Source organism: Drosophila mauritiana, chromosome 2R (assembly GCF_004382145.1).
Source record: "Drosophila mauritiana strain mau12 chromosome 2R, ASM438214v1, whole genome shotgun sequence".
Lineage (NCBI taxonomy): Eukaryota > Metazoa > Arthropoda > Insecta > Diptera > Drosophilidae > Drosophila > Drosophila mauritiana.
The window spans coordinates 3,213,838-3,457,630 of NC_046668.1; the positions used below are offsets into that span (position 1 = coordinate 3,213,838).

At 38.8% G+C, this 243,793-nt stretch overlaps 4 protein-coding genes across 17 annotated transcripts in view; 3 read left to right on the top strand and 1 right to left on the bottom strand.

Moving 5' to 3' along the window:
- The window catches only part of LOC117136639 (gamma-interferon-inducible lysosomal thiol reductase), a 12,598-nt gene extending 8,445 nt beyond the window's left edge, over positions 1-4,153 (top strand). The window contains exon 3 of one of the 2 annotated variants that reach the window (XM_033297630.1): positions 3,861-4,151. In XM_033297630.1, the coding sequence (XP_033153521.1) occupies positions 3,861-4,106 (246 nt within the window). In that variant the 3' untranslated portion in view covers positions 4,107-4,151. Of the gene's footprint in view, positions 1-3,860 lie in introns of both variants that reach the window. The other variant, XM_033297631.1, reaches the window with a different exon arrangement.
- Positions 4,154-35,908: 31,755 nt separating this feature from the next.
- Positions 35,909-71,195, top strand: LOC117137794 (sialin). 8 transcript variants are annotated; one of them, XM_033299464.1, is made up of 5 exons: positions 35,909-36,180; positions 47,897-47,991; positions 59,524-59,681; positions 59,739-60,809; positions 60,868-61,210. In XM_033299464.1, exons 2-5 carry the CDS (start codon positions 47,901-47,903, stop codon positions 60,871-60,873), a joined length of 1,326 nt encoding a protein of 441 aa, XP_033155355.1. In that variant the 5' UTR covers positions 35,909-36,180; positions 47,897-47,900; the 3' UTR covers positions 60,874-61,210. The 8 variants fall into 8 exon arrangements, with proteins under 8 accessions (XP_033155355.1, XP_033155354.1, XP_033155349.1 ...); XM_033299458.1 differs by lacking the exon at positions 60,868-61,210 and adding an exon at positions 70,904-71,195 and having other exon boundaries at positions 35,911-36,180; XM_033299460.1 differs by lacking the exon at positions 60,868-61,210 and adding an exon at positions 70,904-71,195 and having other exon boundaries at positions 35,911-36,180; positions 47,915-47,991.
- A 34,360-nt stretch (positions 71,196-105,555) lies between these two features.
- LOC117137016 (trithorax group protein osa-like) lies at positions 105,556-106,125 on the bottom strand. The gene is made up of 2 exons (XM_033298213.1): positions 106,100-106,125; positions 105,556-105,918 (listed from the first exon to the last, which is right to left on the bottom strand). Exon 2 carries the CDS (start codon positions 105,904-105,906, stop codon positions 105,619-105,621), a length of 288 nt encoding a protein of 95 aa, XP_033154104.1. The 5' UTR covers positions 105,907-105,918; positions 106,100-106,125; the 3' UTR covers positions 105,556-105,618.
- Positions 106,126-108,271: 2,146 nt separating this feature from the next.
- Positions 108,272-236,280, top strand: LOC117137015 (dipeptidyl peptidase 4). 6 transcript variants are annotated; one of them, XM_033298210.1, is made up of 15 exons: positions 108,367-108,966; positions 138,433-138,569; positions 138,659-138,700; positions 168,615-168,888; positions 168,942-169,209; positions 174,623-174,917; positions 174,978-175,110; positions 175,168-175,356; positions 196,600-196,650; positions 219,733-219,857; positions 219,914-220,300; positions 235,321-235,506; positions 235,563-235,720; positions 235,810-236,015; positions 236,072-236,280. In XM_033298210.1, exons 2-15 carry the CDS (start codon positions 138,556-138,558, stop codon positions 236,213-236,215), a joined length of 2,472 nt encoding a protein of 823 aa, XP_033154101.1. In that variant the 5' UTR covers positions 108,367-108,966; positions 138,433-138,555; the 3' UTR covers positions 236,216-236,280. The 6 variants fall into 6 exon arrangements, with proteins under 6 accessions (XP_033154103.1, XP_033154098.1, XP_033154100.1 ...); XM_033298207.1 differs by having other exon boundaries at positions 108,364-108,966; positions 138,433-138,700; XM_033298209.1 differs by having other exon boundaries at positions 108,366-108,966; positions 138,433-138,700; positions 168,615-168,795.
- Positions 236,281-243,793: the final 7,513 nt, after the last annotated feature.

Sequence of the window (243,793 nt, forward strand, 5' to 3'; positions counted from 1 at the left end):
GACCTCTAACGATTATGAGGCAAACTGCAACGTAACAACGACAGACTATCAGCAGAACATAAATAACTACGAAAACGCTAATGATTTCGAAGAACTCGTTGGAGGATACCAAGACTAAGGCGAATATGACCAAGCCCTTGAAACCGAACAACCCGATTATGCCGACCTGAATTTTTTAGAGTAAGCCGTTCCTCACTGCCTTACTTTGAAGCTAGACGGAGGGACGGACCGCAATTATACTAAACCAAATTTATAATAACACTTTCCAAGCCATGTCGGTTGGCGGCAGTATAAAAATCACGCACCACAAGATAGCTCATTCGTTTAATATGGTAAATACCCTTAGTTAACTTCGTCATACTCCCTACTCTAAAGTCTTTCGATGCCATTTTAGGCAATGATAGCTTTAAAGAACTAAAAGCGATAATCCATACATACAAAAATGTCATGTTGGTTTAACAACCAAATCTATATTCCAGTTAAAGAAAAGGAAATAGAAGCATTACAAACTCTATTCAAAAAATATTTGAACTTATTCGCCAAACCACAAGAAAAACTAACCTACACTACGAACGTGACTGCAGAAATACGGACAATCTCAGACACCCCCGTTTATTTCAAATTCTATCAATACACCATGTCTCTTAAAGACGAAGTAGATAAACAAATTTCAGAACTATTAGAAGACGGTATAATTAGACCATCCCGTACCAAAAAAACTAGACGCTTCAAACGAAAAAAGTACAGAGTTGTACAAGAGTGTACAGAGTGCTGACAAATATCCAATTCCCGAGATAAATGAAGTGCTTGCCCAGTTGGGTAATAACAAGATTTTTTCCGTACTCGATCTTAAAAGTGGATTCCATCAAATAAAATTAAATGAATCCGACATGGAAAAGACTGCATTCTCAATTAATAACGCAAAATACGAATTTACATGACTGCCTTTTGGATTGAAGAACACCCCTTCTATTTTCCAACGTGCCCTTGACGATATCCTTAATGAACACATTGTTAAAATTTGCTACATTAACATAGACGACATAATTATCTTCAGGAAGGATGAAGAATAGCATCTTAGAAATATTGAAACTATATTTGACACCCTACAAAAAGCCAACATTAAGTACCAATTAAACAAATGTGAATTCTTTAAATCAAGAGTGGAGTTCTTGGGGTTCGTTATTTCTGATAAGGGTATAGAAACCAACCCAGAAAAAGTTCTAGCCATAGCCAATTACCCTTGTCCAAAAACAGTTCGCGAACTATGAGCTTTCTTAGGTCTCTCGGGCTATTATAGAATATATATTAGGGACTATGAAAAGCTCGCCAAGCCTTTGACCTCTATGCTGAGAGGGGTCGATGGACACGTCAGCAAGAAAACTTCAATGACTAAAATAGTCAACTTCAACCAAGAAGCAATGCAGGCTTTTAATAAAATTAAGAGTTCATTAATATCAAACGAAGTAATTCTAAAGTATCCTGACTTCAGAAAGGAATTTGACCTCACCACAGACGCATCGAATTTCGCAATAGGTGCCGTCCTATCCCAAAACAATCAACCCATATCTTTCATATCCAGAACGCTTTCGAAAGCAGAAGAAAACTATGCGGCTAGAAGCGGACCAAGATGGCTCCCTTGTGGGACACCGGATGTGACTCGGAGAATAGAAGATAACGAATTTTTAAAGAGGACTTGTTGTGTCCTGCCATTCAGATAGCTTGAAATCCAATTTAGAAGATCAACAGGGAAACCTATAAGATCAAGTTTTTTTTATTAGAAGGTAATGATTAACAGAGTCAAATGCTTTACTAAAATCAGTGTAGATGACATCTGTTTGAAGATTATTTTTGAAACCCTCTTTTACGAAAGAAGTTAGCTCCAAGAGGTTAGTGGTTGTAGATCTGCGTGAGGGAAGTTTAATTCCCACGGGCACCTTTTTCTTATTTTTGATCTTAGCTTCAAACTCTTTTACCACCATACTATCCGGCCAAAAATCACCCGAACATATGGTCGAAAAGAGCTCGTTTGGGACAGTTATCTTGAAAGATGATATGTCCCTAGCGTAAGAGAAGTTAAAATTTTCCACTTTTATATTATCGGCTTTTGTTTTGTCTTGCATATAAGACAATACATCCGACGATGTTTGATCAGGGGAAAGCCGAGAAACGAAAATTTGTTTCTTTAGTGGAACCACCGCGAGGGGATTTGGCCCTGCAGATTGTATTTCTGAAGCGCCAACTTGTGCCGGTAGTCCGGACTCAATGTTCCCTTGTGGTGGTAAACTAATCGAGACAGGTGGAATCACTGGTTGAGAAACCAGTGCAGACAATTCAGAAAACCAATGTATGGCCGTTACACATCTTGTTATTTTAGTGTCTTTGGTTTAACTAACTGATTTAAAATGCGCATTAATGCGTTTCTGCATTCTATCCAGTCCTTTGTTTTAATTTGCTCAAGTGTAGCGAATTTAGAATAAATGTCAATGAAACTTATGTAATGTTTTCCCTCAAATATCACAAATTTTTCTCGACAATGTTCAGGGTTAGGTGTGATTTTAAAAGACATTTTGGTGTTTCTATGTTCTGTTTTAGCCAAATTGCATATGTTGAATTCGTTTATTATATTCTGAATTAGTAGTTGGCTATTAAGAAAGAAGTAATTTTCTTTAAAGATTTTTTTAAATTTCCGTATACCATGGTGTAAAAGTTTTTCATGTGATTAAAGTATGATTTCTTTGAATTCGGCGTATGAACTATCATTTTTAAGAGAAGGAGACTGCGAATTACTTTAGTGTAAGTGGTATTAAGAATTTCTCCGTGTGCTCTTTGAATAATATGAATAAAAACGAATAAAATGATCAACTAAAATTTGTTTGGCCTTTTCGAGTGTCATTACATCATATTGAATTGTTTTAATAGAGTTACCGAATATTGTTGAACGCTCCACTTTATTATTATCAGACTTAACAAAAATTATTTGTTGTTTGAAATAGTTTATTGTTTTTTTTTTTTTGATAAATTAATAAGGTTGCTATTGTGTTCTAATGATAATGATATTGGATGACCATTTTTAGAAAGTACTGCTCCAAGGGCTAAATTACTGGCATCTGTGGTTAAAGTAAAAAATTTTTAGAAATCGGGTATGTGGAGAATTGGTTCTCTCATTATTATAGCTTTAAGTTTTGTGAATACTCACACCTTTGCAACTATTTTTTAAACATTTGGTCATTGGCTTTGCTATGTCTGGGTAATTTGGGATAAATTTACGATAATAACCAACTTGATTAACCAATCCAAGGAAAGCTCTGATCTCATTTGGATTTGAATCTATGTGAGAATGACAGTATTTTTCTTCCCGTGACTCGTAGAGTAAAAGGGTATACTAGATTTGTGTGCGTTAGAGTGGCCGTGGCAATATGGATCAACAAACTTGCGCTGCGTCGTCTATGACTCTAGAATCTGTATGAATCTTATCCTTCTAGCTTTTATAGTTCCTGAGATCTCGACGTTCATACAGACAGACGAAAATGGCCAGATCGACTCGGCTATTGATCCTGATCAAGAATATATATACCTTACATATATGGTCGGAAACGCTTTCTTCTGCCTGTTACATACTTTTCAACGAATCTAGTGTAACCTTTTACTCTACGAATAACGGGTAAAACAGGGAAAAAGTTATTATTTATAATAATAACTTATTAAATATCATTATTAATAAATATTATTATTTATACATAAACAAATTTATAATACAATAACTAATTTAAAGAAAGGAGTACCTTACTGGTATTCTATTCTATTCTGATACACCTTTTTTCGGACTTATATTCAATATAAATTTTCATATCTTTCAGTGCACAAATCAAATCAATTTTGACGATAGCGTCATCCAAAATTGTTTTGAAAGTAATCGTGGTGTGGATTTGCTTAAAGAAATTGGAGAATCAACTAATTCACTAAAACCTCCTATTACGTTTATTCCAACAATCACAATAGACGGCTCTCAAGGAAGGCAAGAATCAATATTAAAAGACTTACTTTCTGAAGTGTGTAAAGCAGCTGGAGACTCAGGAGAAGTCAAAGATATATGCAAAATTTAAAAATAAAAACATGTACTTTTGTTTTTAACTTTCTGTATTTGCTCGAAAAAAAGAAAATGTGAATAAATATAAAATTTTAGAATATTTTCAAGCAGTATCCTTAGTTTTTGGTGCCATTACAAAAAGATAGCTGGGGGCTTTTAAAAACATGGAAAAGTAAACAAAGAAATCTCCAACTAAATCCAAATCAATCAATCCAAACCAAATCAAATGATCAGAAAAAAGCGTTTCGGCAGTATGGAAAAAGGCTTCGAAACTATTATTTAGTTAGAGATATTAGAATATTAGTTAGAATATTTTGTAAAAGAAACTCGGACTGGAAAGCGGAATACAATACGATTATGAAACTACTATTTGAATTCAAGAAATAAAAGACTTAATATAGTATTAACCATCCACCATATTTCAAAACACATAGGATAGAATAACTTTGGTTCTGGAAACTGGAAATATCGAGTAAAAACGGATATTGGAGGCCTTTATAAACCGGCCGAGCTCTGAAGTCACTGTAAGCGAGGCTACGAGTCAACAACGCAAGGTAACGAAGCAGCAAGAAGGCTGCATCCTTGAGAGTCAATAAGGAGCAAGATCGCTATACCATGAATCGAGTCAAGACTCTGGCACTAGCCCGGCGCGTCCGTTATCTTGCGTGCGCAATCCAAGCAAGAACCATAGTGGACAGCAGAAGCGAGGCAGTCGAGCAGACCCATAAGGGTCCGCCGCACCTGCTTGATACGCGTTCGTTTTTCACTGGGCGTAAGCCGGGCGATTGCACGGAGCGTCTGTAGGAGCTGAACAGGCGTCTGGCGGGACCGGCCAGGACAGGGAAAGGGACAGGAGTTTGCGACTAGCAAAGCGTTCGCATTGAGAGCCTAGCACCTGTTAACGCTACTCTGGGAACGGTGACGCTTCCCTAGGACTCGCTAAGGCCCACCCCTGGGCCTTTTTTTTTTATCCATTTTTTTTAGCAATATTACACTGACCTCAAGTAGCGCTTAAGTAGTAATCCCACGTGCACTGACGACAGTTCGAAGACTCTATTACTATAAAGTTAAGTATTCAATCCAGATAACGTCGCAAATTGTCATGAATCTCGTTAGACCAAAAGCAACGTCTATCAGGAGCGACATTAGGTCCTTGGCCATTGGAAAAACTGGTCTTGTTAAAAGTAAATGTTACGACAATAAAGCCATTTTAGGCATCAACCTTTATATCATTTCATCATTAAAACAATAGGAATGATTCAATTATATAAATCCCATACCGGCTCCTGCATAATGGAGTATATACAAGATTATATTAAAAAGCAAAAACTAGGAGTGGATACATTGAATTTATTTGCAGTTAGTTCCGCATTTCTCTAGTTTAAGAAAGAAAAAAAGAAAGCATAGCTTAACGAATATTGGCGAAACGGGACGAATTCGTTGTTTCGCGGTTTCTCCGCTTTTCTGCGGTCCAAGGTCCATTATTTAACGTTTGACCTATCTCAGCCTGCGTTCCAAAGTCCTTCGCTGTTGCTATGTGCTAGACTTATGGGGTGTTCTAAGACCATCAAAGAATGTGTTTTTTTTTTAACATATTTGGCGCCCAAAACGTGGATTTGTGTTTGGTACTTTGTTGATTTTGTCTTCTTCTTTATGTTTTATGCCCGTATTTGTTTTTTTGCTGGTCAGAGCAGTAGCAATAAGCTGGTATAATAAGCAATAAGGTAGCAATAAGCATCATTCACGACAGCGCTATGAACATAATGCTATTGGAAACTTATACAAAAGTTTAAATTTTTTTAGTTTAGTCGTTTTTACCCCTGCAGATGGGGTAAAACGGGCTGATAATTGAGGAACACACCCGGTAGGTATTTCGACACTTATGATATTTTTTGTTTTTGCGAAGTCGATCTAATCAGGAATTTGTTCGGGGCCACAGGGAATCCTCTGTGGTTGTGTTTGAAGGTATAGTCACCAGCAGCAATGAAGTCCCCTAGGTTGTTAAAGAAGTGTAGAAATGTTTGTTCGGATACATAAAAACGAGAGGGACCCTATACCGCTTTTCTAGTTGCACGCTTATAAATGTGGCCTAAGAGTAATTGTGCGCAAACTCGCTATGGTAGTGAATTCTAATCAGGATATCAGTTCCGCCGTGAGCTTTTCCGTTTAAATGATTTGTTCCATATAACAAAAACCCGTTTATTTGGAAGTTGTATTTTCCAAAGGCATAACAACAATATGAGTTAAGTTAATCATAGTTTTTGTCGTGAAACGTCTTTGACGTTCCATAATGATATTCGTAGGGCAGCCATTCTTTATTTGGAACGTTATGACCATATAAAATATATATATATTCTTGATAAGGATCAATAGCCGAGTCGATCTAGCTATGTCCGACTGTCCGTATGAACGTCGACATCTCAGGAACTATAAAAGATAGAAGCTTGAGAATCTGCATACAGATTTTAGAGACATAGGCGCAGCGCAAGTTTGTTGCCACCGCCCAAATATCGATATTTTTTCATAATTTTATTAGTCTTGTAAATTTCTATAGACTTGCCAAAAAACTTTTTGCCACGCCTTCTTTAACGCACACAATCCTACCAAAATTTTCACGCCCACACTTTTGCAAAATGTTTTGATATATTTTCATATTATTGTAAATTGTCAACCGAACCGCCAAAAACTGCTTCGCCCACACGTTTGTAAAATGTTTTGATAGTTTTTCATATATTTATTAGTTTTCTATCGACTTACCAAAAAAATTTTTGCCACGCCCTCTCTAACGCCAACAAACCGCTCAAAACTGCCACGCCTATACCATTATAAAAAATATTTTTATTTTTCTCCGCTTTATTCTTTGCCACCGAAGTGCTGGGCACGCGGAAGCTATCGATGCCGTGTGCGGTTCGCTCAAAAATAGCAGTCGTACTTCGGCAAGCTCGCTCCTTTCACCTACAAAGTGTGTAGCATTGTCACTCCTAATGGTACGCGGACTGCCTCAAAGACTGATGAATCTTCTCAGCGCTGCGAAGAAGGAAGAATTGTAAGATCCTGAACAACTTCCAAATGGGCTGCTTTTGTGGAAAACCAAACGAAGACGGCGATATAGCCTGTAGAGTGAAATGCTGGATTAGGCTGCACTCGACACAGGCTCCATTTTAATACATCGGACGCATTTATTGATGACGGCCTCCAGTCCACCAGAACCTTTGCCATAATTTGGAAAGCAACGCCTGCAGTTCAGCATGCAAATTTTTCGCATGATCATAAACAATCCTTTAGTAAATGTATCGGAAGCCTAGCATCGTAGTCCAAGCTTGCGTTCTGAAGCCTTCCTCCGACTCGAAGTAACCGATCGGACCGAGTATAGGCCTAAGCTTCTTTTCTATGGAAACGGCTTGCCCTGGCTAAGAAATTCCATTCACTCTTATTCCAAGTGAACCTGCTAATTGCTTCTCAGAAGAAGTACAGTTCCCGAGTTGATCTCCTCCATTGAAATACGGCCTTTAAATGGGATAGAATGGCTCTGCAATTTTAAGTAAAAGGACGAATGTATGCATTTACGCGCTGCAATTTATCGAAAGAGTTAAGGAATTTTAAGTTATGGCAAATCCTTTACTGCGTGCAACAGGAAGGGCCAATTCGACGAGCTTAGCGAATGGAATGGAGGCCCGTTAGCCCAAAGGGAATGCTCCAGCAATACTCTCGGGGCATATCCTTGCGACACGACGTCTGCTGGGTATAAGTTCGTCGGAACATGATGCCAAGTCATAACTTTCGTAATCTTCTGAATTTTATAGATTCTGTTTGATACGAATACTTAGAACTTCCTCATTGGTTACCGAATCCACGAATACAAAATAGACGAGTCTGACCAACAAAGGCGCAATCGAAATCGATGGATTCCTTGACATTAAAGATTAGCTCAGCCAATAAAAGCGCTGCGGAAAGTTCTTATCATGGAATTGTGAACGCCTTTAGTTGGACTACTCTTGACTTGGTACAGTCAACCCATTAGTCAATCGCAAGCATAAGCACGCTCCATAAGCTTATATGCTAGCATCGCAGAATCTCGACGGAAGCCCGAGGCTGCATTAGGAATGATGGAGATTTTATGTTCTGTACGACCGATAACAGTAAGGTCAACTCCCCCCATGGCCAAGGAACTGGCTCTGGCAAGATTTAGATTTTAGGTTTTGTGACAATTGGGGTTATTAGACCAAGTGGATCATGTAATTAGGCTATTGTTGACAATGCAATTCGCTTAGTGGGTCGATGATTGGATGGATTTGAGAAAAATTAGATATAACCTTATTTGAAGCCGGATCCCAGGCTAACCGCAATGCTTTGTCTATATTCAATGCATCATGGAATTTAATTATCTGCTCATTTTTACAGTCAGACTCTCCTTGTAAGGCATCTCCTACCATGTCCTAAAATGTGTTTGGTGTGCCGATAGCAATTGGCAAGACAAACAAATAAATAATATACATTTTCAAAAGTGTGGGGAGATTTTGGCAGTTTTAAGGCGTTACCATACCAAATTGAAAAAACAAAAAATAAACAACGGAGAATGCTATAGTCGAGTTCCCCGACTATCAGATACCCGTTACTCAGCTAGTAGAAGAGTAAAGTGGGCATGGGCATCAAAAATGTGGGCGATTTTAGGGAGTTAGAGTGGGCGGGCAAACAGATATCCAAATCAATAGAAAATTACAAGACTAATATAAATATGAAAAAATAACCAAAACATTTTCAATAATGTGCGCGTGGTAGTTTTGTGCGGATTAAGGGCGTGGCAAAAATTTTTTTTCGACAAATCGATAGAAATTTACTAGGCTTATAAAAATAAGAAAAAATATCAAAACATTTTTCAAAAGTGTGGGAGTGGCCGTTTTGGGCGGTTTTAGGGCTTTAGAGTGGGCGTAGCAACATTTTTTTAGCGAACCAATAGAAATCTACAAGACTAATAAAATTATAAAAAAAATTGAAAAATTGTTCAAAATGTGGTTGTGGCAGTTTTGGCCGGTTTCAGGCTGGGTATCAACACGTTTTTCAAAGTGTGAGCGTAACAGCTTTGTACAGCTTTTGGGCGTTAGAGTGGGCGTGGCAACATGGGTCAACAAGCTTGTCCTGCGACTTTGTCTCTAAAATCTGTACGCTGAATCTTAACCTTCTAGCTTTTATAGTTAATGAGATGTCGACGTTCATACGGACAGACGGGCAGACGGTCATGGCTAGATCGACTGATCCTGATAAAGAATATATAGTTATGTGGAAGGTTGATAGGGCCTTCCGAGCAGAGACCGTTGTGTCCAAAAGATCGTTGCCTCCAGAAACGACTTCGTTGTCGTCTGTAGGTTGAAGGTTGAACTCCTCAGTTAAGCACCCATCGACTTCTTTGTCGATTAAAGAGGGGTTAAAACAAAACGAAAGGTTTCGCTTAACAAATTGAGGGTTTATTCAATGATGTGTACAGATCGAGGTCTTCTTATCTACTGACTAAAAATAAAGCTAAGCTCAGACAAAAAGCTTAGCGCCATGTGTATTCTAACATAACTTAATCTAATAAGAGGGTATGTAAGGGTATACATGACTCCCCCAGCGTAAGTTTCAAGTATGTGGTTGAAATTATTTCATTAAGTAATACATATGTAAATAATAGGAGTACAGAAATGTTAGGTTTCACAATCTTCATTTTGATATTTATATTTCCGTTTCACCTGATCCTTATAGATTTTTTCGTTTATTGTCTTTATTATTAATCAAGTAGTTACCGTATTGAGTGTAATTACTTATTTCTTTATATTTTGGATTTGATTTTCCTACTTGATTATTTTTTACAAATATATTTGAGAAGTTTGACTCGTTTATGTTATCCTGTTTTGCATTTAAAGTTTGTTTGTTTCTTACTAGCTTTTCGGATAGTTTAGAGATGTCTTCGTGACAAAGTATATTATTAAATAAATCTATCGGTCTAATATTTGTGGTTGAATGAATTGTGTTATTATAGCAAACAATTGCTTTATAAACATTTTCTTGAATAGTGTCAAAATTGTTTGGATCAGCATTATACAATCGCATATGTTCATTTAGGGTTAAGTGCAATCTTTCCACATCAGAGTTTCCAGTTTTCTTATAAGGAGTTGTAAAGTGTATATCTATGTTATTTTCGAGGAGAAATTGCTTAATTACGACAATATCGAATTCGTTATCAGTTACAATCTTTTTCGGCTTTCCTAAGTATTGAATTCTTAATTTGATTGCGTTAAGCAAAGAAATCCAAGATCTGTCTTTAATATGTTGAGCAGTGGCATATTTAGACATTTTGTCAATTGATGTAACGTACATAATGTTTCTTTTAGGATACCAGATGTCTATGTGAATTATATCGTTTATTTTATCTGGCGTTTCTGTAATATTAAAATTATATTTTATAGGTTGTCTATCATATTTGGCTAAATTACAAATTTTACAATTGTTAATATAATTTTGAATAAACTTTTGCATTTTTGGATAATAGTATTTTTCTCTTATAGATATAAAAATTTCGTTAATGCCTCTGTGATTATTCTTTATGTGTTCGTTTTCGATAATCTTCAGGAGTTTTTCTTTATCATTTATGTCTTCTAACAATGTACCTGACTTTAGAATTCTTAAATTTTTATTACTTGAAAAATACTGCCTATAAATTTCTTGAAATTTTACAAATAAACTTAAATTTTCACAAAATATTACAACTAAGCCTTTTTCTGGCAGTTTCTCTTGCATGAACTTAAGCATATTTTCCTGATTTCCGCTTGATTTAAAGATATGTCGTATTTTCTTGTTATGCAAAATTTTGAAGGTACTTAAATCGCTTTCCGCTTCTATTATTTGTATTTGGATTTTAAAAACGTTTAGACAATTAGTTGTAATACTAATAAAATTAAGATCGTCTGAGTCCGCACTGTGAATAGTTTCCAAATCGTCAATATCGTTGGCAAATATATGAATTAGATCTTTCGAGAAATCTTCATTTATAATTTTTGTCTTAGGCGTAACTTCCGGTAATGTGTTAGTGTTCTCTAGCATAAATATATCTAAGTTATTAATTTCTATATTTGTTTGGGCATTTTTATCATACTCTTCTGTTGATGCTTTGACAATTCTGCTAAGTCCGTCTGCTAAAGCGTTTTCTTTACCTTTTATAAATGTTATGTCAAAATCAAACTCGTTTAATTGCACTTTCCAACGTTGTAACTTTAGGTTGGGTTCCTTTAGATTATTAAGCCAAACTAGGGGTCTATGGTCGGTTTTAATTATAAACTTTCTTCCATAAATATAATATTTAAAGAATTTTGTTGACCAATAGATTGCAAGAAGCTCTTTTTCTATTGTACTGTAATTAAGTTCATGATTTTTAAGAGAACGACTAGCATAAGAAATTACTTTATTATCTTGCATGAGCACGGCGCCTAATGCATAGTTACTTGCGTCTGTAACTATCGTGAATTGTTTGTTAAAATCTGGGTAAACGACTATCGGATCGCTTGTTATTAGGATTTTTAGTTTTTGAAAAGCTTCTACGTATTCTTGATCATGTGTGTTTATTTTAGAATTTTTCTTTAAGTATTTTTTTAAGGGCTGGGCGATTTTGGAGTAGTCTTTTATGTAGCGCCTCAAATAACCTGTGATGCCTAGAAAACTTTTAATTTGTTTCTGGTTTGTCGGTAAATTTATCTTACAAATTGCGTCAATTTTCTTCTGACTTGGCTTTAGACCTTCTGAATTAATGGTATGTCCGAGAAATTCAATCTCCTCTCTGGCAAACTCGCATTTGTCTGATTGGAGTTTTAAATTTGCCTTAGATAGACAGCTGAAGATACAGCTTAAATGATTGACGTGTTCCCCTATATTCTTAGAAAATATAAGGATGTCATCCATGTAAACAATGCAAAATTGTCCGGTATAGGGGCTAAGGATATTATTCATTAGCCTTTGAAATGTTGAAGGTGCGTTCCGTAGTCCGAAAGGCATACGAAGGAACTCGTAATGGCCACTGGTTGTTGAAAAGGCTGTTTTGTGCACATCTTTGTTGTCCATTTCTATCTGATAGAAACCTTTTGCAAGGTCTAAAGTTGAAAAAATTTTACAGTCGCCCAATTTGTCGAAAATCTCGTCTATATTTGGGATCGGGAATCGATCTTCAATGGTTTCCTTATTAAGTTTACGGTAGTCTACGACGAGCCGCCACTTTTGCTTATTGGACTGGTCCATTTTTTTCTGAACAACCCACAAAGGACTATTATATGGGCTTTTAGAGTGTCTTTATTGAGGATCTGGCCTGTGGACAAATTAAGTTCATTGGAATTAAGTTATGTATGCCAAGATCCAAGTGGTTTTCCTGAACTAAAAGATCTAAATAAACATTATTGAGTTGAATCTTTTTGTTTGAGTAATCGATGACTGCATGCAAGTCATTAAGTATGTTACAGCCAATTAGCCCATCGAAATAGTTGTGAAAATTATACTCTAGAAATTCACAAATATAACCTTCAGCTTCAAATTCTTGAAAACATGGAAACCTGCATAATTTTCCTATTTTAATTTTGTTTCCCATTGCTTTTACTTCTATGTCAATGTCTGTTTTCCACTTCGGGTGACACAAATTATCATTTATTACACTGAATTCTGTTCCAGTGTCAATAATAAATAATAATGGCCTCTTTTTACCTTGAACTTCTATATATGGTATTCGTCTTGATCCTTTATCTGAAAATTTACACTTGATTGATTAATATCCATTGGCTCGAAACTACGCCTGCTTTGCTCAGAGCTTTGCACATTTCGACTATTTGTTGAGACTCGAGCAGAATTAGAAGTTGAGCTATTATTCGATTGATATTGATATCCCTGCCTTCTATTATTTACCCTAGGCGTACCTTCAGTTCTTGAATTTTCTTGTTGTTCAACATTATTTTGTTGAAACCTATTGGCTTCATCAAGGCTTCTTTCTGTAACGACTGGTTCGTTTACATTTCTATTATCATTACTGAAATTGGTTCTGAAGTTGGGTTTATTGTACCTATTATTTCTTCGAATTGGTCCGTATAATGTGTAGCTTTGATGCCGAGCATCTTCAATGATTTTATAGGCATCCTCTACGGAATTTGGGTTTCTCGCGAATATTAACGTTTTTGTAGGTTCAGGCAAGTTGTCTCTAAAAACGCGGAGTGCAATTCGGTTCACTTCTAATGTGGTGTATGTTTTGTCGTCATGGATCAGTATCCGGTTGTGTACCCTATTCGAAATTTCATTAATTTTGTTATAATATTCTTCTATAGTTGATTCCACTCGACACAATTTTAACATATCCATTAAGACATCGCTTGTTTCTTTTTCCCCGAAATTTTTCAGAATTACACGTTTAAAACTTTCCCACTCTGTCATATTTCCATGCCTATGAATCACTGGCCTGCATAATCCCACAAATTTATTTTTTATAAAGCCAAACAAAATATTTTTTGTATTCGTGTCGAAAACATCAAAAGAAGGAAGGATATTTTCTATTTGTGTAATTAAATCTGGCAATTGATTTGTATCAGTACCATCAAAATTTTGTATTAACTTGATGCAGTTCATTGTTGAGTTAAATGCGGCTAAGCTATTTTCGTTCATTTTAGATTTCTTTGTTTTCTCTCGAGGTTCGCAAGTATTAATAGTTAGCTTTTAGTTTCTTATCTTAGCTAGTATAAAGAGCTTTGTCGAAGAAAAAAAAATTTTATCAGCTTAAGTTCTTCTTCTCCAGGTTGGGTTTCGTCACTCCGTACATGCAGGTGTTCCAAAGCTTTCCAGTTATGTTTTATGTTCCTCTTTATACTCGGCCACGTGCATTGGTTAACGTATTGAAGATTTCCGGACTTAAATTACATAAGAACAGCTTACTGTGGTTCCGATTGAATTTCTTGACGTATGGCTGGTTTCCTTATTTTTTCTGTGTTGATCCTCGTCGCCAGTTATGTGGAAGGTTGATAGGGCCTTCCGAGCAGAGACCGTTGTGTCCAAAAGATCGTTGCCTCCAGAAACGACTTCGTTGTCGTCTGTAGGTTGAAGGTTGAACTCCTCAGTTAAGCACCCATCGACTTCTTTGTCGATTAAAGAGGGGTTAAAACAAAACGAAAGGTTTCGCTTAACAAATTGAGGGTTTATTCAATGATGTGTACAGATCGAGGTCTTCTTATCTACTGACTAAAAATAAAGCTAAGCTCAGACAAAAAGCTTAGCGCCATGTGTATTCTAACATAACTTAATCTAATAAGAGGGTATGTAAGGGTATACATGACTATATATATACATTATATAGGCGGAAACGCTTGCTTCTGCCTGTTACATACTTTTCAACGAATCTAGTATACCCTTTTACTTTACGAGTAACGGGTATAAAAATTAATTCCTTGACTATAATACATTACATTATTATTAGCAATGAAAAGACGAGATTTTTAAGTCGGGTTATAAGATTGGGTTTTAGCGAGCGAGATTTTGCATCCATGCGATATGTAAAAGATACGAAAGCGAAAGAATAATGAGCGACTTAATTGCAGAGCGAACAGTAGAACGCTAAGGCAAAGGTGTAGGTGCGAGTGAACAAGAGATGAAACGACTTGCGCGTTCTCATTTTCTTATGTTCCGTGCGTATGTTTGAGCTAGATATACATGATTAATACTAGCTTATAAGTAGGACCGAGATGACCATATAATTCTTATATCTACCGTAAACTATACTGCAGCATGGTACAGTGCGATTTTTGAATATCCATCTCGAAGCCCTATTCTGCGTAGCCTGGATCCTATTGATTTGGTTGTCACAAGCCACAAGCCCCAGATTTGGCACCCGTACAGCTCTCTCTCGGTTTGTCCTATACAATGCATATCAGCCGAAAGAGGAGGTCGTTTTTAAGTCCCACTCGTTAAGCATAGTTGTCGGCAAACTTTTTTGCATTCAATAACCTTTAATGCTGTCGCCGCTATTCTATTCCCAAACTAGTAAGAGTTTTAATGGGAAAATTAAGCAACAAGTTAGTGCCTATCGCCTTCAGAATAAAGGTTTGCAGACCGACAATTGTTAAGCAGGAGATTCCGTAACCCCGAGTTCTCCAACATTGAAAAGCTGCAGTACTTGAAAACTTGTCCCTAAGGACCAGCCATGGATGCCATTAAGTCGTTAAATATATCGTCGACCAACTATCCAATGCCTATAGATCTACTCAATAAACGGTATCCTAATTAACGTCTTGTGTTCCAGTCTCACACCAAGAAAATACTTAGCATCAAGAAAGTAGGTGCGTCTTCGGCGCATAAACTTCGGCAGTTTTCGGTCAAGGTCAACTCACAAATGCACGCATTGAAATCCTTAGCAACGGCTCAGGAATTTGCAGATTGCCTCCATGCTGCTGCCAAGATTGGATGTTGGTAAACAAACTTGATGGGGACGACCCACGTCCATGGATAAAACACCCTCTGCAAAGGAATTCTAATGATTTTTGGAAAACCGTTGTCAGAAACTATAGAGCCTTCAGCATGCCATGGGTAGATATACCTTAAGATCTTAGATGGTAACAAGTAGTACCAATGTATCTTGTGGAGAGATTTTCCTAAGGAGGAGTTAAGTGTGTTCAAGTTGGATACAGTCACTTATGGAACCAAGCCAGCTTCCTTCTTGTCAGGGCATATCCCATCGGATCGGCTGCTTTGTTAGAGGATATTTAGGGGATTGTTAGCGGAGCAGTTTTTGCATTTTGATGACGGGAGTGACATAACCAAGAGCCTTGGTCTTGATGGGATACTTTTACGGATAATTTATTATTTTCTTGTGTCTGCCTCAAACTTAAATACCTAATAAGCGTTCTATCTTATAGTTACTTATTCTGGCTTATATTTACATTCCTTTTGTTCTCATCGGACCTGCAGCTGCTAAATGCAAGATTTTCTTGCAGCTATTGTGGAAGGCTAAACTGCTCTGGGACGAAAGTCTTCATTTAGAGTTGCAAACGACCGGGATGGATATCAGCAGTAATTTTCTGAATGCAAGCCGTTTAGTACTAGACCCTAAGAGTATCGTAGAAGTTCATGGATTCTGTGATGCCAGCATTGAAGCGTACGAAACTTGCGTGTACATCGTTTCCATGTCCGAGGAGGAAACTAGTCATCCCCTGTGCTCCAAGTCTAGAATAGCTAGCTTAAAAACGTTTGTTACCAAAGCTGAGCTTTCGGGGACTTTATGAATTCCGTATTGCAGATTCGATGGGAAATATTTATGATGGATGGTTCGGTAGTGTCTTCGCCTTGTCTTGGATCAGGGATGACTTTCTAATTTTAATGTTTCGTGCCCAACCAAGTGGCCTCTATTCAGTAGCTAAAAAGCGGCATGGAATGGCATTATGTACAGACCGATTTTAACCCTGCTGATTTTCTTTCCAGACCACTGTGGTCCAGAAATCGAAATTTTTATGTCAATGTATCGTCCTTTAGCAATTATTTTCTAAAATAAAATATATCATATAAATAAAAATCAAAAACAAAATTTACCGAAAGCTTCACTAAGTCGTTTTATGAGCTTTTAAAGGTGAAGTGTTAATCAGCTGATTGAGAAAATTCCCGCCAAATTATTTGCTTACTTTTGCAAGTGGTACGATCGTTAATATGCATCCATAAATTATAGTGAAATATGGATGGTATGGTTCGCTCTTTCTTACACAAAGTTCAAAATACTGGCCGGCCTCTTGTGTTATTAAACGACCATTAATCAAGCTTGCTATTAAGTAAATGCCCATATCTGGATATTAATATCAATTGCAATTCATTCCATACCATTCAACGAATATTTGGATAAGTCTCCAAATTTATTTACCGTAATTGCCATCATGGGCTTTGCACGGAACTAAAAGTCTCATATGGCCCGTCCAGCGTACGCATATGTGGCACGAAATTAAGGGAGTTGCAGTCTGAGGGACTTGTCAAAAACTTAAGCTCTATTGCGTCGCTACAACCCTTTCTGGATGAGAATGACACTTAACGCGTTGGCAGCCGTTTGGAAAATTCGGCACTCTCAAACTATGCTAGAAGCCCAATGATTTTGCCCAAACACCATCCTATTATTCGGAGCTTTCATAACCTACAGCTGCACGCAGGTCCACGAGCACTGCTGGCAAATGTACGTTTGCAGTTCTGGGCTATTGGCGAGTTAATAATTGTCTCAAGAGTGGCTCGCAATTGCGTTAAATGTTTTAGGACTGAGCCGCAGCTTATTGAGCATATCATGGGCAACTTTCCCAAGCAACAACTGGCAGGATCTCTCAGTTACTGGAGTCGACTATTATCGACTCCAATCCAAGTTGTGGGCCTCTTGAATATTCCTCCTACCACAAGTCGGCCGTCCTGACCAGCTGATCCCCTGACCATGGTTTACATTGCTTGTTCGTAGTTGTATAATAATTTTTTTTTTTATGTTTACATTCTATATCTATTTGTTTGTTTTTCATTATCAGTGTCAAATTGTGTGTTCGCCTTTTTCCTGTTGCTTATCCAATGTTAAATATTTTTATGCTCCAGACACCTTGGTGCGTGTTACGTACACTAGATACGATGGCCAAAACTCCAAATATGTAAATTCGCTTCTTGGATCAGAATTGATTTCGTCCCGAAAATCGACTTCTTATACAAGTTTGCAGTTCTTACACATACACGTTCTCGTCTCTTGTTTTTACTCACAGAAGCAAGCAAATTATATTTTTAGATTTCTTACGCTCACAGCGTAAGCGAGCGGACAGAGGGTAATTGTAGCCGTCACCGAGAAAGCTGCATAGTGCAAAACCAATGGTATGGCCGTTACGCAACTTGTTGTTCTAGTGTCTTTGCCGAAATGGTAAACGGTGAAGGAAGTTTATATAGCTTCGAATCAATGAATCCTTAGCACGCCGTCGTTGAATTGCAACTTCCTTTTCGAACCGATATTCCAGGAGAAATAAATACTGACAATGATAGGGCAATTTATATTCGTTAAAAATGAAATCGATAAAATGATAAAAGAACAAATTATAAGACCAACTAGCCTTATAATTCACTAGTCTTAGTAGTACCCAAAAAGGGTCAAAACGAAGATGGAACTCAAAAACATCGACTAGTAATTGATTATAAAAAACTAAACGAAACACAATACCGGACAGATACCCGATGCAAGACCCGTCTGTAATATTATCTAACTTAGGAAAGTCGAAATATTTCTCAACAATTGATTTGGAATCAGGATTTCACCAAATCTTAATGAAAGAGTCAGATATAGAAAAAACAGCATTCTCTATAAATAACGGAAAATTTGAGTTCTTACGTATGCCATTTGGGTTAACAAAGGCACCTAGAATATTACGTGCTCGTATATTCCACCGTCTTCTGAATTCTCAGAATATCAGAATCATCTGTCCGCTATCCAATCCATCATAAATAAACTGTCTGATAGGGACCAATTGATAGTTCTAGGTGATTTTAACATACCTGGCACAACGTGGACCCGAAAAGAAAATTCGAATATCCTTCTCCCTTTAGCACAACATGACTTTATTGACGGCTTGCTCGACTTATCGCTGTCGCAAGTTAATTATATTCCAAACTCTCTTGGTCGACTTGGATCTATGTTTTGTAACAAGTCCTGAAAGTGTGTTTCTGTCCAGGGTAGCACCTCCTACTCAACCGGAAGATCCATATCATCCTACTTTCGAGGTGGCTATCGACATAGGTACGGTATTAAAAGTAAATTCAGAGAAGTCAACAAAGCGAATTCCCTGTTTTCGAAAGGCAAATTTTCGGAGGCTAAACAATTTTATAGCTGGCTTTAATTGGTCTGATCTTGACTCCTGCTACATAATGACGGATGCCATTAATATGTTTTATACCACAATTAAATTATTTTTTGACTCTTGTGTTCCGATGTCCTATCCGTCAATCTCTAAACCTCCTTGTTTTAATAAAGAGTTGACACACCTAAGAAATGTCAAGTCCAGACTTTATACAAAATGTCTCAGTCCATCCTTTCTAAATATGTAAGCGCTCGGTTAAACTTTACCGTGCTTAATGGTCAGTGCTACAGGGATTATTTAAACCGTTGTAAACCGTTGTATTCCAGTTCGCACAGGATCCGAAACAGTTTTATAATTTCATTAACACTGAGCGAAAAACAAGTTCTTACCCTCGCTATTTTTTGAAAATACTACGGTAACATCGGATCAGGCAATAGCCGATCTATTCACCGAGTTTTTTCAAACAACATATTCTACTTTACCTCATTCCGAACAGCCATACTCTTATGTGGTATCTAAGTCGAATCAAATATTCTGCCCCACTATAAACGAAAGCTCACTGCCTAACGATCTTCAGCGTGTTAAACCGGTCTATTTGCCAGGTCCCGACAGAATCCCTGGCTGTGTGCTCCGATTCTGTGCGGAAGCCTTGTTCAAGCCTCTACTGAAACTGTTTACCTTATCTCTGGAATCTTCACAGTTCCCTCATATATGGAAGGAGTCCTTTGTGATTCCTGTCTATAAAAAAGTACTGGATGCAAGCAATTACAGAGGAATCTCTAAATGGTCTGCTATCCCAAAACTTTTTGAAAATGTTATCACTCCTCATTTGCAGCACCTTTGTAGGTCAATCATATCACCGTGTCAGCACGGTTTTATTAAACGCAGATCACCAACCACTAACCTCTTGGAGGTTACTTCTTTCGTAATACAGGGCTTCAAAAATAATCTTCAAACAGATGTCATCTACACTGACTTTAGTAAAGCATTTGACTCTGTTAATCATTACTTTCTAGTAAGAAAACTTGATCTATTAGGTTTCCCTTGTGATCTTCTAAATTAGATTTCATGCTATCTGAATGGCAGGACGCAAAAGGTCCTCTTTAAAAATTATCTGCTTGTATTCTCCGAGTCACATCCGGTGTCCCACAAGGAAGCCACCTTGGTCCGCTTTTTTTTACCTTATTCATTAACGACCTCCCCTTAGTAATAAAACATTCGCGTGTACTTATGTACGCAGACGATGTTAAATTATGCCTTCAGCACACGGACATTTCGCGCCATTTGAACTTACAATCCGATCTAGACAGCTTTCAAATATGGTGCCGTGATAACGTATTAAACTTAAATGGCTCCAAGTGTAAAGTTATGACCTTTTGTAGTGCCAACCCAAAGAGCACGACTTACACTCTAAGTGGGTGCTCTTTGGACAGAATAACACGAGTTGATGATCTTGGTGTTCTTCTGCACACAAAACTAAAATTTTCTGACCATATTTCTATTGTCAATAAGGCCAGGGGTGTGCTTGGTTTTATAAAAAGGTGGTCTAAGGAATTTGATGATCCTTACTTGACTAAAACCTTATTTATTTCGTTAGTCCGTCCGATTCTCGAGTACGGATCACCGGTTTGCAGTCCACAATACGCAGTCCACTCGGACCGCATTGAATCGGTCCAAAAACTTCTTACTTTTTGCCTTGCGGCGCCTAAATTGGGATGCAAATCGTATATTACCTCCTTATTCCAGTAGACTACTTTTAATTAATTTACCGTCCCTAGCTAATCGTAGAACTATGCTTGGAACAGTCTTTAGTCTTGGTTAGCGTTCCACCATGGGACTTTGGCTTTGTGGATCATTCCTTTCGTTTGGGGAATGCTGCAGTTTGCAGCTGCTCGTATGACTTTCGTCATTTGTGCAACTTGCTGATATAGGCAACCGTCAGTCCAATATGCTGCTGCTTTTTCGCAACTTTCATTAAAGCGTTTCCAGTTTGCTAGGTCTGTCTTGTATTTAGGCAGGGGTAAAGTATTTTCGGGACGGGTAGGTGTGTTTATGTGGATGGTTTGGGAAATTGGTCACTTCCATGGAGATTATCTGATATAGACCAGCTGCACATATGGGCTATCTGTGGAGATATCAGTGAGATATCGATGTGAGTGAAAGTGTTGCGAGTTGAAAGGTGAGTCGGGGAAAGGTGAGTCGTTAAGAACAATTAGGCTGTTTTCAAGAATTACGCTTTCAATATTTTTACCCCTTGTGTTTGTGCGCGGCGAACCGCATAACGGACTCCATGAGTTCAGGTCACCCAGGAGTATTGTGGATCCATTAAGATTTTGTAGAATTTCTGATATGTCAGAGGATGAAAAGATTTAACTTGGTGGGATGTACGCATTAACAATATTAATAACCTGTTCAAATTTAAGCTGAATTGCGGAGCAGAGTATGCTGGAGTTAATGTTACGGTATGTATGTGGGACATTCCTTTTAATAAGAACACCAATGCCTTGTTTGGCATATTGTGGAAATAACCACTATATTCTTTGGGGCAAATAAAATTTGTAGAATTACATGGAAGGTTGATTTCCTGCAAAAATACCATATCGGGTGCGTGGTCTTTTATAAGTAGTGTCAGTTCGTTGTAATTATTTAATAAACCGTGGATGTTTAATTGTTATATAGTAATGGTCATGATGTGTGTGTATGGGTTTGTGCATATGAAAGTAAGGGTGAGAGGATCAGGACTAGGAGTCGGGATCATCCATAGTGTCATCTGAGTCTGTTGATTTTTGTTTGTGGGTTTGAGGTGTGTGAAGCAATTGATTCGTTTGAGTTGGATCTTGAGGTCATTAATGTATTGTTGTCGTCGTTGTAGGTTTGACCTATTAGATCATTTGCTTCCGCCCTAAGGGAGCAAGATCGTTCCATAAGTAAGTAAGAGAAATCAGTTTTGGCAGAGGTGCTTGGGGAGGAAGTAAGATTCTCTTCGAGATTTAAAGAGTTGGTCCGAAAAGTGGGATACGTTGGTGAGAGCGGAGATGGTACTTTTGTCGAGCTGGTGGGCAAGTCGGTGTTTGTAATCGTGTCTGGGTTTCGGGATTTTTTGACAAGAATATCGGATGCTGGGCTTTGGTTTGCGACGGTCGAGTAGGTAAGCGTGGAGTTAGTTGTTGTGTTTGGTTGTTGTTTTAGGATCGTGCGAGCTTCACAGAATCTGCATTTTTTGCTTGTTTTGATGTGAAGAAGTTGTTTTTGTGTTTGATATTGTGGGCATTCGGGTGAGGAAGCTGGGTGTTCGCCGGTGCAGTTTGCACGGAAATGCGAGTGAATGGCACGGGAAGGTGGGGGGTGAGATTGCATGATACACAGGCGGGTGGGTTCTTGCAGTGCTATGATGTGTGGCCCAATAATTGACAAGACTTACATCTCATCGGGTTGGGTATATATTCTGACACCTAAACTGTATGCCAGGAAACCGTTAGTTTACTGGGAAGAGTGAAACGGTCAAACGTTACGAGAAATTTTCCAAATGGTTTGGGGGTGCCGTCGATCATTTTGGTGAACTTGAATACGCTGTGTACATTTTGAGATTTTAGTTCCTCAACAATTTCGTCTTCTGGAATGTTAATAAGACTGGGTGCGTAAATGGCGCCTTTGACAAATTTAAAAGTGTTGTGGAGCTTGCACTCGATATCGCATAAGCCGGGTAAAGAGGTCACTTTGATAAATTTGTCACTTACTTCCCTGGAGTTGACCAGCAGGAGAAGTTTACCATCGCGAAGATTAGAGATGGATATACTTAAGCTGATATACTTAAGGGCTCTATGGACGACAAAGCAGTTATAGTCGGATATGGTTTTCGGAGAATTTTTTGATGAGACAATTAAATATGTCGGATTCTTGGACTGTGTTTCAGGGTCTGGGAAATCAACTGGGAATTTCTGAAAGGGTATCTTTTTCTTAGCTTTTGGGCTAACGCTGAGACTGACAAAGCGATTATCCCCCAAATTGAGTGGCCCGGGGGCCATGGTTATTGATATTTATTGATATTGAAAATGTGTTTTTGCACGTGCGCGTTGAAAAGAAGATCAAGAAGATAAGATGAAGAAGATGAAGAAGATCAATGTAACGGCGATAAGCTGGGAGATAGTAATTACGCGATAAGCAAAGCGCACACAATTGGAAAGACACAGACGTCCGCACTCGAAGAGAGATAGTTGATGCCTGACAATACAGAATAAAATTAACGACATAATTGAAAGCAATAACCAACAATTTCATATCACCACTTTAAAACCATTTTTATTGATCAAGAATTTCCGTTAAGAAAACATCGTTTACGATTGTTAACATTTGACGTGCAAAACATTATTAATACTTTTACACTGTCAAAATTAGATGTATGTAACACAAAATGTTAAATAATGAAGACATTAAAGAAATATTAAATCACCAACAAAAGCCTGTAATTATGGCAGATCTAATGGATATCTCCGTATTCAAAATACATACACAACGAGCATCAGTCAGCAAATTTCAATTTCACAATTCGGTGAAATAACTTCAGCATAAAGATTTTATCGTAAATATAACTGAATGTTCAAAAAGCTCGAATCAAAAGCTTCTGGTCGAGGTTGATTGGATCAGGATTAAGAATTAGAAGATCAGTCTGAATCGGGACAATATCGTGAACAAAGATAAGCTAGTAATAAGGTGTCTTGTAATAGTATAAGTGAAAAAGTCTATCACCGAATAAATGTTAAATAATAAAAAATAAAAACTATTTTTTTTAAATAATTAAATAGTAACCATTTTAAATTTACATGTGGAGCGGTACTAATATTAACTAATAAGTCCACTACAGAGTAAGAACTAGCAGCAATTCATTGGGCAATAAATCATTTTAGACAATATATATATGATATGAAATGATATATATATGATAAAATACCTATTTTCAATGAGAAATACAAGTTCCAAACTCACGCGAATGCGATTGGACTTGGAAGAATATGAATTTACGGTAGAATACCTCAAAGATCGTGGTTCCCTACTGTATTTTTGTATTTGTATTCTGTATTTTTGTTTCCATATCCTCCATCCTCAGTTCGTGTATTCCGAACTCCTGGGCTGTCCTGTTTCTCCAAATCGTCTATACCCGAGGTATGTCCAACTTCAATTCTGCTGTGCCAAGCCTCTCTACCGCTTCGTATAGTACGTTGCTCACCATCGCCTTGCAATGGGTGAATTTTATAAGGACTGATCCATTCAATGTTTGGTCGACTCCGCAATCCGTCTGCAGTTTGACGTTTTTTCCATTGAAAATTGTGATGTAGCCGGGCTCCGGTTCGAAGATCGTTGCGACCAATCCAACGTCATTCGTCTCGCATTCCGCTTTCTTTCCACTAAACAGTCTTGTAATGCATTTCGAATTAATTTGACTTCTACTTCTGTCGTTCTTACATATATAAATGTTCCTTATTAACTGACATTTTTCCTTATAGTAATGTATTTCATTCCCGTGAATCACCACATAATTTGGAGTAGTCACAAATTCTGTGTTTTTCATGGGAAGTGGTATTAATCTTCGGAATGAAAATACTTCTTTCTTAAATAAAGGTAATTTAATTAAAAATAGTATGTCTGTATTACTATTGATAGCGCCTAATTCTAAAACTTCATATGCTCGTCAGATAATAATTGTATCCCTTGACTTTCTAATGAGTGGACCAACCTGTCCGTTTCATTCTTGTCGAATAGTAATCTGAAATCCCTCCTAACTTAGCCAACAACAAGTTCTCGGCAACGTCCAACATATCTATAGTAAGCGGAAAAATTCTATCAATATATTCTAACCTATAAATCCTCCTGTCTTCTTCTACAAATGATTTTCTCGTGCCATTATTATAGTCGTTAATAAATGTATTCACCCTACTCTGCTCTTCGTTTATGTACTTTGTTACATTCTTAAACAGGAAATGGACCTTGCTGCTTGCTTAATCTTGTGAGTTTATGATCTGTCTCGGCCTTTCCTCTTTCTCATCTCTCTCATCTACCTTATTTCCTTGTAGAGGCGACTGAAGCGGTAAAATTATATAGTTCCCGATAAACAAACTTTAGGGAGCTTGCGCTCAGCTGTGACACACAAATTTAGGGTCATACTAGATGCAGTATTATGCAGCGGAAATATACTTGACGGGATGCAACCCTTATCAGCTGCACCCGGAAAGTTTTGGGGTTATTTGGTTATCGCAAATAGAGTGAGTTTCAGCTGATCGTGATTTCCGCCGATGGCCTACACCTCGGCTTGAGTTTCCGTTTTATTTCTTTTCTAATGAAATAGTCGATGGGTCAAGTTCGGAAAAATTCGTGTCATAGAAAAATTATAACCTGCGGGCGTCAGATTTTTTTTTCTCTTCGCTGAAAGTATTTTTAAAGTTAGTTTTCCTCGACACATAATGGTGCGCGGGTTAAGTTTCGCGTGTGTTTTCCAGGCAGAAATTTAAGCTGAAAAAAATCTTCGCTTCGCGTAGCCATCGCGCAGCAGCACACCGCCCAGACCCCAAGGTTCGACTGGGGCAGCCACAGGTTAGTGAATATCGGAGGAAAAGTGAACTATTGGTTGACGCGAAGGCTCTAACTTTTTAGGCGGGCAGAAAGAGAGAAGGGGGAAGAGAAAGAGAATAAGCAGCAGCGGGACCGCATCCGCGATAAGTCCAGACCCTGATTTGTGTATTTAAGTTAATTGCCAAGAAAAATGCATAACTAAAGAGTACGCCAAAGTTAGGTTAAAAGCGCGGGAAAAATTTAGCGTGATTAGGAGTCCAGAATACACAGTGCGAAGTTCCGATTGAAGTGAACATAGAAAAAATCTAAAATATACGAGAAAATGCTTGAAGAGCCCTGTCTGACCTAACCCCACATCGGAAAATTTATAAGTTCCTGAACCGCCATTTTGCACTGAGAGAAATTAAGTTGAGGAAACTTAGTTTATATTACTTTTGTATTTTTAATTGTATTTAAATTGAATTCCTTTTAGTATTTAATATTTTTATTTTTATATAAGCTAACCTAATCTTATTATATTTCTAAGTTGAGTTCATTTTCAGAGAGTGTGCGTTTCCATTTTCGGGAAAAATTTGGAAAAGTTTGTTCAAAGTCGTTTGATTCGAAATTCGAGTGAGAGTTTCCCTGTGTTCGTACATTCTCAAAATATTCGTGGAAAATGCCACTCTTTCATTTAAGCTCATCTGCGCCGGAAAATCGATCTTTTGCCAAGGAGTGAAAATTTGAGTGAGTTTTATTTACAAAAATTTTTATTGAAAAAATTTTTTACGAATGGTTATGAATTTAATAGCGAACAAAATTTCATATTTTTAATTACACAGCGAAAAAAATATCATGGAAGCTAAATAGCAAAAGTAAATAATGTTTGGAATTTTTTAAAAATTATTTTTGAACTTTGCTTTCCAGATGTTTTAAAAGAAAATGAAGAATTCGAATGAATACACCACGAAGAAATTATTTGTTACTAATAGAGTGACGGAAATAGCCGATTAATAAAAAAAAAAGAAAATCTAACCGAATTTACTCGCAACGCAATATCACAGTTTTTTTCGTTTAATGGTTCATTATAATATAATAATAATAATAATTCAGGGAACAAGAATATAGAGAGAGAACTAAACTGAAAACTGAGAGAAATTAAGTTGAGGAAACTTAGTTTATATTACTTTTGTATTTTTAATTGTATTTAAATTGAATTCCTTTTAGTATTTAATATTTTTATTTTTATATAAGCTAACCTAATCTTATTATATTTCTAAGTTGAGTTCATTTTCAGAGAGTGTGCGTTTCCATTTTCGGGAAAAATTTGGAAAAGTTTGTTCAAAGTCGTTTGATTCGAAATTCGAGTGAGAGTTTCCCTGTGTTCGTACATTCTCAAAATATTCGTGGAAAATGCCACTCTTTCATTTAAGCTCATCTGCGCCGGAAAATCGATCTTTTGCCAAGGAGTGAAAATTTGAGTGAGTTTTATTTACAAAAATTTTTATTGAAAAAATTTTTTACGAATGGTTATGAATTTAATAGCGAACAAAATTTCATATTTTTAATTACACAGCGAAAAAAATATCATGGAAGCTAAATAGCAAAAGTAAATAATGTTTGGAATTTTTTAAAAATTATTTTTGAACTTTGCTTTCCAGATGTTTTAAAAGAAAATGAAGAATTCGAATGAATACACCACGAAGAAATTATTTGTTACTAATAGAGTGACGGAAATAGCCGATTAATAAAAAAAAAAGAAAATCTAACCGAATTTACTCGCAACGCAATATCACAGTTTTTTTCGTTTAATGGTTCATTATAATATAATAATAATAATAATTCAGGGAACAAGAATATAGAGAGAGAACTAAACTGAAAACTTAATTAAATTAATTGATGAATTCTCAAGCTTTTCCTCCTGTTCTAGAAATGTCCCTTTCCAAATATATTAATTTGCTTCCTCTGATTTTGTATACTAGCTCCTCTATTGTGTTGTTGTAAGCACGCTCAATTCTTGATCTTATTCATTAATTTATGTAGCAAAAAGGTATCTGTACAAGCAAGACCACCACATCCAACGCCATGAGCTATAACCGGCCTCTAAAGCGTGCACCAGCAAGTACAGGTACTCTCGGCTTCTATCCCTTTATTTCATTTCACGTTACAGTTTAGTTAAACATAATAATAAATAAGCTAGAGAGGCGCCCAACGTGATGGGCCTTTGTGAGTTTTTCAATTCATTAAGACTTAATATCTTCAATCCTTTCTTTAAAATTTTTCGTTTCAGTTTCATACTTCCTAAATTTTTGTGTTCAGAATTAGTTGTGGAGTCCACGTCAAGTTAATACTAGTATTGCTGACTTGGCCATAACTAAGAGTTATCCCAAAAATTTACCTAAGTGTAGCAAACGGGAAGGTGGATTTTGTTGAGGAAAACAGAGTAACAAGTAACTCCGGTTTGGCTTCTGTCCCGGTTTAATCTACTTCATTGAGCTAACTAAAGGCTATTCTGAAAAAAAGGATCATTAATTAACATGACGGAAAATCTTGGTATCACTCGAGAGAAATGCCATATACTCATATAGTTGACGATTTTCTTCTTCTTCACTATTCTTCTAAAATAAGATAGATTACCGTCTAGGTTGGAATATTCGTGCAAAGGAAGAGTGCACGGTCCAAGACTTCATTAAAATACCTATTGGCTTTGTTTTGAAATTTAGTCTAACAAAAGGAAAATTTCTTTTAAGAAAACACCTTCTACGTCTTCTTGACGTGTTCTCCCCTATGAAAGGAGAACATGAAGCCATGAATTCATTTTTAATATCTTTTCTCGCACCTTATCGTTGATATTTTTTATATATAATTTTTTTTTATTTTTCTCTCTATTTTGGAACGTGAGATTTTTCTGAAGTATGATGGGGTTAGACAGATCACCAATTAGGAAATCTCTCAAACTCTCCTTGTGCATTATGTACTGCCGATATCAGCAAACCAGACGTGCACTTAACAACATGCCAGCAAGAATTTAACAGGGAATGCATTGGGAACCATTTTAAAAAAAGTGAGATGTGTCCGAGGTGCAAACTAGCCTGTAGGCCTCCAGCCGAACCAACCGAAAGAGTAGGACGAAAAACTCTTAGCAATGCTAAAAATCGTAGACGGACCACGGCCATACCTCCCACCCAACCGACCGAGGGGCGCTGCCGTGTATCGTACGGCTCGATCCGCGAGAAGATATAGACGCGATATAAAAAAGAGAACAGGAACGAGGAAATGAATATAATGTAAAATAAATATTAGTGTTAGTAGGATCTAATTATGTAATAGAAAAGTTAAAGTCGATTGCTTTAAGAGCGGCAGAGAGTCAAGATTACAGATAATAGGATAAAGTCTATTATAGTCAGAACATAAAACTCTGTAAGGGTCATGCAACTCATAGTTAGATCTATAATGATTTAAGATAAGTTTCTAGTGAATCTACTTGGAACCGAGAAGTTAAGCCGACTAATCATGTCGGGACTCTCAACATCCCCACGAACAAGCCCACAAATAAAGACTGTTCCAAGCATAGTTCTACGATTAGCTAGGGACGGTAAATTAATTAAAAGTAGTCTACTGGAATAAGGAGGTAATATACGATTTGCATCCCAATTTAGGCGCCGCAAGGCAAAAAGTAAGAAGTTTTTGGACCGATTAAATGCGGTCCGAGTGGACTGCGTATTGTGGACTGCAAACAGGTGATCCGTACTCGAGAATCGGACGGACTAACGAAATAAATAAGGTTTTAGTCAAGTAAGGATCATCAAATTCCTTAGACCACCTTTTTATAAAACCAAGCACACCCCTGGCCTTATTGACAATAGACGAAATATGGTCAGAAAATTTTAGTTTTGTGTGCAGAAAAACACCAAGATCATCAATTCGTGTTATTCTGTCCAAAGAGCACCCACTTAGAGTGTAAGTCGTGCTCTTTGGGTTGGCACGACAAAAGGTCATAACTTTACACTTGGAGCCATTTAAGTTTAATATGTTATCACGGCACCATATTTGAAAGCTGTCTAGATCGGTTTGTAAGTCCAAATGGCGCGAAATGTCCGTGTGCTGAAGGCATAATTTAACATCGTCTGCGTACATAAGTACACGTGAATGTTTTATTACTAAGGGGAGGTCGTTAATGAATAAGGTAAAAAAAAAGCGGACCAAGGTGGCTTCCTTGTGGGACACCGGATGTGACTCGGAGAATACAAGAAGAGAATTTTTAAAGAGGACCTTTTGCGTCCTGCCATTCAGATAGCATGAAATCTAATTTAGAAGATCAACAGGGAAACCTAATAGATCAAGTTTTCTTACTAGAAAGTAATGATTAACAGAGTCAAATGCTTTACTAAAGTCAGTGTAGATGACATCTGTTTGAAGATTATTTTTGAAGCCCTGTATTACGAAAGAAGTTACCTCCAAGAGGTTAGTGCTGACACGGTGATATGATTGACCTACAAAGGTGCTGCAAATGAGGAGTGATAACATTTTCAAAAAGTTTTGGGATAGCAGACCATTTAGAGATTCCTCTGTAATTGCTTGCATCCAGTACTTTTTTATAGACAGGAATCACAAAGGACTCCTTCCATATATGAGGGAACTGTGAAGATTCCAGAGATAAGGTAAACAGTTTCAGTAGAGGCTTGAACAAGGCTTCCGCACAGAATCGGAGCACACAGCCAGGGATTCCGTCGGGACCTGGCAAATAGACCGGTTTAACACGCTGAAGATCGTTAGGCAGTGAGCTTTCGTTTATAGTGGGGCAGAATATTTGATTCGACTTAGATACCACATAAGAGTATGGCTGTTCGGAATGAGGTAAAGTAGAATATGTTGTTTGAAAAAACTCGGTGAATAGATCGGCTATTGCCTGATCCGATGTTACCGTAGTATTTTCAAAAAATAGCGAGGCAGGGTAAGAACTTGTTTTTCGCTCAGTGTTAACGAAATTATAAAACTGTTTCGGATCCTGTGCGAACTGGAATACAACGGTTTACAACGGTTTAAATAATCCCTGTAGCACTGAGCATTAAGCACGGTAAAGTTTAACCGAGCGCTTAAACATTTAGAAAGGATGGACTGAGAAATTTTGTATAAAGTCTGGACTTGACATTTCTTAGGTGTGTCAACTCCTTATTAAAACAAGGAGGTTTAGAGATTGACGGATAGGACATCGGAACACAAGAGTCAAAAAATAATTTAATTGTGGTATAAAACATATTAATGGCATCCGTCATTATGTAGCAGGAGTCAAGATCAGACCAATTAAAGCCAGCTATAAAATTGTTTAGCCTCCGAAAATTTGCCTTTCGAAAACAGGGAATTCGCTTTGTTGACTTCTCTGAATTTACTTTTAATACCGTACCTATGTCGATTCCCACCTCGAAAGTAGGATGATATGGATCTTCCGGTTGAGTAAGAGGTGCTACCCTGGACAGAAACACACTTTCAGGACTTGTTACAAAACATAGATCCAAGTCGACCAAGAGAGTTTGGAATATAATTAACTTGCGACAGCGATAAGTCGAGCAAGCCGTCAATAAATTCATGTTGTGCTAAAGGGAGAAGGATATTCGAATTTTCTTCTGGGGACCACGTTGTGGTATGTTATAATCACCTAGAACTACCAATTTGTCCCTGTCAGACAGTTTATTTGATATATGAGTTCTGAGTTACGGGACTCGTCAAAAAGTAACTCCTCCGACGCGAGGGTAGATCTAACCGCAATTAAGACTCCACCTCCCCGTCTGGAGGGACGGTCAAGCCTATATATAGTGTTCATACCTGGGAAGAGTTCGGAGTTAAGTATCTCCGGCTTTAACCAAGTCTCTCTGAACACTATTATATGGGATGCAAAAGAAAGGGTATCACAATACAATTTCTTTAATTTGCTACGTAAGCCTCTTGGATTTTGATAGGAAATAGTAAGATTCGTTGTTAGTTTTTTTAAGAAGAGGAAGAAGATGAAGAGACGGATGGTGCAGTGGTCTGGCCACGTGATGGAAGTTTAATTCTCACGGACCCCTTTTTTTTTTGTATTTTTGATCTTAGCTTCGAACTCTTTTACCACCATACTATCCGGCCAAAAATCACCCGAACATATGGACGAAAAAAGCTGCAAACACTTGGGAATCTTTAGCAATCCCGGGGTGGGCCCCCTCCACAGCGGATTGATAGGATTGCTCCAAATCTTTTTTTGCTGCCGATCTTAACAACATATGTGGATTTGCTGCGATTGACAGCTGATCTGTTGTGGAGTCCTGTTGATCATTTGCCCGTGGTTGCGGGGCCTTATGCAGCCCACCACCAGCGCCTTTTTTGCGCTTTGTAGATTCATCTAATAGCTTTAAGCCATTAAACTTTGAATTAAGCGCGGAAAGAAGATCATCTGCTCGACGAAAACTATCTCTAGCTACGCCAAAAGCTGTTGATCAGTTCTTTCAAGCCACCTTTAGTTTGGCGCATAAACGATTTCATCTCGTTCGCAACCACAAGGCAAGCATCACAACAGTAATTTAGATTTTTACCCTTTGCTATGTAATCACTTGTTCGGCCATTAAAACCAGCGCACTTAGTATGCACCATTCTATCACATAGCCAACAAATCATTTTTGGCTGCTCAGGTAGCAATTTATATAAAAGCAGATAACATTTACTGTTTCCATATTTGTCTAAAATTAGACCACCGTGCATGAATACAAAAGAATCAAAAACTTTTAAGCGACCTGTAAAAAGAACCGCACGAGAGCAGTCTGCACGCTCAGAAATTTTGTGTGGAGAGAATAAGTGCACAGTGCAGTTTATGTGCATGCAAAAAACAACACCAAACAAAACACAAACACATAAATTGCAAAAGAGTTAGTTTATTTGTTTAAACTACTGCACAATTCACAAAGAATCACCCGCGAAGCGAACGGATCTTTAATAATAATGTTTTCAATATATGATAATAAAAGAAAATTATTAAAAACCTCGGCTGATTAGACAAACACAAAATAAAAATCGGAGCGCAAAAAAAACGACCGTTCGCTTTGAAGCTGTTGTTCTGTTTATTAGGAAATCCCCATCCTTTAGTCGCCCCGAAACTGATATAACTCGTTTCGATTCGGCTGCTATTGTATACAATTCTGATGGTCTGTAGACCTCAAACTGAATCTTCTGTTTCATATTTCCTACCTCAAACCACCCTTCAACTGCTGCAGCATATCCATTCCGATCAACCCCTCGAAGAACTGATGAATTTTGAAGAGAAAGCATTCATATCTTATTATCTCCTCCTAACTCTGCGAACATTGGTAAAAATGCTTTCCTCTCAACCTCATGCGACTGCGTGATGGTTTCAATGGCTATTGGGTCTTTCAATTTCCTTACATACTGTGGGTGGGCTAACTCTGGTCGAATAAATGAAAAGGTGGACCCGATTAATAATCTTGATCTTCCCGGCATAATCTTTACCAACAAATAGGGGAACGTCGAATGACTTTTCCTCGTTCCTAATTACCCTGTGGATTGTTCAAGGCTAACTGTGGAAAATTTGCGTCATCTTCTTGAATGTTATGCAGCTGGCCACTGGCCGAGGTTCTTCTGCTGTGCTTATCTGCAGTTCCGTTTGAATTAAACGACCTCTTAGAATTGTTAGAATTATACGACTGTCCGGACTGGCCTTTAGTGGTTGATTGCTATTGATGCTATAACCGTTGCTGTTATACCCGTTATTATAATTGCTGTTGTTAAACCTGTTACTATTATAACCATTCCACTGTCTATCTTGGTTCATTCGGAGTTCCTGTTTTGGTAATTGCGATATGGTCTTTGATAACCTGCAGAGTCCCCTTTATTGAAATTACCTGCCCTGAATGAGTTACCCATCATCGGGTATGGAACTCCGAAACCTTGCCATCCATTTATACTCAGCATAGCAAACGGAGAAGGATTGTTTCCTCTCCACTGGTACTGCGACTAAATGCCCGTCTCCCTGTGAGCCACCAACCCCTGGGGCTCCTCCTTCTTCTGCTCCTGCTTCTGAGTTTCCTTAACGATCCTGCGTCGCGACTCTACCGACCCCTGCGTTTTGGTTTCTGGGTCGACGCCTTCTATGGCTACTAATTTTTTCTCCCTACAAGCTATCTCATAAGCCCTGGCTATATTCAGGACACCCATGTTCCTTATGGTTACTCCTATCGGTCTCTTTAAGGCCGAAATGCATTCAGCACCATCCCTTCATACCATTTAAATATTTCGCCCCTCAGCAGTATGCTGTTCTCGCCCAACAAGGCCTTCTTTAGAGTAATGACCCTATGGTAAAGGGTAGAAACCCTTTTCTTAAAGTTTCTTCTCTTTGATATGGGTCAATTCCTTCCTTTTAACGTACAAGATTAATTTAGCAAAATGGGGCTCAGTAACAATTGTCGCTTGCTTTTATTTTTTTTTATTCATTTACTTATTTTTTTATTTATGTAGGATATTTATTGTTTAGCACAATTTTTTATATTAGTAATATTTTGATATTATGATAGTTTGCTTATTATATTAGGTATTTAATAAAAAGTGACTCGTGCCAACATTTCTTGATCTCCGGACATACGACGACTTTGCCTTACTCCGGACACGACAACTTTCGGCTTTAAGATCTTTTAACTACACAACTTTCAACCCGCTTTGTTCTACTTCCACTCTCTCTATGCTTGTTCTATTTTCTTATATCTACTTGCGCTCACGACGCTACCCTTTGCGATGATTATCGATCATCGCATATCGATAACTATCGTTACATTTATTTCATTTATAATACCCTGCATGCAGAAGCTAGTTGTTTAGCTGTGCGATTCAGCCTCACAACCAATTGCGGATAGTCAGTGCTATGGTATTGTCTTCTTTCCCTTAACATCCTGCAGACTTAAGCTAGCTCCTTGGCTGTGCGATACAACCTCGGAATCAATTGCGGACAATCCTGCCCCCAGTGTTCACCCTTAACTTGCATTGCTTGAGCATAGCTTACTCCATACCATTCCTACGCTAAGCATCCGCCCTGAACGTACAGTGCGCCGCCCAATACATGTGAATGGTTGGATCGCAAGATTCCCTTCTAATCAACCGAACTCGTCTTCGTGCTAGGCGGCCGCCCTGTGCGTTACAGTGGCCTGCCTAATATATGCGAAGAAACCGAATTGTTACCCCATTAATCGACCGATCCCATCATCATGCTAGGCAGCCGCCCTGTGCGTTACAGTGCCCTGCCTAATACATGCGAACGAATCGAATTGTTGTACTTACTCAGCAATCGAGCCGTTCGGCTCGACCCTTTCCCCCTATTATAATCCACTCGAACTTGTTGGTAACTTCACGGTTCCTATTACTTCCACCTCCATTTTACACACTCTACTCACTGTTATTCCTTACATCGCTATTATTAATATTATCTGCACGTCCTGGTCGTAACAAATCGACTGCGCCAGTTAACTCCTTGCGTAAGTACATAAAAGAGTACATACAAAAATGTCAATTATGCCAAAAATCAAAAATAATTAAACCAAAACACCAATGACAATAACAGAAACACCAGGATAAGCATTTGATAGGGTAGTAGTAGATACAATTGGCGCGAGCTAACCTCCTTGCGTAGGTTCGGGAGCTAGAAGTGAGACTTTAAATTGATGTTGATTCCCAGAGAAACGTCCGTTAAAGTCGAAAATCTGAATGAATTCTTTTATTTCTTTCTCCTACTTTACAGTTTGGTTTGTTATTCGGTTTTACGATTTGGTTTTTCTTATTCTAATGCAACCATGCAGCACTGCTATACTAGAAGAGTGGATCCCACAGCCATATAATTTTTAAATTCTTATTTTTCCAATGAAACAACGCCTACAATATGTTATTAATGCTAAGGAAGTGCATACAAAGTATTAGAATTACCTCAAGGTATTATAAGGTACTATAAGTCTAAGATAGCTTAAATACTTTGTGCAAAGAATTTCTTGACAGTGACATACATGTGTAAGAAAATTTGAATTTTGTTGATTTTTTTGTGAAATATTTATTATTTTGTTATTACTTTCTTACATATTAATAAAAAATATAATAAATAGATATTAATAAAATAATGCATGAATTTTAATAAAAGGCTTTTATATTTTTACATTGAAAGTCAAAAATGCGATCCTATGTAAATTACGTAAGTGCATGTGCGTGTTTCATAGTATTGGTAAACTTAGTTTTATAGTCGCAAAACAAATTTGACACATTTAATGGAATAAAATGGAATGAAATTTATGTGTTTGGTCCGGTGGAAAAGCGAAGCATCAGCAGAATTGGTTTGATTCTTTTTCGTTGTTCCATATTCGACGATTTTTCCAATTCAACACATTTAATTTTCATTTCGACCAGCTTATTGTCGCTATTTGAACGCATGTTTTGGAAAACTTCCACGAAGGTGCACTTGGTGTATCCTACAAAAACCAATGAATGTGCAGTAGAAGTTTGTTTTAATGTTCCATTATATGGGACAGAGTTTTACGCCTACGTTTGAAAAACATACCAGTTTTAGAAGTATTATTTTCAGAATTAGTTTTATGCATACATCTGAGAACATTATAAAATAACATACCCCAAATCCATGTAAATAAATATTTGCATTTATAAATGTAAAGAATTTAGAAGAAAAAGACGAAAAAGGTAATATTTCAATATATACGAATATTAAATCAGTTAATATGAGCTGTGAAAATTTGTAATGCGCAACAGAAATTACCTTCTTGAACAACCTTAAATGTTTAAAAGCTCTGCAATGGAAATAATGCAGCAAGGTACATACGTACAGTAATCCGAAAAAATGACTTTGCCCCACACGTTGTGTGATTCTTAGCAATGCAACACTCGTATTAACAGTGTCTATCAGCTTATTGCAGTTGACAAAATATACTTGAAGTTGTTTTTGCTGCTAAACTATTAAAAAAACATGAAAAATTAAACGAGTATTTTAACTAGAGATATTCATGTATTCTTCAAATTAAAACCATTTCCATAATTATAGAGCCGAAAAAGGTATTTCGGAAAAAACAAATGTGCAGGCTTGTTTCGTGCAGTTTATTCTACTTTATTTTACTAACGTTAAAGCTAATATATTGTAGGTCATATTTTCTAGTTCAGCACACATTTGAGGCGATTTCCCGTGTGCTTTCCAAGATAACCTTGTTTAAGTCGTTTGTTTTTGGAAATATTCCATAAGGCTATGTCAAATTTCATCAATTTTTGATTACACTTAAGTCTGGGGTCTGTACTGGCGCTATGACTACGTGAGACAATTCAGACAATAAAATTCATCACAATTACTAGTGAGTGATTGGGATCGCTTGCATGGTGATACTGAAAACGACCGCATATGCCGTTTTTCTACAATTTCTGTTGAGTTTTTCCTTTATATTTGAATACAAATTTTGGCATCCACTTTCACGTCGATTAAAACGAAGTTGCGCGTTCCAGCATATGCCATATAGGCCCAACCAAAGACAATAGAATAACATGATGCGTAACGCCATACGATTATTTGCAAAAGATTGCTGGCCCCAGGGTCTCTCAAATTTTTATTCAAAAGCCGGAGAGCGGTGCACACGTATACTAATACATTGTAAATTTGACAGAATATGACCTTCACTTTACATGTTCTTAGCCTTTAAATCTATATTATTTTTTAGCAATTGGGACCATTTTCAACCAATTTCATAACTGACTTTGTATAAGATTAATTGTAATTAGAGTATATTATGCGTGTTTACAGCGCAGAAGTTTATTGGTAACTGAACTCAAATTATGTATGCTTGCTGCACACAGGCAGCGTTAAAATATGTGAACCAATGGTGATCGCCGATCAGTACACAAGTAATTGAGTGATTCTTACATACATAGTTGTTCATTATATATACTCAACACTCCTTCTTAAAGTTGTATGTTTACATATTCACTCAAAACAGTCCCATTAGCTTAATACATTAATTATGCTTAATGCAACTTAAATTCTTTGTTAACACATACACGTCTTCAGTGGGAACATAATTAATGTTTACAATTTTATCCTTATATATATCTCTGACATAATGATATTTAATGTCAATGTGTTTGCTTCTTGCATGGAACCTAGGATTCTTAACTAAGCATTGCGAACTTTGGTTGTCGCTATAGATCTGCGCAGTCTTGACATCTCCGAAACCTATTTCGGCAACCAGCTTCCTGATATAGACCGCCTCTATGGCAACCGTGGTGAGAGCTATATATTCGGCCTCTGTGCTGCTCAGAGCTATACTTTACTTCTTGGATTCCCAACTAAAGGCAGCACCAACAGCAAATAACGCCCATCCAGTATATTATTTGCGATCTGAAAATCGCCAGCCCAGTCTGCATCCACGTAGCAGTGAATGCTCTGCCCAGTTCTTCTGTAGTGTAGTTTCTTCTCAGATGTGCCCCTCAGGTAGCGTAAGATACGCTTGGCAACCGCCTCATGCTCCTTATGAGAATGTGCGTTCCGCTTCACAGTAAAATGCAATATGTCTGGTCGAGTCGTCATCGCCAGATACAGTAGGGACCCAATCAATGAATGATAGGATTACATTTTTCACACGGTCACATCCCTCGTCGTCGCATTTTATCTGATGGCCAGCCTCCAATATAATACTGCTTGGCTTACAATTTTGCATTCCATAATCGTTAAGGAGTGCCTCCACATACTGCTTGTGGCCAATTTCGATACTTCCAGTTTCTCCCTCTCTCTCAGTTTCCATTCCAAGGAAATGTCTAAGATCGCCGCCGTCGACCACGTCAAACTTCTTGGATATAAGCAACTTGATCTCGTTTAGGTCATCTTCGCTGGAGCTCGCTATGATCAAGTCATTCGCGTACACCACAATTAGGCCCAGATTGCCATCAACTTTGCGCACGTACAAACAAGGTTCACTAGGACAAGGAGTGAAACCAATCTCCAATAGCACGGCACTCAGTCTCGTTGCATTCGCGTCCACTCTGTGTAAGGCCGGATTTGTGGAGCCTCAGAACGCGTCTTGGAAACTGCTCATCTATGAAACCTTCAGGCTGCCTCATGTGCACCACATCATGCAATTCGCTGTTTAGGTAGGCTGAAGAAACGTCCATCTGGTGCATGAACATGCCATGTTCAACTGCCGATGAGATAACCAATCTTATTGTGGAGTACCTGGCAAGGGGAGAAAAAGTTTCGAGATAATTAATACCCTGGCGCTGTGCGCACCCTTTGGCCACCAGTCGCGATTTGCAGCGTTCAATGTGGCCATTCTTATCTCGTTTTAACGCAAAGACCCATCTGCAACCAATAGTCTTCTCGCCTTTCGGTAGATCGACCAGTGACCAAGTTTTGATTGCTCGTAGGCCATCCATCTTCTTCTGAACATAAGCTTTCCATTTGTCGCTGTGATCACCGTTCATAGCTTCTTTAAAACTTCCAGGAACAACAATGTCATCAGTCGTCAGGACATTCAGCATCTGTGCGAGGGAGACCAGTTACACTAACTTCGGTCGTTCAGGAGCTCTTTGTGCTCCTTTTTCTTCAAGATGCGCGTTTTTAGGATCCACGTCTTCTGGCTCTTGTTCAATACTTGCAAGTTCGTCATCACCTGCCTCAAGCTCCTCACTAGGAGGATTATTAGACAACTCACCAACCAGAAGCGTAGATTTGCCTCGGAGTTCAACCAATTTAAGCTCTGTTTCACCAGGCAAGCCACTCTGCCCAAGTCATCTTTGAAAACCATGACGTCACGCGCTTCGATCATCTGCCTCTTCTCATGGCTATACACTCGATACGCCTTTCCCGTTTCGGAGTAGCCAACCAGTATATGCTCCTCACCCTTCGGAGCAAACTTCGTCTTATGGTATGTGTCTTGTTCTACACAATGGCTTTGGCACCAAAGACACGAAGGTGCCCAACGTATGGCTTTCTTCTTGTCCATACCTCAAAAGGGGTTACACCAGGGAAAGTTGTTGTTTCTGCACAATAATTCCCTATCCTGACCATAATGGTTATCAGTTAGCCTAATCAGATCAACAAACATATTTTGAAGATGAAAATTATTATGCGTGTTTACAGCGCCGACGTTTATTGGTATCTGAACTCAAATTATGTATGCTTGCGGCACACAGGCAGCGTTAAAATATGCAAACAAATAGTGATTGCCGATCAGTAGCGAAAACACTCAAAAAGGAATTAACCGTTGCTCGCAGGCAACTTGAGTGTTTGATCACTCAAGCATTTGAGCATTCAGCTTGCGACATGTGAAAAATTAGAGAAGACAACGATTGTTAGGTGCTTACGTCCGCACGATTTGCCTCGAGAAATTAATTTGCCAATAAAAAGGTCACAACCTTTATTTATTCTTTAATTACTTATATACAATTATGTATGTTTGTTTTATTTCAATCAATATAGAATATGAACTTATCGATCTCAGAAACTGTAATAACTAGAAGGTTGAGATTAAACAAACAGATTCTAGAGACAGATGAAGCGCAAGTTTTTGGACGCGTGTTGCCACGTCCACAAATCGCTCAAAACTGCCACGCTCACACTTCCGAAAATTGTTTGATATTTTATCATAAATTTATAAGTAAAATTGTAAATTGTAAATTTCTATCGATTTGCCAAAAAGCTTTATTCATCGCCCGCTCTAACGCGCTAAAACCGCCTAAAGCTGTCACGCCCACGCTTTTGAAATTTTTTGCATATTTTTTCATAATATTATTAGTCTTCTAAATTTCTATTGATTTCCCAAAAAACTTTTTGCCACTCCCACTCTAACGCCCTAAGGCCCCCGAACCGTCACGGTTACACTTTGGAACAATTTTTGAATTTTTTCTCATTTTTTTCCCCAATAACTATCGATAACCCAGAAAAATTATTAAATTTCGCGTTCACATTCACACTAGCTGAGTAACGAAGAAGGAAGCGTTTCCGACCTTATAAAGTGGTATATGTATTCTTGATCAGGATCCCTATTCGAGTCTAACTGGCAATGTCCGTTCGTTTGAACGCGTCGAACTATAAAAAGATAGAAATTATGCAAGCAGATTTCATAGACATAGACGCAGCGCACTCTAACGCCCACAAACCGTCCAAAACTGCTACGTCCACACTTTTGGGAAATATTTTGAAATTTTTTCATTTAATTAAAAAAATCTTTTACCGCTTTGCAAAAACCTTTTTTTTTTGACATGCTGTCAATGCTTTACTTAAAAATCTGTGTGAAATTGATAATCCCTCCGAAAAATGCCGATATTTTACAAACAAAAATCTCTCTACGCAGTAAAAAAAAAGTGTCTGAATTAGTAACAAAAATCACTTTACGCAGTAAAAAAGTATCTGAATTAGTAAATAAATAAAGTCTATTTATAAGTGAAATGCAAAATTAGTTCTTGTCACTTTTTTGTGAAAGTAAAAACAGGTCGGATTGACTGGTTAAATGTCACTGTTGATGCTAGACTAGAACGTACTTTAGTCGTAATAAGAAACAACTAGCAAAATGAAAAAGGATCGTCGTAAGCCGGTGTATTAAAATATCGAATAAATAAAAATGATAGCTGTCCTTGCAGCTATTATATCCACAAAAAATATAGAGAGAACGAGTTAGTCGAGTTATTAAGATACAAAAAGAATGAGCTTTGCGATTTGTGGACGTTAGAGTGGGCGTGGAAAAATGCGTCAACTGCACTGCGTCTTTGTCTCTAGAATCAAGATCATTCGGATACTTAGTTATTTTATAAAAAAATAATTTCTGACTCCACCTCAAAAATACTTTTTGCCACGCCCACTATAACGCCTCAAAACCACCCAAAACTGCCACGCACACAATAATTCTTAAGCTAAGAAAGGAAGGATAAACATATAAAGAAATTCAAAAAAATTATTGAATGTTTTGCCAAAATGCTATCCAATGCCATTAAATATGAATGGAAGCCCGAAACCCGTGGTGCCATACGCAAAACCAGAGATATGAAGGATCGACGCATAGTTCCTTACAGCAAAGTCAATCCTTTTGCATCCTTTGGGGACTTAAAGTCTGAGCTGAACGTGGGAATCAGCGACGTTACAATTCGGAGACGACTACTGAATCAAAATTTTAGTGGGAGGAGTCCATAGGAGGAGTCACGGCATATTACGGCAAGGTTAAACTATTTGGTGAAACTGGTTCACTACAGTATATCTGACGACCTCCTCCCACTGAAGATGGATGGACCTATAATCCTGGTATGGGGTTGGTTTTTTTACAATGGTATGAGTCCATAACACTGTTGTGAAGGGTTTGTTCGAAAGCCGTGCGCTAGCTTCAATTTTGTCGAAAGCAAAACAAAAAGGAGATTTAACCGAAAATGTTCGTGTCGACAGTCTCTCGCATTGCCCTCGTTGCCAGGAGCACAAAATACAATCGAGGTAATTCCGTGGCCAGCACAATATCCCGATTGAAAACCAGTGGGGGATATTAAACAATATGTGTCAAAGAACTTTAAAACAAATCATTATTGGTGCGATTTCTTGGAATACAACATTCACGATAGTTTTGAGGAGGAAACATATTAAATGATCTAAAAGCAATAATATATTACTCGAAGCAGATAATTATTTTGAATAATGTCAGATTGAAGTTGCGCACCCAAAAACATACGTTGTACAGTTCAGAAGCGAACACAAGTCATACCCAGCGGTTAGAGTACTTAATTCGTACTTCCCAGAAACTACTAACATTCACGAGCGCAGTAAAATTCAAAATGCATGCCTAAAACAAGGTACCCCGAAGCACATATGGACGAAGTATACACACAAATAGACGATGCTAAATCAAAGAATAATGAGGCATTCGAATAGCCCTTACAACTGGACGTATGAAGCCAACAGAAATGGCGATTTGTCGACGATAGAAAATTAAACTCGAAAGCAATCGAAGATCGATATCCTATGCCTAATATAAACGAAATATAAGCTGGGTGGCTGTTTAATATTTTCATCTTTAGAGTTACCAAATCGAAATGAGCGAGTGCGATATCCAGAAGATAGGATTTTCAACTGGCAACGGGCACTACGAGTTCTTGCGAATGCCATTTGGACTTCAAAACGCTCCTGCAACAAATCACTTTTTTTATTGTATACATTGACGATATTCTTATTTTATTGAGCATCTATCGGAAGTATTAAATTGTCTGGCTGATGCTAACTAAAAGCTTTAAATTGACAAATGTGAGTTTGCCAAATGCAAAATATAATTTTAAGGGACGTTTTAAATGCAGACAGTCTGAAACCAAATAAAGTTGAGGCAATCGATAGGATTAAATTGACAACAATGCAAAAACAAATAAAAAGTTTCCTAGGCATGACTAGCTATTTAGGGCGATACATAAAAGATTACTCTAAAATCGCGAAACATTTAATAAAATACAGGAAAAAATTCCAAAATAAATACAGAAGACTTGAATAGTTCGAAAAGCTCAAAACCCTAATTAAAAACGAGGCAGTGTGGCCTATCGTAACCTCCAAAAACAATTTACACTTACTATATTACACATTCCAGGAACTATGCTTCGGGAGCGGTCCTAATGCAAAATACCAAAGTAATATGCTACGATTGAAAAGGAACTCCTAGCTATTTTCTGCTCTATTAAACATTTCCATTATTATCTATTTGGAAAACAATTTTTTAAACCGACCACCGCCCATTAGTATAGCTGAAAAATTTAAAAGAACCCAATTTAAAGCTACAGAGATGGAAAATACTACTGAGCGAATTTTAATTTGGTATTGCTTTCATCAAAGGAAAAGGAAATTCTTAGCGGACGGACTTAGTAGGATATGCGCTAATAATAGCATCTTAAATCATCCCGAATTAATTAGACATGAAATCATCCAATTAGATAAAACATGTATATATTTAGGCGAACTTAACAATCCCATGCAATCAGTTAAAACAAATGACGGCCAAAACAATGACATTTCGTTTGACCTATATAAACCTATTCTCAAACCAATCTACAAATTATGAAGCCGTCCACAGCTCTCAATCGGACAATTTAAACTATATTAAAAAGAGTCGGAAAAGGAATCGCGAACCACAAAATTATTGTATAAACACAACAGTAAGTATTGCTATCATTTTAGAAATATTTCGAGAAATTCTACCAGAGAAAGTGGCTCCTAACACTTACTGTGAAGATGTTAAATTGTACGTAAAATTCCAAGAATGATATAGTCAAAATTTCGCGTGCAACTACAACTTAAAATGTATAAGACCGTTTGTTTTTCTGAAAGAAGTCACAGATAGAGAACAAATTTTAATGAATAGAAGAAGAGCATTTAAGAAATAACCAAAGAGGTAATAACAAAATTTTGTCGGCAATAAAAAAAATACTAACCCAATCGTCAAACAGAAATTCAAAACAAGAGAGAATGCTATAGTCGAGTTCCCCGACTATCAGATACTCAGCTACCCGATACTCAGCAAGTGTGAATGCGCAATTTCATAATTTTTCAGGGAAATCGATACATATTGGGGAATATAACGAGAAAATTTCAAAATTGTTGAAAAGTGTGTGCGTGACCGGTTTGGCGGCTTTTGATAATTATACCCGTTACTCGTAGAGTAAAAAGGTGTACTAGATTCCTTAACAAGTATGTAACAGGCAGAAGGAAGCGTTTCCGACTATATAATGTAATATTTATTCTTATCAGGATCAATAGCCGAGTCGATCTGGTCGTGTCCGTCTGTCCGTATAAACGTCGAGATCTCAGGAACTATTAAAGCGAAATTGAACAAGTTTTGAATATGTTTTCATGATTTGATTTCTTTTAAATTTCTATCCATTTGACAAAAATCTTTTTGGCACGCCCAATCTAACGCCGCTCTTAAACAGCCAAACCGGTCACACCCACACTTTTGAACAATTTTATTCCCAAATCTTCAAAAAAAATAGTAAAATAATAATATATGGTATATTATAAGTGGTCATGTGCCAAAGACAGACCCCTATGTTAAAACAACATTTCAGGCATGCATCCCAAACTGATTTATCAAGTACAGCAAATATGCAGCAGTAGATCGGCAGCTGATAAAACCATTTTTTTATGTCAAAACAAGAGAGAATGCTATTGTCGAGTTCCCCGACTATGCGAACGCGAAATTGTATCATTTTTTAGGTTATCGATAGATATTGGGGAATAAAATGAATGACAAACAATAAAACAAAGAAAAATCTAAACATTTTTCAAAAGTGTGAGCGAGGCAGTCCTGGCCGGCTTGTTACATATGGCAAACATTTTTTGGCAAATCCATAAATATGAAAAAATATCAAAACATTTTTTATCTTCTTGCTTAAGTATTTAACTTTTCTACCGAATATTTCACTTGACTGGCAAGTCTCTGTGGATGTTTTCCTTTCTTAGGTACCAGCCCCAGTCATAGTACGCAGGATTTTTGATTTGGCTCGCCCTAAGACGCGTTGTCCCATAATTCAAAGCCGTAAGTCCATATTGGCTTAAGCACAGTAATGTAGATGAGAACCATGTAGTCAAGACTTAGGGGAAAAAGGGCGTTGATGAGGAGAGAGAGAGAGTTGATGAGAGGAGACAAACTGCTTTGAGCTTCATATTTGTGGTTATAGTTTCAATGTGCCTACGCCACGTGAGCCGCCTGTCTAGGTGTACGCCCAGGCTCGTTACCTCAGCAGCTTGTGATATAGGTGTGTGTCGTGGTACTAGAGTAGGGCAGTTCTGTCGACTTAGCTTTTTTTTCGAAAGACTTGTTGGTAGGTTTATTTATTTATTGCAGGATGCTGGTAGTGTTTTATCCTTTCCTGGATTGAGCACCTACATTATTATTGATTTTTCCATTGTTTCGGAAAATAGCTTAGCTTCGCAATTGAGTTTAAGAGTTGACACATTCGAACGGACATTAAGGGAGATGGCTTTGAGCTTCATATTTGTGGTTTTAGTTTCAATGTGCCTATAGCACGTAAGCCGCCTGTGTACGCCCAGGCTCGTTACCTCAGCAGCTTGTGGTACTAGAGTAGTGCAGTTTTATTCTTTCCTGGATTGGGCACCTACATTATTATTGATTTTTTCCAATGTTTCGGAAAATAGGCTAGCTTCGCAATTACGTTAAAGAGTTGACACATTCGAACGGACATTAAGGGAGATGATTTATCATCTTATTATTGATATGGTCGTGTCCAGGCGATTTTCCAGGATGTCGGTTTACAAGGGGAGGCTAAACGAGTTGGTATGAGCGTTTTGGCAAAAAAAAACTTTTTAGAGGTGTTAAGCAAAAGTACATGCTCTAAGTTCATCGCTCTAATCCATTTGGCAGCAGCGCCCCGCGGAGGTGTTTCGGCATCAATTGGAGTCTGGAGATGTAGATGCGCCTTTCACAGTTTGTTTGGAAATGGATGGGGAGTACTGTTTTTTAGTATTTGTTTTGACCTCGGTGATCTGCGTTGTAGGTTTTTTTTGAATTCGTTTATTTGACATTTAACATAGAACAAAAGTAAAAACAGAAGAACAATTGGAGGGGATCAGCTGCTGCGTCCAGCGACACTTTAGCCCGTTGCTCCACCTGTGCTGCCATGTCTCCAGGGTGCGTTGCCTTGCTTCTGCTTGTATTGGTCTCTTGGCGCTGGAGAAGAGGCCTCTACCGTGGGCTCGGTTAAAGTCCTCTTTGTTTTCCTGTGCTATTAGGTCTAGAGACGGTTTTCCTACGATTACTAATGCCGCCTCGTTGGACACTGTTCTGAAGGCGCAGCAGATATATAGTGCCGACAGTTTATGAGTAGCAATTATCAAGCGCGTTTGCCCACACCTGGGCGGCATATAGCATGGTCGCCCGGGTGACGCTCGTCAGCAGTCGTCTGCTCGCCTGTTTTGTACCTAAAGTGTTCAACATTAAGGTTGATAACGATTTACTCCTGCTGCTTTCGAGCAAGCATACGCTAGGTGTTCGAGGGTAGGTACTTAATTGCCCAAAAGGAGGCCACCAAGGTACTGCCAACTTCGACAAAGGCCATCTCCACCTTCCTTATCAGGACAGCTCTTGTTTTTTCCGGTGCCAGTTCAAGCCGGAGGGTTCTTATTATAATCGATTTATTCTACTCGCTGCTCCTGTGGCGTTTCTCCTGCAACGCATTGCCTTCGTTGTCCTGTGCTCCTCGACAACGGACGACGTGTCGGCCCGGCCAGGATTAGGTTGTTATAGGGCAGGGCGTATCGTCCACGGGCGAGGCAACGCTCGGCCTGGGCCCACCTTTACTGACCACTGACTCCGCTGACCCTTTCAGACACGCCAGGAACTTCTCCTCCACTCCCAGGATCACTCTTTACTTGCAGTGCTCGTCCTTCACTTCCTGCGGGCCTCTTGCTGCCCGACGCTTCCACTGTTTATTCTTTTCCGACTTATCCGCGCGTTCTCACTCCCGAACTCCTTCTTCCAACGCTCCGTCTCACTACTTCCTTTCACGCGCGGTCTGGTTGACTGAATCCACTCCTCCGCCTTCAGATTCCGATCCGACTGCGCAACTGCGCGACTCGCGCCGGTACTCTCCTTGACTATCCTCGCATACGTACGGATCCTCGCGTGTTGTGACTGACTGCCGCGGGCTGCACTTGCGCCGTCCCTTCATAGGCCGCAGGGATCCCGTTATTTTTCCTTTTGCGCACGGCCCGCTCGGGTACAAGATCCAACTCATGTCGCGTTACCGGTCGACGAGGTACCGTTAGTTCACGGTCTCTCCGCATTGCCGGGGTCCAAGGTCCAGCGCGGTACCGTTAGACCTGACGGCCCTTGACTCTTTCTGCATCGCAGACGTCTTCGATGTTGCTAAGCCACTCCCCTGCACCCAGATTTGTGGGAAGTTTTAAGACTCCTCACAATATATAAACCTTATATAGTAGGAAACGCTTCCTTCTACCTGTTACATACTTCTCAACGAATCTTTTTGCCACGTCCACTCCATTGCCCTAAAACCGCCCAAAACAGCCACGCTGTGGGCGTGACCAGCTTGGCGGCACCGAATGCTGTCCTGTCTTGTCGCTCTACTTTTATTCTGCTGTCGCTTCTCCTGCTGCTCTGTTGTCGATATTCCTGTTGCTCTTTCTTGCTCGGACCCTGTTTTTTACCGTGATTGCAATAGACTCTTACATAAACATATTCAGTATATGGCTGCAAATTTCTTATTTTCTGCGTTGAAAACATTTCTCTGATGTGCTATACCCTCAGGAAGGCGGTCATTGATAACCCCACACAAATACATATTGACCCTGTGTTCAACTAAAATCGCTTCAAAAATATATTATATAATTATATTATGTATGCAATAACAATATTTTTTTTTTATTCAAAAGTGAAATGTTCAATTCAAGGGTATCATATTCTTCACCGCAAGATGATGTTCCTACTGGAAGAGAAGGAAGGGAAGCCCAATCCTCGGTTCTTCGTGGTAAGCTCTTAAATAAAGATTAAATGTATTTATTGTAGAAAAAAGTATATAGGCCGATATAGTCAACTTCCTCGACTATTAGATACCCGAATACCTATCAGATACACAGCTAGTGGGAGTGCGAGTGAGAAATTTTAACATCATATCAAAAAAAAATAGTGAAATCAATAAATAAACAGTATCTATAAGTGTGCACGTGACAGTTTTGGGAGAATTCTGGGCGTTAGAAGAAGTACAAATTGACAGAGTTTAAACGAAAAAAAAACACATTTCTAATGTATGGGTATTGCTGCTTAACGCTGCTTTGGTTGGCCTGAGAATCGGATCGGATCGGAGAGATGAACGAAATAAACAAAGACAGTTAGTAAACAGTTTGTTTACTAACTTAATATCAGGATAAATATGATCCTCGGCGTATGAACGCCGAGATCTCAGGAACTATAAAAGCTGGATGGTTGAGATTAAGCATACACTTTCCAGACGAAGCGCTTGTTTGTTGACTCATGTTGCCACTCCTCTAACGCCTGCAAACCGTCCAAAAGTCTCACGCCCACATATTGATATATTTTATCATATTTTTATTAGTCTTGTAAATTTCTATCGATTTGCCAAACTTTTTGCAACGCTCTAAAACAGACCAAAACTGCTACGCCCGATGTCGATTGACACCTAAGAAGTAGATGATATGGATCTTCAGGTTGAGTAAAAGGACCTTTAACAATACATCGATACAAAAAACGACCAAGAGAGTTTCGAATATAATTAACTTTCGACGTGTTCTGCTGTAGGGAGATTTTTATTCTGAGGACCACATAGTGCAAGATATATTAAAATCACCTAGAACTTCCAATTGGTCCCTATAAGACAGTCTATTTGGGACGGATTTTGATTACGATATTTGGGGAATAAGAATACGGCGGAATGTGAGAGTACGTAATAATAACAGACCTATCATATAAAAAGAGAGAATGAAGAAAGAAGAACTCGACTATATCGAGTTAAACGATATCATTCAGATATCCTTTACTCAGCTAGTGTGAATGCGAACGCGAAATTTCATTTTTCTGGGATATCGATATAGATATTGGGGATTAAATTGAGAAAAAATTTCAAAACTGTTCCAAAGTGTGAGCGTGACCGGTTCGGCGGCTTTAGGGCGTTTGAGTAAGCGGGGCAAAAAGTTTTTTGACAAACCGACAGAAATTTACAAGACTAATAAAATTATGAAAGAATATCGAAACATGGCTTGAAAATGTGACCGTGGCAGTTTTGGGCGGTTTTAGGGCGTAAGAGTGGGCGTGGCACAAATTTTTTTTTTTCAAAGTGATAGAAATTCACAAGACTAATAAAAGTTTGAAAAAGTATCAACACGTTTTTCAAAGTGTGAGTGTAGCAGCTTTGTACGGCTTGTGGGTTAGAGTGGGCGTGGCAACATGGGTCAACAAGCTTGTCCTGCGACTTTGTCTCTAGAATCTGTATGCTGAAACTTAACCTTCAAGCTTTTATAGTTAATGAGATCTCGAAAAAGGCTAGATCGACTGATTCTGATAATCAATATATATACATTATATAGGCGAAAACGCTTGCTTCTGCCCGTTACAGTGAAGCATTGCTGTGCAAGGACGAACAAGATATGCTCACTCGTGGATCCTCCTGGCTCTCTGCTCTTCTGAGCTCGGTAGTTATCGCTGCGGTTAAGCTGTTGACCGTTTGCCATTTCACCTCCCCTTGCAGCATGAATGTGACTAGGTAATCCGCATTCAGTCTGCTGCCAAGTACGGTTTCCAGGGGTCTCCTTTCGCTTGCATATTTTTTGCACGAGAAGAGAACGTGCTCTAGGGTTTCGCTCCGACAATCATCCGCCTCCTCATGTCCAAAGCGCGAACGTTAGATCGCCATGCTTTAGGAATCAGGTGCTGCGTCCAGGGACCCTTTAGCCCGTTGCTCCACCTCCCCTGTCTCCAGGGTGCGCTGCCTTGCTTCTGATCGTATTGACCTCTTGGCGCAAGAAAAGAGGCTTCTACCGTGGCTTTGGTTTAAAACCACTTTGTATTCCTGGGCTAATAGTTCTAGAGGCGGTAACCCTGCGATCACCAATGCCGCCTCGTTGGACACTGTTCTGAAGGCGCAGCAGATACGTAGTGCCGACAGTCTAGGGTAGCAGGGTACTCGCCTGTTTAGGGCCTCGGGTGTTCAACATTGATAACGCCCGATCTACTCAGGCTGATGAAGACCTAGCGTAGCCTGGTGTCGAAGCCAATTAATGCTTCTAGGATCCGGTCCCACCTCGCTGTGTTGAAGGCGTTCCTGATGTCTAGTGTGACCATGAGGTCACACTACTCCGTTACTCTTTGCGTTGTGTCCGACGCTTATTCTCCGCGTCCGGAAGCCTTGTGCGCAGCTTCAGTTGGAGCTCCTTCAATGTGGCGAATAAGTTTTTCATTGCCAGGTTGATGCTCCTCACCCAGTTGTGGTTGACCTTCTTCAGAAGGTCTTCCAGGATTTCTCCCATCTCCTTGATTTCTAGCTGTGGGCTCTTTACCCACTTTGCTGGTTGGGCTCTGATAGGGGGGATGTCGTTTCGAATGGCCTCTTGGGGGTGCCATCGTTTGGGTTCTGGAGTGGGGTCCTTTGACCTTTTACGAACACCAAGCATTCTTCGTCCGTTGTAGGTGCACTTGTTGCATTGTTTGGTCCGACGGCCAAGTGTGCCGCCGTTGGCGCGGGTTTGGGGGGAATTTCGAAAGAAATTTTTGAATTATTTTGAATTGAATTGAATTATGAAAAAATATCTAAAAAGTTTTTGGCGGTTTTAGGGCGTTTGAGTGAGCGTGACAAAATGGGTCAAAAACTTCGGTTGCATCTTTGTCTCCTGAATCTGTATGTTCAATCTCAACCTTTTAGCGTTTATAGTTCCTGAGACCCCGACGTTCATACAGGCAGGCGGTCATGGCTAGATTGACTAGGCTATTGATCCTGATCAGAATATGTATACCATATATATTTACAAACGCTTTCTTCTGTTTGTTACATACTTTTCAACGGGTATAAAAAGTTAACTTCTTTATGTCTATGACTCTGCAATCTGCATGCTAGATCCTGATTAACAGTATATACACCTATGAGGATTGGAAACATTTCTCCGACATGTTTACCGCATCGATTGCTACCAATGCGAGCCTTACTGATTGCCAACGATTTCATTACCAAAAACATATTTTTCCGGCGAAGCGTTCACATTTAGTCAAACATATTGCTGTCACCAATAATAACAATCGTGAAGTTTGGGAGCAGCTACAGCCACTAAACAGTTATATATATGCTTCATGCTATTACCAACCCTTACACCAGCCACCCGCGTAAGTTGGCGGATTGGGCTGATGAAGTTATTCGTGGGTTATTCCTGGCTAATTTTCATATTGTTAACGAAATTGGATTCCGATACTGGAGAAGCATGGGTGCAGTGTGCGGACTCCGAGACAAAGGGTGTGACCATCGACCAATTTTTGAAATTTCTTACATCTTAAATTCTTACGAATGTCAAGAAAGAATGTCATCGAGTGCACGATCGGATTCCCGTTCTAAGTCTCGCAGCCAACAGCGCTGGCGTTACCCGAGGACGCGCAAACTTTGAGCTTAACTCTTTCAATTCGTGGAGGCAGATCTCTGAGTTTCCCTTAGCATATCCTACAATCTGCACGCCGAGATCAATCGAAGTCATCTCAACTCTTGTGAATGCAAGCGGTTTCTTGACGATTTTTCTATTGCTATCTATAAAATCTTTGGTTGAGTATTTGCAGGTTCGTACCCTGTTTGTGATGCTCACCTAGTTTCTGCTGTTACTCACGGGTCTTAACACTATGGTTCAGTCGTTTACGGAGCTGGACAGTATCCAGCCTAGCCAGGCTCTTTTAGAAGCCACTGATCCCAGGTACCAACATTTTGCGGACACATACACGCGCTCAGAGGACGGTGACCGTCCACAAGTAAGTTTGAGGTGCACTCTAATCTCGACGTGAAGACCGAAAAAAGAACAACCCAGACAACAACTTCATACTTTTCTTACGAAACTATAGAGGAGTCACTCATCAACAAGATCTGGACGCGACTCTTACGGGTATTTTGCTACTGTTATTGGTTTTTTTAGACTCTTCGTTCTCGTCAAAGGAACAGTTCATCATTTCTTACCTCGAAAGAGTTGCTGGCAGCACGACGACGACTCATTCGTCATGTACAAAGAAAAGTCTTTACCGGAAGTTCATGCAGCTTCTAAATGGACCCCAGCTTAATGCGAAATCTCTACTAATTCGGATTTTTTTCCTTCGCACTGGAGTGGATGCAACGTTTACGCATCTTTGTCAACAGTACTGGATTCTGGGTGCCCGCAATCTAGTCAGAAAGATTGTTTTCCAATGTAAATTCAGCTTCCTAAAACGCAAGAACACCAGGCACAAAATTATGGGAGCGCTACCCATTTCCCCACTTCAAGCCGTTGTTTTCAACATACCGGTTGGATTACGCTGGTCCTATTAATTAAGGAGTCCAAAGAGTCCAAAGGTTTGCAATATTTGTATGATTAACTACTAAGGTAATTTACGTCGAGTTAGTTAGCGACCTAACTACCAAAGCATTCTTCGCCGATCGAAGCCCACGGATCTTTACTTATACAACGGAACATTTTATGGCAGAAAACAGATTTTGGACGACATGAGACTGATGGTCATTAATCAGGCCAAGGACAAGGAAACAGCACACTTAATTCCCACGTCTGAACCACATTTGGGGGGTCTGTGGGAAGCCGGCATATGCTCAATAAAACTACACATGCGACGTATAATTGCACAGAAAGGAGTGGCTCGGTTGGCCTGTCGCATATCCAGACATAGTCGGATGTCGCCATTCGGCTTGAATGCAATTACCATCGGGGAGATCCAAGTACTGTGGCCACTCACTGGATCAATAATGTCCATACGGTGGGCTACTTCTAACTTAGCATTCACCTTGTCTTCCAACGCCACCGAAATTCGTCTCATTGGTTGTTTTACGGGGTCAAAATCCGGATCTATTGTTAGCTTAACGCTAACGCTTTTCCATTTTGGGAACGGCGCTATGATTTCAATGTGGTTAACCGGTAACCCCATTCGGAGGACATTTAACTTGGTAGCCGTTTCCCTCCCAATCAATGACTGCCGTCCTTTATCAATGACGAAAAATAATGAAATTTGCTCCGGATTTTCCTTGATCGCTATTGGTGCCTCAAAGACACAAATAACACTTAGAATTTTGACCGAGGCTATCCCCTAAACTGATTATGTACATTCGCGCGAACATTGAAAACTGTTGCATTCTTTGTTTTCAAAATCAAACAATCGTTTTGCGAGATTAAGTTGAACCGGGAACCGGAGTCGATTATTAATGAAAAGTTCTCGCCACCAATTCGGCATTAAATCAGTTCTTCCTGTTCCTCGTCACTGTGGCAGGGTACGTGGGACTATCTACTTTATGGCCTAAACGGCCGCACCTTCCACACTCGCTAATATGTAGTTTCCGCGGATTCCAATTAGAAATTGTATTGACGGTTCCCTGTAAATGTTTCGGCAACATAAGATGTGACTATTTATTTATTTCTTCATCTAGTTGACACGCGCTTAAAACTTCGCTTAATGTTTGTTCTTTCTCTAACAGTTTCTTTTCAAGTTCCGAGTTAGCCCAAGTATCAATAAGTTTGTCCTTTCTACATATTTCTTCTATGTCGGCTTTCGTGGAACCAAACTGGCATTTTTTTAGTTGTTGACGCAGCCGTAGTATGAATTTCCCTACAGTTTCGCCTTCGTCAGGAGATATCTTTCTTCTTCTTCAGGTGTCTTTCAAATGTCGAATTTTGTTTTGGTGAAAAGTACGATGTTAATTCCTCGACCAATATGGAGAAAACGTTATTAGCTTCTTCGTTATATTCAACTATAGCACCTGGTAGTGCGTACGCAACCGATTGCGGTTGACGCCTTCCACCAGTTAATATATATTGAAAGCTCGGAGCCACTTCTCCCATTCATCTCGGAGTAACGCCTTCTCCACATTCTCACAAAGGAATGGTTTAATTGCGCTCTCTGCTATCACAAACAACCGTTATGTCTGAAAAACAAAGATTAGTTTAAGTCCTTTTTCGAGCTATTTGTATTTTAATGATAATTGGCTATTTATGCTATCGTAGACTGTCTTTCTGACTCAGTACTCGATCGGTGAATATTTGTCTACACACCTGTGTACACATATATACGGGTATACATACATATGTAAATATATGGTAAATATATGTCGGCTGCTTGCCTCTGACCACTGTCAAATAGAATTTTGTTTGTTTGATTTTTTTTTTATTTTTTTTTTTACATAATAATATAGTTAATCCTAAATAAACTTTTGTTTAATGTGTATTTTATTTTATATCGGCCGTTTGCCTCTGACCACTGTCAGATAGAACCTCTTTTTTTTATTAGATTTGGCAATCTGTCTCCCTCTGACCACTGTCAGAATTTTATGTTAAAATATATATCTATATATGATGATATATATATCATCTGTAAGTATGTGCATATGTACTATTCCGCAACCGATTCCGTTGCTTTGCATACACATGCATACATGTGAGTGTTTTATTTTTCTTCTTTTGCGTGACACTATCCCAACAACTGAAACCAACGCAAAAGAAACAGCAAAAAAAGGGGATTTGCAGAATTATCTTTCGTTAAGTACCTGCACGAGGATATTTGCACTCGACTATTTAATTAGTTATGTTTTTTTTCTGTTTTAGTTTAATGAAAATGGTTTTACCTCGTCGCCAATGCAATATGGTCCAGAATTCGTTTTTTTTTTTGGGCATAAAGCCCTATTCTGCGTAACCTGGACCCTATTGATTTGGTTGTCACAAGCCACAAGCCCCAGATTTGGCACCCGTACAGCTCTCTCTCGGTTTGTCCTATACAATGCATATCAGCCGGAAGAGGGATCGTTTTTAAGTCCCACTCGTTAAGCATAGTTGTCGGCAAACTTTTTTGCATCCAATAACCTTTAATGCTGTCGCCGCTATTCTATTCCCAAACTAGTAAGAGTTTTAATGGGAAAATTAAGCAACAAGTTAGTGCCTATCGCCTACAGAATAAAGGTTTGCAGACCGACAATTGTTAAGCAGGAGATTCCGTAACCCCGAGTTCTCCAACATTGAAAAGCTGCAGTACTTGAAAACTTGTCCCTAAGGACCAGCCATGGATGCCATTAAGTCGTTAAATATATCGTCGACCAACTATCCAATGCCTATAGATCTACTCAATAAACGGTATCCTAATTAACGTCTTGTGTTCCAGTCTCACGCCAAGAAAATACTTAGCATCAAGAAAGTAGGTGCGTCTTCGGCGCATAAACTTCGGCAGTTTTCGGTCAAGGTCAACTCACAAATGCACGCATTGAAATCCTTAGCAACGGCTCAGGAATTTGCAGATTGCCTCCATGCTGCTGCTAAGATTGGATGTTGGTAAACAAACTTGATGGGGAGGACCCAAGTCCATGGATAAAACACCCTCTGCAAAGGAATTCTAATGATTTTTGGAAAACCGTTGTCAGAAACTATAGAGCTGCTGAAGGCTCCATGGGTAGATCTTAGATGGTAACAAGTAGTACCAATGTATCTTGTGGAGAGATTCTCCTAAGGAGGAGTTAAGTGTTGGATACAGTCACTTATGGAACCAAGCCAGCTTCCTTCTTGTCAGGGCAGGCAATCGCTCGAGATGAGGGCTCTACATATCCCATCGGATCGGCTGCTTTGTTAGAGGATATTTAGGGGATTGTTAGCGGAGCAGTTTTTGCATTTTGATGACGGGAGTGACATAACCAAGAGCCTTGGTCTTGATGGGATACTTTTACGGATAATTTATTATTTTCTTGTGTCTGCCTCAAACTTAAATACCTAATAAGCGTTCTATCTTATAGTTACTTATTCTGGCTTATATTTACATTCCTTTTGTTCTCATCGGACCTGCAGCTGCTAAATGCAAGATTTTCTTGCAGCTATTGTGGAAGGCTAAACTGCTCTGGGACGAAAGTCTTCATTTAGAGTTGCAAACGACCGGGATGGATATCAGCAGTAATTTTCTGAATGCAAGCCGTTTAGTACTAGACCCTAAGAGTATCGTAGAAGTTCATGGATTCTGTGATGCCAGCATTGAAGCGTACGAAACTTGCGTGTACATCGTTTCCATGTCCGAGGAGGCAACTAGTCATCCCCTGTGCTCCAAGTCTAGAATAGCTAGCTTAAAAACGTTTGTTACCAAAGCTGAGCTTTCGGGGACTTTATGAATTCCGTATTGCAGATTCGATGGGAAATATTTATGATGGATGGTTCGGTAGTGGCCTTGTCTTGGATCAGGGATGAACTTTCTAATTTTAATGTTTCGTGTCCAACCAAGTGGCCTCTATTCAGTAGCTAAAAAGCGGCATGGAATGGCATTATGTACAGACCGATTTTAACCCTGCTGATTTTCTTTCCAGACCACTGTGGTCCAGAATTCGATTTTTTTGGCATAAAGCCGAAATTTTTATGTCAATATATCGTCCTTTAGCAATTATTTTCTAAAATAAAATATATCATATAAATAAAGATCAAAAACAAAATTTACCGAAAGCTTCACTAAGTCGTTTTATGAGCTTTTAAAGGTGAAGTGTTAATCAGCTGATTGAGAAAATTCCCGCGAAATTATTTGCTTACTTTTGCAAGTACGATCGTTAATACGCATCCATAAATTATAGTAAAATATGGAAAATAAATGCCAAGGTATGATGTTTTTAACGTATGTACGTAATATATGTGTAGTTGTACTGTTTTTTTTGTTGTGTGACATCCAATTTATGTGTATTTTAACAGAAAATTCTAACGTGTCCCCTGTGTTTCGTGGAGTATAACTAATTTTCTGACAATTTCTGACAAAAGTTCAAAACGTCAGTTTGTACCTTTAACTATTGTCTTTGACGGTAAAGTTAAATCTTTTGCCCATTTATGGTCGTTTTCTTAAAATTGGATTTTATATAGGTAAGTTCGAGTTCAGACATAGCGACCTCCTGGACATTTGGAGGCAAATAGGCAATAGGCAAATAAGTTATGTTTCAGATTACGTTTATTCCGCAATCAACAACAATAATCTGGAATCGAAAAAGACAGAAGAGGTTGACAAAAAATAGGACATTTTGAATTATTTATTAAAAGAAAACTGCCCGAGTGTAACAGACAACTAGACCGATTTATTTCCAAACATACCAAGTGGATGGCGTCTAAGATAAGAATTCTTGTTAGTGATTTTGAAAACTCCAAGACACCCCAGCAATGGGACGCCGAAACTTATCTTACCAACTGCAAGATTAACAAGGAAACTGGCATCCAATCTGGCATGTGAAAGTGATCACGACTCAATTCTTTTGATTCATGCAACAACTGTTTCTGCTAGAAAAGAATGCAAGAGAGACGTTGCCTTTGTTCTCCAGAATTTCCAAGCGAATCGATGTTGCAAAAAATTATTACCCACTATTATCAACAATTTGTTTAAAAGACAGAGAGAGAAAAAATAGGAAAAAACCACTTCCGAAGGCAGCAATAAGTCTTTTGGAAATACAGTCTAATTTTAAACCTGATCCATCAGACAAAATATTGGATTCACATTCTGATTCTGATTAGAGTTCATATTCGGAAATTTATAATGTAGAACTAGAAGAAGAAGAGGGCGAATATTTTTAAAACAACAATATACACACTTTTATTAAAAAAAAAAAAAAGAAACAATGACTCCTGAGACATACCAGTAGTTAATATGGGAGGCAAGAGAGGGCGTGGTCGCACAGACTCCAAATTTTGTGTGCAAACTATTTGTGATTTAACAACAAAATGTACAAAGTTTCAAGTCTGTAGCTCAATTTTTAGACTTTATGCCAAACAAATCGAATTCTAGACCACAGTGCAATGTAACAACCCGTTATTTTAATAAACAACACACGATTCGGATTGTCAACTTATTTATTTCCTTTCACTTCAGTATGCTTGTTTCCTTCGCCAGAGTCAAAACTAAAATAAAGAGTAATTATAAATAACAGTCAGATTACAGTCATAGAAAGAAAGAGCGAGCGCGAGAGAGAGAGAGAGTGTTGGCGGTCGATCTTCGCTCAGCATCATGGTGCTGGTTCCCACGGTAGGCATACTGAGTACTTGGCTACTTGAAATGGCATCTAGAAACTGACAACTTAAAGGTCGATACAATGGTTGGTAGTGCTTAAAGAGCCTAACTTATCCCCTTCTATGAGTTCTTATCGCATTATATCCGTCCATTACCAGTGAACGGTAACTTGTTTACATATTAGGCATCGTATGATACATTTACCATTAACCGATTTAGACACATTTTTGTTCTCAATGTAACCACGCGCATCGCCGTCTCCCTAGTCAAACAGTGCAAAGTTCTAAGCAATATAGATTATAAAACATATGCACTACTTCTGTTTAATTTATTTAATTTAATTTACAACTGTTATTTTGAAGACTTTTATTTTTAAATATTTACACAACCAGTGTCACCTCTATAGATTAAAGAACTATTTAAGCATGCAGATTTCAGTGACGTTTACGCATTGCAATAGTTGCTACGTTCACTTAAAATATATTCTTTTATATTATCAAAAGTATTTATACCAGTTACTTGTAGAGAAAAAGGGTATACTAGACTCGTTGAAAAGTATGTAACAGGAAGAAGGAAGCGTTTCCGACTACATATTCCGTCTGTCAGTCTGTCCGTGTAAACGTTAAGATCTCAGGAACTATAGAAGCTAGAAGGTTGAGTTTCAGCATACAAATCGTAGAGACAAAGACGCAGCGCAAGTTGACCCATGTTGCCGCGCCCACTCTAACGCCCACTAACCGCAAAAAACCACGTCCACACTTTTGAAAAATGAGTTGATATTTTTTCACAGTTTTATTAGTCTTGTAAATTTCTATCGATTTGCAAAAAAAAAACTTTTTGCCACGCCCACTCTAACGCCCTAAAACTGCCCAAAACTGACACCCCCATATTTTTGAAATATTGTTGAATATTTTTTCATAATATTATTAGTCGTTTAAATATCTATCGATTTGCAAAAAAACGCTCCCACGCTCACTCTAACGCCCTAAAGCCGCAATCCGGTCACGTCCTCACTTTTAAACAATTTTTAAATTTTCATATTTTACTCCCCAATATCTATCGATATCCCAGAAGAAGGATGAAATTGTAATTTTTATCTGCGTTCAAAAAAATCGGAAATTATTCAAAGATAGCGTTAAGATAGTTGTTTAGCAAATGAGCTTTAGAATACGATTGTATGCAGGGCAAATATGAGAAGACTGAGCTCAAAATGATATAGACGGATATAAGTATTTCTGTAGGGCGGATAAATAAAGTAAATACGTATATAATTTATGAAGTAAATATATGAGACTTTGTTTATACCTAATTCATTTAATTACAGACAAAATTCCAGCGCGTTTGGTGCTTTATTTCCTTTCGTGGTCTGGCTTTCTGGTCTCTTTTATGATGCGCAATGATATGAATTTCGCATTGGTGGCAATGATATCGAACGATAATTCAACACAAAACCAATCCCTTAACAAATCGCAGCAAATATTGGTAATACAAACTTATAATATTTGCATACTTACCAATAATAATTATTTTAATTTTTAGGGTACTGGGACTGATGACCAAAAAACAATAGTAAAATCTGTTGTAATAAGTTCATTCTATTGGTGCTACGTGTTGTCGCAGGTGGTTGGAGGGGTTGCCACAGAATTGTTTGGAACCAAGTGCGTATTTGGATGGTCACAGTTAGCAACAGCTCTATGTAGTTTTATGATGCCATCTGCAGCGCAATTACATTACATAGCTGTTATTGTGTTGCGGTCTATTCAGGGCTTTGCTTCTGGTTTGACGTGGCCTGCCATGTATGCAATAGTTGGATATTGGATACCTCTCACGGAACGTTCACGTTTTATGTCAAGCTTTCAGGGTTTTAGTATTGGTATTGGATTAACGTATCCGTTATGTGGATTTATTTTATCAGAATGGGGTTGGCCATATATATTTTATACTACTGGTACTTTAGGGCTTGGATGGTGTATACTATGGTATTTCCTTGCTTTTAATACACCACGCGAGCACCCTCGTATTACTAAAGATGAATTAAATTATATAGAACTTAACGTCAGAAAAGAAGTAAACAGTAGTGTTAAAGTTAAAGTGCCTTGGCTGCAAATATTTAAATCCATACCTGCTTGGGCGATTGCTATAACAACTTTTGGACGAATATTTGTTCATTATATTTTTATTGTTAATGGTCCGACATTTATGGGAAATGTTTTAAAATTTAATTTTGAAACAAATGGTTTTCTATCTGGAGTTCCATTTATTTGTTCATATATATCATCAGTACTATTTTGTTATATTGCCGACAAAATTGTATTGTATAAGGTTTTAAGTCTTACTAATGTAAGAAAATTATTTACTGCTCTATCACAAATTATTCCTGGGGTGTTAATATACTGTATTGGTTATATAGACAATGTGTACATTTTGTTAACGGTGTGGTTTATAGCTGTGATATTTATAACTGCATCTTATGCTGGAGCTATGGCCAATATAATTGACTTAGCGCCAAATTATGGTCATTCCGCAGCTGTTTTAGCATTTTGCCAAACAATTCATATGTCTGCGTCCTTTATATCTCCGCTTACGGCTGGATTTATCGTCACCCAAGAGGTAAAGTATAGAATTTAATTTAATATTGTAGATACAAAACACAATAAGTATTCTAAAGATGTAGATACGCAGTCAACGGGTAATACTATTTATTACACCTTTTACTTGAAGAGGAGCGTTTGCGACCTTATAAAGTTATCACAATCACTGTTCGCCTGTCCGTAAAAGCACCGAGTTCTCGGCAACCACAAAACCGACGCAACGCAAGCTTGTTTTAAAAGATTACCATGCCCACTTTCTTACACAGCAACAAACCGTGTAACAAACTGAGAGGCCCACACTTTAAAGATTTCTTCTATTTCGAACCAGAACCATCTGCTTTATGGGTAGTATCCCATAGCCATAATTAATTATAAGTTTACTTAGTATTTTTAGTATTTTGGTAAATGACATGCAAAAACAAATTTATTTTACTTGTTACTCGTAGAGTAAAAGGGTATAATAGTTTCGATGAACAGTATGTAACAGGCAGAAGGAAGCGTTTCCGCTTCCTATATAAGGTATACATATTCTTATCAGAATCAATAGCCGAGTCGGTCTAGCCATGTCCGTCTATCCGTATGAACGTCGAGATCTCAGGAACTATAAAAGCTGGAAGGTTGAGATTCAGCAGATTCTAGAGACAAAGACGGAGCGCAAGATAACCCATGTTGCCACGCCCACTCTAAAAAACGTGTTAATATTTTTTCACAGTTTTATTAGTCTTGTAAATTTCTATCGATTTGCCAAAACTTTTTGCCACGCCTTAAAAAACACAAACAACAACCCACAACTGCTACGCCCGTATTTTTAAAAAATGTTTTTATATTTTTTCATAATTTTATTAATCCACCTTATTATGAACCAAGCACGCCACGGCCCTTATTGACAATAGTCGATAATGGTCTGAAAATTGTAGCTTAAGGTCCAGAAGTACACCAGATCATCAACACTTGTTATTCTGTAAAAAAAGATTCCACTTTGAGTGTAGTCGCGTGCATTGGGTTGACACGACTAAAGGTCATAGTCTGGGATCCATTTAAGTTTAGCATGTTATCACAGCACATTTGAAAGCGTTCTATTTCGGATGGTAAGCCCAAATGGCAAAATATTCCTTTATACTGAAGGCATGATGTAACATCTGCATACATAAGTACAAGCGATTGTTTTATTTCTAAGCTTATCTACCTGCGATATTTCCTATAGGTGAAATAATTGCTGCTGGTGTGGTTAAACGGGATTAGCTTTCCATAGTGAGTTTTTACTGCTAATTGCTGATAGTTGCTCTATATAGCGTCGATGGGCGTTTTTATTTTTTTGTTTCAGCGCATAAGAGAGTTTATGTGAAGCATTGCTTAATCTTTGCTCTGCGATTAGCGATCTATGAATTTGCCACTCCAGTTGTTTTTAAAAATTGTTAGTATGCATAGAGGACTTCAGATTTAGCAGCACTGGCCCATGATAGACCCGGTAGGGATTTTGGCACTTATAAGTTGGTTATTGCGAGGTCGATCTAATCCCCTGCAGCAATGAAGTCCCATAGGTTGTTAAAGAAGTCTAGAAATTGTTGTTCTTATATATAAAAACGAGAGGGACACTATACCGCTTTTCTAGTTGCACGCTTATAAATGTGGCCTGAGAGTAATTGTGTGCAAGCTCGCTATGGTAGTGAATTCTAATCAGGATATCAGTTCCGCCGTGAGCTTTTCCGTTTAAATGATTTGTTCCATATAACAAAAACCCGTTTATTTGGAAGTTGTATTTTGCAAAGGCATAACAACAATATGAGTTAAGTTAATCATAGTTTTTGTCGTGAAACGTCTTTGACGTTCCATAATGATATTCGTAGGGCAGCCATTCTTTATTTGGAACGTTATGACCATATAAAATATATATATATTCTTGATAAGGATCAATAGCCGAGTCGATCTAGCTATGTCCGACTGTCCGTATGAACGTCGACATCTCAGGAACTATAAAAGATAGAAGCTTGAGAATCTGCATACAGATTCTAGAGACATAGGCGCAGCGCAAGTTTGTTGCCACCGCCCAAATATCGATATTTTTTCATAATTTTATTAGTCTTGTAAATTTTTATAGACTTGCCAAAAAACTTTTTGCCACGCCTTCTTTAACGCACACAATCCTACCAAAATTTTCACGCCCACACTTTTGCAAAATGTTTTGATATATTTTCATATTATTGTAAATTGTCAACCGAACCGCCAAAAACTGCTTCGCCCACACGTTTGTAAAATGTTTTGATAGTTTTTCATATATTTATTAGTTTTCTATCGACTTACCAAAAAATTTTTGCCACGCCCTCTCTAACGCCAACAAACCGCTCAAAACTGCCACGCCTATACCATTATAAAAATATTTGTATTTTTCCCCGCTTTATTCTTTGCTACCGAAGTGCTGGGCACGCGGAAGCTATCGATGCCGTGTGCGGTTCGCTCAAAAATAGCAGTCGTACTTCGGCAAGCTCGCTCCTTTCACCTACAAAGTGTGTAGCATTGTCACTCCTAATGGTACGCGGACTGCCTCAAAGACTGATGAATCTTCTCAGCGCTGCGAAGAAGGAAGAATTGTAAGATCCTGAACAACTTCCAAATGGGCTGCTTTTGTGGAAAACCAAACGAAGACGGCGATATAGCCTGTAGAGTGAAATGCTGGATTAGGCTGCACTCGACACAGGCTCCATTTTAATACATCGGACGCATTTATTGATGACGGCCTCCAGTCCACCAGAACCTTTGCCATAATTTGGAAAGCAACGCCTGCAGTTCAGCATGCAAATTTTTCGCATGATCATAAACAATCCTTTAGTAAATGTATCGGAAGCCTAGTATCGTAGTCCAAGCTTGCGTTCTGAAGCCTTCCTCCGACTCGAAGTAACCGATCGGACCGAGTATAGGCCTAAGCTTCTTTTCTATGGAAACGGCTTGCCCTGGCTAAGAAATTCCATTCACTCTTATTCCAAGTGAACCTGCTAATTGCTTCTCAGAAGAAGTACAGTTCCCGAGTTGATCTCCTCCATTGAAATACGGCCTTTAAATGGGATAGAATGGCTCTGCAATTTTAAGTAAAAGGACGAATGTATGCATTTACGCGCTGCAATTTATCGAAAGAGTTAAGGAATTTTAAGTTATGGCAAATCCTTTACTGCACGCAACAGGAATGGCCAATTCGACGAGCTTAGCGAATGGAATGGAGGCCCGTTAGCCCAAAGGGAATGCTCCAGCAATACTCTCGGGGCATATCCTTGCGACACGACGTCTGCTGGGTATAAGTTCGTCGGAACATGATGCCAAGTCATAACTTTCGTAATCTTCTGAATTTTATAGATTCTGTTTGATACGAATACTTAGAACTTCCTCATTGGTTGCCGAATCCACGAATACAAAATAGACGAGTCTGACCAACAAAGGCGCAATCGAAATCGATGGATTCCTTGACATTAAAGATTAGCTCAGCCAATAAAAGCGCTGCGGAAAGTTCTTATCATGGAATTGTGAACGCCTTTAGTTGGACTACTCTTGACTTGGTACAGTCAACCCATTAGTCAATCGCAAGCATAAGCACGCTCCATAAGCTTATATGCTAGCATCGCAGAATCTCGACGGAAGCCCGAGGCTGCATTAGGAATGATGGAGATTTTATGTTCTGTACGACCGATAACAGTAAGGTCAACTCCCCTCATGGCCAAGGAACTGGCTCTGGCAAGATTTAGATTTTAGGTTTTGTGACAATTGGGGTTATTAGACCAAGTGGATCATGTAATTAGGCTATTGTTGACAATGCAATTCGCTTAGTGGGTCGATGATTGGATGGATTTGAGAAAAATTAGATATAACCTTATTTGAAGCCGGATCCCAGGCTAACCGCAATGCTTTGTCTATATTCAATGCATCATGGAATTTAATTATCTGCTCATTTTTACAGTCAGACTCTCCTTGTAAGGCATCTCCTACCATGTCCTAAAATGTGTTTGGTGTGCCGATAGCAATTGGCAAGACAAACAAATAAATAATATACATTTTCAAAAGTGTGGGGAGATTTTGGCAGTTTTAAGGCGTTACCATACCAAATTGAAAAAACAAAAAATAAACAACGGAGAATGCTATAGTCGAGTTCCCCGACTATCAGATACCCGTTACTCAGCTAGTAGAAGAGTAAAGTGGGCATGGGCATCAAAAATGTGGGCGATTTTAGGGAGTTAGAGTGGGCGGGCAAACAGATATCCAAATCAATAGAAAATTACAAGACTAATATAAATATGAAAAAATAACCAAAACATTTTCAATAATGTGCGCGTGGTAGTTTTGTGCGGATTAAGGGCGTGGCAAAAATTTTTTTTCGCCAAATCGATAGAAATTTACTAGACTTATAAAAATAAGAAAAAATATCAAAACATTTTTCAAAAGTGTGGGAGTGGCAGTTTTGGGCGGTTTTAGGGCTTTAGAGTGGGCGTAGCAACATTTTTTTAGCGAACCAATAGAAATCTACAAGACTAATAAAATTATAAAAAAAATTGAAAAATTGTTCAAAATGTGGTTGTGGCAGTTTTGGCCGGTTTTAGGCTGGGTATCAACACGTTTTTCAAAGTGTGAGCGTAACAGCTTTGTACAGCTTTTGGGCGTTAGAGTGGGCGTGGCAACATGGGTCAACAAGCTTGTCCTGCGTCTTTGTCTCTAAAATCTGTACGCTGAATCTTAACCTTCTAGCTTTTATAGTTAATGAGATGTCGACGTTCATACGGACAGACGGGCTGACGGTCATGGCTAGATCGACTGATCCTGATAAAGAATATATATATACATTATATAGGCGGAAACGCTTGCTTCTGCCTGTTACATACTTTTCAACGAATCTGGTATACCCTTTTACTTTACGAGTAACGGGTATAAAAATTAATTCCTTGACTATAATACATTACATTATTATTAGCAATGAAAAGACGAGATTTATAAGTCGGGTTATAAGATTGGGTTTTAGCGAGCGAGATTTTGCATCCATGCGATATGTAAAAGATACGAAAGCGAAAGAATAATGAGCGACTTAATTGCAGAGCGAACAGTAGAACGCTAAGGCAAAGGTGTAGGTGCGAGTGAACAAGAGATGAAACGAGAAGGAGGAGCTTAGATAACCAAAGCTATTCGCACAGTTTTTAATTAATTAACTACCGTTTTATATTTGTTATTTATGTTACTTTCGACATAATTCAACAGGAGACTGAGCAGTATTTTTACAGCATTTAAATTAAGTTCATTATTATTTCAACTTATAAATTAAATCTGCAACTTTTGTAATTTATAACATTAATTTTTCAATAAAAGAAAATATTTTTTAAAAATCAATATTTATAAAATAAATGAGAATATGCTACCTGTTTATTTCAAAATTGATTTCTTGAGGCACCTACTTTTTCAGTCAATTTCACTCACTTTCTAATTACAATTAATCAACTACAAATGCTAGCCACCGAATGCCGTGACTTGCGCGTTCTCATTTTCTTATGTTTCGTGCGTATGTTTGAGCTAGATATACATGATTAATACCAGCTTATAAGTAGGACCGAGATGACCATATAATTCTTATATCTACCGTAAACTATACTGCAGCATGGTACAGTGCGCTTTTTGAATATCCATCTCGAAGCCCTATTCTGCGTAGCCTGGATCCTATTGATTTGGTTGTCACAAGCCACAAGCCCCAGATTTGGCACCCGTACAGCTCTCTCTCGGTTTGTCCTATACAATGCATATCAGCCGGAAGAGGGATCGTTTTTAAGTCCCACTCGTTAAGCATAGTTGTCGGCAAACTTTTTTGCATCCAATAACCTTTAATGCTGTCGCCGCTATTCTATTCCCAAACTAGTAAGAGTTTTAATGGGAAAATTAAGCAACAAGTTAGTGCCTATCGCCTACAGAATAAAGGTTTGCAGACCGACAATTGTTAAGCAGGAGATTCCGTAACCCCGAGTTCTCCAACATTGAAAAGCTGCAGTACTTGAAAACTTGTCCCTAAGGACCAGCCATGGATGCCATTAAGTCGTTAAATATATCGTCGACCAACTATCCAATGCCTATAGATCTACTCAATAAACGGTATCCTAATTAACGTCTTGTGTTCCAGTCTCACACCAAGAAAATACTTAGCATCAAGAAAGTAGGTGCGTCTTCGGCGCATAAACTTCGGCAGTTTTCGGTCAAGGTCAACTCACAAATGCACGCATTGAAATCCTTAGCAACGGCTCAGGAATTTGCAGATTGCCTCCATGCTGCTGCCAAGATTGGATGTTGGTAAACAAACTTGATGGGGACGACCCACGTCCATGGATAAAACACCCTCTGCAAAGGAATTCTAATGATTTTTGGAAAACCGTTGTCAGAAACTATAGAGCCTTCAGCATGCCATGGGTAGATATACCTTAAGATCTTAGATGGTAACAAGTAGTACCAATGTATCTTGTGGAGAGATTTTCCTAAGGAGGAGTTAAGTGTGTTCAAGTTGGATACAGTCACTTATGGAACCAAGCCAGCTTCCTTCTTGTCAGGGCATATCCCATCGGATCGGCTGCTTTGTTAGAGGATATTTAGGGGATTGTTAGCGGAGCAGTTTTTGCATTTTGATGACGGGAGTGACATAACCAAGAGCCTTGGTCTTGATGGGATACTTTTACGGATAATTTATTATTTTCTTGTGTCTGCCTCAAACTAAAATACCTAATAAGCGTTCTATCTTATAGTTACTTATTCTGGCTTATATTTACATTCCTTTTGTTCTCATCGGACCTGCAGCTGCTAAATGCAAGAGCTATTGTGGAAGGCTAAACTGCTCTGGGACGAAAGTCTTCATTTAGAGTTGCAAACGACCGGGATGGATATCAGCAGTAATTTTCTGAATGCAAGCCGTTTAGTACTAGACCCTAAGAGTATCGTAGAAGTTCATGGATTCTGTGATGCCAGCATTGAAGCGTACGAAACTTGCGTGTACATCGTTTCCATGTCCGAGGAGGAAACTAGTCATCCCCTGTGCTCCAAGTCTAGAATAGCTAGCTTAAAAACGTTTGTTACCAAAGCTGAGCTTTCGGGGACTTTATGAATTCCGTATTGCAGATTCGATGGGAAATATTTATGATGGATGGTTCGGTAGTGTCTTCGCCTTGTCTTGGATCAGGGATGACTTTCTAATTTTAATGTTTCGTGCCCAACCAAGTGGCCTCTATTCAGTAGCTAAAAAGCGGCATTGAATGGCATTATGTACAGACCGATTTTAACCCTGCTGATTTTCTTTCCAGACCGCTGTGGTCCAGAATTCGAAATTTTTATGTCAATATAACGTCCTTTAGCAATTATTTTCTAAAATAAAATATATCATATAAATAAAAATCAAAAACAAAATTTACCGAAAGCTTCACTAAGTCGTTTTATGAGCTTTTAAAGGTGAAGTGTTAATCAGCTGATTGAGAAAATGCCATTCCCGCCAAATTATTTGCTTACTTTTGCAAGTGGTACGATCGTTAATATGCATCCATAAATTATAGTGAAATATGGATGGTATGGTTCGCTCTTTCTTACACAAAGTTCAAAATACTGGCCGGCCTCTTTTGTTATTAAACGACCATTAATCAAGCTTGCTATTAAGTAAATGCCCATATCTGGATATTAATATCAATTGCAATTCATTCCATACCATTCAACGAATATTTGGATAAGTCTCCAAATTTATTTACCGTAATTGCCATCATGGGCTTTGCACGGAACTAAAAGTCTCATATGGCCCGTCCAGCGTACGCATATGTGGCACGAAATTAAGGGAGTTGCAGTCTGAGGGACTTGTCAAAAACTTAAGCTCTATTGCGTCGCTACAACCCTTTCTGGATGAGAATGACACTTAACGCGTTGGCAGCCGTTTGGAAAATTCGGCACTCTCAAACTATGCTAGAAGCCCAATGATTTTGCCCAAACACCATCCTATTATTCGGAGCTTTCATAACCTACAGCTGCACGCAGGTCCACGAGCACTGCTGGCAAATGTACGTTTGCAGTTCTGGGCTACTGAAAAAAAGAATTGAAGAAATTAACACCATTAGCATTGAGCGACTTAAATTTGTCTGTTATTAATATTTTGTCTGGCTGATAATATCGATGGCGCTCCATTCCCTCCTCCCGACCACCACATTTTGGGGGATTGTGGGAAGCAACAGTTAAGACGGCCAAGCATCATCTGTATCGCTCCGTTGGAACATCTCAGTTTTGAGGAGCTGCGTACCCTCGTCTATCAAATTTCTGCAATCGTTAATTCTCGGCCTTTGGTTTAGATTTCAGAAAACTCAGGCTACCTTGATGTTTTGTCTCGCGCACACTTTCATCATCGCGGATATGCTGAGACGCTTGTAGCGCATGACTTGACTAAACTACAATCTTTTAGATGGATGGGGGAAAGTAACACACTTTCAGCAGATGTTTTGGGCTCGTTGGCGTGAGGAATATGTAACCCTGCTTCAACAGCGCTCAAAATGGCGATCAACAAGTCGACATTTCGCATTGATGATTTGATACTGGTCAAGGGCGAGAATCTCCCCCCAATGCGTTGGCCAGGATGACGTACCTCAAATGTCTGAGTTAAGGACAGCATCCAGCATCATTTGTAGAACGGTCAGGAAGTCTGTTTCTGTCTTTCGACAGAGTCGACAGGAGCCACTCCTTATGATTTCTTAACAGCAAAGTCGAATTCCCTAGATACTAATACTTAACAATTTTGTTTCTATATCATTATAATATAAGGCCGCAACCGGCAGCGTCGGTCGTTTTCACGTACTCACTTTTCGTTTCTTGATCGCTAAGCCTAGTTGTCGGTTAAATTTTTCGCAGCCAAATACCAAATACCAAATTGACAAGAAACTAAATTGATAACGTTTCCCAAGGCTTTGTTTGTAAGCTTGCTTCCTGTGAATCCACTAACACTTCTGGCATGAGTATCTGTCAGACTTATTTTTGTGTTCTCCTCAAAAAAACTGTCAAAGTCAATGTTGCTGGTATCTGGAGAAACTCTTCAAATGACTTATGATTGGTCAATGAAATAAGAAAATAAAGAAGAAAGTCATTATCATAAGGATTTAAATAATTAAATATTACCGATATAGTTTATAAGGAAAATCGGATAACCAGACTTGGTGAATCGAATTGTTCAAGATGCATTTGATTAAAAATTCTGTTTTAAACAAGAGAGATTGCTGTAGTCGACTACCAGATAGTCTCCGACTATCAGATACCCGTTCCTCAGCTAGTGCAAATGCGAACTCGAAATTACATAATTGTTCTGGGATATCGATAGATACTGGTGAATAAACTTAGAACAAAATTTAAAAATTGAACAAAGGTGTCTGCGTGGCTGTTTTGGTCGGTTTTAGGGCACGCCCAATCCGTGCAAAACAGTTTTTTGGCAAATCGATAGAAACTTACAAGACTAATAAAAATATCTAAATATATCCAACAATTTTTCAAATGCTTAGGCGTGGCATATTTAGTGCGGTTTTACGACGTTAGATTGGCCGTGGCAATAAGTTTTTTGGCAAATCGGTAGAAATTTACTGTTGTAATAAAATTATGTAAAAATATCCAAAAAATTTTCAAGAGCGTGGGCGTGGCAGTTTTTATGCCGTTAGAATGGGCGTGGCACAAATTTTTTTGGCAAATCGAAAGAAATTTACGAAACTAATTAAAATATGAAAAACTATCAAAATATTTTTCAAAAGTGTGGGCATGGCAGTTTTGGGCGGATTGTGGGCGTTAGGGTGGGCATGGCAAATTGGGTCAACTTGCGCTCCATCTATGCCCCTAGAGTCTGTACGCTTGATCTCATCCTTCTAGCTTTTATAGTTCCTGAGATCGAGTCATTTATACGGACATACAGACATGGCTAGGTCGACTCGGCTATTGATCCTGATCAAGAATACATATATATACTTTATATGGTCGGAACTTTGGTAAATAACAAATGCAGTTAATATTACCATGAATGAATGAATTTATATGAAAATAATAAAAATGATACTTATTGGAAAGATTTCATTTTTAATTTATAAAATTCTTATTATGTATTTTTAGGACTCCATTGATCAATGGCGAAGAGTATTTGAAGTCTCTGCAATTATTTCTATTCTGACGTATTTAATTTATCAAATTTTCGGGACCGCAGAAATACAGACATGGAATAAAGGACTACCAGTTAATGATGATTCAGATGAAGGGAAGGTTTTATCGACAGCAAAGGATGATCTCGATAATACTGCTGGACCAATTTAAAGAAATCGCAGTTAAGATAATTAACTGTTAATACCAAATTTTATATACTGTTATATGTTCGCTGTTATGATAATAAAATATCACACCTATTTTACTTTATTATTTCTTAATAATCTAACATAGACAGCATTGAAAGTTAAAGAAAGTGCCCACATAAAAGTGGTTACTTTTTGTAATTATTGTATAGATGGCGATCAAAAACCAGAAACGTCGACCTCCCGACTTGTCAATTGTTTTTGCTTACCATTCATCTGCACTTGAAGAGGAGATGCAATTGAAGTATCTGTTTTTCGTCAAAGCCCTTCGGCCAAAACATTACTTAATGGCAATAAGCAAGATTTGCCTTCCGAGATCCAACGGAGTTCTTAATCGATTCATAACTGGGTTCTCCAAGGAAATTACCAATTCAAGATCTAGTATTGCGTTGTAAACTCCAGAGCCGGGTCTTCGGCCGCTTAGTGCCGAGCGTGACCGCCGAATAAGCAATTCGTCGCATGCGCAACGTCCGGTGATTCTGCAGACGTTGGCAACATAGTTCCGGGATGTTTGACACAGCAGATTACTTAAAATGCGATCGACCGTGACGGGAAGCGGGGTGTGGGGCGTCTGGTGTCAGTGTTTGGGGACTAGTCATGGTTGAGGGGAGGGGTCCACCAGAGAACTTAAGTGCAGGGTTATAACTCCTCCCGTCCCGCAGATTATTAAGCGTTGAGGGCCGTGCTCGTCCCCTGCGCCTCTAGGACCAGAGTTCTATCGGGATACCTTTTGTCGACATCAGTTTCCTTCACAAGAATTAAAGGAACAGTGCGATCGCCATTGCAGTCAAAAGCTCCGCCATTCTTCTCCCGATAACTTCCCAGGTTTTCCAGATTACAGTCGTTCCCGTATTGGAGCGATGTCTGTGACCGTTGTTAGTAGAGCCGGCATTACCACCGAGTGAGACAACGAGTAGCTCGTGTTTTTTTTTTTGTCCACGCTGACTGTTTCATATGTTAACTGAACCACGTAAGTCCCAGCCAGAAACAAGGACCTGGCGTGGTTGAAAGGTCAGTGGAGTCAGTGGTCGGAAAAGGCGGTCCCAGGCCGAGCTTTGCCTTAACCCGTGGACGATTCAGCCTGCCCCCCATAACATCCTAAGCTCGTTGAGACACGCAATACAAAGAAAGCAAAAAGTCGCAGAAGCAACACCGCGCAGCAGACGGCGATCACCGGAGGAAGCCACAAATACTCCAATAAAGCTACTTTAATCTGAAACTCTGTCTTCTCCTTGGTCGGGCAATCAATCAATAAATCAATAAATCAAAGCAATCAATAAATTTGGTGGGACGAACACACAAACTCTTTGAGCTAGCCGCTGCAACTCATAGCGAGCAGAACCAAAAAAAACAGTTCGTTACAAAGTTGAACTGTGTCTCCAAGGTTGGCATGTTTACCAATTAACAAATTTAGTCGGTTGCGAGACCCGACAGATGTAGTACAAGGTTGGAAAAACTGAAAAGAGTATAAGTGGCTTCTGAACAGAACGGGTTTCGAAATAACTGGACCAAATGTCAGATCTTACAGAGCAGCGCAGCAATGAAAAAACGCAAACTGTAGCAATATTTCCAGTACCGTCTGAACGATTTTTGGGAATAACGTCATATTTTCGGAAGTTAGTTGATGGATATCCGGTCATAGGTAAACATTTGTCAGACCAATTGCGAACAAATATTAAGTTTAACTTTAGAGAGTTGCAGATGGATGGATTTAAACGGATCACCTGTTTGGAGTCCACAATACGCAGTCCACTCGGACCGCATTGAATCGGTCCAAAAAAAACTTCTTACTTTTTGCCTTGCGGCGCCTAAATTGGGATGCAAACCGTATATTACCTCCTTATTCCAGGAGACTACTTTTAATTAACTTACCGTCTCTAGCTAACCGTACAACTATGCTTGGAAAAGTTTTTATTTGTAAGCTTATTCGTGGGGATGTTGAGAGTCCCGACATGATTAGTCGGCTTAACTTCTCGGTTCCAAGTAGATTCACTAGAAACTATATATCACTTATCTTAAATCATTGTAGATCTAACTATGAGTTGCATGACCCTTACAGAGTATTATGTTCTGACTATAATAGACTTTATCCTATTATCTGTAATATTGACTCTCTGCCGCTATTAAAGCAATCAATTTTTACTAATAATTAGATCCTACTAACACTAATATTTATAAGTGTTATTTTACATTATGTTCATTTCCTGGTTTTTTTTCTCTTTTCTATATCGCGTCTATCTTCTCGCGATTCGGGCCGAACGATACACGGCGGCGCCCCTCGGTCGGTTGGGCGTTCCACTTACAAATACTTTTTTGGAACACTAGATGAAGACGACAAATAAAATATTAAACAACAGATTTCATCACAACACACGGTACAAATGAGCAGTCAATATAACGTTATTGAAAGCCTTAATAACGGCATTAAATTGATAAATTCCCACTCAAAATATTTAGGATAAGAACGAAAAATCTCCCTTTTAATATTTAACATTGAACATATTAATGAATATATCGAAGACATTGAAATGGGTTAACAACTAACACAACTAGGAATATTTAATTCGAAACTTTGATAGCTCGACAACCTTGGTAACGTTAACTACGTAAATTTAATTAACATAAAATCTACAGGCTGGTATATCACCGTTACTAACGACATATTCCTAATGTCTCACATTCTCACCCCTTACCAAGACAATAATGGAGAAATATAGAAAGCAATTTTATCTACACAAAAATAATGTTTTAAATACACAAACAAAGAATATCTTCTAGGACTGTTGCATTGCACGTATACTTTTTTAAATTTTATTTTATATTTTTTTCCCATCTGTCTTAGTAGACAATAAACAAATTTTTTAGCGTTAAATAATTATATCACCGGATGAATTGAGATCACTGGATTTATATATATATATAAATTTAAATATTTTTATCTATTTGTAAATCCATATAGCAAGTCCAGTACATGAAATCTTTTTAGTCGTCTTTGTTTTCTGGTGTTATCTAGTAGGCCTAGTGCTAGGACATTAGCATGGACGTGTATCGCTCTGCGTTTGACTTTATTTCGTCTTTAACAAGGGGAAGTTCCAGGTCTTTCTGGATGTCACGATTAGTCATATACTATGGATCACTTGTGATTGCTATTATAGTCATAGACTGGTATCTCTGAAATATTTCAATTTTAGAGTTGCCAGATGTTCCCCACAGTTGCACCGCGTAGGTCCATACTGGTTTTGGGACTGCTTTGTACATCCGTAATTTGTTTTCTAGGCTTAGTGGAGAGCGGGGTCCTAAGAGCTAACAAGTCTAATTAAACACAAAACACCAACTTGTGCCTTCCAGAAATATCGTAAACCATTTTATATTCAATACATTGTAAGGTAGCTTGTGGATGCCATGCCAGTAGGTATCACAAGGGGAACAACAACCTGGTGGTACGCAAAACCCAACACAAAACACCAACTTGTACCTTCCAGAAATATCGTAAACCATTTTATATTCAATACATTGTAAGGTAGCTTGTGGATGCCATGCCAGAAGGTATCACAAGGGGAACAACAACCTGGTGGTACGCGCCGTAATGGTGACACATTACTGGAAGTGCAACTACACTCTCCACGCGAGGGCGGCTGGAAACAGGCTCTTAGTTAGGTCTCTGCTAAGAGTGCTGGCTAATAGTAGTTGGGCTGGAGGTGGAAACTCTAAAATTTCCACATCTCTGGGCCGGACTAAGGTGTCATTCGACCCGTACCGAGAGTCTGCCAGGCTGGGGGCCCGGGAAACAACTAGCCCAGTCGCTAACGGAGAGTCCGTGCAAGTGGCGTCCGCCCGGTCTAGCTAGCCTTACACGGGTACATCGGATCTCTGCTCGGCTGGACCGTTTATTTCTCTGCAACTCGTGGGAACTATGAACAATAGACCTAAAAATATCAACGAAGTGGTATCTTCGTTACCTTCAGCAGGGCAAGTCACCTGCGGAAACTTTGTCTCTGGCCAAGACACCGCAGCCGCTAGAGCAAAGGCCCAACTCTGCTTCGAAGCGGGCAAACTTCACCCTGACGCCTCCGACGAATACGCCTAAGAGGCAGACAGTGAAGAAGAGCAGGCCACCGACTGCTCCTTTCGATGGCCCCTGCTCCTTTCGATGGCCCAAATACCTCAAGGGCTGCAAAGGCAGCTGAGGTACAAGTCATCATATGCGGCCGTAACTGGGAACATTAAAGTTGCGGTCGTATCAGATACCCCAAGGTTACCCCAAGGTAACCAATAGTGAGGACCTCTCCCAGCTCGAGAACGCACTACTAGAGAAGATAGTCCTCTCTGGTTGGGATTCTCCAATTAAGTTTGGAGGAATCCACTTCAGGGTGGGTCACCTGATAGTGGATTGCGGCAACGCAAGCACTGATATTACCAATCCCCAGCCTCAGTTAGTTGAGCGGTGTCTCCCTGGAGTTAAAGATGGGCGACGACTTGCCATCGTGACACAACATCACTATATTTTGCCCCAGGACAGGAGACAAGACAACAAAGTGGATCATGGAATTGTTCAAAAAACAGAATGACTTGGACACTGAGAACTGGCGTCTCATATCAAGGAAGAATGAGGGTGGCGCTCATCAGCCTTGGCATTGATGACAACTCATGTGCCAAAATTATTTCTAGCGACCACAAGCTGAGCTTCAGGTTTGGAGATATCTCAGTTTGTGGTCTAAAGAAGGCCAAGGCGATCAAAGCTGGCACAAGACGAGTCGAGACTCCTCGAAATCTACCAGTGTCCGCGGAGAAGGAGAAGCCCAATAAACTCTCCGAATCCAGCGAGGATCTGGCGGAGGATGAGGATCTCGATGCGACCGTAATCGAGATGGGGGATCAGACCCCGATATCCTCTCAGGAGCTAAGCATGGAACTAGACCTGTTGAGTGAGGAAGAAGCTGTACCGGCGGATGGTGATCTAAGCATATCCAGACCAGTAACGCCGATTATGGAGCTGATCCTCTAATGGTCGGGAGTACAGGGATAGCTCAGGTGAACTTCCATCGCGCCAAGGCGGCCTCGGCCGTGCTGGCAAGGATTTTCACCAAGCAACATCTTGGGCTAGCCCTGGTACAGGAACCCTGGTGTAACCAGGGAGTAAAAGGACTGTACGTGAAGAACGCCAAGATAATTTGGGATCAACGGGCTTCTAGTCCTACAGCCTGTATCCTGGCATTACAGAATTTATGACGCGGGACTGTGTACCGATCGTGGTAGAAGATGTGGGAGCAGCCAAGAAGACTGTGGTGGCATCGGCATACTTTGCCGGTGACGAGGCATGCCCACCGCCCGAAATCACTGCACTGGTTGAACACTGTATGAAGATGCACTTACCCATCATCATTGGATGTGATTCAAATGCACAGGCAGCAGCGACGAGAACCAAAGAGGTGAGTAACTCTTAGAATTTATCTTAAATAATAATCTAGAAATCCTAAATGTCGGCAATGATCCGACATTTGATACTAGGGTAAGATCTGAGGTTCTGGACATAACACTTTCCAGCAGATCAGTGGCTTTGCATATAAGCGACTGGCACGTATCTCCTGAGGAGTCAATGCCAGATCACAGAATTATTCGTTTTAACATAGGGCTAAATCTAGAATGTAGCGAGCGTAAGCGCAATCCCAGGAATACGAACTGGGAAGGGTTCAATGGCTCCTTACTGCGAGATCCAGTTACTGGGGTAACCGGGAAACTCCATACCACTCTAGAACTGGAGGCCACCGTAGAAGACATTAACTCGCGTCTTACAAACACGTTCAGAGAAAACTATTCCCTTGGCCGGAATTTTGAAGAAGTTGCAGAAAACGACCAGGCGTCGCTTTATCAAAGCAAAAAGAGAAGGGAACTTGGATGCCTACCGGAATAAAATGGCCATGTATAACCATGAGATCAGGAAAGCCAAACGAAGGAATTATAGAACCTTCTGTGAGGCAATAGTAAACACATGTGAAGGCGCTAGACTTCACAGAGCAATCTCCAAAGGAGTTCCAGAATCAAATCTGACACTACGAACGGAGGATAACTCTTATACTATAGGAAGTAAGGAGAAACTTGAGCTAACTCACTTTCCGGGAAGCACGCATCAAATGGATGGGAATACCCCAGTAACGGCACAAAGTAGACCGCGTGCTACTGATTGGGCCAAAGCTAAATCAATAGTAACAACGGAGAGATTAATATGGGCATTCCAGCCCTACAAAGATGGCATTCTCGCAGTGCCGATCCGGAAAATAGTGATCAGCAGCCTAGCTTTAGGACACATACCTACTGCCTGGAGTATACCAAAGTGGTCTTCATTCCAAAAGCTGGAAAGAAAGACATCACTGATCCGAAGTCGTTCAGACCCATCAGCTTGACATCGTTTTTGCTAAAAACGTTGGAAAAGCTAGTGGATGTCAGCATTAGAAGCACTCTGCTTGTAGAGCATCCGCTCCAACGGACGCAGCATGCCTACAGGGCGGGCAGATAAACTGATAATGCCCTATATCACCTGAAAAGCCTTATCGAGGATTCACTGACTCATAAAGAAGTGGCGTTATGTGCCTTCTTAGACATACAGGGTGCTTTCGACAATACCTCCCATGAGGCTGTCAACGCATCCCTGGCAAGAAGAGGACTAGATGCGACATCCAGCAGATGGATGAAATCACTACTGGCATCTAGGCGAGTAATGGCCACTATAGGAAGACAGTCGTCCACAGTATCTACCACAAGGGGTTGCCCCCAAGGGGGTGTCCTCTCGCCTCTCCTGTGAAGCTTGCTGGTAGAGGAGTTGCTGGACAGACTGACCCGCAGAGGTACACTTGGCCAAGGCTATACTGACAATATGGTCATTATAGCCAGAGGTAAATATGAGAAAACACTCTGCGATATCATTCAACTGGGCCTCAATATGACCAGCGAATGGTGCAAGGAAGCCTAAAACCCAGCAAAACTGTTATTGTTCCTTTCACAAATAGGTACAAGCTAAAGAGAATGAAGGCAATAACCCTGTCAGAATGTCGCATAGTGGCCAGCAAAGAAGTTAAGTATCTTGAGATAAGTCTCGACTCTAAACTTAGCTTCAAAACTCATGTCGATAACACAATTGATAAGTGCACCAGAGCACTTTTGACGTGTAGGAAAATTGCTGGAAAATCGTGGGGAACCTCACCACGCATAATAAGATGACTGTACCTCATGGTAGTCAGACCCATACTAACCTATGGAGTAATAGCCTGGGGTGATAGAGCACGCCTTAGCACCACTAAGGTGAAACTTCATAAGCTGCAAAGAATGGCCTGCATATGCATGACATAAGCAATGCGTACCTGTCCCACTGCAGCCCTAGAAGTACTAATGGAGGTAACGCCGCTTCATATAGTCATTGAAATAAAACGAAAAGCCACCCTAATAAGAATTGAGGGAGCAGGAAATGACTGCAACCTCACAAGAAAGGATGCTTAAAGACTAAAAAGGGATATCCCTTTGTTGATGCAACCAAGGGATGAGATGGCAGCTGAGCACAGGTTCGCTGAGAACTTCAGCACTCATGTCAGTAATAAAAACAGTTGGGCAACCCTGGGGAAAGTACACCCTATGAAACCACAAACAATAAAGTGGTATACAGACGAATCCCTCACCGTCGAGGGAAGTGGGCTGGGGGTTGTAGGCCACAGGTTGAAATACCACGAATCAATGGGCAGATACACCAGCATTTTTCAAGCTAAATTCTGTGCTATTGGACGCTGTGCGGAGTTTAATCTGCAAAGGAACTATCGTGGCAAGGACATTGCTAAAATGTCTGATAGTCAAGCAGCAGGAGGACAGCTCTGCACATATTATATAATATATTCGTCATGCTCTAGTTCTTTCTTAAGGTTGATTACCTTTTTCGGATAGGTTGCGGAAATGCATATGTTACGTAAGCGAGTGCTTACTTAATTGCAGAGCGGACGGGAGAAAGCAAACACAAAGGTGAAGAAGCGAGAGTTAAAGAAAGAGCTCGCTAGATGGGAGAGCTTAAATGTTCACGCAGCTGATAACCGTGGACATAAATTTAAGGGCTGCTGGCGGCTGCGAGACCCGACATACTCCTCCCTTTGGAAGCGTTTCATTATCCTCAATCCTGTTGCTGTGCTCAGTACAACAAGTTGGGTGACTCCATTTCTTTCAGGTAGCAGCTCAACGGCTATCGCCAAAGGCCACTTTACCCGGTAAGTTTTCATCCTTTACGAGGACCATGTCATCCACAACTAACCCAAGATTGGGTGTGCGCCCTTTCGAAGGTTAAGTGCTCTTCCTGCCAAAGCGACCAGAAAATCTTCTGCAGGAAGGCGATGCGCTGGCAGCTATGGAAGCGATGGAAGTTTAAGCTTGTCACATCTGGCTCGATGAAAAACCATGGCGTGCCACCATTCTAAAATGGTCTGGAGTTAAGGCATGAAGATCGGCAGGGATTTCTGAAATTTATACTAAATGCCAAAAATTAAATACCGCAGATCTTTGGCAAAGAAGAAGATCATCGAAGGTGTGAATGAAAGAGGTGATCGAGGAGGAATGAAACGCCAATCGAGCCATTCTAAACTGAAACTCTGTCTTCTCCTTGGTAGGGCAATCACACAAATCATAAATTTGGTGACACGAGCACACAAACTCCGTGAGCTAGCCGATACAAAATGTATCGCCTTGGTAGCAGAGAAGATGTAAACACACACGTAGCTTTTTACAGCAGCCTTATTGCGCAAGTTATGATTAAGGAATATGGAGTTCCTTAAATCGTGGTTGGAGTTGAAGGATTTCTGTAAATGCCCGAAGTTCCAAGTTCCGATTGAAGTAAAAAGACGTGAGGTTTGTTCGGTCACAAAAATTGATCTGATTCCATATTCTAGCTCGGGTCACAATTAGACCTACGCTGAGAGAAGTAAATAGGAAATACATAGTGTCTCAAATACTACATGCATGTATAAGTGTTAATTCATAAGTGCTGCGTCGCAGAATCATGAGTGGGTGAATTTATGGGTCGAAATTCCGATGTGCTGTGTTGCATATTCTTGAGTGGGTCGATTCTTTACTGAGTCGTACTCCTATTACCCAGTCCGGAGGAGTAGGGGTTTCATGTCCAAATGTAATGTAAACATTTCTTCGTTGGCCATAGACAACTGATGCATCGACCTGCGATTGCAACTGGATGCGAGCGAAAACGAAGAAGAATCTGGACTAGTTTTGGCTGAATTACTGGACCAGCCATCAGCAAAAGTACCCTGATGAAGTTGATGCTGAAGTTTAATAGTGGTGTCGTCCTCTTTTATGACGCATGCCGAGGTAAAAAATTACGACAGGAACTAGATTCTTTTGCCGGAACTGCTTACGTATGTCCCCAAAGTACTCTTCCTTAGCAGCACAGATAATGTTTGGGGCAACCCTATGGCTTCCAAAACTGCGGAGGCAGCACCTCAAGACGATCCAGTTAGGTTATCTCATTACCCATCCTAAATGAGTCTTTTGATTTAAAGGCAATCCCGGCAAACGCCTAACTTGACCGACGCACAGGAAATAGTAAAATAGACTGCCGCTAATCAATAAATCTACGCGCTGAGGGCGATAGAAATCTGGATCCGCGAGATTAGGCTTTTGGGATTTGATCAAGTTAAAAACGTTAACGTTAAAGCTTGGCTGATGCGTGGTTGTATTGAAAGCAATAACAGCACTGATGGAAGTCAAATATTCGAGGTTTGAGATCGCATTGTTAGGTAAACTGACAGACCATCAGTCCCAAAAGTATAGTCATCTATTCCGGTTACACAAGTAGACGATTTTGTTTTCTTTATCAAGAGCAGCTGGGTCCCGAGTCAAGTACAGCACAGCAAGAAACAATGGTTCCTGAACGGTTTTTTACTAGCACGGTGGTAGTGGATAGGAGTACAAAATCTTTGCCTAAATCGTGAGCAATAAGAGCTGAAGACGGGCCCGGAAATGCAGAGGGTTCTGTGAAAAGATTAAATGAACCCGAGGACATCGTTTCGGTAAGCTGAGATCTTTTGTGTGTGGCGCTTAGATATGTAGGCTTAACAATTGCCGGAGGTGCACTTTCTTAATTAATGACCACTCTTTGGAAATTTATACAAAGTCTTTATCTTTATTTTTGATCTTGAAATCGGTTTGCTGGATTAAGGTTCTTAAAACTCTGAAAATATTTAATCGGGGTCTTTTCAAGTGCATCTGGGAGCCAGAGGCGAGTATAGCAATCCAAGAAACAATGGTTCCTGAACGGTTTTACTAGCACGGCTAGGAGTACCACACCTTTGGATCTGTGGCATGATTAAATTAACTTGAGAACACCATTTCGGTAAGCAGAGATCTTTTGAATGATGAGGACAATGTTAAGTTTTCAAAGGGAAGCAGAGCGTGGTGCTTAGATTTGCAGGCACGACAATTGCCGAGGATGCACAATCTTAATTTTTTTTTTTTTTTTTTTTTTTTTTTTTTTTTTTTGATGTATTAATTTAAAACTGTCCTTCGCGGACAATCATTAAATTTGAGGACTAAACTTAACGGTAAAGAATTAATGGATTACATAATTTGTTGCGAAACTTTACAATAACTGTCGATATTGTATGTATGATGTATATAATAATGTATGTATATAATTTAATTTAATTTTCATCAATCTTAATTGATGACCACTCTTAGGCAGCTTATACAAAGAGTCACTATTTTTGCTTCTTTAAATCGGCTTGCTTAAAACACTGAAAATATTGAATTGAATAGTTGCCCTTCAGTTTTCCAAATAATGTCACTCTGTTTGCATAAGCGATAACGATTCCCTATTTTCCGCAGACAAGAAAATTGCAGCAACAATAAACCAGCCAAACAGCGACTCGAAATATTTCCGGGAAGATGAGTGCAATTAAGAATAAGCGGAATTTTTCTTTTGTACCGGACTTAAATTATTACTAATTATGTGAAAAATGCAAAAGAACTAAACTATGATCTTAAAGGAAACATCTAACATAGCTTTTAATACGGCTTGTTCTCATATAAATACTATTGTACCATTACCTCGTACCGAAATTTGCAAAACAGTAGTCAGCGCAATATTTGCATATTTTGTACTGAAGTACGGTCCATATCATGACAGATATGAGTACTGACTATATATATATATAGTGACATATCCATAAGTCCCTAAGACTTAAGCATATGCCTACATACCACTACACACCACTACACGTACAGTATGTACACCCAAATACACTCCCTATGTACCCAACAGATATCAGATAAGAACAAATTGTAATAAGATCCTCGAAACCAAGGTTGAATGGAAAAACCCAGAACCATAATTGACTGTCTGGAAAAAACCCAGAACCATAACAGACTGTAATAAGATCCTCAAAACCAAGGTTGAGTGGAAAAATCCCAACTCCAATAAACCACCCACAAGTAGACTAAACATCACATCCCCACGTTCAAACTTCGGACTTGCAGTTGCGAAAAACAAAAGTGTCAAATTATAAACCAAAGCACTTGTATCCAAGAGCAAATGCACTTGATCCAAGAGAAGCATAGAACAATTGAGTCAGAAGCTTTTTCTCTTCATTTGATCATTTCCCTTAAGTCCAAAGTCCATATTGGAAAAGCTCGGTACCGAGGCTTGAACGACAACCAAATCAGAATAAGAAAATGAGTTCAGTTTGAGACCTAATTGTAATCGGTCGGTGTTCTTCAACATAAATCATAAGTTGTAATTATTCAGTTAAATAAAAATTATATTTTTTTGACTTATGAGTATAACGACTACTTAATTGGCGCAGTCGGTAGGATCTAAAAATAAAAAGAGTCCTTTTAGTACGGTACTAATCCATTAAAAGGATACGTTATATGACTAACTATCCAGGATTAGCGAATTAAAAACAGTGATTCTAACATTTTGAGATCCGTAAAAGAATCTACGTGAAAGTAGAAGAATTCAAACAAAAATCCCGTGCGGTCGGAACCAAAGTTAACTAAAGACTTTCAATTCCGAAGATCTAATATAAAAACCCAAATAATTAAAAAATTTAAAAACTACAACCAAAGAAAACAAATACATCATGGCAGTTCCACAATTATCAGAAATCCATCTAAACCAACTGTTGAACCAGATAAAAGAATTAAATCATTACGATGGCGCACCTGGAAAACTATCTGGATTTGTAAATCAGATAGAACAACTACTCAACTTGTATCCAACACAAGACCCGAGACAGGCACATGTCGTATATGGAGCAGTGAAGCGAATATTAGTGGACGAAGCACTGGAGGTCGTGACCCAAGAGAGAGCTACAACATGGGTAGAGATGAAGGAAGCACTAGCAATGGCATTCAAGGATCACAGGCCATATACAACCATCATGAAACAATTAGAGGAAACACCATATCCAGGAAGCATCAGTAAGTTCATAGAAAGACTAGAAGTACAATATTGGATTATATTCGATAAGTTAGAGTTAGAAAATGATCCTGTTGTTAAATCAAACTTTACAGATATGTTGAACAGTACTGTTAAAACAGTAATAGATCGAAAATTGCCGGATAGAATTTACATGGCATTAGCACGCAAAGATATTGATACCATTTACAAATTAAAAAGAGCATCAATGGAGGCAGGACTTTATGATGCTAATTTAGAAAATAACCGTCTAAACAAATCAGAGGTGAACAAACATAGGAACAGGGGAAACAATAATCAAAATAATTACCAGAAATATTACAATAATAGAAATCAAAATTATTATCATTCTGGCATGAATCCGAATAATAATACCCAGCCACCGCAAAATCCAAACCAATTTATACCAAAACAAAATCAGTATATACCCCAACAAAATCAGTATATACCCCGTCCTATACCAAATCATTTAAGAGGAAATTATCATGCATATAGAAGGGATTTGAATCAAGCCCAACAAAATAATCCTCTTAACTTCCAACCCTCGACTTCGAATAATTTTAATAATCAAAAACCAATAAAAAGACAACGCGAGAGTGAGAGTGCCCAGTACAGAATGGATGTAAATTTTCATCAAGCTGCCTCGGACACTCAAGTGAAAGAGAAGGACACACCAGTCCCTATGTAGAGATATCCTATCATAATAAAACATACAAAGGAATGATCGACACAGGGTCATCAATAAATATTATAAAGGAAAATTTTGAAAACATAGAAGAAAACGAAGAAAATTTAACAGTATACACTATTAAAGGTCCGATTATACTAAAGAAAAGTATAATAATAAAACCCACTTCAGTCTGTCCGTCTGTTCAGAAATTCTATATCCACAAATTTTCCGACAAGTATGATTTCCTGTTAGGTCGAAGATATTTAGAAGATACAAAAGCAAAAATAAACTACGATAATAATACAGTAATTTTAGGGTCAAAAACATTCAAGTTTTTGTATGATGAAAAGAAAGGCGAGACCGCATCCAAATGCCTCGACCCACAACAAAAGATTGACTCTGCTCCTGTGGAGAAAATCAATCCAAAGATGCAAAAGGCTAAGACCACATCTAAAGGCTTTAAGTCAAAGCGTCAACAACAAAAGAAAGAGACCGCATCATCTAAATGCCTCATTTCAAACGTTGTTAATGACACAGTGGACAATGATGTAACACATGTCGATTCCATTGACGACAATATAGTCAACTTCGCGATTAACAATGAGTTACGTGAATGTAACGAGTATAGACTCGAACATTTAAATGTTGAGGAAGTTGAATGTTTAAAGAAGGTCCTATATGAATATAGAGACATTCAGTACAAAGAGGGCGAAAATTTGATCTTCACAAGTACAATTAAACATGTCATCCAGACTCAACATGAAGATCCAGTATACCGTAAACCCTACAAGTACCCCCAAAGTGTTGACCAAGAAGTCAACAAACAAATTAAAGAAATGATAGAACAAGGGATTATTCGCAAATCAAAATCTCCTTACTGTTCTCCTATCTGGGTGGTCCCCAAGAAGGCAGATGCCTCTGGGAAACAAAAATTCAGGTTGGTAGTCGATTACAGGAATCTAAATGAGATAACTGTTAATGACAAATTTCCCATTCCCCGAATGGACGAAATATTGGATAAATTGGGTAGATGTCAATATTTTACGACAATAGATCTAGCTAAAGGTTTTCACCAAATACAGATGGATGAAAATTCTATTGCAAAAACTGCTTTTTCCACAAAGCATGGGCATTATGAATATACTCGTATGCCCTTTGGTTTAAAAAATGCTCCAGCTACTTTTCAGAGATGTATGAATAACCTTCTGGAAGATTTGATCTACAAAGATTGTTTAGTCTATTTAGACGATATTATTATTTATTCCACTTCATTGGAAGAACATATTTTATCCCTAAAGAAAGTCTTTGAAAAACTGAGAGTAGCCAATTTGAAATTGCAGCTAGATAAATGTGAATTCATGAAAAAAGAAACTGAATTCCTAGGACATATCGTCACAACAGATGGCATCAAACCCAACCCAAACAAAACTAAAGCTATCACAAACTTTCCATTACCTAAGACACCTAAACAAATAAAGTCATTTTTGGGATTATGTGGATTCTATCGCAAGTTTATTCCTAACTTTGCAAAAATAGTTAAACCCATGACTCTTAAGCTAAAGAAAGGTGCTGTAATAGATACGAAATGCAAAGACTACATCGAAGCATTTGAAAGACTAAAGGTTTTGATAACATCAGATCCGATATTAATCTACCCTGATTTCTCAAAGCCCTTTTCTCTAACAACTGACGCAAGTAATGTAGCTATTGGTGCAGTGTTATCACAGAATCATAAGTCCGTTTGTTATGCCAGCAGAACGCTAAACGAACACGAAATCAACTATGCTACTATTGAAAAAGAATTGTTAGCTATAGTTTGGGCGACAAAATATTTCAGGTCATACTTATTCGGAAGGCCATTTGAAATATTGAGTGATCACAAGCCATTGGTATGGCTCAATAATATCAAGGAACCAAACATGAAGCTACAAAGATGGAAAATCAAACTTAATGAATTTGATTATAAAATAAAGTATCTTCCAGGTAAAGAAAATCATGTCGCGGATGCTCTTTCCCGCACAAAGATAGAAGAAGTCATGGTTGGTGAAGTCGCAAATAGCGCAAACGCAACTATACATAGTGCCAACGAAGATAATTTGAATTATATATCCATAACAGAAAGACCAATCAATTTCTTCTCTAGACAAATAGAGATAGAAAAAGGCGACAATGAAACAACAAGTGTAACTCATTACTTTCAAAAATTAAAGATTAAAATAATTTATAAAGAAATGACACTTGAATTCGCTAAAAATCTCATTAAGGAATATGTGTGTACCAAGAAAAGTGCAATTTACTTCCCTAATGATGAAGATTTTCTGATTTTTCAGAGGGCATTTATCGAAATCATAAGCCCTAACAATTTCACAAAATTATTGAGATGTACAACCAAGCTAATTGACATACTAACTTATGCGGAATTTAAGGACTTAATCTTAAAGAAACATAAGGAACTTTTACATCCAGGTATTGAAAAAACCGTTAATTGGTTTAAAGAAAAATATTACTACCCCGATAGTCAAAAGCTAATTCAAAACATTATCAATGACTGTGAAATATGTAATCTTGCAAAAACAGAACATCGAGACACAAAATTGAACAAGTAGATAGTAAACATTTTGAAGAAACAAATCGCGGCAGGAAAATCGTACATTATAAATCAAAGTTTAAGAAAAAGAAAAAATTTAATAAGAGTAAATACGATAATTCCAGACCGACCAATGAAGAGCAAGATACACATCACATTCCTAATAATGCTTAGTTGCATGCTATCATTTATCACCATGGTTAAATGCAGCAATATTGAAGTAAACCCAATAAGCGCGAAGAATGGATATCTTATATTCCAAACTGGAACAATGGAAATTCCAACCAGCTACGAATATCATTATTTGAGTATAAATATAACAAAGACAATGCTAATGTTCGACAACCTAGTAACTGAAGCAAATGATTATCCCAATGTACCACAGATACAATATTTAGTTGATAAACTAAAAAGGGAAATAAATGGTTTAAGAATTATTCAGCGAAGCAAACGAGGTCTTTTAAACGCAGTAGGTAAAGCTTATAAATACCTATTCGGTACACTAGATGAAGACGATAGAGAAGAACTAGAGGAAAGAATTAATAATATGTCAGAAGACTCCGTAAAGACTCATGATCTAAATATGATTATCGACATAATCAACAGCGGCATCGACATAATTAATAAACTCAAATTAGAAAAAGAATTAAGCCAGCAAATTGCGATAATTATATTCAACCTTCAACAGTTCACAGAATACATAGAAGATATAGAATTAGGTATGCAATTAACCAGACTGGGAATTTTTAACCCAAAATTATTAAAACACGATTATTTGAGACATGTAAATTCGGAGAAAATGCTAAAGATAAAAACATCAACTTGGCTCAAAACAGATACGAACGAAATTTTGATTATTTCCCACGTTCCTAGCGAAGTCACTAAAGTTCCGATATTCCAAATAGTTCCGTACCCAGATGAACATAACTATATTCTAACCGAGCAAGTATTCGATAAGTTTTATATATTCAATAACCAAGTATTTCATAAAGATACAGATAAAATAATATTCGACAAATGTATTATTGGACTTATAAAACAAGAACAAACTCAATGCAAATATACTAAAACCCATAGAAACTTTCAAATAAATTACATAGAACCAAATATACTTTTAACATGGAATATTCCTGAAACAATTGTTAACCAAGATTGTACAAATAACCAAATAACAATCTCAGGAAACAACATTATAAAAATTAAAAATTGTACCATGCAAATAGATGAGTTTCTAATTTCAAACAACTTAGCAGATTTTACAGAAACAATTTATATCACTAATAATGTTACACGATTAGAACCAATAAATCATTTACAAACAAAAGAAATGATAAGAGACCATGTAAAACATTATAACTTCTATCAAATTATATGCATTACAACATTTATCATCACGATAATTAGCTTAAGTCTGTATTTAACATATAAGTTTAAAAATGTACCTAAGAAAATTATTGTCAAATATAGCAAACAAAAAGAAGAACATCCGCACCTAGAAACTAATGTCAATGAAGATATTCAGATAGGAAATAATATTATGATATACCCAAATTTATCGACCTGAGGACAGGCCAAATTCAAAGGTTGGGGGAGTGACATATCCATAAGTCCCTAAGACTTAAGCATATGCCTACATACCACTACACACCACTACACATACAGTATGTACACCCAAATACACTCCCTATGTACCCAACAGATATCAGATAAGAACAAATTGTAATAAGATCCTCGAAACCAAGGTTGAATGGAAAAACCCAGAACCATAATTGACTGTCTGGAAAAAACCCAGAACCATAACAGACTGTAATAAGATCCTCAAAACCAAGGTTGAGTGGAAAAATCCCAACTCCAATAAACCACCCACAAGTAGACTAAACATCACATCCCCACGTTCAAACTTCGGACTTGCAGTTGCGAAAAACAAAAGTGTCAAATTATAAACCAAAGCACTTGTATCCAAGAGCAAATGCACTTGATCCAAGAGAAGCATAGAACAATTGAGTCAGAAGCTTTTTCTCTTCATTTGATCATTTCCCTTAAGTCCAAAGTCCATATTGGAAAAGCTCGGTACCGAGGCTTGAACGTCAACCAAATCAGAATAAGAAAATGAGTTCAGTTTGAGACCTAATTGTAATTGGTCGGTGTTCTTCAACATAAATCATAGTTGTAATTACTCAGTTAAATAAAATTATATTTTTTTAACTTATGAGTATAACGACTACTTAATTATATATATATATTATATTATATATATATATAATTAAGTAGTATATATATATAATTAAGTAGTCGTTATACTCATAAGTTAAAAAAATATAATTTTATTTAACTGAGTAATTACAACTATGATTTATGTTGAAGAACACCGACCAATTACAATTAGGTCTCAAACTGAACTCATTTTCTTATTCTGATTTGGTTGACGTTCAAGCCTCGGTACCGAGCTTTTCCAATATGGACTTTGGACTTAAGGGAAATGATCAAATGAAGAGAAAAAGCTTCTGACTCAATTGTTCTATGCTTCTCTTGGATCAAGTGCATTTGCTCTTGGATACAAGTGCTTTGGTTTATAATTTGACACTTTTGTTTTTCGCAACTGCAAGTCCGAAGTTTGAACGTGGGGATGTGATGTTTAGTCTACTTGTGGGTGGTTTATTGGAGTTGGGATTTTTCCACTCAACCTTGGTTTTGAGGATCTTATGACAGTCCGTTATGGTTCTGGGTTTTTTCCAGACAGTCAATTATGGTTCTGGGTTTTTCCATTCAACCTTGGTTTCGAGGATCTTATTACAATTTGTTCTTATCTGATATCTGTTGGGTACATAGGGAGTGTATTTGGGTGTACATACTGTATGTGTAGTGGTGTGTAGTGGTATGTAGGCATATGCTTAAGTCTTAGGGACTTATGGATATGTCACTCCCCCAACCTTTGAATTTGGCCTGTCCTCAGGTCGATAAATTTGGGTATATCATAATATTATTTCCTATCTGAATATCTTCATTGACATTAGTTTCTAGGTGCGGATGTTCTTCTTTTTGTTTGCTATATTTGACAATAATTTTCTTAGGTACATTTTTAAACTTATATGTTAAATACAGACTTAAGCTAATTATCGTGATGATAAATGTTGTAATGCATATAATTTGATAGAAGTTATAATGTTTTACATGGTCTCTTATCATTTCTTTTGTTTGTAAATGATTTATTGGTTCTAATCGTGTAACATTATTAGTGATATAAATTGTTTCTGTAAAATCTGCTAAGTTGTTTGAAATTAGAAACTCATCTATTTGCATGGTACAATTTTTAATTTTTATAATGTTGTTTCCTGAGATTGTTATTTGGTTATTTGTACAATCTTGGTTAACAATTGTTTCAGGAATATTCCATGTTAAAAGTATATTTGGTTCTATGTAATTTATTTGAAAGTTTCTATGGGTTTTAGTATATTTGCATTGAGTTTGTTCTTGTTTTATAAGTCCAATAATACATTTGTCGAATATTATTTTATCTGTATCTTTATGAAATACTTGGTTATTGAATATATAAAACTTATCGAATACTTGCTCGGTTAGAATATAGTTATGTTCATCTGGGTACGGAACTATTTGGAATATCGGAACTTTAGTGACTTCGCTAGGAACGTGGGAAATAATCAAAATTTCGTTCGTATCTGTTTTGAGCCAAGTTGATGTTTTTATCTTTAGCATTTTTTCCGAATTTACATGTCTCAAATAATCGTGTTTTAATAATTTTGGGTTAAAAATTCCCAGTCTGGTTAATTGCATACCTAATTCTATATCTTCTATGTATTCTGTGAACTGTTGAAGGTTGAATATTATTATCGCAATTTGCTGGCTTAATTCTTTTTCTAATTTGAGTTTATTAATTATGTCGATGCCGCTGTTGATTATGTCGATAATCATATTTAGATCATGAGTCTTTACGGAGTCTTCTGACATATTATTAATTCTTTCCTCTAGTTCTTCTCTATCGTCTTCATCTAGTGTACCGAATAGGTATTTATAAGCTTTACCTACTACGTTTAAAAGACCTCGTTTGCTTCGCTGAATAATTCTTAAACCATTTATTTCCCTTTTTAGTTTATCAACTAAATATTGTATCTGTGGTACATTGGGATAATCATTTGCTTCAGTTACTAGGTTGTCGAACATTAGCATTGTCTTTGTTATATTTATACTCAAATAATGATATTCGTAGCTGGTTGGAATTTCCATTGTTCCAGTTTGGAATATAAGATATCCATTCTTCGCGCTTATTGGGTTTACTTCAATATTGCTGCATTTAACCATGGTGATAAATGATAGCATGCAACTAAGCATTATTAGGAATGTGATGTGTATCTTGCTCTTCATTGGTCGGTCTGGAATTATCGTATTTACTCTTATTAAATTTTTTCTTTTTCTTAAACTTTGATTTATAATGTACGATTTTCCTGCCGCGATTTGTTTCTTCAAAATGTTTACTATCTACTTGTTCAATTTTGTGTCTCGATGTTCTGTTTTTGCAAGATTACATATTTCACAGTCATTGATAATGTTTTGAATTAGCTTTTGACTATCGGGGTAGTAATATTTTTCTTTAAACCAATTAACGGTTTTTTCAATACCTGGATGTAAAAGTTCCTTATGTTTCTTTAAGATTAAGTCCTTAAATTCCGCATAAGTTAGTATGTCAATTAGCTTGGTTGTACATCTCAATAATTTTGTGAAATTGTTAGGGCTTATGATTTCGATAAATGCCCTCTGAAAAATCAGAAAATCTTCATCATTAGGGAAGTAAATTGCACTTTTCTTGGTACACACATATTCCTTAATGAGATTTTTAGCGAATTCAAGTGTCATTTCTTTATAAATTATTTTAATCTTTAATTTTTGAAACTTGTTGTTTCATTGTCGCCTTTTTCTATCTCTATTTGTCTAGAGAAGAAATTGATTGGTCTTTCTGTTATGGATATATAATTCAAATTATCTTCGTTGGCACTATGTATAGTTGCGTTTGCGCTATTTGCGACTTCACCAACCATGACTTCTTCTATCTTTGTGCGGGAAAGAGCATCCGCGACATGATTTTCTTTACCTGGAAGATACTTTATTTTATAATCAAATTCATTAAGTTTGATTTTCCATCTTTGTAGCTTCATGTTTGGTTCCTTGATATTATTGAGCCATACCAATGGCTTGTGATCACTCAATATTTCAAATGGCCTTCCGAATAAGTATGACCTGAAATATTTTGTCGCCCAAACTATAGCTAACAATTCTTTTTCAATAGTAGCATAGTTGATTTCGTGTTCGTTTAGCGTTCTGCTGGCATAACAAACGGACTTATGATTCTGTGATAACACTGCACCAATAGCTACATTACTTGCGTCAGTTGTTAGAGAAAAGGGCTTTGAGAAATCAGGGTAGATTAATATCGGATCTGATGTTATCAAAACCTTTAGTCTTTCAAATGCTTCGATGTAGTCTTTGCATTTCGTATCTATTACAGCACCTTTCTTTAGCTTAAGAGTCATGGGTTTAACTATTTTTGCAAAGTTAGGAATAAACTTGCGATAGAATCCACATAATCCCAAAAATGACTTTATTTGTTTAGGTGTCTTAGGTAATGGAAAGTTTGTGATAGCTTTAGTTTTGTTTGGGTTGGGTTTGATGCCATCTGTTGTGACGATATGTCCTAGGAATTCAGTTTCTTTTTTCATGAATTCACATTTATCTAGCTGCAATTTCAAATTGGCTACTCTCAGTTTTTCAAAGACTTTCTTTAGGGATAAAATATGTTCTTCCAATGAAGTGGAATAAATAATAATATCGTCTAAATAGACTAAACAATCTTTGTAGATCAAATCTTCCAGAAGGTTATTCATACATCTCTGAAAAGTAGCTGGAGCATTTTTTAAACCAAAGGGCATACGAGTATATTCATAATGCCCATGCTTTGTGGAAAAAGCAGTTTTTGCAATAGAATTTTCATCCATCTGTATTTGGTGAAAACCTTTAGCTAGATCTATTGTCGTAAAATATTGACATCTACCCAATTTATCCAATATTTCGTCCATTCGGGGAATGGGAAATTTGTCATTAACAGTTATCTCATTTAGATTCCTGTAATCGACTACCAACCTGAATTTTTGTTTCCCAGAGGCATCTGCCTTCTTGGGGACCACCCAGATAGGAGAACAGTAAGGAGATTTTGATTTGCGAATAATCCCTTGTTCTATCATTTCTTTAATTTGTTTGTTGACTTCTTGGTCAACACTTTGGGGGTACTTGTAGGGTTTACGGTATACTGGATCTTCATGTTGAGTCTGGATGACATGTTTAATTGTACTTGTGAAGATCAAATTTTCGCCCTCTTTGTACTGAATGTCTCTATATTCATATAGGACCTTCTTTAAACATTCAACTTCCTCAACATTTAAATGTTCGAGTCTATACTCGTTACATTCACGTAACTCATTGTTAATCGCGAAGTTGACTATATTGTCGTCAATGGAATCGACATGTGTTACATCATTGTCCACTGTGTCATTAACAACGTTTGAAATGAGGCATTTAGATGATGCGGTCTCTTTCTTTTGTTGTTGACGCTTTGACTTAAAGCCTTTAGATGTGGTCTTAGCCTTTTGCATCTTTGGATTGATTTTCTCCACAGGAGCAGAGTCAATCTTTTGTTGTGGGTCGAGGCATTTGGATGCGGTCTCGCCTTTCTTTTCATCATACAAAAACTTGAATGTTTTTGACCCTAAAATTACTGTATTATTATCGTAGTTTATTTTTGCTTTTGTATCTTCTAAATATCTTCGACCTAACAGGAAATCATACTTGTCGGAAAATTTGTGGATATAGAATTTCTGAACAGACGGACAGACTGAAGTGGGTTTTATTATTATACTTTTCTTTAGTATAATCGGACCTTTAATAGTGTATACTGTTAAATTTTCTTCGTTTTCTTCTATGTTTTCAAAATTTTCCCTTATAATATTTATTGATGACCCTGTGTCGATCATTCCTTTGTATGTTTTATTATGATAGGATATCTCTACATAGGGACTGGTGTGTCCTTCTCTTTCACTTGAGTGTCCGAGGCAGCTTGATGAAAATTTACATCCATTCTGTACTGGGCACTCTCACTCTCGCGTTGTCTTTTTATTGGTTTTTGATTATTAAAATTATTCGAAGTCGAGGGTTGGAAGTTAAGAGGATTATTTTGTTGGGCTTGATTCAAATCCCTTCTATATGCATGATAATTTCCTCTTAAATGATTTGGTATAGGACGGGGTATATACTGATTTTGTTGGGGTATATACTGATTTTGTTTTGGTATAAATTGGTTTGGATTTTGCGGTGGCTGGGTATTATTATTCGGATTCATGCCAGAATGATAATAATTTTGATTTCTATTATTGTAATATTTCTGGTAATTATTTTGATTATTGTTTCCCCTGTTCCTATGTTTGTTCACCTCTGATTTGTTTAGACGGTGATTTTCTAAATTAGCATCATAAAGTCCTGCCTCCATTGATGCTCTTTTTAATTTGTAAATGGTATCAATATCTTTGCGTGCTAATGTCATGTAAATTCTATCCGGCAATTTTCGATCTATTACTGTTTTAACAGTACTGTTCAACATATCTGTATAGTTTGATTTAACAACAGGATCATTTTCTAACTCTAACTTATCGAATATAATCCAATATTGTACTTCTAGTCTTTCTATGAACTTACTGATGCTTCCTGGATATGGTGTTTCCTCTAATTGTTTCATGATGGTTGTATATGGCCTGTGATCCTTGAATGCCATTGCTAGTGCTTCCTTCATCTCTACCCATGTTGTAGCTCTCTCTTGGGTCACGACCTCCAGTGCTTCGTCCACTAATATTCGCTTCACTGCTCCATATACGACATGTGCCTGTCTCGGGTCTTGTGTTGGATATAAGTTGAGTAGTTGTTCTATCTGATTTACAAATCCAGATAGTTTTCCAGGTGCGCCATCGTAATGATTTAATTCTTTTATCTGGTTCAACAGTTGGTTTAGATGGATTTCTGATAATTGTGGAACTGCCATGATGTATTTGTTTTCTTTGGTTGTAGTTTTTAAATTTTTTAATTATTTGGGTTTTTATATTAGATTTTCGGAATTGAAAGTCTTTAGTTAACTTTGGTTCCGACCGCACGGAATTTTTGTTTGAATTCTTCTACTTTCACGTAGATTCTTTTACGGATCTCAAAATGTTAGAATCACTGTTTTTAATTCGCTAATCCTGGATAGTTAGTCATATAACGTATCCTTTTAATGGATTAGTACCGTACTAAAAGGACTCTTTTTATTTTTAGATCCTACCGACTGCGCCAATTAAGTAGTCGTTATACTCATAAGTTAAAAAAATATAATTTTATTTAACTGAGTAATTACAACTATGATTTATGTTGAAGAACACCGACCAATTACAATTAGGTCTCAAACTGAACTCATTTTCTTATTCTGATTTGGTTGACGTTCAAGCCTCGGTACCGAGCTTTTCCAATATGGACTTTGGACTTAAGGGAAATGATCAAATGAAGAGAAAAAGCTTCTGACTCAATTGTTCTATGCTTCTCTTGGATCAAGTGCATTTGCTCTTGGATACAAGTGCTTTGGTTTATAATTTGACACTTTTGTTTTTCGCAACTGCAAGTCCGAAGTTTGAACGTGGGGATGTGATGTTTAGTCTACTTGTGGGTGGTTTATTGGAGTTGGGATTTTTCCACTCAACCTTGGTTTTGAGGATCTTATGACAGTCCGTTATGGTTCTGGGTTTTTTCCAGACAGTCAATTATGGTTCTGGGTTTTTCCATTCAACCTTGGTTTCGAGGATCTTATTACAATTTGTTCTTATCTGATATCTGTTGGGTACATAGGGAGTGTATTTGGATGTACATACTGTATGTGTAGTGGTGTGTAGTGGTATGTAGGCATATGCTTAAGTCTTAGGGACTTATGGATATGTCACTATATATATATATGCTCTATATATGCTCTTATTAGTTACATATGCATTTATTAAGAGTAGAGAGAAGTTATCGAATATACATTTCGAATAACAAATGTGATTGCGACATTTGATTATTTTCACCTATTTTGTCAATACAACACCGATGGTACATGACTACTGTCCATAGGCAGTTCCTTGAAATTAATAAATTCTGTTGAATTGTTAGATGAGAAGTTGATAAGAAGCAGATCTAAGACCCTAATAGAAACAGAGAAGCAGAAAAGAAAATTATAATATAAGACAAGAAAGTTACTGTTGAAAATATGTATCTAATAAGGTCAATGCACTGTGTCTCCCTCTTTTGGTCGCGGTAACCAAAAGCTTTTTTCTCTTATTGTGAGATTCCCTTTAGCATGTAATTCGGCAGCCTGCGTGCAGTAATATTGTACTCAAGATTAGTCACAATAAATATTTGAAGCGAATAGGTTATGGGCCCAGCTCACGCGGACATAAAAGTGAATATTTCTAAACGGATTAGAATATTCGGCATCTTTAAATATTGTGATTCGGAGATTTAATACGAAAAAGTTCGAAATGATGAGTTCGTCAATAAACCAAATAGAAAAACTTGATGATGAAAACTACAGTGCGTGGGCTGTACAAATGAAGAGTGTCTTAATTCATGCGGAATTATGTGGTGTAGTGTGTGGACGTGTGGTTAAAAACGAAAATGATAGTGCTGAGCTAAAGGCTTTGTTCGACCTGAAGGACGAAAAAGCATTAGCAAGTATAATGCTATGCATTAAGACATCCCAAATTAACCATATAAAAAAATGTGAGACGGCTGTAGAGGCATGGCAAAGGCTTAGTGAAATCCAGACTCCCTCAGGTCCGGCACGACGTATATGTTTGCTAAAGCAGTTGTTGCATATGAAAATGTCTGAAACAGAAGTTGTTTCAAGTCATGTGAACAATTTTTGTGCGGTTGTCGAAAAATTAAAAGAAATCCAATTGGTAATCCAAGAAGAGGTCCTTAGTATTCTCCTGTTGTCCAGTTTGCCGTCATCGTTTGAAAGTTTCGTAGTTGCAATAGAAACGCGCGATGAGTTGCCCACACTGAATATGTTAAAAATAAAATTACAAGAGGAAGGGCAAAGGCGTATGGCAAATGAAGGACATTCTGCAAAAAGCGAACAAAGTGCATTTGGAATTCGGTCTGCGAAAAACAAAAACCGAAAAGTGACATGAAGAAGAGTGTGCAAGTAAATAATCAGCAACTGCCTAACGGAAAAAGAACGGTTAATTGTTGGAGTTGTGGTCGCAGCGGCCACAAAACTGTAAACTGTAGGCAAAGGAAAGGAGAACATAGAGAGAGCGAAAACTTAAATACCGAGAAATCATTCTCTGTGCTCTGTTCAACTGTACAGCTTGGCGAATTGCCAAAAAATATGTGGTGCCTTGATTCAGGAGCAACGGCTCATTTGTGCAGTGAGAGATCGATGTTTAAAAACTTAAGAGAGCATAAAGAGCGCATTCTTTTGGCTGGCAATAAATATATTATGGCTGACGATCGTGGTACAGTGAAAGTAACCTGGCGCAACTCATCATTTGAATTGATCGACGTACTCTTTGTAAAGAATTTACAATGCAACTTTAGTCGGTGTCGAAGGCAATTAAAAACGGATTTCGTGTGTCGTTCGAAAACCGCCGCGGAATTTTAAAGAATGATAAGAATAAAGTTGTTTTGATAGCTGAAATGCAAAGTGATTTGTTTCTGTTCCAAAACGAAAGAAAAGTTGAAAGTGCCTGTTTCGTTGCACAGACAAATTTGATGAGAAAGTGGCACCAGAGATTGGGTCATTTAAACTTGGCAAGCTTGAACAAAATGATCAAACAAGAAATGGTACTCGGACTTAAGAAAAATTATTTAAGTGCCGCAAAAGAAACCGGCTGCTTGAGTTGCGCAAAAAGCAAAATATGTGTGAAGAGTTTCCCAAAAGCCTCTGGAAATCGCACAAATGAAGTACTGGAGCTAGTGCATAGTGATATCTGTGGTCCAATGCAAGCGACGTCTGTTGGAGGTGCACGCTATTTTGCCACCTTTATAGATGACAAATCGAGATACATGTTTGTGTATTTCATAAAGACGAGAGATAAAATACTGGCCAAATTCAAGGAGTTTAAAGCATTTGCCGAAAACCAAAGCGGCAAGAAGTTGAAAGCATTAAGGAGCGACAACGGGCGTGAGTATTTGAGTAAAGCGTTTCAATCTATCTTGACAGAAAACGGCATAAAGAGATAATTGACGGTACCGCACAACCCACAACAAAACGGTGTAGCGGAGCGCGCTAACCGAATCCTGGTCGAGATGGCAAGGACTATGATGATTCACGCAGGCGTCGGCGACTCACTATGGGCTGAAGCTATCAACACTGCTGCTTATCTACGGAATCGCGCTGAGACGTCAGCATTATCTGATGTAACACCGTTCGAGTCTTGGACTGGAAGAAAGCCATATGTGTCCCACCTGCAGATATTTGGGTCGAAGGCTATCGTGCTGAACATATCCACTAAGAAGAAATTTACTGCGAAGGGCGAAGAAAATATTTTGGTTGGATTCTCTGATGCTTCTAAGGGATATCGCCTGTTCAATCCTACCAGGAAGAATGTCTGTGTTGCTCGTGACGTAATTGTATTTGAAAACAACCAGGATGATGGTATGACGGCAGGGCAAACAGTACCTTCTCCCGATATTCAACTTGTGGAGATGCAGCACCTTCCAATCTGTGTTGCTGAGGGTAAGAAACAAGATGATGTTTTCCAGGTGTCAGATAAACACGATGACGACGTTGCGTCTGTCGAGCAACACGATTCAGAGGGAGAAGCGTCATCCACTGAAGACAATGAAGCCACCGAAGTCAGAGGACCTGAAGATTTACACTGGTAAACCTGGAAGACCGCGAAAACAATACAACATGGTCAACGGCATGAGTACGGATGAGGTTCCGATTCCAACAAGCGTCAAGGAGGCTTTAACCATACGAAACTCTGAGGAATGGAGAACCTCAATGCACAAGGAGTTGGAGAGCCTACGTGCGAATAAAACCTGGTCATTGGTGGATTTGCCGGCAGGAGAGAAGGCCATTGGGTCGAAATGGGTATTTGCAGTGAAGCGTAACAAGATGGGCAAGGTCGAGCGCTTTAAGTCTCGACTTGTTGCAAAAGGGTGCGCTCAGCGATACGGCGTTAACTTCACGGATACGTTCTCACCAGTGGCACGCTACTCATCAATCAAACTGGTAATTGCTTTGGCTGTGGAAAACGGACTCTACATGCACCAAATGGACGTCTCGTCTGCATATTTGAATGGTGATCTTCACGAAACGGTATATATGAGGAAGCCAGAGGGATTCATCGATGAACGATATCCAAAGAAGGTGCTGAGGCTACATAAATCTATATATGGACTGAAGCAGAGTGGCCGAGAATGGAATAAACTACTGAATGAAGTACTGCAAAGGATTGGGTTTTCTCCATGCCCTAGCGAGCCATGTGTTTACACCCGTAATTCTGGAATAATTAAGAACCTTGTTGTAGTGTACGTAGATGACCTTATAATAGCCAGTTCAAGCAAGGAGGAACTGTGCGATATTAAAGCATCAATTTCAAAAGAATTCGATGTCGTAGACGGGGGCGAGCTAAGACATTTCCTGGGTATCGAAATTGAACGTGACGGAGAAACTGGTGGCATCAGGATTGGCCACAAGCAGTATATTGAGAGACTTCTCAATGATTACTCAATGCAGGATTGTAAGCCGAATCTCATCCCACTAGAAGCAGGCTTTGAAGTAAAATGTGACAAGGCTGATTGTCAGAAGGTGAATCAAGTCAGCTATCAATTGCTGATTGGCTTATTAATGTACCTGGCAATCACAACTCGACCTGAAATTATGCATTCGGTTATTAAGCTATCACAACGGAACGTTGACCCACATAAAGAGCACGAAGCCGGAGCAATGCGAGTTCTGCGATACTTGAGGGGCACAGCTGATTTGCAGTTACACTACGAGCGTACTGGTGTGCCTATACATTGCTATGTTGACGCGGATTGGGCTGGAAACACCACGGACCGAAAATCATTTACTGGATGGGCATGTATTGCTGCAGGAGCTGCCTTTACGTGGGATTCAAAGAAACAATCAGTGGTTTCTCTAAGCAGCACAGAGTCAGAGTATGTGACACTTTCCATGGCAGCGAAGGAAGTGGCGTATGTTCAGAAATTGGTCAACGAAGTGGGATTTGGTGAAACGCAGGCAACTAAGGTTTATAGCGACAACCAGAGTGCCCAGTGCTTGGTGAAAAATGACACTTTCCATGCACGTAGTAAGCATATAGACATAAAATATCATTATATAAGGGAACTGTATAAGAACAATATAATAGAAGTTAATTATGTACCCACAGAAAACATGATAGCAGATGTTCTAACCAAAAATTTGAATATATTTAAACATGAAAAGTGTATCCAAGGGACAAACACAAAAATATATTTTGAATTTGGAATTAAGATAAAAAACATTATCTGTAAGGATTGACATATTGCATTGAGAGGGAGTGTTGAAAATATGTATGTAATAAGGTCAATGCACTGTGTCTCCCTCTTTTGGTCGCGGTAACCAAAAGCTTTTTTCTCTTATTGTGAGATTTCCTTTAGCATGTAATTCGGCTGCCTGCGTGCAGTAATATTGTACTCAAGATTAGTCACAATAAATATTTGAAGCGAATAGTTACATTTATGGAACAATTACTTTTTAAAAATGATAAGTTAGAAAGTAAATACATAGGCCCTTATCAGATTGCAAGCTTAGAAAAGAGAATAGAAGGGTGGAATAAGGAGGAGTCAAGAGCAGCCAGGTCAAACGGTAACCGGTACTGTAATGCCAAAGACACTAGAATAAGACCTACGGCCAACGCCGACCTCGAGCCGGCCAAAGCTGAATACGATGACCTGGCGCGGTGAAAAAGGACTGCGGCGTCTTTCGTTGGCAACGGTGGTTCTGGGAAGAGCTCTGATTCAACCTCACGGACGATACACCGCCACCGTAAAATCCTAGGACTCATTCCAGGCAGGTGGTCCACTGGCAGAGACGACAAGGGCCTGGCGTGGTTCTGGGAAAATCGTTGGCTTGACCTAACAGACGATACACCTCCGCCACCATAACATCGTACCATTCGAGCCGGCACGGGGTCAGCTGTCAAGGATGAAGAGGGCAAACGAAGGAAGGCACAGCAAACGGCGAGGACTTTAGAAGTTCATTATCGTTACCATTAACTGATTTTACAAATTAATTTTCCTTATAATAATGGTTTTTATCGGTGACACCGGCAACTAAAGTGGACTTTGATAAAAAGATTATTTTTGGTCAAAACTTTGGCTTGATGGTTTCTGGCTACATATTTTGTTTCATTAATTTGTCTTGGTCAAACCTTTTATGTTAACACATGATAATTGTCAAAAAAAAATTAAAAAATTGTTTATTTCTGCTGTCGTCGGTAAAAACGTTGAAATGTCGATATAATTCGAGGGAAAAAATTATGTCATCTTAAGAATCAAAATGTCAATATCGTATTTATTTGAGTTACTCCTAAAGTTCTTCGAAATGAGACACAAAGAACTTTCCTGACCTCAAATTAAGATACACCAATTCTCCAGAACATTGCCAAAATGTCTATGCTTGACCTGCGACCTATGAAAACCCGACAAGAAAAAGTCCAGCGGAGGTCAATCGTACGATCTCGGTGCAAAACATCCATCGTAGCGTGTGCTGTGTGGCACGTAGCACCGACCTGTTGAAACCACAGGTTGCCCAGATCCATATTCTCGAATTCAGGCCAAAAGAAATTGGTTATCATCGACGGTGACGGCCACACCATAAACATTTTCTAAAAAATACGGATTAATCACGCCTCCGGCCCAAAATCCGCAACAAACAGTCGCGGTCAGCGGTGATATTCTCGGCAGATCTCCCGTTACGTTGACGCACAGGATCCGACTTATTGTTTACTGACCCGGTTGACTCGAATTTGTCCCCCAATCGACAGATATTCGACTCGGCAGTACGATCAGCGAAGTGCGCGGAAAATTGCTCGAACTGAAGACCCATTTTCATAAAACAATTTTATGATTTGTAACACTGTATTTCGACACTGTAAACTGCCTGGTGGTTTGGGAGGAATGAATAAAACACCTAGCGTACCTATTATATTACCATTTTCTACGCAGCGGTCGAACTAATAGTGTTTTTTCTTATGTGTTATCTTTTTAATAAATTACTTATATTTTTTGTTGTTGTTTTTCTCATCGTGAAATTGTAGTAGTATTGAAAATAAATTGTGTTGAACATTGCTGGAGTTTATCTCTGGCATCACGACTTATTTCATGAAAATCTTTTTCAATATTTATTTATTTATCTTCGGCATCTGTATGCTAAGCTTTTAGTAGCTGTTTAATGGATTTTTCAATATAAGTATTATTATCAATAGTAATATTCTCCTGTAACCAATTTTGTAGTTATACCCGTTACTCGTAAACTAAATGGTGTACTAAAGAGAAGAATGCGTTTCCGGCCACATAAGGTATATATATTCTTGATCAGGATCAATAGCCGAATCGATCTGGAAATGTCCGTCTGTCCGTATGAGAGTTAAGAGGTTGAGATTCAGCATACAGATTCTAGAGGCAAAAACGAGTTCGTTGACCCATGTTGCCAAAACTGCCAAGCCTTGTAATTTTCTATCGATTTGCCAAAAACTTTTTGCCTTGCCCACTCTAACGCACTAAAGCCGCCAAACCGGTCACGCCCACAATTTGGAACAATTTTTAAATTGTTTCTTATTTTATTCCCCAATATCTATCGATATCCCAAAAAAATGATGAAATTTCGCGATCGCATTCATATTAGCTACGTACGGGTACTGGTAGTCAGGGAACATGACTATAGCACTCTCTCTTGTTTTGAATTCGATACTAGGCCGGGATATTGATCTATCTTATTATTTTTTGGATATTAAACATTTTTAGAAGAGGTATATTTTACAATAATACAATCTTTGGTGTTTGTTTCAATGATGGAAATGATCTTTGACTGAATGTCGATTTATGTAAAAAATTTACGTTACTCAACACACCAATACCAAAGACACTAGAATAACAAGTTGCGTAACGGTCGTACATTGGTTTGGCACCATGCAGCCACTTTTTTGGTGACCGTCAATACATTTGCGGTTTTGACCCATTTTGGTTATTACTTCGGCCAAACAATTTAGAATATCCACTTAATGTTCCAATAATATTCAGTTCCGCAAATTAAACAAGAATTTTGAAAATTAATAGAAGATAATATCGTTGAACTCCCTGCTTTAGATCAGAATGGAGATTAGTCATAGACTATCGCCAAATAAATAAAAATCTGTTGTCCGACAAATTTCCACTTCCTAGAATGACATGCGACATTTGGACATTTTGGATCAACTAGGAAGAGCAAAGTATTTTTCATGCCTTGATTTTTATGTCACTTTTTCACCAAATTAAACTTGAAGAGAGTTCTACGAGAAATTGCTCATATCGCTTCACGCGACTACCTTTTGGGTTAAAATTAATAATAATTTATTTTAATAATCATTTCTTTAATCTTAGCACTTTACGCCATGTGGGAAACATACAACGACCTCCATGATAGCGACCATATTCCTATTATCACGACCCTATTTCCAAAAGCATATCACAAAAATTCAACAGACCCTTTTATAACCGTTACTCGTAGAGTAAAAGGGTATACTAGATTCGTTGAAAGTATGTAACCGGCAGAAGGAAGCTTCCAACTATATAAAGTATATATATTCTTGATCATGATCAATAGCCGAGTCAATCTAGCCATATCCGTCTGTCCATATGAACGTGGAGATCTCAGCAACTATAAAAACTAGAAGGTTGAGCTTGAGCATACAGATTCTAGAAAAGACGGAAAGCTTTTGCTGATCAAGGGAAAAATAAGAACGGAGAAGTGCAGGCTAAGTGTTCAAGTTATATGTTACATACTTACCCAACAAACAACTACTATTTCCCAAAACGTAAACAAAGAAGCCAAGCAAAGTTTTCCATTCCACAAACTGCAGCAAACACACTTTATTCAGGTCCCACGGTGGAATAAGCACCTCGACCAAATACGAAAACAATAACAATGTTCAGCTAATATTAGCTGTATTATTGGCTGTTTTTGAGCAATTCCTCAAGCCGAACACCGAAAAAATTCGAACTTCATCCTACCGATCCATTGTGGGGGTTAGTTGTAAATAAAAAATTAAATCTTACATGAAATAGTTTAAAAGTTGCGTCTTCGTCTTTTGAGACGAGGTTTATTTTGTGATTTCGAACGATATGTTTTATTGAGTTGTAACTGCTGATGCTACGCTGTTGTCATCAGCATCTTCCGCCAGCAGAGCGGACTGCCCCTTTGTTTTCCGTTTGTAGAACATTTCGGCGAGAAAGTTTTCCAGCAGCAAGGTCAACAGGCCGGGCAGGCTTGACAAGCCAAAGAACTGGATCGTAAAATCCTTTAACAATGGTGCCCAAGTGCACTCAGTCAGCCGACCAAATCGCAGGACCATAAAGATGCGCCATGGACCCAACGGGCATAAGTGGCCCTTCTCCTTCTTCACCAGCTGCTCTCTACCTTCAGGCATTCCTGAAGAAACGTATCCCCCGTAGGCAGTTTGGTTGGTCGGCACCTGGTGCGGATGCTGCGGATCTAGATGGGGATGTTGACGTTGATGCGAGTGAGGCTGCTGCTGCAAGGGCTGTTGCTGCATTGCCAGTCCCGAAATCGGCGGTGGCTTTTCGAACATCATGCCGCTAAGTGGACCCTGGCCCACTTCTTGATCCGCACTCTATGAAGGTGAGCTGTGTTATGGCGTAAGGTGGCTTAACCAAAGACACTACAATATCAAGATGCGTAACGGCCATACATTGGCTTGGCACTATGCAGCCACTTTTTTGTTGACGGCCCAAATTGCCCTCTGTCCGCTTGCTTACGCTGGGAGCGTAAGAAATTTAGAAAAAGAATTTGCTTGCTTGTGTGAGTAAAAACAATAGACGAGAACGTGTATACATATGTGTGCGTAGTTGTGCTAGAAGTCGATTTTCGGGCCGAAATCAATTTTGATCCATGAAACGAATTTACATATTTTGAGTTTTGGCCGATTTCGTTGCAAAATTTCAAGCAGTTCCTCATTTTTTCAACTTATAAATAAAAAAAGTTTCGATCTGGTATTGTTATTATTGCATTTGTAATTTAAAACATTAATTTACCAAAAAAAGAAAAAAAATAAAGAAAAATTTGCAACCTGCAAAATTGATTTCTTGAGGCACGACGTGCGGTCATAAGCACCTAAGAATCGATGTCAACTACATAATGTCTACTCAAGTTTTTCACACGTCGCAAGCTGAATACTCTAATGACAAATATTCTAATATAAAGTCATTGTTGAAATTTAATTTGTGATATTATGTACATAGGGCTATTACTGTTTCTAAGCTATATTTAAATAATACTAACGTTAAGGCAATGCAAAACAGGAATTTTTTACTTGGTGGCAATTGATAAAAAGTTATATAGATTTGAATTCTAAGAACTTGTAAAGTGAAGGGCATACTTTGTCAAATTTACAATGCATTAGCATACGTGTGCAAACATACAGTTGTCGGCTGTTACTGAATGCGTAGAAAAGAGCTGTTTGCTGTAGAGCTCTCCGCTCTCTCGCTCTCGCTCTGCGATATTTGTTCCGATCCACCGTTTTCCGGTGCGCCACTGGCATCCTGTCCTTGACCCTGGCCGTCCTGAATCATTTGGGTTTGCGGCAGCTCAGTGGTGGGTGGACCCATGCTGACCAAGTTAGCATAGCCTCCAGAGAATTTTGGGTGGTTAAGAGGGGTCAGTGACGGTGCCCTATTCCTGAGTGAAACAATGCCGTCATCAAAAGTTGTATGGGAGTTCATTTGCGAGACACGCTTTAAGAAATCCACCCGAATAGAGAATAGATTTATTAAATTAAATTTAATTTAATTTAAGCGTAACGATAAAGTCATCAAGCTTCTCAGACAAGGCACTTTCAATTTCGTATCAATCAACTTATTCGAGCTCGTTGACAAATTTTCTAAATGTTTGTTCACCGATTAACTCCAAACTCACCCGAAGAACGAACTCATTGAACAAAATTAGCGCTTCAAAATTAGAACATCATTAAGAATTCGCTAATCGTTTCAGTCGATTTTAAATTGCTGCCGCCTTGGGCTTTAAAAATGTCACCCTGTTTGAATCAGCGGTAACGTTTCCAGAATTTTCAGCAGCCATGGCAACAGCAACAACACCGAAACGGCAGAAATAGTGACTCGAAATTTGGTTTAAGCGGGAAGATGAGAAAAGACTTAATTGCAAAGCGATCGGCAGAACGCTAAGGCAAACGAATAGGTGAGAGAGTACAAGAGAAAGAGCTCGCGAGAGAGGGGAGCTTAGATAAAGAAAGATAATGGCACAGCTGAGGTGCCGCTAAATTGTGTCTCCAAAGTTGGCATCAAATAAGGAAAAACATTTTAGACATATAAAAGAAAACGTAAAATTTATTTTAAAGCAGGAGAGAATGCTATAGTGGAGTTCCCCGACCCGTTACTTAGATAGTGCGAATCCGAACGCGAAATTTCTAGTGTCTTTGTCAATACCGTATAAAAAATGAATTGCCAATAAATTGCATTTTTTCTTTCCAAAAATTACAAACATTACACCGTCGTAAGAACTTTTAATAGCTTGATCTACTGGCATTTCTTGTATATTTAATTTTTTTCATATTTCCGCAAGTTTTTAAGTATTGCAGAAGTTTTCATAAGTTTCGTTCTATTATTTGGTGTATATATTTCTATATTCCAAATTGCACAGTCTTCGCCAATATTAATGTGCATAACAATATTGTATACACCTATAAATAATATATATATAGTGACATATCCATAAGTCCCTAAGACTTAAGCACATGCCTACACAACATACCCAAATTCCCCCTACACTACTCCGGATGTACCTTATGGATTCCAGATAAGAATAATATGATCCTCAAGATTGGGTTGAGTGGAAAATTCCCAACTCCAAATAAGTCACCCACTGGTAGACTAAACATCCGTCCCATAATTTAAACATTCCTTGCCTAAGCCCTCACCCCATCGTCATGTCCCCACGTTCAAAGCTCGGACCCGCAATCCCGAAAACAAAAGTATTCGATTTCAATAAACAAAACTATAAGAATCTAAGAGCACTTGTATCCAAGAGCGAATGCACTTGAATCCAAGAGAAATCCAAAGACAATTAAAGTCAGCAACTCCAAAGCTCTTTCTCTTCACTTGATCAGATCCCGTAAGTCCAAAGTCCATATCAGAAAAGCTCGATACCGAGGCTTGAACGTCAATCAAATCAGAATAATTAGAAGAGTTCAGTTTGAGACCTAATTGTAATCGGTCGGTGTTCTTCAACAAAAATAAAAAATTGTAATCATTCAGTAAAATAAAATTATATTTTTTTCACATATGAGTATTGCAAACATTTAATTATATATATATATTTGCTGTTTTAACTATTTTGTGACTGTAAATTATTATATTAATAGTTGTATTAAAGTAATGACTAAGATTGCTATAGTTTTGATCTCCTCTTTAAAAATTGTTATTTTTTTCGCTATGCTTTCGGCTGTATTTTTATGTCCCAGAAATTTTGTTTCGCTATTTTTAAATTCATATATATCTAACAGCTTTATATGATTAGATTTTCTGAAAATACTGCGTTTTATAATTTTAATTCATTTTTCACTTCTCTGTCGTATGGTTTCCCATTAATTAATCCTTCGTGTTTTGTTTTTAATATGTGTTTGATTTCACTCATTTGTTTATTGCTGTGCTGTTTTTTCCGAGACTATTATCTAAAAATGTTCGATTGGAAAATAGATTTGGATTTATTTCGCTGGTCGCATTCCCTGACTCGATGGGACGAGGGGAGTAATAGTACTCTGAGTCTTAAGTTATTAATAGAAGCGTTGCTATTACTCACTACAATAAATTAATTAATGTCAATTAATGTCCGCAAACCAAAATCATCCGTACAATACATAAAAAAATGTTGATACAAAATTTGAATGTTTCTGTACAAAGTATACAAATAAATTTTATAAATAAAAAATAATTTTAATTTAATTACAATCTGATAGCGCTATAAAAATAAAATATGAAAATTAAACATTTTCCCTTTGACGGATTTAGATAAGTGACATTATTCTTTTAAAGTAAATCAATAAAAAGTATGTCTAGGGACTTTAGAGTCCGCAGTTATCTTTCAGAAGTGAAAATCGGAATAATTAAAATTGAAATAATTTCCAAAAATTAAGATTATGATAGGTTTTGCTTTGAAATGGAACCTTACGAAACAAAGAGTCGTTATTACGAATACAGTAAATTACGAATATGTATGTATGTATTTTTTTATTTACACATAAAAACAAATGTCACCCTGTAAATAGGGATATTATAAACCAAAATCTTAAAATAAAAGCAAAAGTCTTTCATAATTAAAGAGTTCACTGTTTTATATCATAAAACTATTGAAATTATGTGTTCTTTGTATTCTGATAAAAGAGAACTTTGCTTCAAACCTAAAATCTTAAATGCCCATTGGATAAATTTATGCGAACACTTCTATTCTTAATTTGACTGTGTATAAATAATATAATAATATGTAATTAATTTTATATTGACATATAATAATGAAAAATAAAAATTAACTATTTCATAGTCATATGGAATAAATTTGAAACTGTTACTTAATATGTAAAAGGACCTCGTCGGATATGTCTAAGAAAATATTGGGATAAATGTGAAAAATGTAGGTTGTCAAATGTTAACAAACTATATTTAACTAAACTTTGTAAGATATATGTGATAACTTAATTAATATTAGTGTTTTAAAATGCACAAGGTCCTATTATAAAACGTATTTTAAAAATGTGCTCACATGAATTATGGGTAAGTTAAAAATTCTATCGATTACAGTATATAAATTTCCAAAAAAATTCGATTTAAGGTATCACCATTTTTGATCAGGATTACAAGTCCAGTAAGCACGCAGTTCAAGTTTTTTATTTCAAATTACGCCACGCCAGCGTTTACAAAAAACCATATGTACCTATGTACATATTACAAAACCACTTATTAGCGTGGCAGAGTATATTTAAAAGGCGTTTTCCTTTGTTTATTATTTGTTTTCCTTAGTAACAAAATTATAGTTGGTCACAAGTTGTTATACATTGATTTATGAATTCAAAGGATCAAGTTGTATGATGTTTATGAAAGTAAAAGTTTATGTTGACTCATCTGTGCAAAATCGTATGGATCAAATATTATAATATCGTTTGGTCAATATAATTTAATTTTAAAAATAGCTAATGGTTGTGTTCTGAAATATTCTTATTGCTTCGCAACCCTTCTTCTCAAAAACAAATATGAATCAAATCTACAGAAAAAAATCCGTGCAGAATCAGAAGCCGTTACAAAAGTAGACCACCTTAGGCCGCAGCCAAGCTGAGACCTCAGCAATGAATTGACCGCCGGGCTTGAGCTATCTAACCATTCGTTTTTCATCACGAAGTCATAAATTTCACATGCGAAGAGGTGTCTTCCCAAAAAACTTATTAAAACTAAAGGATCCGGGCACAAAAGAAACTCCACCCAAGGCGTAGTGTATTCAAACGACCTATGCGGCATCCAGGAAGACGAAATACTACCGGAACTTGCTTCTCAAAAAGTAATCAAAAATTATTGACAACAAACCATCTGAAACAGGCCTGTGTTCACTTTTCACTTTTAATACCACAAACCTAGCAGCGACCCTGAAAATTGGCTACGATAGTGCTAAGTTTCGACAAAAGACATTAGAATGACAAGATGCGTAACGGCTATACCAAAGACATAAGAATAACAAGATGCGTAACGATGTTTTTAATTAATTAGCAATAGCTCACATACATATATGTATATATTTATGTTTATAATTAATAATATGTAGTACGGCGCACTGGCGACAAACGTCAACAGGGGACTGTAAGCAATATTTTTTACAGCACTAAAACTAAGTTCATTATTATTACAATTTATAAATAAAATAAAGTTGAGATCTGGCATTGTTACTATAACTTTTGTAATTTAAAACATAAATTTTCCAAGAGAAAAAGAAAATGTTTAAAGAAAAAAAATAAAACATTGTTTAAAAGTGTAAGCGTGGCAGTTTTGGCTGGTTTGTGATTGTAAGAGTAGGCGTGGCAAGAAGTTTTTGATAAATCGATAGATATTTTCAAGACTTGACTATCAGCTAGTGTGAATGCGAACGCGAAATTTCATCATTTTTCTGGTATATCGATAGAAAAAATTTAAAACAACAAGTAACAAGTTTTTGTGCACAAAACTGCCACTCCCACACATTTGAATAATGTGTTAATTTTTACACATTTTTAAAGGTATTGTAAATTTCTATCGATTTGCAAAAAAAATTTTGCCACATCCACTCTAACGCCCTAAAACCGTACAAAACCGCCACGCCCACATTTTAAACAATTTTTCGAAATTTTTTCATAATTTTATTAGCCTTGTAAATTTCTATCGATTTGCCAAAAAACTTTTAACTACGCCCACTCTAACGCCCTAAAGCCGGCGAGTCGGTCACGCCCACACTTTGGAACAATTTGTAAATACATATTTTCTCTTTTTATTCCCCAATATTTATCGATATCCCAGATAAATGATGAAATTTCGCGTTCGAATTCACAGTAGGCTGAGCTGATAGTCAGGGAACTCGACTATATCATTCTCTCTTGTTTCGATTTGGGAAAAATCTTGATTTCGTTAATAGGTGCTCAGGCTTTCGCAACTTTTTTTCTACATCACAACATCGTCTTGCTATCTTAATATTTTATTTCTTTCTGGTCAAAAAGCTGACTTATTTTTTTTTCACAATCAAACAAACCTATTATATTTGCAGTTGCTTGTTTTGAAGCCAGAAAAGGGCAAAAATTTGTGTTTGCATTCAGATAATCGATTTAATTCCGATGTTCGCAATTACTTTTTTATTGCACTTTGACCATTTAAGTACAAACAACTGTAGTGTATGCGGTATACGCTGGTCTTCGATCCAAGTGTTATGTGAATCTCGATTTCTGAATGGTCAACATTCTAACGCTGCCCAGATACAGCCACATACATGAATACATAAATGGCATAAGCATATGCACACACAACGTGCCTTCCATAGCATATTCATAACCATAAGTAATATATAACGAAGCCGCTCTGCTGCTGTACTCACCAGCGGCGCAGCCCTTTGATTTAAGGCTTTGTTTTAAGCAATTTAAGTGACAAAATTCATTTAATCTTATCTACAAAAGAATTCAAAACGTTGAATTATTATTGCAACCCAAATAAAACATGGCGACCGTAGAATGGGTACTGAAAGGACCTTGGATGGAAGCGAACAGGCTCACAAGAACTGGTTCAACGCCTTAAAAATAGAGAGGCAACGTTGCTTAAATCACTAATCAATACTTTGGAATACATCGGTCAAGCTTTACGCTCGACCATATAAAAAATGTACCATCAAAAAGAAACGCACAGAAAGGAACCGCGCAAATTACAATCCTCTGGCCGAGGGAGGAAAGCTTTCAAAAAAGAAACTGATCAGTTTGGGGTATGAAATGAGAATGCCTTCTTTATTACAATTATGTATATGTATGTTTCTCCCATATGCCTTCGTCAGAGTCGTATTGGCGATCTTCGGTGAATTTCGTCTCGGCTCTCAGTTTTTCGTTGCTGGGTCGATGTTGTTTCCCTGTGGCCGGAGAAAGGGTCATGTTAAAGTATAGTTTACTCAAAGACACTAGAATAACAAGATGCGGAACGCCATACGATTTTTTGGCACACGATTTTTTTTGCCGTGGCTCTAGAGGTCGCTCCAGGCTCTCTCGAATTTTTGCTCGAGAGCGGAGAGTGCTAAAGTGATAGCAGACAACTGTATGTGGCACACGTATGCTCATGCATTGTAAATTTGACAAAATATCCCCTCCAAATTAGAAGTTCACTTTAAATCTATATTATTTTTTATCAATTGGCACCATGCGAAAAGATATGTCTTTTGCAATAAACAATTTTAATATTTTATTTATTTTATAAATTTTTATTTACTTCTATGTGTTATTTTAATGAAATTTTTATTTCTCAATGTAATGTCTTCTTTTTGGAAAATTTATGTTTTAAATTACAGTAGTTATAATAATTTCCTTTGTATTTGCTTTATTTATTTAGTATATTTATTAAGTCATATGACTTAATATGATGTATGTAAATGTACAATTTTTATTATTTAAAATGCACATTAGATTCAGTTGTTTTTCAGTTTCAATTTTTTTCTCGTATACACGTTCTCGTCTCTTGTTTTTACTCACACAAGCAAGCAAATTATATTTTTAGATTTCCTACGCTCTCAGCGTAAGCGATCGGAAAGAGCAATTTTGGCCGTCACCAAAAAAGTGGCTGCATAGTGCCATTCCAATGTAGGGCCGTTACGCATCTTGTTATTCTAGTGTCTTTGGTTTACTGGCTAATGGCTATCGTCTACTTCGTTTACATAATCAGAAAGTGTCTTATCCTATTTTATAATGAATACGTGTTATTTCTTGTTAATGTGGGCTTTTATGTTACTTAGTTTGATAATAATATATTTATTAAATAGTGCTTGTCTATCTTATGTATCTGTCACTGTTTTCTTAACTGTTTTTGACCTTTTCTTTCTTTTCTTTTGACCTTTAATCTACTTTGTGTAGTGTAAATCTCGGTGTTATCTTGTTTCCACGGTTTTCTTTTCTAAATATTGTATCATTAGGCTCGACTTGTACAGGTGTCTCTTTGTCCTTGTTTAATTTAGCCAATCTTCTTTCTGCGGTCGCGCTTAAATGTTCCTGAACTTTTGGGTATATGTCTTTTCTAAATTCTTTAATTTCTTAAGGTAATCGTGGTGATTGTCGAATATTATTGTTTTCTTGAATGTGCAAGTTCTTCCGTGGAAGAGCTTGAAAGGGGTATAGGAAGTATTGCATTGTTATATGTTGCTAGTGCTTCTGCGAATATTTGGACATGATCGCGTTCTAGGCGTGCTTCCTTTCTTTTGTTCAAGATTATCCTGTATAGATTGGTTAAGGTGGAGTGCACTCTGTCGACAGTAGCGTTGCCCGTTGATTGTTGAAATGAAGTTGTATGAGCTGTTATTTGGAATTGAGTTAAGAGATCGTTGAATAGACTGCCCGAAAATTCCTGGTCAAAAATTATTTTCCTTGGTGCGCCATAGTGACTTATGAATTGTAATAGGGCATCGGCGAATTTTATTGAATTGCTATTGCTAAGGAGGTAGGCTTGCGCTACGTTGTTGAGTTTATCGATAATTGTGTGCTTAAATGTCAATGAAATATATGTCTATATGTATGTACGACTGCCAATGGTCCCTCTGGGGCGGTTGGGGTTTGCATCAATGGTCTATGAGGGTGTCTATCATATTTTAGGGTTAAGCAGGTATCTCAATTTTTTATAATTGTTGGATTGGATTGTTTGAAGGGTATTTGTAACGGAGTCGAAAGTATGTACGGGTTCTGTGATTATGTGTCTTACTTTATGGATAAATGGTGTTTCTACCTGTCTTAAGGTTGTTTTATCCGGTACGGAATTTTTATTTGGCAATTGAAGTGATTTAGTGGTTGCGAAGCGATTGGTATAATTTGTGGGCCTTCGTTTATGTTCAAGTTTGGCTTTGGTTTGGTTCGTCAGCAACTACGTTTTTTAGTATCTGGGCGGCCTTGTGACAGCACAGAGCCTATCGCATAATTACTTGCGTCTGTGGGTATATGAGTATGGGACCATTACAAAGAAGATCTTTCGACGTTTCGAATGCTTGTTTAAATTCATCGTTTATTATTACAGATTTTCTTGCCGTTAGACAAGAGACCGTTAAGGTCTCGTTATGGGCTTAGTTATTTTCGCAAAGTCCTTTATGAATTTCCTGTAATACCCTGTAATACCCATATTACTAAAAATGATTTAATTTCTCTGGTTGTCTTTGGGCAGGGGAAGTCCTTGATGGCTTGAATCTTAAGTGGCTTGGTTTGACTCCTTTCTGGGTTTCGATATGTCCCAGGAAGTCGATTTCCGTCCCTAAAAAGCTACACTTGCTTGGTTGGATTTTGGATTTGGATTTTGGAGTTTTGCGTTTTGGAGTTTTGTGAAAACAGATTTAATATCTGCTATATGTTTTTGGAGTGAGGGTGAGAATACTATTACATCGTCGAGATAGAGGAGACAGACGTTGCCGACTAAGTCACATAAAACATTGTCCATAACGCGATGGAACGTGGCAGGGGCGTTCTTGAGACCGAAGAGCATTCTCGTGAACTCGTAATGCCCATTTCCGACGGTGAATGCCGTGTTGCACTCGTCTCGTGGGTTCATTTGAATTTGGTGAAAGCCACTTGCTAAGTCAACTGTTGTGAATTACATGGTCTTTCCTATGCTGTCTAGTCTATCTGCAATGTTCGGGATAGGGTATCTATCAGAGACAGTCTTCTCATTTAATTTCCGAAAATCGTTAACCAAGCGTCACTTTTTTCGCCTATGATGTCACTTTTCTTAGGTACGACCAAGACGGGCGCACTCCAGGGGGAATGGCTGTTTTTTATGATGTTTTGTTGGAGCATTTTTGAAATTTGATTTCGGACTTCGTATTCGGCGTTAGAGAACGTTAGTTGGTCGTTTTCGTTGTGGAAAAGTCTTTTGAATGACTTGCATAGTTTGAGTATGTATTGATTTTCCTCGCTGTTGAGGTGTTCCGTCTGAATGTTTAATTGTTGGTAGTCCGGTCGTTCTGTATATGTTGCCGCGGACATGCAGATTATGTATTGGTGGGTTCATGGAGAGAACTCTTCTGCCTGTAACAGTTCCTCGAGGTAAAGTATTTGGATCTGGTCTGAGTTAATGCAGACTTCGAAATAAACGGATCCTGCGTTTGCGGTGTATAAACCGCCTGTTATATTTGATTATTCAAGTTGGTGGTTTCATATATAAAATCTCCCTGCATAAAGTTTACTGGGAGCGGAAGTAGCATTTTGGTATTTTGTGGCAGGTTTTGTAATGTGTCTGCAGGGTTTGCCCTTGTGAGGTTTGGGATGGCGGTTTCTGGTGTTTCTAGTATGAATTCGGCAAAGTTTATTTTTGCATTTAGGATAGATAGGATACCCATGCCTAGGAAAACATTGAAGTGGGAGTATGGAAATAATAAGAACTTAAAATTGGTAATTTTTTTGAATTGTTTGAAAATTATTTAATCTGTATATTCCCGAATTTTATATATACTAAGAACAGTATGGATATTGATAACCGAGGTTAGTTTTTTGACGTGCTCTTTATTAATAAGTGCTGGATTTATGAAGGGTAAGTAGATCTAGTATCTATTAGGAATTTGAGAGGGTTTGACACCATGGATTTTGGTGATAAGAAAACAAATTGCAAGGAAGATCCGTGAGTCTTCTTGCTTATGTAGCCAACTGACTGGCTTCCCGAGGCTTCTAGTATAAAATTTGCATCATCGTTGATGTTACATAGGGGAGCGCTTGAATTATGGTTGTTCCTGTTTTGGTGACTCTGATCTGATCTGGTCTGATCTGGCTGGTCGTTATTGTGGAAGGGGTTCCTGCACAGAGTTTCTCTATCTTGATGACCATACTATCGTTATGGGATTATGTTGACGTGTGAAGCGTCTGTTATTATTGTTGTTAAAATCTTGTTTTCTCGTATAAAGCGGCTATTATTGTTATTGTTGGTGTTATGATATCGTGGTACATGACGAGCGTTGTTATATAGTTATTATTATTATAGTTATGTTGTCAAGGTGTTAGCGACTGTTGTAGTCACTATTGGTCCACTGATGAGGCTAACAAAAGGAGCTGATTTACTCTGTAAATCTTTCAAGATTGTCATGTGGTCATCGTAGGTTGGTAGTTCATGTACAAGGGTTACTAGTTGTTGTAGATTCAGGTTTGAGTTTATGTTTGAATGTGTATTATCATATATGTGAGAATTCTTTCCAAAATAAAAGCAAACCTGTATGTGTGTGTCCGTTACGCAGTTTATTCTTTTCCTTGTTTCCCGGTGCTTAGTATTAATTGTATGAGGTTCTTGTAGTGGTGCTGTGCTTCCTTCCACCTTTGTAGTTTTTTTTTTTATGTTTTCGACTTTAACTAAAATACATGAATTAAATAAGTATTTAATAGAGTGTATTTTTTTAGAGGTTAGTGAACATGTGACAACAATAGGCGTTTTCTCATATTTTTTTATTTATTTATTTTTATATATTATTATTATTAAGTGGGTTTGTAGGTGTACTGCGACCCAGTCGGATCTATTGTACTACCAAAGACACTAAAATAACAAGATGCGTAACGGCCATACATTGGTTCGGCCAAAGACATTAGAATAACAAGATGCGTAACGGCCATACATTCGTTTGGAACTATGCAGCCACTTTTTTGGTGAAGGCCAAATTTTCTCTCTTTCCGCTCGCTTACGCTGAGAGCATACGAAATCTAAAAATAGAATTTGCTTGCTTGTGTGAGTAAAAACAAGAGACGAGAACGCGTATATGTGTGCGTGTTGTGCTAGAAGTCGATTTTCGGACCGAAATCAATTCTGATCGAAGAAACGAATTTATTTGAAGTTTTGGCCAATTTCGTAGCAATATGATGAAATAAAATAAAAATTTACGCCCTGACTATTATAATTTAAAAATTTTTTAAATTCGTTTGTTAAGATCGCCGCTCGAATTAGCTACCTTTTACATATTTATATTTATGTTGATAATTAATTATTTGTAATATATATACACTACTTTTATTTGTGCACTAATGCTCAACAAAAAGTTTTTTTATACACATTTGTTTTTTATTATTTTTAAAAATATTTCAAAAACTTTAATGTGTATTTTAAAAATATTAATAAAAAGATCTGATGGTGCCTTTAGTTTTCCGAAATATTTAAAATTTAAGTAATAAAAATTAATAAAATAAATAAAAATATGAAAACTGTTTATTGCAAAAGTCAAATCTGGAGGCACGAAGTGCGGACACAAGCACTCAACAATCATTGCCTTATTAATTTTTCACACGTCGCAAGCTGAATACCCTAATGACAAGTATTCTAATATAAAGTCATTTTCGAAATTTATTTTGTGATGTACATAGATTCGTCTATTACTATTTCTAAGCTTTATTTAAATAATAATAACGTTAAGGCAATGCAAAACAAGAATTTTTCGCATGGTTCCAATTGATAAAAAATAATATAGATTTAAAGTCAACGAACTTCTAAGGTGAAGGGCATATTTTGTCAAATTTACAATGCATGAGCATACGTGTACACACATACAGTTGTCTGCTATCACTGTATGCCTAGAAACGAGCTGTTTGCTGTAGCGCTCTCCGCTCTTTCTCTCTCGAACAAAAACTCGAGAGAGCCTGGAGCCACCTCTAGAGCCACGGCCAAAAAATCGCGTGCCAAAAAATCGTATGGCGTTACGCATCTTGTTATTCTAGTGTCTTTGGTTCGGCACTATGCAGCCACTTTTTTGGTGACGGCCAAAATTGCTCTCTGTCCGCTCGCTTACGCTGAGAGCGTCAGAAATCTATAAAAAAAAAATTTCCTGGAATGTGTGAGTAAAAACAATAGACGAGAACGTGTATATGTGTGCGTACTTGTGCTAGAAGACGATTTTCGGGCCGAAGTCAGTTCTGATCGAAGAAACGAACTTACACATTTGTAGTTTTGGCAATATGATGAAAAAAACTAACATTAATAATTCACGCCCTGACTATTATAATTTTAAAGTTTTTTAAATTCGTTTGTTAAGATCGCCGCTCGAATTAGCTACCGTTTACATATTGATATTTATGTTGGTAATTAATTATGTGTAATATATACATATAATATATAAAACCATAATGAGAAAACACTACTTTTATTTGTGCACTTAATGATCAACAATAAATTTTTTTATACACATATGTTTTTTATTGTTCTTAAAAATATTTCAAGAAATTTGATGTGTATTTAAAAAAAATAAAAAAAAACTGCATTACTTTTATTTGTGCACTTAATGCTCAACAATAAATTTTTTTATACACATTTGTTTTTTTTGTGCACTTAATGCTCAACAATAAATTTTTTTATACACATTTGTTTTTTATTGTTCTTAAAAATATTTCAAGAAATTTGATGTGTATTTTAAAAATATTAAAAAAAATCAGATGATGCCTTTAGTTTTCCGAAGTATTAAAAATTTAAGTAATAAAAATTTATAAAATGAATAAAAATCTAAAAACAGTTTGTTGCAAAAGTCATTTCTGGAGGCACGAAGTGCGGACACAAGCACTCAACAATCATTGCCTTATTAATTTTTCCCACGTCGGAAGCTGAATACTCTAATGACAAATATTCTAATATAAAGTCATTTGTGAAATTTATTTTGGTATATTATGTACATAGATTCTGTAATTACCATTTCTAAGCAATATTTGAATAATAATAACGTTAAGGCAATGAAAGAATTTTTTACATGGTGCCAATTGATAAAAAATAATATAGATTTAAAGTCTAAGAACTTCTAAGGTGAAGGGCATATTTTGTCAAATTTACAATGCATGAGCATACGTGGGCACACATACAGTTGTCTGCTATCACTGTATGCGTAGAAAAGAGCTGTTCGATGTAGCGCTCTCCGCTCTTTCTCTCTCGAACAAAAACTCGAAAGAGCCTGGAGCCACCTCTAGAGCCATGGCGAAAAAATCGTGTGCCAAAAATTTCGTATGGCGTTACGCATCTTGTTATTCTAGTGTCTTTGGTACTACCCCTTCATGACTCAAAGATCCCCCTGAAGTCCAATGGACTGTATAAATGCCAGAATTTTATTGGGCTTCAGGGGTGCAATTGTTTTCCGTGGGACTACATACATGCTCAGGAGTCTGTTCCTTTTGATGACAAGCGCCATGCAGTCACATATAATATGTGCAGAGCTCTCCTCCTCCATGCAGCAGAAGCGACAGAGTTCATTGTCTGCAATGCCAAATTTTTGCAAATGGCTGTGAAGCCGGCAATGCCCCGTAAGAAGGCTATTCAAAATGCGCACGGTGTTTTTCCCGTGTGTCATTAAGGTCTTGAACCTTTTATGGTTGTATTCACGGAGGAGAATCTTAGACTGCCCAAGTCCTGCCAGGTGTTTCCAAAACGACAGACATTTATCTCCCTCTAGTGACTTCAGTAAGCCCCGCACTCTGTGGTGACCAACACCACAGAGGGGTTCGGGCCTAATTAGTGGGTTATCTGCCCCTTTCCTGGCTAGGTTGTCCGCTAGCTCATTTCCCTGGATGTTGTGGTGTCCCGGGACCCACCTTATTGTGACTTTGCTGACAGCTCCTAGTTTGTCTAGCGCTGTCCTCACTTCATTTACTAGCTTAGATGTTATCTTAGCTTTGCTGAGCGTCTTTATGGCTGCTTGACTATTAGACAGTATAGCAATGTCCCTGTCACGATAGTTCCCTTGCAGATTAAACTCCGCCCAGCATCCAATAGCACAGACTTCAGCTTGAAAAATGCTGGTGTATCTGCCCATTGATTCGTGGTATTTCAACCTGTTTCCTACAACCCCCAGCCCACTTCCCTCGTCGGTGAGTGATCCGTCTGTTCATAGGGTGTACTTTCCCCAGGGTTGTCCAACTTTTTGTGCTCAGCTGGCATCTCATCCCTTAGTTGCATCAGCAAAGGGATATCCCTTTTTAGGCTTTCAGCATCCTTTCTTGTGAGGTTGCAGTTCTTTCCTGCTCCCTCAATTCTTATTAGGGTGGCTCTCCGTTTCATTTCAATGACGATATGAAGCGGCGTTACCTCCATTAGTACTTCTGGGGCTGCAGTGGGACAGTTGCGCATTGCTTCTGTCATGCATATGCAGGCCATTCTTTGGAGCTTATGAAGTTTCACCTTAGTGGTGCTAAGGCGTGCTCTATCACGCCAGGCTATTACTCCATAGGTTAGTATGGGTCTGCCTACCATGAGGTACAGCCATCTTATTATGCGTGGTGAGGTTCCCCACGACTTTCCAGCTAATTTTTCTACACGTGAAAAGTGCTCTGGTGCACTTATCAATTGTGTTATAGACATGAGTTTTGAAGCTAAGTTTGGAGTCGAGGGTTATCCCAAGATACTTAACTTCTTTGCTGGCCTCTATGCGACATTCTGACAGGGTTATTGCCTTCATTCTCTGTAGCTTGTACCTATTTGTGAAAGGAACAATAACAGTTTTGCTGGGTTTTAGGCTCAGGCCTACTTCCTTGCACCATTCGCTGGTCATATTGAGGCCCAGTTGAATGATATCGCAGAGTGTTTCCTCATATTTACCTCTGGCTATAATGACAATATTGTCAGCATAGCCTTGGCAAAGTACGATGTCAAGCTGATGGGTCTGAACGACTTCGGATCAGTGATGTCTTTCTTTCCAGCTTTGGAATGAAGACCACTTTTGCTATACTCCAGGCAGTAGGTATGTGTCCTAAAGCTAGACTGCTGATCAGTATTTTCCTGATCGGCACTGCGAGCTGATTTAGCGCTCGTTGTAGCAGGATTGGCTGAATGCCATCTGGACCAGGAGATTTGTAGGGCTGGAATGTACCAATTGCCCATCTTAATCTCTCCGCTGTTACTATTGATTTTGCTTTGGCCCAATCAATAGCACGCGGTCTGCTTTGTGCCGTTACTGGGGTATTCCCATCCATTTGATGCGTGCTTCCCGGAAAGTGAGTTACCAGTAGTAGCTCAAGTTTATCCTTACTTCCTATAGTATAAGAGTTATCCTCCGTTCGTAGTGTCAGATTTGATTCTGAAACTCCTTTGGAGATTGCTCTGTGAAGTCTAGCGCCTTCACATGTGTTTACTATTGCCTCACAGAAGGTTCTATAATTCCTTCGTTTGGCTTTCCTGATCTCATGGTTATACATGGCCATTTTATTCCGGTAGGCATCCAAGTTCCCTTCTCTTTTTGCTTTGATAAAGCGACGCCTGGTCGTTTTCTGCAACTTCTTCAAAATTCCGGCCAAGGGAATAGTTTTCTCTGAACGTGTTTGTAAGACGCGAGTTAATGTCTTCTACGGTGGCCTCCAGTTCTAGAGTGGTATGGAGTTTCCCGGTTACCCCAGTAACTGGATCTCGCAGTAAGGAGCCATTGAACCCTTCCCAGTTCGTATTCCTGGGATTGCGCTTACGCTCGCTACATTCTAGATTTAGCCCTATGTTAAAACGAATAATTCTGTGATCTGGCATTGACTCCTCAGGAGATACGTGCCAGTCGCTTATATGCAAAGCCACTGATCTGCTGGAAAGTGTTATGTCCAGAACCTCAGATCTTACCCTAGTATCAAATGTCGGATCATTGCCGACATTTAGGATTTCTAGATTATTATTTAAGATAAATTCTAAGAGTTACTCACCTCTTTGGTTCTCGTCGCTGCTGCCTGTGCATTTGAATCACATCCAATGATGATGGGTAAGTGCATCTTCATACAGTGTTCAACCAGTGCAGTGATTTCGGGCGGTGGGCATGCCTCGTCACCGGCAAAGTATGCCGATGCCACCACAGTCTTCTTGGCTGCTCCCACATCTTCTACCACGATCGGTACACAGTCCCGCATCATAAATTCTGTAATGCCAGGATACAGGCTGTAGGACTAGAAGCCCGTTGATCCCAAATTATCTTGGCGTTCTTCACGTACAGTCCTTTTACTCCCTGGTTACACCAGGGTTCCTGTACCAGGGCTAGCCCAAGATGTTGCTTGGTGAAAATCCTTGCCAGCACGGCCGAGGCCGCCTTGGCGCGATGGATGTTCACCTGAGCTATCCCTGTACTCCCGACCATTAGAGGATCGGCTCCATAATCGGCGTTACTGGTCTGGATATGCTCAGATCACCATCCGCCGGTACAGCTTCTTCCTCACTCAACAGGTCTAGTTCCATGCTTAGCTCCTGAGAGGATTTCGGGGTCTGATCCCCCATCTCGATTACGGTCGCATCGAGATCCTCATCCTCCGCCAGATCCTCGCTGGATTCGGAGAGTTTATTGGGCTTCTCCTTCTCCGCGGACACTGGTAGATTTCGAGGAGTCTCGACTCGTCTTGTGCCAGCTTTGATCGCCTTGGCCTTCTTTAGACCACAAATTGAGATGTCTCCAAACCTTAAGCTCAGCTTGTGGTTGCTAGAAATAATCTTGGCAGATGAGTTATCATCAATGCCAAGGCTGATGAGCGCCACCCTCATTCTTCCTTGATATGAGACGCCAGTTCTCAGTGTCCAAGTCATTCTGTTTCTTGATCAATTCCATGGTCCACTTTGTTGTTTTGTCCCCTGTCCTGGGGCAGAAGATGGTGATGTGGTGTGACGATGGCAGGTCGTCGCCCATCCTTACCTCCAGGGAGACACCGCTCCACTAACTGAGGCTGGGGACTGGTAATTGCAGTGCTTGCGTTGCCGCAATCCACTATCAGGTGACCCACCCTGAAGTGGATTCCTCCAAACTTAATTGGAGAATCCCAACCAGAGCTGGGAGAGGTCCTCACTATTGGTTACCTTGGGGTAACCTTGAGGTATCTGATACGACCGCAACTTTAATGGTCCCAGTTACGGCCGCATATGATGGCTTGCGTACCTCAGTTGCCTTTGCAGCCCATGAGGTACTTCGGCCATCGAAGGGAGCAGTCAGAGGCCTGCTCTTCTCCACCTTCTGCCTCTTAAGCGTTTCCGTCGGAGACGTCAGGGTGGAGTTTGCCCGCTTCGAAGCAGAGTTGGGCCTTTGCTCTAGCGGCTGCGGTTTCTTGGCCAGAGACAAAGCTTCCGCAGGTGACTAGCCCTGCTGAAGGTAACGAAGATACCACTTCCAACTACTATTAGCCAGCACTCTTAGCAGAGACCTAACTAAGAGCCTGTTTCCAGCCGCCCTCGCGTGGAGAGTGTAGTTGCACTTCCAGTAGTGTATCACAATTACGGCGCGTACCACCGTTGGTGGCGCGTTGATCCCCTTGTGATACCTACTGGCGTGGTGGCCATTTTTTTTTAATTGATTGTTTTTTTGTTTTTTTTTTTTTTTTTTTTTTTTTGTGATTTTGTAAGTGGTTCTTTTCAACCGAATTCAAAATAATTTAACAGTGTACAAGCGAGCACGGCGTCAAGCGTCGCGCCGGCACTCTGGCTCGACATCAGCTCTTGGCAGCAGCCAATGTACACTGATGCGTAGACGTCGCAAGGATTTTTACAAGCGGCGCAACACAAACAAAAAAACGATCCACGTGCCTTATCGGCGATTGAAGTACACATATTCGGTCGTTAATCACGCACCTCACATTTATTTTTATAAACGGTGTGCGGAAGATCCTGTTGTCTTAGACTGATGTACACAATCACTTTTTGGGCAGCGATTTCTGGTCACAACGAAGTCTAATATTTGACAGATCTAGCCCTTTACCATTTCTTTTTTTTTTGTGCACAACAACCAACACTCAGCGGCGTCAGTCTATCGCCGCGCCAAGCGTTTGTTCTCAGAACTATAGAACTACAACAACCATTCGCAATGCAAATATAGGCTGATGCAATTTTACCATAGTGATAAAATTACTATTCTTATGAAATAACCAAAAAGCATTCCAATACTCTCCCAAATACGCACACGAGCTCTCCGACACACACCGACGGTCACCACACACAGCAGTTTGATATGTAAGAAATTTTTTGTTTTTAATTAATTTAACATTTTTAGTTGGTATTATTTTATGAGTTAGGGTGTATGGATGATCCCGGTGCCTTGTCGGCGATTGATGTATACATATACGGTCATCACACACAGCAACTTGTTGGTATAATTGTTGTAAATTGTCCCGCACAAGCGATCCCAGTGCCTTATCAGCGATTGATGTACACATATACGGTCGCCTGTGAAGCAATTTGTTCTTGATTTTGTTTGTTTCAATAACATTTTATTTAATTTCTTATTTCACCACTCACCACTTATTACAAATATGTATATGTATGTTTTTCCCAAATGTCTTCGTCCGAGTTCGTATTGGCGATCTTCGTTGAATCTCGGCTCGGATCTCAGCTTTTCGATGTTGGGTCGGTGTTGTCTCCCTGTGGCCGGAGAGAGGGGGGAATGTTAACTCGCACACTACCACCTACACTGCAATTTTAAATACAAATATTAAATCTTCAATTCAATTATTATTTTAATGGTATTAAATGCATACACACAATAAGTGTCTTAAAAAGAAATATGGAAGTAGAGCAAACGATCTAGACAAGATCTATACATACATACAAGATATATATAGACATATGTAAAATAGGAAACACTAAAAAAATTTAGTAAATATTGAAAATGTCATAAACATTTAACATATTAACATAAATAATTACAAAAAAAAAATGTATAGTGACGTATTTAGGTGATCCAGACCGTACGATTCGATCAAAGAACTATAAACAGTAATGCACTTAAGTGATTTCCATAGTGTATCCCAGCTGCGCAGAATCCGTTTCTAATAAAGAATTCTTTGGCAGCGGCACTTAGCCGTTCTTGTAAACATCCTAAAGCATGACCTAAGCAGATTTGACTGCTCTCTTTGAATTTTTTCCTAATCTTAAGAATCCAAGAGCGAGGCTCTCCCGAAATTCAAATATTGTTAAAATACTGTTGCTTCTCCTCACTCCAATTTAAATTAGATTTTTAGTATTAAGCTGATAAAGAATTTCAATAAAAACATTCGTTAAATAATTCTTCTCGGCGTTGTCCTTAGTCAACTTAAGGGACATTTATTCGACTCAAATAAAAAAATATTACAACTAATTTTACTGGCGCAGTCGGTAGGATACAAAGGTACTTTAGGGACTCTTGGGAGGTCACCTGTGTGCCATTGACGGAGACAAGCATATTCTCCACCTTTTTCCTGCTGCTTAGTAGGACTGCATCGGTCTTGTGGGCCGCTATTGCTAGCCCGGCTTTTTCGAGCCAGAGGATGGCAGCACCAATTGTAGTGTTACATTTATCTTGCGTGGAAACCCAAAGTGGGGGACACATTATGGTCCAAAGAGCACAACCTGTCAAAGGTAGCTGAAGGTTTGAGGTTTTTACGGGCCGTTCACAATCAAAAAGTTCACATCTAACTGGTGATGCATCCTAGAACACAACGCAACCAGGGGAGAGAACTTCCAGTTCGAGTGCTAAATGGTAGCAAAAAAACGTTGAGTGAGGAAGGCTCGCTCGCAACACTTACCTTTCATTGAGCTGCTACACCGAAGCGCGTGTAACGAAAGAAGTAGGATGGGCGCCGCGATAATGGCGGTCGATCGATAGTGTGATCGATAAGGTCATAAAAAATACTGGCTACGGAGTTCGGCGGAGTTGCCAGGCAAGAGAGATGGTGAACATTTGAGCGGAAGGCGTGAATTTCAAATACCGAGCTGGTGGAGAGGAGCAGACGGCAGCAGCAGATGGAATCTGGAGAAGGGCGCAAGAATCAAGATGCCGGGGTCGAGACGCCGAACGACAGGGTCTACTAGGCTGAGACTGCCGGCCCGAGGTCAAGGAGGCCCAGGTCAACGAGAGAAGTTCGGAGAAGGTTATGCGAAGGATCGAGATGTCACGTCGAGATGACAAACGACAGGGTCTACTAGGCTGAGACGCCAAGGCTGAGATCAGGAATATGCAGGACAACTGAAGGAGAAGGTGGAAGGAACAAGGAAGCTGCTTATGCGAAAGCGGAGGAACGCAGAGATCATAAGTCTTTGTCAAAACTTCTGATGGAAGGGGGAGATGTGAGGAGTCTTAAAACTCCTAACAAATCTCGTGCAGGGGAGTGGCTTAGCAACAGCGAAAACGGCCGCGATGCAGGAAGAGTCATGGGCGGTCAGGTCAAACGGTGATTTGTGGACCTAGGACTCCGGTAAAGCGGAGAGACAATAAACTTACGGTACCGCGAGGGGGCCAAGGGCACAGGTGTAGAAAGGTAAAGGTGCGGACGTCGGACATGCACAAAGAAGACGCACCGTGAACTAATGGTACCGCGCTGGACCTTGGACTCGAGTTGGCCAAGTGCTCAGAGCTCGACTGGTAACGGTGCAAGCACACGGCCTCCACTGGCAGCGTCAAAATATGCGAGCGTTTGCCAAGAGTTTTTATCTGAGAATGAATTAAACTCTTTTAAACTGCATGCAGGGGGCCAATGCTATGAGCTTTCCTTTGCCTAACTGTGCAATGGTACGATCATATTCTGTCCTGATTGGTCTATGACATTTATCTCACTTTTTGTTGTCGGAAAGGGAGCCCACCTCCTACCGGCCGATCAAGGTCCACCTTCAATTTCGAAGGTGTTTGAGAGACTGATTGCTGTTCGGATTGTAAGGATTATGGAAGCCCAGGGGATTACCCCTGAGCACCAGTTCGGTTTTCGTGCTGGCCACTGTACTGTCGAGCAGCTCCATCTAGTCGTAGAGCAAATTCTGACTGCCTACGACAGTAAGGAATATTGTAACAGCCTCTTCTTGGACATTCGAGAAGCGTTTGATCGAGTGTGGCACATTGGACTCCAACTGAAAATCAAGCAGACGCTGCCTGCTCCATATTTTGGGCTGCTAAAATCGTACCTGGAAGGAAGGAGGTTCGCTGTGCGCTTTCATTCAACAATTTCCACCGAGCACAACGTGGCAGCTGGTGTTCCACAAGGTAGTGTCCTCGGCCCCCTGCTCTACTGCCTGTATAGCCACGACATGCCGCAGCCGAATGTAAGCCTTTACGGGAAATCTATGTTGGCTATCTATCAGCCGATGGTATCCAGGACTTTGCATACTGGTTCTCGGAATGGGCAAGACGTTGGAACATTGGCATCAATAGCAGTAAATCCAACAACGTCTGCTTTACTTTAAAGCGGAGAACGCCACCGCCCGTCTACATCGAGGAAGCCCCCGTACCACAGCCGAACGCAGCAAAGTACCTTGGAGTGCTTCTGGATCGCAGACTCACATTTTCCAAGCATGTGACCGACATCAGAACGCGCCTACGTGCTAAGGTGGCGAAGCACTACTGGCTACTTTGTTCGCCCAGTAAATTGTCGCTATCCAACAAGCTGACAATTTACAAACAGATCTTAGCACCAAATTGGAAGTATGGGTGCCAAATCTGGGGCTTGGCATGTGACAGCCAAATCAAAAGAATCCAGGCTATTCAAAATAAGGTAGCAAGACTTATCACCGGCTGCGAGTGGTTTGTTCGAAACACCACTCTGCACAGAGACCTGAAACTAGAAACGGTTTTTGACGAAATAAACCAGCACTGGAGCAGATACCATGACAGGCTGGAGCGCCACAGAAATCGGCTGGCCAGCGCTCTAAATAGATCTCGCCCACCAAGGAGGCTCAATAGAAGGCAACCGAGGGATCTCATTACCCGATCTCCTTTGACAAGGGTCCGCAGAAGCTGACGCTTATCTTAAATCCTATTTGTTATATGTGATTGTTATGTAATTCTAGTTAAATTACTGTAAATTTGAAAAAGCTAACTATAGTTAGCCGGCGAGCCCAAAATGGGCTGAATTAATAGAAAGGAAGGACACAAAGGGGCTTCATGACTTCCCCGTATGCCTTAATAAATAAATTAATTAAAAAAAAAAAAAAAAAAAAAAAACTTTTTGTTACACAAAAGATGCTCTAATTTAGTGCTTGTTGGGTTCCAGAGTTTTTGGCTGTTCACACCACAGGTAACGGTGACGAGACTATTTCAAGGAAGCCTTATCTGAAGAAAGTTCTCCTTTTCTACCTTGTTCATCTTCCAAATGGAATACTCTTAATTTCTTTCCTCTATCATCCTCTAATTCATAGTAGTACGTTTCTTTAAAAGTATAGCTGAATAAATATGGGTGCCAATTTACTATTGAATTTCTTTATGGCATTATTTTGTGTGAAGAATCAACAAAATAAAATCTCCGATTTTAAATTCTATCTGCCGAGTGCGTAGGTTGTATCTATTCGCAATCTCTTCATGGGTTCGGATTAGGTTCAGTTTAGCTTGCCGTCTCTGCAGTTGTAGAGCCTCCGGTTTAGATAATCGAGTGTCTTCAAGTAACAGATTTAGACTATGCAGAAAACTATTGTCTATGCCGTTAAGGATCATATATTGTCCAAATGTCAGGAAGTAAGGTGCTGTATGCCAAAACTAGTAAGAAGAGCTTGGAAATAGCTTGACTTAAACTGACTCCCACTATCAGAAAGTATTACGGATTTTCCTGCTTTATATCGTCCGATACAAAGGTGGTTCTTTTGTAAATATATCCATACCTGATTTGTAGATCGGGAAATTTTGACTGACTGTTAGATATTTTCTTTATTAAATCCAAGTATTCCGTGATTTTGAAATGTGTAGAATCTGAGTCAATTATGGGTCCATCTTTACCAAATTTGAAAGCTTGGTCGTTCTGGGTAGATAAGGTGTCTGCAACGATCTGAGAACCGATGTTTTATAGTGAATGTGAACGTTTTAAACTTCATTTACCATCAAGTTAACCTTCCTGATAAGTCCTTCTGCGACGTCAGCCATTGACGGGCTGCGTGCTCGGTTATGACTAAGAAATCCTGGCCCAGACGCTCGGAATTTTTTAATTCCTTCTGATGTGTAGGCTATATAAGAATAATGAATATCCTAAAGGTTATATTTCCTGAAGTTTGGAAGATTGACGATTGGACTTAGCAACTTCTTAATCTACGGATGTATCTCCTTGTTGTTTAGAGAAACATCCATTTCGATTTCCCGAATTACAGTTTGGAGAATTCGGCTTGAATAAGTCCGCAACCGTAACAAAATATAATTCTTATAGACATACAGTCATCAAATTTGTGGCCGTGTTTGTCACAAATCCTTCCAGTTGTGGTATTTGATTTTCCTCCTTATCTAATTTTACTAAATCTGTCTCCTCTTCTTCGGTAGATAACTCTGCCACCAATGTGGTTTGGCTTAAACGCCTGAGATTGTTATAAGACTGTTGATACCGGCGCACTTCGTTTCACGGTTGTGCTCTGTTTAGGACTTTAAGATGCAGCAACTCATGATTTAAGCAATACTCCATTTTGCAGTCTATCAATCAACCGCTCCATGGTTTCCCGGTAATCATCAAATGTTTAATTTTCTCCTTGTTTGCGTTTTCGGATTCCCTCCCAAATATCAAAATCTTTCTCTATACCTTCGAATCTCTTCCTTAATTCGCCAAAAAATGTGTTTCAATCGAAATTCGGATTGTTTCGATGAAACTTCCAATCACTTGCTTTTTCTGCAACGGAAGGTACAAATGGTCACACAGAAGTCCATATCCTGTAAATGAATTCATCTATCCTGATGCTTGTTGTTCCACTATCAAACTTTAATCCCAATTTTTGAAGAAATCCTAATACTTTTTCCGGGCTAACTTATGAGCTTGCTGCGGCATCTAATTCAGCGAACAAATTGTTATTAGCCCTTTCGGGCCCAACGTTGCTTGTATTTGTATGTTTTCAAAGCTAACTGTAAGCGCTTTGTTTTTATCTGCTCATTCCTTATAATATCGGTACTTTTATGTGTCTATTCTAAACATGAAAGGCGAAAAACGCATTTGGAGATTATTTTCAGAAAATATTTGCAAGCAACAGCACGTGCATCACAACAATTCGACATTCAATGGAGAGTGGAGCTTTTGGAAATAGTAATTTAATTTTATTATAGTTTAATTTTATTATAGTTTATACCTATTGTATAAGCAAATAATTATTAAGTAAAAAGTTAGTTAATAGTGAACAATTATTATTTAAATAATTTTAAAAGTTGCAAAGTTGCTTGTCAGCAACCTTAATAATTCGTGCTAATAAATTTGTTTGCCTTTAGAAATGAGGCCAAAAGACGTTTCTACGGTACTGGATTTAGAGAGAATTTAGAAGGAATTCTTGAAAGGGGAGAAAGTAAAAATACTGTAATTGAAGGATTTGAGCCTGAATCTTGCGTTGTTGTTGAAAATGGTTTTGAGAAAATTGTTTCTCAGACGCTACAGTGCACTGTAGTGGAGAAAAAGGCCGTTTGTAGCTCCAGAGAGTATTTTGAAGATGTCAAAACTTTTGATGTCGGGGAGAGTAGAGTACTTCTAGACAGCCTGTTGGAATATGTAAATGTTGGAGCCCAAAAGAAAAAGGCCAGCTATTGTTGCTTCATACAACAAAGGTGTGGGTGGAGTAGATTTGACAGATATGCTGATGGAGCTTTACAAAATTAACCACCGACAAAAAAGCGGTATGTAGTTTTTAGTAAATCTACTAATAGTTAGATCTACAATGACTTAAGATTAGGGATATGTAGTTTCTAGTGAATCTACTTGGAACAGAGAAGATTAGCGGACTAACCAATTTGGGACTATCACCACGAATAAGCTTACAAATAAATACTGTTCTTTGCATCATTTACCGATAAGCTAGGGAAGATAAATTAATTTAAAGTAGTCTACTTGAATAAGGAGGTAATATAAGGTTTGCATTCCAATTTTGGCGCCGATAGGCAAACAGTAAGAAGTTTTATGCGGTCCGAGTGAACCACGTATGGTGGACTCCAATTAATACTCGGATGGACTATCGAAATTAATAAGGTTTTTGTCATATAAGGATCATCAAATTCCTTTGACCGCCATTTTAAAAACAAGGCCTGCGTACATAATTACAAGGGAATGTTTTATTAGTAAGGGAAGGCTGAATGAATCGGAACAAGGTGGCTCCTTGTGTGGCACCGGATGTGACTTGGAGAATACAAGAAAATTAACTTCTAAAGACAGGCCGTTGGGTTCTGCCATTCAGATAACTTTAAATCATATTTAAAAGATCACACGCCGGGATTTCGTCAGGACGGAATATTAGATTCGACTTTGATACTGCGTACTTCGATACTACGTAGAATATGGTGTTTGAAAAAAATTGGCTAATAGATCGGCAATTGCCCGATCAGTAGTATTTTAAAAAAATAGCGAGGAAGGTTAAAAGTTGTTTTGCGCTTAGTGTTAACGAAATTATGCAACTTTTTCGGATCCTTTGCGAACTGGAACTTGCAACGGTTTAAATAGCTATTGTAACCGAGTAGGTTTGTTAGAGATTGACGGATACATCGAAACTCAAGAGTTAAAAGATTATTTAATTGAGGTATAGAAAATATTTTTGGCATTATTGGTCCAATTAAAGCCAGCTATAAAATTATTTAGCCTCAAAATGTTTGCCTTGCGAAAACAATGAATTCGCTTAGTTGACTTCTCAGATTTCTCTTTTATTTCGGCACATATGTCGATTGTCTGATTTTGATTTTTTTTGGTTCTCTCGACAGAAACACATTTTCAAAACTTGTTACAAGATATAAATCCAAAAATCGACCAAGAGAGTTTAGAATATAATTACCTTAAGACAACTATAAGTCGAGCATGTCGTCAATAAAATAATGTTGGGAGTGTTACAGGGGAGGGTCCCTCGCTGCAGTCACTGGTCTGGTGGCCTATGCTCCTATGTTGAAATAGGAAGATTATGTTGGAAGGGTAACTGCCCTTCTAAATTTCTGGCCTAGAGACTCCGTCAATTGGAATAATAAAAAATGTTTATATATGATGTCAAATGTCAAAGGACCCCACCCCAGAACCCAAACGATGGCATCCCCAAGAGGCCATTAGAAGCGAGCTATCAGAGCCCAACCAGCAAAGCGGGTAAAGACCCCCCAGCTAGAAATCGAGGAGATGGGAGCAATTCTGGACGAGCTTCTGACGAAGGTCAACCACAACGGGTTGAGGACCATTAATCTGGCAATGAAAAACTCATTCGCCAGATTGAAGAAGCTCCAACAGAAGCTGCGCGCAGGGCTGCCGTAGGCGGAAAATTCGCATGTCGGACGCACCGCAAGAAGCGATGCTAGCCAACAGACCATTCCTAAGCGCCCCTGCAGCTACAAACAAAATAAAAGATCAAACGGCGCTGTCCGCGCAGAAGGTTCAGCGATCAGACCACCAGAAAGCAGCGGGACCCCAGCGCCTACTCAGGACTCCGCCCCACACCACTCCAGCGGGAAGAAAGCCATAAGCCAGAGGGAAAGGGTCAAGAGGACGGCCAAAGCCGAACTGCTCTTCGAGCTACGTGCCTCTGCCCAAGACTTGACGCAGAAGCTCAAGGTGTACATGGGAGCGGTGCTCGGAGCCCGCGCCAGCCTTCGTACTGTAACACAATCAAAAGTATTTTTAATTCACGACCTAGACGAGCTAACTACTGAGGATGAGCTGAAGAGGGCTCTGGAGTCCCGGAAGATATCCCAGCAGTAGTGGTGGCATCAAGAGCCTCCGACAAACGCAGTATGGAGGGAAGACTGCTGTAATAGTAGTTCCAGCCAATCTGGCGGGCCCGCTGATCAAGCATGGCAAGCTGAGTGGGATGGTCCCAATATCTGACCAAGGAACTGGAGCCCCAGCAAAGATGCTTCAAATTTATGGAGGAAGGCCACAAACCGCCCCATTGTAGAAGCGCCGTTGACAGAAGCCAGTTCTGCTTCAGATGCGGGCCCGCAACAAGGCTTAGTGTTTTCTGTGCGCAAGCAGAGCAAGCCAAACGACCAACCACAAAGCAGGCATCCGGAAGTGCCTATAGATCAATCTGAATCACGGCAGCCCAAGACGGTGGGAGAACTCAGAGTGGATCTTGAGTTACTTAGAGAGCCCTACCGGACGGCGGCAGACTGGGCTTTTGAACGCACCAGGAAACCAGCGATCTGGAGGTGCAGCAGCCTAACCCAACAATTAACCAATGTTATATCGGACAACGTGTTTGTTAGGGCAAAGGTGGGCAGATGGTGGGTGTACAGCGTATACCTAGCCTAATCGAAAACGAATTTAGTCGAGCATTAGACGGACTGGCATCGGAAGCTAGAGCCCGAACCCAGGCGACTTCAACGCATGGCCAGAGAGCAGTTTAACCAGCAACGCGAGAGACAGAATGGTGCTCGAGGCATTCGCGAAAATGGACCTGGCTCTATTGAACCAAGGGAACACGTCCAGGCGTGCCGGACTGAGCTCTGTGGTTGACCTCACCTTCACTAGCGGTTCGTCGTTCAAGCACACGAAGTGAAGACTCAGCGAGGACTACACTGGCAGTGTATAAGATAGATAAGAATGATTATAATTATTGATGTAACGATTCATAAGGCTAGGGTGGTGTTATGAGATATTCCAGGGCGCAGGCGCGAAGGTCCAGCTGCTCCTTGTCGGTTATGTGAGGTTGTGGTCTTGTCCTGGAAGGGCGGCAAATCGCCATCCACGACACAGACAACGGACAGAATGATTCTTTCACCCTACAAGCTTCCGCTCGATCCTCAGGTGTGGTGGAGGATCGTGTAATGCCCTACTTTGGCTATTCTTTACCAAAAATCACAAACAGTTGTCATCCTGAATGGCCCCTTTTGGTCGCTAACCGCGGCTCACAGGGAATACATCCTAGTCAGAGGCAAACAATTTAGGTTTTCAAAACATTATTAAAAGAATATATTAGCACAAATAAAATTTCTTACAGCATCCTTATTGAAACTTAATAAAATTCAGATCGCCAATAACAACACTGCAATTTGCAGATTTCGATTTCCCTTAAAATAATTACTTAACTTAGATGAAATAATTCTAGAGTGGAAAGACAATTTTGGCCCCACAAAAATCAAATAAAAATAAACATACATTTCTTTAGGAAATATGTGCGTGTTGACGGCCAGCAGCCAAAAATTAAACGGACAAAAAAAGAAATAAAGAAATAAGCGGTATCAATCTACAAATTAAAAAAAAATTCTGCCCTTGAAAAATCAATTCCACCATTCCGATCTGCTAAAGTCCTTGGCCTTGAAAACGATACTGATTCCACTAATACTCAGGCGATAAAAATATTGCGGCGCCTTCCGCACCAACGGACCAGGTCCGCGATTATGTGAATTTAATTTTACTTCTTTATCGCAATCTTCTTTTTATCAATTAAATCAGTCAATAAGCTCACAGCTGACCATTTGGTCATCATTTGTGATATGGAATGCCCATTCTCGACCAAAGCCCAGTCAGCAGCACAACCCAGGAAGAACTACAAAGCGGACACCCAGGGCATCTGTTTCCATTGATGGATGGTTACGTACCACCGAGCTACTGATGGACGGTAATGCCGCCGGGCCAGACGGCATTCCCAACCGGGCGCTTCGCCAAGCTCTCTACCTCCAGCTAAACTCTTTTGCGAAGGAAAGCCACCCGAGGACCTTTCATCGTTTCGGCCGATATGCTTCATCGATGGAATATTGTCGAGCTCCTGGAGAAACTGGTATGCGCCCAGATAGATAGGAAGATATCAGACGCGGGAGACCTCTAACGGTCCCAGTTTGGCTTCAGGAAAGCGCGGTCCACCACAATAGAGTGGTCAAAGGAGCGGCCCCGGAAATCGAGGGCACCAGATGAAAGGGGTAGTATGGAGTACTACCTTATGGTCACACTAGACATCAGGAACGCCTTCAACACAGCGAGTTGGGACCGCAAAGCGTTGAATATCTGGGATTTATTGTCACCAATGGAGGTGCAAAAAAAGGAATTCCCAGAGCCTACAAATCATTTTTGGGTCTAGCCAGTTATTACCCATGTTTCGTTAAAGACTTCGCGGCGATCGCGAGGCCTTTGACAAGCTTGATGAAGGGAGAAAATGGCTCTGTCAGCAAGCACATGTCTAAGAAAACTCCTATTGAGTTCGGTGACTTGCAGAGAGATGCATTCGAGAGGCTGAGAAATGTCTTGGCATCCGAGGATGTAATTCTCAGATACCCTGATTTCAGGAAGCCATTCGACCTGACAACGTATGTTTCTTCTAGATTTTCTTCTAGACAAAAGACCCATTACAATGATCTCTAGGACCCTCAAGGAGAGCGAGTCACACTACGCCACGAATGAAAGGGAGTTATTGGCCATAGTGTGGGCTTTAGGCAAGTTACAACACTACTTGTACGGCACTCGCGTTATTAATATTTATACGGACCATCAACCGTTGATATTCGCGGTGTCCGATCGAAATCCAAATCCGAAAATAAAAATATGGAAAGCGTATATTAATGATCATAACGCAAAAATCCACTACAAACTGGGTAAAGACAACCGTGTGTCCGACGCTCTTTCCAGGCAGAACATTAATGCCTTACAAGATGAGCCTCAGTCGGACGCTGAGACTATTCACAGCGAACTGTCACTGACCTACACGGTCGAAGCGACAGACCAACCAGTAAACTGCTTCAGAAACCAAATTGTTATAGAAGAAGCACGTTTCCAACTAAAGCGAAGCTTGGTGTTGTTTCGTAGCAAAACTCGTCACTTAATTGATTTCGAAAAAAAAGGACAAAAGGTTAGGAAACAAGCTAACTCCATTGTGCACAGAACAAAAAGTGCAGGCAGACCTGGGAACGTCGGTTCTTATTAAGGGGAGGGTGGTCCATAAGGACAACCTCAAATAAATTCCCCCACTTTTAATTTGCTTATACCATACCCTTTAATAGTAAGCTAGATTTAAGTAAAAACGCCGTGGACTCATTTTACGTTTGGATTGCAGGTTCGCCTTCACAGCGCGCATCACCCTGGCAGTGGCAAATGCGCGGATTACCGATTTTTCTCACGCCAAATACATTCCCGTCGCAGATGGAGATGTACTGGTGTTTGAACAACGTGACTGCTTGAGGCACTGGAGCAACCACTCAGAACTATTAGTATGGTAGATGCGACAGAAAAATTGTCCGAGTCTTTTCCGCAGTCGCATATGCGCAAATTACTAGACGTTGATACAGATCATTTGAGAAACTTGTTGTCCGTTCTAAAAATACACCACCGAATTGCGAGGAGTTTAGACTTCTTAGGTACAGCTCTTAAGGTAGTTGCAGGAACTCCTGCCTCAGATGCCTCAGATGCCTCAGATTTACTAAAAGTCAAGATGACAACAAACTGATAAACAAACAGATAAACAAACTGACCGACACCATTAATAAAATTATTAAGGCCCGAAATAACAATTTGGTTGACACCCCGCACCCGTACGAAGCCCTACTAGCGAGAAATAGAATGCTGACGACAGAGATACAAAATTTAATTCTAACCATAACATTGGCTAACGTTGATATAATAAATCCCACTATCCTTAGTCATGCTGATCTGAAATCACTAATTGAACAAAACACTCCAATAGTTTGTTTATTAGAAGCAGCTAAATTTAGAGTTCTCTAGTCCGATAATATTATCCAAATACTAATAGCCTACCCTAGAGATAAGGTCAGATGTAAAAAAGTCCTCATATCACATAATCAAATACGACTCGACCATAACATTTTGGCGGAATGTGAAGAAGACACCTTTTCGGTCACAGAGTGCACGGAAACAACGCAAAAAACCTTCTGTGAGCAGTCGCGACGCGAAACCTGCGCCCGCTCGCTCCATGCGGGAATCTCGGCCCACTGCTACACTCAACCCAGCCAACTGGGAACAGTAATGCCTATAGATGACGGCATCGTTGTCATTAATGAAGCGACAGCCCGCGTCAGCACGGACGGCGGCCCAGAGGTTCTCGTCAAAGGAACGCACCTAATAACCTTCGAATGGTCAGCAACCGTCAACGGATCGAAGTTCATAAATTTTCAAAAAACATTAGATAAGCAGCGTGGCGTAGCAAAATCACCACTACTGAACATCGTCGGCCATGACCCGGTATTGAGCATGCCCTTGCTACACCGAATGAACAACGACAATCTGCGCTTTATCCAAGGGTTCAAGGACAAGGTTGACGCTCCTCCATCGAGATACAACAAACCATCGATAAACTCAATATAACCGAGTACGGTCATAATCTGAAGGGGGAGCAGTTAACAACTGACAGAGCATAAGCTTACGTTAAAATTACCCTAGCAACTTAGTAGCTTCAGATAAACAATGCTGACGCGCCCCAACTAAGTTCAGCGCTCTGCGCTAAGAACGGTCAGCAGTGGCAATTTGATACCCATCATCCGGGGTATCGAAATGCGCTGCATAAATGCTGAGTCGGCTTGCCGACCATGGGATTATGGCGTGATGCATTGAAGCTAGGGTAGATTCATATTTTTCCATTCATTTGTATTCAGTTCTAAGCGAGCACTTTATAAATAAAGAACAAGCTACTCCGGCTTCTGCCGTAAAACCAATTGTATTTGATATAATTTATCCACGCTGAGCCCAAAGGCCAGTGTCCAGCAAAGGGGGCAAAGTCACGCCCTCCACCATAATCTGCGGAAGAAGACATTCCGCCTGACTAACGTCAGGACCAGGGGATCAGCTATCTACGTGTACCCTATCTGCCGGAGCCACCCATCGGAAGGATCTCTTGACAATAGGACAAAACCTAATTTATACACGTTCTCGTCAATTGTTTTTATTCACACAAGCAAGACAATTCTATTTTTAGATTTCTTACGCTCTCAGCGTAAGCAAGCGAACCGAGGGCAATTTTGGACGTCACCAAAAAAAAAGGCTGCATGGTGCCATAGGCCGTTACGCATCTTGTTATAACATAATTTCATCCAGTCAGGCGTTAGGAAAACTTGGATGTTATGCGCCTCCCTGTTCCATAAACACCCTTCCTTGGTAACAAGTGTTTTCTAACAGCTACCCCTTGTTTGACGACAATGAAGTTCTATCGAACTTTACACATCTTGTTGTTTCGGTGACGATGCATTAATGATGAAATGCTAGACCATTATTTCATTACGATATAATTATGCTTATTTCTTTTTGGAATTATCATCATTTTTTACAAATAATTTTGAATATCGATAATATTATCGATATTTGCAAAGAGGTGCAACCGGGGCTAGATGTTTCACGGTTTATGGCATCGCAACCGCATGCAAGTTAAATAAGTCTCCTTCTACGATGATCCAGAGTCTTCTTGCAGAGGTCCATTCCCTTGCACCGTAGTGGTGAGACACTTATGTCCCAGGTGTGTTCTTCTTAGGAAATTTATAGCGAGGGGCTTGACTTCGCCCCCTTGGTTGTTTCCCCATTTCTACCGATATTTCTGGAAAATCTTGGACCCGCTTGGACTAGCTGAGTAACGGGTATCTGATAGTCGGGAAACTCGACTATAAAGTTCTCTGTTATTTTATTTGACCTTTGCTTAACAAGAACAAACATTTTATCACGTTAGATTAAATAAATGTATCTTAATTAGTATTCAAATTTTATTTCTTTATTTTTTAAGCTTTTTCAATTTTTGTTTTTTTTTCAGATATGCATTAAGCATGCATAAATAAATCATAAATATAGGATTTGATTGCCCAGTTGGAAATGCACACTAATATGACGTCAGATCGTAGTGGTGGAGGAGGCGGTTCCTGGAGACTACCACCGGATGAAACTCTGCAGGTGCAAGACCCAAAACAAAAAGATAATGATTTCGATTTTGATGAAGGTCACAATTGGCGAAGTATAATCTTATCATTGCTTGTTATTAGCTTTGTTGTAGCTGGAATCGTAACTGCAATATATTTATTAGGGTAAGTATTTATTATCAACTTATTTGTTAATTTAAGTATACCCAATCGTCATAGAAAGTAAACTTATTCATTCAGTTAAATGGTTTCGAGATCAATGTGGACGTTTGGTTTGGGAAGGCCACATCCGGAAACCAATAAACCTTCGTTTCGTAATTGTCTAGTCAGCTTTTAAAACACATACCACGAAAGTCAAGCTCAATCACTCAAGGCTCAAAAATATCCTATTTCAGGTTCTTTATTTTTTTTTATTTATTTAACAAAATTATATATAGTATACAATACTAAACCTAATTAAATTTAATTAGTACTAGCTACGGGGCCTTCGACTCGAGACTTATGGGTTAATTACTTTATATAATAAACTGAGTTTTTTGGACAAATTTGTAAATTTTTGAGAGATTTTCACAGGATTGGTTATAAAAAAAAATTTGAAAGACTATGTTGTAACGAACTGATTTTCTTTATTTCGCTCGCTACTGGTTGCAGCGGCTAGCTCAGAGAGTTTGTGCGCTCGTCCCACCAAATTTATGATTTGTGTGATTGCCCGACCAAGGAAAAGCAATGGGTTTTTAATATAGCCGTTTATTCTGCTGTTTCTTATATTATATCTTTGGAGATCTCACTACTCCGGCGGCGCTTCTCTTGCGACGCTTTGCCTCCGTGGTACTGGTTGCTCCTTGACGTGGACGACGAGTCGGCCCGGCCGGGACTAGGATGTTATGGGGTAGGGTGTATCGTAATTCTTATGAATTACCAAACACTATAAAAATAAAATAAGTGAAGTAGAAACATAAATAAAGAGTTTTTACTGCTGCCCAATTGTCTTGGCGAAGCCTTGCCGTTTAAGTCGTCTCAGAGGTCGAGCGGGGATGAGACGTCTTGCAAGAAGACTGCTATGGCTCAGTAATCTGTCACTATTTCGACTTGTATGTCTCCCAATTTGTGTCTCAACTGTGTGAATATTGAGGTCTTTATGGAGTGTAGAGTTACGTACATACCAGGGACAGTTGATTATTTGTCGTAATGCGCGATTTTGCATCACCTGGATATGATTATAATTCGATTTGGCTGCAATTCCCCAAATCTGGATCCCGTATAACCATATCGGTACGATACAGTGCGCATACACAGCTCTTTTGCACCTCATCGAAAGAGTGCTCCTTCTATTTATGAGCCATCTCAGCTGTTGTGATCTGTAACCACATTTCTTTACTGTCTTTTTGAGATGCGGCCCAAAGGTGAGCCGTTTATCCAGGGTGATACCTAGATATGATGCTTGCAGGGCTGATTCAGGGTAAGTCCTTCTAGCCGAATTTGAGGGGTGTTCGGGATAAGAGTTTTTTTTTTTTTTTTCGCACGGGTCCCACGGCTACACCTCCCGCCCAACCGACCGAGGGGCGCTGCCGTGTATCGTACGGCTCGATTCGCGAGAAGATATAGACGCGATATAAAAAATAGAATAGGAACGAGGAAATGAATATAATGTGGAATAACTATGTTAAATATTAGTGTTAGTAGGATCTAATTATGGATAATTATTCAAAGGATAATTAATTTAAATGTGAAGCATGGATTTGTTGTTTTCAGTGGGTTTATTTTTAGGTTCCACCGTTTACACCAGGCTACCAGAGCATTAATATATTCTTGTAGTCCGTTAGCTTCCTCTCTGCTGTCCCTAGAGTTATATACAACTGCGATGTCATCTGCATAGGTTGCAATAAGAGTCCTGTTCGGTGCTGCCATGTGTTCGAAACTCGGGCAAGGGATATAAGCAGTGTACAAGGAATATAGTAGCGGTCCGAGAACACTGCCCTGTGGGACTCCAGCTCTCATTGGGTATATAGAGGAGTAGCTATTTCTCACCGTGATTTTAAATTGTCGTTCTTCCAGATATGACTTTAAAATTCAGAAGTAGGGCGCAGGTAGAAGGGTCTTTATCTTGCATAATAATCCAACATGCCATACTTTGTCGAAGGCTTGTTGCATATCTATAAAGACAGCGTTGGAGTACTCGCAGTCGTCAAAAGCCTGTAATATGTGTTTCACCAGTCTGTGGACCTGTTCAATAGTTCCGTGTCCCTTTCGAAATCCAAATTGATGATCCGGCAAGATATTGCCTTATCTTGTTTATCCGATTGGCAATAAGTCTCTCCCATAATTTAGAAAGGGAGGGTAAGAGGCTTATAGGCCGATACGACTCAGGATCATCTTTGTGCCTGTCCGACATCCGCACCGTTACCGTTCGACCCCTGTGCCCTTGGCCCGCTCGAGTCCAAGACCTAACGGGGTACCGTTAATTCACGGTCTCTCCGCTTTGCCCTGGCCGCCTAGCATCGTGGCTGTTGCTGGGCCACTCCCCTACACGAGATTTGTGGGGAGTTTTAAGACACCTCACAATGTGTACCAAATATTTGGGATCTAATTGAGTGCCGAGTGCCTATGAGTAGACTATGGTCAACGGTGAGCTCTTCTCCGCATAGTTGACGCATTGGGTATGCCCGATGCGTAGGCGGATGAAGGTCGCGCATTCTCGTTTATGTACGTTCGTTGGGCTATTCGGGTTAATAAACTGGTTCCTGTGTATGAAGAGTGCCCATTCTGAGAGTTTCTTTTCTTTGAGGTATAGCTTGATTCGACTTTGGAAATCCTTGGAGTTAAACGGAGTGGAAAGGATTGATGGTGTAAGTCTCATCTCTTGGGCGGCTGTGTCAGCGAGTTCATTCCCATAGATTCCTTGATGACTGGGAACCCAGAGTAACCCAGAGATTTGGCATGCTTTGAGAATGGCGAAAGCTTCGGCTGTGAATATGGAGTTTTATGACGGGAGCCTACCTCCTGCAATTATTTTACGGTTGCAGTCAACAACCGCAAACGTGGTTACGCCGGTGACTTTAGACCCATCGATGTAAATCCAGTTTTTCTCACCAAGATCTTCTTCTGCGCTAATAAAACGTTTTTGGTATTCTAAGTGGCATGTATCCTTTTTGGCAGCATTGTAGATTTGAAGGTTTATGTTAGGCTGTTTGGAACCCCAAAGTGCTGGATATTTGAAGGGCCTCGTGGGCTTAGGGAGGGGAAGGTCAAGTAGCTTGATGTAGTTGGCGCAACGTCTTAGAGTGGATATGCACTTAAATGTCCGCCATTGTTTAAACATGGCTCCGAAGTCTTTGATTAGCAGGCAGTTGGACGTGGTTTACAACTTCGGGATAAGAATCAATGTAGTTTCTTCTACGCGTGATTGGATACTCGGAAGACCAAATTCTTCCAATGTGCACGATACTGGAGACGTGGGAAATGCGTGAATGTTGTGATATGGGGCATGTAGCTTTTTTAAGTGCGATTTAGCACACCAACCGAGGATTGGCAGGCCGTAGTCAATTTTAGATAGAATTAATGCGCGCGTAATAAATATGAAAGTCTTAATATGTATGTTAGAATATTTAGATGCTAGAAATTTAATAATGTTAAATCTAGTTTCCAGTTGTTTTCTTAGAGTCTGACAGTGCTGTTGAAAAAGTAGTTTGGATTCGAAGGTTATCCCCAAGATTTTTAAAAAGTTTACATCTTTTATTGTGCGGCTGTAAAAGTCAATGTCGGAAAGTTGTTGCTCCCCACAAGTTAATTTCTTGCAATATTTCTAAGAATTTTTCTCTGACTGTGTTAATATTTTTTATTTTTGTAAAGATTATTGCATCGTCTGCGTATAGTGAGATGTAAATATCTTTATGCCGAGTTACAATGTCATTTATATCTTCGATAGCTATCATAAATAAAACCACCGAAAGTGGCGAACCCTGCGGGATTCCATTGTGTAAAATGGACCGATTGGTCATGAAGGCTTTAATTAGGTTATAAAGCTTTGGACCAATGCCCCAGCGCTCGAGTCTGCAAAGTACGGCGTGAATCCCCACGCGATCGAAGGCTCTTTTAAAATCCGTCGCCAAGATAGAGACGTGCTTTTTGGGCGAAAGAGCGTTCGACGCGAAGTGTTGGGTACGCAATAACGCGTCCATCGTGCTATGATTTCTTTTGAAAGCAACTTAATTATGGGAAATTAGGTTGTGGCGTTTAATAAACCAGATAAGTCTTTGTGCTATTATTTTTTCTAGTGTTTTTCCTAGACAGGATAACAGAGAAATTGGATGGTAGCTGTTAATATCGGAAGGGGGTTTGTTTGGTTTTTTTTTTTTTTTTTCGCACTGCCGTGTATCGTACGGCTCGATTCGCGAGAAGATATAGACGCGATATAAAAAAGAGAACAGGAACGAGGAAATGAATATAATGTAAAATAAATATTAGTGTTAGTATGATCTAACATGTTCTGTTCAAACATATTCTGTTCGATCATTTTCTGTTCGAAAATGTTCTGTTCGAACATGTTCTGTTCGAAAATGTTCTGTTCGAACATGTTCTGTTCGAACATGTTCTGTTCGAACATGTTCGGTTCGAAAATGTTCGGTTTGACCATGTTCGGTTCGAACATCTTCGGTTAGAACATGTTCGGTTCGAACATGTTCTGTTCGAACATGTTCTGTTCGATAATGTTCCGTTAGAACATGTTCTGTTCGAACATGCCGTGTATCGTACGGCTCGATTCGCGAGAAGATATAGACGCGATATAAAAAAGAGAACAGGAACGAGGAAATGAATAAATTGTGAAATAACTATGTTTAATATTAGTGTTAGTAGGATCTAATTATGTAATTGAAAAGATAAAATCGATTGCTTTAATAGTGGCAGAGAGTCAAGATTACAGATAATAGGATAAGGTCTATTATAGTCAGAATATAAAACTCTGTAAGGGTCATGCAACTCATAGTTAGATCTACAATGATTTAAGATAAGTTTCTAGTGAATCTACTTGGAACCGAGAAGTTAAGCCGACTAATCATGTCGGGACTCTCAACATCCCCACGAATAAGCCCACAAATAAAGACTGTTCCAAGCATAGTTCTACGATAAGCTAGGGACGGTAAATTAATTAAAAGTAGTCTACTGGAATAAGGAGGTAATATACGATTTGCATCCCAATTTAGGCGCCGCAAGGCAAAAAGTAAGAAGTTTTTGGACCGATTCAATGCGGTCCGAGTGGACTGCGTATTGTGGACTGCAAACAGGTGATCCGTACTCGAGAATCGGACGGACTAACGAAATAAATAAGGTTTTAGTCAAGTAAGGATCATCAAATTCCTTAGACCACCTTTTTATAAAACCAAGCACACCCCTGGCCTTATTGACAATAGACGAAATATGGTCAGAAAATTTTAGTTTTGTGTGCATAAGAACACCAAGATCATCAACTCGTGTTATTCTGTCCAAAGAGCACCCACTTAGAGTGTAAGTCGTGCTCTTTGGGTTGGCACGACAAAAGGTCATAACTTTACACCTGGAGCCATTTAAGTTTAATACGTTATCACGGCACCATATTTGAAAGCTGTCTAGATCGGATTGTAAGTCCAAATGGCGCGAAATGTCCGTGTGCTGAAGGCATAATTTAACATCGTCTGCATACATAAGTACACGCGAATGTTTTATTACTAAGGGGAGGTCGTTAATGAATAAGGTAAAAAGAAGCGGACCAAGATGGCTTCCTTGTGGGACACCGGATGTGACTCGGAGAATACAAGACAGAGAATTTTTAAAGAGGACCTTTTGCGTCCTGCCACTATCCCTTTGAGATAGGGATAATGGTGCGATACCGATCTCCATGTAGGTGGATATTTTCCAGTGTTCAGTATTTGATTAAAGATATCCAAAAGTTTTGTTTTTAGGTGGGGAGATAGTTTTTTGAGAATAGGGTATGATACTCTGTCGACCCCAGGGCTTTTTCCTTTTGCTTTTGCTACTGAATTTTCCATTTCAAGCAATGTGAATTTGGAATCTAAGCATGTAGCGGATGGGGAAAGTGAGTCGATGAGATAGGACTCTGAAAGATACCGATTTTTTTCTGGTATATATTCTGTTGAAAAAGTTTGGTCATAAGAGTATTCTGACCAAGATGAGGCAAACTCTTCGGCGATATTTAATGATCCAGTTAGAGTACCTGAGTTGGATTTGATATATTTGTACGGTGTGGGAGGGATGCCGGCTAGTCGTTTTATATCGGACCGTACTTTTTTTGTGGAGGATACTGGGGAGATTTTAGAAGTACATTTTTCAAGGAAGTTACGTTTGGCCGATGGTACGGTTTTTTTGAAAAGGGCGTTTGCTTTTTTGTATCTGATAAGGTTTGTGTCATTCATATTGGATTTGTAGGACGAGAAAAACCATTGCTTTTGGTCCCTAAGCTGTTAAAGGTTAGCGTTCCACCATGGCACTTTGGCTTTGTGGATCATTTCTTTCGTTTGGGGAATGCTGCAGTTTGCAGCTGCTCGTATGACTTTCGTCATTTGTGCAACTTGCTGATATAGGCAACCGTCAGTCCAATATGCTGCTGCTTTTTCGCAACTTTCATTAAAGCGTTTCCAGTTTGCTAGGTCTGTCTTGTATTTAGGCAGGGGTAAAGTATTGTCGGGACGGGTAGGTGTGTTTATGTGGATGGTTTGGGAAATTGGTCACTTCCATGGAGATTATCTGATATAGACCAGCTGCACATATGGGCTATCTGTGGAGATATCAGTGAGATATCGATGTGAGTGAAAGTGTTGCGAGTTGAAAGGTGAGTCGGGGAAAGGTGAGTCGTTAAGAACAATTAGGCTGTTTTCAAGAATTACGCTTTCAATATTTTTACCCCTTGTGTTTGTGCGCGGCGAACCGCATAAAGGACTCCATGAGTTCAGGTCACCCAGGAGTATTGTGGATCCATTAAGATTTTGTAGAATTTCTGATATGTCAGAGGATGAAAAGATTTAACTTGGTGGGATGTACGCATTAACAATATTAATAACCTGTTAAAATTTAAGCTGAATTGCGGAGCAGAGTATGCTGGAGTTAATGTTACGGTATGTATGTGGGACATTCCTTTTAATAAGAACACCAATGCTTTGTTTGGCATATTGTGGAAATAACCACTATATTCTTTGGGGCAAATAAAATTTGTAGAATTACATGGAAGGTTGATTTCCTGCAAAAATACCATATCGGGTGCGTGGTCTTTTATAAGTAGTGTCAGTTCGTTGTAATTATTTAATAAACCGTGGATGTTCAATTGTTATATAGTAATGGTCATGATGTGTGTGTATGGGTTTGTGCATATGAAAGTAAGGGTGAGAGGATCAGGACTAGGAGTCGGGATCATCCATAGTGTCATCTGAGTCTGTTGATTTTTGTTTGTGGGTTTGAGGTGTGTGAAGCAATTTATTCGTTTGAGTTGGATCTTGAGGTCATTAATGTATTGTTGTCGTCGTTGTAGGTTTGACCTATTAGAGCATTTGCTTCCGCCCTAAGGGAGCAAGATCGTTCCATACATGTTTTCAGTTTAGTTGTTGGGCTTAAGTAAGAGAAATCAGTTTTGGCAGAGGTGCTTGGGGAGGAAGTAAGATTCTCTTCGAGATTTAAAGAGTTGGTCCGAAAAGTGGGATACGTTGGTGAGAGCGGAGATGGTACTTTTGTCGAGCTGGTGGGCAAGTCGGTGTTTGTAATCGTGTCTGGGTTTCGGGATTTTTTGACAAGAATATCGGATGCTGGGCTTTGGTTTGCGACGGTCGAGTAGGTAAGCGTGGAGTTAGTTGTTGTGTTTGGTTGTTGTTTTAGGATCGTGCGAGCTTCACAGAATCTGCATTTTTTGCTTGTTTTGATGTGAAGAAGTTGTTTTTGTGTTTGATATTGTGGGCATTCGGGTGAGGAAGCTGGGTGTTCGCCGGTGCAGTTTGCACGGAAATGCGAGTGAATGGCACGGGAAGGTGGGGGGTGAGATTGCATGATACACAGGCGGGTGGGTTCTTGCAGTGCTATGATGTGTGGCCCAATAATTGACAAGACTTACATCTCATCGGGTTGGGTATATATTCTGACACCTAAACTGTATGCCAGGAAACCGTTAGTTTACTGGGAAGAGTGAAACGGTCAAACGTTACGAGAAATTTTCCAAATGGTTTGGGGGTACCGTCGATCATTTTGGTGAACTTGAATACGCTGTGTACATTTTGAGATTTTAGTTCCTCAACAATTTCGTCTTCTGGAATGTTAATAAGACTGGGTGCGTAAATGGCGCCTTTGACAAATTTAAAAGTGTTGTGGAGCTTGCACTCGATATCGCATAAGCCGGGTAAAGAGGTCACTTTGATAAATTTGTCACTTACTTCCCTGGAGTTGACCAGCAGGAGAAGGTTACCATCGCTGGAGATGGATATGATGTCTTTGCTGATATACTTAACGGCTCTAAGGACGACAAAGCAGTTATAGTCGGATATGGTTTTCGGAGAGTTTTTTTATGAGACAACTAAATATCTCTGATTCTTGGACTGTGTTTCAGGGAGGTCTGGCAATCTCTGGCAATTTCTGAAAAGGTATTTTTTTCTTAGCTTTGGTTCTAACGCTGAGACTATCCCCCTAATTGAGTGGCCCGGGCCATGGTTTACAAAATTATTCATATTGAAAATGTTTTTCGGTTTGCACGTACGCGTTTAAAAGAGGATCAAGAAGATAAGATGCAGAAGATCAATGTATCGGCAATAAGCTGGACGATGGTAATTACGCGATAAGCAAAGCGCACACAATTGGAAAGACACAGACGTCCGCACTCGAAGAGAGATAGTCGGTGAATGAGGTTCTTTAAGTTATGGTCGGTTTGTAGAGTAGAAAGACAATAATAAAGGTCAACACATTTTGTTTGATTGCGGGCATGGCAGAATGTTTTTATGGAAATTGATCGAAATGACCAATATACATAGATGAAAAAATATTAAAACCTTTTCTAAAGGTGTGGATGTAGCGTTGTTTTGTTGACGGTTGACGGCTTGTGAGGCTTAGAGTGATCGTGGTCGTGATCTGCATTTCTAATATCAACTCACATGCTTTATGAGTTCCTGAGATCGAGAGGTTCATACGGACAGACCGACAGACTAGTAACGGGTATAAAAATCTGTTTGGTATATATGAAAAGAGTAGTAAGCTAACGCGCAGTGTTGTATTATTATTATTAAGTGGGTTTCTATGTGTACTGCGACGCATTCTGATCTATTGTACTACTCCTTCATGACTCAAAGATCTCCCTAAGGTACAATGCACTGTATAAATGCCAGAATTTTATTGGGGTTCAGGGCTTCAATTGTTTCCCGTGGGACTACATACATGCCCAGGAGTCTGTTCCTCCTGATGGAAAGCGCCATACAGTCACATATAATATGTGCAGAAGCGACAGAGTTCACTGTCTGCAATGCCAATATTATGCAAATGACTGCGAAGTCGGCAGTGCCCCGTAAGAAGGCCAGTTAAAATGCGCACGGTGTTTTTCCCGTGTGTCATTAAGGTCTTGAATCTTTTATGGTTATATTCACGGAGAAGATTCTTAGACTGCCTAAGTCCTGGTGGGTGCTCCCAGAAGGACACACGTTTTTCTTCCTCTATTGACTTAAGTAAGCCCAGTACTCTGTGGTGACCAACACCACAGAATGGTTCGGCCCAATTAGAGGGTTCTCTGTCCCTTTCCTGGCTAGGTTGTCCGCTTGCTCATTTCCCGGGATGTTGTTGTGTCCCGGGACCCACCTTATTGTGAGTTTGATGACAGCTCCTAGTTTGTCTAGGGCTGTCCTCACTTCATTTACTAGCTTAGATGTTATTTTAGCTTTGCTGAGCGCCTTTATGGCTGCTTGACTATCAGACAGTATAGCAATGTCCTTGCCACGATAGTTCCTTTGCAGATTAAACTCCACACAGAGTTCAATAGCACAGACTGCAGCTTGAAAAATTCTGGTGTATCTGCCCATTGATTCGTAGTATTTTAACCTGGGGCCTACAACCCCCAGCCCACTTCCCTCGTCGGTGAGGGATCCGTCTGTATACCACTTTATTGTTTGTGGTTTCATAGGGTGTACTTTCCCCAGGGTTGTCCAACTGTTTTTATTCCTGAGATGAGTGCTGAACGTACTCAGAACGAACCTGTGCTCAGCTGGCATCTCATACCTTGGTTGCATCAGCAAAGGGATATCCCTTTTTAGGCTTTCAGCATCCTTTCTTGTGAGGTTGCAGTCAGTTCCTGCTCCCTCAATTCCTATTAGGGTGGCTTTCCATTTCATTTCAATGACGATATGAAGCGGCGTTACCTCCATTAGTACTTCTGGGGCTGCAGTGGGACAGGTACGCATTGCTCCTGTCATGCATATGCAGGCCATTCTTTGCAGCTTATTAAGTTTCACCTTAGTGGTGCTAAGGCGTGCTCTATCACCCCAGGCTATAGGTTAGTATGGGTCTGACTACCATGAGGTACAGCCATCTTATTATGCGTGGTGAGGTTCCCCACGACTTTCCAGCTAATTTTTCTACACGTGAAAAGTGCTCTGGTGCACTTATCAATTGTGTTATAGACATGAGTTTTGAACATAAGTTTGGAGTCGAGGGTTATCCCAAGATACTTAACTTCTTTGCTGGCCTCTATGCGTGTTATTGCCTTAATTTGTGATTTATATACCTATTTGTGAAAGGAACAATAACAGTTTTGCTAGGATTTAGGCTCAGGCCTACTTCCTTGCACCATTCGCTGGTCATATTGAGGCCCAGTTGAATGATATCGCAGAGTGTTTCCTCATATTAACCTCTGGCTATAATGACAATATCGTCAGCATAGCCTTGGCAAAGTATACCTTTGCGGGTCAGTCTGTTCAGCAACTCGTCTACCAGCAAGCTCCACAAGATAGCGAGAGGACACCCCCTTGGGGGCAACCCCTTGTGGTAGATACTGTGGACGACTGTCTTCCTATAGTGGCCATGGCTCGCCTGGATGCCAGTAGTGATTTGATCCATCTGCTGGTTGTTGCATCTAGTCCTCCTCTTGCCAGGGCTGCGATGACATCCTCATGAGAGGTATTGTCGAATGCATCCTGTATGTCTAAGAAGGCACATAACGCCACTTCCTTATGAGTAAGTGAATCCTCAATAAGGCTTTTCAGGTGATATGGGGCAGTATCAGTTGATCTGCCCGCCCTGTAGGCATGCTGCATCCGTTGGAGCGGATGCTCCACAAGCAGAGTGCTTCTAATGCTGACATCCACTAGCTTTTCCAACGTTTTCAGCAAAAACGATGTCAAGCTGATGGGTCTGAACGACTTTGGATCAGTGATGTCTTTCTTTCCAGCTTTGGAATGAAGACCACTTTTGCTATACTCCAGGCAGTAGGTATGTGTCCTAAAGCTAGGCTGCTGATCAGTATTTTCCTGATCGGCACTGCGAGCTGATTTAGCGCTCGTTGTAGCAGGATTGGCTGAATGCCATCTGGACCAGGAGATTTGTAGGGCTGGAATGTACCAATTGCCCATCTTAATCTCTCCGCTGTTACTATTGATTTTGCTTTGGCCAATCAGTAGCACACGGTCTACTTTGTGCCGTTACCGGGGTATTCCCATCCGTTTCAAGCGTGCTTCCCGGAAAGTGAGTTGCCAGTAGTAGCTCAAATTTCTCCTTACTTCCTATAGTATAGGAGTTATCCTCCATACGTAGTGCGTGGTTTGATTCCAGCACTCCTTTGGAGATTGCTCTGTGAAGTCTTGCGCTTTTACATGTGTTTACTATTGCCTCACAGAAGGTTCTATAGTTCCTTCGTTTGGCTTTCCTCATGGTTATACATGGCCAGTTTATTCCGGTAGGAATCCCAGTTCCCTTCTCTTTTTGCTTTGTTAAAGAGACGCCTGGTCGCTTTTCGAAACTGGTGCAATTGGTCTTTCCACCATGGAGCATCTTTTTCCTTCTTGGCTCGGCCAAGGGAGCAGTTTTCTCTAAACGCGTTAGTAGGACACGAGTTAATATCTTCTACGGCGGCCTCCAGTTCTAGAGTGGTACGGAGTTTCCCGGTTACCCTAGTAGCTGGATTTCGCAATAAGGAGGCATTGAACCCTTCCCAGTTCGTATTCCTGGGATTGCGCCTACGCTCGTTACATTCTAGATTTAACCCTATGATAAAACGGACTGGTAGATTTCGAGGAGTCTCGACCTGTCTCGTGCCGGATTTGATCGCTTTGGCCTTCTTTAAGCCACAAACTGAGATGCCTCCAAACCTGAAGCTCAGCTTGTGGTCAGTAGAGATAATCTTGGCGCATGAGTTGTCATCAATGCCAAGGCTGAGGAGCGAGCCACCACCCTCATTCTTCCTTGATATGAGACGCCAGTTCTCAGTGTCCAAGTCATTCTGTTTCTTTATCAATTCCATGATCCACTTTGTTGTTTTGTCTCCTGTCCTGGGGCAGAAGATGGTGATGTTGTGTGACGATAGCAAGTCGTCGCCCATCTTTACCTCCAGGGAGACACCGCTCCACTTACTGAGGCTGGGGACTGCTAATTGCATCCACAGCAGTGGTTGCGTTGCGGCAGTCCACTATCAGGTGGCCCTCCCTGAAGTGGATTCCTCCAAACTTGATTGGAGAATATCAACCGGAGAGGACTATTTCCTCCAGTAGTGCGTCCTCGAGCTGTGAGAGGTTCTCACTGCTGAGGACGACTTTAGGGTACCCCTCTGGTACGACCGCAACTTTAATGGCCGCAGTTACGGCCGCATATGATGGCTTGCGTACCTCAGTTCCCTTTGCAGCCCATAAGGTACTTCGACCATCGAAGGGAGCAGACAGAGGCCTGCTCTTCTCCACCTTCTGCCTCTTAGGCGTTTCCCGTCGGAGGCGTCAGAGTGAAGTTTGCCCGCTTCGAAGTAGAGTTGGGCTTTTGCTCTAGCGGCTGCGGTGTCTTGGCCAGAGATGCGGGTGACTTGCCCTGCTGAAGGTAACGAAGATACCACTTCGATCCCCTAAAGGTTAGGGTCATCCCATGGGTTTTTAGCCCGTCCGGCTTGAACCAGATTCGAGTGACTTGGTGTGGCTGCCCGACTCTTCGCTCCCGCAACTGGGCGTGCTTGTGCCGTTTGCACACTCCGTTTAGGAGCATTTTTTTGATGTTACCACCGAAGTAGGCCGCTTTCCGTCAAGGAGACGGTCCTCGAATTGTCCTGCGACATTTCCCGCAGTCAAGGCCTGTGGTATTTTAAAGTTATTTGACTATTGTTCATAGTACCCACGAGTTGCAGAGAAATAAACGGTCCACCCGGGCAGAGATCCGCAGTAAACGGGTAAGGCTAACTAGACCGGGCGGACGCCACTTACCCGGACTCTCCGTTAGCGACTGGGCTAGTTGCACACGGGCCCCCAGCCTGACAGACTTTACCTACTGGCGTGGCGGCTGCAGTGTTGTATAGGCTTAGAAGAAATATTTCAGGTTGCAAAACGACCGCTGAATGATTTTAGTATTCAGTGTTTTGAGACGCACATTAATAAATAAGTAAAAATAGAGATTGAAGAGAGAATAATGAAGTCACAAAACGCAGAATGCGGACAATAATAAATAGGTATAGATATATACGAGAATAATAAAGAAAGAAAGAAGGAATAAATTTAGAAACAACCATGAAGTAAACAGAAATGAAAACATTTGAAATTAAACAAACCACGCGTACGCCTGGAACGGCAAGGGAGGGTCACACTAACCAAAAGTGTGTCGAGCACACTAATGTGGCCAAAATGAGGCACACCACATCTCGCCAAACCGCTATATAAGGCCTTGTGGTAGTCCCTCCGAAAGTCATTTCATTTCTTGCAACGCAAGAAAATACGAAACAGGTACTTAGGAACTATTTTTGTTCCCCAAAAATAGGACGCTTAGCGCCGGAAATAGCCGGAAACTGTAAAATTTTTACTATGTGTAATCATCATCGGCACGCAAAAAAAAAAAGGAAAGAGTGACAACCCCGATACCATCGTACGCAGGAGAAATGTTGCATGTATATGTTTACTCCACTGCCAGTAAATATTTCTATCATACATTGACAACTTTTCCAAGTACAATAGTACAGCCTATACGGTCTCTCGTAATTATAGATATAAAAGCTTCTGGACACGTTTCCCAAAAACCAAAGCGATTTACTGCGACAACGAGAAATCCTTAAATTCAAAATCCATTCGCGGGCCGTTGACCAACTTCAAAACTTGTCGAATGTTCAACTTAAAATTAAACAAGAGAAAATGCTATAGTCGAGTTCCCCAACTATCAGATACCCATTACGTAGCTAGAGGGAATTTTCTGGGTTATCGATAGACATTGGGGAATAAATTGAGAAAAAAATTAAAAATTGTTTAAATGTGTGGGCGTCACCGTTTTGTGGTTTTTGTAGGTGTTAGAAGGGACATGTTTTGGTATACCGATAGAAAATGGCAAGACAAACAATAAAACAAAAAGAATCGAAAGATTTTTCAAAAGTGTTGGCGTGGAAGTTCGTGGGCGTAAGAATGGGTGGGCAAATCGATAGAATTTTGAAAGCCTAATAAAAATATGAAAACATTTCAAATCATTTTTCAAAAATGTGGGCTTGACAGTTACGGGCAGTTTGTGGCGAACAAACTTGCGAACCTTCCCTCTGTCAGCAACCTGTCCGCTAGCGTTTCAATAATAAAACTAGCCGTGGCGTCGGTGTCCATCGTGGAATTAATTTCAATTCCGTTATCAGTACTGTGTTGCCTTTCTTCCGCCTTTGCGAAACATGGTTGCCCCTCCGAGGCTCGGGCGGCGTGGCGTTCCCCGGTCTCGGGCAGCACTCCTCGGTCTTCGGTCCGATTCTCACATACTTCAAATAGAAATTGATCGGCCGGTTCCGGTCCTTTTTTTGCATATCCGAAACCACTCCGTATAGGGTCCGGCCTTCGCCCGTTGTTATAGTGCTTCCTCGGTCTCTGGTGTCTTCTTGGCTCATTTTGAACACTGCGTTTTGTACCCCTTTTTGGTTTTTATACCCGTTGCTCGTTGAGTAAAGGGGTATACTAGGTTAGTTGAAAAGTATGTAAAAGTCAGAAAGTCAGAAGTCAGAAGTCTGACTGTACAAATTTTGTAAAGTGGAATCTGTATATATTCTTGATCAGGATCAATAGCCGAGTCGATCTAGCCATGCCCGTCTGTACGCATGAACGTCGAGATCTCAGGAACTATAAAAGCTAGAGGGTTAAGATTCAGCATACAGATTCTAGAGGGACGGAGACGCAGCGCAAGTTTGTTGGCGTATGTTCCCACGCCCGCTCAAACGCCAACCAAACAGCAAAGAACTGCCACGCCTACATTTTTTAAAATTTTTGTGATATTTTTTCATAATTTTATCAGTCGTGTAAATTTTTATCGATTTGCCAAAAAACTTTTTGCTACGCGCACCCTAACACCCTTGGATGGAACTGTTTCCTAGTTCTGCTCGCTACTAGTTGCAACGGCTAGCTCCGAGAGTTTGTGTGTTCATCCCACCAAAATTATGATTTGTGTGATTGCCCGACCAAGAAGGAAGACAGAGTTTCAGTTTAAAGTCGCTTTATTGTAGTATTTTACAGCTGACTCCTCCGGTGATCGCCGTCTGCTGTGCGGCGTTGCTCCTGTGACGCCTTGCCTTCTTTGACCTGTGTGTCCTTGACATCGGACCACCTGCCGGATCGAATGGTATTAGGATGTTATGGGGGCAGGGTGTATCCTCCACGGGTTAAGGCAACGGTCGGCCTGGGACCACCTTTGCCGACCACTGGTTCCACTGTCCCTTTCAAACACGCCAGGTCCTTGTTCCTCCATTACAAGGATCGATCTCCACCTCGACCACTGACTTCTTCGCGCGTTCTAACTCACTGTCTCCTTCGGCCGTTCTAGCCTACGCCTTCAAACTCCGTTCCTCGACTATTCTCGCGTACGTATGTCTCCTCGCTTGTTGTGACTGGCTGTCCCGAGCTGCACTTGCGCCCTCCTTTATAAGCCACGGGGATCCCGTTATTTCCTCTTTGGCGCACGGACCGCTCGGGTACAAAATCCAACTAATTTTCCGTTAGTTCACTGTGCGTCCTTTTTGTGTGTGTCCAAAATCCGCACCGTTACCGTTCGACCTCCGTGCCCTTGGCCGCCTTGACTCCAAGGTCCAGCGCTGTACCTTTAGTTCACGGTCTCTCCGCTTTTCCGGGGTCCAAGTTCCATTAATTACCGTTCGACCTAACCGGCCTTGACTCTTCTTGCATTCCAGCCGTCTTCGCTGTTGCTAGGCCGCTCCCCTGCACCCATATTTGTAGGGAATTCACACCCTAAAGACACCAAATACTTTTGAACAATTTTAATCATTTTTCTCTTAATTCCACAATATCTATCGATATACCAGAAAAATTATTATTGATATATATTATGTCCTTCTATGTCAAGACCCGATCCTTGCCTTCTGTGTGCATTGAGCAGTTCCATGTATTTTTCAAAAATGTTTTCGAGCTTGTCTCCGAGCTGTGATCGCGTTCGATGTCCCTGGTTCTCATTTACCAAGGAGCTCCAGAAATCCTTCTTAGGGCCTTCACATTTAACAATTCTTCAAGAGCAGCTATGGAAGGTTTTAGGGTGTAAGAGTAGGAGTGGCACAAAGATTTGGCAAATCGATAGAAATTTACAAGACCAATATAAATGTAAAAGAAAAAATATAAACACATTTATCAAAAGTAAGGGCGTGAACGTTTTTTGCGCTTTTAGGGCCTTATAGTGGGCGTGTCAACATGTGTGTACAACTGCGTCTGTCTCTAGAATCTGTATGCTGAGATCTCGAGGTTCATACTGTAAACGGTTTTACAGTCGTGATTATTTGATTAAACTTCTTTTATTACGACCTTTCTGTTGAAATGCCCGCCACCGAGTACCGCTTCTGGGGCGTTCTTGTTTTCATATGCTTCGTGTGAATATGTGACTGAGCTAGATATACATTCTTATTGCTTAATTCTAGCTTATAAGTGGGATAGAGATGACAATATAATTCTTATATCTATCGTAAACTATGCTAATGCATGGTACAGTGGGCCTTTTGAGTATGCATTTTACCGCAATACGGACAGACGGACATGGCCATATGGACTCGGATCCTGATCAAGAATATATATACCTTATTTGGTTGGAAACGTTTCCTTCCGCCAGTTACATACTTTTTAACGAATCTAGTATACCCTTTTACTCTACGTAAGTAAGAGTAACGCTAGTAAAGAAAGATCGACAGGAATTTTATATTAAAACTATTAAAGCACTTCAATACCCATTTAAACCAAATAAAATATATAAAAAATAGGGGAAGACGAACAAAATCACTAATCAAAATAGGGTAAAATTGTACTACAAAACACAATTTAAGAATTAAAAGGTAACTAATACCGTTAAACTTCCACAGAAAGCTTGTATATAATGAGGTTGTTTTTATTATTCACCACAGGCCGCCGTCAACTAAATAGTTCAGTCAAAAGCCAGCACAGATTTCGACCTTTTATACTTATTCTACGTTGTATATGAACAGCACTGTCTACGAATCAATTTAACGGAAATCAATGTCATCACTTATTCTTTTGGTAACAAAATCACAGACTCGCACAGAATGAAATACTTATACAATAAACTACTAAAAGAATTATATGGTTTAACTATTCACCAGCAAAACAGGTAGTAAGCGGTCTATTTGACATAATAGGTTCATCTTTTAAATTTCTTTTTGGCAAATTTTTAATTTTTTTTGCGGAAAATGATATGGAGCGCATATGAAATGAAGGACGTCAACAGCTTACTAACTAACGAAAATAACCGTAATAGTATTGACTCACTCTTTTATGATTTTATGCAATTTATTGAATACATAGAAGACATAGAAATGGGCATGCAACTTTCACGTCTTGGGCTTTTTCATCCGAAATTACTCAATTACGACAATTTAGGGAGCATTAACAAGCAAAAATACTTTTCATCAAAACATCAACTTGGATGCCAACAAAAACAACGAAAAAACCAATAACCAAAAAACCATCAACACCATTAAAATCAGTTAGACTATTCAGATCAAAAAACATATTTTGAAGATGAGAATAAAATGATCATCCAGAGAAAAAAGAGAAGTTAATAATGAATGCATTAGTAAGGTTAAGATAGGAAATGTTATTTTAAGCGAAAATTTCTTAAGTCCAGAATTTGATTTAACTCCATTGTATTAAACAATTAATGTAACTAAAATAAAAATGGTAGAGCAAATTGACGTTTTAAAATTAATTTCAGAAAATAATACTAAATTTTATATAACAATAATAGTTGTAATTATTGTTACCATTTTTATTGTCCTATTAAAAATTGGTACAATAAGTCAACTAACCTTCTTTTATTATTACGGGAGAGAATACTACCGCAGTCCGCTTATCGTACGGAAATACGTTGGAGGGGGTCGACCGAGCCTATAATTTCACAATAGTGAAACTCCCAGACTTTTAAAAAATGTGTCGATATTTTTTCACATTTTTATTAGTCTTGTAATTTCTATCGATTTGCCAAAAAACTTTTTTCCACGTACACTAAAACGCCCTAAAATCGACCAATACGCCCAATTTTCGAAAATTTTATGGATATTTTTTTTAATTTTTTTTAAATCGCTTAAATTTCTATCGATATTAAAAAAAAATATGTTCCACGTCCATTCTAACTGCTTAAAGCCCCCGAACCGGTCATGCCCACACTTTTGAACAATTAAATTTAAATTTTTTCTAATATTATCCCCAATATCTATAGATATCTCAGAACAATTATTAAATTTCGCGTTCAGTGACTTCTTCCTAGGCCCAAAAGCCCTAGAATACCTGGGTATGGAATCATTTCCTCGGCGGAGGAGCATTCCATAACTGAAAGTAGAAATAAAGTAGAAATAAAAACGAAACAAATAAAAATCAAGAAAACAAGAACTGCTAGGAGTTGTTACTTGTAGCCGGGTGATCACGTTTGGTATACATTTGGTGGAACGTGCGTGCAAAATCGGAGCTATCGCACATATATCGTAGCGAGCAGACCAACAAAATTATTGCGTTACAATACTCTTTAACTTTACGATTATAAACAAGAGAGAATACCATAGTCGAGTTCCCCGACTATCAGATACCAGTTACTCAGCTAGTCTGAATGGAATAAAATGAGAAACCATTTTTAAATTGTTCAAAATTGTGGTCGTGATCGGATTGGCGCCTTTAGGGCCTTTAGGGAGTGAGCGTGGCAAACATTTTTTTTTGCAAATCGATAGAAATTTTCTAAACTAGTAATATACGCGGCTTGAGGGCGTTCTAGTGGGCTTGGGAACATGAATCAACAAAGTTGCGCTGCGCCTATGCCTCTCGAAACTGTATGCTTAATCTCACGCTTTATGTAGTTCCAGATGTCTCGACGTTTATTCGGACGAACAGAAGGACGTACAGGCGGACATGGCCATTTATATGGATACGCTTCAATCTACCGTTACACACTTTTCAACAAATCTATTAAACCCCTTTGCTCTAAAAGGATCGTCTCTTTCAACGAGCAATGCCCCCCATCGTTTTACGCGATTACCATAGCGTCTTATTCTTGTCAAAGAATGACGACAATTGCATTTTCAGATGTCGAACCATTTAAGGCATTCTTGTATGTATAGATGAAGTAATTTTCATTGGATGTTCAGAAAAAAATGTGATATAAGTTTTCAGACACGAAGTTACCATTCTAGGGCACAAGTGTACTGGCAAAGTTTTTTTTACCAGGAAGTAAGAAGTATGATGTCATATGTAAAAAGAATTTAAAACTCTAATGGTCAGATCAATGTCAAAAAGCGAATTTTTAAAAGGTCGACTGATAAAACCAACATTGTTACAGTATCCGATTTTCAGAAAAAATTTTGCATCAAAACAGGTGCAAGTAAGCAAGAATGTGGTGCTGTTCCAGCACCAGTTCATCAAGATGTAATAAACCAGAATATTTCGAGTGTTTTCCTCACCAAGTTCATATAAAACGTGATCACCCGACAGAAACAACAGAAACGTTCCCTGTATATTTATTTTGTCTCGCTTTACACATATGTAAGTTTGATCTCCCGTGGTGGGCTTCTCCACGCGTCAATTCGTGATGGGTGGCGAGGAGGTAGACTTTGGAATTAGGAAGCGTTACTGTTCCCAGACTAGGGCTAACAGGTGCTGGGGACTCATGGCGATTTCCTTGCTAGTCGCAAACCCCTGCCCCTTGCTCTGTCTCGGCCAGTCCCGCCAGACGCCTGTTCAGTTCGTTTCTGAAAAGTGTTCTGAAAAGTAATGAACTCATCCTATGCTGTACGGAATATTCAAAGTACCTGAAAAGACTGCAAAACATTTTTGCTGTTCTTAGTTAGAGTGAGTACAATAAGTTGTTGTACAGTGCGGGAGTGAGTACACTACATTTTTTATTTCGACACACTGTACAGTAACGAAGCGAGTGCTATGAACGCACTCTAAATTGTAAGTTTCTGTTTTAATAAAATTATTTTATTTATTAATATCAATTTCCACTTTTGTATAAGATTGGCGGTTCTGGCTAGTAGTTCTGCATCCGAAAGAGTATTTATGTCTGGGCACGACTGCTGTACAGTACGTAAACTGCACACCAACATAATGTACAGGGATTCAACAGCACACAATTTTAGTGTACTTATTATCAGAAATTATCAGCACAGAAATGAGTGACAATAATGTCTCATCAATTTCATAATGTTATTCTACTAAACTACTGTTCACTCTTCTAGAATGAATGATTTATTTGCCTTATGGATGCATTTATGCATATGTCGGAGAAGCCGAGCACGATTTTTCATTCACTTCAGCGTCCATATTGTCCAGCACAGCAAGCCGCCTGCGTGTTGTCCCTTCGATCGTACAAGCCAGACTAATTCACTCAAGCGTCGCCCTCTCGATGCTTTTCTTCTATTCCTCAACTTCACTCAATTATTTCATCATCCTTACTTCGCTTCCACGAAACTCTACCAAGAACAACAACAGGCGCCATGTTCAATTGATACACACACAATGATGCCCATTCAATAACGGAACGCTTTCCGTGAATTTTTTTATTCGCCGCTCATTCTTAACATAACGGATAAACCACATAATTTCGGTTACATTCAAATAATAATTCAAATAATACGTTAGATCTACTCAATCTCCGACACATGTCTTTTACGCACACCCCGGGCGACCACCTGGTTTACACCTAACCGTAACACAACTTGTTTGACCTCAGCTACCTGTGTCACAGTTCGGAGACTTTCCCTGTCCCGAACGTCTCGACGGAGCAATTTTGACCCTTGTTGACCCGTAACTTCGATAACCTTGACTACCCCGCTTTCAGCGCTTGGCCTACTTATATAAGAATTGTTACTGGCAACACGCAGACCCTCCTTCAGCAATCGACCTCTGCATTTTTGTGGAGTTATCAAGTCTTCCCAATATATTTATGGCAAACATTTACAATAAAAAACGACGACGAGGTACGAAAAGTAGTGAAGGGAGGGTCAAGGGAGAATGCTATAGTCGAGTTCCACGACAATCAGATACCCGTTACTCAGCTAGTTTGAATGCGAACGAGAAATTTAATCATTTTTCTGGGTTATCAATATGTATTGGGGAATGAAATGAGAATAAAGTTTTTTAGCAATTTGATCAAAACATTTTGCAAAATTGTGGGCGTGGCAGTTTTTGGCGGTTTTACGGCTTTAAAGTGGGCGCGGCACAAAGTGTTTTGGCAAATCGATAGAAATTTATAAGACTAATAAAAATATAAAACAATATCGCAAATTTTTTTAAAAATGAAGGCGTGGCACATTTAGGGCGTTAGAGTGGGCGTTTCTTATTCAATTTCTTATACTTCTGTGTTATTTTTTTTAAATACTGCGGTAGCATCAGATCTATGGTCTAAGGAATTTTATGATCATTGCATGACCAAAACCTATTAATTTCGCAAGTCCGTCCGATTTTTCAGTATGGATCACCTGTTTGTTCGATCACCTGTCCACATAATATCTGTGGTGAAGTTAATAGTGCCAACTTGATTAGTCGGATAATCTTCTCTGTTCCAATCACTTGCTCTGCTGTCGGCGTGTTTTGATGCCTCATTAAGCTATCGGTAGGTTGTCTGGCTGGTTCAGGTGGGGGTGACAGTCTTTATTCCTCGGAAGAGGTTTGTGCAGCTTGTAACTCTGCTACCTTCTTCTGCAGGGTAGTAATTTGTGCGCTCATATCCAACTGTCTCTCTTATCTATTTCACCAAATTCATAAATTATTGTACCCGTCTGTCGCTAGTATCTGATCGTTCTTCTGAACTTGCCTGGTATTGCAGAAGAATACTAGAGCAATACCTAGGAGTCCCTAGTGGTAGGGCTATCCCTCAAGCTGCATCATCCATTGTGGCGTCAATTTTGTATGTCAGATTTCCTGTCTCCTTGGCTGGCTTTCTAAGTTCTCGAGACTCTCTATATCAAGTGTATTATATAGTCGATGGGTGCTTCCCGCGGTCTCTCTTCGAGGCTCTGCCCTTGAGACCGTGATCAAGTGAGTCTTCCGGTGGTTTGAATAATACTTTTTTTTTCGCCCCTTTCATTTGGGTATTGCCTTATGGAGTACAGTCGTTGTTGCATGGATGTTCCCATTTATTGCATTAACTTGGCTGATGACATCATTGAGTTTTTGGAGGGATTTGTGTGCTGAGTCAAATGCTAAGTCCATTAGAATCTGCTAGTTCTTGTGCCTCGCCAAGTTCAAGACATTCAAGTCAGATTTGTCCGGTGATCCCGCAACCCATTTTCAGGCCGATCCTAGCCAATCGATGGACCCAGGTAGTCGAGTGATCGGAAACTTTCGTTCCCTCGCTGCCTATCTTTTAGTTTAGTTTTCTGTATTGCTCCTAGGTCGATGACGTAAACCAGTTTGAACACGGCATTGGTCCCCAAAACTTTGCATTTGGATCCCAAATCAAAACTTAAAGACGTAGTTCTGGATACTCTTATAATTCAAATTATAAATAAAATGTACTTGAAATTGTAAATGCTTAAAATTAAATGGTTACTTTTTTTAATCTAGATGCTTCCGTTGGTTGTTTTGTTTTGCCGATTTTGGAGTTTAGAAGTTAAAAAAGAATGAGATGGATCAAGATAAAATTTTTCTTTTTGTTTCTGGGGTCTTTTTTTTATTTTTGTGTATGAAAGAGTTGAGTTGTATCTCTAGGATTTTGTTCTTAAATTACTAATTTTGTGTGTATTGGTGTAATTTTGGGATTGAATGTGAGTCGTGAAACGTTTATGAGACATTATAAATTATTTCTGAATAGTCAATAAGATTAAATTCTTCCTTCACGCAACGAGATAATTCAGTTGGTGTTGAATGTGCCCTTTCAACTTGTCCGTTCGAGGTACTGAAACTGGGAAGGTGAAGTTTGCTTCATTATCAGTCATAATTACTTTGGCGTGTAGAATTAGTTGAAGTAATTTTGAATACGCGTTAATGGATCTTACGAAAATAAGATTTTGCGAGTAATAAATATCGAGGTGTAAATTTTCTGCTTCTTTAGTTGGAAAGGAGCTTGTTTGTCATTTTCGTCTATTCCTCTATGAGCTCGACTATGGTATGTGTTTCTTCTGTTGTAATAGCGTTATCTTCATTATCATAGTAATAGCTTAGTAAAAAGAAATTTGTTAGTATAATTATTTTGCAATGGGGAATTCACCGTTATGTTTGGTGGCAGATATTCTCTTAATATTCCTACTACATTTTCTGGTGTGTCTTATCAAACACTCTCAATGACTTATTTATACCTCCCCATTCTTAATATCAGTTGTTGCTGAAACTGATTTTTAGATTATGAATATTTTCTTTGTCGGAAAACTCAACGACGGCGTGTTCAGGATTTATGGATCCCAAACTATTAGTTTTTTGTTGACCGATAATTCCACGTCGGCGTGCTCAGGATTCTTTGATCCCAGGCTATATAAGCTTCCTTCACCCATTACCGTTTCGGTTTCAAATACTTATTGTTCATCAGCGTATTTTTTTATAATATATTCTTTTTATGGAAGATCATTTTATTCCCCAATTAAACACAAATAGTTTTTTTTTTAGCTCCAATATTAATATTCCTAAATAGATTGTATCCAATTAACAAGTCGGATTATAAACCTTCTATTTCATAAAATAGATGTTTTGTTTCAAATATTGTTAATATATGGAAATTTTCTATAATTGAGTATCCATGAACTGTAAGTTAAGTTATAAGTTGGTAATTCGTTTTTATTTTCATGAATTCCCTTTTTGAATATTTTTAGTTTTTTTCCGTATGTTCTGGTTATATGAGGCATTCCCCTGTAAGGTTCAAGAAAACGCATTTGAAGCTGAAAGCCAGTAGGTTTCACTGGCTTATCAACTCACGCTCTCCACTAAGTTTGGACCACAAGGTGCTGGTATATCATACAACAAAGTTCTAAAACCAATTTGGACATATGCCTACTATGGGCCAATGCCATGCAACAGCAACATTGAAATAATACAACAAGCACAATCAAAAATCCTGTAAACAATAACTGGTGCGACTTGGTACATCCGGAACGCGAACATCCACCAGGACCTACGGATTCCAGTTGTAAAAACTGAAATTGTCCAGCAGAAGACTAAATAACTAAAGCGACTTGCAACGCATCCAAATCAGTTGGTCAAATCACTTATAGAAATGAATAATCACACCCGCCTACAACGTAACGATTCACCTTCCCAGGTGCCAAGACCTAGGGCCATTTAGTATATATTTATAATTAAGTGAGTAGATTAAGATTTGTAAACTTCTTGTTAGTCTCTATATACCCAGAGAAGATTATATAAAATATCACCACCCCTTAAAAAAATACCATATCTTGTTTTTAATTTAATAATTTCTTTTAAAGATTTAATATTATTTTCTGCTCACGATACTTTCCGTTGGAATCTTCCTTCCGTTTAGTTGTCCTGATTATTATCTGTTTGGGTCTTCCTTCAATTTTTTGTATTTAGTTGTAGCGAGGGATTGCCCTCAGCTCTTCCATCCTTCTTGGTGTTGATTTTTTTATTTTTTGAATATTTTTGGTCATAGATTTGTATTAAGTATTCAGTCCAACTAACTACGGAGTGAGGGAATGTATCGGGAACCCATCTGTCAGCAACCTTTTGAAATATAATTAAATACAAAAGCTGAGTCAGCATGCCAGTATTAAGTGTCATACACTGAGCCAACTGTTCTAGTACGTTGGCTCGTGCTAACTACTCCCTTCAAGATTGAGGCCGCCCTCGGCCGATCCCAATTCAGCGAGCAATCCATTGACTTGGATCGCAGATATCCTTACTCCGATGTAACGTAGACAGACAATGCCGATACAAATCATTACACAGCAAACCGCTTCTGCGATTAAAATTATCCGACGCGATTTGTCCACATCCATTTCCTCCCCGAACTCCTTAATAAACTCTAGGTGGCGGAGATATTTAGAGATGTTGAGCTTGCGACCCCTGGAGCTCTAATCTGGGCCACGTCGTGGTTAATAACCGTGACTGTGGCTGGCCGGTCATTGACAATGATAATTCCCTCATCTTCATGGTTAAGCGGGTCTAGGTCACTCGGCTGTGATTCGCAATGCGCCAACGCGCCTGCGTGCAATTCTCTAGGGCATACGCTTTCTGTTGAAAGTTGACAGAAGGTTGCTCCTGGCGTCGGGGTGCAGTTCCTAATGCTACGTACCCCTCCGCCGCATTTTGCTACTTTATTGTCGCTTATTCTTAGCATGACTCCTTTGCGGGAAACCGGGAAAATTGTTACCTTCTTACAGGCAAATTTAATTCTAGGAAATTTAATGATAATATGTATCATGTTAGCGGACTATAATACTTTCACGGACATAAGATCCCCTATAGGCGTATCTGTGGGCTCTTTCTGCCAAACCGAATTTAAGTCTGCATGATCTAGTATGTTCGGACTAAAAATATTGTTTTTTGCCTGTGTTACAACCAGCATTAAATTTTGTAATTCCATAATCAACATCCTATTCCTAGCCCGCAGAGCCTCATACAAATGGCCTGTGCCAATTTGCGTATTTCTTTGTGTTTGTAAAATTTGATTAACTGGTTAATTGGTTGATTCGACTCTGAATTTTCGTATTAATTTGAATCTGCCTATTGTTTGCCTGAGTGAACTGTCATTCCGTGAACCTGGTTTGTTACATATTGCCGGCATCCGGCTTTCCCGCTACTGCCTTTAGCATTGAGCGCAGATAATCTAGGCTCCTTGAAATCCTCTGGTGGACACTTATCGAATCCAACGTGTCACCATCTACAGAGGTGACTACTCTTAGAATCGACTTTATTGGTTCTCGAATTAAGGAGCTTTTACGGACTGTTGACTGCACAGACTGCAATGGTGAAGTCGGAAAAGAAGCGCGATATTTGGTTTTGGGTGCAGGTAAATAGCCGCTTGACTTTCTCGATAATATGTTCTTAGAGCAATAAATATTTGATTTTATGGGGTCTACCGCGTAATGAAAATTGAGACAGATCACAGACAATCTGAAATACATTTCTCTGTAGGGTATTATTTCGGATGGACGCAGTCAGGGCTCAGGAAATTATTGATGACTACTAGTCATTGTTACTTTATAAGTAAGAGTTTCCAAGGCACAAATTCAAAACGTGGGTATGTCTTTCTTCTCGACGGTTCCATAGCTTCTCTAGCTACGCTAAGCTGTTGATCAGTTCTTTTAGACCCTTGGACAGCGCACTAAGTGTGCATCATTTTATTACATAGCCAACAAGTAGCCAACAAATTTTAGGCTGCTCAGGTTTTATAAAATTGTGAAAACGAATGAATGAAGAATGAAGAAGGCCATTAATATGACTAACGGTTTCTTGTTTTTTATTCTGAGTTATTGTTCTGTAAGCCGTGCTTTATAATTTTAATTTTAATTGTTCTTTGTAGCGTGGGGTTTATTTCCGAGATGTTTTTTTTTTTGCTTTCCAAAGACAGTGTCCCCGACCTGAAAAGTTCTGACACATCTTGACTTATTAATTGTTCTTAATTGTATTTCTTGTGCTCTGTCAATTTTTTCTCCTCTGCAAATTCTGGCGGCATTGCATAAATATTATGCCGATAGGCTTTTAATTAGTGACTGTGGCTAAATAATGCACATTGTCATAATTTGTAAGTTCTTGGTCAACATCCTCAACAGCTGCTGTTGCCACTTGTTCATACGTATTTTCATCTGACTTCTCTAAATGGTTCATTCTTTGATGATTCCTGACAGTGCCACTATTTGGTCTTTTTGTTATACGTTCATAGTCAATTTGTGCCTGAATAGGCCTTGGGTTATGTTGTTGTTGCTGTTGAGTTGGCCAAACATTTTGAAGTTGGGGTAAGTTAACCTGGTTCAGAATTGGATCTTTCCTAAGTTGGTTTGATCGAATGGTTGTCATAGATACGTCAGTATCAAACAGCTGAGTCTGTGCCTGGACTGGTATTTGACCTGTTTGTCTGTCAAAACTGGGCACAAACTGGCGTTTGCTGAAATATGGGTTATTGCCTTACATATTAGTGCTTCTATCCCTATTAGAATTTTTTCCAGCTTCGGAACTTTGTCCTGAAAGTTTTTTGAGTGGTTCGGAGCGAATTGAAAACGTGACTTGACTCAACCTCCTGTGCTAGAGCAGGTGCTGTTGATAAGTCGTTGGCTCCTTTGGCAAAAAAGATATCATTCAATGACATTTTTGTTACTGTTATAAATACACGTAACGCGCCAGTCCTATACATTTCATTGAGTGGCATCGCCAAGGGCTCATCACACGTCATTATAGTCTAGTTAACTTACATCTCGCAATTGATAATCGTGAAACTGTTCATCGTTCCCGATGTCTTGGTCAGCTATGTTATGTGTTATAATCTAACTTTTGTTGCAGATAGACAGATGTCTGCATACGTTTTTGTCCGCTGACTTCTTTAAAACTTTTACTCGGCACTCTTAGTTGTTGAGGGGGTAGCCAGGGGGTTGTGTTTTTAATTCGATGATGAGAGCTTCTCACAAAGTTAACCACTCCTTGTGAAATCGTATTGTAATCCGATGGCTCAAAAAATTAAGGTATAACTGGATCGTGCAGGTTAAATTTTGATTTCGTTGTTAAAGGACTACGGATTTACTAGGACTGTCTTTTTGGTATCCTACCGACTGTTCCAATCAAATATTTAGGTAGTTCATTCTATAAAAAAAAAAATATAATATTAATCATATTTTTTTATTAGCTTTTTGATGTTGATTATACCAGAGCTATTCAAGAACTGACTATAAAAATTATTCTTATGTCCTAGCAAACCTCAAAGATCTACAAAGCTTTATATGTTTGCTTATCGATATCTCAAGATTTTTGTTTCTTTACTATGAGTATCTTGAAGAGTGGAGCTTTTTGAAAGATCGCTTTAAGTATTTCATATGGCGATATGATTCATCAAATTAATTAATGTAATGTATTAATGTATTAAAAAAGTTAGAATTGAGAAAGTCAAGATCACATATAATAGGACAAAGTCTATTATATTCAGAAAAAAATTCTCTCTGTGAAATGATTTAAGATTAGGGGTAAGAAGTTTTAGTGAATCTGATTGGCCAACAAATAAAGACTATTCCAACCATTGTTCTACAGTTAGCTAGGGATAGTAAACTAATTGCAAATATTCTACTACAATAAGGAGTTAATATAAGGGTTGCATTCCAATTAATGTGCCCCTCAGCAAACAGTATGAAGTTTTTTTGGACCGCTCCAACGCGGTCCGAATTCACTACTACAAACGGGTGATGAATACTCAAGATCATCAAATTCTTCCAAGCAATTCCAAGCACTCCCTGGCCTTATTGCCAATAGTCCAAATATGGTCTGAAAATTTAAGTTTAGGGTCCAGAAGAACACCAAGATTATCCACCCGTGTTATTCTGTCCAAAGAGCACCACATTAGAGTGCAAGTCGTGTGCATTGGGTCGACACGACAAAATGATGCATAATTTAACATCGTCTGCGTACATAAGTAGGGTCCAATGTTTTATTACTAAGGGGATGTCGTGAATAAATAAGCTAAAAAGGAGCGGACCAAGGTAGCTCCCTTGTGGGACACCGGATGTGCCTAGGAGAGTACAAGAAAGAGAACTTTTAAAGAGGACCGTTGCGTCCTGCCATCCAGATACCATAAAATCAAATTTTGAAAATCAACAGGAAAACCTAATAAATTAAGTTTCCTTACTAGAAGAGAATGATTAAACGGAGTCAAATAATTCCGGTAATTTTTCCAGTTCGATTCACTGTTCGTACGTGAAATTGCAAGGGAAATTTTCAAAATATAATAGGTGATCCCGACGCTGCGGATAATAGGCTTAAACTTAATTTATTACAGGAATTCGTGGTATAACAAGAATTGTTGATAGGTGTCTCCGCCTAGGATTCGGTCTTTCCAGCATGTCCTTTCATTTAAAAAGAGAGCATCAATAGGGTCAGAGATAAAATAGAACTGTACTGATGACCCTGGTCTCTAGTGATCTAGCTTATGCTCTGCGATGATCCAGATTAGTCTCCTTGTTCCTAGCGAACTGAAATCTTTTATGCTGGACTAGAGCTTCTGGTCTAATCCGGCGATTCACTGGATAGGCTTAATGTTCCCACCTAGGACTAGACATTTGTACTGGCCATTTGACACTCAGTTATAGTCGAATTGTATTTTCTTTGTAGCAATTTGTCTGACTTAACGAGCGAGTCCCACCACTCTATGTGTGCATCTCTACCTCCCTTACGTTTTTATAAACACACACTTTTCCACAAAACACACTTAGAAATTTTTTAAACTTAAACATTTTTGAATTGTGAAATTATATAACAAATTATGTACTCTGTCATTACTTTCATAGATATGTTGACGAACTTCTCTATTGGTCGGGTCGCAGAATGATATTAGACGAATACTTGCAAGGAGATTTAACTCCTAGAAGGTTACCTTCTTCTTGGGTAACAACTCAGAAGTATGTTTTTCAATCAGATGATGGAAGTCTAGCAGTCTTGGATACAACCACAAACTTAGTAAAAGTATTGGTAACTAATCACACTCTTCGTCAACTAAATGTTCGAAGATATTTATGCTCCAACGATCTAAAATATGTTTTATTCACGCATAATGTAAAAAAAGTAAGTGTTCTTCTAAACAATACTCTTTAATAATAAACAAACTCTTTTTGCAGAATTTTCAGAAGTCATTTACGGCATTTTATACAATTTATGATGTAAACAATGATCATCACACGCCAGTAAAATTAAAAGACACATTGAAGGTACAAAGAACACGTCTTCAGTATGCATCTTGGCTTGGCAATACGACTGCAATAATATTTGTAGTGAAAAATGATATTTTTATTCGACAATCGCCATTAGTGGAGGAAGATATAAGAATAACCTCTTCTGGACATGAAAACCATATATATAATGGTGTTCCTGATTGGCTTTACCAAGGTATATTATATTATTCAACTGATATCTCGAAATCATATTATACAGGGGTGATTCGTAAATAGCTTCAGCCCTAAAAACCCCCTTGCGGTGCTCTCGACTAATTATTTATTTATTTGTTTCAGGCTGTTTCGATGTTGATTATAATTTACAAATTCATAAATTATGATAGCTCAAAAACTTTGAAATTTATAAAACCATAATAATGTATGTGCCAATAAATACTTCTGTGAGTTTTGCGAGTAACCACTCAGCCAATATGAAAGAATTTGTGAAATTGTTTAAATATTATTCGACTTGTAGATAAATTGATTTTGCTTAGTTAAATATTTACGAAACACCCTTATGTATATAAATAATATTAAGATCTAATTTCGTTCTAAAAAGATTTATATATATATAACTTTAAGATCAGCAGAGTGTCAGAATGGATATAATGTGTATAATATTACTCTTATAGCATGGTCTACAGTGATTTTAAGTTAGGAGAACGTAACTTCAATTTGAACTACTTTGAAAAGAAAAGCTAAGTGGAATACCCAAGTCGGTACTATTTTTGGTACCGATTCAATACGTTTCTAAGAAACTCCGAGTTTCGGACTTCAAGCTGTGATCCATACTGCAGAATCAAACGGAATAGCAAAATAAGGTTTTAGTTGTATAAGGAACATGAAATTCCCTTGACTGTAGTAACCCGGAGCGCCAAGTAGGCTGATTTAATAGCTGCCAAGGTCATAAAGGTGTTGCTGGAATTCCACGTATCCCATATAAATAATACAAAATTGCTAAGTGAGAAAAATAACAAAAAGTAGCGAACAAAGCTAGCCTTGTGGCACACCGAATATGACTAAGGTTAGTGAATATGACCGTGCTGACATGGTGATATAATTGACCTAAAAAGGTGCTGCAAATGAAGAGTGATAACATTTTCAAAAAGCTTAGGGAAAGCCGGAAATTTAGAGATTCTTCTGTAATTCTTTGCATTCAATTTGCTACCTTTTTATTGAGAGGAATCACAAAGAACTCCTTCCATATATGAGGGAACTCTGAGATTCCAGAGATAAGGTAAACAGTTTCAGTAGGGGCTTGCACAAGGCTTCCCCACAGAATCTGAGCACACATCCAGGGATTCCTTCGAAACATGGCAAATAGACAGGCTTAACACGCTGAAGATCGTAAGGCAGTGAGCTTTCGTTTGGAGTGGGACAACATGTTAAATTCGAGTTTCCTACTGCGTAAGAGTATGTCTGTTTGGAATGAGAGCAAGCCGTCTATAAAGTCAGTGCTATAGTGGAAATAATATTTGAGTTTTCTTTTGTGGTCCACGGAGGTAGCCAGGCATATAAAAATCACCTATAACTAAAAATTGGTCCCTTTCGGACCTCTGTAAAGTTGGAAATTCGACTGTGCTTTCTGGTGTGGTGAAGTCTATCGCATTTTTAAGTTTTAATTCTGTATTATACAGGGAGGCTTGTCAGTAATTAGTTCAAATTTGCTTGAAATTCAAAGTAAATTCAAGGTAAGATTGCCCTTTGTCCATGCCGGGTATTTTGCTGCAAAATTATCCAGCTTTCTTTTGCAGATTTTCCATTTCTGCAATAAGTTCACACGAAACATTCGCTCTTTCTCCAATAAGTAACTTTCATTAATTTCGTGAATGCCCACAATTAAATTTGAATATAGCATTCAGTTTTTCAAGACCTAGACATTGTGTGCGACACACATCTAGAAGGGTCGCATTGCTTATTGAGTGGTTGCTACCTAAAAATTTAATTTCTGCGAAAAGTCGCAGGTAAAGACTATACAACACACCCAACAAATTTCAATAAATTTTTGAAACTATTCAAAGTTTAAATTTTATTTTGAAAGTTCCACGAGGATATCACTAATGGCACTGACAACGTCATTAAAACAATTTTTTAAAAGCACATTTTCGGAAAAAATCAGGTCTAATTATTAGTGACAGCTTAATTGTTTCTTGGTTCTTTTGTAACATCTATTTGCTACAGTTTTGCTTACGATTATATATTGACTTAGCCGGGCGTGAAATTGGAACGGATGCGGTTGTATGGGTGTAGAGGGGTTTTTGGCGAAGGCCGCCAAGGGTGAATGCCGAGGTGGTAACTCAGTATTTGTCGAGGGGGCTTCGGCGTAGCACTGTAGAGGGTAACTGCTGAAGCGGTATCTAACTAACAAGTTAATACATAGTTCGCTATATTAAGAAAACCACAAAAATGTCGACTGGGAACCATTCTCAGCTATTTTCAAAATCAATTTTATCAACTATGAGAAGTGCTCCGTAAATCGTTTCAAGCTCAAAACTCGGGAAAACTCCTTTCGCTGTGCTCCACCCAAATAACTGACTCGTTAAAACCGTTAAAAGGGTTTACTAGATTCGTTGAAAAGTATGTAACGGCAGAAGGAAGCGTTTCCGACCAAATAAATCATATACATATGTTCTTGATCAGGATCAAGATCTAGCCATGTCCTTCTGTCCGTGTAAACGTCGATATCTCAGGAACTATTAAAGCTAGAAATGTTGAGATTCAGAATACAGATTCTAGAGACAAAGACGAAGCGCAAATTTTTGTGGACCCATGTTGTCACGCCCACTCTAACGCCCTAAAACCACCACAAAACTGCCCACAGTTTTGAACAACCGGTTACGATCACATATGTATTTGAGTTTAAATCTAATTTTCGTATCCAGATTGCTTACATTTATTTATTTTCTCGCCAACATTTCAAACATTTTCATTAGCCATTATTGAGCTAAAAATCTTTTTAATTAGCTATTGTTTAAAAATGAATGTGTTTTGTTGTGCGTGCTCAAGGTTTCCGCAATTGGGTTATCCCATTGTACTACTGTTGTCCATCTTTCATAAAATATGAGATTAAGTAAGACTGTTGACGGCGAGGCTAGCCCACCCGGGTTGTAGGTGCGAGAAATATTTGATAGTAAGACTCGCTTCTTGAGAAACAGATCCTGGGTTCCATTGAATTCCAAGGATTTTGACTTCTTCTTCTTCTTTTGATCTCCATTTTCGTAATTTAAATAGCAGTTAGCTCATTCTTTAACAGCAAAAGTTATTCAATCGAATCGCATCCTGTAGGGATATCGTCGACCTATTGGAACGTCGTCGGCGGCGTCCCATTCTGAAAGGGGTACATCGTCCTCTGAGCGCGGTTATGTGTCCGCAAAATGTTACTCGGTGGGATCACTGGCGTCTAATAAAAACCTGGCTAGGCTGAATATTGTCCATCTCGATAAATGACTGAACCATAGTGTCAAGATCCACATGATGAATAAACGCAGAAAAAACGCAGTTCTGATCTGTTTCTTCAATATTTATTTGGACTTTATTTTAGTTGGACTTCGGAGAAGGGGATGCATTGAGGTTGCATTGAGAACAAAATTTTGAATGAAGCGGCGAATTTTAAATTTATCTACGATGCTTATACTGACGATGTAAACAAGTTACCGTTTACTGATCATCGAAAAGTAATAGGAAAGCTCAGAATCTACATGTGAACAGATACATGTGACAATGTGCATATAAAATGTAATAGGAACTCATAGAACTTAACGAATGCTTCAAAGGAAAACAGATTGTCTTGTTCGCAATAAAGTATTTTTGCGCAAATAAAATACGTTTTACGATAGGTAGAATTGAATTAATTGCAGAGCGAACAACAGAACTCAGCGACAAAAGTGCAGGCGAGAGAGTACAAGAGAGAGCTCACGTGCTGCTGGCGTCTGCGAGACCCGACATACCTCCCCCCGTTGAAAACGTGTCTTTTAACAGTATTCCTAAGGGGCAGAGGACGCAGCTCATTTACTTCGGTACGCTGATTGGGTGATTGGGTTTTACTGACTCCAACGAAGATCTTTCCAGCTAACCAAAACTCGAAGAAGGACAACAGAGGTTGAAAGCGAGGCACGTGTGTGGAGGATTACCTATATGATAAGAGGATTTTCGACAAACTTTCAGTACTGGCTTCTGGCAATGTAGTCCGCCACAAAAGCTTTTCTTGACCGAAGCACAGCGTTCGAATATACTAGCGCCAATCAGTAGGTCTATCTGGGTCCGCGAGCTGAAGATTTTTGGGTATGTTCCAGATGCAAATGTCAATTTCTAAGCAGGGTAGACTTTCAATAATATTACCGGCATTAACTGCAGTTAAGTCGCTCGAGTAGCTAGTTTTTCAAGATCGCATTGAAATGTTTACTGACTATAATAGCCTATTCCGGTAACGCAATTCAATTAAAAAAATAAGTTAAACACAAAAATCAAGATAACGATAGCCTACAATTATTTAATAATAATATGGTTGAACATTGCGTTTAGTTTGTGTCGGATGTGGAGAGCTTCATTACTCTACTCCTTGCACGACAAAAAGGGATCCCAGAACCAACAAGAGAGAATGCTGTAGTCGAGTTCCCCGACTATCAGCTATCAGCGACTCAGCTAGTGTGAATTTGAACTCAAAGTTTCCTTATTTTTCGGGGATATCGATAGATATTGGGGAACAAAATCCGAAAAAATGTATACAAAGTGTAGGCGTTAGCGTGGAGTGGGAGTAGCAAAAAGTTTTTTGGAAAATCGATAGAAATTGACAAGACTAATAAAAATATGAAACAATTTCGAAAAATGGTTCAAAAATGAGGGCTTGGCAGTTTTAAGGCGTTCGAGTGGGCATGGTAAATTTTTTTTTGCAAATCGATAGAAAAAAAAAGACTAATAAAAAAAAGACTAATATGAAAAAAATTTCGACAAATGGTTTAAAAGTGTGGGCGTCGCAGATTTTTGCGGCTTGTGGGCGTTAAATTGGGCGTGGCAACCTGCGCTGCGTCTTTGTGTCTAGATCTAGAGTCTACTTTTCAAGTATTGAAATTTCAAAATTTGTTTGTCTAGTACAAAGAAATTTTAAATTTTATATAAAAGGCGGCTCAACAGAAGGCATCCGAGGGATCTCATTTCACGATCTCCTTTGACAAGAGTCAGCAGAAGCTGACGTTTATCTTAAATCCTATTTGTTATATGTGATTGTTATGTAATTGTAGTAAAATTACTGTAAACTTGAAAAAGCTAACTATAGTTAGCCGGCGCGCCCAAATGAGCTGAATTAATAGAAAAGAAGGACAAAAGGGGGCTCCACGATTTCCTCGTATGCCTTAAATAATAAATTTATAAAAAAAAAAAAAACTTTGTGGTATATATATATTGTGGTATATTTTTGTGCCAAAAAACTTTTTTCACGCATAAATATCTGTTATGGTATAATAAACATCAAAAAATCTAATAAATAAAAAATATAGCTACGCAATTTTTTTAATATTAATATCTAATTTATACCAAATTTACGATTTTTAACGATAACTAACACTTAAAAAACACTTTGTTTGTCGTTTTAGAAGAAATTTTTGAAGCTCCAGAGGCTATTTGGACTTCGTCTGATGGAACACATTTTATGTACGCACTATTTAATGACACCAATGTTGGAATGATGACATACCCGTGGTTATCGTCTGGAGCTTTATTCTCTGGAAGTGGGATGTTTTCTGGAAGTATTTTTCCCGAAACAAAAATGGTTAGATTTCCAACTCCAGGAACCACTAATCCCGAAGTGGAGTTGTGGGCTGTTGACATAACTAATCTGAGCGACATTCAAAAATTTAATATTAAACCTCCTGCCACTATTTATGGACAGTAAGACATCCAATATCTAAGAGTTAATATGCATTTCATATTTCTTGATTTATATACTAGAGACTATTACCTCACATCAGCAGGTTGGATATCTGATAGCAATTGTCAAGTATCGGTAGTGTATATGGGAAGATCTCAAAATTACAGTGTTATTTCATTGTGTTCTAAAGTAGAAGACTGGAAATGCTTGGAAGTAAGTTCTATTATCTTTAAAAAAAAATTAACAAATTAAAGTTTAAATTATATTAAGGTTCACTCTGAACGTGCACCAGAAGATGAATGGTTGGATATCTTTCCCCACCCAGTATTTTCTTCAGACGGTAGCAGTTTCTTATTTCTGGCGAATATTCAGGAGTCAGAAAACTACCAATTTACACATATTAAACATGTAATGATATCACAGCGAAGAATTTCTGTTATTTCTCATGGGCGATATGAAGTAAGTAACTCTTGAAATTTTTGAATATAATAGTTGTACGGTACGTGGACCAATACTGTTTGTCTTCTAGACAGCTTACGTTTTCAAAAACATTGAACAGTTACAAAAAGTCTATAAAACTATTTTAAAATCAATAAAAATCTATTTTCTTATTTAAATAAGTCTGTGATCCACAAATTTTTTTCTTTCTATTTATTATTAATAACTGTTGAGCTAATAAGCTTATTTATAAGTTTTTTTTTGCGCAATGAAAATACGAGTTTTATTTAGCGATTTCGAAAGAATATGATTTATTGATTTTAGCGAACGAGATCCTGCATCGATACGATATGTAACAACGAATAAATAATGAGCGACTTAATTGCAGAGCGAACAGCATAACGCTAAGCCAAAGGTGTAGGTGCGAGAGTACAAGAGAGAGAACGCGAAAGGGAAGAGCATAGATGCTCACGCAGCTGATCTGCATAGATAACGATGATATTGCTGCACAGCTGAGGTGCAGTAAAGTTGAACTGTGTCTCCAAAGTTGGCATATTTACAAATAACAAAAATAACAAAGGCGGCTGTGAGACCCGTTACTAACTATATATAAACAAGTTTAAAATATAATAACTAACTAAAATAAAAGAGTAACTAGCTACTGTGGCCATCGACTCGACCAATTATAGTAATGTTATATTTGGTGTATAAAATTAAATTTGTTTAAGAAAGATAATTGTAGGTTTGAATTTGATGTTAGGTTAACTAAACTTAAAACTTTTATAATTGTTCTAGGGTTATGATAATGTCAGCCTCTATCTAATATATGTTTGGGTGATAGTTCGTCCCCGCAGTGAAGACAGTTTGGCCTATTTTCGCCGTTGATTATGTGCTTATGTACACTGCGCGTCATCCGTTTCTTCTTATGTTTTGTATTTTGCCATTGCGCGAAAATCTATGCATTTTATTGTTTTTGGTTCACTGATATCCCCTCTCTCTTTGAGGATAAAAAAGAGGTCCTCAGAAGAACCGTAATTTTTTTTTTTTTTTTTTTTCGCACGGGTCCCACGGCCACACCTCCCGCCCAACCGACCGAGGGGCGCTGCCGTGTATCGTACGGCTCGATTCGCGAGAAGATATAGACGCGATATAAAAAATAGAATAGGAACGAGGAAATGAATATAATGAGGAATAACTATGTTAAATATTAGTGTTAGTAGGATCTAATTATGTAATAGAAAAGATAAAATCGATTGTTTTAATAGCGGCAGAGAGTCAAGATTACAGATAATAGGATAAAGTCTATTATAGTCAGAACATAAAACTCTGTAAGGGTCATGCAACTCATAATTAGATCTACAATGATTTAAGATAAGGGGTATATAGTTTCTAGTGAATCTACTTGGAACCGAGAAGTTAAGCCGACTAATCAAGTCGGGACTCTCAACATCCCCACGAATAAGTTTACAAATAAAAACTGTTCCAAGCATAGTTGTACGGTTAGCTAGGGATGGTAAATTAATTAAAAGTAGTCTACTGGAATAAGGGGGTAATATATGGTTTGCATCCCAATTTAGGCGCCGCAAGGCAAAAAGTAAGAAGTTTTTTTGGACCGATTCAATGCGGTCCGAGTGGACTGCGTATTGTGGACTCCAAACAGGTGATCCGTACTCGAGAATCGGACGGACTAACGAAATAAATAAGGTCTTAGTCAAGTAAGGGTCATCAAATTCCTTAGACCACCTTTTTATAAAACCAAGCACACCCCTGGCCTTATTGACAATAGACGAAATATGGTCAGAAAATTTTAGTTTTGGGTCCAGAAGAACACCAAGATCATCAACTCGTGTTATTCTGTCCAGAGAGCATCTTTTTAATTCTGCTTTGTTTTATTTTCGGCGAAAAATTGAACACGTATTTTGCATCATCAGATTAGCGCCTCCCAATGAAGCTTTGAATATCTTCCAAAATGTTTCATGTTCTTAAATTGAAGTTTTCTTTAATTTTGCGAGAAAAAAAAATGGGAAGAGGAACGCTGTTATCCTTGCAGGAAAAATACGAAATCATCGCAAAACTATAGACAATTTTATTAAAAACAAGTAAACTTATGGAAAAAACTATAAAGGTGGCAATAACATTGTCTTTAGACCGGGAGATCGCAGATCCATACGTCGAATACCTTGCAATTCCCACGACTCCTTTGAAAAAAGCACGACTGAGTTTTGCTTGAGCTCATATGACCTGGTCTAAGGAGTGGCATTATGTTGTATTTTCGGACGAGAAGAAATTTATCTGGAGGAACCAGACGGGTATAGTCATTACTATCAGGATTTGCGTAAAGAGGAACACATTTTGGATCGCTTTCACAGTCGGGTTGGAGGTGTCATGGTGCAATATCCTATTATGGTCCCTGTGAATTACAGTTTTCAACACCAAAAATGAACGGGAAAGATTATAATTGTGTATTAAAAACTGCATTTCCCTAATTTAAAAACGTTTTTGGAAATCTAGAATGGCATTTTTAGCACGACAATGCCCCAATCCACACTGCACGTTCGGTAAAAACATGGATTTAAAGTGAGAATGTAAAAGTTCTGGAATGGCCACCGTATTCCCAGGACCTTAATACAATAGAAAACGTGTGGGGATGGTTGACTGGGAAGGTATAGGAGGGTGGTGGAATTTAAATTTTTAAAATTTTGTTCGAAATGAATCGAAAAATCTTAAGTTATTGTAGGTGGCTCTATCCTGATGACCCAGTTTTGACTTACCCATTTATGGATTGTTTTCCTTTTTTTTTTTTTTTTTTTGGAAAGCTCTTGCTTAAACAGTTTTCTAAATAGCTCACATCAACAATTTTTGCTCAAAAGGCGCCAACCTGGTGGCGCGCAGTGTATGTGTGAGATTTGTGGGGTTAAGTTTTTAAACGATTAAGGATGGCGCATTCTATCTGCTGCACGACACAGGTAAATTTATATTTTTTCGTCAGGGCTGAATTGTTTATACCAGTGGCCAAAAACCAATTTTTCAAAAGTCCGTAATGAAGTTAAGAAGTTTTGATATCGTCATTATGTTAGTATAAGTATAACAGAAAGGGAATAGTGATTCTATGTCTAATGTAAGATCAATAGACGTAAAAGTGATGTGAGTGGAATGATGGGTAGCAGGGCCGTAATTGAGGATAGTTAAGACTGATTTGTTTATGACTTCTTCAATTTGATGCCCTCTAGAATAACTCCAATACTCCCAAATTGGACTGACTCATTGAAATCGCCAACATATACAATACGCTTGTTAGTAAGAACTTCGTTACCTAAAACAAATGGAGATGGAGGTATGTATGTATTAAAAATGCCGATATTGGTGTTAGGACATTTAGTGTTAGGATTTCAATTCCTTAAGTGCGTGTACTGCCATTTAATGTTATGGGCCTGTATGTACCGCCATCAATTCTCAAACTGTTATTTGTTTACATGCCTTTGGACTTTGGAGACACAGTTCAACCAAAGATTACTTAAAGAAAATGGGTCTAAATATTTTAAAATTTTACATGTTACTATTAGCCGTGAAAAGAAGATCCAATCTGACCCCGCTAGTTTTATAATAATAACTACATTATTTTCGTTTATTATTAACTTTAAACTCCGAACGCCTTCGAACTCTCGCCTAAAGTGCAGTGAGCAATGAATATAAATGCTCAAATGGGAAAACAGCCAGTCTAGTTGACCTACAGCTCCTATAACTTGTAATATCTTCCAGTATAACCCTATATGCAAGTTATCCAACCCGAAAATATAGCACTCTACCCAAAATTATAAACAAATTTCAAATTCCAATCTCGGCAGCATTTCCTTTGTCCTTGTTTTTGTCGCCAACACTTAGCCACCCGATAAATAACCAAACTTAAAGTAAACACAACTTTCACTTGCATCAGCCAGCAAATTTCAATTTCACAATACAGAGTAATAATTTCAGGATAAAGCTTTTATCCTAAACATAATTGAAAGTTCAAAAAGTTTCGAATGAAAAACTTCTGGCCGAGGTTGATTGGATCAGAATTAAGAATTAGAAGATCAGTCTAAATCGGGACGAGATCTTGAACAGCTTCAAATCAAAGATAAGCTATTGATAAAGAGTCTTGTAATAGTATAATCGAAAAAGTCTATCTCCGAATAAAAATTAAATATACAAAAATAAAAATTATTTTTTTAAATAATTAAATAGTAACAATTTTAATAGGCGCCCAACGTGGGGCTGTGCACTTTAAAAGTTTTAAAAAATATTAACAAAAATAAGTTAAATATAAAACAACAACAACTCACATTTAGTGGAAAATTTAAAACATCAACTTTAATCTAACGACATCTAACAACTGTGACAGTGATCGTGGAAAAACTTAATTGGAAATTAATTAATGTAATGAGGGCAATCCCAAAATTGAAGGAAGATCCAAACAGATAATAATCAGGACAATTAAACTGAATGAAGACCCCAACAGTAAGTAATCAGGACCACTAAACGGAAGGAAGAGTGCAACGAAAAGTATCGTGAGCAGAAAATATATATAAAATATAATAAAATAATATTAAGTCTTTAAAAAAAATTGTTTAATAATACAAGATCAGATATAGAAATTACTATAAATATTACAATTAAATGTTACAATATCAATTAAAGAAAACAATCTGGAAAATATAATAAATGGTTTTGAACATTTAAATTTAAGAATGGCAACCGGAGGTTCTGCACCAAACTGTTTTGCGGGCAGTTAGAAATGATGGCAGAAATGAAGTGGAGGAATATAAAATCCAAACAATTGACCCAACTATAAAATGCGAAACTACCCTAGAAGTAGTTTAAAACTTACCACAGTTCACAGATTAAATAACCCAATAAGTAGACTGGAGAGAAGCGGCAGAAATTACCATTTTATCGCTTTAACAATTCTACGTAATAAATTCATGGGAGCAGCAGACTTGCCAAATTCTCTGGCAAAGTGTCAGGAACTAGAGTCTAACAATTTCGAGCATGTAGGTATTATAAACTTAGGAATTAAAATAAAAATCAGGGAAACAACCTAATCCAGTAGATTCCAGACAGAATAATAATACATCGCATAGAATGAATAATAATTTGAATAATATTCAGAATAATAATTGGCCGCCAAACGGGAACTTTGGACCAAATAATAATTGGAATTCAAATAACAATTCTAAGGTACAACCCCCACCAGAACCAATGCAGGTAGATAGTTCCATAAGGTATGAAAATCGTCCGAATAATAACTACTATCGTCAGAGTAATAATTATAAAAGGGGGTAAATAATAACAGACAGAATTATAATAATTTTTTGCAAAGAAATAATTTTAATCTGGATACCGAGCACAAAAACTGAACCTCAAACCAAAGACAGACTAGAAATACAAGATGCGTAACGCCATTCAATTTTTTGGCACGCGATTTTTTGGCTGTGGCTCTAGAGGTGGCTCCAGGCTCTCTCGAGTTTTTGTTCGAGAGAGAAAGAGCGGAGAGCGCTACAGCAAACAGCTCTTTTCTACGCATACAGTGATATCAGACAACTGTATGTGTGCACACGTATGCTCATGCATTGTAAATTTGACAAAATATGCCCTTCACCTTAGAAGTCTTTAAATCTATATTATTTTTTATCAATTGGCACCATGCGAAAAATTCTTGTTTTGCATTGCCTTAACGTTATTATTATTTAAATAAAGCTTAGAAATAGTAATAATCGAATCTATGTACATAATATACCAAAATAAATTTCGAAAATGACTTTATATTAGAATACTTGTCATTAGGGTATTCAGCTTGCGACGTGAGAAAAATTAATAAGGCAGTGATTGTTGAGTGCTTGTGTCCGCACTTCGTGCCTCCAGATATGACTTTTGCAAGTTTTAACATTTTTATTTATTTTATTAATTTTTATTTTCTACTACGTATTATTATTTTTTATGAATTATTATTATTAAATATTATTATTTTTAATATTTATTAATAAAATTATTATATTTTATGAAATTAAAAAATAATTATTATTTTTATGAAGTATTTATTTCTCAATGCAATGTCTTCTTTTTGGAAAATTTATGTTTCAAATTACAGTAGTTATAATAATTTCCTTTGTATTATCTTTAATTATTTGGTATACTTATTAATTCATTTGGCTTAATATGATGTATGTAAATGAACAATTTTTATTATTTAAAATGCGCATTATATTCAGCTTTCAGTTAATTTTTTTTTTGTCTTTTCCAATTTGATATTCTTAAAAAGCGCGCAATTTCATCATATTGCTACGAAATTGGCCACAACTCCAAATATGTAAACTCGTTTCTTGGATCAGAATTGATTTCGGTCCGAAAATCGTATTCTAGCACAACACGCACACATATACGCGTTCTCGTTTCTTGTTTTTACGCACACAAGCAAGCAAATTCTATTTTTAGATTTCTTACGCTCTCAGCGTAAGCGAGCGGAAAGAGAGCAAATTTGGCCTTCACCAAAGAAGTGGCTGCATAGTGCCAAACCAATGTATGGCCGTTACGCATCTTGTTATTCTAGTATCTTTGCTCAAACCCTATTAAAAAGGGAAGCAATTGGGACCGCAAGTCAACCACCCGAGAAAGGAATGAGAATAAATAACATTGATGAAGATCTTTTTTTGATCAGAAGTCTACAGAGGAATGACTCATATAACAAGAACAGAAATAAAAAAACAACTAACAATATTAGTTAATAATATTAGTTAGAGCCACAACTATCTTGCTATATCCAAAAGGGAATTTATGAAAATGTAAAAGAATATGAGGAAAAAACTATTTGTGTTTAATTCGGGAATATAATGATCTTCCATAAAAAGAATATATTATAAAAAAATACGCTGATGAACAATAAGTATTTGAAACCGAAACGGTAATGGGTGAAGGAAGCTTATATAGCCTGGGATCAAAGAATCCTGAGCACGCCGACGTGGAATTATCGGTCAACAAAAAACTAATAGTTTGGGATCCATAAATCCTGAACACGCCGTCGTTGAGTTTTCCGACAAAGAAAATATTCATAATCTAAAAATCAGTTTCAGCAACAACTGATATTAACAATGGGGAGGTATAAATAAGTCATTGAGAGTTTTTGATAAGACACGACATATAATCGAATATGACACACCAGAAAATTTAGTAGGAATATTAAGAGAATATCTACCACCAAACATACCGGTAGGAATTCATTGCACTTTAGAAGATCTTTATCATATTCAATTACCTTTAAAAAATAATTATACTAACAAATATCTTTTTACTAAGATATTACTATGTTAATGAAGATAACGCTATTATAACAGAGGAAACACATAGTCGAGCTCATAGAGGAATAGACGAAAATTGGAGAAACATGGAGAAAGAAATAAACTAAAGAAAGATATAAGAAACAGGTTGTTAAAGGAAAACTTACCTAACAAAATAATAATTAATAGTAGAAACAGAATTATTGACAAAGACAATATTAGGTTTTAAGAACTATTACATTTCTTTTAAAATTACAGAAAATGCATTTCTTATTACTTTTAACACCATTCGTAGTGATAGCCACTTCAGAAATAATTGATTACTCCAATCACGAATTTTTCCTGTTCAAAGACAAAAAGGATGTTCTTACCTATTCTACGTAACTAATTTCAGTTTTAATAAAGAAATATTCGATCAAGAATCAGGATATATAAAAAAGCATACAAATAAGAGATCACAATGGGAAATAACTTACCTTTGTCATTAAGGTAATTAATCGAATTAATTTTGTCACATCTGAAATCATCTAGATCAATAAGGGGAATAAATGAGTTAGGCACTGTTTGGAAATGGTTAGCTGGAACTCCGGATCACGATGATTTCATTACAATACAGAATAAAATAAACGACTTAATTGAAAACAATAACCAAAAATGTATTCCAATTTTATTCCAAATTGTTTAATGAGGTAAAATCGCTTTCCGATCACTTTGAAAATATTTTTATTGATCAAGAATTGCCGTTAAGAAGACATCGTTTACGATTGTTAACAATCGACTTGCAAAACATACTTTATACTATTACACTGGAAAAATTGATGTATTTACCACAAAAATTTAAATAATGAAGACATTAAAGAAATATTAAATCACCAACAAAAGCCTATAATTATTGCAGATATAATGGATATCTCCGTATTTAAAATTGTACTGCATAAACAACTCTTAATTATTTATATCAAATACCCTGTAATAACAAATAGATGCTTAATTTATTATGCCAGATCCATTTCACAAAATGATGGAAAATTACTTACGAACTTTTTAATAACTATGGTATTTTAAGTAAAGATAAAAATTGTTTTACTTTACTAAAATACGAAAAAAAAATAAATAGAAATTATATTGTAAACAATTCTCATTTAGACGGGACATATTTAATAACATTCAACGGCACATTACAATAAATAATATTTCATACACTAATTTAGAAAACAAAATACTTGAGTACATAACTACTAACCACTACTAACTGATTCTGGACTACTAACCAGAATCTGGAAATATCAGATTATATTTTTTTTTTTTTTTTTTTTATCGCACGGGTCCCACGGCCACACCTCCCGCCCAACCGACCGAGGGGCGCTGCCGTGTATCGTACGGCTCGATTCGCGAGAAGATATAGACGCGATATAAAAAATAGAATAGGAACGAGGAAATGAATATAATGAGGAATAACTATGTTAAATATTAGTGTTAGTAGGATCTAATTATGTAATAGAAAAGATAAAATCGATTGTTTTAATAGCGGCAGAGAGTCAAGATTACAGATAATAGGATAAAGTCTATTATAGTCAGAACATAAAACTCTGTAAGGGTCATGCAACTCATAATTAGATCTACAATGATTTAAGATAAGGGGTATATAGTTTCTAGTGAATCTACTTGGAACCGAGAAGTTAAGCCGACTAATCAAGTCGGGACTCTCAACATCCCCACGAATAAGTTTACAAATAAAAACTGTTCCAAGCATAGTTGTACGGTTAGCTAGGGATGGTAAATTAATTAAAAGTAGTCTACTGGAATAAGGGGGTAATATATGGTTTGCATCCCAATTTAGGCGCCGCAAGGCAAAAAGTAAGAAGTTTTTTTGGACCGATTCAATGCGGTCCGAGTGGACTGCGTATTGTGGACTCCAAACAGGTGATCCGTACTCGAGAATCGGACGGACTAGCGAAATAAATAAGGTCTTAGTCAAGTAAGGGTCATCAAATTCCTTAGACCACCTTTTTATAAAACCAAGCACACCCCTGGCCTTATTGACAATAGACGAAATATGGTCAGAAAATTTTAGTTTTGGGTCCAAAACTAAAATTCAGAAATTCATTCAAACAATTCAGAACTTACTCTTGACAACATTAATATTTTAAACTCAAATATTTAAATATACAATTGAAAAATATTAATTTCATTTATATTATTCATTTTAATCGTTTTGATTTTGATTACTACACTAATAATGAAATTCAGATCTATTATATGATACTTGTAGTTTGGTAATTCCTAAGAACCTTTCTTCGCCCTGTGATGTTAACATACAATATTATGATGTACGGATTCTTCACTTAATAAATAATAATGAAAAAAAAAAAAAAATTTATTTGTAACCAAACAAAAACAGCCAGAACTAGAAAAACCAAATACTGAAAAAGAATTTTTAACAGGATAAGAAGAGCGTTTAACCGAAATTCATAATGAAGCGGGGTGCGTCATTTTAGAAGGTGAAGAGTTAACCAACTCGTAAATATAGCACTCTGCCCCAGTTGATAATCAAATTTCAAACTCCAATCTCAGCAGCATTTCGTTATATAACCTTAAGGTAAACACAACTTCCACTTCGAGACCAAGCCATGATAAACTTATTGCGCCTCAATCAAACTGCATCAGTCAGCAATTTCCAATTTCACAATGCATAGAAATAATTTCAGTATTAAGCTTTTATCCTAAACGTAATTGAAAGTTCAAAAAGTTTCGAATGAAAAGCTTCTGGCCGAGGTTGATTGGATCAGAATTAAGAATTAGAAGATCAGACTGTATCGGGACGAGATCGTAAACAGCTTCAAATTAAAGATAAGCAATAAAAGGAGTGTCCTTGCAATAATATAATTGAAAAAGCTTATCACCAAAAAAGAATTTAAATTATAATAAAATAAAAATTATTTTTTTAAAGAATTAAACATTAACAATTTTAATTTACATGCGTTTGTGTAAGTAAAAACAATAAATGAGATAGTGTGTATGTGTCCATGCGTTAACACGATTTTCGAAATTACACATGTAGAACTTGGACAAGTTCATTGCAATATGATTAAATAAAATAATAATTAAAAATTAATGCCGTGACTTTTGTAGTTTTAAAGAAGTTTTTTAATATTCGGTGGTCCCCATGACATGACATTATTAACGGCTAGTTCGACTTATCGTTGTCGCAAGTTTATTATATTCGAAACTCTTTCGTCGATTTTTGGATCTTTGTGTTGTAACAAGTCCTGAAAGTGTGTTTCTGTCCAGAGTAGGGACGCTTACTCAACCTGAAGATCCATATCGTCCTACTTTCGAGGTGACAATCGAAATAGGTACCATAGTAAAAGTGAAGTCAGAAAAGTCAACCAAACAAATTCATTGCTTTCACAAGGCATACTTTCCGAGGCTAAATAATTATACAGCTAGCTGTCTTTATTTGGTCCGATCCTTACTGCTGCAATTTAATGGCGGATGCCATATATATTTTCTATTGCAATTGAATTTTTTACTCTGTTCCGATTTACTATCCGCCAATCTCTAACAAACCTACTTGCTTTAATAAAGAAGGAAAGTCAATACTTTATAAAAAATTTAAAAATACCGGTTCTCAATCTTTCCTTTCTGATAAGTTAATGATCAGTTGTATAAGAGTTTTATAAACCGTTGTAACAGTAACCAAAAACAGTTTTATAATTTCGTTCACACTAAACGCAAAATAATTTCTTACACTTCCTCGCTTTTCTTTGAAAATGCCACTGATTGGGCATTAGCCGATCTATTAGCCAAGTTCTTTCAAATAACGTATTATACGTTGCCTCATTTCGAACAGTCAAACTCTTTGGCGGTATTAAATTCGAATCTAATATTTTGTCCCACTCTAAGCAAAAGCTCACTGCTTTTCGATCTCCAGCGTGTTAAGCTTGTCTATTCGCCAGGTTTCGTCATAATCCCTGGCTCTGTGCGGAAGCCTTATATCACTATATCAGCACAGTTTTATGAAACGCAGATCAATAACCAGTAACCTTTGGAGCTAACTTCCTCCGTAATACAGGGCTTCAAAAATAATCTGCAAACAGATGTCATCAACACTGACTTTAGTAAAGCATTTGACTCTGCTAATCATTCTCTCCTAGTAAGAAAACTTAATTTATGAGGTTTTTCTGTTGATCTTCTAAATTGGATTTTAAGTTATTTGGATGGCAGAGCGCAACGGGGCCTCTTTAAAAGTTCTCTTTCTTGTACTCTCCTAGGAACATCTGGTGTCCCAGAAGGGAGCCACCTTGGTCCGTTTTCCCTTAGTAATAAAACATTGGCGTACTTATGTACGCGGACAGACGGACATGGCTAGATTGATCCTGATCAAGAATATATGATCGCACACGCTTCCTTCTGCCTGTTACATACTTCTCAACGAATGTAGTATACCCTTTTACTCTACGAGTGACGGGTATGAAAACTAAGATACAAGACAAAAAATTAATGTCTCTACCATTTTAGTCATAATGACCTTAAGTCATAAACCGTGAACTTTATATCTGGATACTGGAGACATCAAGATATCACACTCGAGGAGTACGTGAATACAACTTCATTTATAGATTCATTTATATATTTATATATTTCAACTTTAAGGGGAAAAAAAATTTCGAAAACTCTCGCTTAAACAGTTTTCTAAATATTTCCCATCAAAGATTTTTCTTCAAGGAGCGCTAACCTGGTGACGCGCATTGTAATTTTCAGCGAATTTAGTATACCCTTTCACTTTACGGGTAACGGGTATAAAAATACGACATTTACTTATAGTAATTCGTCTTAATATATATACCAAGTAATCAAAACATATAAAAAGTAAATTATTATAACTACTGTAATTTAAAAAATTAATTTTCCAAAAAAAGTTATAACATTTAAGAAAAAAATATTTCATAAAAATATAACAGTAAACAATCAATTCATTTCCTGAGGCACGATGTAAGCACCCCAACAGTCATTGCCTTCTCAGCTGACGCAGCTGAACTGCATAGATAACGATGATATTGCTGCACAGCTGAGGTGCAGTAAAGTTGAACTGTGTCTCCAAAGTTGGCATATTTACAAATAACAAAAATAACAAAGGCGGCTGTGAGACCCGTTACTAACTATATATAAACAAGTTTAAAATATAATAACTAACTAAAATAAAAGAGTAACTAGCTACTGTGGCCATCGACTCGACCAATTATAGTAATGTTATATTTGGTGTATAAAATTAAATTTGTTTAAGAAAGATAATTGTAGGTTTGAATTTGATGTTAGGTTAACTAAACTTAAAACTTTTATATTTGTTCTAGGGTTATGATAATGTCAGCCTCTATCTAATATATTTTTTGGGTGATAGTTCGTCCCCGCAGTTTGGCCTATTTTCGCCGTTGATTATGTGCTTATGTACACTGCGCCCACAGCATCGCTCCGTTTCTTCTTATGTTTCGTATTTTGCCATTGCCCGAAAATCTATGCATTTTATTGTTTTTGGTTCACTGATATCCCCTCTCTCTTTGAGGATAAAAAAGAGGTCATCAGAAGAACCGTAATCTTTTTAATTCTGCTTTGTTTTATTTTCGGCGAAAAATTGAACACATATTTGGCATCATCAGATTAGCGCCTCCCAATGAAGCTTTCTTTCATGTTCTTAAATTGAAGTTTTCTTTAATTTTGCGAAAAGAAAAAGGGAAAAAGAACGCTGTTATCCTTGCAGGGAAAATTCGAAAACATCGCAAAACTATAGACAATTTTATTAAAAACAAGTAAACTTATGGAAAAATATGGCAATATGGCACGATACCACCGATAATTCGATAAAAAAAAAAATGGTGAAAACCCGAGTAAATCGTTAATTCAAAGGGTTATTAAAAAAACTAAAGCCCGAGCTGCACAGATGAGGTGCCTCAAAGTTTAACGGTATTCAAAGTTGCCATCTTTAAAACTAAAAGAAAAAGGATTTGCTGGCTCTTTGGCTCTTAAAACAAAATTCCAGAGAGCCTGGAGCCACCTCTAGAGGCAGCACGAAAAAATTGTGTGCAACAACGTATGGGGTTACACATCTTGTTATTCTAATGTTTTTGGTTCTATCGAACCCTGAAGTAGCGATTGGTCATGAACGCTTTAAAAAAAACGTTTTAGTAACATTATTCAGTCTTGGACCAATTTCCAAGTTCCCGAGACGGCAAGTACACCAGAAGTCTCCATACGATTAAAGACTCTTTCAAATCCGTCACCAGGATAAGGTCCTGATTTTAGGTCGAAAGGTTGAATGCACGGAAACGCTGCTACGGTAAAATGTTTTTTTTTTTTTTGGAATTCATATATAAATTATTAAATTTGCTCCGGGTCTGTAGATAATCCATATATGACTGAAATATATTGAAGATTCAGGCAATGATATATACATACAGAATTTAACAATATATGTGAACATTAAAACCTTCGCAGAATTTATATCCAAACCAATTAATAAAGAAAAAATTTGTTTAATTTTTCAGAAGTGGCTGGCTTGTGGTCGTTCGAGTGGGCGCGTTATTTTTGGCAAAACGAAAAAAAATTTTCAAGATTTATAAAAATATGGGCGTGTCAGTTTTTGTCGGCTTGCGTGCTTAAAGTATACCTTATATGGTCGGAAATGCTACCTTCTGCCTGTTACATACTTTTCAACGAATCCAGTTTACCCTTTTACTCTACGAATGTGGGCGAGAAAATTTTGTATTGTTTTGTGACACCAGAAGTGGTGGCTTAAAAAATGTTGGTATACTGATAAAAATTGGCAAGACAAATTGACACCGACCGGACGATGATCAACCTGAGAGTTGTCTTTAATCCGCTATACCGCACCAAGAGAAAAAGTCAGATCTTGTGTGGGTAGGATATAGTGATAGATTTTACTCGCAGTCGTGCCTCCAGGTTCCTCTGATCACTCTAATCGGAATAACCACAGAGTGGAGGTTGGCTTTACAAACCAATACTTCTGTGACCGCTTTCTATGAAAATAATCCTCGATATAAATTCAAAACCGTGGCCTTACATTTGAATTGCTTAACTACTGATCGTTACAAATCCGTTCCGCGACACAAATTAAAACGTTGAATATCAAAGCATTTGTTCAGTTGTAAAAGTCACATTGAATAAGCAAAATACAAAGAAAAGACTTCGTAGGATAAGTCCAATCGCTGTCCGTAAGTCTGGTCCAGTAAATGAGAAACTTTGAATATCATTCCAGGTTTTTGTTTGTAGAAACGTACCGTCACTTGATATCCTCACATGAGAGGGTGGCACACTTGAGTCGAAATGAAAACCAAGATTTTTCGAACTCAGGGGCACTGTATAGTGTTGTTCACATGGTTGCATCGCATTGTGTCAGCATTGCGCTTCCACCAATTACCAAGCCAAAGCCTTTGCGATAAGCATCGGTATGCTTGTATCTATTGAGCATTTGCATTAACGGATGTCACCAAAAACCTTTAGATATCGCAGATAAATGTATTATTATGGAGACAGTTGAGCGGGGGTATCATAATGTTATATTTGGTAAATGGTTGATCGGTTCCCCAAGCGGTACGCGGTTTGCAAATTAGGGGTACGTTCACGTTCACCTATACGGCTTCTGAGAAAAACTCTACGATAATTCACAGGCGGCGGCCTAATTGTGACAATTGTGGATAAAATGATGCGAACGGGACCGGTTACACGCAGACGGCACCGTCGCGGCATAACGAGTACTCGTGGGCGGCATAATCACAGATAACATTTGGAAATTATTTATTTTTTTAATATATATCTCCTTGCTTAGCCCTATCTGTTCCTATCGCACTCAAAACTGCTCGCCGTCCTCGCCGTCGCCAGTATCTTGCTTTCTCTTCCTTGTCCTGACCACGTGAAATACGGCTTCACGATCTTGGGTTTTATGTTTCTCGGTCCTTCAACTTTTTCGCCACGCGTCATTTATGCCCATGTCCCGCTTAGAGTACCCTGCACTTTGCGTCAAAAAAAATCCCCCATGTTCGGTTTTGGCATTTTTTCCCTGAGAGCTGATCGTGGTTTGCGTATTGGTTCCGGCGGATAACTTAGCTATTCTTTTATTAGATAATTTTGGATGACCACTTAAATCTATTTTTTTCTTACTTAAATGAAGTTTACTGAGGTATTTTCAAAGACACTAGAATATTCTAATGTCTTTGATACTATGGTAAGGGTGACGGGATGGTGCGCGCGAGAGGCTATGAGCAAAGCGAGAAAATGACAGAGTGAGATCTTTGCGAGTAACGAGCTACATTGCTCTCTTTTAGTTATTAATGTGAAGGTGATGGACTCGGACGAGGAATTTTTTTGCAACACGCGCAACTAAAAAAAAATTTCAAAACAAAATAAAAGGTTTGCTTTTAAAACAAACGGTAATTAAAGCACAGAATACAACAAGGCAATCGTACACACTGAGCAAGTTGAAGCGATAAAACAGCTTACAAGCTGCTCTCTCTCTCTTTGCTCTCGCTTTATCGCTTCGCTCTCACTCTGACATCTCTCGAGCGATTGCTCTTAAAAATGCATGCAGTGGTTTATCGCTCGTTCTTGCCCAATATTATCGCTTCGCTTCGCTTCTCGCTCGCACTGTGCCGTCACCCTAACAAAATATTTCCTGGGGGCCTTCTAGAACAATGAAAAATAAAATATATACCAAAAAAGTGATTGTTCACGTGTTGATGGGTTGATGACGCGAGCTTCCGGTTACTGTTGAAACTCAATGGTGATTTCTTACAAATTCTTTGCAATTATTTGTATATTAACAAAGCATGAATTTGAATTGAATATTTTAAAACATTATAATCATAACGTTTTTTAAGTCGAACTGAGCTACTGAGACACAACATTGACTTGAAATACCTGTAGAAGTCAGAGGTACTGTATTTTCATAATGTCGTTACAGAGACTTTCATCCTCAGTAAGAGTTTATCGTAATTTGTACCAGTGTCGTGTTTGGCGTTAAACTTTTGAAATGTCATTTGAGAGAGTAGCAGTGTGTCTGTGTGCCTCGCCGGTTACCTGATATCTCTGCACTACTTCAAAAACTGACCCAGATAAGATATGCAGAAAGCTATGAAATTTGTCTAGATATGGAAGAAGTGCATCACGATGTATAGATTAATAAACTCTTTGTTAAAATTGTTGTAGTTGGATTAGGCTCCATCGTTAATTGCTAAGTATTGCATTTTTCCAGATGGCGATTTCGGTTTTTTTAAACGGCAGAAAGAAGCGTTTCCGACCATATAAAGTATATATATTCTTGATCAGGATCAATAGCCGAGTCAATCTGGCTCCGTCCGACTAACCGACTGTATGTATGCACGTCGAGATCTCAGGAACTATAAAAGCTAGTGTCACTCCAAGTGCCATTGATTTCGGGATCTCCAAAGGATTCAGACAGCAAGAAATCAACGTGCAAACCCTGACAGAACTGTCGTCTGACCATCTCCCCCTGCTGTTTGTGCTGGATGAAGACGCTCAGCTTTTCAAAGGTGTCACTAAAATGCTGTCACCTACTGCAAATACTGTGGCCTTCAAGGAGCACATCGAGGCCACAGTTGATCTCAACATCCCCATTGACACATGCAGTAGTCTGGAAGCTTATGTAGATTACCTCGTAGCTACAATCGCGGAAGCAGCACGGAGGGCCACACCTCCCCCACATGAAGCTCGTCACACGACCGCAAGGAGGGCTCCCATCTTGAGCTTGGAGGCTAGGGAGCTGCTCTCCCACAAAAGGCGCCTCAGGAGACGGTATATCGCCACAGGAGATCCGAGCATCAAGCAGCTATACTCTAGTACCACAAACAGACTGCATCGTTTGCTAGCCAGGACCCGACGAGATAATCTGGATACCCTGCTTGAGGGTATTGACCCAGATAACAACAGCAACTTCTCGTTATGGAGGCTCACAAGAAATATCAAGGGGCAGCCGATGTTTCAATCTCCCATCCTGAGTCAAAGTGGCCTCTGGCTCAAGACGGACGATGAAAAAGCGAGGGCATTTGCTTTGCACCTGACCTCCACCTTCTTGCCCTTCAACCTAACAGACGACTCAAACCGCGTAGAAATCAATAATTTTCTGGACGCTCCGACTGTACCGGCTCGCCCCATTAGGCATACCACTCCGCAGGAAGTCATGATGCAGCTGAAGGCGCTACACATCAAGAAAACCCCTGGTTACGATAGCATCGACAACCGTGCTGCGAAGTCTCTGCCACGCAAAGGAGTCCTAGCCTTAGTAAAAATTTTTAATGCCATGCTAAGGCTAGGGCACTTTCCAAGGCAATGGAAGCGAGCACGTATCATCATGATACCTAAAGCCGGAAAGCCGCCAACGCAGATCGATGCATTTCGCCCAATCAGCCTGCTATCAACATTCTCTAAGATTTTTGAGAGAATACTCTTAGCCCGCCTGATGGAACTGCCGCAAGTAGTGAACCACATACCTCCACACCAATTTGGTTTCAGGAAGTCCCACGGCTGCCCTGAACAAATACATCGACTGGTAAACCAGGTGACGCATGGCTTCGAGCACAAACTCTACACGGTCGGCGTCTTTCTAGACGTGAAGCAAGCGTTTGACAAGGTGTGGCATGAGGGCCTTCTATACAAGATGAAAGCTCTCCTTCCTGCTCCCTACTATGCCATCCTGAGATCGTTCATCTCTAATCGGACGTTCGACGTTGCAGTGCGTGATGCTCGATCCAGCCTGGAGGAGATTCATGCAGGAGTTCCACAGGGAAGTGTTCTTGGGCCCTTCCTATACACCCTGTACACTGCTGACATGCCATCTCCCGCAAACAACGCCGAAGTCCCCCCGGCTCAGCTGCTCCTGGCCACTTACGCCGATGACACTGCCATGCTGGCGTCTCATCCTTCACTGCTAACTGCCTCCAACGCAGTCCAGGAATGGCTGCACGCAATCGAAAAATGGACTGCCAAATGGAATGTGGCCATTAACTCCTCAAAGTCAGCCTGTGTAACTTTTTCCCTGCGACCCGGAACCTGCACAGATCTGACCTTCAATGGAAGCCCTATCACCAATGCTAGATCGCACTGCTACCTAGGAGTTCATCTAGATCGGAGACTGACCTGGGGGGCCCACATCACGTCGGTCAAATCTAAGTCACTGGCGAAGCTAAAAAAGCTAGACTGGCTCTTCCACTCCAGCAAACTTCAAATGAGCTCTAAGGCTCTTTTAATCAAAGCCATTCTCGCTCCAACGTGGAGTTATGCCATCCAGGTATGGGGAACTGCCGCCAAATCCCAGCTTAATAGGCTCCGTGTGGTCCAGTCGAGAGCTGCACGTCACGCATCTGGGCTCCCCTGGTACGTGACGAACATAGTCATCGAAAGAGATCTGAAAATTACCCTTCTTGGGGATCAGATTAATTTCCACAGCAGCCGTTATGCCGACAGGCTTATGGCCCACCCGAACCGACTAGCAACTATCCTAGCTGATCCCATCTCCCTCCGAAGACTGAAGAGGGTACACCCCAGCGATCTCCTTACCCGGAGGATAACATAACATATTACATTTTCTTTTGTACTTTATAATTAAGATACCACTTGGTCTCATTTATCTTTATCACACATTAGGTTAAGTTCAGAGGAATTACTGAACGATTCCTTTTGAAACCATAATAAATAGAATTAGAGAAAGAAAAGAGATCTCGATGTTCATACCGATGGACGGACATGGCTAGATCGACTATTGATTCTAATCAAGAATATATATACTTTACGCTTCCTCCGATTTGATGCGGGAGACAGACTGTTGAAGTACGACAACTGAACTCCTGTAACATGATTGCTTTTCAATGTACATTTATTGCTCAAGATCTTCATATATTAATATATTATAGAATAGATAGAATAGAACAATTCGGTGTTTTGCTAGATCGAGCAACGGAACGCTAGTAGTAGGTGCGAGAGTACAAAAGAGAGAGCGCGAAAGGGGAGAGCTTAGATTTAGATTTTCACAAGTCGCAAGCTGAATACCTTAATGACAAATAATCTTTTATAGTCACTTTTTACATTTATTGTGTGATATTATGTACATAGATTTGGGTATTACTATTTCTAAGCTATATTTAAATAAAAATAACTTTAAGGCAATACAAATCAAGAATTTTTTTAATGGTGTCAATTGATTAAAAAAATAATATAGATTTAAAGTCTAAAAACTTGAGAAGTGAATGGCACATATTTTAAAATTTACAAAACATGAGCATACGTGTGCAAATTAAAATTGTTACTATTTAATTATTTAAAAAAATAATTTTTATTTTTTATTTTATAATATTTATTCGGTGATAGACTTTTTCACTTTTACTATTACAAGACACTTTATTAATAGCTTATCTTTGATTTGAAGCTGTTCACGATCTTGTCCCGATTCAGACTGATCTTCTAATTCTTAATCCTGATCCAATCAACCTCGGCCAGAAGCTTTTCATTCGAAACTTTTTGAACTTTCAATTACGTTTAGGATAAAAGCTTAATACTGAAATTATTTCTATGCATTGTGAAATTGGAATTTGCTGACTGATGCAGTTTGATTGAGGCGCAATAAGTTTATCATGGCTTGGTCTCGAAGTGGAAGTTGTGTTTACCTTAAGGTTATATAACGAAATGCTGCTGAGATTGGAGTTTGAAATTTGATTATCAACTGGGGCAGAGTGCTATATTTACGAGTTGGTTAACTCTTCACCTTCTAAAATGACGCACCCCGCTTCATTATGAATTTCGGTTAAACGCTCTTCTTATCCTGTTAAAAATTCTTTTTCAGTATTTGGTTTTTCTAGTTCTGGCTGTTTTTGTTTGGTTACAAATAAATTTTTTTTTTTTTTCATTATTATTTATTAAGTGAAGAATCCGTACATCATAATATTGTATGTTAACATCACAGGGCGAAGAAAGGTTCTTAGGAATTACCAAACTACAAGTATCATATAATAGATCTGAATTTCATTATTAGTGTAGTAATCAAAATCAAAACGATTAAAATGAATAATATAAATGAAATTAATATTTTTCAATTGTATATTTAAATATTTGAGTTTAAAATATTAATGTTGTCAAGAGTAAGTTCTGAATTGTTTGATTTTATATAATCTGATATTTCCAGATTCTGGTTAGTAGTCCAGAATCAGTTAGTAGTGGTTAGTAGTTATGTACTCAAGTATTTTGTTTTCTAAATTAGTGTATGAAATATTATTTATTGTAATGTGCCGTTGAATGTTATTAAATATGTCCCGTCTAAATGAGAATTGTTTACAATATAATTTCTATTTATTTTTTTTTCGTATTTTAGTAAAGTAAAACAATTTTTATCTTTACTTAAAATACCATAGTTATTAAAAAGTTCGTAAGTAATTTTCCATCATTTTGTGAAATGGATCTGGCATAATAAATTAAGCATCTATTTGTTATTACAGGGTATTTGATATAAATAATTAAGAGTTGTTTATGCAGTACAATTTTAAATACGGAGATATCCATTATATCTGCAATAATTATAGGCTTTTGTTGGTGATTTAATATTTCTTTAATGTCTTCATTATTTAAATTTTTGTGGTAAATACATCAATTTTTCCAGTGTAATAGTATAAAGTATGTTTTGCAAGTCGATTGTTAACAATCGTAAACGATGTCTTCTTAACGGCAATTCTTGATCAATAAAAATATTTTCAAAGTGATCGGAAAGCGATTTTACCTCATTAAACAATTTGGAATAAAATTGGAATACATTTTTGGTTATTGTTTTCAATTAAGTCGTTTATTTTATTCTGTATTGTAATGAAATCATCGTGATCCGGAGTTCCAGCTAACCATTTCCAAACAGTGCCTAACTCATTTATTCCCCTTATTGATCTAGATGATTTCAGATGTGACAAAATTAATTCGATTAATTACCTTAATGACAAAGGTAAGTTATTTCCCATTGTGATCTCTTATTTGTATGCTTTTTTATATATCCTGATTCTTGATCGAATATTTCTTTATTAAAACTGAAATTAGTTACGTAGAATAGGTAAGAACATCCTTTTTGTCTTTGAACAGGAAAAATTCGTGATTGGAGTAATCAATTATTTCTGAAGTGGCTATCACTACGAATGGTGTTAAAAGTAATAAGAAATGCATTTTCTGTAATTTTAAAAGAAATGTAATAGTTCTTAAAACCTAATATTGTCTTTGTCAATAATTCTGTTTCTACTATTAATTATTATTTTGTTAGGTAAGTTTTCCTTTAACAACCTGTTTCTTATATCTTTCTTTAGTTTATTTCTTTCTCCATGTTTCTCCAATTTTCGTCTATTCCTCTATGAGCTCGACTATGTGTTTCCTCTGTTATAATAGCGTTATCTTCATTAACATAGTAATATCTTAGTAAAAAGATATTTGTTAGTATAATTATTTTTTAAAGGTAATTGAATATGATAAAGATCTTCTAAAGTGCAATGAATTCCTACCGGTATGTTTGGTGGTAGATATTCTCTTAATATTCCTACTAAATTTTCTGGTGTGTCATATTCGATTATATGTCGTGTCTTATCAAAAACTCTCAATGACTTATTTATACCTCCCCATTGTTAATATCAGTTGTTGCTGAAACTGATTTTTAGATTATGAATATTTTCTTTGTCGGAAAACTCAACGACGGCGTGTTCAGGATTTATGGATCCCAAACTATTAGTTTTTTGTTGACCGATAATTCCACGTCGGCGTGCTCAGGATTCTTTGATCCCAGGCTATATAAGCTTCCTTCACCCATTACCGTTTCGGTTTCAAATACTTATTGTTCATCAGCGTATTTTTTTATAATATATTCTTTTTATGGAAGATCATTATATTCCCGAATTAAACACAAATAGTTTTTGTATTATTATAATTATGTCTGTTATTATTATACCCCCTTTTATAATTATTACTCTGACGATAGTAGTTATTATTCGGACGATTTTCATACCTTATGGAACTATCTACCTGCATTGGTTCTGGTGGGGCTTGTACCTTAGAATTGTAATTTGAATTCCAATTATTATTTTATTTTTTCAAAGTTCCCGTTTGTCGGCCAATTATTATTCTGATTATTATTCAAATTATTATTCATTCTATGTGATGTATTATTTTTCTGTCTGGAATCTACTGGATTAAGTCTTAGGTTGTTTCTGATTTTTATTTTAATTCCTAAATCCATAATACCTATTTGCAAATTGGGTTCGAATGTTGTTAGATTCTAGTTCCTGACACTTTGCCAGAGCATTTGGCAAGTCAGGTGGGTTTAGGGAAAACAGTGTTTCTGAGATGGATCCGTTCAATCCCGAAATAAAAATTCTAGGAGCGTTGCTCCTGATTGTTTCATTCGTTTCTTTGGATGCATAATTCTGATTCGAGAATGTGGATTGGTCTTTTATAGTTATAAATAAAATCCAATCTGGAAAGAACTGCTTGAAAGTTTGAAAACTGTACCATGGTTAGTTAGTGCATCATGTGCTGCTCCCATGATTTTATTAGGTAGAATTGTAAAAGCGATAAAATATTGTTCGTTATAAATTTTATATAAACTCATGGCAGTTTATTGGGTTATTTCACCTGTGAACTTTGGTAAGAATTAAACTGCTTGTTTGGTTATGCAGCCCGCAGCCAGCAGCAGCTCATCATAAATTGGAGTTATTTTATTTATCACTCTTATATATTGCTCTGTGTTATTCTCTCTCAATAGAGAGCGAGCACAGCTGTTTTAATCTTTATTTTGTGAAACAAAAGTTCAGTTACAAATTAAGTGACGATCACTGTTGACGATCACTGGTACTGTGATGCACTTTAACTCTTAATCGGTTCGGTACGGGTACTGCTGCCCGTTTATATAGAGCTGTGTGGCAAAATATATTGAACTAAAACTGAAATATTAACTAAAACATTAACTTTACCGTGTCTATAAATTGCCACACCATTTTTCAAAGTCAATGAATAAGCTCATTGCCTAAACATTTGGTTACCCCGACGTGATATGTAACATTTCTTTATCGTGAACTCAAAAACAGTTTCACTAATTTTGGTGCACTTTTCGCCCTATCTACTTTTCGTTAATCGCAAGCATTTTCGCATAGCGGCAGTTGCACCCGTTTCGCGTGCTCTCGTTTCATTTTCGGTTTCTTCTTTGCCTACCGCCAAATTCGTGTCGTTTTGGCTGTGCAAATGGAATTTACTTTGTGTATAAACACACACACATCATTGCTATTGTGTGTGCAGTTTGCTTACCGGTACAAATACCGTGCTTGTAAATCTGTTCACCATTGTGCGTGCATTTTACACTGACCGGATTAAAATTCAGTGCGTAAATATTAAAACAAATTAAAATGTCAAACAACGACGCAGTCAGTTGGCCAGCTGACAGGATAACATTTTTAAAGCGCAAGGAAAACACCATATTTGTCGACGTTAAAAAAATTGCTGCAGAATTAACCACCGAATCGGTCATTTTCCTTAATGATGAAGGCCTGCATTTAAAGCTGGATTTAATAAACCAGACAGAGGCTTCGTTCAACTTGGCTCATGATTTTCCCTGGATTTCTCATGATTCCCTGGAGGAACTGGATTTCAATGAAATGGGAAGCGTATTGCGTGACCAGTTCAAAGACATTGTCTTTGAAGTGCGGTATGTGATAAAAACGAAACTCAGTAGACGCAAAGTGCGAGAGATTGCTTGTTCAACTTTGCGTCAAGATCCAGGAACTGAGTGGTCTTCTGGTTCTCTATTTCGACGACCTTATGTGCCTAACCTGAAGCTACCAACCTTTAGTTTAAATTATACTAATACACAGATTTTATGTCGATGTTTTCCATTGTCATCGATAAAAACCCAATACAATACAATTTTAACACCTCAAGTCTTGCCTAAGAGGTCCCGCTTTGGATGCCGTTGGTGCTTTAGAGGTTGGTGCAAATTACCCGGCCGTCCAGGGATTTGTTGGATAAGCGCTACAACAATAACCGGCTTAGTCTGACGAGTCTCACATTTCGGCGATCATGAACCTATCAAAGGTAAAAGGTTCATATTCTGTAAAGCTGCGTGAACGGTCCGACCAAATTAATTTGCGTTTAGGTGCACTTCACAACATGGGCACCCCTGTGGAAATATCCGAGTGTATTCTCATTCGTTGTCTTCTCCAAAAGGTCGACCGTGAATCACAGCTATTATGGGAATATGCTGCTCCCACTGAAAGGCTTCCAAAATGTTATGAATTTGTTAAGTTTTTGGAGACAAAATACCAGAAGGTTGAAAACATCGAACGTACCAATGTTGTACTTGGAATCATGCCACAGGTTGTAAAACCTAGGAAAGCCATCCACGACTATAGAAATTTATTTGTCGCCTCAAGATCGCTTACAGGAGGCAAAAAGGTTGGCTTTATGCCAAAACTGCCTTAAAGGTGGACATCACCTACGACATTGTAATTGGAAGCACAACAAATTGCTACATTTTTGCTCAAGGCCTTCGTCATCTCGCTCCCAGCCTGCTCAATCTCAGCTGCTTCCTAAGCTCATTCCAACGGATTGCAAGTAGTTGCACAGGAATCATCACCTGGTAAATCTTCTTCCTTAGTGGCTAAAAATCTCGGAGCAGACTTTGTGTTGTTGGCCACTGCCGTCATCAATATTCAAAATAAATCAGGGTCTTGGGTTCCTTGTCGCGTCTTGACTCCGGCTGGCAACTACACATAATCACCTCTCGTTTGGCACACACTTTGAAATTGCCCAAGTACAAGTCTGCAGTTACAGTTTCTGGAATCGGTGAAGCCAGATTTAGATCAGATGAATGTATGGTAAATATTAATCTCAAATCTCAAACTTCAGAGTTCGTTGCCAACATCGCAGTTTTGGTAGCTTCTACTATCACGGACGAGCAGCACAACCTAACTGTAAATTCTGAAGACTGGAAAATATCAGCTAATCTTCGCTTGGCCGATCCCCAATTCTTCAGGCCCCAAAAAATTGACTTCCCATTCTCCAAGTAACTCGTTTTGGATGGATTGTCACTGGTGGTGGCTCCAACCCTAACAAGGGTTCATCATTGACCGTTAAATCAAATGCGCCTCAAATGCCTAATGATGGCATCCGTCTGAAGGAACTGGTGCTCAAATTTTGTGAGACAGAAACCATTGCTGAATCCGTCTCTAACCGCACAAAGGAAGAACTCGACTGCGAGGCCCACTTCAAGTCTACATTTTCTAGGCTTCCATCTGGAGAATATTCAGTTCGACTTCCTGCAAAGCGCAGCCCGGAAGTGTTGGGAGATTCCAATCGACAAGCCTATCGCCGTTTTTTAAATCTGGAAAACAAACTTGAACGCCATCGCCAGCTCAAAAATAAGTATTCAGCCTTTATTCATGAGTACTAACTTTAAATCATATGTACCTGGTACCATTTGACTCCCGAAACTATGCAAATTTTATTTGCCGCATTACTGCGTTTTAAAGGAAGTCTTTGATGGCTCTGTCAAAACTTCTTCTGGATACTCTTTAAACGAAATCCTCCTGCAGCAAATCTGGAGAGAAAAACTTGACTGGACGAAAGTTTACCTTCGGCCTTCATTCTGCTTGGCTAAAGTTTTCTGCTGATATCTGTCTCACCCAAAAGTTGCAGTTTCCTCGTCTCGCACTGGTACCCAATAGCGTGGTCGAAATCCATAGATTCAGTGATGCCATTGACGCATATGGAGGATGCATCTACATAGTCTCCATGTCTCAAAGTCACCGAATAGCCAACCTTTTCCGCGCTAAATCTCGTGTGGGCCCATTGAAGACCCTCACGGTTCCCGAATTGGAATTATGCGCGGCAGTATTACTTGACTAATTACTCAACTAATGCGGGAAGTCCTGAAGCTTGGCTTATTTTCATGCCCTGTTTATTGCTGGTCAGACTCTGCTGTGGTGCTGTCCTGGATTCGAGAAGAGTCTTCACGCTTTCAAACTTTTATTTCTAATCGCATCTCTTTAATCCAGGATCTGTCAAGCGCCATAGAATGGCATTATATTCCTATAGTCTGCAATCCATCGGACATACTTCACAGAGGGGCACTTCCTAGTGAGCTGATCGAGTCCAGTATTTGGTCGCATTGTCCTGACTATTATCAAGAAGACAAATCGCACTGGCCAGAATCTTGTCTCGCTCCAAAGGTTCTCCCTGAGCTAAGGAAGAAGGCCCTCATCAGTCTCAAGACCCCTGCCGACATAGACATCCCAACCAGTTGTAAATTTGTCAACTTTTGGCAAAAATTGAAGCATGTTTTTGGATACATCTTCAAGTTTCGTTATCGAAAAAAAAAAAAAGTAAAATCATCGAGCATCCCTCGCACCCATCATCCCACAACTGTGGACTTATGAGAGTTGGTGGCAGACTGAAGCATTCATCGTTGGACTATGACGCACAGCATCCATTAATATTTCCACATCAGCACCCAGTCACTCGTGCCGTTATACATTATACTCGACTGTCATCGTCGCAATCTGCATTCTGGACCTCGCGCACTACTCGCTTCTATTCGGCTGCAGTTCTGGCCCATTGGCGGTCGCAAGACAACTGCAAGTGCAGTCAGCAATTGCATCATATGTTTTTGAGCCAAGCCAAACATAGCTTGTCACATGGGTGATCTTCCTGAGGAGCGTAACAGCTTCACATTCCTTCAAGGTCATTGGTCTTGACTTTTGCGGCCCATTTTATTACAAAAATCCTGTTCAAAATAAAGCACCCATCAAGTGCTATATCTGCATCTCTATCTGCTTTTCTACAAAGACTGTTCAATTTGAGCTGGTTCAGGATCTCTCCACTTCTGCATTTCTTAATGCATTACGTCGATTTATACTGATTCGTGGAAAGGCGGCACGCATATGGTCGGACAACACCAATTTTGTCGGCGCTCGGAATGAGCTTCAGATCAAGATTGATGTGATGTGAATTCTGCTTGACTGATAACATTGAATGGCGATTCATCCCTCCTCGATCGCCGCATTTTGGAGGCCTCTGGAAGGCGGCTGTCAAAACAGCAAAGCATCATTTTTAACGAGCTGTTGGCCCTGCCGTTTTGCCCGCTGATGACCTGCGTACGCTCATTTGCCACATTGCGGCCATAATTAATTCAAGACCTTTAGTTCCTCATTCAGAACACCCTGACGACCTTGAAGTACTAACACCAGCGGACTTCTTAGGCACGGCCCCCCTCGCCTTGTTTGCTAAGCCTGATCTAACAAAATTTAAACTCAACCGATTGGATCGCTCTCAGCGAGTCACCTACTACCAGCAAATATTCTGGAGCCGGTGGAGACGGGAATATCTAACGCTTCTTCAGCAACCATATTTCCTATTTCTGTAAATTTCATTGACGTTTCGCATTCAAGCGGTAAACGAGAAGAATGATGGCTAGGATTATTTAGGCAGTCGAGGAGAGAGAGCAAAAGATCCAGATGTGTCCTGATGACAGTCGGAACATTCATTACTGAGCATTTCTTCATCAATAATGGCGTCAGGGTCTAAGTGGCCAGGCTGTGTCTTGTAACTAGTCCGCACCGTTACCGTTCAACCTCCGTGCCATTGGCCGGATCGTGTTAAGGTTCAGCTCGGTTACGTTAGTTTTGCGGTCTCTCCACTCCGTGGTCCAAGGCCTTGACTCCTCTCGCGTTCCAGCCGTCTTATTTGTTGATCCACTTATTGCCCTTCAATCAAACTGCATCAGTCAGCAAATTCCAATTTCACAATGAGGATTAATAATTTCAGGATAAAGCTTTTATCCTAAACGTAATTGAAAGTTCAAAAAGTTTCGAATGAAAAGCTTCTGGCCGAGGTTGATTGGATCAGGATTAAGAATTAGAAGATCAGTCTAAATCGGGACGAGATCGTGAACAGCTTCAAATCAAAGATAAGCTATTGATAAAGAGTCTTGTAATAGTATAAGCGAAAAAGTCTATCTCCGAATAAAAATTAAATATAAAAAAATAAAAATTATTTTTTAAAATAATTAAATAGTAACAATTTTAATTGGCAGCCAACGTGGGGCTGTGCACTTTAAAAGTTTTAAAAAATATTAACAAAAATAAGTTAAATATAAAACAACAACAACTCACATTTAGTGCAAAAATTAAAACATCAACTTTAATCCAACGACATCTAACAACTGTGACAGTGATCGTGGAAAAACTTAATTGGAAATTAATTAATGTAGTGAGGGCAATCCCAAAATTGAAGGAAGACCCAAACAGATAATAATCAGGACAATTAAACAGAAGGAAGACCCCAACAGAAAGTAATCAGGACCACTAAACGGAAGGAAGAGTGCAACGAAAAGTATCGTGAGCAGAAAATATATATAAAATATAATAAAATAATATTAAGTCTTTAAAAAAAATTGTTTAATAATACAAGATCAGATATAGAAAGTACTATAACTATTACAATTAAATTTTACAATATCAATTAAAGAAAACAATCTGGAAAATATAATAAATGGTTTTGAACATTTAAATTTAAGAATGGCAACCGGAGGTTCTGCACCAAACTGTTTTGCGGGCAGTTAGAAATGATGGCAGAAATGAAGTGGAGGAATATAAAATCCAAACAATTGACCCAACTATAAAATGCGAAACTACCCTAGAAGTAGTTTAAAACTTACCACAGTTCACAGATTAAATAACCCAATAAGTAGACTGGAGAGAAGCGGCAGAAATTACCATTTTATCGCTTTAACAATTCTACGTAATAAATTCATGGGAGCAGCAGACTTGCCAAATTCTCTGGCAAAGTGTCAGGAACTAGAGTCTAACAATTTCGAGCATGTAGGTATTATAAACTTAGGAATTAAAATAAAAATCAGGGAAACAACCTAATCCAGTAGATTCCAGACAGAATAATAATACATCGCGTAGAATGAATAATAATTTGAATAATACTCAGAATAATAATTGGCCGCCAAACGGGAACTTTGGACCAAATAATAATTGGAATTCAAATAACAATTCTAAGGTAAAACCCTCACCAGAACCAATGTGGGTAGATAGTGTTATAAGGTACCAAAATCGTCCGAATAATAATTACTATCGTCAGAGTAATAATTATAAAATAGGGTATAATAATAACAGACAGCATAATAATAATTTTTTGTAAAGAAATAATCGATCTAGAATCGGTATATAAAAACAAGAATACAATTTTGTCTGATATCTTCTAGATCAATAACAGGAATAATTGAGTTAGGCACTGCTTGGAAATGGTTAGCTGGAACTCCGGATCACGATGATTTTATTACAATACAGAATAAAATAAACGACGTAATTGAAAACAATAAGCAACCATTTATTATCAATTCCAAATTGTTAAATGAGATAAAATCTCTTTCCGATCACTTTAAAACTATTTTTATTGATCAAGAATTCCCGTAAAAAACATCGTTTACGATTGTTAACAATTGACTTGTAAAACATAATTGATACACTGGCAAAAATTGATGTTGTGCGCAGTTGTTGTGCGCAGACTACCGCCTTTGATCTCCTGCAGAAGGTGGTTTCATAGCAATCCTTGACTGCGAAGGTCTCCGTTCCGTAATTAACGGCTACCGTCCTCGAAATATTAAAATTTATTGTTATGTTGTACTATAAAGATCCTTATTTTTCTACAAGTTACGAATAGTTTCGGGAATTTAATTAAACAGTACAATTGGTTTTTATATTATCTACTTCTATAACGAACTGTTATCTTGCATTCTGCTCGATAAAAACTGCAACGGCTAGCTCAGAGGGTTTGTTTGTTCGTCCCACCAAATTTATGATTTGTGTGATTGCCCCCAAAGAGAAGAAACGGTTTTAGATTGGAAAGTTTTATTGCTAGACCTCTCGTATGCTGCGCGGCGTTGCTCCTTGTCGGCCTTCCTTGTTCCTAGACAGCGGACTCCGTGCCGGCTCAAACGACATCTAGGATGTTATTGTCCGCAAGGTGTGTTGTCCGTTGGGGTGAAACCAGAGATCTTTCAAGAACCACAATTGCGAATGTCTTTTAGGACTGCTTCTGTTACAGGACAGCACTGACCACTGACACCACAATCCCTTCTGAAAACGCCAGGTCCTTGTTTTGTTCTGTCCCGTTGATCATCACTTGCAGAGATCGGTCTTGTATGTCCTTATCGACATTCACTGACCGATTCCTGACTGCGTCCTGCGCGTTCTCACTGACCGATAACTTATCAACGGGTGTGCGGTTATCACCGACGGGCTGCTTTTTGCTTTCCGCTCGCTTTTTGACTGTGCGTTCTCACTCGCGGATCTCTTGTTAAATCATTGGTAAAGCTTTTCGCGTGTTCTAACGGACTGCCTTCGCAGTCTGGTCCGACTCTCTCACTAAGGCCGTAACTGGTTCCGAGTCCGCCTGGGACTGCTTGGCGCGGTTAACCGTGGCCTGGGGAATTGTATGTATACTAGATTAGTTTGAAAAGTATGTATGAGGCAGAAGAAAGCGTTTTCGATATTATTAATCAGGATAAATAGCCGTCTATTCGTATAAGCATCGAGATCTCAGGAACTATAAAGAAAGAATGTTGAAGGAAGGTACAGTTTCTTGACCCACGTTGCCTCGCCCACTCTAATGCTAACAAACCCCACAAAACGGCCACGCCCACACTTTTGAAAAATGTCTTGATATTTTTTTACATTTTTATTAGTCTTGTAAATTTCTATAGATTTGCAAAACAACTTTTTGCCACGCCAACAACCGGTCACGCACACACTTTTGAACAATATCTATCGATATACCAGAAAACTGATGAAATTTCGCGTTCGCATTTACACTAGCTGAGTAGCGGGTATTTGATAGTCGGGGAACTCGAGTATAGCATTCTCTCTTGTTTTATTCTTCTTCATCATATCTCTTATTTATATTTATATTTATATTTAATGTGCGCGGTACGCGTCACACCACCTCTCTTTACGAAACTGGAGGGGAACTTCATTGAGATGCAGTTTCCTCGGTTGGAGCTAAAGCGCCACACTAGGGTGTGTTGCACCACCCGAAGGGTAGCTTTGCGTGCCCGACCTACAGAGCGAGCCTAAAAGAGGTTTTATACTTAACCCTAAACCGTCTCTCGATTCTGATGGCGAAATGAGGTCATGCACTCGTTTGACTGCATCTGAGTCGTTATCTTATGATGAACGTCATACTATCCTTTTGGCGTACCACTCCAAACCGCACTAAAAATCGGAGCGCAAAAAAAAACACGACCGTTCACTTTGAAGCAAGAATGAACTCTCAAAGTAGTCTTCCTTCTTGTAGACAAAAATTTATTCATTGCTTAAAACAGTAACTGTTTTCTACCATCCTTCAGTCTCTGTTTTTTGTTTCCAACAACAAGTTTTTCGCTAGCCATGCCGTCTCGACCCCATCTCATAGACAGGTGTTCTCAAGGGACTTGATCGAGGCGGCTCCGGGCGGTACTAACAAGTACTGTGCAAATTGTTTGGAACACCAAAGTGAGTGTCGTTGCTACGTATGTGGGGACGCACATCACACCCTGTTGCATCTTCTTTATCGTCGGGAGGAGCGCCGTCGGTCCACTAGCCCGGGCAAGAACCCAGAGATGCCAGAGCCGAGTATCAGCGTCGAGCGACCGCGACTCTCGGCCCACTGCTTATCTACGGTTCGACATCGGGGCTAAACGCTTCCATTGGCGGGCCACATGTGTGCTCTACCCGAAGGCGCATTGTCGGAGTATTAGCCGATGCCATGGGCCTTCCTATTCTGGGAGTTGGCGATGAGGGGTACGAAAGGCCACTCTCATTCCAACCACCTGATGCAACCAGGTGTCTTGCCAAGCAAGAACGGGCGACTGGTAGCACAAGGCACTGTGCTAGGATGGATGCTTTCCGGCACCTATACCTACTAATGCAGCTCGGATTATTTTGCAACCTCGGACATGTTAACTTCGGGCATTACTTGCTAGTTCTACTTACGATCTACCTGTATCTGTTTTGACGTGCAATAACCGATAATCTATGAACATTCTTTTGTCGGCATTCCTTTCTTTTTCTCCTTCCATCTCGGTGATCTGTCGTTCTGTACCTGTTATGCTGTTTTTGCTGCAGGGCTCATGTACTTAGTCTTATTGCAAATTCCGCGATCCGCCGCTTTACTGCCTCTGTGTGATCTATTTGCAAACGCAGCTAACAATCGTCTTAGTTTCTCACTTATTCCTGAAGTGTTCAATCCGAACTTGTTCGCGTATTCTGTTGACTTGTTTTTTTTTTCAGATACACATTAGTCGAAAAGAGAGAGAGCTCACTTGAGAAACCGTTAAAGGTCCGTCACACGCAAAAGAGAGATCACTTGGGAACCCGTTTAAGGTCCACCACAAGGAAGAAAGAAACGACTCGGGGGTCCGAGTCGATATATTACCAGAACCTTATCCACTGATCAAAAAGATGACTTTCCTGCTGACTAGTATATGTGTGCAACTGAGCAGGTGACCTCATTGGATCGCTGTCGGTGCGGAATGCCTCATACCCGGCAGTCGCCCGCTTTATTGAGGCCCCGACTGGGCTTAGTTTGCCCGTCTCCTGCGTGGCACCTCCTGGATTAGCGTGGACAGCTTGCTTTGTCCAGTGTGACCGTAGTTGTTGGCGCGCGCGCCCAAAAATATTTAAATTGGATTTTTTTCTGTTTACGACTTTTTTATTTTATATTTGTGCTTCATTATTTTCTTTCTTAGTTCTATTATTCATTATTCACATTTGTTAGTACGCACGGTAGCCCTAGTCCGTCTCGCATTCCTGTCGTCTTCCAGCTCTCCTGCACACGGATTTGTGGGGAGTTTTAAGACTCCTAATTTATTTTAAGACTCATAATTTATCTATCATATCGATAGATATTGGGGTGTAAAATTAAAAAATTAAAAAATTGTTCTAAGAGGGGTGATTTTACTTCATTTTATTCCCCAATATCAATATCCCAAAAAAATTATGAAATTTCGCGTTCGCATATCCAGCAGGTTAGTATTAATCTCCTGTTTTATGTTAGTAAAATTAAAATATAATTACGAATACAAATATAACAAATTTAAATATAATGTTGATCGGCTGAAAATATATAATTATGTGGATTATATTTCATGTATAACCTGGAATTAGTGTTTCTGCTATGGTTTCCTGAACTGGGTGAGATATTTTGCAGATATTTTTGACGCTATCTTACAACACATTGTGGGGTAAAAGTAGTCACGATGGACATGCTTTATATTTTCCTGTCTTACTTTAAGGGCTTTATTGTGTTTCGTGGCTATGACTAACCTTTGTTCGGTAATATTTGTTACGTTAATGGTTAGTTGTGGGAAATCATCGCCTAGATCGAGCTGAATGAAGGCGAGTATAGGTAGCTCGCAGTGGATTGCATTTACATTTACATCTATTTTTAATAACTCTTTTAGTGACTTGATTAACTTGATATTGATTTAAAAAGGATACTTGCTCAATAACTTTTTATATTTCTAAACCAATTTTTCTGTTGATTCCACAGTGCAGGCGTTGGCTACTTGGTTTTTTGTTCCAGGCTTGTATAATACTTGTGCGTTATGTTAATCAACAAACGCTTTATATGTTTAAAGCTTGGGATTCTGACTTTTATCCAATGCTTAACTTCTAACCGACATATACGTAATTTCGGAGATTTCTAAGTGCCCATACTGTTTGTTGCCATCTCGGTGCCGCCTAACGTGATAGGCCGCTTCCAGAAACCTCAGTGCTGAAGTCAAATGCAGTCTTAATTTTTCTTGTTCATTGGTCAGTTTTAGCTTGACATTCGTGGAGTTGATTGCACCATCAACCCGTTCACCCATTTTATAATGTTCGTTAGAGGTATGGCGATGCTAGCAAACCCCTTTATAAGACATCCATAAAAGCTATCCAATCCCAGGAATGACCAAAAGGATGAAGGTTCAAATTCTTTTATAGCCTTCACCTTTTCAGGTCATGTTTTTATTTCCACTCGAGACACTATGAATTTCAAATACTCTACTTTTTCTTTAAAATTTTTTTTACAGACGCTCTCATGCATCGCACAGAGTTTTTAGAACCGTTTTTATATCATTAACGTGACTCTCAGAGAAAATGATTAAGTCGTTTGTTCTCTAAGAAAATCCGCTAAACCAAACTCCGACCCGAGTTGGCTATTGTAACGGTCGCCTTACAGTAGGCCTTATTATTAAGCCTGCTTGAAATTGTTTAACCTCAGTATTGACAAAATCGTCGAAACCCATAATATCATATCATATATGGATAAATTTTTAAATAAACGGGCTCTCCGTTATGCGGACCGTTCTTGTTAGATTTTTAGATTTGTCAGATTTTTGCACTGACTTTTTCAGCACTTATAGCACAACAACACAGTTATGAATTAACATAGAATAAATGGATCAGATACTGAAGTTATATTTTTGTAGGACCATGGATTATTGTGACTTCTAATGGTGGTTCCACTGGTTTGAGGTGTTTGAATTCATTTAGAGGTTTTATATAATTTTTAATTTCTAACATTGGACTAGTTTCCCGCTCCGCTATCTTACGAGTTATGTACGATAACATTCGGAATCGGACGTGTTATCCGCCTTGATTGTTGCTGCTTCAAAGTATTCCCTTTTTCTAAACTCTTGGTCATTTGACTTCCCCTGGGTCGTATGGCTCAAACGTTTACGCCTACAAGTTGTCTGTTCGCTCCTGAATTTAGAGGGTGATGTAGCATCGACGTCTATTGGTTCAAGGACTAGGTTTTAAGCAGGATTGATTGACTCGTTTGCCTTGTTTGCTTATTATTTAGAAAATTGAGAACCCCAACTTGATTACTAGTACCCTGTACATTATTGTGTTGGTTTTTTTGGAAAGCACCCTGCGAGTTGTTGTGATTATAAACTTGTGGTGTGTTTTCTGAAATGTAAGATTTAAGTTTCAAGTTTTTGATAAAGCTTGCAATGAACCAAACTCGTTTATTGCAAAACTCTGCCAATGCGACAACATGTCGGATTGATATTTTTAAACCGGTCACAAAGTAGTTCGAAGCATCCTCCCGGGATCTATTATCCAAAATAGCGGTAGTATATGTACGCCAACAAAGTCAAAGAAAGTCATTAGGGCAAGTTTTCCCTGGCGCATAGTGACAAAATCAAAATCGATAACTGTTTTATGCGACGAAAGCATTACCCCGCGGAACCTATTACTTTGTTACGTATGATTTCCACATCCTGGTATGTTCTTGAGCTGCCCATATATTACTTGTAGATTTCGTAAGCCCCAAGCCCCATTATCATCTTGTTTGCCGCCAAAAACTGGTAAGGACCTTACCAAGTCTAGTGGTACATTACAAGGTATTGGTATTTGGTATATGGTATTTGTTCATATACCACCAAATGAAAGATAACAAATACTACTTGTGTCAAACCATGTCGATAAGTCCCATACGATATATTTTACTTATATTAGGTCGTATCGATAAGTTCTCAATGGTCAATACGGTTGGTATTATTTAATAAGAAGAGAATAAGATTTCAATCGGCGACGACGCACCACGTTCTCTTCAACGGCCATGCGGGCCAACGTTTATTACGCTTCGATTAAAACGTTTATTCATTTGAAATAAATCTCATACAAGCCAGCCTTGCAACTATGGCGCGAATACAAACTGCAATGTCATACCTCGTAAACAAATGACCACCCACAAACTCCTGAAATCGTGTCACTACTTTAAAGCGTGCGTTCTTGGACCCACTTCGTACGTCCTTTATACAGCAGACATATGCATTCTTCTAACGACTTTTACGATTGCCGACGATCCATCGACCAAAGGCTCACCTGAAGCAAGCACATCGAAGCCAAAAGACTTTTTAAGCTTAAGGATAGAAGTCTCAATTGGCTTATCAACACTTGGTCAGCGCTGTGCCTGAACTTCAGGGTCCTTGTTTATAATTCCGTATTAAAACCAATTTGGACTTACGGCTCCGAACTATGGGGACGTGCCAGCAGTACTAACATTGATATCATGCAATTTGCTCAATCACTCAAACTGAGAACAATATCAGGAGAACTCTGGTATATCGGAAACGAAAATATCCAAAGAAAACAGAACATAAGATCTGTCATAAGTGTCATGTCATTCAAAAACATATGTGTGCAAAAGACACGTTGCTTGCATAGCAGAGAATAGGATAGGGAGAAGATGAAATGCTCATTGCAGCCTATTTTCACTCTCTTTGTAGCTTTGTGGTACGTGGCTTTGTATGTGTACCTATGATAGATGAAAGCGAGCATGTGCAGTTCGTACAATAAAGAGATACAGAAATTAAAATAACAATGTGCTCTTTATTTCATGCTGGTCTGACAATAATTAAATCTATGTTTGAATTCCAGAAATATCTAACGCGGGCCATTCGGTCAGTATTTCTTCAGAAAACAGTTCAAAAGACTATCAAATATTGTATATAATTAAGATTTATAAAAATTGTTACTTTCATAATTTTTGTGAACACAAATAAAAATATGAAAAAATATAAAAGAAGCACTGGAACTGAAAGGGACTCCAGGGTTTTATAACGACTGAATTACTAAAGTGTTAATAATAATAATTTTTTGCGCTCATATTCCCTCATGTGATGTTGGAACTGATTTGTGTAGGTCCGCTTTTCTTGCCAATAGTCCCAACCCTTCGATATGTGCCCTCTGCAATTAAAGATATAATAGTCAGATCCTAGATAACCTTATCCCAGCTAATCGGTTTAACGAAGCAAAAACACTCAGTCTGTGCAACTTAATCACAACACTCTCCTTCGCATGAGAAAGTGGACCTTTCCTTCACCACAAGAAATATCACAGCTAGGAGAAACTTTTGCCTCTGGCTCACATCATGCCGTAGAACCAAAGACACTAGATAACAAGATGCGTAACAGCCATACATTGGCTTTGCACTTTGCAGCCACTTTTTCGGTGACGTCCAAAATTGCCCTTTGTCCGCTCGCTTAAGCTGAGAGCGTTTTAAATCTAAAAATAGAATTTGTTTGCTTGTGTGAGTAAAAACAATAGACGAGAACGTGATTATGTACGAAATCAATTCTGATCCAAGAAACGAATTTACATATTTTGAGATTTTTCACAGCAATGGGATGAAATAAAATAATAATTAAAAATCGAATTAGCTACATATTTATATTTATGTTAATATTTAATTATATGTATGTAATATGTGTAATAATCGGTACCCAGGGAAAACCACGGGGAGGGCATTACAATTGTAATGAGGTCATATATTTATATGACCCTTCGTGTTTTATTTTTTACACTACTTTACTATTGCAACAAAACGACTTTAATTAAATATAAACTGCGAATATATACATAGCGAAACTTTCAAAAAATCGAGGAATCGAGGAAAAAATCTAACTTCTTGACCGACATCACTGCTGTTATTGCCTCAAATATTATTGAATTTCAGCCGTGCTTTCGAAGACCTTGATTTGCACTATTTTCAACGCGTAAATTTACTGCTTAGCGCCAGTCTCTTATACGAGCTGCTGTGCGTCGATCAAGTTAAGCTTTTGCCAGGGTTGCCCCAAAAACACTAGAATAACAAGATGCGTAACGGACATACATTGGTTTGGCACTATGCAGCCACTTTTTTGGTGACGGCCAAAATTGCCCTTTGTCCGCTCGTTTAAGCTGAGAGCGTGAGAAATCTAAAAATAGAATTTGCTTGCTTGTGTGCGTAAAAACAAGAAACGAGAACGCGTATATGTGTGCGTGTTGTGCTAGAATACGATTTTCGGACCGAAATCAATTCTGATCCAAGAAACGAGTTTACATATTTGGAGTTTTGTCCAATTTCGTAGTAATATGATGAAATAAAATAATAATTAAAAATTCACGCCCTGACAACAATAATTTTAAAGTTTTTTTTAATTCGTTTGTTAAAATCGCCGCTCGAATTAGCTACCGTTTACATATTTATATCTATGTTTATAATTAATTATGTGTAATATACATATATGTATAATATTCATTATTTACATAAAACCGTAATAAGAAAGCATTACTGTCATTTAGTGTCTTTGGTTGCCCCTACTTCGATAGAATCAATTAGGCTGGGTGTTTCTGGAGGTTGCAGACGCTCAGATGGCAAGGGAGCAATAGCTGATGGGCACATACGGCATTAACAAAGAAGTGGAGTTTCTTTAGTACGCTAAAGGATTGGATTAGCCATCTCGCTCGCTTGCCTTGACCATTCGTTAGGCGAGATGCACCTCCTTGAGAAAATATCCTGCTAGGTATTTCGTTGAATTTTAATGATCGTAACTCAATCATCGTGTCGAAGGATCGTAGCAGAATCCGCGAAGGGAGCAGAGAATAATCGGGGTCTGCTACCTCTTAAGGATTCTATGGAGGCCACGCTACCAATAGGTCGCTCACCCGACAGCAATTCCAAAATTTGTAAACATGCCAAATTTGAAGACATATAAGCTCGCCCCTCACACGCTCTCTCTCACCTTTGGCTTAGCTTTCTGCGGCTCGCTCTGCAGTTAAGTTGCTCATTATCACTCCCTTTTGAAATTGCTACATTTCTTGAAATCACTTCATTTCTCGAAAATAGCTAACACAAAATCAAAACAAAACGAGCTTTAGGGGTCATGGGGGTCATCACAATTGATTTCAAATTAGGTGTTCCTAATTTCTGGTGAATCTGAAAAGAAGTTTAGCCGAGTAACCAATACCGGACTATTAACTTCACCACGAAATTGTACAGGGTTTTCGGAGAGTTTGTCTCTTAGACATTTTAGATCTCAGAGATCTCGCTCTGGTTTGACCCTTTCGCTGTTAAATAAATTACAATAAACCAAGAAGATTATTTAAAAAAATTGTATTAATAATAATATATCTTTAATATCAGCAAATAAATAACCAGAAACACTGCTTTAAATGTTGTGTTCTCAGCTGCGCGAAACACTGCCCAAGCTGTACAAATCTTTAATAAAATCAAATCCAACGTTTAAATCTTGGCTTACTTTAGGGACAGCAGTCATTAATTTCTTACATATGTTGCCCGTTGAGTCACAGCCAATGCGGATAGCAAGTCACTGGGCGCGGCTGAGAGGCCTACATGTCGGACCGATATTTTTAAACCGGACACAAAACAGTTTGAAGCAGGCAGTATATGTTAGCGAACAATGTCTTACTAATAAGGGAGGGTTAGCTTTTATCGATCTCATTATAAAATGTCATTAGGCGAGTTCTCCATGACGCATAGTGACCATTTGCTGTCCTCAATTGCTGTTACCTCGATTGGAGTTTGTTTCGCATATGCGCAGCTTATTCTAGCTGATGATGATGATTCCTACAGCCTGGTATGTTCTTGTACTACCCAAATATGGCTTGTAATATTCGTAGGCGAAAACTGCTGCCACATTATCATCTTGTTACCAAGTCTAGTGGTTAATTACAAGGAATATCTGAGTTATGTGGTAATTGTTCGTATACCACGAAGTGAAAGACGACAAATACTACTTCTGTTAAAACATGTCGATAAGTCCCAAGCGACGTATGTATGTTTCGTATCGATATGTTCCGAATAATGTTGTTGGTATTATTTAATATGAGAATAAGATTTCAATCGCTGGCGACGGGACCCGTTCTGTTCAACGGTCATTCGGGACAACAAATGTAACGGGTGCGTTTTTTAGACCAACGGGGTATCTAGGATAGTCATAATGACCCTTTCTAGCGGAGAATGCAGTTACTTCAATAGTTCTAATGTCAGATCTAATGTTGTACAATTTTGGTTTTTTTTATGAAAGCGGATATCATTGATCATTGATAGTTATTTCGTTGAGTACTCATTAATAAAAACCCATTTGAAATATGGGTATGCCCAATGCAACCATGTATTTTGGGTACAATTACATACCACTAATTTTGGGATTTTTTTGGATTTGGGTTTTTTGATATTGCCTAGTTTATACTTTCTTTAATTTGATTTTCTACCTTTTCGTGGAAGAAGGAGGGATAACTTCTATAAATTTGGTTTATTACTGAGTCATGATACCGACTATCAAAACTTATCGCCATACAGAAGTTCAGCTTGTTCCTATTATTTCGTGCTTTTGTCTGAGCTCCGCGATATATATTAGTATATTTATAATCTATTAATAAAAGTGGATTGAACTAGAGAAAACTCCAAGTATATAAACAACTAAGCAAAGCTTGGGCAAGAGACCCAAAAAAATCAAAGCCTCCACCTATTAATATAGAAGAAAAAAGCTCGAACGACCTGGACTACAAAATTCTTGCGCTTGTGGAGGACGAAAATATCCATGTGGTTCCCCTTATTAAAGGAAACATCCACAAAACCAATGTTCAAACGAAATCCGAAGAACACTTTCGAACCTATCAACTAAGAAGCAGCAAGGGAATGCAAGTTGTTCTAAAAGGAATCGAACCTGACCACATACATAAATCATATTATGGTTGCTTGTAGCACAACAGTCCAAATAATAAATGTCTAACCTACGTATATCCACGGGGAATGCCAGCGGCATTTCACGGCATAATCTTAAAATATTCCTAAATGGAGATACACAGCGGGATATAACTACCACATAAGGGTTTATGCCTTCTACCGCACAAATCATCCGGACGGAAAAGCCCATGGCGGAACCGGCATATTAATTAGTCAAACAGCACTTTCGCCAAAGGTTTGCAATAAGTTACTTTCAAGCTAATTCCACTATATTGCAGTAAGGAAACGGTAACTGCACACCTAGCTCCACTATCTCTGAAGGTCAATTCATGGATTTATATAACACACGCCAAACACACGCCTCGTGACTCCAACTCACATATAAAATTGAGAAATAAAAGACTATGTTTCTCCCTGTTGCCCCACATATTGGCCAGCAGACCCAGAAAGATCCCAGATCCAATTGATTTCGCGGTGACAATAAACATCCCACTCGATCTGTATACAGTCGAGTCCCTACCGGATCTCTCATCAACCCCCACGCCACTGTTGATAATCCATCTTCAAAGTCCAGAAATTACAGATCATATTGAAATCACATAACCCCAACTGGATAAAATACAGAAATGAAACTCACACCCACATTGAGCTTAGTCCCCTGCTTAATATCGAAGCGGACCTCGACTGCTCTACCTCCGCTATAGAAGAGTTGCTCGTCACAGCAACCAGGATTTCAACAATAAAACGGAAGGATATCGAAATTAAGGAGCGGAAACCAACCTGCAAATTCAACTGCTGGTTCTAAAAAAGAGACAAACCAGCATATCGCCATTTTCAAAGGAACGCCTTACTGAAGCCAACCGCTCTGAAACAAGATGCCAAATATGCACAACTGAAATATATGGAAAAACTCTCGTCATCTAGTACAAATCATCCCTCACCCAAATCTAAGCTCTCCGATTGAAACCATCACCCCGACACGAAATTCTTCAGGATGCTGGTCCCGCAGCGACAAAGAGAGAACCGAAACATTTGTCTTGCATCTCATCGTCTTCCAGCCAAACCCTGCTACAAATGTCTATGCTCTTCAGCACATTTACTACGAAACCAAAGGCCAACATCATATCGGCTGTACGATATCACAAAAGTCAGGTAGCTAAACACAACCAGGTAGTGACTTAATAGCTACAAAATTGATAATGGAAATTCTGTACTGCGCTGTTGAAGTCATCTGCCAACTTTCCCATGAAATCGTAAGTCTCAGCTACCACCCAACTCCCAATGGAAAAAATCTATTATTATACCGAAGCCCAGGAATGGGACCAATAAGTTTATTATCATGCCTGTCTAAATTATTTGAAAACTGATTTCTATTTCGCTCATGGTATAAAGCGTGGAAGCTAACAGCAGTCTCTCAGCCCATCAATTCGGTTTCAAAGAAAAACATGGAACTTTCAAGCTAGCTAACAGATTAATATCATAAATTCGCACATCCTTCGATCATAGAGAATATTTCAGCTCGATATTCCTCGATATATCTAAAGCACTTGACCGCGTCTAGCTCAACCGTGTCTCATGTCCAAAATTAAAACACACTTGCCTGAGTTCACTGATAGATTTCTTAAATCGTACCTGTCCAACATTATCGAAGCTGGAGTCCCATTTGACCCAACTCTTTTCGTCCTTTATCGGCAGTTTTGGGCGGTTTGTGGCCTTAAAAGTTGGCGTGGCAAAAAGTTTTTTTCAAATCGATATCAAATATCAAAACATTTTTCAAAAGTGGGGGCGCGGCAGTTTTGGGCCGTTCGGGGTTAGAGTGGGCGTAGATCTACAAGCACAGTATGTTATATTTGAATCTTGAATATTTGAATATTCGCCACATGCGAAAGCTATCGCCCGAAAAAATTGACCGGAAGCCCAAAAAAACTTAGGGTAGTCTTTGACGGTTCATTTAAGGACACAAATTAAAGCTCTATGTTTACTATTTGTATACGTTTCAGAATGTACAAGTTTGTGTTTTCTGTAGATATTCTTAAAAATGTATCTACAAATCCGAGTGGCTGACTATCATTGCGACTATCAGCGTATCATATGGAGGGAAGATATACACATGCATAAACATCTAGCGCACCTTTCTTAGCAGTAAGGTTACTTAATCAGCTAGCTCACGACCATAAACACGAGTTTCCTACAGCTGCAAATTTATTCAAGGAGAGTTTTATGTAGATGGCGTACTCACGGAAATTGACAAAGCCTATGAGGACGGCCAAGGCAAGGGTAATGCTTCGTCATCAAAGATTCTTTGCATTCATTGGTATCCAGAAGATGACACTTTATCTTAATGAATTTTCCCTACATCAAATGACAATAGCACAAAACAGCAGGTACTTTCTGACGTGGCACGCTTCTTTGACCCAAAAGTGGTGAATTTTAAGATTCACCAAAGCATGGCATCATGTCAACACCAAGGAAAATCCTGCCAACTGCGTGTCACGGGGCATGCTCGCAACTGGCATGCTCAATTTTGACCTTTGGTGGACGGGCCCATCGTGGCTGGGCGGGCCGTAAAGGTTTTATGTTAAGTTGAAATTCTCAAGGTTCTGTTCTTCCCTTTCAGAAAATCATATTCAAGAGTACGTCTTACGCTTTGAACTTTGATGAAATTCACAGCACTCGAATTATTTGTCTTCGACAGGCACAGGGTTACTTTAATGAGGAGCGCAACTCATTATTGGCCAACAAGTCGCCTCGAAGCCGTTTCCAATTTCTTACATTTTCTCCTATTGTATGAAAGGAAAGAAGAAGGTGCAACCACCGTAAATCAAAGGGATACAAATGCCTGTTTGTCTGCCTTGTCACATCAGGTATACATGTGATTTCAGCACAGATGTCTTGGATGTCTAGGATGTCTTCGTGATTTTATGGCACATCGAGGGAAATGCTCCCAAATTTTGTGGGTGCGAAACGCGTTTTAGATGAAATGCTTGACCTTTTCCAGTCGCAGCACCATAAACACACCGTTGCACAGTCCTTGCCTAACGACGGACTTAAAAGGAGTTTAATACCACCACATTCACCACATGGGGGAAGAAAATGAGAATCAGAGTATGCTCAGACAAACTGCATCTTCGTCTTGTCGTAGGAAAGACGACTTTAGGCTTTGAGCACATGCGAACTCGAATAGATATGCGAACTGATATAGTTTTCACGGAAAAACCATAAATAAAGCGTTTTTAGAGTTCCATGAACTTTGAATGTTTTATTCTTCATAATTTTAGGTATTAATAATTTTCTGCCAATTTTCCATTGATATGCCAAAAAGAATGTTGTCAGCTGTGTAACGGGTATCTAAGAACCGAGGAACTCGCCTCTAGAGTTCTCTCTTGTTTAATAAATATATTTTATTATTTTCAAATTTTGGCCAGTTTAACGGAAATCTCTTTGACTATTCCGCTATGATAATAATAAAACTATTTAACGTCTGTTTCAGGTGACCAAAATTTTGTGTTGGGATACAATAAACCACAAGGTATATTTTATGGCTACGCAAGATAAAAAGCCTGGACAGCGGCACTTGTATTCAGTTCAAGATCCAATACATGATGATATAAGAAAGTAAAAAATTTGTGGATCATGTGCTCAAATATATATTTATTTATTTTTATTAACAGAGTTGAACCACAGTGCATAACATGTGATTTGGGTGATGATCTTTGGAGTAGTCGATACTATTATACAAACTGCACACATTTTGAAGCCTTTATAACACCATCATTAGGTGTTGCCACTAACTATGGAATTGAGTTTTACATTTTGGAATGCCAAGGTCCAGGACTACCTGTATCTGGAGTACATATGCAGACCACTCATAGTTTAGTCAAAATTTTGTATGATACAAGGCCATTTTATACAGAAAGGCTACAGAAGCTAGCTTTACCGACCCAGCGATCTTTCGAAGTGCCATTACCGCATGGAGGTCGAGCTCAAGTTCAATTACTACTTCCACCCAGCTGGAGAGAGGAGTTACGGGATGCTGCTTTTCCAGTTATTGTTGAAGTGTACGTAAACTATGCATTTAGCTATATCTTTAAAAGCTCTTAGAAGTCATTAAAATTCACAGCTATTGGATATTATTTGGTGTGCCATCGGTGAAATTAATGGATTTTTAAAAATGATTCGGTCAACAAAGTGCTACAGAAGTACTAGGGTACTTTTGGTCCTTAAAACTTAGTGTTCTAACCTTCCAAAAGTAAACTTGTTTTTCTTAGAAACTTTTAAAATATATACGATGCAGAAAAAGCGTTGAATTCCAAATTTCGCAAAAATTATTTTCGTGAGATGAACAGATATTGATGAGCACGATCTTTTTACGGATCGCTTGTATATTCATAATAGTTTGAGAGGCAGGAGGATCACATCACATTACCGATTTTGGTTCTGTTGTGTTTGTGTTGTCCGACGCTTTTCGGTTAAACAACACATTATTATTCAGGCCATACTGTACTGTAGGACTCTAGAAATACGACATTCAACTGAGAACAATCAGAAAGACTCAATGACAAACATAGTTTAAATATATTTCATGCCCGCAATCGGATAATATGGAATTGAACGCTTAACTGCTGGCCACACTAAATACAGCAACTTATTAGTATAAGCTGGGGATAACCCATAGATAGTCACTCTAGCTGATCAAGGTAACTCTACGGTCTCTATAATGCGTTATCGTCCACAATCCTTTAGCGTGACCGGAGTACTATGTCTCCGCCATATTACCAGCGCTCCGTCCTAGCTTAAATCAACAGCCAGCAACCGCGTTCCGACAAATTTGCGAGGACAACAAGGTACTCAGGTAGTTGGCTCCCGTCAACTTGAGACGTGTTTTCATCGAGCTCCGTACAAACTCACTTGATTTAGTGAAGCAAATAGTTAATAACATAATATAAATAAATAAATAAATCGAAAGCGAAAGAGACGCTAATGGCAATGTTAAACTGCTATACTATAAAATTTTCCGTATGTGGACTAATAAAGTAAAACTAAAAAACAAATAGACAACGAATAAATCGATCGTTCTAAAATGAGCCAACGCGAATTGCGCGCTCAGCGGCAAAAAGAGCAAGACTAGCGACGACTCTCTTTGCACCGGAACAATGCATACTTCACCGTCGTGTCTGACGCTCGCGAGTGCCAAATCATCCACCCGGTCAATAACCCAGCACCTGCAGAATGCAAACGATCGTGTCTTGCTCACCAATGCTTATGACTGCACGAAATAAACCCGAACGCACTGAGAGCGTCTCTCTCAAGCTCTCCCTATTCCAAACGGTGACAAGTTCTTTAGCTACCAGTACAGCAATCACGATATCTACTGCAACTGCACCTTTAACAACAACAACTGCAACAACAACTGCAATAGCACCCACATTAACTCTATGCTCAATACCGACAGCGGTGTACAATTCCGCTGTACTAACAACAACGAAAGCAAGAGCACTCACACCGACTCTTGAAAGCGGAAGCGGACAAGAGCCAAAACAAATCAAAAAACTTTGTCAAACAGGGCTGGATCGATACATCCAAATAAATCAAGAGCTAAGCCCACAACACAAGCAGGATGGTAATCAGCCGAAAATAAATCGCGCCAACACCTCCAATGACTCAAGATTAAATAGGTTTGCACTATTGAATGAGTGCAGGAGCAGGGGCAGAAGAAGATAAAGCCGCCACCAATAATATATAAGTGAGAAAACGTGCGCTGGTTAACAAACTAGCTGCAATTATCGGAGAAAACAAGTTCCATGTTATACCTCTTACTAAGGGCAATATACAAGAAACGAAAGTGCAGACTCAGGATGAGTCTAGGCACCGATCAGTGACCAAGTAACTGGACGAAGCTGGGAAGAGTTACTATACCTACCAGCTGAAAAGTGCCAAAGGATTGCAGGTTGTCATTAAAGGAATAGAGTCATCAGTGACCTCATCCGAAATTATCGTGGCATTAAAGGAGAAGAACTTCAACGCCAAAACGGTGATCAACATTCTCAACAGTAACAAAGTGCCGCAGCCACTCTTTAAAGTAGAATTGGAGCCATCGAGTCAGTAAAACAACAAAAACGAAGTACATCCTATATATAAGCTACAGTATTTACTGCACCGAAGAATAACCGTAGAAGAGCCACACAAGCGCAGGCAACCTGTGCAATGCACCAACTGCCAAGAATATGGCCACACCAAAGCGTACTGCACCCTAAAGTCTATCTGCGTCGTTTGCAGCGATGCCAACAGTACTCTAAACTGTCCTAAGAATAAAAACGACAGTTCAATTAAGTTATGCAGCAACTGTGGCGAAAAACACACAGCCAACTGGCGACGATGCATTGTTTACAAGGAACTCAAGAGTGGCTTAAACAAATGAGTGGATTCAGCTCGAGATCGTATCACACCAACAGCTCACAAAGTAATGGAACCGACTACAACTAACATCCCTTCGTCTGCCAGCCACCGAACAATGCCAAATTCATCCTTTGCCAGTGTACTAAAATCAGGGATCCAAGAACCGACAGCAGTCACCTCCAGCGTCCAGCATAAAATTCACCAAATAAACACAAATAAACAAATAAACACACAGAACATGCAACAGCAGCCTATTGGCGTTGAAGCGATTATGCTCTCGATGCAGCAAAGCATGAAAGACTTTATGATCTTCATGTAAGAAACTATGCAAAACCTTATGAGGAACCAAAACATCCTTATTCAAATGCTCGTTTCTTCTAAAACAGGATTATGACTTCCTTAATAATAGCTACCTGGAACGCTAATGTCGTTTCGCGGCAAAAGCTAGAACTTGCTCAGTTCTTAGCCGACAGAAACATTGACGTTATGCTACTCTCAGAGACTCACCTTACCAAAAAGTACAACTTCCAAATACCAGGATATACATTTAACTTAACGAATCAGCCGGATGGCAAGGCACATGGACCACTTTCTTGGTAATTTTCAAGAAGACTGCTTACAATGTACCTCTATAAACCTCCAATGCCATAACGGTGCTCTCACTCTGGCTGCTGTCTATTGCCCACCTCGCTTCACAATCTCTGAGGAAAAATTCACAACACTTTTTGACTTGTTTGGTGAAAGGTTTGTTGCAGCTGGCGATTGGAATGCCAAGCACATGTACTGGGGATCTCGGATAGCGAACCCTAAAGGAAAACAGCTGTACAACGCAATCATCAAACCGCAAGACAAACTTAACTATGTTTCCCCGGGAGCGCTTACATACTGGCCAGCAGATCCCAGGAAGCTTCCAGATTTGATTGACTTTGCCATCACAAAAAGGATATCGCAATCAATGATTACAGATGAAGCACTTTCAGAACTCTCATCTGATCACTGTCCGGTGCTCTTTCGTCTTTTGTATCAGCTACAACACATCGAGCGAAGTACAAAAAATATTTTTTTTCCCATACCAGCATTTCTAGCCCCCTGGACACCGAGCAAGACATTGATCAGTTTGCTGGTGATATAGAATCAATACTTGTCGCAGCAGCAAAAGCGTCAACTCCACAAAACAACCATGTATGCAGTATAAAGTTTAACAAGATAAGTAGAGATATTGAACTGCTTGTGCTTGAAAAACGACGACATCGAAGGGAGCGGCAGGAGCACAGATCACCTGGCGCAAAGAGTAAATTAAAAGCAGTTTCTCGCAGACTTACAAAAGCTCTTAAGAAAGAAGAATCGGACGCACAACTAAGGTACATCGAGAATCTTACTCCCACAGGCGCAAAGAACTCGTTGTGGCAAGACCACAAGGTTCCTGTGGCCTGTGGTACCAACAGAAACGGTTGTACCTCTCCGTAACTCTACCGGAAACTGGTCTCGCAGTGACACGGACAGAGCAAGAGTCTTCGCTGATCATCTTAAAAAAGTATTTCGACCAAATCCAGCTACTAACTCATTTACTCTCCCGCCTTTAACTGCATCTGACCTAGCACCACTGATGCTACGCGTCAGCCCCCACCTCAAAACACACAACACACTCCCATCGCACCAATTTGGTTTTTCGGGCAAAACACGGAGTCATTGAACAGGTTAACCGAATCACAACAGAAATTTCCAATGCGTTTGAACATCGTGAATATTGCACAGGTCAATTATTAAACGTTGCACAAGCATTAGATAGAGTATGGCTGCATGGACTTATGTTTAAAATAATCAAACTGCTGCCTCAAATCATACATAAGCTTCTAAAGTCTTACCTATATAAAAGAGTGTTCGCGGTCAGATGCAGTTCAAGCACTTCAAGCGATTGTACTATAGAAGCCGGAGTCCCTCAAGGAAGGGTTCTGGGCCCAATTCTATACACCCTTTAAACGGCGGGCATACCAACAAACTACCAGCTAACGATATCCAAATTCGCTGATGACATTGCAATACTAAGTCGATCCAGATGCCCAATAAAACTACGATGCAACTAGCACGCCATCTAACTTGTGTAACTTGGCTTGCAGATTGGCGCATACGAGTAAATGAAGAAAAGTGCAAACAGGTAACATTTACCCTAAACAAACAAAGCTGTCCGCCCTTGGTAATGACCCGGTAACGTAACATACTTAGGTATTCATCTGGACAAGCGGCTCACCTGGCGGAAACACATAGAGGCCAAGACGACGCACCTCAGACTATAAGCAAGGGATCTACACTGGCTTATAAACGTTCGCTCTCCCCTAAGCTTGGAGTACGAATTCCTCTTATATAACTCCGTTTTAAAACCCATATGGACCTATGGCTCCGAACTATGGGGCAACGCATCGAGAAGCTACATCGACATAGTACAGCGAGCACAGTCTAGGATTCTGAGAATCATTACTGGAGCTCCGTGGTATCTTCGGAACGAGAATATACACATAGACTTATAAATAAAACTTGTCATTGAGACAATAGCAGAGAAGAAAGTAAAATGCAATGAAAAACTAGCCTCACATTCAAATCCTCTTGCAAGAAAACTTATTCGAGTATGCAGCCAAAGCCGACTGCATCGGAACGACCAACCAGCCCAGCGTTAAATTTGTTAGGCCACACAGCACGAATCATTTTATAAAATGAAACTGGATACCAATGTCATCCATATGGCTTAATATTTTTCTGTAAGGGTCACTGTCTTTTGGAAATATTCTGACCGTTTTCCCTTGACTAGCTTTAGTTTAGAATAAGATTTGAAAACTTATTGTTAGTCTCTTAAGTAAAAGGGAAGATTCAATAAATAAGCAAAACATGGAAAAAAAAACAAGGTACGCGCCAGTTCGTAAGCTAACTTTTCCCTAAATACTCATACCAAAATCTGAAGACTATCCCTACCGACCATGAGGGCCTTCTGCAGCGCTTAACTACAGGGAATATTAGCCCTGAAGCACAATGCGCCCACAGATCCAATTAACCAATCACCAAAAGAGCACCACCCCCTGAGGAGGAGTCGATCATACACGTACACCCCCACAAACGTATTTGAAGTTTAAGTACCAGAAGAACCGATATTAAATTAAGCAGTTCATCATAAGATTCTGGCGCTAGAACCTCTTCTTCATAATATTGAAAAAGAGGCTCAGATGTAGCGGTTTACACCTTATCTAGTAGTTCTATGTCAATTTCGATTTGGATACTAAGGTCTGACTATTATGGTACGAGCCCCGTTACGGTACTGGTGTGAGCCCATTTTTGCGGGCAGGGTTAACAGTTGTCCCCTGCCTGTACGCCGAGACACCTTATCGGCTACGTTCTTGTCTACAAAATAATAAAAGATGGTTATTAAGCCTTCCCTCATATTTTCGTCCGTTTTCTACGGTTATGTCATTTGCCCTGGGGCTTTACACTCTCTATGAAGGTGGTAATATTACTAGTATTTATCCCTTTCAGGTCCCTATTCGGGGGCCAGTTGTAAAAAAGTTCTCTTTCCGGGATAGTAGTCGTGGAATTTAGGCATTTCTATTGGAGGGTATGAGATGACTGAGGGCGCTACTACGATTGGTCGAGGTGTGTCGGTCTGGTCTAGCACGATGCACACGATCGCGGTCGTGGGAGCGCTGCGCAACACGTGGGTTGTAGTCAAGTTTCCGATTTGGGGCAGAGAAAAGCACGTCTGCACTCGCAGGCTGGTGGCAGCGAAAGAGAGCTGACCAAAGACCCCGGTTGACAAGCTAGTGATCTTACGTGGGCTATTATTATCGATAGGTCGGAACCGGTTTGGGTAGGTTCTTGTCTAAGTTAATACTAATACAATGGTTTCAGCTTAGTCCAGGATCGTCGCATCCCCTCCTTATTTTTAAGGGCAAGACGAAAAAGGTCCTTTCCCACTCGTCTTCATGGTGAAGACCACTCGTTCTCTGGTGTACGTCTTCGGGGGACGTCAGCGGTTTCCTGTGAGTCGGGGACATCCTGCGCCGCTCTTATGTCGTTCTCCTTCGGCGCGTCCTGATGTTCTCTATCGTATCCTATGTTGTTTCTCGTGTCGTTGGTGCCAACGTGGCTCTGCTCTGGTAATCCTCCACCCTTTCATAGCCCAAGGTCATCCCGCTCATCTGGTCTTGTCCTCTGAGTGCGGTCGTTTTGCGGTCCTGCGTCGTGTTCGGGGATTCCTAGTCGTTATTCCGAGTTCGGTGTGTGTTATGCCCTTGTGCTGTCTATCTGGCGGGGTGTCCTTCGTGGTCGGGGACGTGGCTGTGATTCCGCACGTTTGATTCCGTGTCCGTGGGTCCAGCCGGTTACTATCTACCGGTCCCCGCCGAGGCTCCAGCATGGCTGGCATGACCAGAAGAGCCAGCTAGTTGGTCTCCTGGAGGCCCCGGTGTTGATGGTGGCTCGACGCATGTGTCCACCAATGTCGAATTTGGCGGCGATCGTTCCTTTCTTTATTCATAATGGTGTGACCTCCGACAGATTTCAACAATAGCGGGGATTCTTCTCGTTTCCTGGCTGTGGTCGCAGTCGTGGCTAAGGTCTCGAGGCTTTCCACTTTTCCAGCACGCCTCACGTACGATAATTCGGCGATCAGCCGCCATCACTCTGTTCTGATGGTGCGCGTGGGGCTTCTCCCTGGCTGTTCCCAAAGGAGAACGCAGGCTGATCCCGGCTTCGGACAAATGAGTTGGGTGCAGGCAGAACCATTTGTCGGCTCTGCTTGTCAGCAGTCTCTTGTGGCGACTGAAGCTGTTATGTTAGATTACTCTGAAAATACTAATAGGCAAAGTTTAGGAAGCTTGCGGGTCATATTAAATTCAGTATTTTGCATCGGGAATATACTAAACATGCAACTCTTTATCAGCTGCACCCGGAAAGTTTGGGATAATTGGTTATCGTAAATAAAGTGACTTTCAGCTGATTGTGATTTCCGCTGATGGCCTAGACCCCGACCTGAGTTTCCGTTCTATTTCTTTTCTAATCAAATCGTCGTGGAGTCAAGTCGAGAAAAGTTTATTTTGTTGTAAAATTATTACCTGCGGTCGTGTACATTTTTTCTAGTGCGGAAATATATTATTAGAGTGAGTTTTCCTCGCCACAATACGGTACGCGGTCTAAGTTTTGCGTGTGTTTTCCAGGCAGAAATTTAATCTGGAAAAATCCATCGCACAGCAGCGCCACCACCACGACCACAAAGTTCGATTGGGGCAGTCACAGGTTAGTGAATATCGGGGGCAAGGTGATCAGTTACTTGACGGGAAGGCGGGCAGAAAGAGAGAAAGGAACCGAGTCAGGCCGTCTAGAGGAGCACACCTTCCCATCGAGTGACCGAAGCCTACAGAAGCAAGCGCATCGAGACCGCAGACGCAAATAAATTGAGACCCTGCGATTTGAATTTAATTTAATTACTAGAATGATGTATTAATAAAAAAGGAGCCCAAAGTAAGGCTAAGCACGCCCGCACAAAAATAGCAAGGTTAGAAGACAAGAATACACTGGGAGAAGTAAACATATGGAAAATCAAAAATATATAAAAAATGCTTGATAAATTCTGTCTGACCTAACCCTACATCGGCGGAAAAATGACCGAACTGGGAGTCTACGCTGAGAAAAAATTTCTGAAAAATTTTTTTGGTATATTATATATTATAATGTTTTACATTAATTCATGAAAAAATGTGTACTCGAGGAGGAATCTACATCAGAGCATGGAGTATTTAGGAATATCAGCGTTGCTTCGACGTCCTCACGCTTGGCAAAAGTCATGGATATATCTGCAAAAACCTCAAAAGATGGGAAAGTCGATTGCTGATGGCGTAAGATGGATGAACCGGTAATGCGTGGGCAACAGCTACGGACCTCGTCGAGTATAAGTTAGGAATGTAAGATTCAGTTCTAGTACAGCCGTCTACGTACAATGAAAATTGACCATTTAAATATTAAAGCCAACCATTAAAATCAAACAAATATCTTTTATTCAACCTGGACTAAGTGCAAAAACACCAATCGAGAAAACCCAAAACCTCACTGGCAGAAATTTCCATTTGATAACTGGCGCAGTCCGCAGTCGCAGTCAATAAAATAACATTTAATCCATGCATTTATATGCGTAAAGCTGCCATTTTTCATTCCCGCTGTTTCTATTACGCCGTCGTCTGAATTCCCAGAATACTTAAATCATGTGTCCGATATTCAAACCGGTTTAAATAAGCTATCTTTTATTTTCCTTCTGGTTCGCCGGAATTCTTCCTCACCAAACTAACATCTAGTCTTTGAAAATTCAAGATAACTAATTGATAGCCATTCCTATGCGTACCATATCATTGCGTTTACCGAGACATGGTTAAAGCCAACTTTACTTTTTACTTTGAACTTTTCCCATATATGTACACAATATACAGGCATGATCGTACTGTGATGCACTTTAACTCTTAATCGGTTCACTACGGGCACTGCCGCCGTTCGTTTATACAGCCCTGTGTGGGGGCTGAAATAAAACTGAAATATTAACTGAAATATTAACTTTACCGTGTTTTTAAGTTGCCACACCATTTCTCAAAGTCAATGAAAAAGCTCATTGCCTAAACATAGAAACATATTTGTGATTCTATACTTATACTTTCTCGGTTCTTTACTGTTTCCTATATCGTGCTATCTCACGCGAATCGAGCCTTCGTCCGTGCCCCTCGATCAGTCGGTTGGGAGGGAAGTGCGGCCGTGGGACCCGCACTTTTACTTAAAGAAACAGTTAACGAGGAAATTAAAGGTGTACATTTAATAAATAATTACTTAAAGAAAATGGGTCTAATGATCATAACATATTATGTTTTACTTCCTATTGATGCGAAGGAGATCCGCACTTATCCATTTCTCCTAGACTAAAAGGTGTAGACGGATGCGTTTAGGACCAAATAAAGTATATTATAACGAGCTGATTTTATGGTCTACTCGTTACGAAGTACGTACGGCTAGCTCAGAACCGCAGAGCTAACTGTCTCTTGCTCTGCCCCGGCCGGTCACCTGCTCAGATTTCACTGACGCTCCGGTCACTCGCCCGGATTTACGTAAGCTCGACGACCTCGTTTTTGGTGTCACCAAAAATTTAGCTGAAAAAAATGTTGATAATCTATTTTTACGATTGAGACGACGATTTAATGTGTAGCTATATTTGAACGCTCACTTTCTGAGATAGAATCTGAGAGCGAACAGTAGCCTGAGAGCAGTAGTCTGTTGAGAGTTGGCAAAGGAAGCATATGTAAAAAAGTTGTATTAAAAACCACGTGTTTGAGTATTCAATAAAAGATATCTCATATTATACAAAACTGTAGAGTTATTACAGTGGCGACGGGGTAAATTTAAACAAAAAAAAATTAATTACAAAACTAAAAGGCATGTTAAAATATGTACATGCATGTACACATTCAAAAAAAATAAAGTATATGCATCACATGTACGTGTATATGTATGTAATTTGATGAAAGGAAAAAGTGAGTGTACATACATAAATGTGTGTAATTTTGAAAAACAATTGTAATTTTGTGCACATAAGTGAAAGTTTTGCGTGTTCTTCTTCTTCCTACTATCGTTCGTTCCCTGTGCTTGTGCCGTTTTTTTTTTCTTCTCTTTTCTTCCTTCATTTTGAGTAAAAAGGATGGGGTGGAGGTAGACAAGCGACAAGGCAGCGAGGTGTGAGTTAATGAGAGCGATTGGTGAGTGGTGGAGAGAGTATTATAAAAAAAAAAGTTCTAAACACAGACAGTGTTGGCACACATAACTTTTGCGAAAAAAAAAGTTTACCGTGTTGAAACACAAAAATGAACGGACTTAAAGTCACTGCCAGTACTTCGAGTAAGAGGCGTTTTTGTTAAAAAAAAATTTAATAAATACTATCTGACAATGGTCAAGTACTGGTGCGAGGCACAGTAGACTTTTGCGCGTTGAATGGGAGAAATGGCTACGAGCATTTGAAATATATTTGAAAGCCGAAGAGATCGGTTCGTCCTCTCGGAAAAGAAGCAAGTTACTACATTGTGCGAGGCCACAACTGCAGAATATAGCATTTTCATTGCCTGGGGCACTAATACCAGAAAATTCATCTGATACCGAAATAGATGTATATACAGTTTTTATATTTTTTTTCTCGCCGAAACAAAATTCAACTTTCGGGAGGCATCTATTTAAAAGCCTTTCTCATACGAATGGCGAGACCTTTGCAAAGTTTATATTGAGGTTTCGTCACAAAATTCAAAAATGCGAGCTTGAAACTACTAAAGTCATCTTCAAGGCTGGTAAAATATTTCGGATGCTCTGTCTCGGCAATATATTTTAAATGTATAAAACTGCTTTTTGTATTTTTAACGAGTTCATTTTTTGATTTTTATACTGGTTATTTTACTTACAGTAAAAGTTGTATTTGGTTTACGCAATATGGAGTTCACTCGGATCGGATTATATTTTTTATACTTGCAAATGTTTATATCGATATGCCGAAAATATTTTAACCACGCCTACTAAGACGCCTAAACGCCATCAATGCACACTGGGCCAGATTCCTTTTTATTGGCATAAAGTCAAATAATAAAGCTAGAGAGCTGCATTTTTGTAGAATTTGTGCATTTGACACTTAAAATACGTACATGAAATTTCAAGTAAATCGGAACACGACCACCCACGCCGCCCATATTAGGATATAAAGTTAAGGAGTAGATTTGGCATGATTATTTCTTTTTCTTAATAAAGCTGAATTTTTCTTATGTATTTATTTAATATACATATAATTATACTATTATATTAATCAAAATAGTCTACGTCCAAATGCATAGAAAATGGATCATCGTGATCCGAATCCGAGTCGCGATCATCGCTTCCCAAAAAATGTTCATTATTAATATGTTCTACAGTTGGTGCATCTAAAAGATTGATGACTTCTTTCGGCAAATCGATTTTTTTTATTTTGAGACGATTTTTTGTTTATATTTAGACTTGAATGTAAAGGATCCGATGAATCCATGGATCGGTAAAATACGTCCGTTAAATTATTAACACGATAAGATTTTTGCTGAAATTGATGCTGCATGGACAAGAAGACTTTTATTATTTTCTTCAATATTAGCCATATCCGTTATTTTTCTTTTGAGCCGCATCACTGCATCACTGTAAGAAATTCGAGGTTGTCCCATTAGACAGCTTGAAGCGACTTGGTTGTTGTTTTGGTCCACGACAACCATCATCGTGGATGAAAACCAACTGGAATAATTTTTTTTTAAATGCTTCAATTGTACGGTTACATTTAGCCATATTTTTCATTATATATACGTGAAAGCTTCTGATTTGCTTAGCGATTTTAGCTTTCTCCTCAATAGTAATATCATTTAATTTAAATTCGCCAACAACCCAGTCAACTAAGGCTTTGTCATTTCGATCTCCTTTGATCCATTCATCCAGCAGAACCGATCGGCTAATCTCAAACTTGTCTTAAAAGGCGATACTTACATCAATTTAATTACAGTTTTGAGTAAACACATCAGTTATTAGTTTTTGGCTCAAGTTGGCACAACTCATTTCTCCACAATAGACGAACACTTTGATTAGATTTTGCCTAAATTATGACGTAAAAAAAGACAACAACATGGAACACATAATTCTATATCAGTAAGTTAGATCTATATTAAGCATACCTTGACCTTTATATTCCATTTTATTTGAAAATATGTGGACACGAGGTGTATTTTTAACAGAATCACAAAGTTGAGCAAAAGCTTCGCGCCAATTTTTCTTGAACAAACAGCTGGTCAAACATACAAATTTGATATCGCATAAAAAATGCAGTGTTGCAACTTAAATGTTTTTAAATATAGTTTTGGCGTCTCTAATGTATGCTCTTTCATAATATATAGTTAAATTCAAAATATAATTTACAAAATTGTTTGACTTTATGCAAAAAAAAAAAAGGAAAATGGCTCAGTGTGCAATGCTATAATTTCTTATAATATATATATTATATATAATATAATAATATAATAATATAATACATAATATAATATTATATAATATATAATATGTATAATATTTCTATGGATATGATATAACGGGTGTCGAATAGTCGATGAACTCTCTTGATGATTTTTGTGGGCGTAAACTAAAGACTTCTTTAATACCTCGATCAAAACGTATTTTAACGTTGAATCTTTATACTGTGATTTTTAAAAGAAGAATATTTTTAAAGTCACAAACCGACAAAAACTGTCACTCCCACGCTTTTAAAAAACGTTTTGATATTTTCATATATTTTCATTAGTCTATTAAATTTCTATCGATTTGCCAAAAAACTTTTTGCCACTCCCACTCTAATGCCCACAAACCGCCCAGAATTGCCGATTTTTATAAGTATACTACAAACACTTTGGCCAGGACCCTTTTATCCTTATCATCTTATTCCCAAAATCAATCGATATCCCAGAAAAATCGCATTTCAACTAGCTGAGAAAAGGATATCTGATAGTCGGGTAACGCAACTATAGCATTCTCTCATATAACAAATTCGATTAAGTTTTTCTCGAGTCATATTCCACGTTATAAATATATTAGGTTTGATATATTGAATTTGTTTACGATTTTTCTGGAAAGTACAACTTGCTGTTTATTTTTTGTTTACAGTAGCTATGCAATGGTCTTAGATAATTTTTATTGTTTATGTATTTAAAACAAATTTAATGTGTAGATAAAATTTGCCTTCTATATTTTAATTCAAAATTGTGTTTGTGGGAATTTGAGACAGTAGAAATATTTCGTAAGTTGCGGTGTTATATCAGGCAGAAGTTTTTAAGGTATATTACATTATTGTTGTTAACGTTTCCAAGGTTGTCGTGCTTTAGATGTTTCGGATTAAGTACTCCCAATGCATTGGGAAATTTTGTGTGCAAGCTATTTGTGATTTAACAACAAAACGTACAAAGTTTCAAGTCTGTAGCTCAATTTTTAGACTTTATGCCAAAAAATCGAATTCTGGACCACAGTGCAATGTGTAATTTGTGGACTCATGTTAACGTCTTCGGTATATTCAGTAAAATGCTCAATGGTTAATATTAAAAGACCAATTATACGTTCTTTTTCTATAGGCTTTGAGTGGGTATTTATAATGTGTGCACACGTATGCTCATGCATTGTAAATTTGACAAAATATGTCCTTCACCTTAAAAGTTCGTTGACTTTAAATCTATATTATTTTTTATCAATTGACACCATGTGAAAAATTCTTGTTTTGCATTACGTTAACGTTATTATTATTTAAATAAAGCTTAGAAATAGTAACAGCCGAATCTATGTAGATCACAAAATAAATTTCGAAAATGACTTTATATTAGAATACTTGTCATTAGGGGTATTCAGCTTGCGACGTGAGAAAAATTAATAAGGCAGTGATTGTTGAGTGCTTGTGTGTATTTGCAAAATACACATTAAAGTTTTCGAAAATATTTTTAAAAATAATAAAAAACAAATGTGTATAAAAAAATTTATTGTTCAGCAATGCATTAAGTGCACAAATGAAAGTAGTGTTATGGTTTTATAAAAATAATTAATGTTATGCACATAGAACAGATCGGTTACGCAAACTTATACAAGTTTTGCTGTTAGACAAAAAAAGCAAGCTAAACTCAGCATTCTATCTCATAAATAAAAGAAATTAGCGATACTTAAATAATTCAGAATAATCAGAATTGATTTCGGCCCGAAAATCGTCTTCTAGCACAACACGCACACATATACGCGATCTCGTCTCTTCTTTTTACTCACACAAGCAAGCAAATTCTATTTTTAGATTTGTTACGCTCTCGAGCGAGCGGAAAGAGAGCAAATTTGGCCTTCACCCAAAAAGTGGCTGCATAGTGCCAAACCAATGTATGGCCGTTACGCTAGTCTAGTGTCTTTGGTACCACAGTGTTTTGTGATAGGGATAAAATCTGTTCAATATTTTGTCTGTCGTCTTCATTGAGTCTGCCAAAAAGTTATGTATATGCTAGTTTAGCCTACAAAGTTAAGCAGCCCTCGTTTGTAGCGATTTGTTATACGTATACCGTTTATTTTTCTTTTAAACTTTAGACTTTCTTTAATAAGAGTGATATATGTTTCTTCAATTTGTGTTACGTTAATTGTGAAACAGTAGTGCGTAAAAATAAAAGGGAGTCGAATTGTGAAATAAAATGAATCCTTTATTGTTTATGGTACGGTTTATTTTGATTGTTACTGCTGTAGTTTGGGTCATCATTAAACTCATTTTAAATATTATGATTCCGATTATTGGGTTATATCGGTCTGCTCTAGTATTTGCTATTATGGATGGCGCAAGTTTGTTGACCAATGCTGTCACGCCCACAAACCGCCCATAACTGCCACGGCCACACATTTGAAAAATGTTTTGAACTCGACTTAGTATTCTCTCTTTTTATATATATTATCTCATTTTTAGTAAGCCGTAAGATACACGGCGGCGCCCTTTAGTTGGTTGGGCGCAAAGAGTGGCTGTGGGTCACGCGCTCAAAAAAATAACATTGTAACAAGTATTCGAATAAGACTGTATTAAATTTAAATAACTATTAACTAAGCTTGATTGATTTTATTTCAGCAATGGACGCCCCGGCTCAGAATCAGTTTCTGAAAAGTTTAAAATCGACTGGGGTACATACATGTCATCAAGAAATGATGTTGTGTATATCCGCCTAGATGTACGAGGGTCCAAGGGTCAAAGTAAAAAAACACTATATCGTCATTTAGGAGGAGTAGAAGTTTTAGATCAAATTTCTGTTATAGGGTGAGTTCTTTTGTAATTTTACTCTTACAATTTGTTTATAAATTATAATATTTTAGGTATTTGCTGGACACAATAGGCTTTTTAGATGAAACTAGAGTAGGTATGTGGGGGTGGGGTTATGGAGGTTATGTAACCTCAATGGCTCTCGGTACGCAACAGGACGTATTTAAATGTGGAATCGCAGTGTCTCCTACTGCAGACTGGCTCTATTCAAGTTAGTACTAACAATGATAATCTAAGGGACATTTTATCTCTAAAAATTCTAAAAATACTTTTCTAAATTATCAATAACTCTCTTAATAGATTCAGCATTTACTGAGCGTATATTGGGCCTGCCTGCTGAAAATTTCAAAGGCTATGTTGAGGCTGATGCTACCCAAAGGGCCCGTCTAATAAAGTCCAATTCATACTTTTTGATTCATGGCCTAGCAGATACCACAGCTCCCTTCGTCCATGGAGTGCAATTAGCGAAATCTTTGACAAGCGCCAATATTCTATTTCGATATCAGGTAAAAAAAAAATACTGGCAATACATACATTATATAGTGACAATATGTTTTTTTAGACTTATGCAGATGAAGGCCATGACTTAAGTGGTGTACTCGAACATGTGTATTCTTCAATGGAGCAATATTTTGCAGAATGCTTAAGCTTGGATCCGGATGATACAAAACCAGAAGTTGATAACAGCATAGTCCCAGCTGAATAAAAAATTTTATTTGAATAACGTGTAAATATTAAAAACTTGTCGCATTAAACATTTTGCTTTGTTTATTTTGTTCGAAGATTTATTGTTAATGTATATATAAAGTCCATGAAATGGTACAAAAATCAAAATACCATAAATGAATATGGGTTTGCCGTGTGTGCTACTTTCTTAAATTTTAATGTCTGACTTTAATTTTAAATATAAAAATTATGCTAAATTTTCACACAACTCTTAAGTCCAATCACCAACTTAATTGGATAAAAATAACAAGTTTGTTTTTTGAATTTCTTCTATAATAAAAATAAACTTCCGATAATGGTATTGGAAACTAATGGAAACCCAGGTCAGTTAAATCGAGATCCCCGACTTTCAGATACCCGTTACTCAACTAGTGTATGTGTATTCAACAATTTTTCAAAAATTTGGACGTGGCAGCTTAGGGTGGTGCGTAGGCGTAAGAGTGGGTATGGCAACATATGTTGCGTCTATGTCTCTAGAATCTGTATGCTTAAATCTTAACCTTCTAGCTTTTATAGTTGGACCCTGTCCGTCTGTCCGTCCGTAAAAATGTCGAGATCTCAGGACTGATTGCCTCTATTCGAGTATACAGAATTCGTGTGCGCGTTGTATGTTTGGGCGGTTTATGGCCGTTGGTGTGGCCGTGGCAACATGGGTCAAATTACGCTGCGTCTATTCTCTACAATATGTATGATGAATCTCAACCTTTAAGCTTTTGTAGTTCCTGAGATATTGACGTTCATACGGACGAACAGGGCCAGATCGACTCGGCTATTGATTCTAATCAAGAATATATATAGTTTAAGCGCTTCCTTCTGACTGTTACATACTTTTACATCGATACATACTGACATCGATACGCTCGTGTTCAGACTGCGAAGAACTAAATTTTCCTTGCTTGGAAAGGGAACTAAGGAAACTAGGGATAAGTACTCTGCTTAAGTGGTGTTAGTGTTTTCGCAAGTAAAAAGCCTGTAGTTTGAAAGTTAATTGCAATTAATTATTGAAAATTTTACATTCCGAAAAGCACGTGTTGAAAGGCGAGCTTTTGGGTCAGCTTTTGAAAAGCTGCGCTACCAGCAAACAGCTTATAGGTGCTACGGTCTGTGTTTTGGGAAGGTTCAGTGCTGCCAGACCGGTGGCTTGTGGATTGGATCGCAGGAAGGAGGAGCCACCAGCGGAGTAAGTCCGATGGAGAGCAACAGCAGCGCGGGTACCTTGAGCGCCAGCAGTGCCTCGAAGAAGTCCAGACGAGGCAGAGGTCCTGGAAGACAGGCCTGCTGATCCCGCCCCTGCCGCCGCCCCCGCCACGAGTAGATGCGCATAATGGGACCTTGTTGCTGGCGGCACGCCTCCTTCTGGCCGGGATTTCGAACATCCAGCTCGCAGTCAAGGCCGCTGTGGTGCGTGGAGGTATGGATCTCGAGAGCTGCACGTCACGCATCTGGGCTCCCCTGGTACGTGACGAACATAGTCATCGAAAGAGATCTGAAAATTACCCTTCTTGGGGATCAGATTAATTTCCACAGCAGCCGATATGCCGACAGGCTTATGGCCCACCCGAACCGACTAGCAACTATCCTAGCTGATCCCATCTCCATCCGAAGACTGAAGAGGGTACACCCCAGCGATCTCCTTACCAGGAGGATAACATAACATATTACATTTTCTTTTGTACTTTATAATTAAGATACCACTTGGTCTCATTTATCTTTATCACACATTAGGTTAAGTTCAGAGGAATTACTGAACGATTCCTTTTGAAACCATAATAAATAGAATTAGAGAGCTCCTTCCGCCGACCGCCGGGCTAGGAAGCCCGTTGAGATATGGTCGACGGTATTGATGTACGACGACCGAACACATCTGGGAAGCAGATTGCTGAGCAGGTCCAAAAGAAGGTCGCCCCTTCCATCGGTGTCCGTGCGCACGAGGTGCGTGGGTTGAAGAGCGGTGAAGCCGTCAACCGCACACCATCGGTGAGAGAGATAAAGATCGTCGCGAAGGAATAGAGGAATTGTACGCCAACAATTTCAAGAAGGCAATGCACCTGGAGACGAAACCGTGGTCAGTCACCAATGGCGCAAGAGCTAACCTGACACTTGAGGTTGACGAAAAGGTGTCCTTGAGCAAACCGGACGGGTCTATTCCAAGTGGTTCAGTTACCGTTTCCGGTCGCTCGTCCACAGCTAAGCTTGCCATAGCTGCCTTGGATTTAACCACAAAGTTTCCCAGTGCAGGGTCATCATCCCATCCGGGATGCGTGTGTTTTCGGACAGGCGTCTTCGTGGACAGCACGGAATCCATCTGCATGCCGATACAGCCGCTTGCCGCCGAGTTTGGAGTATGCGTGAGCGTTACTGGAAGTTTTGGCTCAATTTTCGTTTGCTCCGTGTACTGCCAATTCAATACCGGACTCGAACAGTACTTGGATGCGGTGCTGCTGCTAGCCAGCCGCACGCCTGTCCCGACGCGAACGCGTCCTTGGTCCCGACGCGAACGCAGTATCCTTCATGTGGCTTATTAAACTCCCTGAGCGTGATGAGGGATCAGCTATCTACTTACGGGGTGATCTGCATTCTGACTGTATTTAAGGATGTTGAAACGGAGTGTTTAATATACCGTGTGACGCGATCACATTCTAGACTCTCTACGCACGTAGTGATATCGATGTGGCGCTCGCCGACGATGCAGCGTCTACGTGGTCTACGTACGACTGGAGAGTGGATGAATGGGATCTTAATGATCACAAGATTATCAATGTTGTGGTTACGGGAGACCCAGCAAACACAGTTGAGAGCTTTGCTCCTGTGCCATCCTGGAACTTCTCCGCTGCACGCTGGCGCCCATTTGTGGATGAGGTGAGAAGACTGGCTTTGGAACTCCCGGACGAATTCGCCGACACGCCGTTGGATGACCAGGTCTCTGCAATGCGCTCGCTCGTGTATTCTGTGTGCGACCAAGTGCAGGGACGCAGACGACCCAAGACCGCAAGGAACGTAGTTTGGTTCATTTATTTGAAACCATATGATTCTTCTCCAGCGTCTGAAGAGACTCTGTGGCTTCAGCGCGTTTGCAGACGACTTGTTGCTATTCGTTGAGGGTCGTAACCGAATCGAACTGGAGTCGCTTAATTTGAGCACACAGCGTAATATGCGTGGTTGTAAACCTTCGATTGGAACACGCCACGTTAAATAAGTACAGAGAGATCTGTTACAGTACACCCTCTTACTCTACGAATGACGGCTATAAAAAGTATGATAAATATAAAAATTAATAAGATCTAATTATGTGTTACTATTAGTAATAATGGCTTGCTTAAAGAACGTCAGAAAGCCAAGATTACAGATAATAGGAAAAAGTATAATATATATACTAGGTAAGGGTCATAGAACTCATAGTTGGATCTACAATAATTTAAGATTAGTGGTATGTAGTTTCTAGTGAACCTACTTTGAACAGAGAAGTTTTGCCGGCTAACCAAGGAGGAAATATCAATAAAAATAAAGACTGTTCCAAGCATCGTTCTATGGTTAGCTAGGAAAGGTAAATTAATTAGAAGTAGCTTACTGGAATAAGGTGGTAATATAAGGTTTGCATCCCAATTTAGGCGCCGCAAGGCAAACAGTATGACGTTTTTTTTGGACCAATTCAATGCGGTCCGAGATAACTACATATTGTGGACTCCATACAGGTGATCGATACCTAAGAATCGGACGGACTAGCGAAATGAATAAGGTTTTGGCCGTGTAAGGATCATCAAATTTTTTTGACCACCTTTTAATACACCAAGCACACCCCTGACCTTATTGACCATAGTCGAAATATGGTTTTAGTTTAGGGTCCAGAAGAACACCAAAATCATCAGCCCGTCTTATTCTGACCAAATAGCATCCCCTTAGAGTGTAAGTCGTGTGTATTTGGTTGACCCGACAAAAGGTCATAAGTCAAAATGGCAAGAAATGGCCTCACCTTGGAGATATAATTTTACATCGTCTGCGTACATAAGTACAAACTGCTGATCGTTAAAATTATTTGTTGGAAACGGAGCAGTAATCCGAATAGAAGACAACTTTCACCCAAAAGGTGATGTCAAAGCCAGTGTCGCCTTGCTGGGAGTAGAGGTCCGTAATGGATCTTCTTCAGGAAAATGAACAACCGGCAAGTCAGAAGGCCGCTTCTTCTTATAAATAAGTCGACTCACTGTAACCGTTTAAAGATGATTAACTTTAAAGTTTTAAAATCCAAGTTTTTTTAGTCAAGGTATTGCAAGTAATTAAGTCCACCCTAATTTACACTTTATCCGAGGCAAAATTAATCACTGCCTCCGCCTTTTTTTACCTTAAACTTGCCAATATGCAGAAACCGCTTAGTAGGGAGAACAATAAAATGGTCCCAAGAAGGCGCCAATGCCCTAATATGCCTTTTCTTGTTGTTGAGCCGTTTATGAACCCGTTAAGCCGTTTGTGACGCACTTCGGGGTCATGATCCAATAAGGGGCTGGCTCGATGACTTGTAGTTGGTATTGGGCTAGTACTTTCCTGTATCTTTTTATCAAGGGTCATGTTGACGTTATTCGATGATAGAGACAGCTCAGGGAAGGCGATTTCATATTTCGATTTTAACATTAGATAATGACATTAGTTGTTGAATTTCATCCATCAACTCATCAGTCCTGGTGTGCGAATCATTGTTCACTGCACAGCTCTCACACTGCCAGAGAGGATTTGACATCCAGAGGATTTGGACCATATTCCATCGTATGGTTTTTGCGTCAACTGAAAACCTTCCACATCTTTGATACAATACCTATCATTATCTAGTACTTTGGCGATTTCATAGGGGCCTTTATATTTGGTTATTAATTTCCTAGGCGCTCCAACTGTTGAATACAAATTCTTGACCATTAGTCTCCTAATGTGTATTTATTTGATTCTAGTCGTTTAGCGTCAACATATTTCTTGTTATAGTTCTGTACTTCTTCCTGTGAAACTTCTGCATTTTTTCTAATTTTCTCTAAATTAATTTCTTTTCTTTCTAGCCTTGACTCCAATACATTATCTTTTAAACAATTTAGCATTTTTCCTTTTTGATTCACTTCAAACAGCATTATACTTGGGTGCTCATTTATGCTTCTGTGCTTTGTATTATTCATAGCATACTTTACTTCTTCCAAAACTTTATGCCACTGTACGTTTTTTCTACATCTACGACCTTACTAATCATGGGTTCTAGGTCTCTATTTATTCGATCAACTTGTCTATTTGCTTGTGGTGAGCCCTTGTAATTTTGATGTGTTTATCTGATGTAAAACATGTCCCTCTGTCTGAAACAATGATCGTTGGTAGTACAATGCCAAAATAGGCGTATTTAACAGCTTGCTTTTTAATTTATCAAATGCTTCTAATTGCGCTGCGCCAAACTCAATCTTTTTATCTTTCTTTGTCAAATCATGGAGTGGCTTTGCTATTGTTGAAAAATTCTGTATAAATCTTCTGAAATACGAGCACATCCCCAAAAAACTTTGAACATCATGAAGTTTTTGTGGCATGGGATAATTTTCAATTGCTTGAACACCGTCATCTGCTTTAATACCCTTTTCTGATATTATATATCCTAAATATTTCCCCTCACTCAAACTTACATTTATCGATTCGCAGCTCTAAATTTTTTTTAACTAATCGCTCAAATACTTTTTTTAATATGGCTTGGTGATCTTCTATGGTGTAAAGAGGTGCACCAATTGAGAACACGTGTTTGCCTTGCAGTTGAGTGCAGCCGTCAGGCCACTTTTTTATTTCTTTGATTTTCTTCTTATCTCTTAGAGTAGGCAGAAATGGTTCTGCCAGCTCAAGGTCCACAGAGTGTCTGATCTTACAGTTTTTAATATATTTGGACTTAGGCTAATTCGCGTAGCTGCGCTGCCGGGTACGCCAGCGGCGGAGCTTATTTGAGCTTATCTCTGAGCTTATCGGGAGAGCGAGATATGTATGTACGTATGTAATATGTATTTGGTCGGCGTGTGAATGCTGACCATGCACTTATACTTTTTGCCTTCGAGTGGGCAATGCTCTTATAATAATATTGCATAGGCACATACTACATCTCCCTCCTTTTGAAAAATAACGTAACCTAGTGAAGTTATTTTGATTATTAAATGTAAATTATTTTATTTTTATTTTTATTTTGTTTGTGTTTTTGTTTGAACAACAATAGTTGATTTTGTAATGCAAAGATAAAAATATACGTAGTGTATGGAAAATTTGTATAAATGATTAAGGAAAATATAAGTTTAAATTCAATCATGAATGAAATTTCTTTAATCTATCTTTATGAACTATTTGTTTTTTGTTTTTATTAGTAAGTAGCGTAATATTGTTATTATCTCCTATGCTTTCTATCTTATAGGGCCCCGTATATTTAAAGTCTAATTTATGACCTACCTCATTTCTTAGTAAAACTTTATCTCCTACTTCTAATTCTATGTCTTTTACTTTTAAATCGTAATTTTCCTTATTTTTCTCTTTGTGTGCTTCAAGCAGTTTTCTTGCTCGAGCATATGCTACTTCTAACCTATATTTACTCTCCTTAGCGTAATCATCTATGTTATATATTGGTTCTATGCTATGTAGTTTATTAAAATGTTTTGGTAAATTACTTTTTCTACCGAAAACTAATTCATATGGACAATAATTATGTACCATAGATGGGGTCGTGTTGAAGCAGTATACGAAATATTGAAACCATACGTCCCAATCGGTTTTGTCCGCCGATATGTAGGATCGTATATACTCGTTTAAAGTTCTATGACTTCTTTCTATTACTCCAACTGTCTGGTGGTGATGAGCTGTTGATGTTATATTTTTTATTTTCAAATATTTACACAGGTCAGTAATTATTGAATTCTTATACTCTGTTCCCATGTCCGTTATGAACGTCTTCATTGGACCGTACTTTAGAATAAAAGATTCAAATATAGCTTTTGCGACTGTTTTTGCGCTTTTATTTGCTATTGGTATGGCAACTAAGTACTTGGTTAAATCACATATGAGAGTGACTGCGTACTCGTTACCATTTTCTGACTTGGGTAGTGGACCAATTGTGTCCACAACAACTCTATCGAAAGCATGTTCTGGTGTTTCAGTTATAGTCATTGGAGTCTTTGTGTGCTTTGTTGTTTTTGCTTTTTGGCATTTTTGACATTTCCTTACGTACTCTTTTATGTATTTACTCATATTTTTCCAGTAATAATGTCTTTTGACCTTGGCCAAGGTTTTTGTAATGCCTGTATGCCCTCCTTGTATTGGATCGTCATGTAATGTAGACAATATAGCTTCTTTTTCTTTTTCATTATTTATTTGGGTCACCGGGATAAGTAGCGCTACTTTTAAATTCTTTAATATTTTATTGCCCATATTTTTAAATTTATCTATTGAAACGTGTTCAAAGATTTTCTTCCACGGTGCCATTTTGATTTGGCTGATATCATATATACCGGCTTGCAATTCAAGCCTTTGGAGAAATTGATCTAAATCAAGAATTCCATTAGTATAAAGATCA

Excerpts from the sequence above, each read along its gene's own strand:
- LOC117137794 (XM_033299458.1), top strand. The coding sequence starts at position 47,901 with ATGTTCAATTCAAGGGTATCATATTCTTCACCGCAAGATGATGTTCCT. Across the intron at positions 47,992-59,523 it reads CCAATCCTCGGTTCTTCGTG|ACAAAATTCCAGCGCGTTTG; the intron begins GTAAGCTCTTAA and ends ATTTAATTACAG. Across the intron at positions 60,810-70,903 it reads GATTTATCGTCACCCAAGAG|GACTCCATTGATCAATGGCG; the intron begins GTAAAGTATAGA and ends ATGTATTTTTAG.
- LOC117137016 (XM_033298213.1), bottom strand. The coding sequence starts at position 105,906 with ATGAACTCCCATACAACTTTTGATGACGGCATTGTTTCACTCAGGAAT.
- LOC117137015 (XM_033298207.1), top strand. The coding sequence starts at position 138,492 with ATGCACACTAATATGACGTCAGATCGTAGTGGTGGAGGAGGCGGTTCC. Across the intron at positions 175,357-196,599 it reads TTTCTCATGGGCGATATGAA|ATGATTTCAGATGTGACAAA; the intron begins GTAAGTAACTCT and ends TTATTGATCTAG. Across the intron at positions 219,858-219,913 it reads ATACATGATGATATAAGAAA|AGTTGAACCACAGTGCATAA; the intron begins GTAAAAAATTTG and ends TTTTATTAACAG.